This window comes from Columba livia, chromosome 4, assembly GCF_036013475.1.
Source record: "Columba livia isolate bColLiv1 breed racing homer chromosome 4, bColLiv1.pat.W.v2, whole genome shotgun sequence".
Classification (NCBI taxonomy): domain Eukaryota; kingdom Metazoa; phylum Chordata; class Aves; order Columbiformes; family Columbidae; genus Columba; species Columba livia.
In genome coordinates, this window is record NC_088605.1 from 47,526,877 (window position 1) to 47,798,739 (window position 271,863).

General features: G+C 43.4%; 4 protein-coding genes across 15 annotated transcripts; 1 reads left to right on the top strand and 3 right to left on the bottom strand.

The window, feature by feature from the left end:
• Positions 1–544: 544 nt before the first annotated feature.
• Positions 545–10,565, bottom strand: ERI1 (exoribonuclease 1). 5 transcript variants are annotated; one of them, XM_065061498.1, is made up of 7 exons: positions 10,403–10,565; positions 9,360–9,535; positions 6,734–6,944; positions 5,311–5,394; positions 4,552–4,661; positions 2,218–2,332; positions 545–960 (listed from the first exon to the last, which is right to left on the bottom strand). In XM_065061498.1, exons 1-7 carry the CDS (start codon positions 10,481–10,483, stop codon positions 718–720), a joined length of 1,020 nt encoding a protein of 339 aa, XP_064917570.1. In that variant the 5' UTR covers positions 10,484–10,565; the 3' UTR covers positions 545–717. The 5 variants fall into 5 exon arrangements, with proteins under 5 accessions (XP_064917570.1, XP_021154762.1, XP_005511029.1 ...); XM_021299087.2 differs by lacking the exon at positions 10,403–10,565 and adding an exon at positions 10,020–10,277; XM_005510972.3 differs by lacking the exon at positions 10,403–10,565 and adding an exon at positions 9,778–10,277.
• A 1,192-nt stretch (positions 10,566–11,757) lies between these two features.
• On the bottom strand, positions 11,758–50,609 carry MFHAS1 (multifunctional ROCO family signaling regulator 1). Of its 7 annotated transcripts, XR_010472300.1 has the most exons (5): positions 44,462–50,608; positions 17,364–17,490; positions 15,489–15,919; positions 14,070–14,207; positions 11,758–13,963 (listed from the first exon to the last, which is right to left on the bottom strand). XR_010472300.1 is itself a non-coding variant. In XM_065061495.1 (3 exons), the coding sequence occupies exons 1-3, from the start codon at positions 47,646–47,648 to the stop codon at positions 13,912–13,914; spliced, it is 3,366 nt and encodes a 1,121-aa protein (XP_064917567.1). In that variant the 5' UTR covers positions 47,649–50,609; the 3' UTR covers positions 11,758–13,911. The 7 variants fall into 7 exon arrangements, 2 of the variants coding, with proteins under 2 accessions (XP_064917567.1, XP_064917568.1); XR_010472299.1 differs by lacking the exon at positions 14,070–14,207 and having other exon boundaries at positions 17,202–17,490; positions 44,462–50,609; XR_010472296.1 differs by lacking the exon at positions 14,070–14,207.
• A 3,511-nt stretch (positions 50,610–54,120) lies between these two features.
• TNKS (tankyrase) lies at positions 54,121–196,263 on the top strand. 2 transcript variants are annotated; one of them, XM_065061494.1, is made up of 27 exons: positions 54,121–54,850; positions 65,731–65,955; positions 88,230–88,325; positions 126,631–126,667; positions 127,507–127,582; positions 149,038–149,132; positions 151,938–152,004; positions 152,452–152,638; positions 154,672–154,793; positions 157,353–157,444; positions 157,539–157,617; positions 167,209–167,380; positions 171,134–171,213; positions 171,627–171,772; positions 172,770–172,935; positions 175,346–175,565; positions 175,840–175,949; positions 178,475–178,663; positions 180,128–180,365; positions 180,931–181,013; positions 183,498–183,618; positions 184,248–184,345; positions 185,706–185,780; positions 187,030–187,135; positions 187,993–188,179; positions 189,229–189,385; positions 191,205–196,263. In XM_065061494.1, the coding sequence occupies exons 1-27, from the start codon at positions 54,352–54,354 to the stop codon at positions 191,289–191,291; spliced, it is 3,810 nt and encodes a 1,269-aa protein (XP_064917566.1). In that variant the 5' UTR covers positions 54,121–54,351; the 3' UTR covers positions 191,292–196,263. The 2 variants fall into 2 exon arrangements, with proteins under 2 accessions (XP_064917566.1, XP_064917565.1); XM_065061493.1 differs by having other exon boundaries at positions 54,308–54,850; positions 180,128–180,401.
• A 75-nt stretch (positions 196,264–196,338) lies between these two features.
• On the bottom strand, positions 196,339–202,240 carry DUSP4 (dual specificity phosphatase 4). Its single transcript, XM_065061497.1, has 4 exons — positions 201,729–202,240; positions 198,717–198,853; positions 198,117–198,336; positions 196,339–197,890 (listed from the first exon to the last, which is right to left on the bottom strand). The coding sequence occupies exons 1-4, from the start codon at positions 202,123–202,125 to the stop codon at positions 197,505–197,507; spliced, it is 1,140 nt and encodes a 379-aa protein (XP_064917569.1). The 5' UTR covers positions 202,126–202,240; the 3' UTR covers positions 196,339–197,504.
• Between the last annotated feature and the right edge of the window lie 69,623 nt (positions 202,241–271,863).

Below are 271,863 nucleotides of genomic sequence, written 5' to 3' on the forward strand. Positions count from 1 at the left end.
TTGATATGGAAGCAGACAAATTATTCCTTAGAGGAAAACAAGCAAACAAACAAAACAAACCCACAAAAAAATCCAGACAAATCAAAACCGCAAAAAATCCCACCACAACCAAACAATACTACTTCTCTATTGCTTTAGAACTGATAAACATGCTTCCATTTCTTCTAGACTTTGTAAAAAAAAACAAAAAAAAAACAAAAAAAAAAAATTACCAGCAGGAACCCTTAGAAGAGTGTCTTATCAGGAAAGGCCAGCCTGACCACTTGCTATTTCAGTTCTTCCAGCAATGTCTTATTTGTGTGCAATGAATAATCAGATGCTAGATATCATCAGAGTAGAGCATAGTGAATAAACACCATCCGCAGGCTGGGGTGGAACAGCAGCACGCAGGCTCAGTCCATCTTTGTATGTGTTTAAATTACATGTTCTTAAAAGCTTAACACTTTGCCTGGATTCTGTATATCAACCTTACTCCTAGAAACATTGCAAACAACAACAAAAACAACAAACAATAATCAGTATTAAAAAAAGCTGTAACACAGGCTTCAAAGGGCAAAGAGCTTCCACACTCCTCTTTATTTCAACAGAGACGATTAGTTAAGGTGCTTATGGATTCTGCACTGCAGACAGGTTGGCTGATGTGGCTGTTTAATAAGCTCTTAACAGTCTTTAGCAGATATCTGAGAAGAGTTCCTAAGGCAGAACAACCCTGAACTACTAGTTTCTGTAGCGGGGCATCTGTGGAGCAGGGGCTCCCTCTAAGGGGGCTGCGGAGGAGACTGTCATCAGCTGTCCAGCATGCATTTGCTCGTTCACCCGCAGCTCGCAGCCATCCTGCAGCATCCGTATAGCTATCCGTGCTATGTTTTTAGAGTCATCAAGTCCACTGTGAGGTCTCCCGTCATAATTCATACCCAACTGTTCAAGCATGATCGTCAGCTTCGTCTGGTTCCTAGGAACCTGATGGAGAAAGTGAACCACATTGAAGAATTTGGTTCTGTACCAAGTCTTTAACAGTGCAGCAGAAACATATGCAGATTTTTAAGTCTACTTAAGTCACATGGTACTTTCATGTTGCTTTTTGTCAGATCACTAACAATTTAACTTCAAAGCACCTCAATGAGACAGGCACTCTCATTTTTACAGAGAAGTCATAGTCAGCAAGGGCTTGTCTAGACTTAGGATCATCTCAAGAGCCTCTCACCATTACCTGCACCAGCTCAAGATGTGCCAGAGCTGGCAACAGTGGAAGCCATGGCCTAGTTACATTTAACAAACCTTACAGAAAAGGAATTACCACCCAAAGTGGCATTGCAGAGGGAATCTGATTTTGGTTCTCCTTTTAAATACCAAGCAATTAAAGAAACACCAGGCTTCCAGTTCTCACCAACATCAAACTTCTGAATGCTTTCAAGCACCACAGGAACAGAACAGCAACACATACAGCACGAACAGACAAGGAAGCTTAACCCATGCAAAGTGCTACACCAGCAAAAGCCCCAAGTCCTCTCTTGATTGACAACTAAATATACATTTGTGCTTTGGAAAGGTCAAAGAAAAAAGAGGTTACATTTAGTATGAAAACGCCCTTCAAGACAAGATTGTCAGCTATGCTGAAATCACATTCAAACAAATGGTTTTGTGTAGACTGACTAGGGATTCGCTAGAATCTCCAATAACCCATTTTATGGTAATCTGACAGTGAAAGAAAGCAGGAATAAGGTCCAGCACTGAACTTGGTACCACTTTTCTCTTGCCAATTTCATTTCACTGTAGATATATCCTAATCTTCCTTTGTCCCTACTACATTGTCAGAAGTGGAGATATCTGAGGGTAGTGGTCCAAATTAATTTTGAAGTGTATTACACAAAACCAGGAAAAAATAATTGAAAAAAAAAAAATCAATACAGGGTCTTTTCAGCCAAACTACTTCAAGACAAACTTGATCTAAGAACACCGGTATGACATTTTTAGATAATCCTTCATGGAGCACCTACTGATTCTTAAAAACAAGATTAAAATCAAGATGCAGTAGATTACATGATCTTCCATTAGTAAAGTGAGATCTTGGCATGAGGTACATTTGAAAATCAGGCCCCAGGCAACTAGTTTAAGTACTATAATTTTATGCTATACAAGTAAAGATAACAAGCACAACAGGACATGCCAGACTTCTAAAACAAATTTCCTGAAAGAGAAACAACAGTCTGTACAAACCTTATAGAAGTTCCCGTATGATTTGCGAATATTGATCCACTTTTTGGCAAAAGAAGGGTATTTGATACGGCTAATACGGCACTGGATGTTCAAAAATTTACTCATATCCCAAGACCTTAAAAAGTCAAAAACATTAGTAAAACATAACTCAGATGTCCTGTGTGTACATATTGCACAGCTGTAGCACAAAAAACTGTATTTTCTTTGGTGGTCAGTAGAAGGAAAACAGTTTAGGAAAAGCTATTTTACTATAGTCATGGTAAAGAAATTTTTAATATGAGTTTGTTAATTACGGGGAAAACAAATAATGGCATGAACAAGATTTTCACTAGGATGGTTTCAGGTACAGGATGGTTAAAAGACAAAAGAGCATGCCAACTTTTCCACCTACATCTACTCCAAAAACTGCCAATAAACTAGATGTTTACACAGCCCTTGGGGAAGCAGGTGAAACCTTACATTTTCCTGATTACTTGGGTATGCATGCATTTCTGCACTTAACATAGGTTACTAAAACAAGACTGCACTTAGTTTCAGGAGAATCAGACCTTTATGGAAAGAAGATGAAACTATAATCCTTGCATTTCTAGCAGCCTTCCTGAAGGGAACCACTCCAACAAGTCTGTAAGCTTCAAGCTAAAATAAAGCCTTTTTCCCCTCTCTCTTGCAGCTACCTACACAATCTCACCTATATGACAGAGAGATTTCACTGCCCCTATTTTCTTTGAGGAATTTCACTGAGGGGATTCCTGTGGAATGGAATTCCAGGCACATTCTAGGCTGAATATTATAACCAGTTTTGCAGTAGTTTCGCTTTAGCATTTTCTTTTTTTAATTTACTGTTGCTTTCAAAGACAGAAATCTAATCGTAGCTAAAAAATTAGTCAAATAGCAGTATTTGCCACAGTCCCTTAGATTAATTAAAGCTGGAATTATTTAACTCTATTTTTTTTAAGGTGTACACAGATCTAAGCCATACACACTGAGTCTTGTGTGGCAGGTTTTAAACAGCTTCACTATTCACACTGGACACAACTACATTTCAATGATAAGGGTTCTTCACCAGAAAAGACCTATGATTCAAAGTCACTGTCTGAATCTTCAGGTATTTTGAGAAAAAAGTCTCGTGGCCAAAAAAAAAATCTCCCACTTTGTAAGTTGGATTAGTTTTAAAAAAGCTTTTTTTAATGTATCCATTAATCTCCTATGACACATTATTTTCCAAACCACTCATATTATAGACTAGAATATTTATCTGTGTTTTACTTGACAGAAGCGTCAGCTAGTCATACTAAAATCCCCTATGCTCTTTTTTTATAAACTCCAGTTTTGTCACACAGTCATTGTAACAGAGTGGCACATAATTGCCTTTTTAGTCCAGCACAGAAGAAGACTTAGTCCAGGCAAACAACAGGCTTAGCAACAGGAACATGCATCCTGTACCTCAGTACGGATAATGTCAAATACTCCCTGTGCTACTTAAATCCCTCATTCCAAAAGAAGGAGTAGAGTGGGGCATGTTAACAGAAAAGTAATGTTTCACAGCTAAAAAGCAAGCATCACCTACAGAAAACATCTCCAGCCAGTGCTATATAAGATAAGGCTCAAATATTATCTTTCCTCTTAAAACAAAGCTAAAATCGTAAGAACAAAGTTGGATCACAGACATATCTAAATCTCAAAAACTGTTCACTCTGCAGTCATTAGGGGACTTGATTTTCCACGCAGACCTTGTGACAGAGCAAGTTCAAGCAGCAGTTCGAGGACCAGTCAATCCCTTACACAGAAAGCTTGTCAGAACTGGGACCCACCAGAGCTACAGTCCTCCGAGCCCAAGCAGAGAGCTTTCTGTGCCACCCAGTTCTCCTCGTTTGATAAACAGCATAATCCATTATTGCTTTCTGGCAAAATACGCAGGATGTATTAACAGTAACAATAACACACAGAGGCTACAACACAACCACCACCAATCTCTAAAACCTCAGACTCAGGAGACCATGGGAGTTGCTTAGAGCTGAAATTGCACAATGTTATTTTCAAGTATTATGTACTTAAAAACTAGACATAAACAGAGAATTACAACAACAACAAAGAATAAAAAGTCTATTCAGCATCATTTAGGTGCACACAGAAAGCAAGGAAAGAAACAGTGCCATCTAATGGATTTAAGTTTCACTTCAAACTGCCTGGTTCAGCTTTTCTGGTATTCCCAGAAGCTAAAATTATAATAAAATGGCAAAACGGCAGTGTCATGATCCACCTTTAACAATACTCTCACAAAGATTAAACAGTTTTGCAGTTTTAGATTGTGCTGAAGCTTACAAAAGGACATACCCATCTGTCAACATGGAATAGGTATACTTTGTTCCCAGTTCCCACTGTCTCATCCACTCTATGACGTTCTGCAGAACTTGAGGAAATGTATCAGCTTTATCAACAACTTCCTAAAAAAACGAAAAAAAAAAAAAAAGGCAAGGAACACTTTTTCAGAAAAAAAATAAAACAGCACGAAGTGTAAGAATTACATTGTATATAGGTATTTACTATGTCACTCATTTGCTAAGTTGGCTTCACAAACATCTTTAGAAAGTAGATTACACATTAAAGCAAGCAGACAACTGGACAGAGTTTTATAAACTAAAAAAAAATACCACAAAAGCACCAATGGTATCTATAAGATAACAAGGTTAGTCAGCTGTTGAACTTCAATTAAAACCTAAGAGCTTGTTGCCCAAGGCTCCTCCTGCTCAAGTCACTTGATCGCAAGCTATTGCCATCGTAAGACTCTAAATCCCTTAGAATAAAAATCTTAGAAGAGGAACCAATGCAATTTAAAAGGTGCTTTCCTCTGCTAAAGATTAAGTTTCTACACATGCATTACAAAGTGAATGCTCTTCCCTACAGCTCCTTACAAACACCTAGATGACCAACTCAGTAAAATCAGTTACGTCATGACTGGGAGAGGGCAAAAGCCAATAACTAAGAGAATAAGCCTTACAGAAAAATCACCATGAAGGATTACCAGTCTGAAAACATCAATGCCCTGTCTCTTTTTTCCGTATCTTTTTCTGAAGAGAAAGAAGTACAAATTACCTGGGTGATTCCTGTCAGATTGATGCAGAAGTTTGAAAGTTTTGGATTAATTTCTGGCTTCACGTATTGCTGAAAGGTATCCTCCTGTAATAAGAGAACCAGGCACTCAGCAGCAGCACGCTATGTAGCCTGCAAGGCACCTTCTTTGGCTTGCCAACAGCTGAAAGGCAACAGTGGCTATTTGTCCTGCTGGAGGCAAAAAAGAGTGTGCACCTCCCCAGCCAATAGGAGCCTCCTGACTGCCCATCATGAGATTCCCAATGGGATGGCTGGCTGGCTTTCCAACGGGAACACGTCCTTCCTCTCAGACAGTCGGCACCAAAGAGCAGGGATGTGCATAGAAGAGGGGAGAAGGACCAACTGCAATAAAGGGGAAGATTTGGGAAAAGGAGAGCATGAGTAAGGAAGAGAAGTGAGAGGCATGAGCACAGCCTGATGTTTTCTGGGTGGCATCTCTAAAGACTCACCTATCACGCAAGGCAGGCAACTGGTTGCATATCTCAGAGACTGCATGCAAGTTGTACACCTCTGTGTGCCAGCCCATCAGATAAACATTGACCTCACTCTGGGAAACCAAGCAGTACAAGAGGGAAGACTGCGTGCAAGTTTCAAAGGAAAAAAAAAAGCCTCAGATCCCTGCTGCTATACAAAACGTTTTGGACAGAGGAAAAAAACCACACAGTTTCCTACTACTCTAAGGGTAATAAAACAACCTTGGTAATCTGCACAATCCTTTTTCTGCAGTTAGCCACACATGCAGCCACAATCCAATGCAGCATCACAGTGACTACCGGAAATCCTCCTCCCTTTAGAAGTTCCTAATAAATGAACCATTATTCAGAGGACTGTGCACTTCCTCCATTTCACTGAGTCGCTCAGTTTCAGTTAGACAGCAAGGAGTTTTTCCTAATAAAGCTGCACTGGGACAGAGCATTGAGGCTGCCAAATGCTTACAAAATATGTTTAAAATCAGGTTATACAGCTGTCAATCTGTTGGGTACATTGTGGAAATAGTCTAGCCCACCAAGAAGCAGAGTTCACTCAAATCCACTGTCTAGAACTTGGCATAAGTCTCTTCTAGATTGCCTCACACAGGACCACAGAATTTTCTAATTCTTGTTTACGATGAATCCCTTGAGCCCTAAAAATAGCTTTCTAGATCTTAAAGCTGGGGAAGAGGTGGTGTGGAGGTATGGAGGACTGAGAAAGTCCCTCATATCGGTAGAGGGAGTCAACAGCAGGACCATGATCTATTCCAGATGCTTTAAGAATAGAAAGTTTTGTTTCTATGTAAGAGGCACAGAAGCTAGGTCTTAATTAAAAAATATGCTATTTTAAATGAAGCTCAGCATAATCTAAGCCTTCTGAAGCAAAGAAGTTACACTGGAAAACGGCATATCAACACAGTAATTAGATCACTTACTATTTCTAGGGTACGTGTGTTTAGTAAGACAACAGGAAACTCAATTATTTCATGTACAAATTCAGGTGGGTTTCCTTCTTCACATGTTGCTTCAAAGTCAACAACACAGATGTAGTCATAGTAGCTCTCTCCATTAATGGGTTCCTTCTGCATCAGCTTCTGTTTCTTGCAATAGTTTTTCAGTCTCTTTCTCAGCACGTCTTTCACTCCCCTAAGGAGATAAGGAAAGTGACAAAGATCTCACTCTCATTTAATTATTTCACCATTGTAGAACTGAAGCTATATTTAACATCTGGAAGTTCATCATTTATTAACCTCACTTTGAACATCAGCACTTACAAATCCTGAATTCAACTTTATCACACAGTTAATGCTCCATTATCTGGGATAGTACAGACGCTGTGATAACCCCTGACAACTAAAACATGTAGATAATACCAGTGTTTGAAGACAGACTGGGAAGCACAGTGCAGAGACACTCTGCAATCACATTCAGTTCTGCAAGACTCAGTAGCTGAAGCCTTCGCAAAGCCCAAGTCTTTGCAGGTTGCTCCTGGATGACCTCTGGCCCTGGAGGCAGAACTGCTTCACCCCATTCCCCTGTGCCCTCTGCCTGAAGCAACTGATGCCCAAGGTTATTTTTACATCACTGGCACAGATAATGGAGAATCCAGATAAAATGCCCACATTCCAAGTTTGTCTCAATTTAAATTTAAAATTGAACTTAACTCAATTAAAATAAAGTATTCAAGATTTCAGTTGTCAGAAAAACTTCCTGGTCAAGATCCAGCTTTTCAGGAGGTTTGCGGCTAGCACGTTAATTCACAGCGGCAAGTGATTAAAGTTACCTACTGCATCTTGTTAATACAAGCATTACAATATGCAAGTGCAACTGCCAGAGCTGCCACATACCAAACCAGAGCTGAATAAACAAGGATAATTTACTCTTCGAAGGACGTTATCTTTAAAATTGCACATTTCAAATGAAATCACAGAAGCTGCAAGAGCTACTTGTAGCAAGTGGTGTTATCAGAAAAGCAGACAACTTATCCACAAAGAAAAGTGGAATCAGACTACTAAACCTGCATTTGAGAACATCAGCCTCTTCTGCAAACACAGATAACTCTTTTTCACTCCGGTTTATTAATCTAGTTTAATTAAATTCAATTAATCTAGTTTAATTCAATTAGTTCATTCAATGTTGAGACAGTCTGGGAACTGATGGCAGGGAAAATTACATTTTTCTTCATCAAACCTATAAAAGAAGTTGAAAAAGGAGATGATATGCTATCAAAATTACCCCAAGGGAAAGGATGCTGTGTGGCAATCTGCTCAATTCACTACATTAGAGGTGATACACTATTTGTTTACATGTAAGACATATTTTGATCAATTTAATTGACAAAAGAAGTCTAGTTTAACTGAAAAGTTTAAAATTTTCTGCATTTACAGCTGAATTAAAAAAAAAACAGAGAGAAACTCAATAACCTAGGAGGAAACCACAAACACATAATTTACTATTTGAGTTCTGCTTTCTTTTTTTAAAATCAGAATAACCGCTGAATAGTTGCACAAATCCAACTTGTTTTGCTAATAATTCTATCAAGTAAGTAAGAATATTTTTTTCCTCCTGAGGAGCCCAATTCATTTAACTGAGAAGGACTTAAAAAAAATTAAAAGAAACACAGCCAGAACATCTGCAGACAGGGTGGAGGAGGCAGTCTGCACTTCCCACCCACATCATTCTGGTTTTCTTTTATTGTTAAAATTAATCTGATTGCTTTTTTTTTTTTTTTCTCCTCTGAACAGCATCTCCTCCACAGTCATCTTCTTCTCTAGAAAGCCAGACTTTTCCTTTCAGACTCCATCTGACCTTTCTTATTCCCTCTTCCTCCAGAGCAGTAGCTTCTCACTTGCTAATTCCCCACCATCACCACCACTACTGCATTACTGCTGCCAAAAGAAACAATACACTTTGTTTTTCCCAGCTGACCATCTTCTCAATATCTCAAATTAGTCTGGCCACAGCAATATCAAAGGGTTTTGCAGGTCATTGCCAATAGAGCAGGAACCACCCCCTTATATACTTAGCCGTTTCCTCCTCCTCAGTGAGCACAAATCCAGTTTATATGTTCACTTATTCACAATACTCTATCTCATTTGTTCAGATTAGCAAACTCTCCATAAAGGTTCCTGTCCTCTGCATTGACTAAATTCCGAGCCCTATCACCACAGAGGTTCTAGCCTGTATCAGATCTGTACTGGGTACAGTAAGTAAAAATATGTATGTTCTGAAGCAAGTTTCTATACACTGAAGGTCTGCAACACCACCTGAGAACCTTTGCAGCAATTCAGACCCGTCTTTCTCCCTTGACCACAAACATGCTGAGTGGTAAGTTACATGTTCTGTTGTTTCTCTGTGTTACCAGTTGAGGCAGCATACACTTCTCATCAAGCACTATCACATGTGCTAGTCTTAAAACAAAAGCTGCATCATAAAACAACTGGTGTTGGGTGGCGTGTCTGTTTTTCACTTTGTGGATGTGTTATTAAACTTAAAAATAATAATCCCTTATGTCTCTACTGTCCTCAAAACACAATTAAAACATTTACAAACCAGTCTAACCTGGTTTCAAGCTTGAACTCTGCAAGTTTACTTCTGAGCTCATCTCTGGTCATTCTGTTGATGTAACCATTAGCTAAAGCAATTTCTTTGTAAACTGGATCACTGAAGTCATTTGAACTGGCGGTTGAGTTTTTCTCATTAGGTTCTTGATCACTGATCCTACAATGCTGCCTGCCCTAGAAGAAAAGAGATATTCCAAAGGTTATTTAATGAAGTCAAAACACAAAGCTAGAGCATCAAAATTTACTCGTCATTTTGGCACCAAAATGCAGTAAAGCATCACACCGTTTCACTGGTGATCAGACTGAGCGAAGTAGCTTATAGACAGGGAAGAAAAGTGACACTGAAGCCTGCTCTGAAAGACCATTTTCCGTCTCACTTCCATAAAAATCAACTTACAGAATAAAGGTATACTAACAAACACGTCTGAAGTCATGCCAAAGGGTAGCTTGAGGAGACAGAACCTGAACGCGTCTCCCAGTTCCTACAGCAAAAAGTTACTTCTCTGGTATGAGCTTGCAACAGAGTGACCAGCACTACAAGATTTCTCTCGATACCTTATTTAAGCAGAATCTACACTAACTGATAGACACACGGACAGATATCTAGTGCTCTGTAAAATAAACAAAGCAATAAATTAAGAAGAAACACTAAAGGCACTTTGGCTCCGGGCGGTTATTCGCAGCCCTTGCACACAGTGGGGCCGGCCTGCCCCAGCCCCGCCGCCTCCGCCACAGCCCCCGGCTCCCCCTGGGCCTCGGACGCAGGCGGAAGGTCCCGCGGCAGCGCAGGCGGCCCCTCGGTACCGCAGCCCCCGGGCCTGGCCGCGGGAGACACGGAGCGCTCGGGCCTGGCCGGGCCGAGGCCTGAGGAAAGCGGGAGGCGGCACCGCCGCCACAGGCGCGCCGCGGGGCGGCCTCTCTCAGCGCATGCGCGGCGGCAGCGGCGGGCCGGGGGCGCTGGCGCATGCCCGGCGCGGTCAGCACCGCCCGCCCGGCACCAGCCGGCCCGCCTGGCGCTCCTCGCTGCCCCGGCGCACTCACCGGCGGGCAGGCGGCGCGAACGGGTGACCTCGGCGGCTCGCTGGGGGCAGCCTGCGGGCGGTTCTCCTTCTGCTCCTCCATGGCAGCAGCGGCGGGGACAGCGGCCCGTAGCGGGGCGGGGAGAGCGCGGGGCCCGCCCCTAGGCGGTGGGGCGGCCCGGCCGCCGCCTCTTCCCCTTCGCCGGGCCGCTGCGCTTCCTGAAACACAAACCGCTGCTCCCACCGTCCCCCTCCGGGACTGTTGTGGGCGGGTGCATCACGGCAGCCCTGGGTCCCGCTCCCCTGCGGCAGCACCTCTGGCTTCGTGCTCCCCTCATGTACCTCCTGAGCTTTTGCAGAGTAGTCTCCTGGTTTTGAGGTCACGGCAACTTTCTGGAAGCTCTGGCCGTGCTATGGGAAAAAAAAGCACTGGACAGACACCTTGTTTATGCTTCCACGTTCCTCTCCCCATGACACTGACAGCACAGGGCATCCTAAAAAGGGGTTTGGGGCATCCGTGGGGTGTGGTGGCAGTGTCCCAGGCACCAGAGCAGTTTGGCTGGCCCACATCCCCTCCTCGCCCAGGGAAACGGCCTCACATGCTCTTCCCCATATCCCTTAATCCACAGTCAACAGTGGGGTGCGGTGGCTGGCATGAGACACATAGGAACACTCTGGGTCTTCTCACCCAGGATAAGGCAAAGGGAGGAGGCCTCTCTGACCATCCTGGACCAGTTAATTTTCCACTGGTGCTTCCCACAGCCCTGGAGCACAGCCCAAGTGCATCCTCGGAGATTTCCCTTCTGTCCCTCAGCAATGGAGGCCAACATGTATGTGGAACCCACTAGACTGAGGCAACCAGCCTGACAACCTCCACACCTGCCAGCCCCTAAATAGGCTGATATCACCACATCTGCCCAGTTGTGGCTGGGGCCCAGCCACTGGCCCTCAGTCGTGCCTCCTTCCTCACTCCCACACCCCATCATCTTGCTGCAGATGCTGCCATCTCTTGCCTTGTGCAGCACTGCTGTGTTTTTTGGGGTTACAATGGAGGGCTGTCTTGTCCCCTCCAGGGCAGAGCGGCGGCAGAAGCAGGCTCACACACAGCTGCTCAAGACTGCGTGGAAAGGGACTCACTTCTAATTCACCCTCCTGGTGCTGCCGCTCATGCCCACATTGGCAAGCAGAAGGCTCTCACCTCTGAACAACGTGGCACTTGAGCAGGGTTTGCAGGGAAACGAGACTTGCAAAACAACAAATAACATGGTACCTGGATTCAGAAAACCCCACATCCACAATGTGGCACAGACATTTCCAGAGCTAGGGCCCAAGGAGGCACTGGAAGAGGAGAAACAAATCAAACAGCCAGGCCTCTCCTTGAGATTGAGATCACTTTTATTTTCAGTTGTTTTGGCAAGGATGTGTGGGTGAGTGTGCGCGTGGTGTATGTCTGGGCATGCATGTGCGTGTGCGCAGAGTCCTGCCCAGGGGTGTAGATTATATGAATATCTGCAATTACAGTCCACGAACTGAGCCATGAAGTGTGTGATGAGTGCTACACTGAGGCTCACTTGGCTTGCCTCTTCTTGTGCTTACTGCAGTGCAGTGTCTCCAGCTCCCGGCACTGCTGTTGCAAGGATACCAGCCCAAGATCCCACACAAAGGGCACGGGAGGACCTGAGCTCCAGGATCTGGCTCTGCAGGAGTTAGCCAGTGGGTTTTTGCCTCACTTAGTGAGCTCCTAAATGCTATTTGCAGTTCCCTTTAACACAACTTCAGTGAGGAGACCCTACTGCTCTGGCAAACTTTAACCACCTCAGAGGTACAAAGGGGAAGGGAACACAGACCCCATGTAAGCTCTAGTGCTACAGCGCAGCCAAGCACATCTTGGGTTCCTGGGAAAGCAGCACCCAAATGCACTGTTGTGTGGTTTTCACAGCCACTGTGGAACTGTAGCATGGGGAAAGCTGCAAGGGAGATGACCTGTACTTCTGCAGCCCCCGCTCTCTTCCATCTGATTTGAGAGATCACAAGGCAGGTGACATCCCAATCTGGTCTCTATTTCTGTTTAATTTTAAAGCTGAATCCCCCAAGCTCAGAGCAGAGAATGCCGAAAGAACAGTATTGACACAAAAAAAGACTAGTCAAATGCATCCTGGCCTTGTGTCAGGTTGGAAACAGACCTGATTTCTCTGATCTTTTTGCCTATAGCACAATTAAAGCAGAGGTATCCCAGGACCCTCTCCTCTGCAGTTGCCAGAGGCCTCCAAGTATCCCTGCAAACCCTAAGATGAGCTGGATGTGCAGCATCACCCTTCACGCTCCCTCTCACTCTACCTCAACACATTTGTGTGCTGTTTAGGGACATGCAATTTCTCATGTGTTATACAGACGCAGCAGAAGGCAAAGCTGCTATCCTGGGAGTTTCATTTGGACGGATGCAGATTTGAATCTCAGGTTTTGCTTTGGAGAATAACACAACACACTCCAGGACACGTTCCAGGTGCCAGAAGTCCTGCAGTGCAAAGCAACTTGCCAGCTCTGCTTCCAAACCTGTCTGCACCAGTTTCAGTAGGAAATCAACTGGTCAGCAAGCAAGAGGTCTGCAAACCAATAAGCAAAACCAGCACAGTCCTCTTGAGTGAAGCAGGCATCTAGTACCAGGAGATTTTCCTCCTATTCCAAAGGGGCTAAATTCACTGTTAGCTCCACAGGGAGACACTTGATGCCCCAGTGCTTTCCAACCTCTTCATAACACTTTCAGTAAGGGGTACAGGGTGCTCCACATAGGCCTTAGTCGTTTCTAACAGTTCAGTAACTCTCCAAGCAGGGCCAAGAACAAGAATGTAATACATGCTCTGAACTTGGTTATCTCTGCTCTTACGGCACTGCCTTCAAGCTCTTTCCTTGTGGCCTGACTCATGAAAGAGGACAGATCCTCCAAAAATACAGGGCTCTCATCCCTGTGGCTCAGGGATGTTAAGTGGGGTCTAACAGGCAGGAGCTCACTGAAGGGACACTGTGTGCACAAGACTCCAGGATACATCCTTAAAAAAGTGTGACAGCAAAATCAAAAGAACTGTCAGCCACTTGGCTTGGTTCTTCTGCAGAGATCTCCCACCTGGCAGTTGCAAAGGGGAGACATTTTTGAACTGCATAGAAAATTAAATAGCTTTTGCATATTAAAAAAAAAAACACAGATGAAAACAGTTAACACCAGTTACATAACAGTGGGCGGATGAGTGATCACCATTTCACATTAAATAGACCCAACTAGACTGATCTCCACACTGCCACACTGCTGGCATTATGGCTTCAGTGCACGCAGCCGAATGAGTCCCTGCAAAGGCCAGGTAATGCAGTGCTCCCGCTGTGGTGGTGTGCCCCGGCAGGAGGGCTGTGGTCCCAAGAAGCAGGCTGTAAGATGTCTGCTCTGTCCTCTCACTCCTTCAATGCTCACGCATCCCAGACCAGATGGGCGCACTGGGAAACAGGCCTCCGGCTAGAAAAGGATTCCAGTTTGTGGTTTCGTTACAATGTGGTTTCCACGCAATGGTCACAGCAACAAATTGCTAGTTTCTTCCTATGAAGAATGGAAAGAGAGAGGTAAGTAGCAGCAAAGAGAGCAGAATGCCACCCAGCATGGGAGGTGACAGTAGGGAATGCCCTAACATAAATTTTGGCTATACCTGGGCCCTTCATGTCTCATGGGCAGCAAGACTCAGCACAAGGGAGTTTCCCAGCCACTATTCTTGGCACCACTCAAAAATCTCACCTCCCTTCTATTCCCTCCAGCCACCACAGGCAATTTCTAGTCCCCAATTCATCTGTAGGGATACAGAAGCACAATCAATTAATGCTTCTCACTTGCATAAGAAAGGTTCAGATGCCCATTGTCACAGGTGGCAGGTCGACACACGAAATCTGAGCCCAAGCTCCCCCCAGCTGGAATGATACCCTGAAGAGAGGTGCAGCTGACTGAGCTGCCAAGATTTCATTTGGCAGCTTTCTCCCTGAGGTGAGGCACCATAGCTTGATTTCTTCTACCTGGCCTCCACAATCTCCCTCTAGAGTGGGTTCTGCCCTGCATCTCCCAGTGTTAAGTTCCTGCCAAGGGGGATATTTGCAGCCCTACAAACAAGGATGGTATTTGAAGGACCAGAAGCCAGGGGAACAGAACCTGTGGAACAGCAGCAAGTCCCAGCAGGATGCATGTCACTGTCTTGCACTGGCTGCAGGCCTGGCCAGCCTGCATCCTGGTGGGGACTTCCTGCTGACCAGTATCACCCATCCCAGGTCTGCCAACACAGCCTGAAGGGTTAATAGTTGAACATTAACATAAACATTTTAAGTCCCTCACCTCTCAGACCTCTACCAGCATATGATGAAGGGATCCTGGCTCTGGAAATGCCTGCTTCCTATTCAGTTTACACAAAATCAAATATTTGCATGGAGTGGGACTCATACACCCCAGTTATCAGGGCTCAGCTGTAGGGCACAAACTGACAGCGACATCTCAGAAGTCCTCAAAAACCATCTAGTCAGGAGAGAAATCAGCACTGTTGTGGCAGTGCTCAGCGTGCCCTTTACCACATCTGGCCCAGGGAGAATGGCTGCCCAAGAAGCACAGCTGCCAGAGTCAGCCCAAGGGCATCAGGGCCAGTTTGTACAACACAGTCATGCGCTGCTTCACTAGATCTCTGCACAATGATGCCTGGGTGGCTTTGCTAGGAGGAGGAGGACCCAGATCTAGATTTCTACTGCTCTAGTGGCCTCGATGCACGGAGAATACCACAATGGCAACTCCAGAGCATCCAGGCATGGCAGAAAATGAGCTGTTGGGGGCTAGTGATCAGGAAGAAATGTCAAGTGCCGGGGGCACAGTGACTGCCCTTCTTCCATTCCTGTGTGATTACAAGACATCTTTACTACTTCATGGCACAGTGTATGTGAACACACAAGGCAGGAAACACTTCCCAGCTCTGCTGCCACCGCCCAAGTCTGCTGTGTGGGACACAGCCAACTGTTTTGCAGTGGAGCAATTTTAAAGGCTTCACAGCATTCACCCCCTCCCTGCCGAAGCCTTGGCCACCTGCCACAAAACTCACTTGTCCAGGAACAAATCCAGGGAATCCCGCTACAGCTCATTTCAAGAGCCTTTCCTCCAAGCAGGTCTGAATTAAATGGTACCAAGAACATTTTTACATTCATCATGAGATCCAAATGGGTTTTCAACACGCGATCAATGCGTCCACAGAATCCTATCCCCAGTGCTTTCCCTCTGGCCAGTGGCTCTGCCATCTGCAGCAATCGTTTTGCTTCACGCCTTGTTGTTGTCCCTGATCTCCAGGTGACTGCATCCACTCCAGCCACGAGGCCCCCACCTGGGAGCTGCCCCCACCCCACAGCATTTCAGAGTCCAAAGTCCCATCGGTCCCCATCAGCATGCAACTCCTCAGCTGGAGAGATGGGAGCACTGCAGAGCATCAGCCATGTTCTGCCTGGTGGAAAACCTTTGGCACCAGCACTGACGACTTATCTGGAAGAGGAAAGGATAAAGAAAATGTAATGTAGCACAAGCAGCAAGGTTCACAGTGCTTGTGATGAATAACCTAAGACACACGTTTTTCCCTAGGCTTCTAAATAGGAAGGGTGAAGTCTTTAAAAGTAACACAGGCCTTTTTGAGAACACAAGTTTCCTGCCAGCAAAGTGACTGTGAAACTGGGACACAGTTGTTAGACATTTTGGAACTGCCTGGAGTGCAGGAGGACAAGTGCACAGGCACAGCCTGACAGCACAGTAAAACAGAAACTGCGGTCTTGGGTTACAAATGTGCTGTGCCAAGTACAGATACAGGAGGATAGAGTGAACAGACAGCGGTGACCTGTGGCTCAGTATCAAGGCAGCTACCTTGTTTCCTCCCCCAGGTGGCAACTTCACCTTCACACACAGGTCAACAGCTATTCTTCAGCAGGATGAGCGTATTTTGGGGTGGGACGGTACTGAACAGAGAGAACAGCATCCAAAGCTACTTGCAGATACTGAAGTTAAAGTCATATGTATTCACATGCAGCATAGTAGCAGCCACCAGCAAGACACTTGGCTCACTCTTCTAAGGTTCCTGTCAAATTCCCTTGTGCCACTCGAAGGAGAGCAGGCCATGGCTGCATTTCTGTTCTGCAAGAAAACCTATGCATCAAAAAGCCTGTTTTTGCGAGTGCTGTTCCACATTTGTTCCCACTACAACACAGCACTGTTTTCCAAGCACATCCCCACTCTGTGGAATGGAGGACATATGGGCTATTGACACACAGGTGGGCAGAGCTCCTGTCCAGAGGGACCTCACCAAGTTGGGCCAACAACAGTGCTGTGAAATTCAACAAGGATAAGTACATAGCCCTACACCTAGAACAGGACAACCCCATGTACCACCATAGCCTGGGGTCCAACTGCCTTGGGATCTGGTGAAGAACATGTTGAAAACAAGCCAGCAGTCCACCTTTGTGACAATGAGAGCCAAACTGTAGTAAGGGAGACTCAGACAGGACACAAGGAAAAAAGTTCTGCCCTAGGTGAACAGTGTACCTCTAGAGTCCAGAGAGGTATCCTCCACCCTTGGCAGTCATCAACCCTTGCCTAATACAAGGTCTCAAGCAATCTAACTCAGCTGCAAGGGTGGCCCTGCTTGGAGCAGGGAGTGGACATGGACCTGAGGTCCTGACCTACCTAAGGCTGATCTCCTGATCTGTCCTGCCCACTATGTGTGCCTTTCACCTGTCACAACATAGCTCACGGAACACCTCAACCCATTTTACTGTACCTCTTATCCTTTGAGTGGGCTGTCTATATCCACAAATAATTAGGACAGTCCCCAGGCTGTGGGGCTGCTACCTTCCAGAAAAAATGCTTAGAAAGTGCATGTTTTATGTAGGCTTTCTGGTGTCTATTGACAGGGGAATGGGGGTCTGCTTTCAGGTCTCACTTGGAACAAGGGCTGGTCACAGTAGGAGTAGGGGGGTAAACCAAGGCAACATTAACTCGCTCGCTGCCGTTCTTGGGACAGATGATCTCCGTCAGTCCCTCTGGTCTTGGCTGACTCAGCAGTTCTCCTGTGAATAAGGGAAAATAATGAAAACATTTAAGCATCAGCCAGGCAGTTTTTGCAATTTTTGCTTTTAGCATGCCCTTCCCCTCCCCCTCACCAGGTAAATGTCCATGACTGATGCAAAGGAGCACTGAAAGAGGGCTTATTGGTCCTGCAACCCAAGCAGGTCTCATCTGTGTAACCATGGTGAATGTCCTGGTGATTACTGCTTGGAGACATGCTGTTCCACACAAACGTTAACATCTGCCATCTTTCCTGTTTCTGCATTGAATCACTGCGCACAAACTTGCGAGCTCCTTAGGGATTCATAGCATATAGATGGAGTCTAATGAGATGGGGGGTTTAGAAGTAGGTGTTTTAATTAGGCTTTGGGGGCAGATGGGATCCAGAAGTTTACCTTCAACCTCCATGAAAGGGAAAAAAGCCGACCTGTAGCATTGGCAAGATAACTGGCAGACAGAGAAAGCTACAGATACAAGCCTTATTATTCACATCTGCATACTACAATCATCCACACCCACAAAGATAACCGAAAAGCATTTGTCTTTCAGTTCGAGCAGAAGGACCCTACAAGGACCGTGCCAACACCACCTTCTTTGGTATGAACCAGAAAGAAGATGGTTTGCAAGGACTGCCACAGACATGATTTTTGCATCACTTCAGGATGTCACCTCTAAGACATTCAGGGGAGGACCTCAAACCACCCACAGACAAGTATGCTTGACCTTTTCTGAACCCGTATGTTACCTCCTGTTCTGTCCCTGAGCAACCCTGCCCATTGCGGCTGTCCAGCCATTGCTCCAGTGCTGCAATTTCTCAGCAGGAGCTACCTGGGAGCTGAAGAGACCCTGCTGTTCTGTGATGGCTGGCCAGGTGTAGGGTGCCTCTCATAGCTGCCAGAACAATATTTAGAAGCAGGTAAAAATACTCAAGAGGATTCCCTCATGCCTGTCTCCATGGGTGTGCTTGCCACAGCTCCCTTGGGACTGATGCCGAGTCTTGACAGGACTCTGGGCCACACTATACTCTGCTGAGTGTGCAGATCCCAGCTCCCGGCTGTCAGCTCTTACCTAATGCAGGCAATGCCAGCTCTGTATTGAGCCAGCAGCAGTGGGCGGCTCTCTCACAACCCACAGTATCCCCCTGCTAAATGAGTTGCATCAGCTCTGCTGTCCAAATGCCCAGCTGGCAGCTCCTCACTGCTGGCACCCTTGCAGTATGTAGTCCAGGGCAAGACACGGGTCAGCACAGTGAGAGGGAAAGCCAGGTGCTGAGCTGTGCCCAGCTCCACAGAACACTTCCCCAATAGCTTGCTCAGAGCAACTCAAGTTTCCTCCTGGCTCCACCGCACATGCCTGACCCCAGCAGGGCAGATTCCCTGGCCATCGACATGCCATCTCCTCGGTGTAGTCCAGCCACAGCTCAGACACCCAATAGCACCAGAAGACCTCTTGAGACCAGCCTAGCATTTAGGGCCTGCTCTCAAAGGCAGTCTGGGTTGGCAGCACCTGTGCCAAACAAAGGTTCAGTTCTTCTGCTGAGCTTGCCCACATCAGTGCCAAACAGCCCCATCTCAGGCCGAAGCACCAACTGGCTTGTGCCAGCCACATCAGTGATGTCCTTCCTACAGGCAGGCCAGCTGTAAGCAGGCTGCAGTCACAGGTCCACACAAAACTCTCTGTACCCATCAATCAAGGAGCCACCCTGAGCCGTCCCTACTTCCACTGAAACACTCAAGACAGATGGTCCTTGGACTCCTCTATTTTGAAATACACTTGCAATAAATTCCTCTGCTGTTAAACCAAGAATGTCAGAAAAATGTCTCCCCATGTCTAGCTGTGATTACCAAGCAGGCCAGAAAAACCAGAAAAAGAATCATGCTTTGAAGAAGCTCTGTCCAGCCTGTGCAGCAATGGCACAAGTCAGCCCCATCAAGCCTCACAGATGCCATTTCTCCCTCTCCCTCTCCCCTCCCCTCCTCTCCCTCTCCTCTCCTCCCCTCCCCTCCTCTCCCCTCCACAGTTTCTCTTGTCATTTTATTGAAAAAGCAGATATAAACTCCCTTGTTTTTTGCAAAGCAAGAACACATCATTTGGTATCATGAAAACAGAGGGGAGGGCTTGGCAAGGAGCACACACACACAGTTCCTCTTGAGAGATACCCCACCTCTGGGGCCAGTAATTCCAGCTTGCCCCCATGGTCCGCAATCTGAATTCATATTTAGTTTGAATATCTACCCTCATCTCACACCCACACTCAAACCTGAAGTGGCAGAGCAGCTTTTAAGCCACGCGGACACATCTCCAAAACAGAAAAATCGTGATGGTATTTGCAATTCAAAGTTATATCTGCAAGGCAGTGTCCTCAATTACGTGAGCTGTCACACACTGAAAGCAGCAGTGCATCCCATCAAGGACAGTGCTCCATGTCGGAGTGATTCCCAGGTTTCCAGACCCAGTTTGACTTCTAAACTGCAGTATTGCTTAGAGTATTGAAAATACCAGCTCTAAAAGAGGAGTCATAAAATCAGTGTGCCATTATGCGCTTTAAAGACAGGGCTAATATCCACTAGATCTTAAAGCAGAGGAGTGCCATAAGACCAGTCTGTTGGCTTGAGCCTTCATTCCTATTTCCTTCTCTCACTTCAGGAATCCTTAGAGGAGGTTTCTCAAGCAGAGGAGGTTGCTGTAGGATAAAAGAGATGTCCAATTTGCAGGCAAACCCCTTCTCGCAGCTCTTCAGTCAACCCTCCTTTTCTTTATGGCTTGACCTCCCCCTCTAGGTTGCCTCTGGGATAAAGCTCACCTCACTCTGTCTCCAGCCCCATCCACACCTCCGCCAGCCCCACTCCCATGTCCTGCTGACATACACACTGCTTCCCAGAAGAAAGATTCTTCTCACAGTTACTCCATGAGATGCATCAGGCACCAAGTGGGCAGGCCACCTGTGCATCCTTCCTGTTCTTCCCCACTCCCAGTTATGGGATGTCCCACTCACTGCCTTCCCACCAGAGTGTTTTCATCCCCTTGTCTTTGCAAACTGCTGCACAAACTCATCACAGTACTAAACCAAGCATAACTACCTAAATCACACTTCACATCACTGCTAAATAATAGCTATGCAAATCCCATTTCAATATGCAATCTTCAGAGCTGTAACAAACTAGCAATGAGATACTGCTTGGAGGCAACTCTCCAGGCCCAGAATCCCTCAGAGGTTTCAGAAACCTCACATTTCTATTCAGGAATTACTTAAACTGCAGGAGATCAGAAATAAAATTATTCAGGGCTGTGGTGTCGTGGAAACAAGGAGATCAAAGTATTCCACTGATACAAAAGAAAAAACTAAATGCCTAGCATGCAGTGGTGTTTGCTTGGTTTAAGTTTAAATGTAGCTGGAGCAGCCCATGCCTGCAGCACTTGTTCTGCCCCCAAGCACAGACTAGCCAGTCTGTATTTTGCTGGTGCATTCCTTCATGAGCATGTCACAAATTTTACTGGAAACCTCGGTTTTGCCTGCCCTATCTGAAAGGTTGCCCTGCAATAACACACATAAACCACGAAGCTTGTCCTAGGCCCAGCATGGCCTTGGTTTTAATATTAACTTCCACAGAAGCCACTGAGGTTTTAATCAAAACTCCAACTGCTTCATCTTAAGGCTAAAGACTAACACAGTTGAGTTTTGAAGAACAATTCCATCTTGCAGGAGACAAACCTGCATCACGAAGATTACTCAGCAGATTTATGACCATGAGCCCTACTTGCAAAAGCACTTTAATGCTGGATACTTGCTGGCCAAGGCCTGATTTTTAGATGCATCTAAGTCCAAGTTCAGGTCATAGCAGGAAGGCACCCACCAAGCCTGGTTAAAAGCACCTGCAAACAGACAGCAGATACTTTAGAAGATGCTCCTTTGCTGCCCCACCATTTACAATGGCACAAATGGTGCAGAGTAGTTGCATCTGTCCCCTGGCCACCCTCCTGGCCTTTTGGCACAGAAACAGGTCTCCACAACTGTGTAAAATACGCTGTACAGCAAGCTAAGGCTAAGACACAAACTGAGCCTCTGTCATTAAACTACTATACTCAGTCTGGCTGCAGCATAAGCTGATACGTAAACTTCCCCAAGCAGACGGGCACACTGAATCACACTGCCCATACCATTTAGAAGCAACCTGCTACACATGGCCAGTCACAGGCAAACGTAGGAACAAACCTCCATCCATGCCCAAAGCTCTACCAGAAGGGCCTGTTTCTTCTTAGGACTAGCCAGCTCAGCCAAAACAGATATTTTTATCTCAGCAAGGTGTTCTTTGTCGCTACTGTTTTATCGCAGAACAGACATGGGCATGGCAAACTTTGAGCTACTTGTGCTGGGTTCCTGGGCCAGGCCAGTGCCTGTAGCCCACAAGGATAACCGCATGTGCTGGAGAGAGCTCAATTGTGTATCATCACTCGGTGCACGAGGAACACATTTCTACTGCCATATATGCCCAGGAACACAGAAAAGCACAGGTGTACACTTTCTGTTCAAGTACAGAGCAAGGCACATTTTTCCTTCTGTCCCTGATTTACTGTGATTCGCGGAGGGATGCCTCCCTCAGAGCCCATGCCAGCCACCAGATCCATGCATGCTGCAAAGCACACTTCACTGGCCTTTAGAAAATACCCGTGAAATGCCAGATACCCATGACGAATCAGAGAGTTAGCAGGGAGGCTGACAGCAAGAAAAGCAAGTACTTGCAGGAGTGTTCGGTTACTCCATGTTGGCAACCATACAAGCCCAGCTGTAAACCTACTTGGCTGTTTAACAGTGAGAAGACTTTTGCATGCAAGGAGGAAAATCCCCCCGGACCATTTGCCTTCACAGAGTTCCCACTGCCACGGCTGTGCTAAGTGGCACAAAGTTCCCTGTTTATATGTCAACAACCTGCAGCAAGGGCACAGGGATGAGAGATTCTGCTCCAGACTGCCATGCCACCTCCTTTCTCTCAGAGCTCCCAGGAGAACACAATTGGTCAGTATGAGCCTGATGGCGTTTCTCATTTTCATGTTGTCATTCCTGCTGTCAGGATCTGGGCTGCACAGTGACAACCAGAAAGCAACGGATGAGCAGGACCCCGACCCTACCTCTATGGTGCTGCTCCTCTCTCTTCAGCCTGCTTGGGACCTTGAAGACATTGCCCATGCTTCATGGCAGGGGCATGAGACAGCCGAAACCAAGCTGTTCCTACAGCCTGCCCTGCCTCAGCACTGTCCTACTCCCTCCACTGCATGCTCCAGAGCTGCTCCAACCACATACCCACTGTTTTTTGCAGCCCCACTGCTCATTTGCTCTCCTACCTGAAATCCCTTCTCATTCTTCCACCTTGCTGAAGGCCTTCAGACACCAACCAATACAGGTGGGGTTGGCATAAGATAGACTTTACATCTCAGCCTCAACTGCTCTTCTGTCAAGCCTCCTTTGACTAAGCTGTGCTTGTGACATCTGTCTGCACAGCACTCAGCAGTCTGGGTGCCTCCAGAAAAGCAGAGACTAATACACCAACACTGTCTGTGTACCAAAACCATGTGTCCTTTGCTTGGTTTCCAACAGCAGTCAGAAGGTAGGGCTCACAAGTGAGCTTTATGTTCCAGGACACCCTTTTGCTTCACAGGCAGTCCTACCCCCTTTTGTCCATACAACTGCAAAGAGACTGGGGTTGGAGAAGCTACAACTTCTTTGCCTGGGTGCTGGTTGTTTTGAAGTTCACCATCTGGAGCACTTACACAATCAGATCAAACCAGTCCCAGAGGCAGGAGGAACTGAATAGCCACATGCACACATTTCCCCCTCTGCTGGAAGCACAGGCAATGCCTTCATACACCAGGACTTTGCAGCCAGCTCTACAGGAGATGAGAAATCTGCCCGGAGTGTTGGCAGAAGGAGAGGGAAAAGAGATGGTGTCTCACACCAAGCCTGCTTCTTCTACCCCACACCATTTAAATCTCGTCTTCACCACTCTCTGCTTGGATGAAACAAACGAGTGGCTTCCTGCAAATGTTGCTGTGCATGATGCATCAGCTTATTCTCAAGCACTGCGCACTGAGAATACTGCTCTGTATTGGTATGAATTTTTAATATGCTCTTCACAGCACTGCCTGCATGTCACGCACAAAAATATTTCCCAGAAAGTTAGATCTCTGCACTTTCCGTGTTTTATTTCTGGGGTCCTGAGTGACTTAATCTATCTGGCCTACTTTGAGCAGGGGAATGGGTAGAGAGAAACCTCCAAGTTAGGACTTCATTTTATTCTCAATGGAATCTAGTCTCCTGGCTGCAAACACAACAAAAAAAAGCAGCTGAAAGCAAGAGGCATCACAAAAGGGAGCAGAGCAGGGTGAAACCCACACTATGAACAGAAAGTTTCAGGATCCTCACATTGCAGCCCTGGTTAAAGGCGATTAAAAATAGCAAACAAATACAACAACAAAAATCTCACCCTGTGAAAGTGTCCCAGTGGGAGGGACAACTGTGGAAAAAAGCTACAGAGAAGAAAACTCTGTTGGTAAGCACTGAACACAACAGCAGGCTGGCAAGCAGAACCACCCATCAAGTACAGCACATGCTCAGAAACAAATCAGCCTCTGATTAAATATAGTTAAAAAAATTAAAGCTTGAAAACAAAAAGAAAAGCTTGCTCTGGAAATGCAGAGTGGGAAAGGTGGCCAGTCACAAGGCATAGGACCAACCTGCAAAGATGAGTCTCCAAAGACCAGAAGCTGAGAACACAGAGGAAAGGATGTTGAGAGCAAAGAAGAGGGTTAGAGCTTTCCAAAATATGCAAAAGGAACTGATGGCAACCTGCCATTTTTCCTTTGAAAGGTTCAAGACCTTAAATGTCAGCAGAGACACCTTCCTCAAACACAGAGCACTCTCCTGCGGGTGCCCAGCTCCACTCCAGAGCATCACCACTGCTAGAGGGGCAGGCTCAGCCTTGGGGCTGCTGGCTGACACAAGCACCAGACAGCTTTCAGCTCTTGCACTCAGAGCACCAGCTGCCTCTCGAGCCAGCAACTCATCTCTAGGCCTCACAGCTCTGGGCTGTGAGTGTGTATATGGCTTACCTTGAATATTTCCTCCAGCTCGCTGCACAGGAAAATGTTTTCCCAAGGCTCTTAATTCATGCCAGATGACAGAAACATGAAACAACCTCTGTGCCAGATTTCTGGAAACAGGCAGGAATGCTCTTCAGCTTGGAGCCGATAGGTCTAGGTCAAGCTTTAGGACGTACATCCACAGTTCACCATGCCGGGAACCCCAGACCCGCTGCAGATGCTGTCCTCTGCTCCATTCAAGCTCAAGCAGCTCCCCACACCATCACTGAGGTTACCCTGCACTTCACCTCCTACCCAAGAAGCCACCAGACTACTCGCCCTGGTGGGAAGCCAGGGCCATGCCAAAGGGTAAGGTGCTCTGCAAGATCTGCCCAGGAGACAGATGCTGTACCTGGCAATGCTACCTCTAATTTTAGTCAGGCAGGGAAGGGGAGAGGACACACAAACACCAGATAGAGACTGGAAGCCTTTAGGGGTTAAATACCCTCCTCCTTTCCCAAGTCATGACAGGGTCACCTAGCTCTTAATCCCTTGCTGTCCCAGCAGAAGAGGGCATTGACACACCTCAGCGCTTGCAGAAGTTCTTAGGAAGCCTTTGGCACTGGACCGAGCACACCTCTGGGTGAAGACCTTGTGTGGAAAGCATTTTGGATGCTCAACTCAGCAGCTAAAGGAGAGTAATTATTCAAAATGCCAGTTTATCTTTCATCCACTAATTTCCCTAACATGAGATCATCCGTTACTGATGTGGCAGTACAAGGTTTCCAGGTATAAAAACTGGAAAACTTTATGTTTGTTCCAAAACATTAGTCAATTATCTTTTTCTCAGGAACGTAGAAATTAATTACAGTTAGAACTGGAATTCAATTAAAAGCAAAACAAAAACCCACACACACTCCTCAGACCACACAGCTCAGTACTTCCTGTCTCCATAGTTATAAAACCAGAATGGAGAGAGCAGTAACAAATAATCAAAATAACTCCATCAAAATAACTCCAGCAGCAATCATGAAGGTTTGCGCCCTTCTGTCTCCTTCTGACAGTATGAAAAAAGCAGCTCAGAGAAATAAAGGGTGGTTGACATCTACCTAATTCCCAAGCCAGTGCAGGTAGCTGTTTCACCATCAGTGTGGCTATACGATGCACGCAACATTTTTCTCCTCTTTCCACAACTCGTGAAATACTGATCACAGAAAGCATTTATGCCAGGTAATTCACAGAATCACAGAATCGACTGGGTTGGAAAAGACCTCAGAGATCATCAAGTTCAACCCTTGGTCCAACTCCAGTCCATTTACTAGATCATGGCACTAAGTGCCATGTCCAATCTCAGTTTAAAAACCTCCAGGGACGGCGAGTCCACCACCTCCCTGGGCAGGCCATTCCAATGCCTGACCACTCTCTCTGTAAAGAATTTCTTTCTAATCTCCAGCCTAAATTTCCCCTGGCAGAGTTTAAGCCCATGCCCCCTTGTCCTGTTGCTAACTGCCTGGGAGAAGAGACCAATCCCCACCTGGATATAACTTCCCTTCAGGTAGTTCTAGAGAGTGATGAGGTCACCTCTAAGCCTCCTCTTCTCCAGACTAAACAACCCCAGCTCCCTCAGCCTCTCCCCATAGGTCTTATGTTCAAGTCCCTTCACCAGTCGTGTTGCTCTTCTCTGGACCCGCTCCAGCACTTCAATATCCTTCCTGAACTGAGGGGCCCAGAACTGAACACAATACTCCAGGTGTGGCCTCACCAATGCAGAGTACAGGGGAAGGATCACTTCCCTTGTCCTGCTGACCATGCTATTTTTGATACAGGACAGGATACCGTTGGCCTTCTTGGCCACCTGGGCACTCTGTTGGCTCTTGTTGAGCTTCCTGTCAATTAGTACCCCCAGGTCCCTTTCTGTCTGACTACTCTCCAGTCACTCTGTGCCCAGCCTGTAGCGCTGCAGGGGGTTGTTGTGACCAAAGTGCAGCACCCGGCACTTGGCCTTGTTGAACTTCATCCCATTGGAATCAGCCCATTTTTCCAGTCTATCCAGATCCCTCTGCAGAGCCCTCCTGCCTTCCAGCAGGTCGACACTCCCTCCCAACTTGGTGTCATCAGCAAATTTGCTGATGATGGTCTCAATCCCCCCATCTAAATCGTCAATAAAGATGTTAAACAGGACTGGACCCAACACTGACCCCTGGGGAACACCACTAGTGACTGGCCGCCAGCTGGGTGCAGCCCCATTCACCAGCACTCTCTGGGCCCGGCCCTCCAGCCAGTTCTTAACCCAGAGTAGAGTACACTTGTCCAAGCCATGGGCTACCAGCTTTTGTCATCTCAGAAAGAGACTTGCCATAAGGAACGAAGGCTGTAACTTTTGACACTACCACTCCCCTCCGAAAGAAGGATGAACATGATGCCATTTCTCTACTTTGTCCCATCAAATTAAATCTATTTCAAATAGTACTTCAGCAGGAGGAGTGTCCCTCATCTAGTTCCATCTCTGCCTATTCTGTTGAGCACTCCATCCTTCTTCTCCCTGTGGCGGAAGGTGGAAGCCACCACCTCTGCCCATGAGTGATCAGAGCAGACACTGGAGAAAGGAAGCGACCACAGGGGGCAGGTAAACAATACAGTATAAAGGCTCAGGAAAGGGAGAGGGAGCATTAGGGAAAAGCTGAAACAGAAAACAAAGCATCCTCCAAACTGCTGAATATTTTACTGCCCTTTTAATATCTAAAAAGCACCTTGAATTGTCAGGCCACAACACAGCACTTTCAGACAACTGCAATACAAAGCCATGAAAAATTGATTTGCTTCATTAACATTTTAGGACTTTATTAGCTGGAACGAAATTGACTGTCAAGTCATTTTAAGGAAGAGTCGTGGTGTAATGAGCTCAGTGCAAATTATCCTCATCTCAGAATAGAAACAGGCCTGTCACTGAGTAACCAAGCCCAGAATCTACCTTTTGGTTATTTTTAATTCCACCTCTTCAGCCGTATCTGCCACGAGCACTTCCTCATTCTGCCAAGGCAAGGCACCAGCTGGAGATAGAGCTGCAGCCAGCCCCAACCCGTCTGCTCTCACCCAGAACAGCAAGGCACTACTGCAGGCAGAGCATCCACCTGAACACTGGACACCACCAGCTGCAGCCAGTCCAAACAGCAACAACTGGAGCATTAGTAAAGAGACAGATCCCTGTGAAGACACGCAAAGGCTGGGAGAACATCTGGGACAAGTTTTTTTCTCAGTTGCCTTGTTCCTTCTTCACAAGATGTCCATGCATGCCCCAGCTGAAGGTAAGGATCCTGGCTATGCAGCCCCTCTTCTGTTACGAGCATTCAGCAAAGTCCAGCTGGGGAGTAAAAGACCTGCAGTTTCCCTTGTAGTCGCCTTTTACATTCTGCCACTACAAACTTCCCCGTGCCCCGCCCCCTCCCTCCTCCCCCCATTTACCTGACTTTCACCAGCCAAGAAGAACAACAAACCAAAACACACGTGCAAGACATGTGTGTACATGCACTGCTCAACAGTCTTCCATGAGATTAAATGAATTCATTCCTGAGTAAAAGCAACTTGGTTCCATGAATTGCTGTTGCCTTAGGGCCATTCCAAGGCTTCAGTGTATTCAGCAAACTGAATTGGGGGAACTGTATTTTCAAACCTGCATGATAAGTATTATCTTTCAGATCATTTAAGGTGAAATGCATGTGCAATACTCCTCTGTGAAGCTATTTTGCTTACATTTAAACCCTTCCTGTTCAGCAGGACAACCACAGAGCCCACTTAAGCAGAGTAACATTTTTTTTTTTCCCTTCATTATCGACTGGCCTAACGAGCAAAGTCTAAACACTGTAAGTCCCACTCAGGCTCATACATTAAATCAAGTAAATGTTTTACCTGTTGACTGAACCAGCTTGAACATATCCCTGTTTGAATCTACTAATGTGACTTTCTACTGAAGCCACTTCACCGTGGAATTTGATCTATGCGTGTGCATCACAGAATTTATTCTAGACTCGTGCTTAATTGGAGCAAAACGCCTCCTTGATGCTTCTCCTACAAAGCTATGCATTTCCTGCTAGTTAATAAGTAACACCACACTATACATGCTGACCACAGGTATGGCTTCAGCTGAGTAAGAACCTGCAAGATCACAGGAGTTTCCTTAATTATGGTGGTATCAGATCTAACCTGCTTCTCTGCATGTATTACTTCCCTTTACACTGAAGTTTCACAAGTGCATCTTTAGGTCAAGTGTTTCTTCCTTGTGACCCAGAGTGTGATGTAGATTTGGGTGAAGCCATATGGCTGAAATTAGAGGAGCAGAGCACTGAGGCATGCAGCCAACTCTTGGTCTCACAGGTAAGGCTGGTGTCTTCTATAAAAGCGTTGCTGGTGCACATCACCGTACCCAAGCAGCACTCTGCAGAGCTTAGAGCCTGAGCTTCACTATGCCAACAGAGGTGGAGAATTGATTTTTGTTTCAAATCTTCTCCATTAGTTTGGTTTAAAGTATTTTTCTTATTACCAAAATTGACATGCTTTAAGTCTCAGTGGGCTGCTGGCTTTGCATTACTCAGTAGTCAGGAAAAAAGCTCTGTCCTTTTAAGATTAGGAGCTGTACAAAATCTTTTTCTACTTGTCCCCTTTTCCAGAGCGGATAAGAACTAACCTTTTATTATTATTTTTTTTTTTTTAAATTGTGGTGATTCCTCAGTACTTTCAATTATTTAACCATTCTTCTCTGAACCCTCTCATTCTCTAATATCCAAACAGGGAACAACCAACAGCTGTAAATCAAGGTAATAACTAGCTTATCCTTACAAACACCTTTTCCCCATGGGAAAGTGCTTATTTATGGACTTAACATCATAGACTGTTTTAATACCTCTGCTGAAACCAATTCTTATTACTTTTTATTCTGCCACTGGAATGCCTTCCAAAATGATAAGTCATGCAAGTTCAGAAACAATAGTGTTGCTACTTAAGTCCTTCAGTGTTCATTGCCTGCTAAATGCCATCTGCTCTGGGGTTCTCAGTACCCAAAAATAAACTGCAGCATCCGTCTCTGCTGTCTAAAAATCACTTCTATGGCAGTCATGTTTGCTAACAAAACAGGAAAGAGCTTTGGGGGCTGTAAAGAACTCATCAGCCTCCCAGGGAGGCAGCAGCATTGCCAGAGAACATTTCACTCCTTCACCACTTCCTCTACCCCCCTGCCCCTTCCCAGATGCTGCCTGTTCCACCATGGGACTTCAGGACAGGGCTGAGCTCCCTCCTGGCCCCCTAACTATTTGCGCTGCAAATCTGTGTTGCAGGTTTTCTCCAAGCAGCTTTCTACTAGGTGGATGATTCTGAAGTATTTATGCCCCAGTGTCATTGTAACACAGCCCTGGCCCCTTCTCCTTCAGGTGTTTCAACGTCCCATCGGAGCTGCAAGCTGGGTGTCTCTAATCTGGACTCGCCCAGCATCGATCCCCTCAGAGGGATCTGTCTTGGGAAGAAATAACCTTAAAACTTCCCAGACATTTACCTGTACTGATCAGAGAAGAGACTCGGGGAGATCATAAGCATATAGTCAACAGACCCCAAGACCAAGGATTATTGGAACTAGAAAAGCAGGAGCCAGCAGGACACTCACTCTCAAATGCTGTTCAGCCCTGGAGTTCAGGCCCCACCAGGCTTGCTCTGAGGGGAGGTGCAACAGACGTGGCAGCTCAAAACATGGCTTCTGCCAGAAAAGTGGGCAAAATACTGGCATACAGGAGAAAAAGACAGTACTTTTCAGAGATTATGTGTTATTTTAGACAGTGCACTTTGCACAATACAGTGGCAGAGCAACAACCAAAGAAATAAGGTCAATCACACAAACTTTCACAAAAGGCCATTACAAGAGAAGCAAAGAGCATCCTCTCCTCTTCTGCGCTTTGTCCAGGATCACAGTTTGTTTGGAGATGCAGGAGGCCATGGATAACCACCAATATTTTGGACATAAAGAGTTTAAACGGGAAGCATAAGCCAGACTAGACTAGAAAGAGCCTTTCCTTCCCTTGACAAGCACCAAAGGTTTGCTCTGTGAGGGAAAAATTCAGAGAAAGCACAGACCTATGGGCTGCTCCTACTTGCACATGTAAGGGTTTTTCATCCTTGGTGCTAGTGGAAACGTGTCCCACAGCTCTGGACTTCACCACCAGCAGCCAAGGAGCCACACAGAGGGACTTGTGTCCCTTCTCCATGATCTGGTTCCCTCACATCCCCCTCAGTCTCCTGCATTTTTTCTTAAACACACAATCCAAGAGAACAGTCCTCCAAGCAAGGCAAAGCTTTATTAAATATGACTCCGATTAAAAAGGAGTTTTAAATCCTTTTGTAGTCATGACTGGATTATCTGCATCACACTGCATTATGCAACTGGGGATAAGGCAGCACAGAGCAAGTTGCAAAAATGCTGTCTCTAGCAGAGCCACAACTTTCTTGGCAGCTCCCAGTCCCAACAGTCACTTGCAAGGCTCAGATGGCACTGGGCACACTTAGTATATCCCAGAGAAAAAGAATCACACGTAAGACTTGCATGATACAGCAGCTGCAGAGCAGAGGCTCTTTTGCCACACGGCTTTCAACCAGAAGTGCTGTTTCAGGGGAATACTGACATTAAATACTTCAGGAAAGGCACGTAAGAATGACATATCTCTGTGACCTGGAGCCTGGCCACAGGTCTGCCATAAAACATGACAACTTGTCATGCCATATCGGCAATGAACTAGAGGCTGGGCAAGAACTGCACTGAAGGAGCCCAGCCTCCCTACAAGGGCCACGCAGTCAGCAAACAGCACATTTTTAGCACTTGCAAAGTGTTATGCCAGAAATCCAAGTCACAGATTCAGATCGAGCCTACTGTGCTCCCCAAACCAGCCCATCAAGCATCTCCTCTCATCACACCCTCTTCAACCTTTTTTTTTTTTTTACATCAGATCCCTGTGTGAATCACTAACTTGAGCATGGTGTTGCCTTGTTTGGCAACATTTTCTTAACATTGTGTTTGGCTTCACTGCAGGCTCTCAAAAAATGTGCATGTGTGTACGTACATAAAGTCTTAGCCTCTCTTTTGTCATAGAGGAAAGATGTGATTTATTTCAAAGAAGGACAAGGAACAAGCTAAAACTAACAGGAAGCTTCAAAAGCTTCATGGTAGCTTTCTGTTACAAAAGAAGACAGAGAAAGGTGTTGTGGGTTTTTTTTTGTTTGTTTGTTTGTTTGTTTTTGTGGTGGTTGTTTTTTTGTTTTGTTTTTTGATCCCAAAGGAAGGTTCCCAGACTTTTCTTTCATCCAAGAAAATCTTTACTTTGGCTGAGCCTTTGAGACACAATTACATTGCTTGGGAAAAGACACACACAAGACTCAACTCTTGATCGTGTATTTCAGCATCTTACACTAGGAGGGCTCCAAGCTGACCACAGCAGCCACTTGCTAAACTGAATTATCTGCCCAAGCAAGCATCAGTTAAAATCTTGCCAAAATCCAGTAATGATCACTTCAGAGTCTGAAGAGCTCTCTCTGGGCACAAGCAAGCCCAATCACAAACTTCTCACTGATTAAAGCTGACATGAAAATGTCAGCAATATTAGCTCACAGGCTTCTGGGTCACCAGCATGAGCAAGACTCCCTGCTGAAAACCCCTTGCAGTACAGGTTCAGGTACACAGATCTGACCGGAGTTGTTAGCAAGGACAAAGCACACACGAGCTTCATTCCCCACATAGCCCTCTGGCACCACCACAGAGCTGGGCAAAAGTACCTGGAGATTACACCAGTTTCAGAACGAGGCTTGCATCACCTCTGTTTTCACCCACTGAATGTCCCTGCACAACTGTCCACCACAAGCTTTAAAGAAAAGAGAGAGAGGGGGAAAAAAAAATAATAAAAAAAAAAAATTCTTGCTCAGCACATCTCTGGGATATTGCAGCCAGCAAGCAGTGGCATCTCTTCTCAACATCCCAGAGTTGTGTGGTTTCGCTCTCATCTCAATGTGAAAGCAGGCACAGGATGTCTGGAACCAGGTCAGCAGGTAGGTGAAGCAGAGCAATCTGATATATTAAAATATGAGCTCAAAGCTCCACAGAGCCAGCTTTAACAAAGAAGCTAGCTTAAAAAAGCCCAAACCAACAAACAAAAAACCAAAAGCAAAGCCAGTAATAAACTTTGAAAGCTTGAATTATATATTCCTGACACCAAGAGCTCAAAGTGTTTCAGTGGTGCCTGATTCCAGCAGTTTGTTTCATGCCTGGGATGGCTCAGTCCTGGTCTGTAATGGGGTACAGTGAAAGAAAGTCCATGTATTACAGAGATCTGTGAAACCAGAGGTATGACTGGTTCCGCACAAACTTCCATTGCATATGCAGTTGTGTCTCTACTTTGGTGACAATGAAGCACCACCTTCCCTATGCTGTCCTCCTAGAACCTGGGATGATGGAGATTGTGTTAAAATATATCACCACTGCCACGCACTACACCCCCAAGATGCTGAAAAAGTTAACCGCTATCAGAGAAAAGGGTTTATTTTTAAACAGAGCATTGAGCCCCAGAGAAGGTGGGGAGGCCCAGAGAGCCTCTGCAAAGCAGGCAGGGCTGGAGCGAGCCAGGCAGCACTGCCAGGAGATCCCGATACGGCGCTGGCACAAGCTCTGTGTGAGCAGACTGCCCTGAGAGCCTGGAGCTGCAGCACGGCCGCCTTACTTCACGGAAACAAATGTCTTCTTTCCCACTGTAGCCATCACTTAGTGCCCAACCAACACAGATTTAAGCTGTCCCATAGTAAAAATAACAGCAACCAAGAAATGTTATGTCAGATCACAGGAAGGGGAAACTCTTTTTTGACAGATTACCTAAATTTAGCGACTTTGATAAACCAGAATCATTTGGACATGAGAATTTTCTATATCCAGTGTGTGCATCGTTATCTGAAATAAGAGCATCAAAATCTCCCTGAGAGAAAGAGCCTGTTCAAAAGGAAGATTTAGAGAAATGCACAGGGATCTGAAAACTCATCTGGTTACGCAATGCATGTAAGTAGGCCTGGTGCTTGCTGCTGACTCCCTGGTTTGGAAACCTGCCACCAAGCACATTCAACCCCATCCAGCAGTTCTGCTATAAAATACAGTCGACACAGCAAGTGGGCAAGAAGCACCACGCAGACCAGGAGAGAAAACACAGAGAAAACCCATTGTGTGTCTCTTCCTCTCCTTGCAGCAGCACAGACTTATCAACAGGGTAAGTCTGTGCCTCGCTCCCCACTTGCAGTGCCCCAGCAGAGTGGTGAGAGGTCAGCTTGCTTGCTACTCTCTGGACACAGCATGCTGGCTTCCTGAAGATACAGCCCAGATGAGGCTTCCCCAGGAAAGCCAACCCATCCAAGAGATGAGGGGCCTGGAGCACAAGTCTTATAAGGAGTGGTTGAGGGAGCTTGGGCTGTTTAGCCTTGAGAAAAGGAGGCTGTGGGGAGACCTTATCACTGTCTACAACTACCTGAAAGGAGGCTGTAGCATGGAGGGTGTTGGTTTCTTCTCCCAAGTAGCAAGCCATAGGATGAGAGGAAGTGGCCTCAAGTTGCACCAGGAGAGGTTTATATTGGATATTAGGAAAAAATTCTTCACGGAAGGGGTTGTCAGGCATTGGAACAGGCTGCCCAGGGAAGTGGTGGAGTCACCATCCCTGAAAGGGTTTAAAAGGCTTTTAGATGAGGTTCTTAGGGACATGGTTTAGTGCTAGAGTTAGGTTAGGAGGTTATGGTTGGACTTGATCCTGAGGTATCTTCCAACTGAAATGATTCTAAGATTACTTGAGGACTACTCTGGACCAGCACTGATCATCCCAGTTCTCACTGCTTGCTCCTGGTCCAGCTGCCCAGCAATGCGATGGCGCAACATGGAGGCACTCAAAAGCAGTAATGGTGGGACAGAGGCTGGCTGCCCCAGAGACCATGTTAAGACAATGCAGGCCAAGACAGGAGCTGTACCCTCAACCTACAGTGCTGTTCAAAACCAGCTTGCTCCCAGGAATAGCTTCCTGTCATTGAGTGAAAGTTTGGCACCACCCAGCTGTTGCTCAGTCTGACACCAGTTTGTCTGGATTTACAATTCCCCGTGCCCTTGGGCAACTCCCAGATGAGCGTGCAATTTGCAAGACACCTTCCACCATACAGGCCTCCCTACGTGCTGAGCAGCCCAGCTGACTCTTTAACACCTTCTCTGCTCCAGCTCCTATGGGTCTCATCATGACTAAACCCCTCCAGCTAAGGAAGGTCATAGTTCCTGTGAGTCACTCCCCACTTCACACATAAAGGATGAAGAATTACAAAATGAAAGGGACATCTAATTTATGTAGCCGCCCCAAGTCCCCTTTGCTCCCATACAGACGAGAATCCAGCTGCTCAGACCTTTTTGAGGTAAAAACAAATGAATTGGACATAAATAGTTTGAAACATTCCTTATCACATATTGCAATAAATACAGCTGCATCTCACTATCTGTTGAGGATGTAATCCTGAAAAGTGCAAAGGTTAGCAATCTGACAGACAATTATGCTATTTTTCCCCATTATGTAGTAGAGGAAAAAGTGTGTACAGACTAGTGAGTTATACACACTATAAATACAGAGGGATGGTGGAAAGATACAAATGCAAGTATCAGGATGGTCAATACGAGATGACTGCTTTTGAGAATGGATCACTATCCCCAGCCATTACCCCATGTTGGGGTCCTTCATTCTTGATTGATCTCAATTTATCCGAGAATTTTAATGAGCGCGATGAAAATGCGGAATTGAGGAATGAGGAATTCAGACACAGGCAACAGGAATACTTAAAGGCTGGTGTCAGGCGGCCAGTCTTAGACAGAGGTCCCCACCTCTCCATGCTCCACACTGCACGTCCTGCACCTTTGCATTTCAGATCTGCACATTGCTAAGTCCTTGCTTTCTAACATTATCTGCTCAGAGAGTAACTGCTTGCTATCTATACCTGACTGCTGCATCTGAGAAATAGGCCACAGCGAGCAGAGAAAGGTATTACATGGTCAGCAACAGAGGTCCACAACAGCTAGAGGTGCAGCAGGGTGCTGCTGTACCATGCAGCACTCTATCTGTGCTGCAGGACAATTTTACAGTTCTGTTGTGTCCACCACAATGTTTCAGAGGCCAAGAAACAAAGACACATGTTTGTTCTGCTGCAGGAAGCTCACCCTCTGCTCATTGACCGTGTAGCAAGGGGCCTAACTAGACGCAAGGACACTTGTTTTGAGGTAGGTTTGTGACAAATCAGTCTCTAGCAGTCCTCTGCATTGATACAAAGGCACCAAATGTGTTGCACGTCTCTCAAAGTCAAGCAAGATGCAATCACTGTGTTCATGTTCAACAGTTTTCCACTGTGTGGTTTCATGTGGCAGAAACAGCAGCTAGATACCTGGGAAGCAAATTAGGTCAAGCACCTCCATCTTGAGCCAAACCTCGCAGATTTTGGTGTTGTGGAAGCCATGGCCAATTCATTTTTTAGAAAGTTCATCAAGAACCCTACCCTGCTACAGGGCAGGATTCATCCCTTATCATAGGCCATGGCTCACTCTGTATTGCTGGAAAACACCTGCAAAAAATGTGAAGGACATGCTCTGAGAGGAATTCAACACACACAGATTGTAGAGTTACTACACACAGATCATTCAAGTCTTAAGCAAAGTATGCCATAATCTGCATTATTAGGACAAAAACCTACAATATTAATTTATATCATAAATCACAGCATGAGTTCCAGAAATCCCTGTCCTACCATTGTTGTGCCTCTGTTGGTTTCCTTCCTGTTATGCCATAACTAGGAGAGCCTGAAAACTCTACAGAAAGTGACGGGTACCAGATGAAGGGGGAGGGAACTCTCCCAGAATGGTCTGGGAGGTCTGGGTTCCCTCACATGTAACACAAATAACAATACTTATCTACACTGGACACTTGGCAAGCATCACCCTACAACCGGGTAAAGGGGAAGATACAAAAACCAAAACAACAACAATTAACCCACAACAAACAAATCTGAAATTAAGGTTTTGCTTTAAACTACAGCCAACTCAAGCAGGCAAGCACTCCAGCAGTCACGGCCCAGTCTGCCTACAGTCTCCAACCACCGGCCACAGGCGAATCACTCCTAACCATGGAGTCTGAATCACTCCTAAACCATACTGCCACTGACCATGTTGGCAACTCGATCAGCACATTCAAAACCAAGCGTTAGCCAGGAAAATAGCACAAGTACAATATGGTTCAGCCTCCAGCAGCCTGCTGGGGCAGAACCATAAGCTCTCAAAAGTGGTCCAGCTGAACCCCCAAACTAAATTTCTCCCAATGCCAACCAGCCAGTTGTTTCACAGGTCTTGAACCTCACAACCCCAGTTCTTATATCTGGTTCCCAAGAAAGAAACCACTAGAGAACAGCTGCTCAGCTGGAACAAAGGCCACATCCACACAGGTAATCTACAGACTGCACCCACTCCACAGCTTCTAAAACCACCAGGGCCTCCTTGCTCTCTGTACAAGAGCTCCTTACTGTGGTCACCAGAACTCCATCAGCTCTCCTGTTGTAGGCAAGGACATCACTGTACAGCAGACCAAGGAGGCAGGCTGAGACTCCTACAACCCAGCTGCATTACTTTCTCAGACCCAGATACATTCTTAGCTAGTGAAAAGCACCAACACATTTTGTTTGCAGCAGCAGCAGGAGTTTGATTTGTTATAACTGACAGGGTACTTTAAGCACTCCCTCCCCACTCCTCATCCCTACAAGGTGCTCCCTTAAATAGCACATCCTTACACTGGCATCCCACAAGCTCACCTGAGAAGAGGTGACCTCATTTAGCACCAGCCAGCCGGCTTATTCTCACAGTTGTCTGCATCTATACAGCAAGCACAAGTACCACAAGCAAGGAGAGGGAGATAAAAGGACATAACTGATCACTTTGTATTCATCCCCAGACCACAGTTTTATTTACTTATCAGCAAGGTTATTCCTCCTCTACTCACAACGGGGTGGGGAGGGGGGGCGGGAAGGCAATAAAATTGTTTTTTCACTCGGACTTCCAAGAATTCAAACACAACATAGAATTTTTCATTAAATACATTTTCTCCCTTCTCCCTTGGCAAACTACTTTCAAGAGCCAAACAACTAGTCTGCACTATTATTAGCAAATCACTAATTGGAGAGAATGCTAGGCTACCACAGTTACCTGCTTAATACTGTCAATGCAACAAGATTCCACAACATACAGAATTACCTACCAGATGTACTAATATTTTACTTCTAAATTTACACTTGTGTTTTCACAGCTCTATCCCAATGTCACATAACATGTTCACAACATCATCAAAAGCCAACAAAGATTCAGTGCTGTTGGTGATTTCCTACCATCTCAAGATGCAAAAGGAGTAGGAACTTATATCTGCATGTGGATCATGACATGATATATCTCAATCAAACTTACATGGGAGAACTTTTCACGCTGAAGTGTTTCTATGAAGAAGAAGTGCATGCACATAGCAAGCAGTAAAGCATGTTTTGTGACACCTCTGTCCACAGCATGCAGAAGGAGGGCACAAGTCAGTCCTGATATAAACAACTGACTCTGGAGACAGGAAAACCTACATCAAAATTTTATCTCACCCCTGCAGTCAGTAGCTTTCAAATAGCTCTCATGCAATGAAACAAACAATCATCTGGTACTGAGCATCTCTTTTATAGGTCATTTCCTGCAAAGATAAATTTCGGCAGCTGTAAAAGTAAAACACACAAACAAAAAAAAAAAAAGTAATGCACTACAGGCCAAAAACTCTGCTTTGCTTCACTAACCAAACCAAAAAGGTCCAGTCAACCCAATTTAGTGTTTCCCTAGTTCATTGACAGCAGCTCAAAGTCCAGAGGCCCAAAGCCCAGAGATGACTCCCACAGGGAATGGGGCAGGTGTGACAGGTGCACTCAACCCCTTGACCAGGCTGGCGATGGTTTGGTGCAGGCTCCGGAGCAGCAAAGGCAAAGGCCTGAGCCGTGGCTGGGCCGTGAACTTCCCCAGCTCCCCACAAGAGGAGCAGAGTGGCACAGTGAGTATCAATGCCCATGAGCTTGGAACACCCATCATGTGAGAGATGGATGAACAGCGGGCAGCTTTTCCAAGACTCATTTATCAACGAACAAAGAAAGTTGTGGGCATGAGGAGTCTCATGCATACCTTTCTCATCACATGTGATTTGACTACGAGCCAACCACTTTATTCCATAAATAGAACAGCCTGGGTGAGCTGCCTCTGAGCTCTCCCTTCTCAGCAGCGTGGTTGAACAGTGGTCACCTCCCCTTGAGCTGGAACACCTCTCAGGGTTATTCCTTAAGGCACAGAAACCTTTTACCAACAGCAGATCGTTGTTAAGTGACTGATACCGCATATAACCTTGTAGTATAGTAACTTTGAGCTTGCCTTGATAGTTTCAATTCGGCATGCAATTTAAGTTAATGAAACATTACCACGAAACACTGCTATTCAGTATTAACCTTATTTCTTGTATCTCTACCCTTAGACATAAATCATTGACTAAGTCTGGATCCAGCCACACCTATACTCCTCTCTGAGGAGGAGTTTAGAAAGCAAGAGGGTCCATTCGGAACCTTGTGAATCAACAGGAGGGTCTCCCTTACTCTGTGTATTTATTCTCTACACTTGTGTATAAATAGTTGACCAAGTCTGGGACTAGGAAGGGACCTAGCTGAACCTAGGCTCCATAAGGAGTTTAGAAGGCAAGGGAGTCCATTCTGAACCTTGTGACTCAATGGGAGGGTTTACCTTACCATTTGCATCTCTGGTCTCTGCGTGAAACATTCTAACGAGGCTAGCTCAAATTTCCTGTGTATATTTCCTCCATGATGATGAATCTTGCCATCGAACATGTTGAACCTTGTCAAGCCACTGTTAACTTTGTTAAATTCCACCAAATTTACTAAACTCTGTCAAATTATTATTTAACCTCAATAAAACATATTGCTAAAGAGAGAACGTTAGAGTGAGGTGCATTGTATTCACCTGCAACAGCAGGGCAAGACGAGCTGTTCAGAAGGGTTTTCTTGTACCAGAGTTGACATACCAGAGAATCTTTCCTTTAGCAGAAACGCGTAGGAACTTTGTGCGTAAGGACAAGGGTTCCTTCAAACAGTGTTAATCATGCACATCGCCATCCTAATTTCAAGTAATTTTAGCAAGTTCCATATCTGTGTCCTGTGCTCACACTATGCTGAAGTCTCCCTTCAGTGTCTCTGATTACGCCACACTACTCTCCTGAAGCCACTACTTTCAGAGGAGGATGACAACACTCACAAAACAGCTGCAGCATCTACTTTGGAAGTCACAAAATAAAGACTCCACCCTCAAATGGGGAAAATAAAAGGCTGTGAAATGCTAGCATCAGGCTCTATTACAAGTAGGTGTTGCTCTACTGCAATTGTCTGTGAAAAATACCCCAGCCGCTTACCATTTAATTACGAAGAACAATTAGACACCTGACATCAGCCTCTCATTGAGAGGCAGCCCAGATTTTGAAGCAACTTTTGAGCCTTTCTGACAAAACCAGTCCCACCTTCTCCCTCCTCACCTTGCACAGGACTTGACAGCATGACACATCATAGGATCTCTCTATCTCCTGACTCCACTGCAGCCATCAAGAGTTCATGCTTGCTTTTGACTCCAATGCAGGGATGGTGAGCATGGTTCACTTTGCATTACATGAATAAGTTGGCCTAGAATTAGCTCTGTACTAGCCATGACAGAGAGTCTCATAGGGGAACTATGCTACGATACCTCCATCTGTACCCCTGAAGGTGACTGGCATACAATCCTTGCTTCTGCTCACATTTGATGTGGGAGATGGGCACAGTGGAGGCTCATGATCTCCTCCCTGTTCCGATACCCTGGGAAGCAGTCAGTAATTCAGACAGGAGATATGCATTCCCTCTCCACAGGAGAGCTCTTGTCAGTCCTCCAGCTCTCTCAAAGCTCCCCAACCCCTTTTGGAGAGGGGCTGCTAGGCTCATACACAGTACCTTTGCCCGTGGCTTTGTCTGTTGTAACATTTTTAATCTCTGAAAACACAGATCACCTTGTCTTGCTCATGACAGCATTTTGCCATTCTTCTGCAACAGAAAAAGTCCTTGGTCTTCTTATGTCTGCATTCTTACTAACTTCAGAGGCAGGAATAAAGGAAAACCACTGGTCAAGCACAATCCCTCCCCTCCCAAAACACCTAAAGGATTACACATCAGGCATCAGGATACCTCGTGCAGACAGCAGCCTGGAAGAGCCCAGGGTGGCCTAGACCCAGCCTTGCACAGGGCAAGAGGAGACAGCAGCAGTTAGCTGTGCACATCAAGGCAAGCTTGGAAAATCCAGTCATATCTGCCCAAACAAAGCACATATGTCTACTATCAAATAGACAGCAAACCACCCCCCCCTCTGCAATGCCAAGTCACTTAAATAGTTGATGGGACATGAAGAACCTAAAAGCCCTTCAGTCCAGGGGCTAAAAGAACAACACGCTAATAAATAAATAAAATCACACCATTTCCTAATGCCTGCAACAACCCAACTGAGGTCTCATTGTCTTGGAGTGGTGAACATGCTTGGTCACTCCAAGCAGGGCCAGGCTCTCCTTGGCCTGGCAGAGATACTTTTATTCATATATAGCGCAAATATAAAAGAGAAAAAAAACCCAGAACTCAACACACCACTTATCAGGCAAGCAGATGACTGCAGCCTCAAAGCACACTGAGATTCCAGCTCAGATGCCAATTCATTTACTATTTCACCCAGCTACAAAACTGTTTCAAATATGAAAACTTCCTCAAAAGGTCCCCATCAAGGCATTTTATAACATTTCTATTCACTGTTTGTTTGCAATAAGCCCTCAGAAGACTGAATCCATAATCTCAGTTCTTATTTAATCATTTCTATAAACACTAGCTTGTTCTTAGAGAATTTCTGTGTGTATTATCAATGGAAGTTACAGAGTGTGTGCACGCACAACTGAGAAGAAAAGGAAGGAGAAGAAAAGCCAGGATTAATTCTCAGTTCATGAACAACCAAGTCCCCTTTTTGAAGGGGATTCCAATGAAAATTTTGGACGATCAAAGAAAGTACCATGGATTTCATGAGTGATGAAACAGATTGCACAACCAGACACACAGCCAGACTGCACTTCCATTTTTGAGCACAAATTTGGCAGTGTCTTCAGAGAACTATTTCCCTTATTAAGGTCAACAGGCTGCAAAGCAGTTCTTCAGAACAGTTCTAAAAAGACCACGGCCCTATTTAAGAATTAGGAGCATTGTAATTGCCAGGGATTTCCTCTGAAAAACCTTGGAAAGATACACAGACATCTCCCTCGCTACACATTTTCATAACATTAGACCCATCTCTTTCCTACATGCTGTCAAAAATGATGCCAACCACCCTTCACCTGCATGAGAGCAAGCCTGGCAGCATGACTTTAAACACATCTCCTGATTAACAAAATCAGGGGGGGAAAAAAAAAAGTCTTCAGTTTCACGACTGCCATTTGGGGGCTCCTAAACAGGCTTTTATTCACAGAGCAGATACACAGCAAAGAATACTAAGAATATTTTAGATTAAATACAGGCATACAGGCCTCCACAAGCCAAATCATGGTTCACATTTTTCATACAATCCAGGTCATAGCTGGGTTAGATTCAAGCATAATCCAAGAAGACAAGCAGGTTTCTCGATAAACTGCAGCCTTTACTCACTCTTCAGCACATCCACAGATCAGACCTGCTGTTGAAACACATTTGTCTTCTCAACATTCTTTCCCCCAGCTAGACTCACATGGTATTCCTCTTAAGACGGTCACCCCCAACCCCAAGGCAGGGCCACTTGGGATGCTAAGTCTTGTGCTCCTAGCAGCAAGGCCTGGCTTCTCCCCTGGATGCTGCAGCCCCCTTTCCACAGGCAGCACCACTCAGGCAGGGTTTGGAGGTCTGGCACACGAGCCTCCACTCCTCCTATGCTCAACAGGCGTGGCTGACCCGTGCCTCCCCTTTCCAGGTGAGAGCAATCCCTTCCTGGCTCTAAGGAAACACATATGGCACAGCCAAACCTGAAGGGAAGCCCTCCAATTTCAATGCCACCCTTTTGCTTTAAAAAAAAAAAAAAAAAAAAAAAAAGGAGAGATATGTGCCTGCAGACCTGAATTATTCACAAGATAAACCTTCAGTAGCCACCATCACACCTGCACACACAGTTTGTTGGCTTGGCTAATTTTGGTGGAGTTTTGGTTGGTGTGTTTCATTTATTTTGTATGTTTGGGTTTTGGTTGGTTGGGTTTTGTTTGGTTGGTTTCGTCTGTTTGTTTTAGGGGTTCTGTGATTTATTTTTAGTTTTAGTGTTTTGGTTTTTGGTTTTTTTTTCTTTTGGAAAGCAGATCACATTGCATATAGCACCATGTCAGGAGCAAGACCCAGCATGCAGATACCACTCAGCAACACACACAGCATGGGTTCACCCCGCCAGGCTAATGGCTCTTACATAAGCTAGCACAGTTAGAGGGAGACACAATCAGTGGAGCCAGGATGCAGACTGAGGAGCAAACAGTATCTCATTCTCAAGGTCCAGAGGGAAAAAAAAATAAAAAAATTAAAAATCAAATCCCCAAACATACCTTATTATTCACATTTTCCTACAAACCAATTTAGCACCACTGCTTGCTTTAACCTATTCGTACTCCAGTTCCTGCACAGTTTCAGGCTATGTGTAAATAAAGAATGATCCAACATACTTCCAAACATAGGTGCATGGTGTGTGTGTAAAAAATGCACATTTCTAGAGTGCTGCTTACAGTCCAGGGTGTGTTTTTATTTCACGCAGATTTACACACCAAAGCACCTTTCCCATAGCAAACCCAAGGAAAGCAGGGAGGACACAGGCTAGGAGGCAGTACCTGCATATGTACAAAGTAAAATAGATGCTGCTGGACAACACCACCGATAAAAACATGACTTCAGAGGCATCTGCTTTGAAAAAACACCACGACTAGTCACATTCCAGAGGAGAGAGATGATGCTTTTTTCATTAGATGAAGGGGGAGAAAGGAAGGAAAATAATTACTCTCAAAAATAGCTCCAAAAAGCACAGTCTGGGAATCACTTATAGGTGAGACACTTAAACAAAGAAGATGGAGTGTCCCTCTCTGTTCAGGGAGGAATTCTTTCTGCTAGAGACAGGGCTCAGATATGAGACAGTGCTTTTTATACAGGGCTATGGAGACCAACACACCCATTGTCTACCAGCAGGAGCTTTCCTGCTTTCAGAGAGGCTGCAGCACAGGCCAGGTTTTGGGGGCAGAGGATGTGGGACGCCTGCGGTCTTTTAAGCATCTCTCTCTGTGTTTACAAATAGCCGCAAGGAAGGGGGAGCTTCAGGGTAAAGTGAATTAGGAAAAAAAAACCCAGTTCTATTCAAAGGAATCAAAACAAGCAGGACAGGCCAGAACCTTTTCAACAATAGCACCATCAACGCTTTGGGCCAAAACCCAGAAAGCAGAGAGAAAAGGCACAGACAATGGGGGATGTAACACCCCCCTCATCTCAGAATAGGGTTATTTTAAGCCTGTCTCCTTGGAGCTACCCTAATATTTTCTCTCATGACTCAAGTCACCAGGGAAAGGAGGTAAAGCAGAGCAGGGAAAAAGGAAAGAAAAAAAAAAAAAAAAAAGAAAGAAAAAAAAGAGACAGAGCTACAACACCGTAAGACCCCCATCTAGAAAGGACAAAGCCCCAGAAGAGACGAAAGGCAAGCTGGCTGTGCCTTACCTGGAAAAGTGTGTGGGTTGGGTGACCCTCTTTTAAGGCACTTTGAACAGAGGACGTGCACAGTGTAGTACAGGCCTGGCCATTCCTGAAGCAGAACATTCAGTTCTTCCACTAAGGGGGTAATAGCTTGCCAAGCTGTCCAGATATTTGGTAGGGACGCATGACTAGCAATAGACAGAGTATCTGGCTGCACAGATCCCCTGGCAGGCCGGTAACTCACCACCACGGGCACCTTTCCCCGGTAGGCATAGATCTGGTATTTGCCATCTGACCGCTGAACCACGTGGCTGTTAATCTGAACACTGTAGCGTGCAAACAAGCCGGGTGGGAAAATGAATGGAAAGCTATATTCAATCTGCAGCTGCTCCACCACGAAGGACTGTCCACTCAGGTTGGCACTGTTGATCCACGCCTCTGCATGGGGCACCTTATTTTTCACGTAGCAGGGAAACTTGTACCAAGCAGCTGCCCCATTTAGGGGCTTGCATTTGGGTTTGTTGACACAGTAACAGAGCCCCATCTTCTCCAGCAGCTCCAGGATGAGCTGCAGATCCTCCCGGCTCTGGATGTGGGGCTTAAGGAGGAGACGGATGACATGGGCAGGGAGGAGGCCATGCAGCAAGAAGCCTTCCACATAATGATGGAGCTGAGTGGCCCTCAGTTCGTCAATGTGGGTGTCGCTGAGCAGTTTCTGGAGCAGCACAGTGGCATCCCGCTGGCAGAAGATGTTGAGGATGTCAATGAGCAGCGGCAGGTTGTGGAACACATACTCCCTCAAGGTGAGGTGCTCCTCGAAGTAAAGCAGCTTTCCACTCTCATGCAAGTAGGACAGGGCACTCTGGAGCCGATCCTCTGTCAGGCCTGCCTGCAAGCCCAACCGAGCAGAGTCCCACCAGCTAAGCCACAGCTGCTGAGCTTGTGGCTGGAAGTGCAGCTCTTCCAGCACTTGCCAGGACCTGGGCAACACCCGGTGCAGGTTCGGGAAGATATCCCGGTGCTCAGCCACCGAGAGTAGCTTGTCTCGCAGGCGACGCACCTGGCAACGGTCCCAGCAGCTGAAAGGCAGCACTGGAGAGAGGATCTGTGGGCGGTGGTTGAGAAGGTACTGAAACTGGGCTTTTTTTCGCCGCAGGTTCTTGTCTGAGACCCCATAAAAGGCAGCATGTGGGTTGGAGCAGCGCAGGTCAAAGTCCTGTCCCAGAGCCTCGTCCACCTGCTGGACCAAGCTCTGGAGGCCCTCAGCATCCCTCTTCTCCTGCTGAGCAATCTGATGATGGATGTCCAGGCACTTCTCTTCCAACTCCCGCTCTGCACAGAGGTCAGCATGGGTTCCCACCATGCACACCACAGCATGGGGCACCTTGGAACCGAGCCAGTGCAAGAAATAGCCCACAGAGGGGTAGAAGTGCTGAGGGACGTAGGCACTCAAATTCACCACCAGCACATACAAGGCTCCAGGAGAGAGGAAGAAAGACTGGATCACATCATAGCTGCGGTCCCCTGCCAGCTCATACACAATGAATGTCAGGCCCCTGTCTGCATCTGCTGTCCAGTCCATTACCTCAATGCCCTTGCTGCCTCCTGACAGTCCCAGTCCTGATGGTATTTGTGGGGCATTCAGAGGTAGTGACAGCATAGGGCACGGTGTTTCCCCTTTCACTCGGTGAGAGGGCACATGAGAAGGGAAGTCCTGCTGCTCAATGGGGAGATGTTCCAGCTGCTGCATGGCAGGTACCTGGGCTGAAGAAGTACCCCGAGACTCCAGGGAGGGGCAACACCCAACTGGCACTCTCCCAATGTCCTGCAGCTGCCTAGGGCTCTCTCTCGGCTGGGTGCTCCCTGCCTCCAGACTTCCCACATCATCCCTCTGCCCATCCTCCTCCATGAGGCACCGTCTCAGCAGGGTCTTTCCTGCATCCTTCAGCCCCACAAGGACCAGCTTGAGGCGGGGTTTGAGGGCAGGCTGGGAGTGGGCCAGCTCCTGCTGGTAGGCTGCAATGTAGGGGATGCCTTTCATGCACACCTCATAGGGGGGCTGGATGAGGGGGTTGTCTTTGATCTTCCACAGGGTGACACGAGAAAGCTGCCCAAAGCCCTCCGGCAGGATGGCAATCTGGTTGCCTTGCAGGACCAGCTCCTCCAGGCTGTGGAGAAGCACAATGGAGTCAGGCAGGTAGCGGATACGGTTGTTGTCCAGCCAGAGGGTGCGAAGCTGGTGGAGCTGACAGAGTCGAGGCGGCAGCAGGGTGAGCTGGTTGCGGCTCAGGTAGAGCTCCTCCAGACTGGGCAGCGCCAAGATGGCAGTAGGGAATTCCCCCAGCAGATTGGAGGAGAGGTTCAGCATCTTGAGCCGCTGGAGGCTGCCAAAGCCAGCGGGCAGGGCCTGCAGCCGGTTGCCATCCAGCATGAGGCTCTCAAGGGCGCTCAGCTGGCAGAGGCCCTCGGGCAGAGCTGCCAGCCCCGTGCCGCTCAGCCAAAGGATCTTGAGGCGACGGAGAGCAGAGATGCCCTCGGGCAGGGCCCCGAGGTGGCGGTTGCCAGAGCAGTCGAGCTCCTCCAGGGCGCCCAGCTCCAGCAGCAGGGTGGGGAAGGATGGCAGCAAGTTGTGGTCGACGTCGAGGGCACGGAGGTGCTGCAGGTGGCCCAGGCCCTCGGGGAGGCGGCGCAGGCGGTTGAAGCTGAGGTCGAGCTCCTCGAGGCAGCGCAGCTCGGCGAGGCAGGGGGGCAGACCCGGGCCCTCGGCGCCCAGCTCGTTGTGGCTGAGGCTGAGCTTGCGCAGGCCCCGCAGCCCCGCCAGAGCCCCGCCGTCCCCCAGGCCCCGCAGCCGGTTGTGGCTGAGGTCCAGCTCGGCCAGGCGGCTCAGGTGGCGCAGGGCAGCGTCGGGCAGACGGCTCAGCCGGTTACGCCGCAAGCTGAGCACCCGCAGCCCGCTCAGGGCGGCGCCCACCTCCTCGGGCAGCTCCTCCAGCCCCCGCCCGCTCAGGTTCAGCGCCTCCAGTTCCCCCAGGGCCGCCGCCGGGGGTGAGCGGCGGGGCGCGGCAGCGGGGGGCGACGGCGGCCCCCCCGGCGGCCCCGCGTCCGGCTCTGGCTCGGACTCGGGCTCGCCGGAGCCGCCCCGCAGCTTCCGTGCGCGCAGGGCGGCGTCGCGCCACAGCCGCACCGCCTTTGGGGGCTCCGTCTGCGCCATGGCCGGGGGAGCGGGTCCCCGCCCCGCTCCGCCCTACCTGCCGCTGCCGCCGCCGCCGCCGCTCGCCATGGGCGCGGCCGCGCTGAGCGGCGCCGCCGCCACCACCACCACCGCGACGAGACCGGGGCTCCCCGCGGCTCCGCGCCGGCACTACCAGCCGCGCCGCCCCGCGCACGTAACCGCCACTACCGCCCCGCCGGGGGCGGGACGCGGACAACGGTCCGCCCCGCACCGCCCCCGGGGGCTCCTGCACCGCCCCCGCCGCGCCGGGGAGCGCCGGCCCTGCCGTGGGGGCGGGCGGCTCCGCGACTCCCCGCCCCGGCCTCTGCTCCCGGGGAGGAAGGGTCCCCACGTCCGGCCCGAGCCTCTCAGCTCCTGCCCCTTGCTCCGCCTGGCACGGCCCAGAGAGCGGCCCCGCCGCCTCCCTGGGGCCCCTCGGGTGCCCCCGGTGGGGTGAGCCCGCCGGTGCCGGCGGTTCCCTGGATCGCCGGCGTGTGGCTGCAGCCGCTGGATCTCTCCCTGCCCTTGGTCTTGCTGCGAGGTTTGTGAACCGCTCGGGTGACTGAGCACAGCTCACCCCGTGGAGTAACAGCAAAAGCTGTTGTGGTGCTGATCCCCGCACCAGGCAAAGGGCGTTTTTTGGTTGGTTTGTTTGTTTGTTTTTATCCAGCCCCGCATGAAACCGAGATTAACCTTAGTCGTATCAAATACGGGTGTTTCCGTGTTGGAGGGTGAGAAAGCCGGTGACCTTCTTATTAGTCAGAGCAACTCTGCCACCTTCCTGCCGTGCTTTGTTTCCGTTGCTGTGTACATCTGGCCAGACCCTAAACACTGCCTTCTTCACGATCCTCAGTCAAGCTTTGCTCCTAGGGCTCGAAGAAATATGCCCAGAAATGTCCACCATTGGGGAAACAGTGATGGAAATAGAAGGGAAAACAGGGTCGTTCTATAGCAGGGCGGTGAGGCAGGCTGACAGAGGCTGTGGACACTCAGATCTCTCGAGTAGTGTGACGTTATCCTTACAAATGCCAGTGATACACCATGCCCAAAGGTTCAGAGGTTTTAAAATGTCACTGTCTTTGTACAGCACTGAGTAGACCAGCCTGCTTTGGGGGCTTGAGAATAGTGGCTTCCTCTCACTTTGCCATGTTGTAACAGCTACCATTAAAGCATGCTGTCAGCTATTACTTCAGAGCCATGAAGAGACAGCAAAGGATTTGAAATGAAGGGTGACCCATGGGGAAAACAGTTTCACAGCCTTTATTCTTTTTTTTATTGTGGAGAGCCCTCACAAGAATGACACCTTCTCTTTTGGACAGCCCTGCACATCTAACCACATTTCCCACTTGTGCAGAAGAAGAGAGCTGAACTGACACGGTGCATAGTCACTGCACCAAATTACTAAATTTACTCACTACTAAAACTACAGATCACAAAGGCTCAGGTTCAGTTGCTGTCTTTGCCATCAGCAACAGACATGCAGGTGCAAAATCGTCTTTTCAGGCCCTTTGAATCTTAAGAAACCTTGAGCACGTTTCTGCCAAATGCTTTCCTGAGCATGAGGTCACTCCTGCGTAGGGAAAAAACTGCAGTGTTGGCTGGTAAAGCCAAACAAAGGATGCAAAGGAAACGGAGGAAAGCCCACGGCCCTGTGAGAAAGCATGGCTGTGTGAAGGTAAGACCCAGCTTCAAGCCAGGTTCAGGATCTGTCCAAAGCCAGCAGAGGCAGTCATGGGGTCTGGGGCCATGGTTTGGCTCCATGGACACTACTTGGGCTCAGGGGGAACAGGTATGCAGGGAAACTCATGAACCAGGAGGCTCTACTGAGAGGGACTGAACCTGGGGATAAAACTCTTCCCATTCTTCCTGCTTGGCTGGTGTCTGATCCTGACACCAGGAAACAGATACTTCATGGCCTCTTGCTTAATTGTGCCCATTTAGAGCTAGTTTCCAGGCTTGCCTTCATTTATTTTCAGAGCATCCTGGCATTGGGTGAGTACATCTTTTATTTGGGCTAACCCAGTTTTTGTGTCTTTGCTTTTCCTGAAGATCACTTGGGAAATAGAGCCCTCCTCTGTGTGCTGAAAGGAGCTGTCTCCTTCCACACTTCAAAAGTAGCACATTCAGTTCCTCCTTGGAAAGAGTAATTCTCTTCCCACATCCTCTTCCCCAGTTGCTGTTGTGATAACAGGTCAGCCAATGGTTTCACTTCCAGCTCTCTACATGCAAAGTCACTCGGCCTGTCACTATCAAAATCACATTTTAAAATCAAGATAATGCTTCTAGAAAAAAAAGATCTCTGGAGGGAAAATTGACTCCAGCATAAAACTTGTAGCTAATTTTCTTCCTCCCTGTGTCTTGTGAAGGTAAAGACAAAGAAAGCAGCAGCATCATTGGGGACCACTCACCCCATGATGTCCATGGGCACTGCAGATCCTCTCTGAAGCCAAGGCAAGGCACTCAGTTGTTCTATGATCTGCAGCAAATGTAACCTGAAAGGCTGCCACTCTGCACTACCATTTTGTTTCCCATGGGAACACTGGACATACCCCTCCAGCAGGGACACTTTGAGCAGCTGCTTGACTCAGCCAGCTGAAAAATACCAGAGAGAGAAGCACTTATCTCTGTTTGCCTGCTACTAGAGGTCATGGCCTGTATTAAATACATCTTTCTGACAGCACGCAAGGACAGCCAGGGAACTGGTCTAAGCAGCAGAAGTTTTGCCTGTGAAAAACCCTATCACAAAATATGCAAAGCAGCAGGAGCTAAATGCCTCCCAAAGGTAATGAAGAGGGGAAGAAAGTCATGCAGCACAAGTCAACCTTTGGTGAGCTCCTGTAGGTGGTGAAAGAAGCTACGCCAGAAAAAACATGATGAGCAGCATGCTGGCACAAAGACACTCCTGGTGCTGCTCGGAGGTTGTCCAAGGAGGAAAGCTCTGGTGCTTTACCAGGAACCTAACTTTTTAATCTACTATACCTGCATGGGTGTGCAAATCTATGAGTAACTTCAAGCAGCCGCAGATGATGTCTCTTGGCTTCTTCAACCCATCCACCATGGCTAAAGCTGCCAGGTGTGATTGAGATACTTTCTGGAGAAAGGGAAGATATTGTTTCTCAGATAATGTATCTTTTGCTACAGATCTAGATGATCTCATCTTTCTGTCTGTTAAGGCACAGGAGATGTGTTTCTCCAGTTTACTTCCTCACTTCCTTGATTTACTCATCAGCATTACTACAAGTCCATTAAACATGAGTACTAGCACACTGGATGTTAATTTTGGAGCCACTTTCTATTTGCTGGAGCTTAAAAATATTCAGAAACCACCCCAAGCCTCTCTTCTAGCTGCCATCAGCTGGTGCTGATAGGCAGGTCACTGTAAAATTGGCAGCAATGCTATAAAGCACTTTGGTATTAAAAAAAAAAAAAAAAAAAAAAAAAGAAAAATAAATCAATCCAAATTTAGTGCATTCCATTATATACCAGAGCTGCATTTGGAGTTATTAATTCTAAATAGTGGCCCTGGAAAGTCCTATTGACAGCATTCAATTATTCAGCTGAAGCCTGAGTTGTCTCCACTTTACCGAGCCCTGCAGCTGCATCATTAATGAGATTTCTATCTAAAGCACCTCCCCCCTGGGTCAGGTAAAAGACACTGAGTTATGAACAGCATTTTAGGGCCTGACTATGGGTTTTGTGGGATGAGAGTTGCAAATATAATCAGCCACTTGTGACAACACATGAATGTAAATTGGCTCAGCAGAACCATCCAGCCTCTGTGGCAAGCAAACATGGGGAGCACTGTGGGCACTGCAAAGCTCCTGGACTCTGACACAACCATCAAGCGAGGTTGGCATCCCATTGGGAGAGTCTGTGTCTTCCACACCACCAGACACACAGCCCAGACAGTAAAATTCCCCAGGTTCCCGCTTCAGCAGCAACTGAAGAAGCCATATTTCCAAGGGCTCAGTGGCTGGCCAGGGAACAAGCAGTGGGTTGACTGAATGACTTTAAAGATCTCCCCATGTTCCTCCTCAACTGCATTCCCTACACTGTTTTGCCCACCATTTCTGCAGGAATTATGTGAATCTACCCCAAGGCACACCAAGCCATATACAAATGGAGATGGCAGCACTTGAAGGGGTCCTGGACATACTTTGGGAAGGGGAAAGAAAAGAGTTGGGGTGGACAGCACTGCTGTTTGCTTCATCTCTCTTGAGGGGTGCAGTGATGCTATACATGTGGGGCAGGAAAGTGGAGGCTAGGGAAAATTTGAGCTGCAATGGGATAGGGATCTCCACCCAAAGGTGGGGGTCTGAACAGGAGGTATATCCCCAGAACTGCTTGGCATCACACTCTGTGAAACCCACGGCCAGGCCTCACTTCCCCACAGGCAGGTCTCATACTGTGAATCCTAATCCCTTTACTTGTTTCTTCCCAGGCACAGCTTTCATAAAATCACAGAAAGGTTTGGGTTGGAATGGACCTTTAAAGGTCATCTAGTCCAACCCTCCTGCCGTGGGCAGGGACATCTTCAACTAGATCAGGTTGCTCAAAGCTACATCCAACCTGACCTTGAGAAGTTCTGATGAAGGGGCATCCACAACTTCTCTGGGCAACCTGTTCCAGTGTCTCACCATCCCCATAGTAAAAAAAAATCCTACTTAAATCCACGGTAAATCTACCCTCTTTCAGTTTAAAACTGTTGTCCCTTGTCCTGTAACTACAGGCCCTGGTGAAAAGTTTATCTCCACCTTTTTTGTAAGACCCATTTATATATTGAAAGGCCTTAATAAGGTCTCCCTGGAGCTTTCTCCAGGCTGAACAAGCCCAACTCTCTCAGTCTTTCCTCGTAGGAGAAGTGTTCCACCCCTCTGATAATTTTTGTGGCCTCCTCTGGCCCCTCTCCAATGGGTCCATGTCTTTTCAGTACTGAGAACTCTAGAGCTGAACTCAGTTCTCCAGGTGAGGTCCCACCAGAGTGGAGTAGAGGGGCAGAATCACCCCCCTTGACCTGCTCGTCACACTTCACTTTATGTAGCCCAGGACATGGTTGGCTTTCTGGCCTGCAAGTGCACATTGCCAGCTAATGTCCAATGTTTTATCCACCAGTACCCTCAAGTCCTTCTCTGCAGAGCTTTCAGGAAAGGCTGACCCAAAGTGTAGCATTTCTTATTTGGTCCTACAACCAACAATTAATTTTTAAGGCCACCATGAATCCCAAATCTCAAAAAATATTACTTGTATATTTTAAAATCTTTCAGGAAGTAGAACAAGTGCTTCCCTACCAATACACTTCACAGAAGTGATGCTGTCTGTAACCTTGGTTTATGGGAAATACAGAGAGGGGCAAATGGATGTGATTTGTTTGCCACTGATGTCACAAAAGCAACTGGTTGGTATAATATAGGACTGCAGGAAGCCAGTGGTGAGCTGAACAAGTGCACACTGATGCTCTGGCCTCTTAAATGTCTCGCAAAGCTTGGGCCTGACAAAGAGGCTGTTGTAATTAGCTTGCAAAGTCCTTTGGGGAGTTTTGACTTGCAAGAAAGGCAGCAACTATCTACATTTGGGTGTCTGGGAAGTCTTGCCAAGCTCTCAGTGCCTGGTCAAGGCCGATGGCTTCAAAGTCATGACACAAGCAAGAGCTGAGCCAGGCACATTTAAGTGGATCTTCATGTGCTGTGCTACCAGTCAGGGCGAATGATTTCATGTCATCACTGGCAGATAGGTACTTTTTAATAGTAGCACTAGACCAGATCCCAATTTCTTCTGAATTTCTGTTTTCTGATTTTCTGTGCCCCTAGCATTAGACCTGGTCAGCACTTCTCCAGCACGTCACACGGTGCTACGCAAACACTTCCCAAAGCCCTTCTGCAACCAAGCAACTCCAGCATACCTGTTTGCCAGGACGAGGCTGGCTGGCGCCAGCCGCAGTCCCTCCCTTTCACTGGAATCCCCCACGGCTTCCCCCATTCCCTGACCTGTCACTGCTGCTCCACCAGCACTGGGAGCCCCAGTGCCCGCTGTACGGGAATTCTCCAGGAATTGTTGCTGTTGATATTATTCCTGTCACTGGAATCTCCCCCGTGCTCACGGATTAAAGTTATGGTAAGTGAACCGGAGATCTCCCGGTGACAGTTATTGGAGCTTCCCAACTTGAGCAGTTTATCTGTAACAAGTGTTCATGTCCCCCGTGGACATGAGTGACCCCGGAGCATTTTGGTTTCACCCTCCAAATCCAAATCACAAAACCCTTACGGGAACGGCGCTGCCCGTTTCTCTGCAGTTCAGTCCCCATGGGGCTTACCGGGCTCTGTGGGTCCCGGACGTCTGGGGTTCCTGTTTCTCACTCTCGGCGCTGTCGGCTGTGCCGCCCTTCGCCTCCCGCTTCACGCCTCACGCGGGGCTCGCGCGCACTCCGGCAGCCGCGGCGGGAACTCGCGCCCCGCCCGCCCCGCCCCGCGCAGCGCCGGAGGGGCTCACCCGGCGGCCGCCAGGGGGCAGGCGCGAGCCGCTGCCCCGCCGTGGGGCGGCTCCCGGTGAAGCCCCGCCCCTGCCCTCCCCGCCCCGCTGCCACAACGCGGCCGTCATGTCCGGGTGCCGTAGGTTGGGATTGGCCGGATGCGGGCGGAAGTGTGGGTGGGGGTTGCCGCGGTTGCTGCAGTGACAGGGGCCGGGAGGGGGGCGGAGGAGGGTGAAGATGGCGGCGCCGCCGCGTCGCTCCCAGCACCATCACCACCATCACCCGCCGCCACCGCCCGGACCGGCTTCGCCGCCGGCCGCCGCCTCGCCGCCGCGCAGCCCCAGCCTGGCACCGGCTGACCTCACCCCCGCCGCGCAGCGCCACAGCCTGGCCGGCCCCGAAGGCGAGGCTCCCCCCGACGCCGAGCGGCCTCCGGCCCCGGAGTGCTCGGAGGGTGCGGGCGCTGCCGCCCCGGCCCCGCCGTCGGGCTCGGGCAGCAGCTCCAGCAGTTCCTCCTCGTCCTCCTCCTCGTCTGCATCGTCGTCCCTCGCGTCCAGCCCGGCGGCGGAGAGTCCCGAGGCGGCGGGCCCGGGCGCGGCGAGCGGGGCGTTCCGCGAGCTGCTGGAGGCCTGCCGCAATGGGGACGTGACGCGCGTCAAGCGCCTGGTGGACACGGGCAACGTGAACGCCAAGGACATGGCGGGCCGCAAGTCCACGCCGCTCCACTTCGCCGCCGGTGGGTACCGGGACTGGGGAGGGCAGTGCCGGCCAGTGTGTCGGGACAGGGAGGGTACAGCTCCCCACCTGGCTTCCCTGGCTTCGGGGAGTGGATCTCCAGCATTTCGGGGGGTCGGGAGAGCTCGAGCCTAAGCTGAGAGGGCACAGTGGGCACAGTGCCCCGGCGACATAGTGCTGGAGATGGTGGGGAGAACAGCTGTTACATCTCTTTTGACTCAAAATGGAATAAGATCCTTCCTTTGGGTGAAACGAATGGCAGGGGAGATCCTGGAGGCTTGAAGGAGACTGTGTGATCTAAAAGTAGATACTTTGTGTTTGACACATAGGTTGCAAACTTGTGCACATGTGCTTGGGAAGTGAGAAACCGGAATTCAGGATAAGCTTGGCTGGAAGGTAGGGTTTTCACTTGTAGTACTTTTTGAAAGTCAGGAACCCCTCTGATGCATGTAGACTTGGTAGGATTGTACTTAGTAAGTTTTTAGTTCTATTTGGGCTTAGCTGCTGATCGGTTTCTTCATCTCTGTGGTCTGAGTGGGCTGGGGAAAAGATTAGTGTAGTCCATAAGGAGAACATTTTGTACAGGACATGGTCTTCACTGAAGGCACAAGGCATGTAAAGTCTGTGATAAAAGTAAAATGAGGAAAATATTTTAAATGATCAGCCCTAGCTCAGGACTTGCATCAGGACTAGATCTGTGGTCTGGCTGAGGGCTTTCTGATGTGTGCCACAATGTTACGGGACTGGACTTCATGTAAGTAAGGGACATAGATCGTGTTTAAGTTGTGCACTGGTACACATAAATTAAGAAAATTAACAAGCCTGTGCTGAGTGGTCTATATTTAAATGCGGGTGTGTGGCTTTAAAGCACCGTGTTGAAATCTGTTATAAAAATGAACATTTTATGGCATAATGTTACTTGGAACTCTGAATAGTGATGTTCAGTTTATCAGTCAGATAATACTCTCTGAAATTGTATGGGTTTGTTTTCATTTTCAAAGTACAAGTGTTCCCCTAAGGGAACTTTTGGTCACGAGCAGTTTCCTTTTCATTCTTCTCTGATCCCTGAGCTTTAGCACTTGCACAAGTGGCATTTAAAACACAGTGAACTCCTGGGGTATGGAGATGAACTTAATTTTAGTGAACTCTGGAACATAACACTGGTACAACTGCATGTGTCTGCTTGAAGTTATTAATATTTTGGAGGGCTCATGTGGAGTCTGCTCTGCTTGTTTTTGATTCAGACTTAAAATTAGTCCTTGCTGCTTACTTTTAAACTCTGAGATCTTAAGTTGTAACTTCAGTGCTAGTACAAATGGTACTGCTGAAGCTGCAATGGTAACTTCTCTTTTGGTTAGAGAAGAAATGGACAGAACTTAAGGGGATAGTGTCAATAAGATGTTACTGTGATAGCAATGGAAAGTGCTTCATTGTAGCATGAGGTTGGTCTGTGTAACAAATTCCTGTATCTATTTTTTTCTAGACTGAAAGACTTTCCTTAACTACTGTATATATTTTATCTCAAATCACTGCAATATATATGGTCCAAATGGATTTGACATGTTAATAGCATTAGGCAGATTTCTTATTACAGAAGTCTTTGGGTCCTGGATTTTGGAAAGGTCTGTAAGCACATGTTTTGAATGTAACTGATCTTGGGTAGTATATATCTGCCAGTGATGCAGTGTGTTGATTTGATCTCCTTCTTCTTTGTGGGCAAAAGGAGAAATAAAACTTGTTTGCTTATGAGCATAGATGTCTGCTGTGTATTTGAAGATGTGTTATGGATAATAATTCATGTTTTATGAGCCATACTTCAGTGTGAGTTATGTGGTCTTCACTAGGGGATCAGGAGTTGGAGAGTGCACTATGCAATGTTTTAAACTTCTTCTTTCACCCTTTGAAGCTAAACTTGTAAATGGCAACAGAGTTCTACTTCTGATCTTGTGATTTGTGATAGAGAAATTTTTCTCCTAATTTCTTCTTCATTTCTTTCTAATTTCTTCTTCATTTCCCTAGCTCGCTCTGGTTTTCTCAGATGACCCTTTTAGCAGCAATGCTAGGCGGTTAAGTTACTTTTACTTTTTTACTTTAATAAGGAAGAACAATTTCCATAGTTCTAGTTTCCTGTAAAAAGCATTACGTTCAGTTTTCCTTATGCTTTGTGAGGTTTCTAGTTTCAAAATTACCTTTATCTCCTCCTCATGACAGAGGAGAAAATAAAAGGAATGACTTCTGAGAGCATTCGGAACCCTTAGCTTGGGATAAGGTGAGAACTGAAATCTCTGTAATCAATTACTTTAAAAGCTGGGAATAGATCTCAATCTGTTTCTGGAAGTTGGGGTCATCTGTCCATTATCGACTTCCAGATAAAATGTGCACAGCACACAGTTGAAGCAACAGTGTGATCCAGATTTTCCTTATCTTGGGTGTCTAAATTGTCAGTTGGTCTGAGTGAAGACGAATTAGTTCTTCAGCTCTTTGGAATGTCAGCTAGTATGCTGAATAAATTTCACCTGCTTTGGTTAGCTATTAATAAGGCAGAAATTAATACTGAGGCCACATCAGGACCTCTCTTGTCAAGCAGAAAGAGGTCAAACAAAGAATCATTTTCCTTTCATCCTCCAACTTGACCATTATTCTAGCAGACTCTCTCTTGAAATTCTGAGTGTCTTTCAGGATGTGTGGTATTCAGCTTTCACTTTGCAAGTGATTTGAAGGGTTCTTCTACAGAGGTGTAGAGATGCCTGGAAAGAAGAAAATTCAGTAGTGTCTTGACTGTAGTGTGGGTTGCAGGATATTTGGGTCCCTGGCACCAGTGCAGGCTTTGGATATTGTTCAGCAGCACCCAAGAGTCAGAGTAAGAAGCAGATTCTAAAGGCTTGAGAGTGATTGAGTGACTTTAATATACAAAAAAGAAATTAAGTGGTGGTATTGATGTATTCATAGCTTTGCATTCAGTTTTTTCAAATAAAACTAGCTTGCTTATAATTTAAAAAAGAATTAAAAAAACCCAACTGTGCTAGGCACTAACAAAAGTATGTTTGGCTCAAGGTTTTATCCATGCTGGTGACCAAAAGCAGGTGTCTATGGAAGAGTTATACACTTGCCCTCTTTGTGTATGATACCTCTCAGAATGCTCTTCCTGCTGTTCATAGCTCAGCAACTATTTGAGCAGGACCCGTTTTTACATGTTAGTAGAAACTCATCCTGCGGTAAAGAGTGCCACTGAATAATTGGAGTGTTAACTGGTATTTAAAGTAACTTGCTGCTTCTTGTATTTTCTGCCCCCTTCACTGGAATATCCTGTGTTCTGCTTAATGGTTCTCTTCTTCAAACTGTATTGAATGAGACAAACTGTTCCACTCCCTTTCCGTTGCACTCCTTCTTTGATCTAAAGATGTGTTACCTTTTTTTCCTTGAGAAAGATCTTAATGTTGATTTCACCAGATGATGAACACATTTACTGTGTTATGCCCCTTACTAGTTGAAAAATTTTGTTATGCCTGTGCTGTATGTTCCTCTGTAAACTGGTTTTATAATCCTGCTTTTGGTGATGGTGTTGTTTTTAGCCAGTATAACCAAAAGAGCTGGTTGTTCTGTGTGTATGTGAGAGGTAGATTTCCCCCTGCCCCCCCCACTTTGGGGAATGCTATTGACTCCTTTTTCCTTTTTTTTTTTTTTTTTTTTTTTTTTTAATGGTTTCATGATTTGAGTCTATGTGATAATGTGTCACTTTGCATGGGGTAGAGTGGGATTTCCTCTTGGCCTACATATTTCCTGTGAATCATTATCTGGTTGGTGGGGAGGGGATGCCTGTATTGGTCCATTGTGTTTGAAGCAGGTTGGCAGCAATACTTTCATGGCTCTTCTTTTGTGTGTCATCCTCGATTTGTATACCAAGGTTGGCTTTCCAAGACTTTTCTGCCTTTAGTATGCCTAGATGGGCAGGATTCCTGTGACCTTTTGTTTGAAATTCAAGCTTTTTCCCAGAGCCAGCAAAAATTTGTAGGAGCCGGTTTGGTAATGGACTTGCTTCTTCCCTTCTGAAACAAGGTTTAGCCTCACAGAAGGATGTATATGTATTTGCTGCTGGCGCTTTGATTCATATGCTTAGGCCTGGGCCTTGCTTGCAAATCGTTAGTAATAGCACCTCTTTCAGAAATAACTAGGTAGATGGACCTGATAGAAATAAGCTGAGTCCTAGCTAATTTCTTCAAATAGCCACAGTCATAAGCTTGTCCAGTTCCACACCCATTTAATGAGAAGTTAGCCCCTCAAGTTCTTAAACAACACATTTTTTTTTAGCTTTACAGTTATTATCTCTCTAGTGTTTAACCCAAGAATGTAGAGAGTACTAATAGTAATTGCTGAACTGTGGCTTAATGCCCACTTCTGTACTGAGGAAGAGGTGGAGGTTTCCAGAGTGGCTTTGGGAACGTATGGAGTTGGAATCACAGGGTAAAGTGTTCTTGGTGGTATCAGCACAAACTCAGGCTTGGAGAAACCTGATCTAAGGTGTCTTGTTAGAGTATCAATGCTTTTCCTTCTTTTTGTTCTACTTGGGTCTACAGTAATGACAAAAAGCTGTTTGGGAAAGTAGTTTTCTGTAAGCATGCTTTTGATATCACTAGTAATAACTTGTTGGAAGTCAAATCTTTTTATGAAGGCTAACATATGTAACTATTCTTTGGAAAATTTATAGAGTATACAACTTAAATCCTGAAGGCAAAGAGATCTCACTTGGGTTGGGAAATAGTCAGTGGTCAGAGTTTAAAAGAACCGATCACGTATATTCGTCAATTAGTGAACTCTTAGTCATAAAAATGTAAGCTGCTTCAACATGTGTGAGATAAGCAACTGAAAAGGCAAAACTAAGATAACTAGCTAGCGAGTGTTCCTTGAGAGAGGGCCAGGAAAGGGCAAGAAGTATTTGGCAACTTATTACACATTTCAGCAATATGCAGAAACACCTGAACTGACCACTCCACCTATGGTCCAATGTTAGCTTAAATTGCCCTGGAAAGCCTTGAGATACCAGTCTTAAACTACTCTGACTCAATTTGTTGCAGTTGTCTGATATATCATTGCCATAGAAGAGATGTCTGACCTTACTCAAACAGTTGTTTGTAAAGCTGAGTCACTGATTAATTCTGCCTTGTGCAACTTAAAGCAGGAGTAATAACAATTTTCAGCTGGATTCTTGTAGACAGGATGAAAAGTGCAGATTGTGTAGTCAAGTAGGAAACATCCTGGCAGCCTTACATGATCAGAGCTTGTACAATGCAGGTTTTCTGATGTAAAAAGATTAATTGATAAATTAGTGGCCTTGACTTTGGAATTCTTTCTTTTATGTTTTTGTAGCACTTGTAGGACATGAACTCTGTTAGTGCAACAAGCGTATTACTTCCTAGGCAGTTTCAGCTCACTTTCTTTGTGATTGGTAACTTGTCCTCTTGAATGGTCTTGCAATACTTCATACAACGTATTGTATCTCCTTCCTATTTAAACTCCTTTGATGGAACTTACAAGAGGATACAAATGCAAAATCTCAGTCCTTCAGTGATACTGAACCAGATGTCTTTTTTTTTTTTTTTTCCCCAGCTTGAAGGCTCTGCAGGTTAGTTAAATCACTCAGTTTAACTATGTTCTGACTATTGAAGTGGCAGAAGTGCTGGTGGCTTTTGAAAGAGAACATTTTTGGGAAAAGTCTTGTCCCAGAATGTGCAGAATAGATGTAAAATGACTTAGCTTGAACTTCTTCCACCCTTTGCTTACAGTTTAAAACCATTATCAAAAGGGTTATATGTCTCTAAATTCTGTGTGTCTCCACTTCAAGGGCTTGTATTCTCATGAGATATGTTCAGTTCTCTTAACAAGTGGGATTACATTTAGTGAGAGCATCTTTCCTGCTTTTCCTAAGATCATAGTAAGACCTGCAGGTATGCTTAACATGTGGTTATATACTTTTGAAAAATTTAACTCCTTTTGGAGTGTTGTGTTCTTAAGAGCAAGCAGGAGGAAAAATGTCTACTGAAAGCTAGAAGTCTTCCATATGATAAGTTAAATTCTGTACATAACAGCAGTGTTGCAGAGTCTGGAATTGGTGTTTGGAGGAGTTTATGCCATGTTGTGATCCAGTGATGTTAATTAGGTAGTGGAAGGAACAATACAGCTCTACTACAACTGATCAAACTGGCTACTTGATGTATTGTACTCACTGGGGAAAGCATTCTTCCAATTCTAGTGGGAAATCCATATATTTATTTGGTTGTTACTTTTTACCAAACTTTCTGAAAATAGTTTTGAAATCGGGCAGTGAATTATGTGGCTTCTGGGAATGTTAGTGATTAAGTGTCTTTAAACAGTTGCCAAGAGAAAGCTTATGACTAACTGATCTCAGGTTTAACATGGAAGCGTTAATCGAAGCATGTAACAGAAGGTATCAACTGGTGCTCCTGTTGCTTTACTTGCATCGTCTCCTTTGTCAGTCATTCAACCTGCTCATCCTGTTGCCTCATGTTAGTTAGGTTCAATGCCACAAGAAGAGATGGGACAGGACAAGTTACTTGGGTTCAATGCCATGAGAAGGGATGGGACAGGACAAGCTTGCGGATTGGGAGCTGGGTGTGAAGAAGTAGGACAGATCTTCTTGGCAGTAGTAGTAAGCATTTGGTGGTGTCTCTGTGATGCCTTGTTTGATGACTTTTAAAAGTTCTATTTAGCTTAATTTTCAAGCTTCCAGTTTACTACTTAAAGCTTTTTTTTTTTTTTTTTTCCCCTCCCTCACTTTCAGCCTGAAATGATATAAATTGGAAAATATGAGAATACAGCGTTGGCAAAGAACTAGTTAAGTGGTGTTTTCAATGAGTTGTCTGCTTGTCTCTTGATTTATGTAAAGCTATCATAGCTATCTCCATCTCTTGGCTTTTGTCAAGCCTTGGTCTTCAGTTGTTTCTGTGAGATGACTGAAGAAATGAAGAGCCTGTTAGTCACTCTGAATTTTTGCCTTTTCTTTGGTTTCACCCTTAAATTTCAGGCGTCCTCTTGCTACTGCCTTTTTATAATGGGATTGCTGCTTCCCTTTTCTCCTGGACAATATATTTTCTGAGGTAATGTGACTGTGTGAAACTGCTAAATTTTGTAAAGAAGCCTGTGCATTTTACTTATGTGAAATAGCCTGAGCTAATAAGGGACCCTGCCCATGAGTGTCTTTGGAAGCTTGCAGGTGAATCTCATCAAAACAAGCTTCCATGCCAGGCCTTCAGATCTGCCTCTCCTCCACAGTTGTGCTGGTTTTGGATGTTTTCCATAGGAACCTTCTATTTTATTGTCTTTTGGGATCTTTGCTTGCAAGTCCTTTCTTAGGAACTCTTCCTTAAGATTTGTGAATTCAAGTTGCACAGGAAATGTACAAGAGTAGGATTTTTAATCTTAAACGGCATCACATCAGTTTCTTCAGTTTAAACTAAATTATATGGGCTTCATCTGTCGCAAGTGGCATGGCATGCATCTGTTGTTTTTCACAAAAAGTGACCATGACACTGCAGGAGTTTCAGTAATTACAAATGCTTTGTCAGATTGTGTTGTGTGATTGTTTTGAAGACTTCCTGGCACTTTGTCAATTCAAGTTTTTACAGGTTTGCCTGTGGTGGCAGTGGGGGAAGCTATTCCCATAGTTGCTTACTTTTTCTCTGGAAGATGCGTCATCTGTTGGGTTAATATCACACAGTAACCTTTGCTATGTTTTTTGAGGACTGATCAGAAGAGCTAATTTTCACCAAAACCTCTGAAGTGCTTATTGCTGGCATTTCCAAAGATACCTTTATCAATGACCTCGTGTCCAGCAGTACTTTGAAGAAGTATGTTTTTAGTCCTGAAAATCACAACACTGAATTGAATTTGAAAAGGAATCTGGGTTTTCAGGCACTGTCAGATTGTTTTTCCTCGAGAGACAAGAAGTACATGTAAAGCAAAAAGCTCATCAGTTTCGGCATTGATTTTAGTAGTTCAGTCTATAGAATTAAAGGCTAATAAAATCTTTTTACTGTTTAGTTGAAAGCATCCTTTTCTAATTGTCTTGCTCAATTTTCCTTTGCCATTCAAATGAACAATACAAACATGGGAACCTTGAGATCTGGCTTCTTGGTATTTATGCCCCAGGCCAGTTAGCTTTGCTGTGGCACCAGATACCCTTTGTTTGCAGTTGTACCCATTTAACCTGTCATTTTCTATTTGAAGAGTTACAGGTGATTTTCCTTGGCTGTTTTATAACCAAAATAAACAAATTTACAGTCGCAGTGGCCTTACTGACAGTTCAGTTAAGAAAAAAAGTGTCTTCTGGTAGCAGTTTTGTTGTGATAGATAAGCGTTACTTTAAATAATACCAGTTTTAATTTGCATGTTTCTGTTTCTATAGTGTAAATTTTAACGTGATCAGTGTATAATGTACCAGAAAGATTTGACTTATCTGCAGTGATGGACTAAAATTGGATTGCTGAGCAAGTCTGGTTGTGGGCCGCTCCCTGCAGCTGGCACGGCTCAGCGGCTTGGGAAGCAGCTGCTGAACTGCTGTCCAGCCTCATATATTAAAGAAAATTCCACTTTGGTATCTGCTCAGTGTGTTAATTTGTAATTTGTAGAGGTCCAGCATCTGTGCTGCAAGCAGCTAAGGGCTCTGTGCAATGGGGATGGGGGAATCTTTACAGCTATCCAAAAAGAACCAGGCTGTACTTGTTAACTGCAGCCCTTGAGCTGCATTACCATACAGGATTGACTGAGGTGTAAACTGCTAGTCTATACTTCATGTGAGCATGTGTGTGTGCTTCCATGATGGCTTCCCCAGACTGTTCTTCCACCTGCTTGCTTGTCTCATAGAGCAATGCTTCTTTAGGCAGAAATAAAGGTGTTAAACTGTCATCAAAACTCTCAAACCATGATAAGCCTTGGTAAAGGAACTTTTTGTTTTGGCCCTGCCTGCCTTAACCATAGTATTAGTCACCTTCTGGAAAACTTGTTATCCTTCAGAAAGGGTGTTTATGGACTCTGGGCTACACTGAGGAGACAGTGTAAATTCCTATGGAATGGCTGGCCTGCAGCTTGACTGAAAGCTGGATGCTGAGCCTTAACTGGATAAGCTAGTGTAGATACAAAACTGCTAGATCTGGCTTAGAGATCTCACAGTATGGACTGTGGGCATAAAAGCATGTTAGTTCTGCACCTTAAGTCTATGTAGCTGTAACTAGTGCACTACTCTGGCAACAAGGGGGCTTAACTCATTGAAATAGAGGTCCTGTCCAGGGACTGCAGCTCTGGGGTAAAATCTTTTGATTTGTGAAGTCTTCACGCATAAGTTGTTGCCTTCCATAGGGTGTGCTAACTTTTGAGAATTGTTTCTGTCACTGTTCTAGCAGCATTTTGCTGTGGTTGTGTTGCATGGTCACCTGGGGGAAAACTAACAGCTGCTTTGCTTCACTTGAGCTTTGTATTTGCCTTCTACAAGGAAAATGTCTTTAGTTATGTTTTTGATCAGTGATCTGTGGAGTAAATACAATCTATAAGCTGCCAGTTAGCACCACTGTGATGGTATTTCACTTGCTGCAGTGTTTAATTCAGAGTTTCATAAACGTAGTTCATCTACATGGGATTCTTCATGCTTAAACTGGTTGGTATCCATGCTAAGCAGAAGACACAATAACTCTTGAAGTAACAGTCTTTTGAAAACTAGAGCCACAATTGCTTTTAACCCCAAGGTTTATAAGAAATGCAATCCAACCTTTGAGATACAACCTAGTACAAAAATGAACACTTGTGTTTTAGTTCAAAGTGGCCCATCTGGAGCCTGATATCTGATTTTTGCTCCTGTCCTCTAAGGCAGAGATCTCCAAGGTGGAGTGTGCAAGATATTTCATAGGATGCAGGAAGAACTGCTAATAAATGTAATATAATTTTTTAAACCATTTTTGTTTCATTTTTATCTCAGCATTTTAGAATTTCTATTTCTGTGTATGTTTGTAATATACATGCACTACCGTAGTATTATGTAGATGATATTTATAAATGTATTAGGAGCACATGCTTAAAATTTTTTTTGCTGATGTGGTGCACAACCAAAAAACTTTGGAGGCTGCTGCTCTATCACATTTGGGACAGTAGGAAGCACATGTAGGCACTTGAATCTTTCCAGGTTCATTGTGAACAACAAGCTAAAGGTGCAGGATTTTGATGTGTGTTATTTTAATGATGCTGGCTTTATGGTGATATTTTCCCTAGCGATAGCAGAGGTGGTGTTCCTAGGCTGGGACCTTCCTGAGGTATTATTTCCCAGCTGAGGTCTCAGTTCTACTTATCTGTAGCTTCTTAGTCTCTCTGTCAATTGGAGGTAGTCAGACTTTTTGAAAAAGTTCAAAAATGTAGTTTGGGGTAAGGTAAGATGGCTCTGCTTGAGTACTGACAGTGTCCTTTAGTCTTTGTTAATATGAAGTCTCATCCTAGATTAAAACTTGTATCAAGAGATAGTATGTAAGACACTTGCTTTAGGTACATACAGATTATATTAAATTTTTAAAATGAATACAAAGCTTTTCTTGAGAAAGAGTGGCAAGCCTATTGTAGAACTTCTTAGTGAGACAGAGTGGCAGCCAGTCTGGCTGATTATCAATACAAGACTGTTCGCTTCTGCCATGAGTGTAAGTGAATCTTCCAACTGTTGTTTGAGCAGGTGAAGAGGGTATCACTTTCTAGTGAAAAGAACTGAAAAGCGGAAGAGGGGCATGCATAAGATCATTTGATGTCAATACACCAGACTGAGAGAGAACAGTTTTAAATATTAAATCATGTTGTTTTATGAGACAAATAAACAGAAATAATGTTCTCTTGCAGGTTTTGGAAGGAAGGATGTTGTAGAGCACTTGCTACAGACAGGAGCCAACGTTCATGCTCGTGACGATGGAGGGCTGATACCCCTTCACAACGCCTGCTCTTTTGGTCATGCTGAAGTGGTGAGCCTGCTGCTGTGTCAAGGGGCAGACCCAAATGCTAGAGACAATTGGAACTACACTCCTTTGCATGAAGCTGCTATCAAGGGGAAGATAGATGTGTGTATTGGTAAGTGTCTGTCACTTCTTATATTGAAACTTTACCAGATCTATGTTTTGTGCAGTTGTAATTGTTAATGTGCTGGACTTGAGAGGAAAGATACTGCTTGTTCTTAAAAACTAACTTATTGCAAACTAGTGTAGTGATAGTCATTTAAGACTAAGTTTTTCACAGTATATAATGCAAACTTTACTGGACTTGCATCTGAAAAACTAACCCGGGAGGCTGGGTAAAGTTTCTTTGTCTGTTAAATTACAATATTCAAAATCTGAATATGGAAGTTTGTCTTTCTTTGTCACTGTCAAGAAAACTAGCTTTACTATGGAAAATCTTTGTTTTTTGGGCTGCTCTAGATGTTGTCTTAGTGTTTAGGAAGGTGATTAAACTTTCATTGTATACAGTATGAGAAAACTTTGGAGCTTTCAGTTACAAATTACAGGACACCATTGTCCACAGTGATTATATATCTTCACTGTATGTGCTGTAGCCTGGAGCCAAAGCAATTTCAAATAAAATTGAACGCTTCAATCATTTAAAATGTGTCTAGAACACATAAAGAGCTTTTCAGTCAGGATGTCTTCAACTTTTATGGGTTTTCTCAGTGTACTTATTATTACTTTTTTTCTAAATGGGAACTTCTCTTTTTTTTTTTTTTTACACTCGGATCAGTTTCTTGAACTTATTTATCAGTTCTAGTTCTTCTCACATCTAACCTGAATAAAATGTTCTGCTCAACATTCTGGTTCTTGTGGAAAGGAAAGCTTGATTTTTAGCAACCACAGTTAAGATTATGAACATGAGATTTGTTCTACATGTTATCCAGGTAACAAGACACAATTGTCAGAATTTCAGATAATGTTTATTTACTTAAAGACTTACTACATAAAATTCCTGCAGAGAAAGCTGCAAAACTTATAGGGCAAGTTCTTGCATTAGCTTTCTTGCAATACTTACATAATTACTTCAAACAAACAACAACAACAAACCAACCAACCCCCCAAAATACCTCAAAACCACCAAAAGAGCAACAACCACCAAACAAACAAAACCCAAAAACCAAAAAGAAAAAACAGAAAACCCCAAACAAACAAAACCACACCAAAAATTGAGGGAAAGAAAATGTGAGGAAATGCCAAAATATATTGTTTTAGTCTATTTCTTCTTTTTACGAGGGATGTGGTGGACTTAATTCATTTTATCTCTGTGGATGAGGTAAAACACATGGAGAATATTCTGCAGAAGTACTGAGTATAGCTGATTATGCAGCAGTACTGTGGGAACAGATCCAGTGATGTAGTAGGTCCCAATAATAGTCTACTAATAGTGACAATGGTGAATGGAAAAGGAAGCTTAATTCCAGTCAGTAGCTGAAGTTTTGTATGTGATGTAAAGGAAGTAATTGCTTTAGTCTGTTCAGTGCTGGAGTCTGCCTGGCTTTGGGAACTGCTGACTGAAAATACAAAGTAACTGGAGGAAGCTGACAGTGAGAGGCTGAGGGGTGACTTGTAAAGGAGGGCTGGATTTGTTTGCTTTGGATAAGATTTCTCCTACTCAGTCTTAAATCCTTGTTATAAAGCAGAAGTGGGTGCAGCAACACACCTTTGTGTTCAAAGGTGATAGGATGAAAGATGGTTGCAAAAGAAAATTTTAGGATTTGGGAGGGGCAGCATGGGCAGTGTTGCTTTGGATGGTTTGTCTAAAGACTCTTCAGTACTCTTTGAAGGAGATTGGGCAGGTCAGATCAAGCTGGCAGATAATGTGGTACATCAATTTTTATGTACAGCACTGGCAGTAATTTGAGATTATTTAGACCTGTTTTCCATAATCAAAGAATGGATGATAGCTTTAAGGTGTATTCTAATTCAGGAAGAAGTTGTGGGCTTGTTGAAAGAAGGTACAGAATCAAATTTATGGCTTGTATTACACAGAACTTCATTCTGTATTCCATGCGCAGGTTAGATCTGTGACTCTTACTGTTAGATGGTAGACTCAGGGGATGTTCCAGATATGTAAAATATTCAGCATGTGGTACTTGGTCAAATCCCCAAGCTCTTCTGCTGTCTGCTGCAGTTTTAAGGTTCCTTGGAAGAACTGAGCCAGGCTGTAGGACTAGACACAGTTCTCCTTACAAAGCTATTGGAGACTGGCATTTCTTCCAAGATATATTTTCAACTGAGCACAACATCATCATGCCTGTTTAGCTATGGATATCCATATATGTCATACTTCAGTCAGATATTTGATCAGTGCAAGAGTTACTACTGAAGGCAGTGTCACCAGTCACTAGATTTAATATGTACCATAGTAAGATGTTGCTTTGGGCTTTAGTTGATTCCATAAAACTGTTAGAACATGAGTATAGACGAAGTAGTCTACTCTTTCTTGTTTGCAGTGAGTTTCTTTACAATTTATATCTGGAGGGCATGCATGTTTTGCTGTATTTGGCAAGTTCCTGTTTCTTTTCAAAGGATTTATAAATAATTTTTATATTAAGGTCTTCAGCTTTTTTCTCAAAGTCCTTTGAAGGAACATATTATACACAGGGATAATGGAGCTATGGTTGCTTAGGGCATAAATTCGGATGAGGAATATTTGAATAGTTTTCTGGAATATATTTTACATTGCTGCTATTTACATCTTAAGTGTAAACTTTTACAGTAGATATGATGGAATAAATTGTTCTGTTTTAAACAAACAAACAAAAACCACAACAACAAAAAAGCCACAAACAAAACCAAAAAACCCCACATGCTTAGTGTTCCTTTTTGAACAAGCCTGCCACACTTTCTGAAAAGCATTAATTGAATATTAGTCTCTGGAAGTCCTGGCATAACCTAGAATATATTGCCAAACTTAGATATCTGTCTGAAAAGCAATAGACTGTGTAGGAATTGGTCTTCTAGCCTCATTTTTTGCGATCTGTTCTTGGCATCTTCTTCCACCAATGTAATGGGAAACAATTTTCAGTTTATCTTCTTCCCTTCCCTTCTTCTGTGCCACTCCAGTCTGCATATTTTCTTTATCATATCAAGTATAGAATACTGTTATTTTGGCCACTTTATGGGTCAAAAAGGGACAAAGTGATAACTAAACAAAGCATGGAGATGCAGCACGTTGACAAATAGTGATTTTTTTTTTTCAGAGGAATACTCAAGGTATTGAAGCAGAGTGAGAGGACCAGCAAAAGCTAGGTAGTGCTCTCACTACAGCTATAGAGTGCTCTTGTGTCTCGTGCTAGCTTTGGAATGGAGTAGACGTATTTATATGTAGTACCATGAGTGCTCAGCTGTACAGCTGTGTTTAGACTACTAGGTACAAACCCTGCCACTGGGATGCTTATGTAGAAATAACAAGTGTACATGAACTGATGAAAATCCTCAGGCTATGCACAAACTTCTATTTCAGGAGACTGTAGGAGAACAGGTGACTGAGACAGTTTCTTGTGCTTCTGTTTTACTGGTTGCATATTGTAATCATAGGACAGCGTAGGAACTTCAAGGGAGAGAATGCAAAGGTGCTGAGTTTGGGAGGAATATGGACTGTGGTTCTTTCAGGTGGCAGTCGCTTTTGTGCCCGAGTCTGGAAGTGTAGGACATCCTGAGGATGGTACTCAGCTGGTTTGCTGACCACCATTTACAATATGTTTAAGTCACTGCAGATTTGTTTAGTTGCTAAGTAATTGAATCCATCTGAAAGTGTTGTTTCCTGTATGTGATCAGTTTTTGGACAAAAGGTATTGAAGCATTAAAACCAATTGCTAGATAGTGTTCTCCATTATTTATGGCTTCTAAGATTGCTTTATCAGTCAGGAAAATGCATTTTCAAAGTCTGTGGAGTGCTTCTAGAGATAATGAAAAGTACCTTTGTTCCTCAGTGTTGCATTTGTCCATGAAATAATGAATGAATGGTGAAATCTGCCAAGTGTGTTCAGAGGAATGGTGTGGAATAAGAGTAGTTACTGTTCTGCAGGTTGTTCTGGGGAGAAAGGATAATGTATTTCTTCATCTGAAAGTCCATACTGTGGTCAGATCAGAGATACATGCAGCTCACTCTTCTCCAACTGTGACATGTGATAGATCCTCAGAGACTGTGAATGGTTTGAGTGTATCTTTCTTTCTCATGGCGATCAGCAATTTAGGAACTTGATGAAGTAGAGGCTGAAGCTGGACTGTGTTGTGTATCCATTGGCATACAAAATTTTTGAAAGATAGATCTAATCACTTCTTAAATGCTCCTAGACTTCTGGCTTTGAAAGTGGTTTGTGGCAAGAGAATTGTGCAGTTTAATAGTCCTGCAGGAAGAAAACTGCCCTTCCTTTTCTTTAAATGTTATTATTGATGACTTCTATTGCAAGCCATTCGGGACTTTTGTAGAGAAATATTGAACAGTCATTGCTATTAGCTCTCTGCATATCCTATTTTATAGGCCTTTATCTCTTCTCCCCTCAGATATCTCTTTTCCAAGCTGGGAAATCTAGTCTTCCATCATGTTATGTTGAATATTCTTGTATTTTTGTTCTTATTTTAAGGGTGAGGGGTTGGTGTGGAGGGTATAGATGTCAAAAGTGAGTGTAGTAGATTTATAGGGTAACTTAGTGTTCTTTCTGTTTTTGTTTTCTGGTTGCTGAGCACTGAATGGGAGTAGCTCCAAGGCATTTCCTGAGAAGTAACAGCACCTTTAAAACCTTACAGAAGCTGTGCTGCTACAGTCTGTCCAAGCTTACTTTGCCCTCCACTGCTTTTTTTTCTGCAGAGGCTGTAGCTCTTCCTGCAGTGAGGGTTTTTTGTTGTTGTTGTTGTGTTTGTTTTTTTTTTTTCCAAGTGGATCTCCAGTTAAATGTTGTGAGAACTGTATGACTGCCAGCCTAAAGGTGATCTTGGGTGTCATGCACCTACCTAGTTTTTGAGGTCATCCTTCACAAATATGCAGACTATGAGCATCTTCTATGGTGATGCCCTGATTTATGAATCAGAACATATAGGATACTTCAGTAACTTTTAGGAAAAAAAAAAGTTCCCTTTGACACTGTACAAAACTGTAAAAGTTTTTGAAAATTACTTTTAATCCATGCGGTGCTAAGGATCCATCGGAAATTACTTATTATGACATTAGACCACTGTTCTTACTGCCTTCCTCTGGCTAGCTAGAAAATTTACTGCAAAGATCCTGTGGCAAGATGAATTTACTGTATCAGTGCTATGAAGCAATCACGAATGGTAGTGTCAGGGTGCATTTGTGTCTCTTTTTTGACTAAAGAACTTCTATGGAAGTTGATGGTATTTTTCTGATTAGCTTTTTGCACTAAAACATTTTTAAGCTAGCAGGTTTTCCAACATACAGGGATTACTCTTATTTAGATGTCTCTTTGTTAACATGTCAAAACATTGCTCACCCTGCTGTTTCCTCATGACTGAGGAAGGAGAAGAATTTGTCAGCTATTAGCTTCTGCTATTACATACCTTTAGGCTGAAACATGTGGAGGTAATATGATGTGACCTTTTCCTGCAGGGCAGATAAACCTTCTGTCAGGATTTAAAAAAAAAAAAATCTGCAAAAGGTAGTTTATGGGTAGAACTAGTGCCCAGTAAACCTTAAAGGAATTGTAGAAATGGTAATTTGCCCAGTAGCTGATCTGCTCATTTGTTTGCACATGCCTTCTTTGCAAGGTGACCAAGGAATAGTGAAGTTCTTACAGTTTACGATATTTTTGTCACTTGAGACTTCAGAATACTCAAAGCATTTTGCCTTCCAAGTAGAGGAACTGTATCACTCTGAAAGTTAGAGCTGTGTCTGATTTTACTACATGAAAATAAATAATTTTTAAAAATCACAGGAAGTGCTATCAAAGAACAAAATTGTGCAGCAGGCAGTTCATTTTGGGGGTGGGGAGTCAGGTGGGGTGAGGTGAGGGGGAGCAGCTTTAGCATCTTAACTGAAAAATGATTACAATGACTATAGATTTAGCTGCTGGATTGACAGAAGTCTGTCAGAGGACTAGTAGGTTCTTAATAAGTATTAGAAGGGGATATTGGTAATTAAAGTACCTTGAGACCTGTTTATGCATGTTGTTTGTTGGAGAGATGTACTGAATTCCCAAAGACTCTCTCGGAGAGCTGGTGTTCTAGAAGGAGGCTGAGATTCAAAGTGGCATACTCAGGGACTTCTAAAATCGTTGGAAAATGCTCTCAAGTGAGTACTTCTAAATATTTTGTGTAAAATGTTTAACTATTGCTGCTGTTTATATCAGACATTTTTTTGAATATTGTTAATATTCCTGCTTTGACTTTTGAGCTATGGAGTTGGAGCCCTACTGATACTATGTATAATGTGCAGTGGGAAGATGGTGACTTGCATTTGGACTTCTTTAAGCTGCTGGACAGCCTAAAGAAGTTTAGACTGTTCTTGTGTACCAGAAATGTGGGATTTGTTCCATTAAGAGGACATGAATTAATCCCTTCAGTGAAGAAGGTATCCTGTCTGGTTGCAGTTAACATTGATGGACAGAGCAAAAGGAACCTTTTTATTCGATATGCTTAAGGCCAAGCAGTACTTGTTAATAGCATCTATTATCTGTCCAGATACACAAAATAAAAATCCTGGCTATTCTTAGTAATATTTATTACTTGGATACTCACTGATCAAAGCCAAATCTGTTGTTGTGGAAGCAGGATCATCAGACTATTGAGGTTATGAATTCTTCTGGTATGTTTCTGCTCTGTGAGTGATGGTATGTGTGCGGAATGCTGCTTCTTTGAGTAGCAAATGGTTTTAAATCCTGTGCATACAAAGTGGTTCAAAGACCTAATATGCTTAAATCTACTCGTACTGTTTCTTCATGGGATCTTTCTCAAATGAACCTTGTGTGATAGCAACCATAGGATAAAAATTCTGTGTTTTGGGTTGAGTGGAAGAATGCTTTCTCACTGGAGTTCTTGTTCATGGTTGTAAGTAGTTTCATGTCCTCTAAGCTCTTATTTAAGCTATGTCAGCTTCTAAGCATCAGCATTTATCACAGAATTTAGTTTCTAGGGCTGAATCTTGCTACATTTCCCACTCTATAAGTCTGTGGTACAGACTTCTCTGTCTGAACCTGAGAATAAGGGACTTGAGAATAAGGGCGCCTTCTCTGTGAGCTGGTGGGGGTGGAGGAACCTATGATTGAATCATACATTGGTAATTTGGAAGCATTATAATACTGTCATCCCAGTAACAATGAACTGGAGTGTGAGAAAACAGGGCATTTGTCAAAAGTGTCTGCAGAAAATGGTTTGGGATGTTCTACCATGGCTTATACAATTGAAGTGCTCCCTGGTGGTATTCGGCAGAAGGACAGGAGGGCAGTGGATTATCACCTCCTGGATGTGAAGGACACCCCTTGAGTATATGTATGAGCAGGCAGGTCTGATAACGTAGTGCAGTCTACAGGAGTTACTGTTATGGGAAAAGCTGCCAAAATGAGATGGGATCGTTTGCTGTAAAGGCTCCAGGGAATCCCTTCTACTGGCATTTTGCATCTGTGCACATGTAGCTGTGATAGATGCTTTATGAAGAAAATCCCGGTGAGCAATGTCAGTCACCCATATGTGTTGGACTGAGGTCTTGGGGTGCCAGGAACCTTGAAATGAGTGGATCATCGATGCAAGGTGGAAGTGCCCTACCACAACACTTTTTTGTGAGAGGACCAAGCATTGAGCTGGATTAATCCTGAGGTTAAATTCTTTGCAGAAACAAAATCAACAGTAAACTTGATAGCAGAAAAGATGATGCTGTGTATGAATCAGGTGAAAATGAGCCTTACTTCTGGTGAGGAAGACCTGTCTCCAGTTATACCAATAAAATAACTTATTGTTTTCCTATCTGGAGCTAGTGGTGCTGAAGGCTTGTGAAACTTGTCATGTTACTGTATTGCTTACAGTACTTAAGGCTATTGTTTATATTATGGTATGTGTATTGCTAAAAGTTGATTGAAATTGAATTTCATGAGAAGGATTGCCTTGTCTGGGGTTTCATACACTGTGTATATTTTGGAAGCTGTCTTTTTGTTAGGTTTGAATTGTATGGACAGTTAATATGTTGAAACCTATCTGTTTGTTTTAGACTTTTTCCCAGCTCTATTTCTTCTTTCCTAAAATTCAAGTGTCAAGAAAACTAGTATTTTTGCCTTGTTTGGCTGCTTGGCATGGGAGAACCTGTGGAGGACAAGAAAAGTCATTTATTTTATGATGTTTCTTTACAAATGTTGATTAAATCAAAATCTGCTTACTTACTGCAAAGGAGGTAGTATGATCATATGCAAAACACTATTGGAAAACTTGCTGTAGGGCATTTACAGGAAGTAAGGTCTTTCAAAGTACTGATGTTAAATATTAGCAGATTGACTGGGGAGGAGGAGAAGTTGCATATTATCCAGAACAGAGTAATGGAACAGATACTGCACTTTCAGACACTGGAACTGCTTTCAGCTGTTCAATACCAGTTTACAGCAGCTTTCTAAATGTCTTGCAGAAATACTTAATCCTATGAGACTACAGTTCTGATTACTGTAGCAATATCCGCTTTTAGCTTTTCAGAGGAACCATGTGGTCTTAATGCAGTTCATATGTGGTTTAAAAACAATGTCTAGATATATGTCTAGCCTTTAAGGCATAAATGAGTGGGGCCAATTCTAGCAGAGTTCTTGGATGTTTTATTGGTCTAATGGAAAACATTGATTTAAGTACTACTGTAAGATATGATGGTCTTACTTGTAAAAATGTGCAGGCGAATAAATATTTGTCATATAGTGAACAAAGGAAGGTATCTCTTTTTAGTGGTTTGGTCTTTCTGCAATGAAAAGCAAATGTACAAAATGAACTGTGGGTGATTGAAGGCTACTGGAAATACTGAGCACTCAGGTGTGACCCAGTAGAGGAGCCCACTCAGATTGATCTAACATTCATGCTTCCCTACTGCGAGACCCACAATAGTGATGATATCTTACCTGACAGGCTCTGAGATTTTGTGCAGTGTAGGATGTTTGCTTGTCAAGGACCTAATGCTAAATAGGATGAGACTTGCACTGCTCTGTATCAACAGGGCCTGGTGGTGAGCAGTTCTGGAACTGGAGAACAAATGGGTAGAGCTCTGTCCTTTAAGAACGGAAAGCAATTTGACTGTTTTACATAATAATATGATCTAAGTGGCTGGGGAAGGTTTTCAAGACTGATACACATAGTACTGCTAGCTAGTCAGTTGTTACGAGTATTTGCTTGAACTTAATGTATTTTTAGCTTCCTGATGTTTACTTCAGAAAGAGCATTTTTTGAGAATGCCCATGTCTTCTGGCCAGTCTGTAGCTTTAGCCAAATTTTGTGGACTGATCAGTTTGGTACTCTTAATTTTGTGTGCTTCTGGTATTTCTTAAATATTTGGTCACTATGCTGTGCACTAATGATGGGTTTACAAAACTGGCACAAGGTTCAAATTTTATGCAAAATATGTGAAAGTTATTTGTCATGTTGGTGCTTCTTTAATTTTTAGAGTTTCAGCTCTTAGTAATGTTTTGATGTGATTGTGTGTGTTCCATTGGGTGTCTAAGATACCATCCCCAAGTTGTGTACTGTTGAAGGCTGATAGGCACTGAAGTTCACTTCTGTAAAAGCCTGGATAAGGTTGTGTCTTGGATTCTGACAGTTGTTTTGTTTTGTGCTTTGATTTTTTATTTGTTTTTCTTTTTTCTCTTTCCCTTCTTGTGCTCACCTCGCTTAGTGGTGGGTGGAGAGCTGCTGTTAGGGTTTGAATCTCTTCAATGCATGTTTCTTCTGGTGCCAAAAAGAAAAACTAGTTTTGATTGTGCATGCCCCTACTGTTTCAGAAAAATGGTATATCCAAGACAGGTTCTAAGAAACTTTTAAGACTTTTCAGTCTGTTGCTTCCTGATTATTTTAGTGCACTGGCAAATAATGCATTCTGATAGCCACATAGTGAATTCTACATACTGTCAATCACCTGACTTCCACTAGGATTTTTTCTTTCCCCAAAACTTCACCTGGAAGAAATGGCTAGCATATGCAGTAGGAGATGGTAATTGGTCTTTTGTTTCTCTTAACTCTTTTTCCTCTTAGGATGCTACTTGTTGACCTGATTTGCCTTCGTGGCTACTTTTGCTTTCCAAGGACACTGAAAGCAGGGCTCTTAATCTGTCAAGTGGGATATCAGAATTACAGCTGACATTTATTTGAATAAAACTTGAAGTAGAAAGGTGAATTCGTTCAGAGAAAAGTGAAATTGGGACAAAACAATCAAAGCAGCTTTAAATTTGGGATATAGATGAAAACATGAATTGCTCAGACAGTAGGGCAGCAGTTAAGATTTCTAGATGTTCAATATATAGTTTCTAAGCATTCATTTTAGTTACTAAGTAGCTGCAGAATTGTTGCTTGCAAGGAAAAGGGGTGTGATTTAGTTGTGGTATAGTGAGACCTCAACCCATACCATCTACAAATGGGTTAAAAGTGTGGGGGGGTTGTTTGTTGTTTTGTTCTTTTTTTGCTTGGTTGTTTATTTTATTTTTTTTTAAAGCTTGTTTGGTTAAAGGGTGTTCTGTTCCATTTTGCATGCTAACAACATGCATGTTTCAGATGACTACTTGAACACACTTGAGTGTGATTCTTAAGCCCCTGTATGAAATGGGCACGAACTGACATGTGGGAGGTTCCCTCTCAACATCAGGAAACTTTTTTTCTTTTCTTTTTACTGTGAAGGTGACAAATCTGGGCACAGGTTGCACAGAGTGATTGCAGAGTCTCTGTTCTTGGAGATTTGAAAAGCCATCTAGCCGTAGTCCTGGGTTACTGAATGTGGGTGGTCTTCTTTCAGCAGGAGGGTTGTTCCAGATGATCTACAGAGGTCCCTTCAACCTCAACCATTCTGTGATTCTGTGAAAAAGGAGTGAAGGTTCATGGCTGCAAATAAATTAGATTAAATAATCACTAAGTGTATTGTCTTTAATTGCTTACTAGCTCAAATATTTTTTTTTTTTGGTAACTTAAGTGAAGCTCCTGGATTTCTTACATTTTGCACATTCATTGTGGAAAGCCCAAAGCTTCCTTTACGCAGCACAGCTTTTGGTGAGGATTGTGTACTTGGGGGTAGCATTCTGGAATGACAGAGCCATCTCTTGCATGATGCAAAAAAACCCCAGCAAGCAGAAATCTGCAGTTACACTAAGATTTTTAAGGTTGCTGTCTAAAAGACTGCATTCTGCATATACTTTTGTTTTCTCACCATTAGCTGAAATGGAAAATTTTAAGTTAAAGTATTCTATCCAAAAAAGGAAACAGGAATATTTACTTAAGTCCAGGCAAGATGAAGGCTTTGAATTGCTGTTCGTGTGGGCTGAACAATTGACCAACTCTAGCTCTTTCTCTAAGGGCAGAAGGATATTATCAGCCCACTGTGCTGCCTACAGCCTATGGAACTTTCTGCCTGTTCTCTCTCCCTGTGTGTGTTTAACCACCGGTAGGCAGAACTGGCACAGCAGGGAACGATTTTGTAGTGCTTCCTACATATAAAAAAAACTAATCATAGTTAAGATGCACCTACTTATGGGGAAACACTTGTGAACAGTTATTGAGGGAGGAGGGAGCCTTTGTAAAAGGCATTGTCTTGCCCTGCTGGAAGAGCTCTGGCTGTTGCAGTGATGCTTGTGGTTTTGGTTGTCTGGTTCAGATCCTTTCCCCCTACTTTACTTTGATTAGATAACTGTGATCTCTGGAACATCTAATGCAATCTTAACTCTAGAATACATGGAAGTACTTTGTAGTGTGTTGGGAAGAGAGGGGGGTGTGTGTGTATATACACATATGTAGACCAGGAGTCAGGCTCTCTTGCTAAGAGGTTGAAATTTCAGTGGGCAAAGTCTAAAAGTACTTCTGGGGCAAACAATGAAGAAGTTGGTACAGGTAGACCTTGTTCATGCTGCTGCTTTGATTTCTTCTTGCTGCCTTGAAGCCCGTTTCTGTGAATTGTTCACCTAAGCTGAAGGAAAGTCTGACCTGTAAGCATTGTTTCTGTGTTTTACTGGGCCTGTGCTCAATTTAGTAGTTGCATCCTGTTACTGTAGGAACTGGTACAGTTTCTGCAGTTCATGAATGTGAGAGAACCTGCCTTTCATAGAGCAGATCTGTGTCAAGAAAGTGAATGTTTGATATGGCTGTCCTTTGTCCCTGATGGACCAAACAGTCACTTCAGCTGTAAAGCAAGAAGTGCCTCTTCTAGGAGCCATATTCCAAGGTATGTATAGTCTCCTAGCATATATTAATGACCCCAGTAGTTGCTACCATTGCTTGCCTAATGATGAGGTAATAGAAACATGCAAGCAGGTGCGATGATTTAATCTAGATTACATCACATTTGGCCGAAGTACCATTTCTTTACTAGAGGTAGCTTTCCTATACTTAGAAATAACCATTTAAGACCATATGTCTGTATAAATTGTAAAACTCTGTATCTCCAGGAACTGACCTGCTGGATTAGTGTCATGGGATGGTTTGAATTGGAATGAACCTTTAAAGATCATGTAGTCCAACCCTCCTGCCGTATGCAGGTTGCTTAAAGCCTCATCCAGCCTGACCTTGAACACCTCCAGTGATGAGGCATCCACAACTTCTGTAAAGCTGGAACAGGTTTCCCAGAGAAGTTCAGGTAGATGACATCTGTAGCTTTTTTCCTTTGTCAACTGATGCGAACACTCCACCATAGAAATTTACCAAATTAATTAGACATGATTTGCCCTTGATGTCTCTAATCAGCTCCCTGTCTTCCTTGTGTTTTGATATTTCTTCCAGGAGGATGTGTTTCATGATCTTGCTGGGCACAGAGGCAAGACCGACTGGTTGGTTGTTCTCAGGGTCCTCCTTCTTACCCATTTTAAAAATGAGTCCATGTTTCTCTTTTTCCAGTTGCTGGGGATTTGCCTGACTGCCATGACTTTTCAAATATGATTGACAATGGCTTGGCAACTACATCAGCCAATTCCCTCAGGACCCTGGGAATACATCTCACTGAGTCCCATGGATTTCAGTGTATTCAGGTTCCTCAGGTGGTCTTGAACCTGATCTTCACATGTAATGGGAGGCACTTCATTCCATAGTCCCTGCCTTGAGGTTCAGGGGCTTGAGAGATGTGAGAAGAGAAATTACTATTGCAAACTATGGCAAAAAAATTGGTGAGTACCTCAGCCTTCTCCATATCGGTTGTCACTAGTTTTTATGTCTTACTTATCAAGTGGGTTATGTTTTCTTTCATCTTCCTTTTCTAGCCAGCATTCCTGTAGAAGCCCTTATTATTTGTATCCCATGCCAAATTCAGTTCCAGCTGTGCCTTAGCTTTCCTGATTGCATCCCTATACATCTGGGCAGCATCCCTGTATTCTTCCCAGGATATGTCCCTTGTTTGACTGCCTATGCACTTCCTTCTTACACTTCAGTTTGATCTTCATTACCCATGTTTGTCTCCTGCCTTCATTGCCTGATATCTTACACATGGGAATCAAGAGCTCTTGTGCTCTAAGAAAAGTGTGTTTAAAGCTCTGTTCAGCTGCTTTGTCCCTGAGAGCAGTTTCCTACAGGGTCCCATCCATTAATTCCTTAAAAAACTGAAAGTTTGTTCTCCTAAAATTCTTTGTGTAGCCCTTATCCATCAAGGCTTTGAATTCCATCAGAACATGACCACCGCAGCTCAGGCTGCCACCAGTCTTGACATCCCTGATTAGTTCATCTGTGGTGGTAGGCAACAGGTCTAGTAATGCCTCTCCCGTGGTTGCGCTGTCACCTGGATTAAGACATTATCCTCAGTGCACTCCAAGAAATCTCCTGGACTGCTGACAGTTTGTATCATTTTTCTGGCAGATGTCAGGGTGGTTGAAGTCCCTCAGCAGGATCAGAGCCTGTGAGTGCGATGCCTCGTGTAGCTGGAGTAAGAACTCTTCATCAACAAGCTCCCCTGGGTTGGGCAGCCTTGAGTAAACATCAGCCATGAGGTTTCCTTTGTTGGCCTGCCTCCTGATTTTTTACCCATGAGCTCTCAACTTGTTCATTGCTGTTTTTCAAAGGCAGCTCTGTGGACTCAATCCATCTTTTTTACATAGAGGGCAACTGCCTGCTCCTCTTTCCTTGCCTGTCCCTTCTGAACAGTTTCTGGCTGTTGATTGCAGCACTCCAGTCGTGTGATCCTTCCCACCGTGTTTCAATGATAGTGATTAGATCATACCATTCCAGCTCCTCCTGTGTGCTACCTATGCTGTGTGTGTTGGTATAGAGGCACTTCAGCTGGGTCATTGACTGTCACCTTTCTAGACCAATGCATCCTAATGTCTTTGAGCTATTTCACAGCTGTTTCCCTTTTGTTTTTTAATGTATCAGCTGTCTCTGGCTTTTCTCTGTTGCTCAAAACTCCATCACTTTCCCCCACAACTTGTCTGCTGCTTTCTCCTGCTGTCAAAACTCTTGTTTCTGTCTATGCAGTTGGAGAGCACTGTTCTAGTGTGGCAGAATGCAGACCCCCCTCTCTCCCCCTCCCTCCTTCAGTATGGAAGGAGTAGGCACATCTCCCTCTCTCTCTGCTACTTGAGGCTAATAGCTTCTTTTGTTTGGCCCCAGAGCACCCTGGCCAGGGCCATTAGGAGCAGGGAGTGCCGAGGCGCCACTGAGCTGCTGGGCACCTGCGGCCAGTGTGGGGGATGTTTGGAGGCTTAAGGGGCACCTCACAGGCAGGGTAGGGGTGCAGAGAAGCTTCTAGAATGCCTACAGTCAGATCTGATCAGCCAGTATAAAAACAGGACTCTCGTCAAGACTCCGCCCATTGTCACGGGTCTCTTGGAGCACAAGCAAGATGCTGCCGCCGACAGCCCCCCACCCCGGGATGGGGACTCCGCTTGCCTTGCCGCCACGGAAGTAAGTTAATTCTCGCAGGATTGCAAGTATATTTATACTTTTCGTGCACATATGCACGTATAACTTTCCATGCTCCATATGAGCACGTGTAAAATTAATCCTCGCAGAATCGCAGGTGTATTTTTCTTCCGTGCACATATGCACGTGTAACTTTCCATGCACATTTGCACGCGTACTTTAAAGTATTTCCTCGCACAATCGCGAGTGTATTTTCCTTCCGTGCACATTTGCACGTGTAAATAAATTAACACTCACAGGATTGCGAGTGTATTATAAATTTCCCCTCGCGGAATTGCGAGTGTACACTTTCCGTACTCACTATGAGTACGTGTATCTCTTTAAAAATAATTCCGCACCGTGTTTAGGCAAGTGTGTACTTCTCCGGGACTGGGGGACAGCTCCGGCATTATTTTGGTGAAGCCCCGTGCATGCACTCTGTGGACCGCCTGTTGTATTAGTTGCTGCCCCTTAATAATTTTCCTCAACTGATATCCAAACCTTTATTTAAGTCACTTTTGGAGTGCTAAAACCTTGTTTCTCACCCATTTAATAAAAGTTGTTTTGGACCCTGTTGTCCCTTAAACTAACCTCGGGGTGCCTCTGTGACATCTAGTTCCCTTTATAATTTATTTTTTTGTTTTCAGCATACTGAGGCCTGGCATTGCTTTTGTAAGCTTCTTTTCATCTACTTCGTACTACTGTGGTCAACTAATTTGTCTCTTGCTCTGTTTGTCCCCAACAAAGAACAAAACCAACATGCTGGTTTGTTGGGAATAAAACCGCTGTCTGGAGTAATGGGAAACTGGGATGCCCTGAACATGGGGACTAGGAAACATAAAATGATGGGAAGTGCTTGGAGCTGGCATTGACTTACCAGGACTTTGGCTAGGGATGTTAAATATACTCTTAACTGGAACAACAAAACGATCCTTTTCAACTCATGTCACTGGCACGTGTTCCTGTACTGTCATTTCTTGTGCCAACCGGAGCATGTAATGTCATCGCATGATGAACTGGAGCGGGTGAGTTATCATTTTTCCAATCTGCCTTTATGCCTGACTGAACACTTGCAGCAACCCAAAGCAGGGTGGGCAATACAGCGCTGGGGACGGTGATTCTGCCAGCCTGGTTGGTCTAGGTGAAACTGTAGCCTGTGACAGTGCTTCTTTTGCTGTGGGGACCAGCTTTATAATTCTTTTTTAGTTGAAAGGGGGAATAAAGGCTGCGTGTTCTTCTGCTCTCTACCTTGAAGTGTTGTCTATTCTCATCCTACTAAAGATGTTCCTTATTGCCCTGTAGTTTGGTGTTTGGACCCTTGCTTTTCCCCTTCAAGCTAAGCACTGTTCTGCACAGTTTATTTGACCCAGGGATGTTGAGACTAGCTGGATGTAATTTTTCGGCTTAGTGAGGTCCTTAGCCTTTGCCTCAGACAAAGCAACTCTCAGCCTGGAATAGTCCACTCTACTTGTCCATCTGAGCAATAGAAGCCTGTAAAGCAGCTGTGGTAATGCAGATCTTTGAAGTCTTCAGAAATTAACTGTTTGCAGATACTTTAGTTGCTGGAAATCCAGTGTTCTGCAGCTTTTCCTTATGTGTCCTACCTGCAATCATGGGGTCTTCTATTGTATTTCTCCCTGAGTTCCCTTAGGGTTTAATTGTTCACCCTGCCATTATTCTTCCTCTTTGCTGCTTCTGCATGCTCTTCCTTTTCTCTCTCTGTCTCTTCTACCAAATGTATTCCTGTCCTACTGTCCCAGAGCTGCCACATGGTTATCATCTCTTCTTACCAGTAAACCACCTGCAGTACTTCCAGATATTCCTGGTTATGGCCTCTAACCTACCCTGACTCTGAACTAAGTTTTTCTGTGTGCTTAGCCTCTCTGCTCCGTATTCCTATCTAGATTCAGCTTTGATGGCTTTCACTGTAGAGGGCCAGTCAAGAGCATAGGACCTGCTCCTCTCCTTTTTTCCAACTCCTCGTAGCTGAGCTGGCAGTGGCATTTGAGGCCATGAATGTCATCAGGTTAAATAGTGATACTCAAACCTTTAGAGCTGTGTGCAGCCCCTGTAGTATTACGGCCCCTCTTGCTTTCACCTTGCAGTTCTGTTGGCTGGTGGATATAAACTTTTACTCATGCAGCCAAGATCAGGACTGCTCAGCGATTAAAGTTAATCAGTGATCTGTTATGGGGTTAGTTTTATTATCTGTATCTTGTATATTCGATCTCAGTGGTTTGATTTACATGTAGAAGTAGTTGAGGGAGAAGATGCATTTAGCATTGGCTGAAAACAATTAATAGTTTGGATTCCAGGGTGTTGTCTAAGTGTTTTCAGAATATGAGGGTAAATGAGCACATTCTGTTTATTGTCTAGTATAACTCGGAAACATCCTGTATGGGACTAGTACTGAGGTATATATGTGTGTGTGTTCCTGGCACATAAAGTTAGTGAGAGACTGGCCAGCTTTAAAGCTTTCCTTTAGGGAGATGGAAGGTAGTGCATATGTTGTGAGTCAAAAGGAGGGCTTTTTCTTAAGCTGTTTTCTCTGTACCTTGATACTTTGGGAGTAAGTAGACACAGCTACAGTAATATGGTTTGCAAAGGACCTTTGGAGGTCATGTCCTAGAAGGTGAAGTTGAAAAGGGGGGAAGAAAGGAGATATACTGAAGCTAGGATAGCTGGAAGGGACCATGAGCCCAAGGCAGTGGGACACAGGGATAAAAGAACTGGTAGAGAGAGAGGAGACAATGGTAGAGCTGTGAGGAACTGAATATTCTGGAAACATAACTAAAAGCAGTAGGCAGCTTTAAGTACAGATACTTCTGGAAGGTTCACTCAACAGTCAAAGGCTTGGATGTACCTTTTTTTGTACTTAATGTGCATCCTGTTTAAAAACAACTGTGAACTTTTCCATCAGCATTCCTGTAAATATACTCAAAGTTTGTGGATGTTGAGCCTAGACAAACAGCAACAGAAATATTCCAGCTTTTGATTGTGACTAATATTGGAGCAGCCAAATTTATTTTACTTTTTTTTTTTTGTTTTTTAAATTCCCATTGTATTTACATTATATTTCTGTCTTTCAATCAAAATGTTTTCCTTTGGTGGCCTTCTGAGGCAGTGTGAAGGAGGACGGGCTAAGTATTTGGGTGATGATTTGTCTGTAGACAAACTCCCTCACGCCCCCTTTTTTTTTTTTCCTTTTAGTAAACCTTACCTCTCCCTTGTTGCTGTATAGCTGCTGGGGAAGGTATTGCCATACGTTGCTGTTGAAGATGTGAAGGCTGAAACTGCCAAAAGCAAAAACGTTTGTTCTTGGTGGGTTTATTATTTGACAGCCAAATGAGGTAGTGTTGGTTAGCTTCACAGTTCAAAATCCCTATGCCAGGAGGCTGTAGGCCAGGAGTTTCATTTTAGCATTCATACTGCTGTAGCAAGTTGGCGGTAATCTGTAATGAATAGTTGTTGTAGTTCATGCTCTGTGCAGTACTGTAGCTTTTTTTTATTTGGTGGGAAGAATGTGGCCTTTCTTATTTCTAGTACTGATCTGGGTCTAATGGCAGTGTAATTAAATAAACCATTTCAGATGGTATGTGGAGGTCGGAAACTGATCTATTTTGTCAGTTGGAGTGAGGGCAAAAATATAATTTTGTACCAAGCACAGTCTAGAGCCTGTTCGAGAGTAAAGCTTACAGGACTTTGGCCATATACAACATGAAGATTCAACTATAAGAAGGGCTTCTTTACACCATTAGTACAATATGGTCTGTAGGAAGGCAAGGATAGCCAAGTAATGGTATTGCTAGATTAAGGGCTCTGACTGCAGTACAGGAAAATAACACCCCCCAGTGTCCCCACTGTCTGGAAGAAACAAACCAGCATATCAAAATATGCTAATCAACAGGGTTCCAGGAGTGAATTTGTGTGTATGCTACCCTTATGCTTGCCTGTTAACAGTAGTCTCTTGATAGAAGCTATTGCCACACTCTTTTCCAGGCTGCTCAGAAACCATCCTCTAAAACCAGTGTGTAGTGTTTGAAATCCAAAATAGCTACGATTAGCTAGAATGGCTTATTCTGTTGTGTTTCATTAAAAAGGGAATGTTTTGCTCAGACAGGAGATATATCTTGACATTTTTACACATTCCTGGTGCATTGAAAAGGAAATTTAGAGAGACACACTGTGTCTAGATCTCAAACACCCTGTGGTTAGAAGAGACTTCGTGTTGGGCTGAAGTGTTAAAGGTTTTGAACAAGCAAGAGAACATTCAATTAAAAGCTGCCTGTGGTTTGCTGGGTATAAAAGTACAGCTGCATTACACTGATAGGCTAAACATCAAGTGCTGGATCTCTTTTGTTAATTCATGCTGATGACAACATTGCTCACTTGGATACCTTTTTGTAAGATAATGTGCTGAAAAAAGTATGGAGAGGGTAGAACCAAATAGCCTATAGAGGAAATATAAGATTGCCTTTGTGACCTGAATTTACGTCCTTTATTCATCTGCATCCTAATACAGTCTTTATTTATATGGTTGGTTTCTCCTCCCAAGATGCTACTGCATTGATTTCACAGGGTAGATCTGTCTAGGTCTGAATAAGGGACCTGTCTGCAGGATCATACCCTTGGCTGTTGGAGGGACTGTATGGAGAGTAGGATGAGTGATTGCAGAGACAGGAAAGATAAGTCTCACGGTTACAGCAATTGAGTTCTGACAGGTTCGTCTTCTCAACCTAGTTTGGCCACTTCAGGTACATGTTCCACAGGCAATCACTAATTCAGGGCGTTTGCAGGCAACCAACTTCAACACTGTTAGTAATTTTTTAGTGTATTATTTCCCTAGGTTGAACCTGACACAGAAATAGCATGTTTTAAGACATGCCATAATTGTTCATGGTTCATTAGCATGACTGAACAGGTTAGATACGCTGCATAATCCTTTGTCATTTTAGCCTGGAGAGGAGCTGAAAGGAGTACTGTGTTGTCATCTTCTGTGTGTGCCAGCAGAAGTAGCAGAGGAGCGCTCTTGTTTGCTTTGCACAGCACTGAAGAATTAAGAGACTTGAAAAATCTATTATTCTGTTTTAGCCTTGAGCTCAGGCAGTTGTAGGTCCCTTTGACATCTCTACATCTGCTATCTCTCATTTTTCAAAATCACCTTTCTTGTACCCTAACCTGCCTCAGCTTTGCTTCACATAATAGTCCAAACTTCCAGTTATTCCTTTCTACTGGTCATTCTTCCTGGACTTTTTATCTGAGCTATCTTTTCCCCTGCCATGTCATCTTCTTCAGTTCTTTCCCTTAGCTCCTTGTCTCAAGGTTTTTGCCATGTGAGTCCTTCACTGTCTTCTCACCCAGCCTGTACCATTTCATTGTGTTCTACCACATGCTTTCTCTTGATAGACAGTTCCTGGTTCCCTCTTTTAGGGTCCTGCTTTTACCCTAATGCCTTTTGTGACAAATGGCTTTCCTCTCCTCCAGTATATGGATTCTCTAGCATTCATCTAGCGTAGTCCAAGAGAACAGAGACAGGATATACTGAACATGTCTTTCCATACTTACTTTCTGTACTGCCTGCTGTGTTTAAAAAATGGGCAAAAAGTCCTGTTCACCACCTCCTGCTGGAGTGTGCTTGACTGGCTTGTGAGGCTGGCTTGGAGTCAAACCTGTCTGTGAGTAAGATCTCGACGGGGGTGGTAGCATATATAGCACAGATGGCATCTTCAGAAGTGTTCTTAACAAGCTTCTCTGAGCACGTGCTAGCTGATTTTTTTTTTTTTTTTTTCCCCATTTTGGTGTCTTTGTCTTGGCATAGGGAAAAAAAACAACCACCAAACAAAAAACCTCCTAGGAAAATCCCAATCTGCCTATTTGAATCTTCTTTCAAAAATGTGGAACAACTGCACCTTCTTGGCAAAGCATAAAATAAGTCAATTTACTTCATTAAAGCACCAGACTTCGGGAAAAATTCAGCTTGGGACAAGCAGGTAGTATCATACCCTGTAAGGTGAAATATATGAAATTTAGCAATGTTAAAAGCATATCAAGTCAGAATTGTATAAGAAAAGAGATTTGGATAAATAATACTAACAGCTAAAATTTTAATTTTGAAAAAAGTTTAGTTCAGACTTTGCTGATTAAAGTGATATGTGTAATATAATACTGGTAATTACTTTTGTTCTGGCTTGGGTTATGTTTTTTCTTGGAGAATCCTGTCTGCGAAGTGGTTTTTGTACCCTTAGTGACAAAAAGTGTTTGCAAGTGTTTGTATTGACTCCTTCAGTCCCACTGTATCTCAACAGACATGGTTACATGAACAGCCATAAATATCTGCTGCTCTTCATTATTTGTCTCCTTGACATTGAGTCTCTGCACCTCTGAACGCTGTCCTGGTATTCACACTTGTGCCAAGTGTGTAATTGTTGCTCTGAAATTGTGATATGTTCTGCTTATATTGCACAACATTTGTGAAAATTGAGAACTGGAACCCTTTTTGTTAGACCTCCAACCTTTCTGTGGATGTTGTTTTCCAGTTCTGTAGAAAATGCCTTGATCTAGAGAGGGGGTAGCCTGAATTGCATTGTTATTACATTGTTTCTGATCAAAAGAGTTTAGAGGTGAAATAGTGCTTTCCTTTTTTATAAGCTTTTCTAGATGGTAATTTACTGTATCAATGCCTTCCTATGAATTCTGAGTATTTTTATGTACTTGAATTTTTATGTGTTCATAGGCTTAGTAGAAAAAAGAAATACCAATGAGAATAATAGCTTCTGAACATCCAGACTGCAGGGTACCAGGTTACACATCTTACCCTATTTGTTACACTTCTTGAAGGCGAACTGGTATGCTGTGGTTATGATTTTGTGCACAAGTGATGAGCTGGAGTATTACTGATTTACAGAGGCGGAGTGACTGGGGATATTCCTCAGGAAAAGGAAGAGGAATGGTAACAAGCAGCAGTAGTGGTAGTAAAGGCAGGAGCAGGTTCCACAGCAGATTTCCCACTGTGAGGCAGTGAACGCACAGCTTCCCAGCTGGCTGTCAGCAGGAACCCAGAACTGAGTACTGCAAGAGATTTGGGGTGCATGTTTATCATGCGAAGTCATGTGATCTTACTATATCTTAACTTGCCAACTTAACCTTACTCTGGAGAACATCCTTTGCTGCAGTGCTTAGCAAGAAAAAAAAAAAAATAAAGGAGGGAAAAAGAGAGGGGGAAAAAAAAAAGGCAGAAGGAAAAATAAAATTGTGCGATGTGTGTTTATGCCTACATCATGCCGAGGAGACACTTAACAGTAAATAATCTCTGTATCCCTGAGGTGAGATACTGTTTCTGCTTTCCCTGCACAGTGCTGCTGCAGCACGGAGCTGATCCAAACATTCGGAACACTGATGGGAAATCTGCGCTGGATCTGGCAGACCCTTCAGCAAAAGCTGTACTCACGGGTAAGAGGCATACATCTCTCAGTAGCATTACCTGTAGTTGATTTTGTGTGCATAAGTTTAGCATTGTTAGAGCCTTCTACCTTTTTGGATTTTCTATTGCGTAAGAGTACTTTAAAACTGTCTTTTACCAGATTTCATATTGATGTAACTGTCATTCGTTTGCTATGCTGCTATAGGTTTGCTTATTCTACTTATGCTAATGCTATGATTTTTCTGTTATTATATCATTCATTGTTTACTGTGTTTCTGTGTTTTGTTTTGTTTTTCTTTTTAATTGCTACCAAATATACAGATCGAACAGGAGCCCCAAACCCCTGCAAAAAAAAAAAAAGAAAAAAATCAGGTCGATTATTTTAAGACCTTCACTGTTGAGCAAGCAAGGACATTTGTATAACTACAGAAGTACCTGTGATCTGAAAGATGACCTGGTAATGATTGCAGAGATCAATAGTTACGTTATATTTTGCTGCAGATTCACATGCTACCCTTTCCTTCCACTTCCTTGTTAGTCATTTTATGTGAAACTCTTGCCCACCATTCTTTTCCTTTTTAAGGTCATTAGCTGATGAACAGTATGTTTCATGAAAATATTCTACGGATACAACTTTGGGTTTACACAGCTTTTTTTTTTTTAAAAAAAAAATAAATTAACTGTTGTAGCATACCAGTAAGTATTAAAAGTATAATATAATAGCCTGTCAAATCTGTATTGAGAAGTACATGGTCCTCTGTGCTGATTTTGACATCTAGGAAACAATGTTTAGAACAAAGTAATCTTGGATTTAAAAATATATACAATTAGATTTATAGAAAGGGTTTCAGCAGTTGAGGTTCATTTGAAGAAACAGCTCTTTTTCTCCTTTGCCTTTATTTCCGATATTCTCTCTCTTTTTATTGACAGCTTAATTTATAGGCTATGTGCTATGCAACACCCATATTCTTTCTTCAGATTATGTTCAGAGCACACCAGCTCCCTTCACTTTGTCAGAAACATTTCCTCATCGTCTTTTTCCAGTGTGCTGACTGCTCTACATAATTATCTACAGCTCTGCAGTGATTTGAGAGTGCCTTTGGAACAATGCACTTTAAATACATATGATTTTGTTTAATTACTCAAATTTAAACACGTTCCTACAGTAATGTTAGCTGTGCTAGGCATGTTAATCTGACTTTCGGCTGTTAATGGGTACAGTTGTACAGATGCTGAGGCTGGAAAGGGCACCAGGGAATCAAGGTACCAGAAAGGTGTTAATGGGGTTCCAGGCTGGGAGCAGATCTTCAGGCTGCACCCTAAGGTCAGTTTCAGAGGATAGCAGGAAACTTGTGAAGTCACCGTCACAGACCTTCCTCTCTGCTCCACTGGGTTCTCGGGGCAGTAGATCTCCACCTTGTGCTTTGGGTGACAGAGAGGGCAATGTGTCACAGCAAACCAGCGGAGGCAGATTAGAAGCAGCCTGCTGAGAGTGTCCTGCCAAGTGCAGCAAGTGCCCTGTGTCCCTGGCCTCACTCTAATGCCTCGCACACGAGCACCTATTGAGTGGAAGCTTCTGCAGCTGGTGGATGTTACCAGGTTGCGCATATAAACATGCATGCACAGAGCCCCTTCGGCTGCTATTTGTTTTATTGTTCATAACAAGAGGTAGTGTTTGTATGTGCTTATTCCTCCCAGCAATAAAATCAGCTTTTGGCGTTATCAGCTTTGTCCTCAAGGTGGCTCTTGGCTATGCTGGGCTCTCTGTGCTGTTCACCTGAGCTCCAAGCTGTGTAAACAGGGTTTGATTCAGGCTTTAGCTGCTGTATGATTCAGAATAACTGAAAAAGCTGACACTAGATGCCATTTAAATGGAAGCTTTCTATTAAGAGCTTAATTTTCTTGGATGCTGCCCTGCTTTCTAGTATCACTGTTAGGCTGCTGCTTTCTCGTGTGTTTTCCATATGTTGTTACCTTCAGGTCTTGCTTCATCCCTCTGAAGAAAGGGGCTTAAGGGATTTCTTAGGATCTATCTGGCTTGGGATAATCTTTAGCTACAGCAATGCTTTGCAATTAGGTGCATCAGGACTTAAAGGTATTATTGGATTAAGCATGAGTAGGATGTATTAACTTAATTTGCAGTATTTAATGTTGAATGCTGGGATTTTAGAAACACCCATATTTAGAGCTTTTAAAACCGGAATGATTCTGAAAAAACAACCTATAGTTGTTCCTGTATTTGCATCTCTAGATGGCACGCATGTCAAGGCTGATCTCATTATATCATTTTGGGTTCCTTTTTCTATCAGTGTCTGTGACCATAATAGACTTTTCCACATTGCCGCTGTTGGAGAACAAGGTTCCTCGTACTACTTTTTTGACCAAGTATTTGCATAAGTTCATGCACTGATGTTAATCGCTTTGCAAATGAACTGCAATTATAGTCTTTGACCTCCAACTTAGAAAAAGTGAACAGAACACTTGTTGGCAATTGATTCAGTTTTTTCAATTTGACAAAGAATTCTCTATGTGTTTTAAAAGGAACCTTCCTGCTGTGTAAAAAGCGTTTCTGGTGTTCTGGCAGCAAATGCGGAATCCACAGTAATTTGTTCTTTTCTGTCTGCCAGTCTAGAATAACGTATAGTATCTTTTTCTCCTGAATTACAGAAAGATATATCATGCAGTACTTTCTTGCATTACTTCCAGCCATTTCTTGCAACGTTTTCTTAAACAGTGTGTTTTATAAAGGATACATAATACAAATGAAAGGCTAATATTTTTATGGAAATAGACTTCGGAAATTTCTTTGTAGGTTAAAGTGAATTTTATAGGAATTAAACACCCAGTTCCACCTTCTTTAAAAAAACATGTATATAAAATTAGGGAATCTGCTTTTTACTACTTGAACAGGAGAGCGGTCTTTTTCCCATTTTGCAAGATAAGCAGCACTCGTGTGAGCCAAACTCTTCATGACCGAGGGGGTAAATATTTTTTTTCTTCTTCCTTAGCATCCCTTGCTGTTCCTGAATCTGGTTGTCAGGAAAAAGATTGTAATTCTTTTTTTCTCTAGGCTGAAGTGGTAGTACAGACTCCAAAAACATATTGCATCTAAACCACAGAGCTGTTACACACATCAGATTAATATCCTAGTTAATTTTATTTTAGCTTAATTGCCTTGGGGGGTGTGGTTTCTGAGATGGGGACTCATCTTTATTGCTGTACATAGCACTGTGGGACTCCCATCCAGAACAGGGCCTTTGGGAGCTTTTGCAGTCATATTAGTCTTCATTATTCTCCTACCCTGCTTATTGCCTATTTAAACATTAATATCCTTTTATATCTTTCCTGCACAGCATATGAAGAGCCAACAATATTGTTAATGATTTCTGTGAATGATTTGTTTTGATTTTTCATACAGTGATGCCTTTTTGGCAATTGCCCATATTATCTGCTATTTGGAAATGCTTTCTTTACGTGAATGGTCATTCTTTATACTTGAGCAGTTTCCAAAGTTGTTAGCAAGACTGAAGGCGCTTTGGTTAGATAATGTCCTTGACAGCTCCATGCCATGGTTTTGCAAAATGGGTGTTGGTTGGTTTCAAGGATTACTTGCTTGAAACAGGTCAAAATGAAAAAAGTTTGGAAACTGCTGCATCTTCAGATTGAAGTAAGATTTTTGGGGTATGAAATAATGTCTTGTTTGTTACTAGAATCAATTTTCAAAGCTAAACAAGACTCTGATCTTTCCACTTAATATGGAAATAATGTCTTTTACAAACAAAGTGCTTGGGTCCTATTGAACATTTCTCACTTCTGTGTTTTGGATGTGAAGGACAGCTTGATGATTGAAGGTTCCAGAAGTGTTAATGAGGATTCATGTTTTCATCTGTTATGTCAACTTTTTGACTAAAATGGGGAGAGCATAGTCCATTTATTGAAATATATTTGCACAATTTTTTTGAAGTGAACTGCCATCTAGGCATAATTTACCTGCAAGGAAGGGAAAAATCTGATATTTCACTACAAAAAGTTTACTGAACTTTAGAGAATGAAGAATGGATCCTAGGTACAATTCATCCATTTCAAAATTAGCAGGAAGAGAATAAATTACTTTACTTTGGGTTATTTTTAGTGTGGCACCTTTACAACTTGACCATCTCAGATCCCAGACTCTTTCCTTCTGGGTTGGTGGTTTTTCCTTTCAGGTACTCTTAGGATTTTGAAGGCATTCTGGGTAGACACCAGCACTTCATTTTTGGGTGGTACCAACCTCCTCCCCACTTCCTTTTGTTGATCTAATACTTATATAGTGTACTCCAAAATCAGATCATCTGGACAAGGTGTAGCTTCTGTCTTCCAGAAATTGTATAATCAACATTAGTATAAAAGGAGTTTTAACGGTAAGGAGGGCAGATGCTGCTAGAATGGTTTGGACCATCTATCTGGGTCATTGTCCTTTCTGACAGTGCCACTGGGTTCTGCTGCCTTAGAGAGAAGTGCGAGAAACCCAGCAGTTGAGGAATCCTTGCCTTGCAGAAACTCCCACCTGATTTCATATAGGCTGTTGTTATATGTCCTGAAGCAGGAGGTCTGAAGAGCCTTCCCCAGCACTTGCTTGCGCTTTGAATATTGCGGGGGGAGGAGGGTGGGGCTGGTTGTGTTGGTTTGGTTTGGTTTTGTTTGTGATTCTCATTCGTTTAGCACCCAGGTATGTCTGCTCTCTTTTTTTTTACCAAGGCCTTCTCAGGGGAAAGCAAGACATCTGCTCTAGTTCACTGGTATTAGTCTCACGTGGTGCTTTTACGTTTGGAGTCTGTGGGGGTACTTTACATCTACTCTCTGGAGAACTGTAAGGAGTATCAGTTTTCCTTCAGGAATGCCAGGGCATTGCTCATTCAGCCTTTGGAAAGATGTGGGCAAAATGTACTTGTGGCACAGACCTAATGTGAAGTCTACCTTTTGGATGGCCCTCATCTAGGAGCTCTAACTATACAAATGTGTAAGTCTTGTCTCAAGTTCTTAGAGAATATTATAATTGTGACTATTTTGTTATATTTGTAAATACATAATTTAAAAAAAATCTTATTTAAAGTGTGGTATAGTTCCCACTTTCCTCTTTGAAGGAAACGTGTTGGTTGCTTGGGAGGTCGGGAAGGAAATGCTTTCCTTTCTCAGTTCTGGCATGGTCACATTTCAGTTTCATTTCACATTTCCTTGTTTTCACATTGAGAGGAAAGAGGAAGAAACAGTCCTCCTTTGTCCTAGATGCCATGCCATTCTTTGTGTGCGCTTCTGTTATGTTGCCACCTCAGGGAAAGCAGTCCTTGTTCTTTAGACTGTCTGCATACGAAGTATCGCTTTGGTGAAGTTTCACTTCAGTGACACTACTAGTGTCACTGAGTCTCTTTCCACTTGCCAGCACTGCATTTTTCTTTCAAGATAGAATATCTTGAGTTGAACACAGTGCTCTGGTATAACATCCAGTTGACTTCTGTAGTAATGATTTAATAGCTTTCTTGGTGTTTTTTTATGCCAGTTTTTTTTCAGGTTAAGTTTGTTTTTTATTACCTCTGTGTTTGCAGAAGAGCTAGGAGTTTTATGGGAGCCTCCAAAGGAATTCTGAATTCTTAAGTTTGTGGCTTAGTTTCTAGTATAATTTCAGATGATGTATATTACATATGCAGTGCTTATTGTTTTAGTTTGGCAGTTCTCCTTTTGTCTACCCATTTTATTGCCCATTCCTTCAGTTTGTCGTGGTTCTTTCTAATTTCTTCAGTTTTCTCTGATAGCTGGATGATTTAGATGTTTCATTCAATGTAGTAGGTTATTTAACAAAAGTTCCAGTGTGTTTTAGCACAAAGTAAACAAGTTATTCCTTCTTTTAAGTGTCTAATCCTTGAAACTACTGATTCTGATTCCATGACTACAAAATTTCATTAATCTCTTACTGGAGGACTTGTGCAAGGATTTATGTGAGCCACTATGTAGTTTTACTGCCTAAATTTTCTGTTTCCATGCCTTAATGTGCTTGGATTTTGTCCTACTGTAACTTTTGCTCTGGATGCTCTTGTTTTGTAGGGCTTAGTTTTAGGATAATGAGCACTTCTTCTCTCCTTCCTCCTGCTCCATGTTTTAGACATGAATGCTATCATCCTCATCTTCTGTTTCTTGTTGTGTTGTGTCTTGAAATAGCTTATTTGGAACGTGGCTGGTTAGATCAGACTGCGTCCTCCTTGTTTGTATCCTCTATTTAGGCAAGGAGTTAAAATCCTGTAGTCTGCTGTGGAGATCTTCAAAGAAGAAGGGGCCATGTGGGAGTCAGGACTTATGCTTTTATGAAAAGCATGGGTTTGATTTACACCCTCCCTTTTGCCAGATTTTTCAGTCTCTCAGCTTTCCTTTTTACCATGATAACCATTTAGGAATATTTAGTAACAGCTCTTTGAATGGAGTCAAAATCTTAACTTGTCAAAGGAACAAATTATCCCTTCAAAGCTTTCACGAAGCTCCTAACTGCAGTATTTCAGCTCTCTTGATTCTCGGCTCTGCTATTATATAGAGTTTTGGATGCTTTGAAAGCTTTCAGAAACCTTATGTACACAAATTTATTTAGTTGATACTACACACTGAACTTAAAAAGAAAAGCTTCTTTTGACTTTGATGTTGTTAAAGACTTCTTGTTATTCAAATGGACAGAATAAGAAATAAGATAACTAAACCTTGTAAGTGAAGAGCCCAAAATGTATTTCCATACCCTAGGAAAAATAATTGCAGAAATGTGTAATAAGTATTTCTGTTTCCATGGTGCATAAGAGCATTCATCTTCTTTTTGTTTCTTTGCCTTGAGCATGGACCAATCTTAAATAAAGCAGATGTCCTGCAATTAAGATTTAGTTTGTTGTGCCATCCTTATTCATATACTGAACACAGGCCATTGTTTTGCAGAGAGCGAGTCAGGGATCGTGCAAGAGGGGAAGTGTGGTATGATCATAGCGGAATGAACATATATGCAAGTTGAGTTTAGTGTGCACTGGAAATCAACCAGATATTGCAGGGGAATGTGTTTAATGTAAATAGACCCCTGTAGCATCACCTTTTTCAGACTTTGCCCAGCATTGTCCTTTACTTCTGTTGCTCATTTGCCTAGGTATCTTCTTGCCTCTCCGCTGACCTGTCTAATCCAAGCTGCATTCTTCAGCAACCTACAGTTTAGACAGGTGGGCTTGGATTTTCCCGATTTGCCATACTAGGTGTTTATTCTAACTTTGGATGATGTTCTGTCACACTTCAAGTCTCTATTCTGAAACACCTAGATGCTAGAATTTCTTCTCAAAGTTAGGAGAGGTTCTATATTTTATTCAAATACACAAAACATTATATATTAGTTTTGTGGACAGCACAAACACTCTTTGTCTTGTAGATGTGGTGCAATTCTTTTAGTATCATCTTAAAAATTAGATGGAGATAGGCAAGAAGAATTTCAGCCTGAAGGATTCAAAGTTGGCAGAATTACAATGGAAACGAGTCTTTAAATCATAGATGCTAAGTAACTTTTAGTTTCCTAGCAGCTATCAGCATTGCTACCAGCTCTGTCTATGATTAGTATATTGAAGGGAGTCATATTTCTTGGATGCAGCTTGTTTTGTTTTCATGTGCTTCTGAGCTTAGACCACCTACATTGAAGTCTTTCGAAATGAATTTCAGGGTGTAGGGGATTTTTTTGTAGTTGTAGAAATATGTAATGGAAATGAAATTGACCCAGCTTATTGGTTGAGGTGATCTGATTCAACAGGCTCAGATGCAGTTTACATTTCATGTGGCCATGGGTTAGTTCTTTGTGCTGTACAAAACTTTCCAGAGGTGAACAAGGAGATATAAGCAGCTTATACTTAGTATCATGTAACTTACACCATCACTTCGCCTGGCCTGTATTGACAGGCCAAGTGCCACAGATCTGATGTGGCTCATGTTCTGTGCCTTGACATGAGCCTGGTGTCCAAACAGTGAGACCATCCACTGCGCTTGTTCTGCTGAAGTGGCAGCACATTGAGGAGAGGAGAGAAGGGGAGGAAGGTGACCTGAAGCAAATACCTGTGACTTCTTCTCTGTTGGACAAGTTGCAAAGAATAATCTGAGCCTGTAAGGGACTCAGTTTTCTTTCTAGAAATATTCCATGTGTCCCTCTACAGTTGACTGTAGCACCATTTGGAGTCTGAATGTGGAGGCTTGGTGCATATATCTCAAAGAGTGCACTGTGCATGAGTTTGAAATAGAACTGCATTAATGTTGTTTAGATTGTTTAGGTAGCACTAAAAACAAACAAACAAAACAAAACTTAGATTTGTTCAAGTAGCTGGACATTTCAGTTTTTAAATTTGTGTGGTGCCATTATGTGGATCTGTGACTGAAGAACATGGAAAGTTTAGCTTGAGATGGAGAATATCAGTCTGAACTGTTTTTTGAAAACTTTGAGTACTTTTGTTTGTTGGAAATTTCAGACTCAACAGAAGATTTATTAGCTTCATTTCATGCTTTCTAACTGTTCATTGTGATAGTTAAATTACAATCAAGGCTGTTTCTGTGTGACGAGAGATCTCTTGTTATATTTTAATTTTCACAGAGAGGAATACGTATTAGCATTTAAATTGAAATTGCTAATTTCTCCTTGTGTATGTCCTTAGGGCTCGATCCTGCCAGATACTGAGCATTCTAGTTGTGATCCAGGAAAGATCTGATGTTAAACTGGGTTTTTTTCAGACATTTTAATGGCATTTGCTGAAGCAGGGCCACAATGTTCATTATCTCTGGTGTGAAGACAGAGACCTTTCCAATGAAGGTCTCACAGGGTGCTGCTCCGCTCTAGGGTACTATGAGTGACTTGAGGGCAGTGGCTGTTGTCTCCATCTTGTGAGTAGACAAAGCCTTGTTCCAGATTTTGTAAAATGAAGCAAATTACTTGTTAAAAGCATTTTTTTCCCTGAGTGCAGTTATTTTAGGAGAAACATAATATGTGGGTATAAAGGAATAATGCAGGTCAAAGCAGTATTTCACATCAGAATAATAAGCAGGCAGATTCGTTATTTTGAACTTTCTGTTTTTACTGTCTTCATGGACAAAGGAACACAGGCAGGTTTTTATCTTTAAAAATTTAAGTTAAAGTTTATAAGCTGTGAGGAATGTGTCTTTAATGTGGTGGTTGAGTTTTTGTAACTTTGTGAGCACTGGCCCTGATGGCTCTTTTTGGAACTGTTGTGTCCAGGTATGAAAAGGTGGGTCCTTCAGACCTCCTGTGTCTGTATGAGTCAGCCCTTTTTGTGTGTCTGTCCGACATAGCTCCTGGCTACAGGGTGTCTTGGCGGCGCTCTACGTAAAAATGTGGCCTTGAAGTTCAAAGGCCTTTAGTCCTGGGATTAACGTGGGATCTCTTTCCTCTTTAGCTTTCCCCCACAGCCTCTTGTCATCATTGCAGTGCAGTCTCTCCTGCTTTGGGGCTGTGGTTCTTCATGGTGGTGTTGGCAGGAACCTCTGATGGTTCAGGGGTGTACACCAAACCTTGGAAATCATCCTGCCTGGATTGCCCTTCACTGCATGCAGCACAAGGGATATGCACAACAGTAACCTTCTCTGTCTGCATCTATATTTGGTCCTCTTTTGCAGAAATTAACATTGTTGCTTTTTCTTCTTAAGAGTTCAACAGTTCTTCTGATTTCATGACAGGAGTTCGTTTCTCTACAGGGCCATCACTTTCTTCCCGTACTTACTGTTCATCCAAGGCCCATCTAACAAAGCTAATGGCTGTGGGGGGTGTGTGTGCGTCTGTGTGTGTGTGTGTGTGGTTGTGGTTTGGGTTTGGGGTTTTTTTGTAGTGCTTTTCTGAGGGCAGGGGAGGAAGAGGGTTTTACTATGTATTGGGGCTATTGTCAGTCTCTTGTGGATATATTAATACTATGTGGAGACTCGGGGCTATAGTTTTCTCTGAAATTAGATTGAATTTGTCATTTGTATATGGCTCTTTATCAGGCTGTCATGAAGGTTCAAAGTTTAATTTATAATACAACAAAGACCAACTTTGTTAAGACTTATGCTAAACCTCTATGTAATCACGTTGGAGGTGATTTTAAAAAGTATGACCTCCTTGGGAGGTAAGAAGTCATTTATGCCTTTGAAAATGCTTCAGCGATGGTCTTTCTTTATCGTTAGTTCTTTCATACATGAAAGAGAAACTGGCAACAAAGATTCAGCCTTTCACGTCTCATGAGCCTGTTTGTTTCCAATATGCTTTAGAGATTTTTTTCAAAATTGTTTTTCTTTGTTCCTTATACCCAATTCAGTTGCATTTAATGATATGTTTTATAACTTTCCCCTGTAGTGCAGTGGGACTGTTCTTATGCTTAAAAGAACTATGTGATTACGTACTTTACTTGGTGGCATTAAACAGTTTCTGATTTTAACATAATAGTTATTATATTGTCATCCTTGCACCAATACACAAAATTTTGAATTGTTACCACATTATTAATGGAAAATTTTTATGCATCTGGTAAGCTATAACATAAATTAAGCAAAATCTTTTGGTACTTTGGAAATGCACTGATAAATCATACTCAATTATGTTGCAATGCTTGGAGCACCAGAATTAAAAAACAGTAGAGCGTAAGGTATGAATGTAGGTGTTCTTTGCTGTTGATTATCTTTCATAAATAGTAAGCATCAGAAACCTTTGTTTTCACTGATGCTTCTACTCCTATCCCACAAAGGTAGCTACATTTTTGTTCAGAGTAGAATAATAGCTTTCAGTGGTAATTTAGAGACCATGTAGCTGAGACTTATAGACATACTATAGATATGATATATAGACGTTGTTGTCACTTTATTTTTCCTTGGAACTGCTTAGAGGCCCAAAACTTTCAAGAGAGGATTTATCCTCTGTTGTAATTCCAATAATCTATTTTCTTTTTAATAGCAAAAGCTGTGTCCTGATATTTTATTAGTCTTAAATGTTTTAAGGTTAGGTTTCCTTTTTTATGGATAATAAGCTTCTTTGCTGCTTTGTTCTAGACTCCACAGATCCTGCTGCTTTGAGTGATGAAAGTGTTTCCATAAATTTAAGGACTTATTAGGCCATACATGACTCATGTATTTTTCATTGTTGCATGTATTAGTCCTTTTAAAGAGCTTGAGAGATGATTTGTGGCAGCAGAAGTCCTGTGCTTAGGTCTGCTAAGTTGGATCTTTGAGGGCTGATCACAGGAAGCAAATGGCACACTTAGGGTCTGCATTAGCAGTAAGAAACACAAGCGGTCTCAGTGGACAAGAACTGTTTCATAAAACAAAGCCAAACAAATCAACTCCCTCACATTTATAAAGTAGATAAAAGGAGCACAAAATACTTTTTCTCTTTTTGAGGACATGGAAGAGAGCTTGTGAGTTAATTCATTTCCCTTGCTTATATGCAGGTATAGATATATTGCTGGTTGAAGAGGACTGTGTCAATGAGCAACCTGTTTTTAACTGTCTCCTTGTAGCACTTCATTGTGAAATTGTTTTCATATCCCCAGGCTTATTCCTTTGGAAATGGCAATTCATATAGCTGTGGCTGAGAGAGTTAGGACAGCTTGGTTGTGTGGGAGGAATGCTCTAGGCTCTACAGAACAAAGGGCAATGATGTCTGTGTTAAGTCTGGACAAAGTCTTTAGAAATAGAAATAGAATGGTGTTGGTATTTATTTGACCCATAGATGTAATGGTCCACCTCCACTGATAAACTGGAACTTCACTTACTAAAACCTCAGGTCAATGATCATATGGTTATTTCAAGCAAGTTTCTATGAAGCTCTCCTTGTTACTAGTTACTAAAAAGTTACACCCTTAGTTAATAAGCGTATGTCCTGGTTTTGTTAAAAACAAGTTTCTTTTTTAGTGAATTTGCCTGTCAGCTAAAGCCTTCATATTAGCTGCATTTTCCTGGAGAACCAGACACATGTTTTGGTAAACACAGCGATGGAATGCAAACTTATTGATAAGCACAGATGGACATGGAGAGGGGCAACCAGAAACAAGTGACCAAGAAACTGACCAACTGTGTATAACATTCCGTTCACGTGAATACTTCATATAAAAGTGTGAGATCACAAGGATCTCGTCCCTTTTTCCTTATGGCCGACATCAGGAGAGGACCTTGCTAGTCGTCCCTGCGAACTGAGGCCTAGTGACAGACTGAATCCAGCTCCAGTTGGCTGCAGAGTCCAATCCAGGACTTTGGGTGCCGGCTCTGCGGTTGCTGAGACTTTCAAGATTGGTTTTGTATATTTTGTATTATTTTCTCTATTCTTATTAGTAGCGTTAGTAAAACATTTTTAATTTTTCCAACTCTTCTCTCTGTCCTTCTTTCCCTCCCGATCGCCTGTCCTTAGTGGGAAGGGGGGAGAGGGAGGCAAAAAAGGGGGAAGGGGGGTGGGGGGGGAAGTTAACAATACATCTGCCAGGGTTTTATTGTCACCCCGCAATCTAAACCCATGACAGCGTAATAGAAAGTCCAGACCTTGGAAGACATGCGTGGCAGGCTCCATGCAAGCAGCAAACAGACAGCAGAGTTTATGTTGCCAGGTCTGTCCCCCTGCACCTTCCTCAGTTTCCTGCAGTGCCTTTATTGTTTGCACAGACTTGACTTGGTTAGCTAAGACAGGAGGACCCTGAGGCTATTCCCTGCCTCGCTTCTCCCTATTATCTCTTCACATTTCTACTTGATGCACCTTGTTTCTGGACAAGGTGCCTGCAAAAATTAGGTGCCTCTTTTGTCTTCAACAGACCATTTTACTTGCTGACACATGGAGAAGTCAGCCAGACCTGACAAGCTGGAAGATAACAATACAGGACTTGCCTAAGATTTATGAAGTACATGTTGTGATGAGCATATTATTTACAGCAAAGTAGCCATAGATTTAATTAGAGTCACTAGACAGTGCTGTTGTCTTGAAATTTCAGAAAAATACAGTTTTATGTAAAGTAACTAACTTTGTTTCTGGCAGAAAGAAACAACACTCTTCTCCATACTCCTAAAAATAGAGAAAGGAGCCATTGAGCAAAAGAAGCTGGTGATCTTCTGACCAATCCAAAAAAAGTCTATATTGCCTTGAACAATGACATTAACCAGTGCAGGAATTAATATAGTCTGTGCTGTTTGTCAAAATGGTGAACCAAGAGTCTTTTGGGGAATAAACAGATGCAAATATGTAGACCCAAGGAAAGCCTACACAGTGCTAATGGACATGTGGATTTTTAAAATTTTTTTTTGCTTTTTACAGCCAGCTGTTTGAAGAATCTCACATATGTTTAATCCTTGAGTTGTAGTAGATGGTGAACTCTTGAGGTGTTAATTAATCTTGAAGTTAAAAGAACCAGGCATGTTTCTTTTTAAGAAGAATTCTTAAACTGGTCCAGTAGTCATCTCACTTCATGTGTAAGCTATAGGATGATAGACATCTGAAAGATTGACCAAGACCTTACTCATCCCCTTAGTAACTTGTTTACTGCTCCACTGTGGGTTCCCTCCCCACAGGTTGCAGTCCTTCATGAACTTCTCCAGCATGGGCCCTTCCCACAGGGTGCAGCCCTTCAGGAACAGATTGCTCCAGCCTGGACCCCCCACAGGCCACAGCTGCCAGAAAACCTGTTTCTTGTGTGGGCTCTCCATGACCTACAGCTTCCTTCAGGGCCCATACACCGGCTGCGGTGTGGACTTCTCCATGGGCCGCAGTGTGGATGTCTGCTCTGGCATGGTCTCCACAGGCTGCAGCGGCATCTCTGTTCCAGCACCTGGAGCACCTCCTTGCTCTTCTCTTCCTCTGACATGGGTGTCTGCAGGGCTGTTCCTCTCACATTTTCTCACTCATCTCTCATAGCTGCTGCACAGCGTTTTTAAAAAATGTTACCACAGAAGTGCCACCAAGCATCTCTGATGGGCTCAGCTTTGACTGGTGGTAGTTCTGTTGGATGCAGCTGTAAGTGGCTGTGTCCAGCACAGGGCAACCCCTGGTCCTTTCTGAGAGGCCACCCCAGCACCACCTCCTGCTACCAAAACCCAGACACCCAGTACAACTTGAAAGCTAGATAGATGAAGTCTTCTTTTGGCCACATTGAGACTCAAGTTTGCTAAAGGTGTTGTTAACTTCAGCTCACAAAATGAGCTTCAGCTGTAATGATTGATGTCTGCTGCGTACCATGTATTACATATACAGTGTCATCAACCTAACTGGAAATACAACCATTTGGAGTTCAACCTCAGTTATTTAACTTTGCACATGCCAGAAAGCCCCTTGGGTCCATGGCATGAATATATCAGTCATTCTCTTTCTATCCAGCATGTAATTTTGTCTGCAATATATTTGTGTCATCTTTTTTTTTCTAAATAATATTATTTATGTGAAGAAGAGTTTAATCTCTTTCTCACTGTAAAACAGCCTAAATTTACAAGTGCCTTATCTTTGTATTATCATAATTGGGGGCAGTGTAAAGATGGATACAGCTCCTCAGGCTCAAAACTGTGCAACTCACCTTTTCTTGTTTTGCATGTAGGTTTTTTGGAAACATTTTTAAAATGGGGACATTGGATTTTCTCCTTTACATTGTTACCTATCCTGGAAAATATTTTGGCCCTGCAGAAGTTACACTAAAGATTATCTAAATATTTGTGATTTGAGCCCTCAAAAGAATTACTGGTGAATGTGAGTAATGATACTATTTTCTCAAATCATATATGTCCCTGGAAGAAATATATACTACTCTAAAGAAGAAAATATCTTACTTCTGCAGTAATTTGTAAGATTTCCCTGAGAGTTTTAGCTGTAATTAAACAGAAAGCCTTGGCCATTACAAATAGCATGATATTTCAGCTCCTCAATGATGACATAAATACAGAATGTAATAGTAATTTGTTACTGTGCACTAAGAGCAGGTGTTGTTTTTGGTATAGTTGACTGCTGCGAACTTTAGCCGTTTGTGTTGCATTTTGCTTTATAGCGCCACCTGCAAATCAGGTAAGTATTTTTTAAATGTACCTTGATTTCACTTGGCCTTGCAGCAGTGAGGGTGATGTAACCAACACTCTATCTAAACAAAAACCTCTATAATTTTGAAACCAGCATTTAATGCTAATTGAGATAACTTTCTACTTTAAAGAAAGCATCTACTCCTTCATATGTATCTACATATACAGAAAATGTAAAGAAAACTGAGGATATGAAGTATTGCATTTAATAGGTAAGGAAAATGTCATGCTGTGCAACAACTTACCAGAAATTTTATTTCCTGGCATTTTTCCTGCCACAATGTCTCTAACATTTTTTGAATGCTTCAGAGCAAGTACTTAAGGTTTTTTTTTTGTTTTTTTGTTTTTTTTTGGCATCACAGCCAGAATAATGATTTAGAATTTCACAGGTATGCTTCTAAAATGTCTTTTACTCCCTCTTTCTCCATGGGAGATCCCTAGGAAGCACATAGTTTCCTGTCTATTATTGTGACTTTTCCATGTCCATTCTGGTCTCTAGGATAATAGGAGAGGGGTCTTTAAAGAGTTCTATGGAACTATTCGTAATCTGTATATGCTGAGAGCATGGAGCAAGCTGCCTGTGGCTTCTGGTGCAAGAAGAGAACTCCATTCTGGGACACAGAGGCCAACTTATTTGCCATGGAGGTGAGACTAGTTAATATATAGTTACCAGTGTGTCAAAACCTACTCTGACCCAAGAAGCAAGTTGTCCTCTGAAGTATGTCAGGTACCATCGAGTGCTGAAAGAGAATTCTTTTCCAGGGCCAGCTCCCAGGGCTCAGGGTGGTGCTACCGCTTGTGTTTCCTTCCCTGTGTTGCCAGCATTCTCTTGTGCTGCTTTCTGCAGAGCAGCATACTTCTACCAGGAGGCTATTCCTGCTTGCCGTGTGCCAATAGTATTCTATGCGTCATGTATGCAGTCTGGTAAACTTGCTTCAAAGGTATTGTAAAGTGTTAAGTCTGGGAAGATTTGTACAGAATAGGCTTTTAATCTCCCCTTGTTGTAGATACTTCAGCCTCACTGCAGGCCAGGTATGCAAGCAGGTCTAATTTGAATACTTGCTACAGGACAGTTGGCGTCAGTTTTTTAACCAGACTTTGGCCAGCTAACTCTTGTCCAAGGCAGTCCTTCTGAAAACATCACAGGCATGTAAAAGATGTTATTTGGCATGAGGCTCTTGTATCAGATTCTTGTTAGTGTGCTGCATGATCTACAAAGATATATTTTTGAAAGTCTTCTGAAAAATGTCTTCTGTATTTGAGCCTCTATCTCTGCTGCAGTGTTTTTGTGGTGTTTTCTGATTTTTGGCTCCATAAATGCTTGTCCTGGTTTTCTCTACTTGATAGTTAAAGCAAGGTGGTGTCATCAGGCCATGCTGTTTAAATCAGAAATTGCTATGGGTCTGTTCAGACAAGTTTGCTTAAATATTATAGAAGTACTGAAATGATATAGTTCAACAATTCTGCTTGATCTTCTTTCTTCCTTCTTAGGTGTCAGTTGCTTTTTGGTTTAACAGAGAAATTGCCTGAGAACCAGAAACGTCTGAGATTCATTTATTGATGTTTGGTTTAAGCCTTCCATCAAAGTTAATTGATTTATTTCATTTTTGTACTTTATAGTTTGGAGACCTGAGATGTAAAAACTGGTTTCGTGTTAGAGAAATTCTCAGGGAGCCCCAGAGATAGTCTAGTGCAACCCACCTGCTCAAAGCTTGGTCAGCTGGAGCAGATTGCCCAGGTTTTGAAAAGCTCCAAGGATGGAGACTCCACAATCTCTCTGGGCAGCCTGATCCAGTGTTTGATCACCCTTACAGTTAACATAAAAAAAAAAAAAAAAAAAAAAAAAAGGCAGAAAAGTAGTTTTCTTGGTGTCTGAAACCAAGTATTTCTGTTGAATTGGTTTTTTTGGAGTTGGAACTTAAAATTTGGCAGGTGTTCATAATGGGTTCAGAGGTGCACCTTAGCCGCCCCTATGGAAGTCCACCTCAGTTTGGCTAAGCTGTTAAGTTTGTGAATATTTTCATTTGCAAAGTGTCCAAATAAGTTATTATCAACTGAAAGTTGGGTATTTCATTGCCATAGTATTTGTTGCAGTTTACTCCCTTAAGCTACCAGTTATGTACCAGAATATGCTACCAGGTGGGGAAATGGTGGGAGATTGAGGAAATAGTGCAAGTACAAATCAACAAGCTTTCAGTCTAAATAGTTTTTACCAAATTTTGAAAGCAAATGACATTGGAATGCTTCAGCTTGGCCATGAGTGGCTGAAGATCTGTTCAAAATACGCATTAAATGTAAATAAGGGTGTATAAAGTTAACTAATATTTGGTGAAGTGCTTTGAACGATAAAACACTTAACAAGGATGATTTTTAAAGAATTCCTGTTGTCTGAGGGATATTCAGTTGAAATGAAAGAAGAAATAAACTTCAAATGAGTTTCACTCTCCTGTGTAGTCTCAGACAGGAGAAATGCCTTGCATTTCTTTCCTAGCAGCTTCTCTCTTGAAAAAAAAATAAGATGAAATATTTTTACCATTTCTTGATTTCTCCATTTATCAAGGAAAAACACCAAACGTTGTGAATGACAGTTGGTCAGTCACAGGATTTAGTAGCACTTCTCAGAGATTGCTACTTCTCGTTATACTTCTGCTCTGGAAAACATATGTAAACTGCTATTAGGAAAGTACATGATTAAAAATTTGTCTGTTTGCCTGTAGCTTTGCTTTAATTTAACCAAGCTCAGAAGTGCATATAGTGGTGGGGGCAGCATAATTTTAGAACTACTTCAAGTCAGACATGAACATGCTCAGAAATGTCAGAATTGAAGTTGCCCAGGCAACCTGGGCCCAGGTTTCTATGTTCTTCCCTGTCCAGGCCAGTAACTGGGACTTCTAATATACTGAGTGCTTCAGATCTAGTTGGGGTAGAAGGAATCAGGTCTAGAATAGAAGTCAGTTGGTGAATGCTAAGTTGTAGGATTTGCACTTTGATTTAAGATACACCAGGAGTAAGAGGTAGGGTGGGAAGCATCAGCTCTATTTTTAAGTAACCAGGGTTTGTAAAGATGTTATTGACAAAGACTACTGCAATGGCAATACTCCTGCCTTTGTCCCAGGCATTTCATTTCCAAATGGTGATTTCAGCATTTGGAAGCATTGCTTTTTTTCTCATTGTTGCTCCAGGAAGCCTGTTGAACCATATCAAAATGGGCAGGGAAGGGCAGCTAAATACTGTCAGACTTTGCAGTGATGTACTGATTAGAAGTGCACCCTGGAAGAACTCTGGATGAAGTTTAAGTTTCTTATTGCTAGGAGACAGCTTTGAAACAGTCCCTTAGCATGCTCTGCTGTTGGCCCTCTTGGGCATGTTGGAAGAACTGGCCTTGAGCAGACAATAGCATCCCTCTCCTGTACATACTGGTTAAATTTAGTTTCTGCCTCATCTGCTAATAAAGTGTCTATTTCTGTACTTTCTGTTTCTGTTACAAGGTGAGATTATATAGAATACTGAAGAGCCTTTTCTGTCTTTTGTTTCTGCTTTGCCTGAAAGTTTCAAATGACAGCTCTTCCTTTGCGTCAAGTTGGTAATTTTTCTCGTATTAACATGCCTGGAATCTATTTTCTGTACTTTTTCCCTAATTTATGTTTCTTCTCCCATTTCCTCCTCTGTTATATTTGGTTGTTTAAAGTTAGGTTTTTGGTATACTGAATTTGCGTATTGTCAAATAAGTCTTATCAAGAGTCAGGTTCAGTTCCCTGCTTTGGAAGTACAAAGCCTTAGAAGCTTTTGCTGACTCTCCTGTCAACAACTCTGATTTTTATTTTTTAAGTTGTTTTGGGTTGGTTTGTTTGTTTTTTCAGTCCAGGGTAACTAGTCTGGCCCAGTCCTGTGGACTCAGCACCCGCTAGTGGTTGGAATGCATTAAATAAGGGTCTGGAGTGCATCCTTTTGTGGATTTTCTGAATGGGGTGCACTTCTGGACTGCTACAGCATATGCACAAAACTGCAGTAAGTCAGGATGATGAAGTTTGTTTTGAAAGCATTTTATTCTAGATCTGGAGACGGCTTACGTAAATACACCAGACTTCAGAAGTATCAGAGACACCTTGTCAGCCCTCATCTTACAGCCATCTGGTAAAACTCTTCCGGGTCATTGAGCTAACCCAGACTTTTGTAGTAGTTTTACAGATTGCCATATCCTTTGGCAGAAATTAGGAGAGGTTTTTCTATGTGTAGCCAAAGGTACTTTCTTCTCATAGGATTAGCTTTTTTTCAATCACATTCATTTTCACTCTGTTAATGCCTGATTTATTGTCCCTAATTATTTTGATCCTGCCATGCTATTTTTAATACTATTCTATGTTACTGAAGCAGTAAAAGCTTTTTTAACAAGTTGAGGTGTGAATTTGCTGGCACTTGTGTATTCCGTAAAGAATGCAGGTTGCAGTATTGCTATTGCTCTTATTCCCCCAGTCTTTGCAAGTGTTTGCTAAATATATATACAGGTGTTATGAATCTTGCTCTTGTTTAGAGGGTTAAAGTACACCTCTTCCCTGCCTGGCAAACAAAGAGAGGTTAGAGACGTTTGGAGTGAAAATGCCTGACAGAATAGAATCTGTATCCTGCGGAAATTTGAAGAAGTGCTTGTCCTAGCTTGTCTGACATGAAGAAGATTTGGCACTCCATGCAATGCAGAAAGAATCCAGATTTTCTTAATTCTGTACTCACAGTAGCTTATTCCTATAGTGTACCAAGTGCTTTAGAGAGACTGATAACTCTATTGTTATTGTGATGCACCACCATTATACAATGCATGCATAAAGCATTTCAGGAAGGGAGGCTGGCTGTGGTAATGGCACCAGGTAGAGCAATTGATTATGTGGCTGCAGAGGTGTCTTTTACTTGGGGTTTGTGCTGCTCAGTGAGCCTCGCTGAAAAGGCAAAACGACATGAGTTGAACAGATTAATGAAGTAGCATGCAGATGTGGCTTCTGCATTCTGAAAAAAGCGACAGAGTAATGCAAAAAGAGGTCAACAGATACTATAGTCTGGTAGTGCTGTCATCCTTGAGAGCAGTGATAATCTGACATGCACTGAAATAGGTATATGTTTGCAGTGGAGCATGGCAGCGCAGTGCAGGGCAGCAGGCCAGAATTCTTTCCAGTGCAGGTTAGAGCTGAAGAGCTTTTTTATTTTTTTTTTCTTTTTTTTTGCAGTAAAAAAACTTGATAGCCCTTCTTTGTAGCTGCAGTTCAACAAAGCACATTAGACGTGAGAATATCAAGGTCGGTTGGGCTGGTCACACTTACATGCTTGAAGTTAAACATACTTTACTGTGTTCCAGCCATACTATTTTTGGGACTTAGAATAGACATTTTATAATCTGCACCTTCTCAGTACTGGAAAACCATAAATAACATTTGAAAAGTTCAGATGAAAATGAAAAGAGCAGAATTAAGCTTGAAAAACTGAGGATAAAAGGTAAATTGTTTTTAATTAATTTGTTTAAAGTCATCTTGTTACTACTTTGGTGGCCTAAAGGATCACCTAATCTGACCTTCAGGATTTTTTCACGCTGCCTGAGTAGAGTAAGTGAGTCTTTGTACCTTTGAGGGTCAGATATATGAAAACCAGGGAAGCAGAGGCCCGTAGAGGAGGAGGTTGTACCCAATGGAACTTTTTGCATCATCAAGTCTTAAGACCCGTGTTCTTAGAGATGATCATGACATATAATCTGCTTAAGAAATTGGCTATGCTCTAGCATGCCAGTATTGAGACTACTGGGGACAAAACATCTGCTGAGAGCCCAGTTCACAAATCATTCCTGTGCTAGTTATGAACCTAGTAATTTCCAGCCTAAGACGGTATTAATGACCATTTTATAGTTACTATAGGTCCAGTGCCAGCAATTACACTTAGCATACAGAGATCTTCTAGTCCTCTCTCTCTTCACTGATTTAGGGGGAGGCTTAAAAGCAGTTGTGGAGTAAAGACAGATAAGTGGCCTTGGGTCAAAGTAGTGGAGCATACAAAATACCTCACCGCATGATCTGAGCTTGAATGTTCAGCAAAATTTGTAAAAGCATATTATGAATGGTGTTTGTATTTTTTTTAAGTATGTGCAAATAATAGTCACGGAGTTAATGGCATGGTGCTATTGCAGAGACTTGAGCAGTTAATGATTAAAGTCCAGCAAGGAAAAAGGTGGCTCTTCAGTATAAATATGCCGAAGAGGTGAGGACTAATAGAAAGTTGTGATATGTGAAAGGCTTCCTGGCAGGCTGCACTGTTGAAAGAAAAATTATTGTTATAGTAGTGACCTATGGAGCAAAATCCCCCTAACCTTGTCTGGCCTGGTTCAGTTCCTCCCATGCGGACAGACAACATTAATCTTGATCATTCTGGATTACTCGTCTTTCCTTTGTCGAATCACAGTTTTGTGAGGTTTGTTTGAGTTCATAATGAGGGTTTTTTTTACTTTGCTGTTGTAATTCAATCTGTAATTCAGTCTAATGGCAGCCTTGACACTGCTGTGGCTAATGTAGTGAAAGACCCCTGCCAGACCACTGCATTAATTGAAGATATTCCCATGGGACTGAAGGTACTAGGAATAAATAATCTAAGCCATGGCATAGGCTGCTCTCATATTTTAGCCCAGTGGTTTGCATTTCAAGGATAACCTGATTTGTCTTCCCTTCAGATTCTTTAATGTTCCTGCAATACCTGTACTAATCCCCATCCAAACTGATAATTCCCCACTTATCTGCCTGGATAAGGTATCCTGTGTTTTCCTTTTAAGCATCAGTAATTGCATCAAAGGTTGGTTTTGGGGTAATTTACTGTTCTGATGCTGTCACATATTGTGTTTGTCATCTTTCCCTGAGAATTGTTTTTGACCAGTACATGTTGTTGAAGTCAAGCATGTGGATCTGAAGTTACTTGAATTGATCTCCCCTTAAAAGGAGGCACTGAACAAGCAATGTCACCCATCTTGGTAAATTTGTGATAATTTCTTGCCAGGACTTCAATAAAAATGCTGTGCTGATTTCTTCATTGTTCTCGGATGGTGCAGAGATAGGGGCGCATTTAACTCTGTTTTCCTTTTGTGATATTGTGTGGTTTCCGTTTCTGCATAATATTGCTATTTTTCTTTGTCTCTATGTTCTGTATTGCCATTCTGATTAAAAACTGAGGCAAAGCTGGTGTGAAAAAAGAGAGTTCTGCCAAGTGGAGAAGAAGGATGTTCTGTCTTCAGCTGACATTCAAGGCAAGAATGAGTAAAATATTAAAAACACATCATTTCTTCACGAAGGAGCTTGTCTTTTATATCCATAAATTGCAGATAGTTGTCTGTAGCAATGAAATGTCTGTAGCGCTTCACAGATGAAGCATCTTTCAAGAGTGAAGATGGTGAGGTACCAATATAGAGTCAGTGAAGAAGCTGAAAGACTGACAGAAGAGCAAAGTGTTATATTCCAGAGACGACAACATCATTTTTCAGGTGTTGGGGAAAGGCAAGCATGGAGTTTTGCTCTGGAAAGAGTACAAGCGTTGATTTGAGTCTTTTTGGAGGATGCAGGGAAGGGGGCTGGTAATATAAATGTCTCAATACATAAGGACAGTTAAAAAATAACGTACAAACCAAAAAATGTACTAAAAGTTATCTCCAGGACACTACTATTCATAGATACCATTCTTTTTTGTCAAGTATCCTTTGAATAGAAGCTATATGCAGTCCAGTGCTGCACTGCATTGAGATAAGAGGACTGCTGCTATAGCATTTTCAAGTATATATTTTTAAATGTTGTAATCAGAACATATTTTGAAATAGTTACCTGTACTGTAGAGTGCAGATTTTTGAATGGCGTGTTTCCTTTCTGTAGTCCTATATTTTTCCCTTGCTTACCTAAGTGAGCACTTCACTCTTTTGAGGGCATTCCCTTGTGTTTTGAAATGAAAACATCTGTATTTTTTGCTCTTTCATTAATGTTTTTAGCAGATAAGTTCATATGATTATTTATTGGCCATAGAGCATCATGTTCTATCTCCTTCTGTGCTCTGCAAATTTGTTTTTGCTTGCCTTTTAAGAAGACAATGTTCTTGTGTGTTTGAACTTTATTTTGTATAATGGCAAGAATATTTTGGTGTAGATTCAGAATTCAGTTTAGTCTTTCAATTAGGGCAGGGAAGTAGCTCTATCCTTACACAAGTAGCAGACTTGTGGAGTTGTAGCATTACTAGCAACTTTGATCTGACTGCCATCTTCAACAAAGTCATCTACTCTTGCTATGCTTGTGTGTCTGGTGTAAGCCAAGCCAGATGATGTAAATGGCTGATGAGGCTGCCGGCTGTTCTGGGGAATAGGCATGATATGACTGTAGGTAGAGGAGCTTGTCAGTATGACTCTTGTGAAGACAGCAGGGGAAAAAAAAAAAACAGAAAAAAACAACTATGATGCACGTTGGTGTTTTTTTTAATAACTCTTGGATTCTCACATTTACCTCTATCAGCCCTAAAGCAGCTGCTTCCCATGACAAATGACTGATTCAGTGCAGAATCCCCCAAGTTTCTTTACACAGTCTGCTTTTGCTTGTGGGATTATAATGTAGGGAGGGGGGAGGTGTAACAAAACAAACATGAGGTGGTATAAAATCCAGCTAAATAGGGCTATTCATTTTTGAAAAGCTTTTGATTTGTGAAAAGAGCTGGACTCAGTAAAATATGCACCGTGCTTCAGGAGCTCTGTTCCTATCAGCAGTGGAGAAAGAAGGCAGAGCCTTGGGAACCTCCCCTGTGAAGAGCTGAGAGCTGACTATATTTGAATCTATTTCTTTTAAATTAATTCCAGCCTTTACTAATAATTTTTGGAAGCCATTTCTTTATGGTCATATTATTCTTGCTACTTTATTATAGTAATAGTAGTAATAAAAATAATTATAATAATGATAATTACCACTCTAATATACTCTGCTTAGAGGATTAATCACCATGACTCCTATAGCTAAATATTACTTTCTTTTGCAGTCAGTGACATGCCCAAAGTCTTAAGGAGGTTGTGTGTGTTCTGATCCTCTGAACTCCTTCTGCTGACTTCACTGGAATGGTGGGGTCTCCACTCCTGTCCCTGGCCTGAGGCAGGGTGTAGGCTGCCTCAGCGTCTTGATTTACATCCACTGTTAAACAGCCCAGTCAACGGCAGTCTGACTTCAATATATAGTCAATCAGAATGAACTTTCTTCAGGAAGGACTGCCTTCTGTGGCCAGGCTACTGCAGAAAGGAATGCAGGAAGTAAAAATTTTAGCTGTCCTTTGCCTGCATGGTAAATCTCACCTGTTAAAGGCAGTTAAAGCTGAACAGAAATGCTGGTGCCGAGAGACTGCTGTCGGTTAGCACAACCCTCCAAAGACCTGAGCGTCCATTTTGCACTTGTAGAGAAAGAGTTTTTTGCCCTTGTTAGGCATTCTAAAAATATGGGGCAAAGCAGACCTGAGTGAAGACACGTTATTTTCTCAGTGATGTACTATTTCATGTGTGGCTTTGCTGGTTGGTCTGTTGTCATCCATTGCCCTGTAAGGGAAAGATTTATTTTCTCTGACAGAATACAGAAAAATAACCTTTCTTTTGAAGGGAGGTGTGCAGATTCTAATTCATTTTTAGCAGCCATAGCGAAAAAAAAAAAAAAAAAAAAAGTGACCAACTTTTCTAGTTTCCGGTAAGTAAAAGGCAATCTTTTTTTCTTTCTAATATGTTAAAAAAAAATAATAAAAAGCTTGATGATAAAACTAGAGGGGAAACAGCAAAGTAAGACATTTTTAAAAAATCAGCAGCATATTCATATATTACATCTGACACTTGTTTAAGAATGGAGAGAGTAACATTTCTGTGTTTGAATTGCAACTAATGCTGGTCTTCCCCGCAAATCTAAAAGGTATTTTAAGTGATTCCTTTTTGAATTATGCAATATCCTCAGGGAGCTGGATGAGAGCTCTCATCAGTGTTCTAGAAATTGTTGGTCTAGTTACCCGTTAAATCTTGCCTTTCTTGGATATTTTTTTTTTTTTTTCCTCCTCTTGAAGCCGTGTTGAGCTGTACAGAAACCTGTTCCTGATCACTGACAGGGAAAATGTAGCTTCATCTCAAGAATCCACCCACTTTAGTCTGTCTGTACTGTGGCAAGATGGTAGATGAGTGTTTTCCTACTGGAGAGCTAGCAAGTCAGAGGGAAAATAATCTATGACTAATGTGCCTTGTGGTTCTTCCCATACGTGTCTGTACCTTCCCATATGGGGTATTCTCTGCTTGCTAAGGTAAGGAGCTGCATCTTGCAGAAAATGAGAAAAGGGGGAAGAAAAAGAGGAATGTGACTGTTTGCTGAGACCCTGCTTCTTAGCTGCTGGCTGGAAATATGTCCCTAAAACTTGGAAGTATGGTACTTTCAGCTGTGGTTCACATTGCCGCAGACACCACTGATTCTTAGAGGGAGATTTTTTTCTTCCGAAGCACCATGTGTACGTTCAAGAAAGGGCTTCCATATCTAAGCATAGCCTTCTGTTTGGGCCAAAATGGTAAATATAAAAACTGTCTTGACAAAAACTAGAGGCAGACTCATATTTTGCACTGTTTGATGACTCCTAGATAGCTCACAGCCAGGGGTTCAGTCTGCTGGTGTGCCTGTTGAATGGAAAAGGGAAACTAGAAACTTGTAGTGCTTTCCCTCTCTGAATGTTTCCTTACCTGTTCCTTTTCAGCCTTGTGTCCTTCATCCAAATCCAAAAACATTTTGATTTTGGTGAAGCAGGTTATGCTAGAACTGTTTTAATGGCACAATGTGATCCAGCAAGAGCTTCCCTTTCTCTGGGAGGTTGTTCTTCCTCACTGTGGTTTTCATAGTCCAGCTTTCTGAAGAGAGACCTAATTCCTCTATAACCTGTCTTTGCTGAGGTATGCTCGGTGGATGCCAAAAAGAAGGGTCAGTGTCAGGAAGAAAGACGTCTCACTACCAGATCCACCATCTCCTGCATTGGTAACTGGGCTCTAGCAGAAATGGATAAGCAGGAATCCTAAGCTGGTGGTGGGGAAGGTACAGTATTATTTCTCCTTGATGGTATGTACTTTCTGGAAGGAGTTGTAATACTGGGTTAGCTTATGCTGAACTAATAGGCTGAGGACACAGTAGAGAAAAGTTACGTTGACTCTTAAATGGTCCTTTTCATTTTAGGTCAAATGCATGCTTAAAATACCACTTTTTTGGAAGTTAAAAAAGAAGCGTACATCAGAATAACTTTGAAATAAAGCCACTGGCAAAATAGTCTGGCTTAGGAGCTGCTGGTAATCCTCTTAGCTAATAAGAGGATCACTGAAATGTATTTTCTTGGGGATAATTAAGATCATTAATGGTTGTGATGAATGAGGAATGTAGGAATACTTTTCGGCCAATTATATTTTTAATTATTTGAGGTAAGCAGAGTCTTTAAATCTAGTGAGAATTATTTGAAGTAACTGAGAATGGAAAGCAGTATTTTTTCGTACTTCATGCAGAACATAATTAAACTACCTTTCACTGCAGGTCTGCAGAGAAACCTGCAGAGCTGTCATGCTGAGGGTATGTGCAGTTTATTTATTTCCTTTCTAGTGCACAATGAAGAGTGAACATTTGGTTTGGAGGATGCTTCATTCATGGATATACCTGTGACAGTGAAGTCCTGGTACTTGGTATTCCAGTGCAATAGAAATTAAGTGCACATGGTATATCAACAGTGTCAAGCTGGACATAACTGGTGACTGGTTTCCATGGAGTCATCTTGTGTAGTGTGTCTTGAACAGGCAGCCCTGTATTGCATCAAATGAAACTTTCTGTGCATAAATGAAAAGCTGAAGAACAAATGCTCTCCTTTGGAGGTGAAGTATATAATTACAGCAGTCTGGTAAACCCTAAAGTTCTTGTATTTAATGAATTAATTGGTATCTCTTTCCTTCTATCAGTCTTTTTTTCCTGTGGTGCAGTTTTATTTCCAGACTTTGTAGTGAACCCGATTGTCATTTAGGGCTACCAGTTATTTTTTTGAAGAAATCATATGTGTTATACTGTTTTCTGTTAGAAACAGCTAAGGAGTCTGGCTTTGTCTAGTTTGGAGACAGGGAGGCTGAGGGCCAACCTCATGGGTCCCTACAGCTTCCTGAGAAGGGGATGTGGAGAGAGAGATGCTAAGCTCTTCTCCCTGGTCTCTAGTGACAGGACACATGGGAATGGCACAAAGCTGTACCAGGAGAGGTGCAGACTGGAAGGTAGGAAGGATTTCTTTACTGAGAAGGTGGTCAAAACTGGAACAGACTTCCTCAAGAGATGGTCAATGCCCCAAGCCTGTTAGTGTGTAAGTCATCTGGAGAATGCCTTTAATAACACACTTTTAACTTTTGATCAGCCCTGAAATGGTCAGGCAATTGGATTAGATGCTCATTGTAGGTCCCTTCCAACTCAACTATTCTATCAAACATTTGACTTGCAAAGCATTTGAAACAATGGTGTTGGTACAAGGGACTGAAAATGTTTGCAAAACTTTAGTTGTATGTAATATTTAATTATTCTTGTGTTGACAGTAAATAGTGTAACTCTTCACTGCTAGACCTCCTGCATATTGACATTAGATATTATTATTGCTGCATTTCTATCTTGTGGTATGGTATTCCAACAGAAGTAGCAAAAAGTGCCTGAAAGCAAAGAACAATTTCATTTTCCCCCTGCTGGTGTTTTAATAGACATTTTTTATTGAGGACAACAGTTTGATTTAGATTCCAAATATTTTCCATAAATCCAAACTTGCTTTCCTTCCTCTTACAAGGCATCCCAGTCTCATGCAGGGCACAGAGCAGCTCCTTGCCTGAGTGAGTACCCGGAGACCACACCACTGCTCACAGCTGGCAAAGCTTGAGCTGAGTTACTGTGACTGACCACTGCTAGTGCAAATGTGTGTTCAGAAAAGGCATTAAAAGCAATTTTAAAAAAATCAGACAAAACAAAGGGAACCATCACTTTTAAGTATATATTCCCTATATAATGAGATCTGATGGGATGGATAAGGGAAGGGAAGGATCTGTCTAAGTCAAACACAGCTCTTCTTTACTCTGGGGTGCTAGCATAAGGCTTTCATATCAATCCACATATCCTGTTTGCAGTCATGCAGCAGTCTCCTCTCTCCCTCAAATTGTACCAAGCTTTTCCTTATTTTTCAAGCTGTTTTAACTGACAATTAAAAACCCCCAGGGAGGGGAAAATTGCCTGCAGCAGCAAGGAAAAATTATTTGAGTTATATGGCTTTAATATAAGTGGAAAAGCACTTGAATTATTTTGTTACTTTCTTTTTGTTTGGGGGAAATGAATATTTTTCAAAATATTTGAACTGTTGACAGTTTCCAGTTTTGCATGACAATATTGTTTGTTATAACAAAAATTTATTACCTCTGTTTTGACATTCTTTTGGTAAGGATTTACTTGATGTACTTCACTTAATAGTTGCATAAAAATAAATTGACTCTTATTTTATTTTCTTTCTTTCTTTTTTTTTTTTTTTTTTTTTTTTTTTTTTTTTTTTTTTTTATTCTTTCTCCTTTAATGATATCTCCGCTCTTGGCGATAATGTTGTGGCAGTGTTTTCTTTAACTTCCAAAATGCAGCTGGGTGGTTTCATTGCTGTATATTCAACAGGTTTACTGTGTTTCCTCCAGTTACAAAGGAATTCCTTCCCTCTGCTTGCTACTCAGTGACCCAGCAGGCATAGGAAATGTTCTGTGTTTTTTGTCTAGGAGGTAGAGAAGTGATTTGACGGAATTTGAGTTCCTTCCAGGGTATGTGCTGCACAACAAGCATGGCAATGCGTGTGCATTTTTACAAGATGGAAGCTTCTGTTTTCTCAAGCTTGTAGAGTAAGTTTAGATACGTGGGGTAGCTTCAAATGTACAGAAGAAGGATTGTACTGTCCAGTAAAAAAATCAGTTGATAAAAAAATATTTTGGTACATATGTACATTTTGTCTCAAATTTCTTAGCAAATGTTAAAAAAACCCCCCACTTCTTAAAATCCGTACAAATTGTTAGTACAAAATCAGTCATGTTTGCTGTGTCTAAGAGACTATAGATTTTTTTGGTTAAAATAAATGCTTCAATTTTGAATCTAGCTATAGATTTTTCAGACACAGTGTCCTCAGCTTGCTAGCATGTTTTATCTACAATGGGAAGATCAGAGAGATTGCAGAATTTAGTCTGCTCATATTCACTCTGAGTTCTTTTCAAAAGGCTAGATGATGGAACGTAATTTTGGAGCTTGCTTTCATACAGTATGTCTTTCCTGAGGGTTATAGGTGTAATTTTCTTGCTAGTAGTCTTCCATGCTTTTTGTCAATTATAAACAGGCATTTCTGTGGTTTCTCTTCAGATAATATTCTGAGGGATGATATAATTTCCTTGTTCAAGGAGATTGTTTGAAAGGACGGGGAGGGACCTGGCTTTTGAAAAGGACTCACTGATATGAAAGTGGTGCATTTCTCATGCTCAGTTCTGGGGCTACTACTTGGTATCTATCCACCTCTGCTGTGCTCAATTCTTCGTCAAAGAGTTTCTTAGTCCTTTGTCTTCCTTTGGAAAGATTTCCTAGAAATTCTGGAGAGAAAACAAATACGCAGACATATTCCGGAAATGAGAAAGAAGTAGTTACTGGAAAAATGGAATAGCACAATGTAGTAGTTATTAATATGGAGCATGGATGGAGTAGTGGGAATTAGAGTGGACGTTTGTTTTTGCTGGTAGCTGGAATTAATACAAGAAATGATGAGGGAGAGCTGTGGGAATGTTGCCTTTGCATTAGGCATGAAGGAGTGGGTGATGGGGAAGGCTCAATAGCCTTGGGGGGGTGGACGGGGGGCGGGAATCAAATTTCCTTTTCTGTGTGTATTACACATTGTATCTCATGAGTACTGAACTTTGAAAAGATGACCCTCAGCCCCTTCAGGTTTTCCCTCTCACCAGTGTGTTTGAATTGCAAAAGGTTTGGTTTTTATTCCCAGTCTCCTGAAATTCTGCAATTCTTTTTTCTCTTCCAGTGTCAGTCAGATGACCTGACAGACAAGAGTGGTGGTGTGTCTTCAAGAATAGTACAGCATTCTAAAATAGCACAGTTGTATTGAAAATGATATATTTTTCACACTACAAATAAAAATGTGTGCATGGTGTTTGAGTGGCATGCACTCACATGAAGAAATTGAAACTACTTGTACAGGTCCACTAAAGAGAATGAGTTTTAGAAGATTAGTCAGATTTATTATTTCAAAAGAAATTAGATTGTAGGGCATGATAGCATTGTTGAAAGTAAGGTAATTATATGGATTACCACTTGATGGGTGGTTTTAAGGGTTTTTTTTGTTTCTTTGTTGGGTTGTTGGTTTATTATTACTATGGTCCTGCAGTGTGATGTGTCCTTTCCCTGAACATTCAGGAGGGTTCCTCTGACTGCTGTGATTGACTTAGCTTTGTCTTTGTATCCTAAGAGTTGAGAAATTTGAAAACCCCTGTCAAAGGGACTTTCTCATCTTCCTGCCACTTTATGGTGAAGGAAATCTGATAGCATTTTTTAACAAATAGGTCAGCACCACTGAAAAGAGCTCCTCTGAGAAACAGAACTATGTTATGTGCCAAATGTAAACTTAATGGTACAATAATTGCACATGTACCAAAGACACATTTTGATATACCACCTTGTCCTTCTTAGTGGCCAAACCCATAACATACATGCAATTTATACTTGAATATGAAGATATCATCTAATAACTGCTGTACCTTATATATGCTTATGTAATATGTGCACTTTGATGGCATAATAGACAAGAGCTTTTTCCGTCACTTAAGACCATAGCAGAGGTTTTGCCAGTCTGTGCTGTACAAAGCTGCAGATTTCCCAACATGCTGCTTCCTGATGGACCTTCAAAGAGATCCAGCTTTCTTTTTCTAGAAGACTAAATCAAGAATGCTCCAGATTCAGCCTCTGTCCACATAACTGAAAGTTATTCTAGGTAGGATGCTGCTAGCTCAGTGGTTTGGTAGAGTTGTGGCCAAAACCAAATGGTGTTTGCTTATTTCTTTTAATATCCATTCCCCATTTAAAACATGTCTCTAAAAGCCCTTCCCTGTTAGCTGAGCCATTTTCACTTTTAAAATTTCTATTACAAATGGCTAATTTCAATCTGCGTGCACAGTTCCTGCCTGATCTTCAACAGAAGAGGCAGAGTCAAGCTACCAAACTTTTCCTCCTTGGTAACATTCCCCTTGTCTGCAACTTGCTCTTGGAGATGTTGTCTCTCGAGTTGCTTTTCTGTCATTTGTGCGTATAGTAGACTTGCTAGGGCATTTTTCATCTGTGACAAGATCTTAGTATTAGGGTGTTGCTGTGTTCGTGATCGAGCCTATTAGACAGCTTATAAAATCAGCCCATTTACTTGTAAGAAACAGCTAAGTGAAGAAATGCAGGAGGCATAAAGAAATTACCCCAAGCAAGTGGGAAGTAAAGGAGTATAACAAAATCTGAAATTATTATTTTTGTTCCTCTTCCTTCCCATGTGTTTCTTGTACAACTTAGTTATAAATGCCTTTCCCCAAAGGATGTTACTTCAATGTACCTCTCTTTATTGTTGAAGTTTTTTTGCTGCGTCAGGGAGTTATTCTCACAACCATGTGCTTTTTGGGTGGTAGAAACACCTTGCTCTTGTTTAACTCTTTTAGTCTCACCTGTTGCTTTACTTAAAAGCAAAGTTAAATGCAGAAGAAGGAATTGATGAGTATTTTAATGGAGTGATTTAACCCTTCAAAAGCACCCACACTGAAAATAAAATGAGTATGCTAGGAAAATAGTGTTGGAAACAAAACACATACCAAACAGTGCCACGCTGTCCCCTTGCCACATATAGTAGTCTGTCACAGGCACTAAAAGCCTCCTGCTCTGATTATGTTGAATATTTGCTTAAATAATTACTCCAGAGATCAGAGTGGATTGAAAAGGATAGCCTATGTGGGTGTGTGAATATTGATTGCTCATTGATCTGTGAAGTCCGGGAGGGTCAGAAAAAAAGGTAGATTTTAATTTATTTCTATGGTGTTTATTTCTTTGTTAAACTCTGGATTCTGATCTGTAGATTGCTTCCTTTGTAGCAATGCCAGCTCAAATGCAGAGCCTCTGTTTCCCCTCCCTCGTCTCTGCAGCATCTTGCCCAGGCTTTTCATTCTCAGGGACCTGTTTGGGTGGCCACAGGCTGTGCTGGGTAAAGAAACAAATCTGATGGAAAAACAAGTTCTCGGCCGCCCAGCTGCACTGGGACTCTGGTGCTGTTTCCTCAGCAGCCACATGCATTCCTCTGCTAGCAGAGTACCTGATTGAAAAAGCACCAGAAACACTTAAATGAGGAAAAAGGAGAGATTCAGGTACCTGCTGTGTCTACTGCTGTGCCAGAGAGCCCACATCCACTGTGTTGCTGGATCATTATGAATGCTTATTTGAAAAAAATCTGCAGGGCTGTTCACAAGTATGTTGTCAATCTTAGCGTGGGACTTGTATTTTCAAAAGTGTTAGTTCAGGTTTTCAAGGTATGCAGCCAATAACAAGCAGAATTCTGCACATGGTCAAAGTCAAATGTAGAACTACCATGTTTGCTAATGGAGCAAGATTTTATTCCCTGGCTTCTGGAGCTGCTAGGCCTGAAGCTGGCCAAGAAAGAAATGGGAGGTTCTGAAGAGGTCACCACCTGGAAGGTTAATGAGTTGAGTTTGGTGGGACTGAGCATGGGCACAGGTTGCCCAGGGAGGTTGTGGGGTCTCCATCCTTGGCGATATTCAAAAGCCATCTGGACACTACCCTGTGCAGGCTGCTCTAGGATTAGACAAGAGGACCTCCAGAGGTCCCTTCAACCTCAGCCACTCTATGATATTCATGAATCCTCTTTCCACAGGCTGTGGCCACAATTGCATATTCATCAGGCCCTTGTCCTTTTGTCAGATATCTCAGAAGAAGAGTACCATTGTCTAGTGTAAAATTTTTCACTGTTTATTGGTAGTCTCAGGACTAGTAACTGTGGTTCCATATGATGCTCAACTTGTTCATCCCCTTTACTTTTTCAGTTTGGTTGAAAATATTTTCATCCAGTTTTCCCCCCATTATTTTCTGCTGTTGAATAATGATGGAGTGATTTAATCTGTGTTACATCAGTCTTTTTAGGAAAGTCCTCACTGTGGAAAACTGACACATGATAGTGTGATAATGCAAAAATTGCTTTGTCCAGGTTGATATTTTGGCTCTGGCTGGGTTCTCTATTAGATGATGTGTAGGTGAGGAGAGGAGAACAATTCACCTTGTTTCTTAGTGTAGGTGCATTGGAAAAGCCCTGTTGGTTTATACCTTCTGTTCAGCTAGGTTTTTCAACTTGCACTAGTCAGATGAAATTTCAGCACTTTTGGGAGAGAGTAAAATAAAACTATATGTCTGTAAAGTATACTGTAGGACTGATTAATTATGGGGTTTTTTTCCCAGAATTTGGGATTTTTTTCTTTTCTCTCAAACACATGTGTATATGATGGTCATGTTTCACAGGTTCATCTAGCAAGCTTAAAATCTAAAGGTTACTAGTGAATTAAAGCTAGAAGCGGATTGACTGATTATTCCTTGTAACTCTGTAATAACAGAATTTATTTATGCTGCACCTAGATTTTCAGTGTGACTTGGTGTAACACCACATGATATGTCGCACTAGTAACCACAAAAATAGGAAGATGGCACCCTGAAGGTGGGGAGCAGGAAGAAAGGGCTGATGGTAGAGGAGGGCTCATGGGAACTGGCTGCAACAGGCTGGCTGTGCTTTTCTGGCTGTGGCTTTTATCATGAAGCTGGAAGGCACAAATGGAAGGAATATATTAGGAGCTCATAAAGATTTCAGCCTGTCACCATTGGTGCACACCTGTCTTTTGTTCTCCCAAATATGATGTTCCTACATCTGCCTGTGTATGTCTCCAGCTCAATACTCCGCTCTGCTTTCAGTTACTTTCATCAGCTTCACTTGGTTTCAAAGTGGCTGCTGATCAGCATGTTGCCTCATTGCAAGGAAAGGTCTGCTGTCTTCCACTGAAATCTCAATTGAGCTTCCAGCTACTGATGTGCTGAACCGCTGGGTGCAAGCAGTCGCTGATGTCTGAAAGTTAATAAGCACTTGCTGCTAATCAGCTGCTGCAAAATGCAGCTGGGATCAGGTACAGAAGTGGCTGCATAGCCTGTGTGGAGCTGTGGTCGCTGTAGTTTGCAGCAGCTGATCAGAGGTCTTTGAGATAACTGCTTTTCTCCTGGGAGGGAAGAGGGATAAGGGCTAGTTAGCTGCCTTGGTGGTAGCTGGGTTTTGAAACACCAATTATCTGTGGTTACTAGTGGTGGCCTCCTAGTTCCAGCATAGGTGGAGCAGCAGTGGTGCGATCTGGAGCTGGGAGCAAGGAGAGAACTTGCTGGTTTAAAGGATGCTGAGTGAGCTGTAAGTAATGAACTTGTTCAGATGCAGTGAACACCAGACACAGAGCAATTTCTGCTTACCTACCAGCTTTTGTCTGATGAGATTTGACAGGGACATTGCTTTGGTATAGCACTCTCTGCCCCCCATTTCACTCCATTTCTGTACTCACCTTTAGAAATTCCCAGGCCAACTGTCTCTGGGCTACCCAGCATGCGGAGGTGAGCAAGTCCAGTACTCTCCCCCTGGGCTGCAGCAGCCTCTCCGGGTTGTCATTCCGGGCTCTCCTCTACAGGCAAGCCTGGCAAGTTCTCACCTACCCATTGTGGCAGGATCTGTCTGGTGCTGTGGCCATGTGTTTTTTGGACTTGCCATGAAACACAGAAAAAACAGGTTGGACTGAGATATGGTGAAAGGGACAGATAGCAAATAGGTGAAAATTGTTTTCAGCCTTCTATTTCAATTTTGGTTTTCTGTAGCGAGGTCTAACAATGTTATCTTTCACACCTCTGGCAGACAAAGCTTTGTGCTATCCAAAGTATTGCTGCCAGAAAATCCTCTGTGTTGATGCTGAGATTGGAAGGATGTTTTTCTCTCCAGGCTAGCAACTTAATGGTTGGACTTGATGGTCTTAAGGGTCTTTTCTAACCAATACGATTCTATGACTCTAACTGCTAAGAGATTTGGAAGAGTAATTCAGGGTGTTACCTGCACTTTTTTCTGTAGATGCCCTTCTGCAAAACTATAAATCCTAACCTGCCCAAAGGAGTTCTTTAAGTGATGTTGTTAGCTTGGTTCAAGTCAAACAGTTTGACGTTCTTTGATCAGAAGTATTATGTGAGGCTGATGGTCAGTATTCCTGTACTTCAGCTCAGAACTTGAAATTCATCTCTGCCACAAGCACACATGGTTTGTTTTCAAATTCTTTGCAAATGCTTATTTTATTAGGCAGCGATGGCCAAACACTGCAGGATGGCCTTTGATATGCTCTGTAGCCAAGCAGCTTTAACCGTGTTGGCAAAGCCCTCTGAAGGGAACACCGCTGGGACCAGCTGCAGCCGCTCCTGTGGGCAGCGCCACCACTTCCCTTGGGCCATCAGCCGCCTGCCCTCACTCAGAGACACCCACCAGCCATGTGCGTCAGTGGCCAAGGGCTCCCCCTTCACCCTCTTCCTAGCCAGCAGAGCAGAGCCCTGTGGAGCGCACTGGACTTCTTTCTAACAAACTGGTGGCATGCTGTAAGCACCTGTGAAAATTTGGGTGTTGCTTTGCAAAATGCAATGGCTCTTTGAGAGTGGTAAAGTTAACTGAGTACGAGATAATATTTTCCATATCCATATCACAGTGTGGAAGAGCTGTGACAAATTTCAATAATTGTTCTTATGAATTTCAGCGGTATCTGTAAATACCTTTTTTTTAAAACATACCACTTAGTAGAAGTAACGGATTTATTTAGGCATACAGCAGGATATTTCTAAATCAAGACCCATAGCCTTCCATTTCTGTTGGTCAGTAAGGCTTTTGTTAAGGTATTTGACGAAAGGGCTTTTGTGTTTTAAGGTGCCAACTTACTGAGCATGAAGGTAAAAATGTTATTACACTTGTCTAACTTAATAGTATTCAAAAACCTGGTTAGGACTGCTAGGTGCACTGCCAAATCAAAATGTGCAAACAGGTCTTTTAATCTGATTAGGTCTCTAAAGTGTTGATATAATACAGGCCAATAACTCCTGCAGGAAATCCCGCTGTTTGAGATTGTTGCACAAGTAATGCAGTAGTAATAAAGTGTCTATCTTTTTTTTTTTTTCTTCATAACATGCTGGCCAGAGCTTTTCACTCACCATTGATTTGGAACACTCACAGCTGTGCCCAGTATTTTATCTTCATTAAAATAATAAAAGAGGAACATACACCATGGTTTGAAAATGCAATTGCCTGTGGTGGGCATGAACTCCCTCTGATGAAGTCGGAAAGTGGTGGCAAAATAAAGGCAATAGTATTTTTGTGTCATTTTACTTGTTTGATGATAGAGTTGTCATTAAGACAGACACATAAATTCTTCCAAAAGCTAGATTAACCTTCATGGCCTACATTTGAAATGCCAATTTAAGATCTTCACCTTTGTGTTGAACTTACCTGCTCCATTGCTGGGGTTCAGCAACACAGAACCGCTCAGTTAAGAGACTTATCATGCGAGAGGCACTCAGGTGGTTGAACTCCTTGCTAAAGGTTGTTGTGAATTTCCAAAGCTGAATATGTTTCAGAAAGCAATTAAACACGCTTGTGAAAGGAAGATTCACTAGTATGATGAGATGCAGGTACTGCCTTTGTCTGAGAATTCCCCAGCGAGGGGGATGGGCTGGGAGGTGCCTGGCTGTGTGTACTCCTCCTCCTCCTCTTCCTCCTTCCCTTTGGGTGGGAGCAAATGCTGAACTCAACGGGGCTCCTTAAGGCCCTGGAGAGGGCCGGGTTTGTTGTGCTTCTTGTCCCCTTCTGCTGATAACCAGAGGAGCTGTGATGGGGGAAACAACCAGGCTATTTCTGATGGAAGAGGACTCTGACCCTCCTCCAGCAGCCCAGAGAAGTTCTTTGTTGAGGAATATTTTTTCCAGAGGAACCTTCCTGTTTCCCTGCAGTCTGATCTGGCATTTCCCATGGTCCGATGGCTTTCCTCACCTGTAATGAGAGTTTCACTGGAGGCTTACTGCAAATACACATAGGAGGCAGCACAAAGGTTTTTTTTTTTTCTTTCTTGCATGGCAGTTGCATCTTCCCATTTTCTTATAGTGTTGTGCTTAGAGACTTTAATTCTCTGGCAGGTGGTGTATGGTATGTTTTTCAAGCCCTGCATCTTTTGACTCTTAGGATACTCTCTGCTCTGTGACTTTATGAAGCTGCTTAAAAACTGTTTCTAATTTCTGAATTGAAATTCCCTTAAAATTGTATTGTGCGATGTCATCATGATTCAGCTTTGTACAATATGATCCTACTTCCACAAGTCATCTTGTTCTGTGCCTTTTTTTTTTTTTTTAAGATATTCATGTGCAATTTTAATCCTGTGATACAATGACACTCCTGAGTTCTCTGTTGTGACTCAGAATTTCAAATGTAAATGTTGCTTTAACATTACTTTTGGTTCTGTCTAATCTCAGAGTCTCATAACAAAATCTCTTGGAGAGTCCATGTTCTTTTGTATGTGCTTTTTATTTCTAATGCATATTTTCTTGGAAAGTGGCTGATGATATAATATGTAGAATTTTTTAAATCTTCACTGCTCTCTCTTCTGAAGAACTTGGTGAAGTCTAATATTACCCTTCAAATAGGCAGGTGAGAGCTTTGGAGATGGGTAATTTGTACCTTTTAAAAAGCCGCACTGCCTCGCTTTTGTCTCAGAATTTATTATGCTTCCCAAGTATAATGTGACATACTGAATAGGGCAGGGGGTGGGGACATTGTCTTCAGCTGACACGCTGTTATCAGCGGGACTGTGTTTCTGGACATAAGGTTTCGCAGTCATTGGTCATCCGAAGAAAGCTTTTCCATCGGAGGATTGGACAAGAAGATGCGTCAGTTTGCTGCCCGTCTCCAAGGTACTGGTGATGCTGCCTCCCTCCACAAGCTGGCTCACGTCACAGCTCCATCACCCAGCGGGGTGTGGGCTTTTTTTCTCCTCTTCTCGGTTTTAATTCTGTATTTGCTTCCTACTGCATTTCTTAATCTGTCTTCTGCCAAATGCTAACAGCATGATATTTTGCAATCATTTAGGTGAATACAAGAAGGACGAACTCCTGGAAGCTGCTAGGTGAGTGCTGCTTAGAATATAAAGCATATTTTGTGGGTGGAAGCAGGAGAGGAAAAGGGATTTTTAAAACAGCGATGTTTTGTCATTGCCTTTCCATTAAATGATGCAAACAAACCACTTCATTAACATAAATCGCTTTGGACTTTATGGTCTGATACAAACGGAAAAGCCTGTTTATGTAATTGAAATTCCTCCCTATGGTAGTTATAAGGTTAATATTGAGTTTTTGTCTTAAGCTGCTTAAATCCTCTTTATCATTTTGTGACTGTTCTTTTTAGGAGCAAATTAAACATGAACATTTTTCTTTTCTTTTGGTTTTTACTGCTATCCTAGGATAAATTTTGAAAATAGGCTTTATCAGAACAGAACATAAAGAAGCCTATACAAAAGGTGTAAAGTTCAGTCATATATTCCAAAGATGCTTTCATGCTTCCTTCTGACAGCACAAAACCATTTTATATAGACTGTTAACCCTTTTAAAAAATTTCTGGATATTGGTATGCGGTTGTTTCAAATGTTCTGGGCTGTAGCCTATGAAAATGTATTTGATTCAGCATTTAATTCAGCAAATGGCTTTCAGAGAATCTGTAAAATTAGATGAAGGAAACATAGGATGAGGTTAAGGAGAGAATTGCGTGATCTGTAAATTTAATATTCTTTTCTGTATTTACCCTTTGTCTTGAAATGTTCAGAAGATCCTTTAGCTAGCTGACATTCTACCTGGCAAAGTGCAAATTTCAATATACTCTACTTTTATATCCAGCTTCTTAGCAAATGTTTTGCACAGAGCTCTGCCCCTTTTTTCCCCCTTTCGGTAATCTTCTCCTTTCCATTTATAGGAGTGGTAATGAAGAAAAACTGATGGCTTTATTGACTCCTTTAAATGTGAACTGCCATGCAAGTGATGGGCGTAAGGTAAGTTAATACCTGCTTTATATTTCTATTATTCAAGAAAGACCAATTTAACCTGTATAGATGTATAAACCAATAGAGTGTATGGGGGAAAACCTGTAATGTCTTTTCACTATGAAATTAAATGCTGTTGTACTTGATGCTGGCAGTTGTGACAGATCAACAGTCAGCAGATGTGGATTTTGTGTGTCTTGTCTTTTACATGTCAGACCCGGGTGTACACATTAAGTGAATCCTTAAGACCTTTTATAAGAAAAACAAAATGTACTGTTTTAGATGAATAAAATAACTAAAGGAGGAAAGTTATTTGTATTTGAACATCATCTGGGTGAGGTGGTTGGTATTCAGCTTAGCTCCTAATGCCCTGCCACGTAGACTGGCACTGTATTGATACGTTTAACACCTTCTGCATTTCCTTAAATTTTACATTATTGCTTTGACTTTCTCTGGCAGGGATGTTTGAGTTATATTAAGGATTAGGCTGAAACTGGAGGAGGGAAGAACATACGGAGTGAGAAGTAGATCCTATGATTTTTTGATGTTTTAGATATCAAGAGGATGGTCTGTCTAGACTGATTTACAAACGTTGGTTATTTTTTTTTTTACCGTGTACCAGAATGTTCTTAATCTGCATCTCTTAAACATCTCTCACGTTTAACAGTACATCTCACTCAAAGAATGGGAGTGTTTACCTCTATAGGTTTCTCTATTTTTTGTGGAGTGTGTTGGAGTGTGCTATAAACCTCATTCTGAAGCTGTTGTGGAACAGCCCAGTTCCACTGAAATCTGTGGAGATAATCCAGTTTATGCTGCCTTTGCATTAAGACATGTTATTGCTGTTTATAAAAATGTAGCTACGTTGTGAAAACATTCCTATTTTTAATACACATTCTCAATTGTGATGTCTATGATACCTACTACGTGAAAGAAAAAACAGTCGGTTTTTCACTTGTTTACATTTATCACTAATGGAACATTTATGAATCATCCAGTTTTTTAAAACAATTTTATGATCTGAGGACATGCAAATGAACAGGGGCTTTATTCAGTTGCATTGGAACTGATGAAATACTCCCCCTATTTTTAATATTAAACATATTGCCCATACTTCTTCTTTTCCCTTTTGTTTTTTTAAGACTCTACCACTCTAATGAGAATCTATTTAGGTATTAATAGCGCATTGTGTTGTAATAATTAAGGATGGTGGTATGCAGCAGTGCATTACTGAGTAATTGAGTCCCCATCGCTATTGATTTAAGGTCAAAGGCCAAGAGTTGTGATTTCTGTCAATATGAAGGGGAATAAGCCCTTGCAGATATGTTATCTAGAATATTTACCACTCTTTTTATTTTTTTAAAAAAAAGCTTTTAGAATTCATACTATGCTAGTGGCAAACATTTACGTATAATTGCAGTCTCTGAATTACTTTGAAAATGTATGCCCAGAGCTCAAAGCATATTGCAGTTAAAGCTAATCAACATGGACACTTTGATAATTTGCTTGTCTGTTTGGTTGTTGGTAAATTCACTAATTATTAAAACTCCTTTTAAGATGGCTTGGCATTTATATTAATTATTTTTTTAATTATGTCTACCAGATATTTTTTCCCCCACCATATGTGTGCAGACTGTTTACAGTGAAGTAATTCTCTGTAGCAAGTGTGCTGTATAATTGTTAAGTCTTTCACTTGTGAGGCAAAGATTCCAGGTCCTGCAACCAGTGCAAGATCACTTTTGGGGTTTAATCATTCTAACCTGTCCTGCAAATTAAGTGAATTTTTCAGCCTACAGCACAGCATTCTTGTAAATGAAAGTCTTAGCTGGTGTAGCTGCCTCCTGATTGATGTATGGTGATTTACACTAGCTGAGAATTTGTCCATTTGGGAAGTTGGCTTTTGCATTCCTTAATGCTTTTCGTAGTTATTTTTTGCATATTCCTTGAGTTTTCAAGCCTCAAACTTACCACAGTGTGAGGCACCAGAGTCAACACAGCGGTCAGGGCCAGGAAGTACAGACCCTGGAGTAGCCCGAGATTCTCAGCATTGTACTTACTCTGCAGTACAGACATATCCACAAACTCTTGTGTACATGCTTCTCCAGTTTGTGCATTTCTCAGCTTTGCACATTTTTGAGATGCCCAGGATTACAGTGATAAGGGAAACATTTCCCCTTGTAGGGGAGGAAATTGAGTCCCAGTACTTAATGGGCAATTATTTTTCCTGTATAGCATGTGGTGATAGTGGCTTTTTTCATACTTTGGAGTGTGGCTTTCCAGAAGTTGTTCTCTAACACCCACTGCACTAGAACTGAAAAGCAGAATTGTCAGGATATTGTTAATCACAGTATTATTTATTTCATTGCTGTATGCAGTTTACCTTTTTTTTTCCCTCTTCTGCGTCCCACATATGCTAACATCTGGCGTTCCTGGATTCCCTGAACACCATATCTGCTGTGAGGTTGTGCTTCATAGAATGGATAAAAGGGATGGAAAACGATGGCAGTAGCTTGCTGTTTTGATGGCAGTTCGAGTTGGAAATAACAAAAGCTTTCTGCATTTTGTGTGCTGCTTGTAGCCTTTTTGAAAAGTATTGATAGCCAGAGTCTGATTCCTACGGGATAAGCATCCATGCTGCTAAAACAGTTGCAGCTGGTGCTGATAACCATCAGTCCATCTGCTTATTTAGCATAGAGGTCAAAGACTGAATAGGAGTGAAAACTGAACTTGCTTCTTCTTTCCCAAGTCACAGTTTAGATAGATCATGAGCATTGTAGAAGTGTCCACATTACTGAAGCTCTTCAGGTGATGCCTGAAGAGGGAATTCATTCTCTGTTGCTACTCTTGCAATTATTTTCTGGAGTGAAAAATGAAGGAGTGTGTGCAAAAAGAGCAATTTTATATATTGGCTAAAGCATTCCTGCATACCGAGGACCTCTGTAATTTGTAGGATTTTGTTTTGATGACAAAGAAAAACCAACAATAATATATTGGAGAAACAACTATTTCATTGAGCTAGGTAACAATTTTTGAGTAAGGCTTATGTGCCTGTTGAATATATATGAGGGCACAAATAATAGTGCACAAGTACTGAGCCATGCAGTGCAGAGCTATATGGTACAGTGTGTGCAAATAAGTGTTATGCAAGGGTAAAATTTCACTAGAACTTGCTTTTTAAAACTATCCCCTTTGTTTGCTTTTAAAAAGCAATGCCTAAGCTGAAATATAATAATGCCAGTAATTTTTCATAGCAATTGGTCTTGTTTTGGTATTTTTTTTAATAAGAGATTGAAAAATCACAGAATCATTAGTACGTGGTGTGTGTAGTGTAAAATTTGCATGTTACATCACTTCTGTTTAGATAGCTTCCTAAAGGATTTGCTTTGTCAAAACAGAACTTAGCCAAAATGCACATCACCTGCATATTCCCAATCGATTTGAAATTTCACTGTGTCCAGCCTCTGAGCTCTGCCAAACCATTTGGTCCTTATGTAATCTATAGAAGTAATAGCTTCTGGAAGATATGCTGTAGTATTGAAGAGGTGGTACCGAACTTTCACACTGGTAAAAAGCCAAGGCACCTATTTACATCTTCATCTACATAAAGCTATGTAGGCTCCAGAAACATGCTTTACAGCCCTCATTATTTTCCCTCAATTTTTTTTTTTTCTCCGGGGGCATCTTTTTTTAAGACTCACTTGTGGGCGAATTTTCAAAAGATGTTTTTGACTATTTTAAAACAACATGTTCCTATCTGCTACTGACAGCTAAAACTGTGTTATTCTGTCGTGGGGGCTGCATTTCTGACTTGGTACTACAGTCACAGTTTACCTAAACCAGTAGTTAGTTGTGAGAGACAGGCTTAAAATAGAAATGTATCATGGTTGCAAGTTGAGTGGAAGCCATCTCTTAGCCCTCTCATTTCCTTTGGAAAGCTGTTGTGGACACTTGAAAGAAATTTATGTTGCCTCAATTTTTAAAATAAAGAAGTATCTGAGCTAATATGGAAGCGCTGTTTTGTGCAATTCAGATGAGACCTCTTCTTTACAAGGCAGGCTTCCCAGATGATCTCTTGACAGCTTTCCCAAGTGAACTGCATCTGGCAGACATGGTAGCTATTAGCAATGGGAGGGCGATTTTTGTTTTGAAGTTGGATTTTTGCTGGTATATAAACTCCTGCCCCTGTATTGCGTTATGCATTCTCAGATCATGCTGGCACTAAAATACTGGGTTGTCAGTTGAATAAAACTTTCTCTTCATGCAAAGGAACCCAGCTCCTCTGGTCAGACATTACTGAAAAAAAAAGTTTGCTTTGCTCCTTTTCTCAAGGTTCATCTCTTTCAAAATAGAGCAGATATCTGAGATTTTGAGATCTTTGGAGCACACCACAAATATTTTTCTGTAGAATAAAATGTTTGCTTCCTATTTTGAAAGTATTGTTTCCATTGATCTGTTGCAGCTGCTTTTTGCGTTTGTGTTTCTGCGTGAACCGTATGAGAAACAAAGAATACCATGGCATTACCTGTGAACAGCTTGCTCTCAGGTATTTGTTCAGTACAAGGCAGGAATTGCTACCAGAAGGCAGCACACGATGCATTTCCTACACAGCTGCATTGGTTTCCTTCCTTCACCTTCCCTTCCTGCCTCACTACTTGGAAAACAAAAATGTAGAGGGTCCTTTCCAATCCCTAACATTCTGTGATTCTGTAGGGAGCCTGCAAACAATGCACCTCTGTTCTTTCAAAGGGCGGGACCATCCAGCACTGTGGATGAGGCAGTGATCCCATAGAAAAAAATAATAGGCAATTATTTACTAAAAGGACATTTCTAGCATGCGCTCGGTCCTACTTCATTTTATTTCACTGTTGTCTTCTGGCTCCTAGTGCGCCTTTCTTTGCTTATTCCCACTTTTCAGTCCTTAACAGCTCCCAGTACCAGTCCTTAACGCTTGGTATTATGCCTCTGCCACACCATTGCATTTCCAAACCAGATGTAGACAACCCTGGATCCAGAATACCAGTTACAGACCTTTGCATCAAACTTTGTGAGTCATAGGAAATGCACTTGCCTCTAGAGTTTGAGGCTGTTTCTTCAGGCTGCTCCTTTCTGCCATACAAACATTAATTCTTCTTGTGCATGGCATCATCCAGGTTCATGGATGCAGGGTACAGATGTAAGAAATCCAACTCTAAGGAGGTCTGCAGTGTGGTGCTGAGTACCAGCATTCTTGGCCTGAACCAACCACTGCACTAGATGTGTGCATTTTTGGGGGAGGACGGAATGCCCCGCAGCTCCTGCTATGAGACATCTCTGATACCAACTAACGTTCTGTTGAATAGAGTTGCAAATTCTTTCTCTTGCCTCCTCTGCTCCTTTCTATCTGCAGCCAGCTTGATCAGCCTGTGAACAAAGGGCTGATAACTAGAAATTGAATTCTAACAAGATCAGGTGAAACATGTCTCCTCTGAGCAGGGAGTCTCCAATTTGCTGCTGGTAAATGGATTTGCTGGTCCCTGTTCCAGAATTCTGGTTGTTCTCAACCATTTTCATGAAAAATCCTGCAGTTCAAAAGAAAATTGGTTTGCCTTTCAATTTCTGAGTCTGTATGGAATGATCGATCCATGTTTTCACAAACTTTTTCTTTACAGCTATTAAACCTACAGATCTGAGCAGAGGTTGAGATTCTCTTGACTCTAGGAGCTGGGGATTGAAGAAGAACGCCGTGCGTTGCAAGACTTGTGAACAGATTGTGTGCTAGTGACACTATAAACTTTTAGAATTGTGTGCATTTTTCTTGTGCTACAGTGACAAAAATGAAAATTAATACCACATAAACCTACAGGTCTGTTTGTTCTATACATTTGTGGTGTACAGATTGTATTCAGATGAGCGTGGAACATCTTTTGGAAGAAATTATCTTGTGTATAATAAAGATTGTTGTTTAAATGTTGTGAAAATACACTTTATACAAACAAAAGCTGCATATTTGAGCAAAAAACTTGTGAGCAGATACTTGATGCAAGGCATTTTTGTCATATACCCAGGGGTATTTCATAATCTGTCTCCTTGGTTAGTCTAATAAAATAAAAATTTTTAAAAATAGATTTTAAAGTGTTTAACTAGAAAATGTCGTTTTCTTTCAGAAAAAGACATCTCCATGTAGAGTAAAGCCAAAACAGTTATTCCAGAATAACTGGGTAGACAAGCCTTTGCTGAATCTGCTCACTTGCTGGTTACTAGCATAAAGGGTCAGTCTGGTTTTGATGAAGTAGCATAAAAGAATTAAGGGACAATACAGAGCATTTCTATTTCTGTTTAAAACAAATCTATTATTCTGAAAGCATATTGTTTTAAAAATTGGGGATTTAAGATCCTCCTTTACTGTGGTCAATGACTGCTGTGTTCTGCAAGTGTTCATGCTTCTTCTGCAGCCTCACCAGTGACCTGTATTGGGTATGAGCATGTATAGAGTCATGGGAGAACTTGTCATCAAATGCCAGCTGCTCCATGGCAACTGGTGTGTATAAGCTCTTATGCCACCTCAGCTGTGAAGTCATTCACAGTACCTGAGCAAACTCAGGGCAGACGGGGGTTGGACTACAAGTTGGCATCCAGAGCTCATTTCCAAGCTCAGTTATTCTGTTATACCTTGGTGACCCACAGTAATATATTTGTATGGTCCATACTCCCAACTTTGATTTTGGTGAAGGGCTTCATAACCTTAGAGCCTATCCCTGTGTATGCTAGGTGGACTGAAGGAGGGAAGAAGATGGGCAGAAGTTCTAAGCAACTTTTAGCGAATATGTGCCTCAGTGGTGAAAATAAGTACTGTAGGTCAGATGCAGACGTTTCTGTATTATTTTCAGTTATAGCTATACTTCTCCATAATTAAGTTAAATGTTTCAAATAGAAGTCTGCACTCAAAATTAAGGGTGTTTCCTGGGCTTAGGTACTGGAGCGCTGTGATAAAAGGTGGCATTTCCAACATTACAAAAAGGTTGCAAAGCAAATGCTATAATGCTATAATGTTTGTGATGTACTTGGGGCAGAAGTACGCAATGCAGTACACACATAAAAACAACATTTTTTAAATGGCCACAACTGTATTTTGCCTTTAAAATACCATTTTGGTAGCTCTCAGGATTCATGCATGTCAGAAGTAGTGACAAGTTATGCTCTTTCTTATGCTGTGATCCCATCCTGTTTCATCAGCCAAGCATGGTAAAAGTGGATAACACAAGAATCTGTCCCCTGACTTCATGCAGTGTAGGTGATTGAGCTTAATTTCTCTCTGTGGTGTCACTTAAGACCTTCTATAGCCAAAGATTATATGTTTTGAATAAAATGTAAAACTGATCTACCTGCTCTAAGTTTCTGTTAGGACACCTTAAATGTTTTCCCAAAACAAAGTTTCAATTAGTTCATTCACCTTCACCTGTTTTCATTTTCTTCAGGACTTATTTGAAGTGTACTCTGTCATGTCCATAAATAGAAATTGTGCACTTGAAGGACTGGAAAGAAATTGTTTACTCCATAGCCATTCTCTCTATATTGATGTCTGAAAATTAGGAAGTCTCAATTGTTAGGTCTTAATCAATGTGCTCTTCAGGAAACCTTGAAATGTATTAAAGATGTGTTTGTTGAGTTTGTTTGTTGTTTTTTTTTTTTTATACCTGAATTGTTTCCCCTTGATTATTAGTGTCACACAGGGGACAGTTTCTTGCATTATGCTATTATACATCTGTATAGAAAAAGAGAAAATAAGTCAAACTTGCAGATTTGGGCAGAGCTGCCATTTACTATTTTATGCACATTAACTAAGTGCTGTGGTCTAGATTTAGCTCTGTCAGCTCACAGACTGTAGAAAAGTTGAGTACTGCTGGTTTTTCTTCTGTGATCTTGAGAGTGGGGTCCTTTCCTTCACAGGGCTTGCTGAGGTTATGTTTGAGTTGAAATGTTGCAGCTCAATCCGTGGACTGTATACCTTTGATTTCTGAATATGGTCAACTATAGTGAATACTGTAGGTGCCATTTCTATCCTTAGTGTCACTTGCCTCTCAAAATCCCTGCATGTGAGCATGAGAGGTACTAAGAAGTAAACCATTTTGCTTTCTTGTTGCTTTTCACTTTTGAGTCTGATATTGGAGTACTTTATGACTTCCTCTGTCAGTAGACCTATCATTTAGCTGTACATCATGTTTTCCAACTCTGCATGCCTTCATGTAACCATCTCAGGACCTAACATCATCTTCCCTAAAAATTATTCATGAGAGTTCAGTTAAAACCCCGTTCAGCGCCCATGTAGACTGTATCAGCTGGTTTAGCCTTATGCACGTGTTTGTTGACTGCTTCAGAAAACTCCAAGAGTTTTAAAGGTGGAACTTCCCTTAACACCATTTGACTCTTCTTAAGCAGATCATGTTTATCCAGGTGTCTGCTAATTCTAACTGTTACTGTATTGTATTTTTCCTGGTACAGACATGAGGATTACAGGCCAGTAGTTCCACAAAATATGTTTTAATGATTGGTTTGTAACTTCCAGGTCTTAGTGTACCAAGACAGTCTTAAGTGAAGGTCATATACCACTAATAATTCACCTGTTTCATTCTCCAGTGCTCTCTTGGGTGAATGCAGTCCTGGCAGTTTGTTTATTGTGGTTATGGCTATCATTACCTTTTTTTAAGCTTAATTTAGTTTCAGACAGAGCCTTTGCCAGGCTTTACCATGTTCCCAAATACACACACGCTCACTCATTAGGGTCCTGGTATGATAGTTACTTCTTCTCAGATGTGTACCATGTAAGCAGTTCCTTTAGCTCCTCCACAACGACTTCTTGCCTGCAAGAGCTCCCTTTCTTGCCCTTGTATCACCTTGCCCCCTGGACTGTCTGGTGGATTTTGTACCCCTGGTGGGCTGGAAGAAGGATTTATGGCTGGTTTTAATTCCTTTCAGTAGTCACTGCTTAAACTGTTTTTGCCTAATTGTATTCTTACCTTTAATCTGCTGAAGTTTATAGTCCTTGTGATTTTCTTCAGTTTGTAAATTCAGCTTTTTGGATGATGCCTGCTTAATTCTAGTAATCTCTTTTAGTTTGCTGGTAGTCACACTGGCTCTTTCAAGCCCTTTCTAGTATGAGGTATGCATTAGCACGGCAGTTCCAGTATTCTCTCCGTTAGTAGTCATTATGCTGTCTGTAAGGACTTAATTCTCTTAGCAACCACTTTTAGCTTATTGTTAACAAAACTTACAAATTTTTTATAACTCCGCTTTCTGAAGGTTAGCACAGTCATACTGGATTATTTCAACAAGCATTTTCCCTGTAGATAAGACACGTCTAGGTGTCACTCTGTAGTCACTGGTGAAGAGCAACTTCTACTGCAAGGTTTTGCACCAGCTGTCACTTGTTACTGGGTACCAGCTCAGTAGTTGCATTTATTCCTGAGGCCTCTCTAGCCACCTTCTCTGTCAAACAGTCACTGGTAGCACCCAAACTTTTCACCTGTGCAGTCAACCAAAGCTTGTCTGTCTGCCCTTTCTACCCCTCTGATTTCTCTCAGCACATCACATATCACTTGCTGATACAACCCCATCATTTATTTCATAGCTTGTGTGGATAATTTAGAGTGATCAGTTCAGTTCTAAATGAAAAGAACTACACACACCTATATGCAGGAAGAGGTGTATTTACATAACCATTTCTTAAACTGTTGTGTAAGCTGATTGAGCAGGCAGCAGGTGAACAATAAAAGGGGAGGAAAATGCCAAAACAGGGCATTGTAGTTGCTGATAGATGTGTCAGTGATGAACAAGAAAATTTAGGTTATTTGATTAGTCTTTTCTAAGTAATGTAATACACTTACAAAAGGCACTTTTTTCTTACAGATTAAATTATTTAGAATACTCATATTCTAATAACCATAACTTTTCAATTTTTAAACGTACTAGAAGGAAGTACAAGATAAATTATCTGCCTTTCTTCCTGTATTTTACAACACGCTTCTTCAAAGGAACAGTGAAGTCTACTTGGCTGGATTATAAAGGCATTAAATTCTAAAATTTGCAAATTACCCTTATAATGCAAAAAGAACTTTTTGTATATTTAATTTTGTGAATTATTTTATATTTTGTGTTTTAATTTAATTACAAAATATAATGCATAAATATTTCATACTGAGCACTGGAGCCAAAATGCAATCTGTTCTTAACAGAGTTCATTCTGACTCCACTTTCAATAAAATGAGTGAATTTCTGGTTTGAATGTCATTTTAACAGAGGGAACGGTCGAATTAATGTCTTCTGAGAAGCTTTCTTCTTTCTTAATAATGTGAAAATCTTATGAACTGAAGCCTGGAAACTTTCTAGGTGGAAAAAGGAGGAGAAGCAAAGTAAATATATAAAGGTAGAGCAAGATAAGTGATAAAAATAAGAGATATAAAAAGAAAAGGCAATACAGGATTGTTAGTTGACTGTAATAAGAAAAATATTTTGATAGTAAGTGGAAAAAGAAGAGGCTGAAACAGCAAAAACCAGCAGTTTTGGTTCTTTGACATTCTAGCATGCATCCTCTTCAGATGGTTTTAGTGTTGTGTACAGGCCTTCCCCAGTCACCCACCATGGCTGTTTGGAGGTGAGCTTCTTCTTAACACTTACTTGTGCTGCCAGAGCAACACCAAAAAAAAATTATTGAAGAGAGAGAACAGCAACCTGAGCAAATAATTAAAGAACAGGGTTCCATAGCTTCTGACAATGGCTGACTGGACAGATAAAAATCTATGTATTTGTGCTGGAAGAGGGGGGAAAGTTGTCACATCCTCCCCTCCTGGAGTGATGAGCATTTGCAGCTTGTGGTTTGGCAAAACTGACCGGTTGAGACAGGCTGCAGACTGTGCTGGTGGGAGCTAAGGTGCTTTCAGAAGCTCCACAGAAACTTGGCTATCCCTGCCCCTCTGCTCGTATCAGCAGCAGGAGCATCTGTTCTTCCCTATGCAACAAGCTGGAACCACAGCATCTGGTGCATGATTTAACAAATCAAAGTTCCAGCTGTTGACATGGGACAGTCCTGCATGCCAGTGTCCTCGGTCTGCCAGCCCTGATGAGTTTGTTCCCCAGCTGGCAGAGGTTACCAGCTGCTCCTTAGAGTACTAGAGGTTTGGATACCCTCAGATGACTAGTTAATAACATCACAGGGGCAGTTTCTTCTTGCCCTTGCCTCAGTTGCCCCACTTTTGACTTGCATTTCTGGCAGATTCTAGGTGGTGTAAAGAAACAACAAAATCCACAATGATACTGGAAGTAATTCCTGTGTAGTGTTCTGCCATATCTTTCAAGGCAGTGTTCATCTCTGTTCAGTGTTAAATAGTATTAACAGTGTTCCCTTAGGAGAAGAGAGTGGGTCTTTACTGTCATTTCATCTTTAGGTAGCTCAGCAAGCCACTACTCCCTCAGGTGCCAGCATCTGTCACCAAAGAAACAATGTATACTCCTCCGCTTCTTTGACAATCCAACTCAAAGTCCATCTCCACCTGTTCTTCAGTGCTGCCAAAGGTCTGTTCAGTGCATCTGAATCTGGGAGAACTGCATATGCTACTTCAGAAACTCCAGAGTTTCTTTTTCATATTGCAGTTCCATCCCCAGCCAAAACTTATTCGTTCACATGAGAGAGATTCTTGTGAGGAAAAGTTTTCTGAGAATACCATGGGTTTGTAGGGATGTTGCTCAGTTTTTCTAGCAGATCTCTGTGGAACTGTTTTACCAAATGGGTGGTAGGTTAAGATACATGCAAATACTTAGAAGGGGCTGCGGGGCGTGTGTGTGTGTGTTACATTTTAATTCTTACTTAGGAAGAGGTCAAGGATCACTAGTGCCCCATTTATGGTGGTGTTCCCATTTAAAGATTTAAGTCTCTCTCCCAGCACCTTACTGTTTCCCTCTATAGTCTCTGCTTCTAGACCAGTTTCTGAAAGTAATGACAGCAACTTAGTATGGAGTTGTTGGGAAACTAAGCTTCCTAATTAGTATTTGAGGAGCTGAGATCCCTTTTATCCATTTGCCACACCTGCTTTTTCTTGTGGATCAGACTGATCTTTGCTTTTAAAGTTCATTCCAAACATGGTTCATGCCTTCTGTCTCACAATGTATTTTTCTTCTGGCCTTTCTTTTAGCCCTTTTTCTGCCAGGTAACAATGCTCTGTCTGTTTGACTTTGTTTTCTTTTCTCTGAAGTAATCAATTTGAATTATTTTCTTTTTTACATAGCTACTGTTAAGAGAATAGCTTTCAGAGCTATCTGCCTGGATTAAGGATTTGCTTTCCTGTTATCAAAGATAATGATCACCATAATTTTTAAAGCCAAGTGTCATTGTCTAGAGAAGCCTGCTGGGCAGGGAGACCAGGTTTTTCTTCTGGGATTTAATAAAGCTTTTATATGGTCATCTTTAATAATCCACTTTAAGCCTTCCTCTGCAGATGAAACTTTCCTTTGTTGTGTGGTTCTGCAGTGCTTGTATGTTTTATCTCCTGTCAGAAATCATATCTTTGCTCTTCACCCTCTTCTGCTTTTGGGCATATCTTCTTTGCCTCCAGGTCCCTACCTTCTCGCGGGGGGGGGGGGGGGGGTGGTGGTGTGCTGTTTCTATGCCAACAGGAGGGGCTCCTGAGCAGAAAAGTAAAAGCACTCATTGCTGCTTCCTTCTTTTAACCTCCAAGAGACAGAGACACTTAATTTCTTTGTCTACCCCTGTGCAAGATGACGTTTGTTATCTTTTCTGTCCCTTCCTACCCCAGGAATCTATGTGATTGAAGATGATCTTCTCTCATAAATCTCCCACCCCTTACTTGTCAACACTTAGCCCAACTTGCAGTACAGCAGGGTCACCGTGTTAATGTGTACAACTGCTGCCAAGCCTTGTCACCTGGTCTTGAGGTTCAGAGGTACAGTCAGAAACTTGTGTTGTCTCTCAAAGTTCAGATCTATTAGAAAAACAGTTAGTAGTCAGCAGTTTGGACATTACAGCCTTCTGAGAATTAATACTCACTGGAAATCAGAATAGTCCTGGTCTGTTACCCAAGTAAACCTTTTCCAAAGAAGGGCTTATTCTGCCAGTGTATTTGCAGTAATTTTGTTCTGCTCTTCCTATGCTTTTTAACTCTCCAGCCATTTAATTAATTCTTTCCATTTCAACTTTATTATACATCCTTATCTCTTCTTCCGGTTTATGAACATCCGCCTGGTCTGGAGGTGTCCAACACTAATTTGAAAATAACATCCCGGCTCTGGTTTCTGCACAGTTGAAAATAGGAATGTTCCTTCAATCTGTGATCCATGAAGCAATTCTTTGTAGCTGGCACACATTTCTAGATACTTCTAGGAGGTATGCCATTCCTGATATCTGACCGGCTCTGGGCTTTGTATTGTAACCTGGGTGGTACGATACCAAAATGAATTTCTGAAAGGTATTCAGTTGCAAGGAAGAATTTCTTTTTAATGGAGAAGACTTATTTGTTCTCCTTCTACCAACTGACAGGATAAAGAAGAATGCAAACATTTCTCTCTTTATGTAATCCTCATTTTTGCCCAGTGATGCTCTCCCCTAGCACTACTGTCTGTGTATGTGAAATCAAGCTGGTTTGGTCTTCAGTGGTTTACAGCTGAAAACAGTGAAACTTCCCCCTCCCCAAGAGATTGTCTGATATACCAGAGCTCTAAACTGAGTTACTGTGTGACTTACAGATTCTGAATTGGTGAGCTGTTCAGTTCATTTTCAGTCATTAGCTGTTACAAAGCACTTGGCACCAGGCAAACACATGTCAATGAGATATTTTCCAAAGAAAGCTTACAACTGAATCCAAAAATGAAAAAATATAAGTTAGGCACACTGCTTAAAATTGGAGTGCAAGTTAGTATCTCAGCAGCAAAGGAGAAGCCTTTCCACAGTGGAAAAGTTCAGGAATATCTCTTCAAGACCACAGTATCACAGTATGTTTGGGATTGGAAGGGACCTCAAAAGGTCATCTAGTCCAATCCCCCTGCTGGAGCAGGAATGCCTAGGTGAGGTTACACAGGAACATGTCCAGGCGGGTTTTGAATGTCTCTAGAGAAGGAGACTCCACAACCTCCCTGGGCAGCCTGTTCCAGTGCTCTGTCACCCTCACTGAGAAGAAGTTTTTTCTCAAATTTAAGCGGAATCTCTTGTGTTCCAGCTTGATCCCATTGCTCCTTATCCTATCATTGTTTGCCATCGAGAAGAGCCTGGCTCCATCCTCATGGCACTCACCCTGTATATATTTATAAACATTAATAAGGTCCCCCCTTAGTCTCCTCTTCTCCAAACTAAAGAGACCCAGCACCCTTAGCCTTTCTTCATGAGGGAGGTGCTCCACTCCCTTAATCATCTTCGTTGCCCTACGCTGGACCCTCTCCAGCAGTTCCCTGTCCTTCTTGAACTGAGGGGCCCAGAACTGGACACAATATTCCAGATGTGGTCTCACCAGGGCGGAGTAGATGGGAAGGAGGACCTCTCTCGATCTACTAACCACCCCCCTTGTAATCCACCCCAGGATGCCATTGACCTTCCTGGCCACAAGGGCACAGTGCTGGCTCATGGTCATCCTGTTGTCCACCAGGACCCCCAGGTCCCTTTCCCCTACACTGCTCTCTAATATGTAATTTCCCAACCTATACTGGAACCTGGGGTTGTTCCTGCCCAGATGCAGGACTCGACACTTTCCCTTGTTAAATTTCATTAGGTTATTCCCCGCCCAACTCTCCAGCCTGTCCAGGTCCCGCTGGATGGCAGCACAGCCTTCTGGCGTGTCAGCCACTCCTCCCAGCTTAGTGTCATCAGCAAACTTGCTGATAGTACACTCTATTCCCTCGTCTAAACCGTTAAGGAATATATTGAATAATATTGGCCCCAATACTGACCCCTGAGGCACTCCACTAGATACTGGCCTCCAACTAGACTCCGCACCATTGACTACCACTCTCTGGCTTCTCTCCTTAAGCCAGTTTGCAACCCACCTCACTACTCTATTGTCCAGACCACACCTCCTCAACTTAGCTGTGAGGATGCTGTGGGAGACTGTGTCAAACGCTTTACTGAAGTCAAGGTAGACCACATCCACCGCTCTGCCATCATCCATCCACCTTGTTACATTCTCATAAAAGGCTATGAGGTTGGTCAAGCATGACTTACCCTTGGTAAAGCCATGCCGACTGCCCCTAATAACCCTCTTATCCTTGGTATGCCTTGAGATGGCACCAAGGATAAGCTGTTCCATTACTCTCCCAGGGACAGAGGTGAGGTTGACTGGTCTATAATTACCCGGGTCCTCCTTCTTGTCCTTTTTGAAGACTGGAGTGACATTTGCTTTCCTCCAATCCTCAGGCACCTCCCCCGTTTCCCAAGACTTGGCACAGATGATGGAGAGCGGTCCAGCAATGACTTCAGCCAGCTCCCTCAGCACCTGCGGATGCATCCCATCTGGACCCATGGATTTATGGATGTCCAGACTATTTAATTGCTCCCTAACCCAGTCCTCATTGACTAAAGCAAACTCCTCCATTGACCTGGCTTCGTCCGGGGTCTCAGCGGTACAGGGCTCCCCAGGACAGCCTCCAGCAGAGTAGACAGAGACAAAGAAGGCATTCAGTAATTCTGCCTTCTCTGTATCTTCTGCCACCAGGGCACCCACCCCATTCATCAGTGGGCCTAAATTGCCTCTGGTGTTAGTTTTATCTGCTATGTATTTGAAAAAGTTCTTTTTGCTGTCCTTGACCCCTCTCGCCAGCTGTAATTCTAAGGAGGCCTTGGCTATCCTAGCTGCCTTCCTACATCCTCTAACAGCAGCCTTATATTCCTACCAAGTGGCCAGCCCCTGCTTCCACGACCTGTAAACTCTTCTCTTCTGCTTGAGCATACCCAACAGATCCCTATTCAACCACGCAGGCCTCCTGGCTCCCTTCCTTGACTTCCTGCGTGTGGGGATGCTCTGATCCTGAGCGTGGAAGAAGCAATCTCTGAATGCAATCCAGTTATCTTGGGCCCCTTTTCCTTCAAGCAGTCTTGCCCATGGGATTTCCCCCAGCAATTGCTTGAAAAGGCCAAAGTTAGCCCTGCTAAAGTCCAGGGTTGCAATTCTACTTGCTATTCTGTTCCTGCCACCCAAGATGCTGAACTCCACCATCTCGTGGTCACTGCAACCCAGGCAGCCATCAACCTTTACTGCTTCAACCAGACCCTCCTTGTTAGTGAGGATGAGATCCAGCAGTGCACCTCTCCTAGTCAACTCCTCCACCATCTGCATGAGGAAGTTATCATCAATGCACTGGAGGAACCTCCTGGGCTGTGGCTGGCTGGCTGAATGGTCCTTCCAGCAAACATCAGGGAAGTTAAAATCCCCCACAACAACCAGGGCCTGTGACTGTGAGGCCACTCTCAGCTCCCCATAGAAGGCCTCATCAACTTTCTCAGCCTGATCTTGTGGCCTGTAACAGATGCCCACAACAGTGTCACCCCTGCCAGCCTGCCCCTGGATCCTGACCCATACACTCTCAACTTGCTCCTCATCCACTCCTGGGCAGAATTTAGTACCTTGTAGTTGCTCTCTCACATAGAGAGCAACTCCACCACCACGTCTGGCTGGCCTATTGTGATATTGTTGCAACTTGTTTTCTTACCCCATTAGTCAGAATGATAAAGTGGCAATTGGAGATATTCCACTCACATACAGGATGCCTTCCCGATGTACGCTCATGATTGATGCAGTTCATTTTAGAGAAGTCTGTAAGAGAACGGCATCAAGCAGACACAGACTATTGCAACTGGAAAGAAAGATTCTGTCATGAATTCTAACCCAGTGAAGCGACAGTTGTTTGCCTGCTCAGAGGTTTTTCCTTAGTGTGCCACATTCAAATAGTCATCTTGCCAGGAGTCAGGACATCTTTCAAACCAGTCACTTCTATGCAAAACTGTCAAACAAAGGTCCCTTCTGGGGTTGAAAACCTCTCTGCTCTTCCCTTAATTCAGTGGAGGTGAAACACTGTTTTGAAGGGAGCTTGTAAGACAAACTACGAAAGTTTAAGATACTGTTTTTGTTGCCACTGCTCTCTACCAGCAGCTGGGCCTGATTAGAATAAAGGTTTCATTTGACAAAGGTTAGATGAGAGTTTGCTGCATACCTGCAATTTCCAGATCTCCCAAACCTGAAGATATTTAGAGACAAGGTAAAAATGTCAGGTATCTGAAAGGTGTACTTGAAACATTTTAAAATCTCTCTGCCCTGTCTCCTTTTTTGACATCCTGTGTCAACAGGGTGTTCTGGAAGAGTTAACAATAAACATAGCAAGTGTGCTTTGGTATTTTCTGACATACTTTTGTGTCTGTCTGTGTAAGAGCCTTCCTTATAGCTGCATGTCGTGAACATGAGAGTAGACATAATATGTCAAGGCCAGAGCTGGATTTCAAAATCAGGGTGTAACCTCTTTATTGCAAGAATACCTTTCCTATAGAAGATTAAATTAAATTATGATAGTACTAAATTACAGCATAGTGTCATAAATTAGATTAATTATGAGAAATCATGTATGTGATAAGAAGACTGTTGATTTTAATAGCCTTCAGGATGACAGCTTGAGAATTAAACAGAGTGATTAAGATTGTTATCAGATAGTATTATGTAGAGACTTTTGGCAGTAGAAAGCAAGAACGGGCAATATTAGATCTCAATACAGTTCCTCCAGGTGTTATTGATCATGCAGAGAATGCATGATGTAAGATCCTTACACAATATCCTTCTGTTTAAATTTGCCCATAAAATGGACGATTCATCATTTAAATCTGGGAATGCAGCTTTCTTTGGAGGCTGTGGCAGCATTATCATCAAAGAGTTGCTGAAGACTCTAGCAAGATAGCAAGAGAAACAGATAGTGCTTGGAATCAGCTCTCCCATGTTGCCTATGGACAATTTGTTGAAACCAGTTTTCTGATTTCAGTGGAAGCAGCTCAGCAGCCCCTTTTGTTTGATGCAGGTGAACAAGACAGCAAGTCCAAGGTGGCTGGCCTTGAAAATAGTGGTCATCAAATTGGCTGTTGGTAACAAAGCAGTGGTAAAATACCTAAGGATCAATGAAAATAGTATCAAACTGCTGTATGTGCATTTTTTAAATCTAAAAAATGCTTTTCTCATATTCCCAGGCAACACATTTTCAAAAGAACTGCAGGAAAAAATACCTGCTTTAGTATAAATTGTAGGTATACGGGTTGACAGTGATTGCCATCTTGTGTACAGTAATCTTCCTTGAAATGTACAGTACCTGCTTTGACTCAATTACAACTGCCATAAAACTTTAAAGTAATGTGAGCATCTCACATGAGGGTCTACTTTACTTAATAAAAGTGGAGTTGTACTCTTTTTAATTACACTAGCAAGTAAGACAGTACGATTGGCTTGGTAACTGTGAATGTGAGTCTTGGAAGGTAATTGCCCTCTAGGGATTCTTGTTAGTAAGTCTCTTGCCAGGTATTGAAAGACATGGGAGGAGGTGTTAATTGATAGCTCAATTAAATCTCTTAATATTGAGTTATTAGTTTGATATACCTTGCAGGTGCAGCATGCCATACTGCTGTTTCAGATAACTACTTTTTTCTTTTCTAGTGCTACATAAGCAGTACGTTAATTTTAAGCATCAGTGTCTTTACTACCATCATTCACTTGACTCTCTTCTTTTTTTTTTTTTTTTTTTTTGGTTGGAAGGCTAACTAATACTCCCGTAGTTCATGTAGTGTGACGTTATCTTTTAGGTACTTAGTTTCTGTAATTAGCATCCAAGATGGTAATGCCAGAGTAGTATTTTTAACTATTAAATCTGTAACGTGAATGTGTGCATTCAGTTGTTCTTGCCCCTCAGTGCAGCATTCACCCTGACAGCAGGATGTCCCCTGCCCTGGCCGAATTAGGGCTCATAGCTTGCCTGTCTGTGTCTCCAGCACTGTGTGTTCCTCCAGGATACATGGTTTGTGATTGCAGAGTCAACACATGAAGAGTGGTGGAGATCTCGGCCCCATCTCTATGGATGGGTGCAGGGAGCACCAGTTGGCTGCTCCTGGGAGAGGCAGCTGCAGTGCAGCAAACATCAGGCACCTGGCTGCAGCCAAATAACTAATTCATGGTGTGCTGGGAAAGATGTGGTGTTCTGTGATTAATCAGGGGGCCGTGGTGTCTGTGTCACTTCGCCTAAGGAGATGGAAGTAGCTCGCCTTTCTGAAAGGCAGGAGTATAAGTTATCTGAAGATTTGGGATGACGCTGTTTTGCTTCATTTATGTAATTTGTCTTTTACGTATAACCTTGAAATGTTTTGGGTTTTGTCTCTAAGTTTTTTTGGCAAAGGCAGGTCTGATAGCCCTAGAAATATGAAATGCACAGTCCCAGCTTGAGTCATAATAGATTTTCTTTTAATTTTAAGCAGTGAACAAGACTTCAGGGTTGATGTATCTTTATTGAGAATCTCCCTATTAATAATGCTTGATACGAGTAAAGCATCATCTTGGAAGTCTGCTATCATTGTTTTAGAAGTAGCATGCAGACAAGAATGGATGTAGTTTAATTGTAGCGAGGTTAAAGGATCCTCCAGAGGTCCAAAGATTTAGTGTTTGCTTCAATTTCTTCTGGAGTTTAGGCCTTTCAATAGACCGGCTTTTCTGCAGTCCATTTCAAATTCCTTTCAGGTTTTCTGACTTATTAATTCAGTTGATTTAGTAACCAAACCAAGGCACTGTCAGAATTAACAATACTGAAGTATACTGCTAATGTAAATAGTAGCATAATCTTTATCAACATTTTCATTAGTGTTTCTGATATGTAGAAGCCAACTATTTTATAATAGGGCCGGATATGAAAAGAATATAATACCTTCTGGATCAGTCCAAACTGCTAATTCAGTAGTCGAAGCCTTTCTGGAACAGAATAATAGATCCTAACAATTTGAATGGCCAAACATGTTAAAGATTTAACCCATTTTGTTGTTGGTGGCGTTTGGTACTTTGGACACACTTTAGGAATCCTCAGGTTAGTAATGTTAGAGGTCCTTGTTTTGAGTACAGATAACTCTGAAGATGGAACTTGCATAACTGCTTCCCTAAATAAACTGGGTTACCCAGGTGTTTTTCTTGGAGATGCCCTGTGCTGCTTTTTCTGATGGTACAAGCTGTGTCCTCACTGGGGTTACACAGGACACTTGGTAGGTGTCAAAGTAGTTACTTTTTCTTTGTTTTTTTTCAGATCTTGATAATAGCGAGAATGCGATGTCTTATCTGTAATACTGTGTAAGGATCTTTTAATGCTGACAGTAAATCTGTACTTGAGTTAATACTGTGAAATATGTAAGTCTTTCCATGTGTTCAAGTTGGTTTATGTATGAGGTTTTACGGTAATAAAATTGTGTTCTTTCGGTTGCGTGCCACAAAATAAAGTGCAACAAGGATCCCTTTAAAATCCTCTGCTCCTCAGCCTTGGGAAGGAGGAAACAACATTACACATTTGTGTAAGAAATCAGTTCCTTCAGATTGAGGCAGCACAATTTTTTATTTTTTTTTTCATAACAAAAACCTTTTAAAATAAACTGTGAGGGGAATTAGTGTTGTCAACTTCAAAAGCTTTTGGTTTAAATTCTTATGAATTAGCTGTGGAGAAGGTGCCACTATTACTCTGTTCCTATGCAGCAAAGTGCATTACTGCTGCAAATATATGTTTTGCAAGAAACTGAAAACTGCATAGTTTGCTCCACTTTTCTTAGCACAGTACAGAACATGTACGACTGCTTGTTTGGTGCAGAGCTGAAGACAGATATTCCTGCTATGGGATAAATCCATTATTTCTTGTTCTGCAGTCTGCCTCTTGTGCACTTGTTGCAACAGGCAAACACACAAACAGTTTTGTAACCTGTGAGTGTGCAGCCTGAACTGCATAAATTTGCTTAGGAATTTAAAAAAAAAATATAGCATTTAAAAAATTAATTGAATTCTACCATTTAAAATAAACAAAACCACACACCAACCAACCAACCAACCAATCAATCTCACAAAAACCCACCAAAACAAAAAACAACCAAAACCAAACCAAAACAACCCCCTGACACCCAAACAAAACAAAATTGGTCAATTATTTACATTAACTTTAAATTATGACCTTGTTATTGCCTTAGGAGATACCTGGATTCTTTGCCAACTTAAGGACTGTTTATTTGGTTTGACAACAGGAAGGGCAAGCTGTGCTGTGTATTTGTTGTTTTGGCTAATGACAGAAGGGAACCGTAACTTATCTTGATCCAATGTGTAAGAGAAGCTAAGATTATTCATTTATCTTCATCCAACGTGTAAGAGAAATTAAGATTACTTACATTTCAGGAGTTGCAGGACTTGAAATTTATGTGCCTCCCTTTATTTATCTTGTTTTGCTTTACATTGCAGTCCACTCCTTTACACCTAGCAGCAGGCTACAACAGAGTTCGAATAGTCCAACTTCTGCTTCAGCATGGTGCAGATGTTCATGCAAAGGACAAAGGGTATGTAAAATGAATTTATTTATTATATGTTCTCAGCAGTGGTTTTGTATTAAGATGAATTATTTCTCTGTTTCGTGTTGCAGCATAATCTCAGATAGTTGGCTGAGAATGCGGTGTTTGCTTCCAAAATCTGAATGTGGTTCATCATAAATAAACTTTTGTTAGAGCTGTAATTGCTCTTGTTTTGAGCCTTCTATCACACCTGTAAACATTTTTTTTTTTCCAAACCTTATTCTTTGCTTCCATGCACAGACTACACTGTTAAACCATACTCTTCTAGCATTATTTTAGGGAAGGTGATGTGGAGAAGGTACATGGGCTTAGTGGAAAAAGTGCATTCAAAAATTTCTCTATGGTATCGTTATATTGTTAAATATGTATGGATGTAATTCCAAGTAATATTAATAATTCGCATGCTCACAACTAGTGGTTCTTGGAGACCTATCTTGATTGCTGTTGCCAGCAAAAATCAAGAAACAGTAGAAGCTAAAGTGTCTATTTTTGCTGTAAGGTTAGTAGTTACATAAGACAACAACAAAAAGAGCATAGCAGTCAGAAATCTGGAACAAAATATGTTGTACTTTGTTCTCAGACATATGTTTCTGAACTCTAAGGTGATGATTCTCATGGCAGTCTGATAGGAAGGCTTAGTCCTAACATTGCAGAAATTGGGTCCCTGGTTAAAGGCATGCGATTTGTATTTAGAGTCCATAGAGATAAGATATTAATGAGCATATGTTCTGTCTTCATCAGCAAACTTGAGGCACTTCCTATATTTTCATTTTCTGCTGAGTCCAACATAGTGTTAAAAGAGATTTTAAATTATGGTCTTAGGTGTTTGTTGTTTTTTTTTTTTTTTTTCCTTTTTCTTTCCAAAACAAGCATACTTAAACTCTTGAAGATTAACTAATTGTAGTGCTTTTGTCTGTACATTCACCCTTAATGACTTTTTTGATCAGAATCATCATAGAATTATTTTGGTTAGAAGAGACCCTCAGGATCATCAAGTCCAACCATAACCTAACTCTAGCACTAAACCATGTCTCCAAGAACCTCATCTAAATGCCTTTTAATGCATGACGACACATTATGTTAGTCAAAAAACCCAAGAGTGAAACCGCATGTGCTGCCTATTCAGGTAGATCCAACACTGTTAAGCAACTTTTAGGGATTTACACCTTTCTGAAATCTGAGTACCACTTTGTAGAAAATTTCAGCATAGATGCTTTAATAAGGTTTGAATGATCTACTTGGAAAGTATTAAAAGCATGAGAAGTAATTAAGTCAAACTTGAGTAGGGGCAGGGAGGGGATGGGGAAGAAAAATGAAGAAAATAAAATAAAAACAATACACTTACTTTGTATTAAACATTTAAACTATGCAAACATACTTAAAAATGTCTCACAGTCTAGTAAGCTCCCTCTTTTTTTAGCGGCATCACACATTTACGCTCAGTGTGGTCTTTTGATTTTTCTTGCTGTTTCTTATTTATAAGTAAATGGACTATAAATAAATGTCATTTATCATTTATAAGCTAAATTAGGTTACATTGATTTTATAGATATTTTAGATTCTCTTCAATGGTGTCACTTTGGAGAGAGTCTTGAGGAACTGTGACACATCTTAAAAATGGTCTTAACTTCTTGTTACTGCTGAAGAGGACCACAGCCAAGGCAGCAGCTCTTTTTCAGCTCTTCCTTTCTTTGCCTTGCTGCTGTTGTGCACAAAGTCACAGTGTGCTAAAAAATAAAAGGGGAGGGTGTGCTGAGATGCATGGCTGCAGTGATTGTCTTTGCTGATGACCATCATTTTGGAAGAGGGCAGGTTTTTTGAGTGCTCTGTGGACTGCATACTCTCCCTCTGTCTCAAACATACACCCATAAGTTGTAATTAAGAAAAGTAACAATGGAAAATAACAGTTTGAAAAATTTACCCTGTTGTGTAGTACTTGCTGTTGCAATGCTCTTTGAGTTGATTTTGCAATTCAGGGAAACATCCCCTCTATTTTTCATAAATGATGAAGAGTTAATTATTGTTTTTCAGTGCATTATGTATCCTGATTTGTTGAGCCATAACTAGCCTGTCTTGCTTGGCTTGAATTAAACTCATTTTGTCCTCTGTCCTCTTTGCATCTCTCTTCCCATGCATTACTTTTTTTATTACATCTTGTGCTTCTGACAAGATTCCTCTTGTTTACTTTGCTAGTGTCATTTTTTAGCATGGCCTCCAGTAACATAGCTGTACAAAAATTACAGGGACTCTCTTAGAAGTTTCTTGCACAGTTAAATAGGTTGTAGTGTAAAAAATGGAGTAAAATCAGGTCATTCCACAGCCTTCAACAGCAATTTCATTCTGCTTTCTATGGATATTTGTGCATCTTCATAATATGTTAGTGTTACCTGGGGAGTTTTGCCTTTCATGTATTTTTTCAAATAAAGAGGAGTTCATACTTAGGCAGAAATGGAACACTAACTTTTCTTGAGCAAACTGAATGTGGAATGGGACTTTGCCCTCCATTAATAGCTTCAAGAAAGATCATTTCAAAGCCAATTAATGCTAATTTTAGTGGTATATTAAACCTCTGTGGGCTATTAGGACCAAAAAAACCCACATTCTAATGCCACTCTTAAGTAATGTGTTGTTTGGGAAGGTTAGATTTTTCCATTAGTTTGTGAATCTTAATTTTAAAATTTTTGTATATTTAAACATTTTAGATTTGATTTCTGTTCATCTTTCAGTAAAGAAGAAATCTCCTTTAAAAATGCTGCTTAACTAAATTTGCCTTCATTTGCCTTTTTCACACAGTGGTCTTGTGCCTCTTCATAATGCATGTTCATATGGACACTATGAGGTTACAGAACTGCTGCTTAAGGTAAGCGGAAGGATGGAAAGCCTAAGTAGACTTAGATGCTTTAGGTGAAATATGAACTGTTTGTACCAGAGCTGAAAAGGAAGATTTATTTTTTTCTGTAGTAACAGGCTTCAAATATCCTGTATGTCATTTCAGAAGCCTGCAACTTCATGCCTTTATGTGTGGGTTTTTCCACACCTAATTTCTTTGGACAGATAGTAGAGTTTCACTTATTTGAATTTTTCTGTGGAAAAATCTGTTCTACTGAAAAACTAGCTTACAGAAAATCCTCCTTTTTTTTTTTTAAGGATTCAACAGTATTTTTGTATATACAGATACTTTTATAGTTCGTATGTGTGTTTATATATGAAAGATTGGAACCGGTTTTCGTAACGAAATTAAAACGTGTAAGCATTTAGTTGTTGAAGATGATTTCTTGCTGACATAAGGCTTCCTTTGCTGTGCCAGCATGGTGCCTGCGTGAACGCCATGGACCTCTGGCAGTTCACCCCCTTGCACGAGGCTGCCTCGAAGAACCGTGTGGAGGTCTGCTCCCTGCTCCTGAGCCATGGCGCAGACCCCACCCTGGTCAACTGCCATGGCAAGAGTGCAGTCGACATGGCCCCAACGCCCGAGCTGAGGGAGAGGCTGACCTGTGAGTGTGCGCAGGCGGGGAATGGTGGTCGGTGGGTGAGAAAGGTGCTGGTTTCAAGCCATCTTCCTTGTGCTTTGCACCTGGATGCAAAGCCATGGAGTAACTGCAGCTGTGCCTCTCACTTTGAACTGTGTTGGTACCTCTAATAAACCGTTCACGATATTGTCCGGTTTTCTTAGGTTTTAAAAGTTTAAGACACTGACCCAGTGACCATGGGGTTTTTTCATGCTTAAAGCACAGTTAAGTCATGCAGGAGCCTGGATATTGGGGCTCCGTATCACACGTGAAGAGTAACGGCCAGAAGGTAGGTAGCTTTGGTGTGCAAACCTGGAGGTGGAAATTCCAGCACCTGCTTTTGTAGTCTTTGCAATCCATGTGCTATTTACAAAACAGTGTTTCAGCTCTAATTTGAATTTGTCGGCCTTTGTTTGCCCTCTTTTTGGGGATTTGTTTTCTCATTGTTACAAACTGTAAAACATTTAAATTAGACAAGTATGGAAACAAAAACAATATGAAGTTACAGAAAACTCCTTCTTGAGAAGCAGATTCTGAACTCTATTATAAATAAGCTTTTTGTTTTGTCTGTCACCTTTCCAGAAGCCCCATGGCACACTAAGAATATGATCCTGTACTACTCAGTCACAGCTAGTCAGGTTGTCTGTCACTATTCTTTGCATGTGAAAGTGGTAAGATCATGTGCAGCAGAAAACTTTGCTCCAGAAGAAAAGAAGAGGGAGTTAATATCTTTTAGCTACTTCGCTAGTCTCTATTCTGGGCTAACTTGGGAGATGCTTCTGGCTTTGAGGCAGCATAATTTACCATTTTTTTAAAATAGCAAGCAAAAACCAAAACAAAATAAACCAACTACATTTAAACTTTGTTTTATTGCTGTATTCATAATTCCTGGAGAGGGGCAGGAAAAGATTCGTGTCCATTAATATCCACTGAAATATGTACACAAAAATGAATGTTACACCAAATTTGACAGCATCTTGGTGGGACATCATGTATTTGCATACCCAAAACAACACGTTTAGTATATTCTTGAGTTCTTTGGTTTTATGATTTAGGAATAATATTACATTTATTTATTATTTCAAGATTTATTTGTACCTGTGCTTTCAGTAGTGCTTTGTTTACAAAGAAGTTTGAAATGAAAACTGTAAAGTTACTGTATTTAATTTTATTTCTAAATCCACAAATGCACTGGATGTTAAAACAAATGTGGGAGAAGAAAGCCTTTCTTAACAAGCTTGGCATTTCAAGCTTGCTTGTGAAAGAAAAATACTGATATTTTTACTGAGATTGTTGAGCTGCTTTTTTTTCTAGTTCTCAGGTTCAGACGTCATTCCTGCTAACCTGCCTTTCATTTGTACAATTTAAGAGAAACACTTTTAGTTCTTCTCAAATTCAGAATGATTCAGAACTGAAATGAACTAGTTGCTGAACTGAAGATATGAAACTGAAAATACCATAATTACCTCTTCATACTTGCCAAGATACAGCTCCTATCAAAACCTGTTTCATTTTTGTAGCAGACTGGCTTCAAATGCTTAGCCGGTTAGCTTTCTTTAAGACAAATAATTTAATGTTTTATATTTAAATTATATATTACTTTTATATATTACTATATATGAAATATCTATTTATTCAGGCTTTACCTTGAATTATTTGTAGTTATAAATAAAAAAAGTTTTTTGAAAAGCAACTGTAATCCTTTTTTCTGAAGAACATGTAACAGCATTGTGGTCACTTCAACACATATGTAATTCAGAAGTCACATATGCATTTATTATGAAGTGTGTGGCAGATAAGAGGGAGAAAAGCTACAAGGATTTTACTCAAGGAATCACTTCCCCTCTCCTTTAGAATGTCCCTTTGGTTTCAGCAAATGTTTCACGTTCTATGTCCCAGGTCAGCTACTATCAGAAGATGTACAGAAAGACTCTTATTTCCTCTTAATTGAGTATAGCTGCCTTTCTCCAATGACATTGATATATGTGACTATTAAATGCGTCTTTTTCCTCTAACAGATGAATTCAAAGGACACTCTTTACTACAAGCAGCCAGAGAGGCAGACCTAGCCAAAGTGAAAAAGACACTTGCTTTGGAGATCATTAATTTTAAGCAGCCACAGTCCCATGAGACAGCACTGGTGAGATCATACAGTCGATCCATTTGTTTTGTGATAAATGTGCTTGTAGTGCTAGCTGAGGTGTTTTGTTTCTACACGATGAAAATATATTCATCATCTGAGATTGAGGATTTGCCATCAAACACTCTATATATGAAAATTAAATCACACTTACAGAAAAAGCACCATATAATTTTTTAGCATTTTTATTCTTCTTCCTGGTAGATTACAGCAGCTTTCCAGCAGCTCCTCACCTGTTAATTTTTTACCTCTCTTCTGCCCCTTTTCCCCATCACACTTTTGTTTTTTTATTGGTCAATTGCTGTGTTTTTTCTGGGGTTAAATTCTATTTCAATGGCCTGGTGCTTCCTGAATGTTTTATGTGAGCAAACCTGGATTACAAATTTTCTTCATAGGGTATGTAAAATTGTGGTGAAAATAGATGGTAGGTTTATATCACAGGGTCTTAGAGGATTAGAATAGTACTGACAATACTGCAATAGCTATGTAAACAGGGGTCTTTGAGACTTTTCTGGCAGTATCCTGCTCTTATTTCATTGTGTGAAGAAGCAGTGGAGGCAAAGAACACAACCAGTATCCCAGATGCAGTGAAAATGTTTAAGTTGAGAGGGACTGATGGTATTATAGAAGCCATTATAGTTATGATACTTTATTCCGATGGAACACTTTCTTCACAGTGGTAAGTCTCAGCTGCAGGCATACAACTGCACGTTTAGTGTTACAAACATTGCGATTGTGATCGGAACATTGTGTGCTGAGTACCAAGCATCCATATGCTCTCTTTGCTCTATGGAGGGCTCAGCATCCTAGCCTGAATTTAGAAGCAAGACAGAGAAGAGGTATTTAGAGGCTGAACGTGAAGGCAGTAGGAAATTTGGGATGATGTTATCCTTTTCTTCCTGAGTATGTCAGCTGCTGATATGCGGCATCTCTATAGCTGTGTAATGAGGACTTTGTAGTCCTGTAGTGTTCTTTGCTCTTCTCTGCCTGCTCGTTCTGTAGAAAAAGCTTGGCAAAATGGCATATTTTAGCTCTGTTGATGGTTTTGGTTCACTGTTCAGTTGGTGTTTGACTGTCATTTCTCAATTTTTGTGTCCTGTACTCAAGATTTCCAAGTGGTCTCACATCCAAGTGGCAGGACTTAGCTTCCAGAATCAGATGAGGTTTTGTGCAACCTAACTGAGCCATTCCTGTCCTAAGCATGGGATCTTTTATTACAGGGCACTGGGATCTGTGCCCTATTACCCCACAAAGGCCAAAGCAAGGACCTGGTTTGTGCTTCAGTGTTACTCTGAGGTTTGGCAATATTTCAGCATGTGTGTTGCTTCTAGTGCTGGTTTATCACATTGTCTGGAAATACAGATAAGTTATTGTCTGAAAAGCCTCAAAAATACTACCACTTTTCAAAGTAAAAGTTGATCCTAATGTTTATTTACAAAGCTTGCCTTTGCAGAACTTGGCCATGCTCTGCTGACTAAGAGTAGTGTGGAATCTTGAGCGACAGTTACTTCATAGTGAAGGCTGAAACTGGGCAAAATATGGTTATCAGTACTATTGCTACTTATTAGTAGTCTGTTTGGGGTCTAATTGTAAAGGCTCTTGTTTCACTGTTGGAGAGTTTGAGAACTCTGCTCCAGAAGACTATCTGCTTTTTACAGATTACTGATGTAAAACATGGGTAAACCTATAAACGAAAATATTCAAAATGATCTCATACTTTTCATAGTCTGTTGTCTTGAGACATCAATTGTTGAGACTGAGAAAGCATTGATAGGACCACTGTTGAGGAAACACCAGGATGAGTTGAGTCTGGTCTCTGTAGAGGATCAAAGGAAAAAGGGATGAACAAAGTGCTCGCTTCTGGGTGTGCCAAAGGCACAGGCAAGCCAACCAGCAGACCCCAGGCATATTCAGGAGAATGGTTATACCTAGCAGAGGGCTAGATGGTGTTCCTGCAAGGGCAGGCTTGAGCATTGAAAAGCCCTGTGTGAAAGATAGATCTTTCTCACAGCATGGAAAAGAAGATACTGTAAGAGAACGTTATTGCCTGTTTGCTTATTACAAAATTTGTAATTGAGTACATAACAGAATTTCCATTAGGTTAACAAGTTCGATACACATTGAAATAGAAGTAAAAACAAAGCAACATTCGAGTCATGTAAATCAACATGACATAGTAGCTGAATCTTAATGAACCATTTTGGAGTCCCTCTGTAGAAAATTAGGCTGTTTCAAGCCCTTTTTCTTTACTTCCTTTGTGCATTGTGCTGGTTTTGTCCTGATACCTAGTTAAACGTAGTTGGGAACATACTGTTTTTTTTCCTAAGTGACAAATAGTTTTAAAGTGAAAATTGTTTTTCTGAGTAGAATAATATAGCATTGATCACTAGCTTGTATTTTGGTCAGTACATTATGTGTTTCAGCAGAAATGTGATGGATTCTGTTTGTAAATTTTGCAGTCCGATGTTTAGTGGAATAATTGAAGAGATGAAGTCATGGATCTTAAAGCTCTTTGTCTTCTGCGTAGTTGAAATATAATTTATATTTACTTTTTTGCAGCACTGCGCTGTGGCTGCTGTGCATCCGAAGCGGAAGCAAGTTACAGAACTATTGCTCAGGAAAGGAGCAAATGTTAATGAGAAAAACAAAGAGTAGGTTTCTGAAATTCTTGAGTTTTCCTAAGGACTCTGTCATACTAGGAATGTAAAACTTATATCTTCCTTTTTTTTTTTTTTTTTTACCTAGTTTCCTGACACCTTTGCATGTTGCAGCTGAAAAAGCTCATAATGATGTCATGGAAGTTCTGCATAAACACGGAGCAAAGGTAAATGTATTAAAATAAATGTAGGCAAAAGGCAAGAAGGGTTATATTGGTTAAATACAGTGTTAGTTTTTACAATAGTTGTTACGATAGTTGTTGCTTTTTCTTCTGTATGTGTTGTGTTCCTCATGTTAACCTTGATGTTCATCTTAAATCAGTACAGAATGTTCAGGAACCCCATTTGAAAATCACATCTTCTCTTCAAGCAACTGAATAGAGGCTTTAGGAGTCTCGCTGGCTAATTTTTAATGAATCTTGCTACTAATTTCAAATAAATGTGGTCACCTAGGTGCCTCTTGTTGCATTATCTTATTGGTTTGAAAATATCCGATGTCCCAGTTTGCTGATGCTGAATTTAGTAGTCTAATGCTGGGCACCTCCCTTACCCTTTGCTTGCTTCCTGTTCTCTTAATCAGATTGCTTTCCCATGCCCTTTAGCTGACCAAAGTAATTTGTGAGCCTATGGTGAAGCTTGCTTAGAAACACATGGTTAAAGGCAGAGAGAAGTATAACTTTCCTTATTTAGGATGTGTTTTTAAGCACCTTTCAGAAAAATTTCAGAATGATCTTTCTCTGATTTTTAGCAGCAAACTTGACATTCATGGTCATGGTATACCTACCTATTTAATTTTCTCAGAAATTCTTCTTAATGGGTACATTCTTCGTCTTGGTTAAAATATAAATGTTTTCCTTATTTTTGCTTTTGAGGGGGTCACACTACTCTCTTTGAGTCTTCATCTTCTTTCAGGTAGCTAGAAATGAAGAAATACACCCTGCAATAATAATCTGATGTGTCACTCTTGATGTGATACGATGTGCAAGTAATGTAATCATATGCATAGTTAATACTAAGTCTTTTTATTTTGAAGCAAGTTGTAGTTTTTAAGCCTATATGAGAGCTCATTGCCAGATTTCAGTATCTAATTCACTTCCATAGTACTTTAACAGCATCATAAAATAGCTTAACAACAATACCATGACAGAATTTATCACATTTGAGAATTCTGATTGGTAACATACCAAGATCTTCCCAGAGGGGGAAAGTAGAGGTTTCAGTTACAGTCATCAAAACCATTTATTATCGTTTTCCTAGATTCACTCTTAGTAGCATACCTATGTACTGAAAGTGAAAAAAAATCATTTTCCCACAGGAATAGATACTTTGTGGCTTTATGGACCTGATTTTGTACAGCAATTCAGTACTGCTGGTATTTGGGTAGGCACTGAACTGAACAAGCTGGAGTTTCAAGTGTATTGATACCCAAGTACTACCTGCTTTGAAATACATGGAATTTCTGTGTGCTGAGGGTTTCTGGAAAGCCTGCTACTAAATACTGTAGGTATTTAAATTAGTGCTCCCTTGAAAATCTAGCTCTGTGTAGCCAGGTTAAGAGTAAGCTCAAAGATGTAATCTTTTCTGGTATGGCTCAATTTTATTGTTTGTGTCAGCAGCACATTCTGATGATAGCTTGTAATTGTTTTATGTCTTGAAGCAGGGGTTCCTAAATCGTGATCCCACTTGTGGACTGTGTGATGGTGGTGAGTGGCCCACAGTTATCTATAGAACCTTGCTGAGTGGTGTGTTCTGTTGTTTTTTTCAGTTGACAGTATGCAGATAGAGGTACATCATGATGATTAAAACTCATTCTTTGTTCACATCCTGATGTATGCTTGCTATGTTATTTTGAGGATAGACAGTCATGTTTAAGATCTAGCAAAGCACTTTAAGTGCATGGCAGGAGACCGTTCATTGTTAAAATTAAGCACATATTTCCATACTGCAATGGATCAGGCCCCTCGTTATTGGTGCCCAAAGTTCCTTAGCTCTAAAATGGTACATAATGTGATCATGGTTTTTCATGAGAGGTAGGTCATTAAGGCTTATGAAGCACTTTGAAGTTCCCAGATGGGATATGCTCTAGAGTATTAATTAAAGTAGGCATTTTTAATCACTGTAAAATGTTTGTCTTGCTTGTATATTATCATTTGACCTCTTGCTTGTGCTTTGACTGTAGGCATTCAGTTCATCAAACACTCTTAACATTTATGTTTGTTTCTGATTGTTGGGACATGGCAGCTTTAATCCCTGATGCATGATACAGGTTTTTGATTTTTTATTTTTTTTTTTCATTTGTTGTGTTTGAGGAAGCTTTTTCTTCCTGTTTACTTTTTTTGTGCCTTGAATTTCAATTACTTCATGAGATGTAGTCAGATGTACTAAGCTCTTTGATCCTGTCTAGTTGTATTTTTTACAAGAGCTGGTGAATCTCATCATTCTGCAATAGCAGCCTCACAGTGGATATCCATTTGTTCCTTGAACAGCACGCTCATGAGCAGTTTAAATACATCTCTGCCATTTTGATGCTTTTTTTGCTGAGGTATTTACAGTGAACAAATTGATTCTTAGCCTTTGTTTTTGTGGGCTAAAAGCCTTGAACACTTAGTCTTCCTTCCCTCATAAGGGAACATTGCCACTTCCTAATCCTCCCTATAACCCTTGTCTTTACCAGCACCAGAGGAAATCTTGGAGCTCAGGCAGCAAAAATGAAATTCATTCACCCATGGCCTTACATGATGGCACTTCCGTATCTTTAATATAAATGCTGGACTAATACATACTGGGATTGTGTTTCCCTTTTTAATAGGCATGACACAGTAGTACTCAGACCCTTCATGTAGTCTTATAGTACACAAAGAATCTCGATTTTTTTTTTCTTGATATTTTTTTGTATTTGTGCCCTTCACACAATTCTCCTGTGCCAAGATCATTAATGAAAATATTAAAACAAAAGTATCCCACAACCAGTCACTGAGCAGAGCCCGCCTTTCAATGTGTTCAGTTCTTCAACCAATCTCTATTTTTCCATATGAAGTAAATAAAAATTTCCAATGTGATCCCATTGCAAATCGGTGTGCTCGGCATACTCCCTGCAATGCCTGTACACTAATGCACGCAGCATGGGGAATAAGCAGGAGGAGTTAGAATCCTGTGTTTGATCAGAAGGTTACGATCTAGTGGCAATTACAGAACTACGGTGGGACAGCTCACACAACTGGAATGTGGTCATGGATAGCTATGCCCTTTTCAGGAAAGACAGGCCAGCCAGGCGTGGTGGTGGAGCTGCTCTCTATGTGAGAGAGCAGCTACAGTGTACTAAATTCTGCCCAGGAGTGGATGAGGAGCAAGTTGAGAGTGTATGGGTCAGAATTAAGGGGCAGGCTGGCAGGGGTGACACTGTTGTGGGCGTCTGTTACAGGCCACAAGATCAGGCTGAGGAAGTTGACAAGGCCTTCTATGGGCAGTTGAGAGTGGCCTCACAGTCACAGGCCCTGGTTGTTGTGGGGGATTTTAACTTCCCTGATGTTTGCTGGAAGGACCATTCAGCCAGCCAGCCACAGTCCAGGAGGTTCCTCCAGTGCATTGATGATAACTTCCTCATGCAGATGGTGGAGGAGCCGACTAGGAGAGGTGCACTGCTGGATCTCATCCTCACTAACAAGGAGGGTCTGGTGGAAGCAGTAAAGGTTGAGGGCTGCCTGGGTTGCAGTGACCACGAGATGGTGGAGTTCAGCATCTTGGGTGGTAGGACCAGGGCAATAAGTAGAATTGCAACCCTGGACTTTAGCAGGGCTAACTTTGGCCTTTTCAAGCAACTGCTGGGGGAAATCCCATGGCAAGGCTGCTTGAAGGTTAAGGGGCCCAAGATAGCTGGGTGGCATTCAGAGATTGCTTCTTCCACGCTCAGGATCAGAGCATCCCTACGTGAAGGAAGTCAAGGAAGGGAGCCAGGAGACCTGCGTGGTTAAATAGGGATCTGTTGGGTATGTTCAAGCAGAAGAGGCGAGTGTACAGGTCGTGGAAGCAGGGGCTGGCCACTTGGGAAGAATATAAGGCTGCTGTTAGATGATGTAGATCGAGAGAGGTCCTCCTTCCCCTCTACTCCGCCCTAGTGGGACCCCATCTGGAGTATTGTGTCCAGTTCTGGGCCCCTCAGTTCCAGAAGGACAGGGAACTGCTGGAGAGGGTCCAGCGTAGGGCAACAAAGATGATTAAGGGAGTGGAGCATGTCCCTTATGAAGAAAGGCTGAGGGAGCTGAGTCTCTTTAGTTTGGAGAAGAGGAGGCTAAGGGGTGACCTTATTAATGTCTGTAAGTATATAAAAGGTGAGTGCCATGAGGATGGAGCCAGGCTCTTCTCAGTGGCAAACAGTGATAGGACAAGGGGTAGTGGGATCAAGCTGAAACACAAGAGGTTCCGCTAAAATTTGAGAAGAAACTTCTTCTCAGTGAGGGTGACAGAGCACTGGAACAGGCTGCCCAGGGAGGTTGTGGAGTCTCCTTCCCTGGAGACATTGAAGACCCACCTGGACATGTTCCTGTGTGACCTCACCTAGGCGTTCCTGCTCCAGCAGGGGGATTGGACTAGATGATCTTTTGAGGTCCCTTCCAATCCCAAACATACTGTGATATTGTGATACTGAAGTGTGGATGGAGGAGACTTACCATATTTCCTTCACGTTGCAACCATTTCTTCTGTCAAAGGAAAGGTACTGTGTAAGACAGCTTTAATCTACCTTCTCAAGACCGCTGCTGATTACAGAATAACAATTTGAAAAAGATGAGTAGCTGGGGCTTCAAAGAAAGTGGAACTTTCTTCTGAAATACAGCACTAAAAGGCAGACAGCTGATCCAGAAAAGATCCTCTAATAGTGGATTTAGGAGACAGAGTCATATAAAGTTTGTAGATTGAAGATCATTTGTGATTGTCTTAGTAATAGAGAGAAAGCTGCTGTTTTTATGAGGAGCAGCTGTGATCTGTGTCAGACAGCAAAAGTGAGATAATAGGATGTATGTCTGAGTAGGCTTTTCTTGTTTTCTGAAATGGGCTGAAGTGTAGTAAAGACTAAGCTTTAGGGATTTTGCTTGGGAGGAACGAGGAAGGGTTTGTCATCTTGATTTTGCAGAATTTGACTGTCAACTGTAAATCTAAAGCACAGGTGAGAATCCTTGGAATTTTTTTCAAGAATGTTGATCATAAATGTCTATGGTTTTAAATGCCATACCCAGTTTTTACTTGTTTGCCTAAACTGCAGTGTGAAACAGCACTTCACGCTGCTGCTTATTTGATATTGAATATCCTCAAAGTACCTTATGAAACAGAAATGCAGAGTATCTTTAAAGAATCCTCCAACATAAACTATTTTTATTAGACCTGTTAGCAAATCTTCAAGTGCATTGATATTATCTTTGAGGATGGTTGAAATCCTTGGCTTAAAAATAAACTTATTTGAAGGTGATGATCTGATGAAAAAGTCGCTTTCAGCCTGTTTTGTTGTATTGCTAGATAGTTGGATACCTCTTATAACTAGCTCCTTGTCTGAATTTACAGATACATGGGAAATGTAATATGTTTAAAAAGACGTTTGACTTTCTAGCAGTGCAGAAGAAAAGGATTGAAGTCTTTTCTGAACTGGGATGATTGTTGGAAAGAAAGACCTGCAAGCATGCAAGTTCACTGGTGTCTTGGGCAAGTGTAGAGATGCCATGAATGCTATTGGTTTGACTGTGTTATGTTTCTAAAGGATACTGTTGAAACTGTTCTTCTGCAAGAAAAAAATGAGCCTTTCTAAGGTATATTAGGCAGATAGTGTCCTTATTCATGATGGGAGGAGAAATGGCTTCAGTCTGCCCTGCTAGGAAGGTCTTGCTTTGTGGATCTTTGCATAATAAGTTATTTCTGTGCATTGGAGTAGCAAGTTGCCAGCTTTTCATGGTCATGGATTTGAGAACAGTCACCATCTATCTAGACCCACACAAGAAAAGTGAATGGTTTTGAATAATTGTTGTGTAATACATTTGCTTCCAACATTTCAGTTAGAGGTGTGATTTTTCTCAGGAAAGAATAAGCATTGAAAAAATTAAATTTCCTTTCAGAAATGTGGCAGGTTCTGGACTATCTTGGTTATCAACATGAAGAACTGTGTCAGCTGTTGTGGTTGCATGGTTCAACTTTTCTCACTGCTTAGACATTCAAACTTAATTATATTAATCTTAGGCTTTTATGCAAAGGAACAACTGTGGACATATGACTGGATCGTATAAGAGCTTTCAGAGTGAACCTAGATTTTTGTTGTTTTGTTGTTCCTTTTCTTTTTTTTTCTTCCTTTTCTTTTTTTCTTCCTTTTTTTTTTTTTTCTTCTTCTGACAGAACTTGAAATTGCCACCAGCACCTCTTCACTCCTATCCTGTTTATTGTTAGTGATGAACAAAGACACAAGACATACTGCATGCTGTCCTCAGAATAACCACAGGAGGAGAGCAGTTAGAACACTTGCATTGCAGAGAAGGATACCATGATACTGGAACTGCTGGCAGAGCAAAAGTTTCACGTGTGCTTTTAGGATGTGCATCTTCTAGAAGGATCTTGGATTAGATGATCTTTTGAGGTCCCTTCCAATCCCTAACATTCTGTGATCTCACAGAGAAAAATGCAGTGCTTGGAAGCTGTTGCATTTTGTGCTGCTGTAGTGTCAAGGAGTAGGAGGATATTTAGGATATTTGATACCAAGAGAAAGCAGGTATGCTTATGAAGTCTTATAAAAAACCGTTTCCTGAACAAGTCCCAGCTGTTGAGCAGCCACAAGTGCGTGGCAGCCAGGGGAATGTTGCTGTGGCTGTGTGTGCTTCTCTGAGACTGCGGCAGTGCAGGAGGAAAAATCTCTTCACTGTCTGATGAGACGTGACCATTTTGATTTCTCTACTGCTTCTATGCAGGATGAGGAAAAGGAGATGAAAGGGGTAAAAGGGAAGAACAGAAGGAATTCTGCATTGGGAAATACTAAGATGGTATCTTTCAATTAAAATCCCTATTTAAAAACACTTTTTGATAACTGCGCTCTGCTTTTTTTCTGCGGTTTGAGCAGTGGAGTGACTGCTTTCATGCTAAAAGGTGAAGAAACTGGATCCAGAGCCAGCGTGCTGTAGAACAAAAGCTGTCATATCTGTCATTTTTAACTTCTTGCATAAAACCCACCTGTAAAGTAATTGAGAGCTGCAGCCTTCTAATTTCAGACTGCTTATAAAGGGGACTAGTTGAGTATTTATGTTTTTTTTTTTTAATTTTTGATTAGTACAGCTGGAACAATCTGCCTTCTCAGCACACAAATAAGGCGGTACAACTAGGATATTAACATTTTGTCAAACAGAGTTTAAAACTTTAGCTTTAAATTTGAAAGGGCATATGTTTTTAAACTTAGTGTTGAGCAGTGGTTAACCCAGGCATATGTATTACCAGTTTTGATTTTTTTATGAGAGTTTAATTCCAGTTTGTATGTCAATTTGTAATGCTTAAATTGATTTTCATTTGGAAATAAATCCTGTTGCTTTTTGCCTTACTGCAGTACATTCTTGGGCTGGTTTCAGACAAGTGCTGTGCGATTGGCGAGAGCAGATCTGTCTAAAAGTGAACATACTCCCCATGAAATTGCCTTGCAAAGCCTAATTCTGCTCTTGAGGGAAAGAACAGCTTCATTTGGCGCATGCATCCCTCTGTCAGCTGCAGCCCTCTTTGTCCCAGGAGAAAGCAGGCATTTCTTCAAATGGCTGGTGTTCTTCTGCCACAAGAATTGGTTACTGGCAAAGATAATTATTTGGAGGCAAAAGGAGACCTGCATGAGACATGTGAGATGACAGATCTGATGACTCTGCCAGTGTTCTTTTCAAATAAATATTAACATTTTTTCCAGGTACACAGTCGGTATCGAATTGTGCAGTGTGAATGCCTTACTGCTGTTCTTTGACAATTTGTTCAGTACAGACATGTTTAACACAGGAATTCAGTGACAGAGAAGACATTAGTTATGATTCTCTTTCTTGGGCAAACAGAGTGTTACCAGCTACATCCAGAATCCACAAGACTAATTTCATTCTGCCTTTACCATGACTGAACACCTGTAGCCCCAGACTTCTGCTTTTCTCTGTGCCCTTATCAGTGGTGAAAGGTATCCAGTGTCCTGAAACTGAGGATCATCATCTGAACAAAATGATGGATTTGGGACATTCAGCATCTAGTTAATATTTATGATAGCTGTAAGTTTTTATTTAAAACAAAACTTTTAGGGAGATCCCATTAGAGTGCCATGAGCTGAGCACGGTTAGAAGAAAGCAGAACTGTTCTCCTGTTCATCTTCCTGCAAGAGAGGTTTGTGATCTGAGAAATTCCTGCTTTATCAGTCTGTAGAACTGTTCAGGGATATAAAAGAATTTCAGACAATATCGGATCACAGTCCACTTTATTTTTGTGGTAGCTCTTTGTTCTTTCCTGTGGCTTGATATTGTTGTATTGCAGGTATTTTACTGTTTTGTTGTTGTGGTTTTTTTGTTTGTTTGTTTGTTTTTACCGTATCTGGTAGTAGATATTTTCTATATAGTTACTCTCTAATTAAATTTCATTTAGTTACAGAATATGCATCTTACCCAAAATGTTTTTTTCACTAGTTTTTGTGGAAAGGTAGTAGGATTTGCAGGCTGCATTGTAGGTGAGAAATAACCAGCAAAACCTTTGTTCACTGCCACCACAAAGATTTTGAGAAGGTAAAAAGGTGGGTTTTTACAGCAACAGAGTCTATTATGCATGCGGTTCACAGCCTGCAATCCGTAGGCTTGGAAACAGATAACAGGTTCTGAGTTGCTTGCAGAGAATATAGAGTAGTTCTGTATTTCATAAAGTGGTAAAAAAGGTGTTGGATATTTGCATTTAAATTTGTCATGAATCGCTGCTAGGTACAAAGTATCTTCTTGAAAGGTTATTTTCACGAGGGTTTTTTTCTGCCTCTTAAAGCTCTCAATTACTCTCTTCTTTCTCTGATAGTGAACCCATGGAGATGCTTCTAGTTATTTAGATACTCTCTTATATCTCCACAGACACGTTTCCATCATATCATACTCTTTGAAAGTGAGACTCCATTTCACCTGTTTATACAGTTTTGTATTGAGTAGAATTACATCTAGTTATACTTAACATGTCTGTAAAAATACAAAAAGTAAGGAGGAAATGGACTGTTTGTATCCAATCTTTTTTTCCCTCACTCTTTCATAGAACTCCTAATCTGACCTCTTTGTTTTGCTTTAATTCTTGGTACTGAGTAATGCAGAGTTAATTCCCTTTCTGAAAATGACAGATGGTAATTTCCTTAAAGCTAGAAGATCTTTGAAATTTTTTTAGTTAATTATTTACCTCTTTCTCCTCTTCTGTGAGAGTTTTGCTTTTCTTGCCCAAGGTTGATCTTCATGGAATTTGTCAAAAGCTTGATCACTATTTTAAGTATGGTTTTAAGGATCCTGTGTTGTCTGTTAGCCATGCAAATGAATAGCCTGCATTGTTGAAAGACAAGAAAGCATCTGCAGTAAATAATCTTGAGACTGGAGTGTTTACTTATTTTGTCATTTGGTTTTGTTTAGTTGCAATGCAGAGGGATTGATAGATAAATTTGGATGCCAGAAAATTCTTGTTATTGCTCTTCTTATTAGCGCAGAGACAGGTGCAGGCTTTTAGTTATAACAATGTTTTATTTGATATTGCTGCTGATTTTTCAGATGAATGCACTGGACACACTTGGTCAAACAGCATTGCACAGGGCAGCCTTAGCAGGCCACTTGCAAACCTGCCGGCTCTTGCTGAATTATGGCTCTGATCCCTCCATCATCTCTTTGCAAGGCTTCACAGCGGCGCAGATGGGAAATGAAGCGGTGCAACAGATTCTAAGTGGTGGGTAAAAATAAAGGCTTGTGTATTTGAAGTTCAGGTTCTCCCTTTACAGCTCTGGTTCTTATTTTATTTTTTAATGCGAGAGATTTGCAGTAGTTTTCTCATCCCTCCCTTCTGCGATCACGTGCACACATCTGCGGTATGTACTGTGGATGCTTTTCAGGAAAAAAAAACAACAACAACCACTACCAAAACCAAACAAAAACTAAAAACAACGACAAAAAAACCCTGCTCAGTTCATTGATTTTGCTCAAATCAGCAAGAAAATAAACATCATGGGGATTTAGAGCATGCTGCTGCACAGGGAGACTGGAGGAAGGCAGATGGGAAGTTTTAAGGTTTTTTGGTAATAAGTTCCAAGGCAACTGGAATATTGCTGAAAATGTGAGAAACCTTTTTTCTCTCATCAGCCACCCTGTTAGGTGCTCCATACTTTAGCTGTCACAGAGTGTTACTGGCAGAAAAATACTGATAGTTGCTAAACCATTTGAACTTGTACTATAAATCTCTTGTCCATCAGAGAAAGATGTTATTGTGAAAGTGTTCTTGATAATGTTTAAAAACCAATTTGTTTATATCTTGCATTAGAAAGGTGCCACTGTTTTTCATTTAAGTGCTTGAGTGTTTGCATCCTCTTACCCATGTCACATTTGAATTTTTGTGAGCAGAGAGAAGGATAATTGCATCAGTAGCTACTACAGAGCAAGTAACTGACAGTGGGATATGCATGTAGTCAAAGAAAGGAATATATCCAGATAAATTAGAAGACCCATGGTAGCTAGAAACTCCATTTCATTGAGTATTTTCAATAATGTTGCCTTAAAACAGGGGGTGCAGGGGAAAAGGGCATTTTACAGCAGTGCAAGGAAGGACTGTTTAAAGTGTACCCACGCCTGAGACGTAGCTGGTTACATAAGGCTGGATAGTATTATCTGTTTACAATATGTCTGTGACTGTCTGTGTGTGTATTGAGAGAGAAGTATGGTAACTATGAATCAGAAGAAAGTAAACATATCTCCTGCTGTTAAAGAGAATGGGAATTTGATTTTAAAAAATAGTAAACTTATGAGTATTCTGAAAACACTCATTTATTTTTTGAATTAAAAATTTGTTTTCACTGATGTATCTTTCCTAGGAGAACTGATTCCAGATGTCATACTGTACTGCTTTTCATTGGAGAGATAGCAGCCTTCCCCTTACATTCATGAAGGTGTTCAAGACTGAAAGATTCAAAAGCTGAAAAAATGCTTGTAGTGTAGGGTTGTTGACACTATGTTTTCTGTATTTCAAAGCTAGCAAATGAATGCTGAAATCATTGACTAAATATTACTGTGTGATAATTTTTGTATTATTGTGTTAAAGAAACTTTTTTTTAATATTGGAGTTGTTTTGATTGTTATCTGACTCTTCAGTTCACAGCTTGAAATATTTCCCATATAGTATTGGATTTTTTTTTCCTCACACTTGAGTACTGAGCTACATCCCAACTGGGAGATAACAACCATGAAAACAACTTTCTGATGTCTTAGTGGCCAGTGGATACAACTTTACTCTAGCTGCGTGTGATTTTGGTTGCAACTGGTAGGAGTGTGGCCATGTAATACAAGAAAGCTCATAAAGTGAGATTGTTATTTTTTCAAATGCTTATTAGAAAATGCTTCTAGTTTTGCTTTTCTTGAAGAGTAAGATATGTTTTGTATTTTTGCTCAGTGCAGCTGTTTTGGTACTCAAGTTCTAATCTAGTGGAACTGAAATGTCTGCTTCCTGTAGTAATTAGACTGCGTTTCTGATTTATTTCCTTTTTTACCGTCACTAAAGTCAGAGTCTTTGCTGCCTTGTGAAGACAATAGTAGGAGCCCAGAGAAGAGAGCGGGGCTTTGGGTCCAGTACAGGACTTAACCTCCCCCTGCCTCAGGACACCAAGGTGGTGGTGCTGTTGGGGAAAGCAAGGGAGGGCAAATAAATAAGATGAAGATACGAGCTGAAATCTGAACCGAGTCCAACAACAGGAGTTAGATGCGTGCTGTGCACTGCCCACAGTCACTAACATGTATGTCAAACCCCTGCTGCCAAACTTCTCTTGCAGCAGGTGTTTGAATCAGTTAGAATCATACACTCATAGAATCATTTAGCAAGTTGGAAAAGACCTTTAAGAACATCAAGTCCAACTGCTTGCTAGTGGAATTGCTGCAGGGGATCAAGGTATACTTGAGGAAAGGAGCTGACAGCTTTGGCTGTATTAAAGGTGCCACTGTCCCTCTTCCCTGAACTCTCTCAGCTGTTCCTTCAATGGAGAGCATTTCTTCGCCTAACAGTTGAGCTTGTAGGAGTTACTTCTCTCTTCCTCCTCCTCATCCTCCTCTTCCTGCCGTGAGTATGGAGGCAAGGAGGTGACAAAAGGCCTCAAAACACTGATCAAGAAGAGAAAATAGGGCTGCAGTAGGCGAACAGATAAATTGATGTCCTTCTGTAAGGATAGCTAGTTAAGAAAACAAATATCCTCTTCTGCCTGGTTTCCATTCCTGTGAAATGTCACAGGTGATATTGCAAAGTCAGGAATTCACTGGATTCTGCAGAGACTGTGTTAGTCTGTAGGAAGTACCTTCTCACATTGTCTCTGCAGTTTGCTCCCAGGATATAGTACCAGTTCTCTATGTTTAAAGAGGTCTTTAAAATATTTTTAATGGAGTTGCATTGCCATCTAGAATGAGTTTAGTCTGTTACAACACTGACTTTCTTACAGCATTCTTGCAACCCCATGTTCACCTTACTCCGTTTGTTTTGCACTAGGCTGTCATTTCTGCCACTGATTGGGCAACATGCTGCCAAAACTTCTATTCCATAAATCCTTGAGCTTGAGAAGGGTGTCTTCTACCATAGAAAGCAGTTTCTATTAAAAATGAAGTGATCAAGATTGCCGTTTCAGCTCCTTTTTGAGCAATATTGAAGAGCTCTAGGGACACCGCTCCTTTCCAGCCACTTCTTCGTCTTCCCTCAGTGCATGCTTCCTTTCTCACAGCCATATTTCTAATGAGAAGTGAGGTAAAAAAAAAAGAGGTTTGATGCCAAAACTTGTAATCATCTTACAGTAATTTAAAGAGGAAAAAAAAAATGTATCTCTTTAAAGGCCTCCTGTTAATCACTATTGTCATTCTTCTGATTCTATTTTTAACCTCCCCGTGTTAATAACAAGGGACAGATCTCATTGCTGCTATGAAGTGCAGTACTCAACTGGAGCATCATAAAGCAAGCAGTCACCGTGTGGCCATCTTAGAAATCCCAGCCCCTTGTCACTGCCCCGTGGTACAAGACAGATCACAAGTGCAGAGGGCAAAGGCTGTAATTCCTCTGCTGAATTGAACACGTTTAACTCTGGCTGTGCACTGGTGCCTTGTGCAGTTTGCTGAAATTGTTGAGAAAGGTGCTTTTGATATTCAGCAAAACTCTGCATCTGTCCCAGTGAGCACATAGATTTTTTTTAAATGCAGAAATGATCATTTTTACCAAACATTTCAAATTCCATTTGGCAGAACAGTGTCAGCTGTAGAGTCTAAATCTAACTGGTTTATGCTGAAACTAAGGCTCCTTATTCGGCCATTTAGGCATTATGAACTCAAACGTCACAACTCCAGTTGCATTTTTACAAACAACAACAGACTTTTTTTTTCCCCCCAAGTTTGGAAAACATGTTGAATGCAACTTAATGTAACTTAATGATCCTAAGTGATCCTAAACCATCTTTCCCCTTTGTAGAAAGTACACCTGTGCGCACATCTGATGTGGATTATCGGTTGTTAGAAGCATCCAAAGCTGGGGACTTGGAAACTGTGAAGGTAGGTTTGAGCAATTCGTGTTAATTTTCCACTTCGCATTGCTGTGCAAGGCTTGTGGAAGCCTCTGCTACGAGAGTCGTGCAAGTAGTGCCGGGTGGCTAGTAAGTCATAAAACAACAGGACGGCAAATATCTTCATTTTTTGTCCTATAAAGTAGTACATTAAGATATCTTGAGGTGTTTCTCTCAAGTTTTTGATTGTTTATTCTCCCAGTTCTTCACACAGTCATGTCTTCACCGGTCTAAGAGGCAATGTTGCAGAAATTGATCAAATTCTGTGTTGGGGTATTTGGGGAAGGTAGTCTGGGGTTTTTCTTTTGGTTTTGTTTGTTTGACTGGGTTTTGTTTGGTTTGTGGTGGTTTTTATTTGTTTGGTTTAGTTCTGTACTTTGTTTTCTTCTTTTATCTTTGCAGCAACTTTGCAGCCCTCAGAATGTGAATTGTAGAGATTTGGAAGGCCGTCATTCAACACCACTGCACTTTGCTGCAGGATATAACCGCGTATCAGTGGTAGAGTATCTGTTGCACCATGGGGCGGATGTGCACGCCAAAGATAAAGGGTACATTTCATTCCATTATATACTCCACTGTTTTCTGTTAGTGTGAGACTTCTAACCCCCCCACCCCCCGTATTCATTTTGCTTTGGATTTCAGTAACCATTATGTTTTTCTCTTGAAATTTTTTAATTTTCTTTCCTCTTGTTCTGCATTGTTCCTGGCATTCGCTGTATGGAGACTTATAGACCATTAAGGCACACTTGGCTTTCTGGCAAAGCCATTGTCAAGTACCTATCTGACACTGTAATACATGATCCTTTTCCCTTTTGCCCATTTTGGAGATTTTCTTGTGCTTAAAAGCAGCCTTTAAGTTATTTCAGGTGATCTAAAATTAGTTCTTAATTGTATGGGGTAAAATACCAGGGTTATCTCTAATCATTTTTCTAATTCTGTTAGGTAGCTTTTATTATTAAGTTAGGAATTTATTCAGTTAAATGATATGAACCATTTACAGGTTTTTGCATTGTTTGCAAAGCAATCATGTAGACTAGCATGATTATGTTTGATCTTTCACTCCAATGTATTGGTTCAGGGTGGGGGAATCATTCATTTCCAATACTGAATTTTCAGACTGTCTCTGACAGTAATGTTTGGGTATCTTTCTGTATCTGTCAGGTGTACAGTCCTTACTAATAACTGTACTTCAAACCTGTTGTATGGTGTTAAACCTTTTCTGAAATTTACACTCAAATATCTGAAGTCAGAACATCAGTGATTCTTGAAATTTAGTTTTTGGGTGTTTTTAACAGCATTGAAGTTACTTACTTGTGGAAGTAGTAACCTGGGTGCTTGCTAAGTATTAAGTGTCTCGTGAATGAGAACTGAAGAAGGATAATGAAGTTTTAATTGATGTTTTAATAGCAGGGAAATAAAGCCATGAAAATTGGAAGGACTGAAAGATGCCAATAGTGTCTGGTGGAAGCGGGAGTTTTATCAACTGGAACTTTGTATGATTGCATACTGATTTTCTGTGGCTATTAATACTTTCTTTTTGATTAGTGGCTTAGTTCCCCTGCACAATGCCTGTTCTTATGGACACTACGAAGTGGCTGAGCTCTTAGTGAGGCACGGTGCTTCTGTCAACGTGGCAGACCTGTGGAAATTCACTCCTCTACATGAAGCAGCAGCAAAAGGAAAATATGAAATCTGCAAACTGCTTTTAAAAGTATGTACTGAAGGTCTTACGTGTGTCTTTAAATGTGTATACGTTTAGTTTGGCTGAAGATTAAGTAATACGAAGCTAATGGCATTCAGTGAGTTTTTTATGGTGTCTTCAAATCGGTTTTAATCTTACAGTTGTCAGATGGTTTCTTGTGTAACGTCAGTTCACTTAAAATCATCAGCACAGTTATGTTTTCCAGTACGTGTATTAATGCTATTAACCAAGTAGAACAAGACTCTCACACTAGAAAAAGCAGCTGAATTTGTGTAAAAATACAAAACCCCTACCTTATCCTTTTTGTCCTTTTCTGGAACAGTTACTGCAGTTGAGTAAACCTTTGTAAATACGCAAGAATATGTTACGGAGCAATAGATGAAGGTGGGTTCTAAGTGATGTCTGCTGTGCGAGAAATCTAAAACAGTTATGTATAATTTATCAAGCTCCTGGAGGAAATGTATGTTTGTATACTGTGGAATACATATTCATTATAATTAGTGGTAGAGCCTGTAAAAAGCTTGAGGTGATGCCAATATGTTTCCAGTGAGAAATGTGAGTTTGGAGTTTGAGAGACTTCTTAACATAAGTTCACATCCTGTCATGAGAGGGGAAAAGAAGGTGCTAGAGTAGAATTTCCTGCCAATCCTATTTCCTTTTTTAGTCTTGCCTACTTCATGCCCCACTGAAGCACAGTGTTTAAAATAGGAGTAAGTCAGAATACGGATCATCTTAAAATGATGAAGCTTTTCCCTGTCCACTTCTTTTCATTTACTGTTGCAAAGCCCTGCTATTTACCTCCTATCTCATTCATTATTTCATTTGATTACCAAAAAACCGTTCAGAGGGGGTAGAACATCAGTTTGAAACACATCTACAGTAGAAAACAGGATATATTCAAAGGTGTCTGTGGAATAGGCATGATGATGGCCCTGGTAGCAACACCTGGATACAGATGTTAGTTCAAGCTATAGGAGCACTCATCAACTCTCAAGCACAGCAGCACTTTATAAATACTGGAGGTCTCTGGAGTTTTCTGATCATTCCACTGGGAATGTAGCCATTTTTTGTGTTCAAAGGATCCTGACTGGATGTACAACAGCAAAAGTGCTGAAATATTTCTTTTTGAAATCACACTTCCACAAGAGCTAAATATGCCCTTAGGTGACACAGTTTTGTAAAGGCTCTGGGTGTCAGTGGATATGTGCTCATGCTGCAGTTTGCACAGCACTTCTCCTGCTGTGTCTCTTATGCCAGCTGGCAGTGCTGTCAGTTCTGCTGAGCCCTGGATGTTGAGCTTAACTCCTCCTGACTTGACTTCTCTTTCTGTCCTGATCTGCTTAAAGAAGGAAACAAAAATGTACAGGCAGTTGGAGAGACTTTATTTTTTCAACACCTTTCTTTAAAATTGCCACACATTGCTGTGCTGCTTCCAAAGACAAGGCAGTTAATTCCTTCTGCTCTCCTCATCCGCAGCTCATTCCCTGTGGCTCACACTAACACAGCTTTGCCAGCATCCCCTGTGAGAAATGGCAGGGTAGGCTTGCTGGCAGGGCTTGGACAACTGTGTTTGATTATTCTAAAGGGGCTAGCCAGAGAATGCTGCCTCTGCCTTACCTATCTTTGTTTTTTACTTCTGCTGCTGAGAATGAATAAGGAAGGAGCTGTCCCCCCACAAAATTGTATGTGGTCATGACTCACATCATATGCTGGATGTACACATATGTTCCCCTCCTTGTCCCATGCTCCAGTACTGTCTTGTTATCACTGGCTGATCTGCACGTTTTACAAGCACAGATAACTCCAGCAGTCATCTAAATCCACTTTCCCAACAAAATGTTTTCTTCAGCGCTTTCCAGGACCTGTAGACTGCTTAAGATGGTGCTGTTGTCTATTGGAAAGTGTAGAAATTGATATTTTTCTAGTTCCCTGCTGAAGCAAGTGCCTTTCAATAGCAAGGTGGCATTTAGTGAAACATAGAGCCTGGCTTCATTGGCTCAGAAAGGTGAGCTGAGGGAACACCTCTGCCAGCCGGTTTGCAGGAGAAAGAAGGGACTGGCTGGCAAGGTATTTGCAGATGGCTTTTCTTTAACATCTGCTGTGACAGTATAGATATATGCAGGATATATATGCTCCTGAACATACTGCAGTTGCAAGTAGAACAGTGGCAGCTCTCGCAGAGGGCTGCCATTCTTGCCTGTGGAGTTGGGATTCACACAGCTGTGTTGCAGACTAGTGCTTTAGGCCTCAGCCTCCTGGATTTATTCTCGTGTGCCTGCTGATATATACTGTTGTTACTTCATGATGGCTGGTCAGCAAAATCCCCTGCCTCCTGTCTTGTGCCACAGAATAATGGCACACTTATGTGCACTGCTCTGCACATGGTTATGACAGTAGCATTCCACTTTACTCTTGGCAGCATGGAGCTGATCCAACAAAAAAGAATCGAGATGGGAACACTCCGCTAGATTTGGTGAAAGAAGGAGACACAGATATCCAGGACTTACTGCGAGGAGATGCTGCCTTGCTAGATGCTGCCAAGAAGGGGTGCTTGGCACGAGTTCAGAAGCTATGTACTCAAGAAAATATTAATTGCAGAGACACCCAGGGAAGAAATTCAACACCACTACATCTTGCAGGTGGGTGACTCACCAGGTTTTGAAGGCTTCTGTATTTATGGTAAGGCTATAGAAGTTAATCACCAAAATCAGGATTGGTATCGTAGGAGTTTCTCAGAGAATTGTCCTGTAAAGTGAATTGTTACCTGTGGCAGCCGTATTTCAGGAGGTAATATTGTTACTAGGAAAGAGGAGCTTTTGCAGTAAAAAAATTGCTTTAGCTTTTCTATCTAATAATTTTTGTTTAGTTTACCTCTCCTAATACCCAGTTTCTTTTCCTATGCCTTTTCTACAGCTGGTTACAACAATCTGGAAGTAGCTGAATACCTTCTTGAGCATGGTGCTGATGTTAATGCCCAGGACAAAGGAGGACTAATCCCCCTACACAATGCAGCATCCTATGGGGTAGGTGCAGACATTCTTGCCATGAGCAAGGAACTCCTTAAAATCATATCCAAAGACAATTATTTTGCAGCCGTCTTGCTGTGAACATAGCTCAGGTTTTGATGATGTGAAATATTTGTTAGGCTAAGTTGCTGCTGTAAGTCCTGTTTGCAGTCCTACAGATCTAAATAAGACACAGATTCAAGTGTGCTGTAGCACTTAAAGGCTGCAGTTTGGAAAGATCACTAGAACATAGCTTTTATGGAGGCAAGCAGCATTGAACGGTGTTAAATTTGGGGTGACTGTTGAAACAGGAAAGACTTCAAACTATCACTGAAAGACTTGGATGGAAGGAAGAGAACAGGTGATGACAGGGAAGTGGAGGTCTGTTACAGCTGGTCTCTGGTAGGGAGCTAAAGCTGAAGTGTTGAAAGGCCACTGAGTTTGTTGTATAGGTGTCCTCCTGGGCAAGCTTACTTACTGCAATGGGGGTGCAGTGGCTGATTCAAACTATTTTGGATGAGGCAGACCCTCCTTCCTCCATATAGGAGGAAACATTTGTGTGCATAGCTGTTGCGCAGATGCCTCATAGATTACTTATAACCAGTTGTTAATTGTGGATGAAGTGAGAAAGAAATCTCTTGTGAACAGTTGTACGGAAACAGTGCTGGAGAAGCTCCTAGCAGCGTGCTTATGGTCAGACAGAGGACATGAAGCTCAAGAAGCAGTGTTCTTGATGGTCTCATGCTATGCTTTGTTACTCCCTGGCCCAAGAAGAGCAAAATCAGGGAGAAATGATCAGGCTCATGATTGCTTTAATTTGAGAGCCAGATGAAATAAGTACAGTGATCACCTTGTTTTTAAAGAGAGTGTATGAATTAAATTCAGCCTGCGTCATTTGCATTGGTTCTCTACGTCAGTCGGGGACCCCAGCGTCCTAAGAGCAAAAAACTTCAAAAGCAGCTGAAGGATTAGAAGTAACAGAATTATTTTATGCTTCTTTGTAATAATACCAAGCAATATTGTTCATTGGCATCTGCCACAAGCTTTACATTCCCAGGACGTTGCTTAGCTCTAGAGATAAATTCTGTTGCAAAGATTGTGTTCTTTCTTTTCAAGCATGGGAAACCAATACATGCATTCTGCATAAAGGCAAAACATTTCTTCCCAGCACAGGAAACTGTTAGAGATCGGTTCAAGCTGATTATCACTTCTGAAAATCATAATGCAAATCTGATATGAGTTGCCTTACTTTCTCTAGGAAAGGTTAATGTGACAGTGTTTGGTGCTTTTCCATAAGCTTATTTAGGTAAGAGTTGGTATATATCTTTCCTGTGACAGCCCACATTTCTCTCTGAGCTGTCATCAGCTCATTCAGATCTCTGTGATCGGAGGTGGAGACGAGATGAGTACTGGTTTCTCAAGTGCATAGCTGGCAGGTTTCACAGGCTCAACCTTTTCCTCACAAAGTATCTTCACTTCTCCCACCCAGCACTTCATGCTGCGTGTCCCTCCATAGGGTTTCATGGGGCAGAAAAGTCACAGGAGCAGCAACTGCTTTTAAAAGTTGGGCAGAGAGGAAAAATGAGGTCAGCAGCCTTTTCAAATCACACTTATTCAGAGAGCAAAACCTTTTATGAGAGCTGCTGAAAATCACTTAATTGCCATTGAGAGGAAAAATTAAATCCATTGGCAAGTCTTGCGCTTCTGCTTACGATTTCAGTGTTTCATGCTTCTACTTAATCATTCTGACTACGTGCTTTTTAGTGGTCAGAGGCAGGCAAAAATTTTATTTGCCACTTTTTTTTTCTCTTATTTTAACTTGTGAGACTTTAGGGATGGGATATTGATGGAAGTGTAGGGTTATGAGATCATTATTTTATAGCCCATGTAAAACAGTTGTCTTTTATGACACTCATAATGCATTTTATCAATTATAGTTCTCTCACAAAATATGATTGGAGAAAGAACAAATTTGTGCTGCCAGGGATGGGTTCAAGGTTATGCAAGCAAGAAATAAAGTACAATGAAGACTTCTGTGTACTGACATTTAAGTGGTGGCACAACAGTACAACACATCGAGCTTTAGAGCTTCTAGTATGGTATCACAAATGTCACAGCCCTGTAAATTTGTGTTGCCCATTCAGATTTTTGTACACATCTTTCGACATTTAACTCTTACCAGTTTTATGATGGATCAAGCATCATGTTTGCTCCTACAGTTTACACAAACTTCATGAGATGTACTTGTGGTGATTTAGCAGAAATATAATTCTGTCCCTGATCCAAATTATACATGTGCTGGTGAATGATCTGGTGGTGCACAGATACAGATGATCTGTATTTGTGTGTAGCTGATATCTGTGTATCTGCAGTATAAAGTGGTACCTGAGGAGGTGCACTGCTACGTAGACAGAAGAGGCAGAGAAGTGAGTTAAAGGAAAGAGAAATTACAGACATCTCTAAGCACCATTATCTCCAGCACAAGAAAGAAAATATGTATTTTATCAGTGTCATGCTGATTAAGATCCTCTTGTGTTTTCCAGCATGTGGATATAGCAGCGCTGTTGATCAAATACAATACATGTGTAAATGCAACAGATAAGTGGGCATTCACACCATTGCATGAAGCTGCACAAAAAGGAAGGACACAGCTCTGTGCTCTGCTCTTAGCTCATGGAGCAGATCCAACCATGAAGAATCAAGAGGGTCAGACACCACTAGACCTGGCAACAGTAAGTTGACATTAGCATGCCAGCCACAGGCCACTTGGAGGATTTGCTCTGCATGTGAAGTGGCTTTCTATGGGTACCTCAGCGATTTCAGCTTTTGCTGTACTGAGGTAGAGAGAAATGAGCATCTCCAGGGTGCCTGTTTGTGACTCATGGGTCCAGGCTTTTTATTTGACTGAGGTCTTAATGTGATTTAAGGTTTGCTTCTGCTTAAGGGTCCTCTCCTGGGATTGCCGGAAATAGACCTCTCTGAAATATCATGATGATGGCCAATCTGTGTACTGTTGATTATGTTTTTTGAACCTGGGAGGAGAATCAGATAGGCCTTTACAGGAATGGGAACACTTAGAGGATGATTATACTCAGTGCCTGCTTATTACCTCAGTTCTTTTTTGTCTAACTCCAACATTCTAACGTTTGCAGGTGGCTATGAAACTTTTTCTAAAGCTGGTATTTGGTTCTTGTTAGTGGTAGCAGTGGTGGCTGGTTAAAAAGCCTAATATGGTTATATGAACATACATGCCCCAGGTTAAACGGTGTTGGTGGAACAGATAATGCAACCAAATTGGATTCTGTGTCTGGTTATAGCACCAGTGTATTTTAAGGCCAGTGACTGATTTGATTGATAGAGAGTTCAAGAAATATCCTCCAGAATAATTTGAGCTCTAGAAAGCTTGCTTTGTGATGAGGGATATGAAAACCATGTCGTGTCTCAGGGAGACAATAAGGATGTCTTAATCATGTTCTGCAAGAACACGCAAGAAAGAAATTCTTAAAGGTGAGGGTCCTGCTTAATTTAGTCAGCAAATGTTAAATCCAATGGTTAGCTAAGTTCATATTTCTCCTGGAGCTCTTGTCTTCTTTTGTGGTTTTGTTTTTTGTTGTGGGTTTTTTTGTGTGTGTCTGTTTTTTTTTGTTTTGTGTTTTTTTTTTGTTTTGTGTTTTTTTTGTTTTGTGGTTTTTTTGTTTTGTGGGTTTTTTTGTTTTGTGTTTTTAATAACACTGTAAGATGTGATTATAGCAAAGGCAGTGGTAGTCACAGAGTCCCAGAATGGTCAGGGCTGGAAGATCATCTAGTCCAGCCTACCTGCTAGTTCTTCCATTGGAACCTTGATCCAGTGCAAAATGACATGGCATTGCCTGGCCTGGGTTGTGAGGGATTTCATATAAAGTTGCTGCATTGCTCTTCCTGGCTTTAATACCTATGGAGTCATTTTGTCAGAAAGGAAATTAGACGTGCCTTATTACATACCTTTATAAATGGGGAGAACCTGATTTACCAGTGTCTGAGCAGTGAATCAGAATGTTCTTGCAACCATGAATTCCTGTGCTACAAAAGTTGGCAGTTTTCTTTTTAATGGAAGAACAGAGCAATCAATTAAAACAAATTAAAAGAAAAATTCTTTCCAGACATTGGTGTCTTGTGATAATAGAACCTCATGTTGAATTTTGCTTCTGTTCTTTCAGGCTGATGATATCCGAGCTTTGCTGATAGATGCCATGCCTCCAGAAGCTTTGCCTACGTGCTTTAAGCCTCAAGCCACTGTTGTTAGTGCCTCCCTGATCTCACCAGCATCTACGCCATCCTGCCTCTCCGCTGCCAGCAGCATAGATAACCTGACCGGGCCACTGGCAGAACTGGCCGTAGGAGGGGCGTCAAACGCTGGTGATGGAGCAGCAGGAACTGAAAGGAAGGAAGGAGAAGGTGCATTTGCTGCTGGACAAGTTTACGTTGCCAGAAGTACAGTAGCTTAGTATCACAATAGGCCTCGCTTTATCTGAAAAGTATTTCTGACTAGCCAGAAAATATTGTACAGCTTCCACTGTTACCTGTGTTGCAAAGTGTCTGGTGCTTGCTCTGTTCTCATGTCCTCTGCCAGCAGCATTGTTGGCTGTTCATCTGTTTGCTTTTGGTGATTAGGTCTGATTACAAAGGCAGATCTGATTATGTGCCCAGATGTTTGTTGTTGATTTTATACAGAAAATCCAATGAGAATTATTTTGATGAAGAAATTATGATTGTGATGGCTGGGAGATTTCACTAAGGTTTTTTAAACCCTTTGATTAGTATCTGGAATGTATGCTCTATGTCAGCATCTAGGTTATTACATAGCAAAAAATACACCCACTCTTCCTTTCCTTCTCTTTGCAATATGAGCCTGTATTTGCCACAGATGGTTTGTGCTTTTTAATAGTTGTTTTGTTCTTTTTCATAGTTTGTTTTTAAATTTGGGTACATAAGAGATAATGACTTGTTTCTTCTCTTATAGTTTCTGGTCTTGACATGAACATTACTCAGTTCCTAAAAAGCCTGGGTCTTGAACACCTTCGGGACATCTTTGAGACAGAACAGGTCAGTGGCAAGCCTCATCTCTGTTTGTATGTATGAAACATAGGCTAATCTAATAAATTTGTGTGACATTTTATTTCCCTAATTTAAAAAGGAAAACAGAAAAACATGTCTGTCGCAGAAAACTGCAAATGAGTCACCAGATGCTTTATGGTGAAGTTGAGAAACCCGTGAAAATGTCTTCTGTTGTTTGCCTCAGATTTCCAGTGTTTTTTGCGTTCTTATGCATACGTGATGACGATGAGTGCCAATTTGGTTTGTATTCTGAGAGTTACACTGGACCTTGTGAACTTTGGACATGGTGGTGTTATGTTGGAATGACACCTGCACTTGTCCTTCAGCAGTCTTGATATCCAGACAAGCCTTTGGCTACCTGTAGTGCTGCATGTGATGCTTTGGTTAGATCTAGGAAACCCTCCAGTCTGACTGTAAGCTGAAATAAAGATCTAGTTTACCAGGGCGTAGTCACACTAGAGAATGTAGAAACTGTGTTTCCTAAATGAGTAGAACTATAGCATTAACTGGGTGTTACAGGGCTAACAAGGTTCAAATGGAATTCAGAGATAGGGAAAAAAAAAAACCTGCAGATTTATCAGTAGTTCACAGTATATGAGAATACAACTAATGTAACAGTTTATCAAGCTTACATTACCTTTGAGAGCTGAAGTACCTCTAATGTATTTGTAGACTCTTTTAATGTACTGTTTCTTAAATTTAACACGTTACACTTAAATATTTGTTTGCATGAGTGAGATGCAGTGGTGGAAGTGAAAGGTACAAGATTGGATTTGATGACTATTTTTTTTCCCAGGCCTCTGCTGCTAAATCTTTTTTGAGGGGTCATGAAATAAATGTTCAAAATGTAACATGTTGCTTACAGAAAACATTCTGACTGTTTCCATGACACATAACTTTGGGGAGATACCTCCTGTAAAAATGCCATGTCTTTTTTCCCATCATATATGAAGTATAAGCTCTTTAATTTGGAACTGCTTCTATTAAGAAGCAAACCAACCTCAAACCAGCCTGTATTCTACCCACATTTCTTTTTTCTTATTATTTTTCACACCTTCCTGTTACCATGCTGGTTTTGTTCTACTTTTGCTTCCTTAGCTTCTAACCTCTTTTTAAGGTCTCACCCTGCATAATAAGATTTAATAATGCAAATAGGATTCAGTATATTCATTCATCATTTTGAAACTGTTTATCTCCTCTTTGTAGTGAAAACAAGCTCAGCGTCCTTAAGCTTACTGCTTTAAGCTGTTTTTTCCAAGCACTGCAGTACCTTCATGTGCACTTTTTCACCTTGGCTCTAACCTCTTGCTCATGCTGGATTGGTGCTGATGCTTTCTAATATCTGGATTTCTTCTGTATTTTTTTTAATGTTCCGCTGCACGTGATGAATGTCTTCAGTGTCTTTTCCACAGGAATCCCAGTAGGATTGTTTTCTGCTCGATTGGACAGATGTTCAGTGTAGCTTTTAATTCCTTACTTGAGCTGCTTTCTTTTAAATTAATGATATTCAATTTGTAGTGGACAGAGTTCATACCTTCAAGTCCAGTTGTGTTAACAATCCAGCTTCTGTTGAATCGAGTTGTATGGTTTCTCATTATTTCCCGAGCCTCCCATTCTAGTTTAATGTGTAAATTTGGAAATAGATTTTATATAATTATTATCTTCCAGATGAAGCATTTTTGGTTTTCACTAAATCACCTCAGTGGACAATGGCTAATAAAAATGTGTGCTTTATTTAGCCTTTATCTCCTGTTCTTAAAAAAAAAAAAAAAGTTTGTTTGACATAATGTTTTATTACCTTTCTTCTTCCACCAATAATCTCTGTGACCTTGAAATTTAAAACCCAGTCAAGTGATTGTAGATGTATTCATATATTGCAACCAAATGAATAGTTGTATGTGTCCTCACTAGGCTGATTATTTCCAAAAATAGTGGAATAGTTGAGCATGACTTAGCTGACCCACTGGTTTGATACACATGCAAGTGCACATGTGCATATATGCACACAGTAATAGTACACATCATAATAATGTTGATGTGAAACACAGCCTTTATTAGTAAGCCTGTGAAATATTCACTTCTGTTTGTATAGTGAAAATAATGACTTGTACAACAGTATGAAACTTTGAATGCTTCAAAAATATTCCCAAATTTGCCCCAGCATTTTCATGCATCCTCCTTCTACAAAAGTAAAAATATTTTTGAGAACCTCCTGTGAAAACCAGCTCTTGTAATTGCTGTAAGAGAAGTAAAACTGTTGCACAGCTTCAGGCTGTAGCGTCTGGGTATGGTCCTGTGATAGGGAGAGGCTTGCCAGAAGGTGGCAGCAATTAGAAGTGCAGCAAAACATAAAATGTATATGGTCTCTTGGTTTTAGGATGGATACAGTCTATTTTCTGAACTGATGAGTCTTCAGCCTTGGGAATCGGGTCAGGTTTGGCAAGTGATTTCTGTGGTCTTTCACCTTTCCAGATAACCCTGGATGTGTTGGCAGACATGGGGCATGAGGAGCTTAAAGAAATTGGGATCAATGCGTATGGACACCGCCACAAATTAATAAAAGGTGTGGAGAGACTTCTAGGAGGGCAGCAAGGTAAATATGAAACTTTTGCTGGTTACTCTAAGTGTAGCATACAACAGGCTCCCAGCAGTCACCTTCTGTAAATGTAGGGATTGTCACCGGGACTTGAAAGAAGCCAAATGTCAGGAAAATGTCCTTGTTGGCAGACTGGATGACTGAGTGGGCTGCAACAGGTAAAGAACATACTGAGGAGATAAAGGACAGAGTGATTACTTGCCTTTCCAGAGAGTGGACTCCCCTAAGGCACCTGTGGGGGCTGTGCCCATTTCCAGGAACTCTGTTTCACCCAGGCAGGAGCTTATGGATCGATTTACACTACACAGGTGCCCACAGGCCACTTGTATCCTGAAGTGAGGACCTGATGGAGTTTTTTGCTGCCCCATACTTCTCAGATGCTTTTCTTGAAAGTGGAAACAATAAAATGCAGTTATGTCCCACATGCATTTTCCTCCTCTTTTAAAGCCTCTGCTAGTAACAAAAACACTTCATCTTTTCAAGGTTGTGCTTCTGCCTTTTGTTTCTTTTGAATTTCCTGCTGTGCTGGGGTTATTTAAGAAGAATAATGATGATGCTGGATACAAATAGAGCTGGTATTGTTTTCCCCTATTGATTTTTATTCCTTTAATTCCTCCTCTTTGCAGGCACCAATCCCTATTTGACTTTCCACTGTGTGAGTCAGGGAACCATTCTCCTTGACCTTGCTCCTGACGATAAGGAATACCAGTCTGTAGAAGAGGAGGTATTGCAAGTACCTTTCTTGATGCTCCAGTGGCAGTATATTGCTCTCTTCACTTATAACCCCTCAGAGCTAAAGCATGCAACACATGTTGAAAGTGAAAAAATATGCTTTGGTGTATGAATTGCGTGAAGTTTAGAGCTCTTCATTTTTCTTTTTATATAGAGCAATGATGGAAATTATTTTTCTGTATTCTGCTAATTGTTTTTAGGAAGTGATCAGTTTGCTCACTTAGTGTTATCTGATTTTGCCTTTTTGGTGTTGTGTTTTGGATGTCATCTCATAGCAAGGGCTTCCACAGCTTTCTGGAGATGGGTGGACCTGTGAAAGTCACAGGCTGTGAGTGAAGACCAGGGGACCAAGGACTGGCCAGTCTGTGGGCGTTCTCTGTGCTCAGGCTGTTTCTGCATGTGAACCAGCTTGTTTTTTCTTATCCAGTGGCTTAGTTAATCTGTAACCCAGATAAACAGCTCTCGGATAATTGAGAGTTCACTGTAATTTTGCCTCCCACACACACTTTTTTATTTAAGTGAGCTACAAGCAGATACCATTTTGGAAGAAAAAACATAACAGAAGAGACTTCCTGAGGAATTGTGTTTGGAAGAAACTCCATTTTACTGTGCATTTGCTATTTCTGTAATGTTCCTACACTGTAGCACAGAAGTATTTGGAATCTTTTAAAAAGTCTAGATATTCAGGATTGCTGCTGGTTTAGCCTGGAATATTTTTGATTAGTAACTCTGTAAACTGGAGTTTGTGCAGATCTTTTATATAAATTTTTTGTGACAGAAAGGGTCACTTGTCTGCTATAGTAAATTAGGATATTTATTTGAGCTGTTACTAAATGTTGTTGCTGTAGCTATAAATACCTCTGGAAAAGACATGATGAAACTGTTGAAATTCTCAGGGACTGCTAATGACAGGAAAATTTACAGTGCAAGCATTTTCCTATCACTAAAAAATACAAACTGTACTCACTAGAAACACATCACTTGTTACTCCAAAATTATCTTTTTGTAGATTCATTTTCAAATATTTTTTTTTCTAATCTAAAGCAGGTCTTCTAGTTGCACATTATTTTATAGAAAGTGTCACTATTCTCCTTTTTTCTGTGTAGATTTTATTACAAGATTGGATAATTGCATCATCCAGGTTCTCTGTGTGGAACAGCATAGTGCACTGGATGCCTGAGAAATAAGGGTGTATCTCAGTTTAAAATTAAGTCATTTTTTTTTAACACCTTTTAATTAATTTTCAATCAAGATTTTCTGTTCTTGCCAGTGACATACTGAGATATTGCATGAATATTTTGACTTGCTAGCAAGCTTTCTGTGCTGAACATTTGGTTGTGTTGTTTATGTAGATGCAAAGTACAATCCGGGAGCATCGGGATGGTGGAAATGCTGGTGGGATCTTCAACAGGTACAATGTCATCAGGGTAAGTTTCAAAACCTCATAATTCTATGTGGTAAAATAAGTCGGTACTTGCATAAGCAGGCAGATTTGGTTTAATGGATCGCCCTTTTATATATAAAGTTATTTAAAATAATAGTTAAACAGTGTTAATAAAATTAAAGCAAGTGCTAAATGCTAAAATCAGACTGATGGTGTGCTCTGCATGTTTATGAAGGAAAAGTATCCACTTGTACTCTTAAAGGAGTCTGAAGAACTGATATTTAAGACGGAAGAGGTGAAAAGCCTGACTTATGTTTGACAGCCTGATTTAATTTCAGAGACCTATAACTTCTGGTTCTGACTGCAGCACAGATTGAATTTATTTTTCTTCCCCCTTTTTTTAATTTTTTTTTTTCCAGTGTAGTCTTTTCTTGCCTTTTTAAAGGAAATTTTTGGGGAGGGAGGAAGGATGAGCATGACTTTTTATTAAAAGTTTCTATCTCCCTATGCTGCTTTGCATCGTGACACCTTCTTTGCCACTGCCAACTAGAAAAATACCTTTTACAAGCCCTGACGTATCACAAAATGGAATGTTGTCTTTCTGAGGGAAAGTACGCTGTCTGGTTCCTTTTTGGGGGGAGGAGGAAATAGAGGAAATCAAAACACAACTCAGTTCCTGAGCTCCAGCAGCCCCCTGCTGTCTGTCTGTTTGAAAAATGAGCCTGCGCAGAACCTTTGCAGCTTGGCCCAGTAGATCATACGTCCTTAAGCAAACTCTGCTTCTGTCCTATTCCCAAGCAAAGGTGAAGTTCTTTACAGAAACCTCAGTGGTATTAGAGCACGTGGCTGGAACGATATGTCAAGATAGATTGAATAGCACATCTCCTAATTTCTTTCCTCAAAAGCTGTTTCTTTTCATTAAAATTCAACCTAACCCAGACAGCAAGCTTCAAAAAGCTAGCCCATATTGTTCAACAGAAGTCAAAGCACAGAGGGAAGGAGTCTCAGACAGCTTGTAATTCTTGGTGGTATTGCAAGCTCTGAGTGAAGAGGCCTGAAAGTCTTCCCTAAACCTGAGAACTGAGGCTGCACTTTCACTAGAGTTTTAACCATCTGTAAGCCTGTGCTACTGACTTGTTTGAAAGACAAGTGTGCAGAACATCCATGGGGTTTCTTTATTCCATTCATATGTCTTACTCTCAGTTTCCCCATCAAATTTATGCAAACTCTGTGAATCTATATTCCATTTCAATTCCAATTCAAGTATGGTTGCACCTGTTGTACCACTGCAGATTCAAAAGGTCGTAAACAAGAAGTTGCGGGAGAGATTCTGTCACAGACAGAAGGAGGTCTCAGAGGAGAATCATAATCATCACAATGAGCGCATGTTGTTTCATGGTAAGGAAGTGATCTCTATTTGTATGTACTGGTATTAAAAAAAAAAGCTTACAGGGACCCACGGGCAAAGTGGTAATGTTGCTGTGTCACCATCCTGTATGGTAGTTGTTTTTCTACACTAGAAATGCAGGGGTGTGGAGGTAGTGGACTTAGTCTGTGTGGTTACTGCAATCTGTAAAACTACGCTAGATAAAAAATACTTAAAAAAAAAAAACAAAACAAAAAAACCCACGTTTTTTGCTAAGCCATATCTTAGTCACTTCCAGTAAAGCTGCTGGGAGGATGTTACATTGCTGTGAGAATGACAGAGTGTCTTCTAAAAGAGAGGAGCAGCACACAGTAAAAGCATTTTACCCTGGCACTTCAGGCAACCATCAGGGAAAAGAGTCAAAACCAACCGTGAGTCTCAGCAAGATGTTCTCTGGAAGCATCCAGAAGTGCCTAAAAATGACAGTTGCCTGAGGGTCCTCCTGCCCTAGATCCTTCTTTGATGCTGCATAGGAAATTGGTTTTGGGTATGATCGTTGTGACATCTTGTCTCATCTTAACCAGTACTGGCTGCTGGAGAAGGTGTGCATTGACAAGATAAATTGTGCTGGAATCTGAGTGGGGGGAAAGCCATTTAATGAGATCTTGTGAAATGAGTAAGAAATGAGTCACATGTGGGATTCTGTTATATAGTGATAAATACCACATATCACAGTATCCTGCTGGGTATCACCCCCTTCCAGCTGACTGAGCCACTTTCTCATATTTAATGATTATTTGGGGCAGAGAAGCTCCTCTCGAGTCCTGTATTACTATAGAACTTAACAAGTATGTATAATAATATATTGTTTTGTGTCATTCTGTTCTAGGGTCTCCTTTTATTAATGCTATAATCCACAAAGGATTTGATGAAAGGCATGCATACATTGGAGGAATGTTTGGAGCTGGAATTTATTTTGCTGAGAATTCCTCAAAAAGCAACCAATATGTGTATGGGATAGGGGGAGGAACAGGCTGTCCCACGCACAAAGACAGGTCCTGTTACATCTGCCACAGGTATGAGTCCAGCAGAGTTCTCTATAAGTAACTCTGGCTGTCCTGTTTTTTACAATCCTGGCATAGGATGAATTGCAAGGAAAGAATAACCACTTGACCTTGGTCATGGCAGGAAAAATGCAGTTTTCCGTTCGTCAAGGCTGAGCAAAAAAGGGTATAAATGCAGTGAGTCCCACAGAAAGGTCAAAAATTACATCTGAGCACACAGTGAGTATAAATCAAAGTGAATTGTGGCTCAGGAAAGAGGCTTGAAACAGCAAGATTGAAAACGAAGTGTCAGGGGAAAATAGCAATTAAACTCCAGGCACTTTCAGAACAAAACTGCAGTGCAAAGTGGTGGTTAGCAGTACAGTGTTGTACTGCAGATCAGATAATATTGGAAGTAGTGAACAGGACTTTGTTTTGTACTGGAGCAAATCAGTGTGCTTTTTGCAATTTGGCACCTGTCCATACCTGCTGGTAGAAACACAGAGCTGATTTCTTTGAACAGTTATATATAAAGGGTGAGTGCCATGAGAATGGAGCCAGGCTCTTCTCGGTGGCAAACAATGATAGGACAAGGGGCAATGGGATCAAGCTGGAACACAAGAGGTTCCACTTAAATTTGAGGAAAAACTTCTTCTCAGTGAGGGTGACAGACACTGGAACAGGCTGCCCAGGGAGGTTGTGGAGTCTCCTTCTCTGGAGACATTCAAAACCAGCCTGGACATGTTCCTGTGCGACCTCACCTAGGCGTTCCTGCTCCAGCAGGGGGATTGGACTAGATGATCTTTTGAGGTCCCTTCCAATCCCAAACATACTGTGATACTGTGAAAATGAACTAGAACAGGCCTCCATGAGAGGGGAAACAAAGTGTGTGTTCTCCCTTCTGTGTCAACAAATCTTTTTTTGTGACAAGTTTTATACAGCCTTAGAAACAGTTTCTAAAAGTGTTTCTCAAAAGAACCTTGAGAAATTAATTATAACAAAATAAACTCAAAAGTCTGAAATTATTTTAGAAGCATACTACTCCTAGTAAGATATTTTAAAATTATGTTTTTTCGTTTTAGACAAATGCTCTTCTGTAGAGTGACCCTTGGAAAATCTTTTCTTCAGTTCAGCACAATGAAAATGGCTCATGCCCCTCCAGGGCACCATTCTGTTATTGGCCGGCCAAGTGTGAATGGACTCGCATACGCTGAATATGTTATCTATAGAGGAGAACAGGTATGTGGAGTAACAGGGTCTGCGTTTGTGGAAGAGCAGAGCTTAGAGCTGGAGAGGGGGTGTGACTGGTTTCCATACCAGCTGTGCTGTGATAACCTGGTTGATTAGATTTTTTTTTTTTTCATTTAAATGTGGAAATGAACAGCAAACTGTATCAAGCCAGCAAACACTACTCCTACAGACTGAGCTGCTCTGATTTACACCATGCAGAATTGCCTAATCCCTCCTGTGTAGTACTGCTAGAGTCTGCTAAGTGTTGTAGTTTCTCTCAGTAGGTACTGGTTCTCCCATTGCATTTTACTGGCATTACTTAACAAGAACGTGTGCACTTCTGGGACTCTTATAGCTAATGAGGAATCTGGGTTTTTTACCTGTAGATTGCCAGCAGCGACAGTGTCCCTATCTGCCAGAGACTACTCTTAAGTGGCAACTGAAGTAATGTAGCAATCTCTGGGAGCTGATTTTTAATCTGAATAACTCAGCTAGACCCTTACTCTAGAAAAGTGGTTTGCTTACTACCCTGAATGACTCCAAGGTTATATAATAAATTCAGGTTGGAAGGAACCTTGAGGAGAACACCGAGGCCAGCCTCTTGTTCACACTGATTTCAGACCAGATTGTTGAGGGCTTTTTTTGACCAGGCAGGTCTCTAAGGTCTTGAAGAATGGTGTTTCACAGCCCTTCTCAGCAGTTTGTTCCATTGTTTAATTATCGTCAGATCAAAATATATGTTCTTTGTATCCAATAGGAACCTCCCTTGCTTTATTAATCTCATTTTCCTGCTGTGCAGCTCAGAAAAGAATCTGGCTCTGTCTTCTTAGTAGCCTTCATCTGTGATGGAAGATTGCTGTGAGGGCCCACAAAGCTTTCCCTCTTCTGGACTGAGCAAGCCCATCTCCCTCTGTCTCTTCTTGTTTGTTCTGTGCTTGCTCCCCTGACTATTTTACTTACTGGTCCTTTGCTGAACATGGCTCCAGTTTCTTGGCATCTTTCTTGTATTAGAGATCCCAAAAGTTGTATGTGGTTGTCTAGATGTGGTCTAGTGAGTACTGAATAAACAGTCGAGTGGCTGCGCTGCTGTGTGCTGGTAGCCTTTATTGCTGACAGGACACACTGCTGATATTGCTTCGGTTTGCCGTCACACAAGTGCCCACAGCATCTCTTCAGCAGAGCTGTTTCCCATCCTGCAATGTTATAAGGAATTAGTTCATCCCAGGTGCATTTGCCCTTGCTGGGTATCATGAGGCTTGTGTTGGCCCAGCCTCCTCTCATCTCTCTAGGTTCCTCTGAAAGGGGCCCAGCCCTCCGGCAGCTTCAGCTTTGTTCTGGGACTGACCCTCCGACCAGCTCTCTTGAGAAAACACTGGACAGATGCCTGGGTTTCAGGTTTTGGGTGTGCCAAGTTATTTTACTGCCAGTAAAGGCAGGTCATACAGCAACTCAGTGAGCATTTTAGGGTCAGACTGCATCGGTCATCTGAGATTTGTTAATAACTTACAGACATTTGCTGATCTGTAGGATTAGCTAACAAGGCAAGTAACTCTGATTGTGTGTTCCTGTTGCGCTCACAATTTCTGGCAGTGTCTGCATGGACGAAATGTCTTTCTACTAGTGTTTTAATGAAGGTATTAACTACAGTGAGCAGTTCCCACTTGGTGCTGGCTAGGTTTAAAACCTGCTTTTCCTTTTGTACTCTGCAAACATGAAGCTGATTCTTGCACTGTCCTTCCTGATCACTGTTTAGTGAAATCCAAAATGTGAGCTTGCAGAGCATACCTTGGCATAAAGCAATGTTTTTTTTTCTTGACTTTTCTTTCAGGCATACCCAGAATATCTCATTACGTACCAGATTGTGAAACCAGAAGCTCCCTCACAGACAGCAACAGCAGCAGAGCAAAAGACCTAGTAGCTACAGAGCAGTGAAGAAGGAAGTGACTTCAATCTCGGGCTGGATGGATACATGTTTCAGAAAATCAGTATCATATAAAATCCTTAACAACCTGGAAATAAGCTGTATGTCTTTTATAAAGCATTGCTGTCTTGACGAATACGATATGAGTAACTCTTGCATACTCAACTGCTACTGTTCCTTCTGAGGAAAGTTTACAAGGGACTGCCTTTTAATAATATATCTCAGGCTCCTCGTCTCTGCAGTTACCATATGTAAAATAATATTTTGATCTAGACTTTGGGAACATTATTGTGCAAATGGAAATTTTATCAATGCCATCTCACATGCTAAAATTTCAGACACTACTATTCTAGTTATTTTATTTGCAGATAAGTTGCGTATAAGCCCAATACTTTTTGTTTCAGCGTACTCCATTCATTTTATGTTTTCAAGAGATCCTAGTCAACTATTTATTTCCCTTTTGTATTCTGAAGTTGAGCCGAAACCTTCTTAAAGATATTTTGCACAAAGTCGATTTGACTAAAATCATTAACAATGCAATATGAATTTCACCTGAGAAGTGGCTAGGTCCAGTTCTTCAATATAGGCTTTTTTAGCATGCTTCTGAGCAAACAATAATATGAGTGAGGGTAACTTCAGAGTGGAAACAAATGTCATTTGACTGCTTTGTCTGAGTTTTCTCGGAGAAGCCCTGGAAGTGTTCACAAGGGTAAAACCAGCTCTTGTGCTTGGAAAAACTTCATGAAGCACAGATCAATGCCCTCTGCTGGCATGTCTAAAAGAACATTTTATAAGGCTCCTAATAAGTACTTGCAGTTTGCGAAATGTTCTCCAGTTACAGTGGCATATGGTTTTGCTGGGAAGTACGGGTGAAAAGCCAGAAGGTTTCATGCAGGAGGGTGTCTCTGGTTCATGTCCCTCTGTAATATGAGACCCGGGAGATGAGTTTTAAACCGGTAAGGGAAGGGTGTATTGTAGCAGTTTGTGTCACATCTTTATGTGTGACATCACAGTTGCAGAGTGTAAGGGATTTACAAAAATAATAGTGCTTTTAAATATAGATTTTACATTTTGTTGAAAATGAAGTTTTAAAACATCAGTTGACAAGTGGATTTGTTTACAGGTATACCGGAGAACAAAGCTGGGATTTATTCACTCTAATCCCTTTCTCTGCAAGTTCCCAGGTTTATTTCACTGGGTAGGAGAAAGTTGTTTTTAAGCATTGCGTAGCACAGCATCAAACAATTTCAAAAGTCCCCCTCATGGAGGATAAGCATTTAAAAAAAGTAGAAACAGATTCCTTTTTTGTGTTGGTTTTACAACTTCAGAGAAGGCTGGAAATCAAGCTGTGTTAATTTTTTTCTTAACAATTAAGACCAGGAGATGTGCTTCAGTGTTGAGCATGTAACGACTAGAGAAATAATATTCTTTTGAACACAACACACTGTACTTTTCCCTGTCAACCAGCACTGTTTAGTATCTGATGATCCAGTTCATGCATTCAGGTTTTATTGCCCTTAAAGCAAGGAAATTACAGAATAGTGTGCTTTTAGTTTACAAAAATGTATGTGCTCCCCACAAGTGGGATTTTGCTGACATTTTTGGATAAAACAAATGTAAACCTGAAGAGCTTTTCACTTTCAGCATTAAGACACAGAATTTTGATTTTTAACATTGAGACATCAATGTTGAAGTAAGTTATCCTCACAGAGGAACTTCACCCACTGTAGAATCAGTCATGTGATGCAATCTGGCTACCTGCAAATCATCTGTTTGTAATATCTCTAAAGAAAACTTTAGAAATAGCAATACTCCAACAGATCTTGAACTTTGCATTTTATTTTTCTTGAGCTGGCAGTGGATACACGGTTCTTGCTTCATTTTGTGAGCTGATTGAATCTGTAGCTTTGAAGTCCAAGCCAGACTCTAGCCTAGTTGTCCTTTTAATCAAATTTCATTGATAAAACTGGGTGCTTGTATTTTGGCTACTTGTTTAATAGTGTTAGGATTGCAAAGATCACCACTAGGCTTTGAAGCTTTGTATTCATCATTTAAGTTTGGGGTTTGTTTTTAACTTAGTTAATGATGGAGTGAAAGTATGTGCCTATCTACACTAGGGTTTCAGATAGTGTGGAGAGTGAGTGCTCACCATCCCCAGTTAGACATAGTTTTAAATGGTGAAACAGTTGTGCTGCTTAGGTGAGCAAAATGGTTGATGTGGGTGTGGAAGTTAAAAGCTTTACATCTTTCAAAAACAAGAACAAACCTTAAAACAAAAACCCCACCAAGCCCACACCAGATTCTGTTCTTGCTTGTTGTTTCCTGTGTGCTGATTGAGCTAATGGCTACTCTGGATTTCTTCTGCAGCCTTGAACTTCTAGAGGATAAAAATACTGTGCAGAGTAAAGGTGCTGTGTGAGGAAATAGTTTTGCAGTGGTTTTTGTCTCGTAATGACGTGATCTCATATCTGTTTGTGGCCAGACAGGGGACTACCCAGGCCTGATGATGCATCTGGGTGTTGCAGAAACCCGTGCAGGAGTAATATCTGCCCCTCCTGGTGTATATTGTTCTGGCTTCTCTTACAGTTTAAAACAAAGTGAGGATCTGCCCATCAAAGTTACCCATGGAAAGGTTGCTCATGGTTTCGGTAGCAGAGCTGCAGGTTGTTCATGGTACAGATGCTGCTGCTTCATCTGAGGGAGTTAACTTGATGCTTCCTATTTCTAGAGAATGGGACCTTAAAAACAGCCTGCCCTCATAACCAGGCAGCTGCTGCCTCCTGAGGAAGTTTTTTGACTTCCTGAGAAGGGCGGTCCCCTGACAATGGATGCTCATTTGCAGCATTGGGTCACCAGCTGTGGCACGGTAGGAGCTGAGGATGCACGAACATGCTGGGCTAAGCCACCTCGTTGGCGTGGGAGCCTGCTGGACACCTCGCAGTGGCTCCAGAAAGAGCTGCTCCCACTGGGACAGAACGTGGTGTCTGCTGAGGAAAGGGACAGTTGTCTCTCAGGCCTGTTGATTTTTGCCGGTGTCCCTTTGAGAGGCAGCATTTTGAAACGTCTCTGCAGTTTGCGACAGGACCTTAATAAGCAAAACAGAAGGAAACTTCACCATGTAGCAAAGAAGGGAGGGTTCTGCTCTCTGTTGCTGAAACTGTTTCCATGAGACAGATGATTTGGATACCTGGTGCAGGGTGACATTGCAGTCTGAATGCTGTCAACAAAACTTCTGTTAGGATTAAAATACCTTAATAAGGTGTACCTAATTTTCTCATCCCTATTTTTATCTATCAGTCTATTTTGATTCCAGCTCCACGGAGACTGTTAGAAACCTCTTTTACTATTTCCACCATTTTGCAGTCACTATTGGTCTATAGTCCAAGGAATGAGCAATCTGTTTTCTAACCTCTGTTTCGAACGTTTGCACGTGATGCAATTGAATCCCACTGCATTATGCAGCAGGATTTTATCTTGCCTGCAAACTTTTGTACTTTCTTTGTTGATAACGGAATACCGCAAAACAAAATTCTGCACTGAAGCAAACAGCCTTGCAAAATATTATGCACTGCAGGCTTTGGTGAGCAGCAGACACAGAAGAGGCATGTGAGAAACAAGTAGCTTATGGAGGATGCTTCCGTGGCTCTGGAAACCAGCTCCTTGTAGGTTAGAGGAGACTTCTGCTCCCCACAAATGCCTGAGGTGCTGAGGGACGCCAACACGTCATGTCACTGTGTGCACGGCCTGTGGGAACTACTTAGTGGCGAATCTTCTCAAAAAAGTCTCCTGCATCCCTGCAGTGAAGTCAGAGCTCCTGCACGGTACACACTACCTGGAATTTTCACATAGGACTGTTAACAGAAATTACCCAGAACAGTTTTTCTTTTCCAAAAGACTAGGAAAAAGGAAGGCTCCAACCACAAAACAGATTAGTTGGAACATTGGTCAGTAAATGCACAAATTTATTTTTACTGGGATTTTTTCCTTTCCGTGCTACTGCACCACAGAAAATCTAACTCAGAAATTTAAGAGGAGATGCATCTACTGCGTATTTCATTGATGTCAAGCTATGCTGCAGAGCTGCTGGGGAAGACGTGGGGAAGCAGAGTCCCCTCTAGCCAGTGACAGGGAGTGCCCTGTGAGCCTCCACAGCCTTGAATCCAGTGGTGATGGGAGGTGGTGGCTTTGGCACAGGCTAGAGCACACTCCTGATGTTTCAGAGGCGGGACACACGCATAGGGGTGGAGTGGCAGTGTTCACTGCTGAACACAACTAGATGTGCAACCTGGAGAGGATCAGGGCACAGCCCACATGTGTGGGAACTTGTGCAGTAAGGTGGAGGAGCCCGTGAGTCAGCAGGGAGCACAAAACACAGGTGCATTTCCCATTACACTAACATGTCTGCCTGGCAGGTTGTGTTATCTGACTGGCTTTGATTATCTCTATTTCTGTCTCACAGAACCTGTTGGTGGCAAGTTTTAGTGTTGGTTCTGCTAATTACTAAAGTAGTTTGATTAGTGACTCTGTATTACAAGGTAATTTTGACACTTTACTGTTAACATCTGCAGAACTTGCTTCAGCTTTGGAAATTGAAATGGGGATTTTTCTGTGTCAAAGTCCCATAAGCTTGTGCATCTTCATTCCTAATTTCTTTCTTTGCCAACCCAAATGGCAACATACCTGGGGGCTTTTTAGACCTATTTTTCTAAAAGTTGTTCTCATCATTAGCCCTGTGTGTTTCCTCTCTTGGTTGCTAATTACCTGGAGCTGGGATATCATTTATTTGTTTCCTCCTTTACCCTCTCTCTCCAAGAAGACAATGGGCAGGTTCTCAGCCTACCTACATGGTGGACTTAAGGTAACATCTCTGTAGCAACTGAGTTTGATCTATAAATGTGCTTGGCTAAATGTCTGATCTGCAATACTTGTAATAGTTTAAAATTCAATAAATACATTTTTAACAGTTGCTCTATGAAAGCTGAGTGTTTGTACAAACTGCTATTCAGTCTTGCTCTTAGGACAAACCTGCTCCAGCCACAAATGTTGAAAACAGGTTTATTTTTATTTTCTCCAGACAATTTGTTTTCTCCCTCCCTCAGGAAATAAATAAAAAGTTAATTTCTTAAAAAAAAAAAAATAAAAGAACAAAACCATACATATGTACATCACTCACACAGGCATCTTGTGTGTTGGATTGGGCTCAGGGGAAGGAGTCTGGTGAGAAAGAAGGTTCCAGGTGGGTTGAAGCTGAGGCATTTTCTAGTCTTGGACCAAAAGCTGCAGCCATGTTGCACAGGTGAGCAAGACCCAGCTCAGGTGGAAAAGGGCCTGTCATGAGGTGGAGGAAGTCTGACTGTGCTGGATGGGTCATCTCTGGGCCAGCCTCTCCTCCACAGGGCTGCTTCTCCATGACAGCCCAACCAGATCCCAGACTGCTCCTTCTGGAACAAGAGCAGCAGTGGGACAGGTGTGGAGGAAACAAAACAGAGTAATCAAAAGCCCAGACTGCTGCCCCCCTGTCTTTCTCTTCTTCAAGCCATGGGAGATTGGACCTAAGTTTTGCAGGAACCAGAGATCCACAGAGGCAAGAAAAGAGCCATTTAGGACTGCATCACCCCCTCCAAGCCACAGAGGTTGCTCTCCCTAGCAGGAACAGGCTCAGCTGGTGATTCAGCCCGTGTTGGCTCCTCCAGCACTGGTTGGGCTGAGGCTGACTGCAGGCAGTCCTGTGCCACCGCTCCTCACCCAGTGTCACTGACTCAGGTGAGCAGCACCTGCAACACACACTTGTCTCTTCTTGCAAGGGCAGGGGGGAAACTGCAGCACAAAGAGAGAATGCTGCCTTTTCAACCCAAATGACCTAGGGTCAGAAATAGGGGGAAGGTGTATCTTTGTCTAAAAAAACAAGACAATAAAATAGGGATGGAAAGAGATGAAGACCAGGCACTTGAAACCTAGTATACTATTTTTTTTCTCATCCCCAAGGAGCCTGGACAATGTCAGGATTTGTGGCTTTTACAACTTTCATGCTTTCAAAACATAAAAAGCAAAAAAAAAAAAAAGAAAACAAGATGAGGTAAGAAATTTCTTTACGAAAAACACTTTGAGTCCAGGGTGAATGGCAGTGTCCGGCACTATTGCTTAATATCACAGGGCTCCACAGTCACCTCCACGCCTAGCACTATCTGCCTGGCCTCAGCCCCTGAGCTAACAGCTGGGTGACGTGGTGATGGGGCTGTGCAGATATGGGAGGCTGCTGGGGGTGGCATGGACACCGACAGAAACTGGGAAGCTGAAGACAAACGGGGAGGTGGGAGTGGAGGTGGACTTGCCCCGCTCCCGCAGCGTCCCAGAGGGGCTGACAGCTTCCACTGCACATGAGGTGGCCAACACCTGCGATTCAAACTGCAGCAACTGCCCCATGAAGCTGAAGTTAGGGGAGATGATGCTCCGGCGCTGCTTGACAAACTCAAAGGCCTCCTCCAGCTTGACACGCTTCTTCATCATCAGGTAAGCCAAGCAGATGGTGGCAGAGCGGGAGATACCAGCCTGGCAGTGGACAAGGACCCGGCCACAACACTCCTTCACTGAGTCTGGAGGACAGCAGGGGATGAAATGTCAGACCAATGCCCTTCCAACAAAGCCCAACCCTTGCCAAACCTGCAAGTGGTGGCTGAGCTACCTCCCACCGCTGCAACAAATGGCCTGAACTCTTCTGGACCCCTGTTCCCTCTGAACTAAGGTTTCTAGGTCTCTGAGGCAGGAACCTCCCCCATGGTGAAACGCACATGGACACATCATCTCTGTGCAGGCACTCACCGATGTACTCAATTGCCTCCATGAACCAGGAGCTGATGTCAGCTTTGTGGTTGTCCTCCACGGGGATACACTTGTACTGGTAGTGCCCCTCAAAGTGGTTGGGGCAGTCTGAGGAGACGTTCAGCAGGGCCGTGATGCCCAGAGCATCAAGCATGTCCCGCCGGGCAGCGTGGTAGGCACTGCCAAGGTAGAGGAAGGGAAGAATTTCCACAGGACCACCCTGTCACACAGAAAAACAAGATACAGGGGTGATCAGGGCACAGCAGTAGGCAGGACACAGATCCAGATGGCTTGGAGGCCCCAAGAGGAAGCAGAGGCTTCAACAGCCTTTCTGAGGTGTTAAACCAATTTCATTCCTCCCTCTCTTCATTCCATTCAGGAACAGGCAGGTGTGGTTAACAGGATTTTGGCTCGTCCAGTACCCAGGGAGCAGAAACACCCTGTGATCAGAAGGACCACCATGCTCTCCCACAACAGGAGAGGGAGCAGGGCTGTGGCTCTGCTGGCCACAGCTGAGGGAGCACAGAGACTCTAGCAGGACCAGGTTGCAGTGCTGGAAAGAGCAGTGAAAATAGCTGAGCAGTGGGCTTCTAGACATACCTGGTCATGAAGAGGGGTCCCACAGGAACCACAGCCAAAATCCAGGGGCTCAGCGCTGGTGGGGGGCGACACATTGCTCAGGGACTTGGTTTTTGCACAGAATTCAGGGAACTCCGAGGAGAAACGCTCATAACCGCCTGCAAGAAGAGAGGCACAAAGCGTTATCCCAGGCTCCATTCACAGCACTGCAGAACAGCACATCCAGAGCTGAAGGACAGGTCTTGCTGTACCTTCGCCACTAGATGATGCTACAGTGATGGAGTGGTCTCCTGCCCCAGGATGAGCAACCAGGCTCCTGGCAGCAAGAGGGCAACCCTTGAGGCCCTACCACTCCCTCGGAGCCAGAGCTCCAAGAGCTCTGCAATGCTCTTGGCTACACAAAGTCTCAGGTCCCCTGCAAACTGCCACCCAAAACCCCAGACCGAGGCCAAGGTTGCTCTCTAAGATGACAGAGAGAGAACTTTTTGTCAGCATCCTCTGACTTCATTGGGAAAAGCTGCTGCCAGGCTAAAGGCTGTTCAGTTCCCAACTTTCCCAGATGTGGCAACCTGCCACAAAGCACAGGGGGGTCTCTCACTTTCCCAGCCTGACCCTCCATCCCAGAGCTCCTAAAACAACAGGTCAGGGAAGCCCTGACACTGGCAACATACCCTGAAACCAGCCCCAAAGCAAAGCCAGAGAGAGGTGTCCACTGGCTCTCAAGGACACAGGTCCCAGCAGAAAATGGTGGTGAGCACACTGTGAAAGAGCTCCTTTGACCTGCTGCCAAGGGGATAAGCAAACTGACCCCAGATCTTAACAGCATCCAAAACAAGAAGAAACACCTTTAACTTCCCAGGAGGGGAGAACTGCAGTGTTTGCTTCAAATAAACACCTCTGGTGATATTTCCTTCTTCTCTCATTCAAATCAAATCAATAACCCTGACATGCTCATAGAGTCTGACCTTGAACCTAAAACCAACACAAATCAGGTATTTTACGATCACCACAGGAATCTAGCTAGACCAAGCCCTGACTCCCACGAGAGCTCCTGAAGACTACCCACAACTGCAGCACCCGTAGGTTTAGGCTTGCCAGAGTACACACAGCAGGACACATATTCATCATCCAGTTTTAGCTCTGAGAGTCTCCTGAACAAGGCTGGATGTTCAAAAGACCAGCGGGCACAAGCATCTCCAGCAAAGCAGCCCAGGAATCTCTAGGCAGCTAGAGACCAATACTGCCAGCATCTCACTGTTCTTTATGGTTTCCTCCTCCTTCACAAGGAAGGGCTCAAGTACCTTGAAGCAGAAATATGCATATGCATTGCTGAATTTGCATTGTCCCTCCCACATGAGCAGGACAGTTTGCAGAGGCTGGGTTTCTGTGGCCTGACATCCCTTTGCAATCCTACTGGTTCGATTTGGAGGAGCAACCAAACACAAGCATCTCTGTTAGAACATCTTCAGGAGGTTTGATCCTAAACTCCCTGGACTTACACACATCCCACACCAGTGGCCATCACACCATCCTGAGAAGGAGAAGCTGCACAGGATGATGTACAGAAATGGGTAAAGCGACCCTTTCAAACAAAGATGTTTCTCTTTGATGTATCTCATCAGACCTAATGCCCGTTCAGGCAAGTGCCACATCCAGCAGCTCCATCCAGTGGTGTGCAGCTCCTGGCTGGGTGTGCAGGCCCTGCCCAGCACAGGAACCACGCTGCGCAGGCACCCATCACCGAGCAACACCCAGCCAGGCTGTTTCACAGGACACCTGGCAGAAGTCTGATATGCACAAAATAGATCTGGGTCTTCATTGTGACCTGCACCCAACAAATTTGCATGTGGATATGCACAGTGCTGAGTTAGTACAGCTCTTGTGAAATCAGAACAAGCTCAATCATTTTAGTAGCTCTGTGGCAAGTGAAGAATAGGTCTCCAGTGTCAAGACGGACTCTCTAAGAGCCCATTTCTTACAAAGGAAAGATTGGAAACCCCAAACAACCTCTCATGAGAACCACAGGGGTACCAGAAGCCCTCAGCTGATAAGGGCCACCCTTGAAGCACAGCAGTGTTTCCTGCCACATGTGCGGCTCCAGGCACCACGACAGCTCATGGCCAAGGACCCAAGGGCATGTTCCCAAGCGAGCCCTTGCTGCGCAGGGACTCCCACAGCAGCGCATCATATTGCATCCTTGGAACAGCTCCTGCTGTTTTTACTGCTTAGTACAAGAGAAACACCAGCTCCTCCATCTATCAAGCCTCTTAATGGATTTGCTTCTCTGCATACACATCCTCACCCCCGCTGTAAGTAAACCAAGGAATAAATTAACTCTCAGGCTGTAAACAAAAAAGAAAAAGCCCCACAGAGCTCATTCAGGAACCCCAGCTGTGCATTCCCCTCCCCTAAATCATCTCATGGCAATTCTCAGGACCAGCAGGTTCAGCTGTTCACAGCATCTCATTTAATACAAGCCGACGCTGAGAGCATGGTGGGGGAAAGCCCTGGTCGCTGGTGCAGTCAGGAAGCAGCACAGAGGCAGCGCAGGGTGTCCTGCCCACTGCAACGGGGCATCTGCGACACCAGGTATTTGGTTTCGCACAAATACCTTATCTGCTCTGTGCGGTTGGGGATGAACTGAAACAAAGAGAGGGGATCTCCCCGCCCCGTTTTCAACGAGAGCGGCTTGTGCCGCTGGGTTTGCACCTCACCCCCGGGGTCTCCGTGCCAGCCCAGCCCACGCCGGGTCCCACGCGGAGGCCCAGACCTGTCCCACCGCTCGCTCCGCTGGTGCCTCCGACCGCGTTTCTCCCGGGCCCCCAGCCCGCTGTCCCAAGACCCTCCCCCGGGGCCACCGCCGCCCCGCCCCGCTGGGGGCGCCCCCCAAGCGCAGCACCCACAACACCCCCTGCCCGCCTCCCAGCTTCAGGAGCGGCAGGGCCGGCGCGGGGCGAGGCCGGGCCCCGCTCCCCGGGTTCGGGGCCGCCCGCCGCCGGGTCCCAGCCCCGCCCGGGTCCCCCTCCCCCGTACCTGCCAGGAGGCGGATGTCGGCGCGCGCCGTGTCCCGGCGGAGCGCGCGCACCACGAGCGCCACGGTGCTGTCCTCGCGCAGGGCCTCGGCGCGCGGGCTGCGCTCGTCGTACACCACCACGGCGGCGTACAGCCCGGCCCGCAGCCGCGCCCGCACCTCGCCCTCGGCCGGCAGGATCTGCTCCAGGCTCACCGCCCCCTTGGCCCGCCGCCGCACGATCGTGTTGCAGCGCACGTTGAGAGCCCCGCGGATGTGGCCGGCGCTGTGCGCCAGGAAGGGCCGGCAGTCCAGCACCAGGCAGCGCCCGGGGCCGCCGGCCGGGGCGGCCTCGTCGCGGCACACCAGGCGCCGCAGCGCGCTGCCCTCCATCTCCCGCAGCCCCTCGGTGGCCACCATGGCGGCTGGAGGCGGCGGGACCCTGCGACCGGTGCCCGTTGCCGCTCACGCACCCCCGCGCGCGCGGCGGAGCCTTTACTACCCGCCGGCGGCCGGCGCGCGCCCCCGCCCCTTCGCCCCGCCCCGCCCATTCATCCCGCGCCGGGGCCGCATGAATGGACGGGAGGCGGGAGCGCGCGACGTCACCGCCTCCATTCACAAAAAAAAAAATCCGGGCTCTCCGCCAGCCGGCCATGTTCTCCCGGGTTTGTGAATGGCGGAGAGGGGCGGGCGGCCGGGCGGCGCCGCGGCTTTGTCACCGCGGGGCACGGGGCAGCTCTGCCCGTGCGCCGCGTCACCCCGCCAGGACCCCCTCCGGGTCACCCGCGCTGCGGGGCACACGTGCGTGCACACGCACCGCTGGGCACACACACACACACACACGCACCACCCTGCAGGGCACACAGACGTACACACGCACGCAGTGGAGCACACGCGCGCACACACACACCCCGGCACACCCGCACGCACACACCTCACACGCTTCTCTTTCCGCCTTTAGCCCTTAGCTCCCCGGCAGGCTGCCCTGGCTGCCGTGCAGGGGGCACTAAGCAGGGCCCACTGGAAGCTCCGCAGGGTCCCTCTGACTGCGTAGCTGCCACCGACATGTTTTCCCTGACGGAAAATGACAGCTTATTAGCTGCAGAGCCTTAAAAACACCACAGCACCCTGTCTGAGAAGCAACCCTGCGGAAGGCTCTCCAATCCGATTCCTCACATGGCGGGAACACCATTTTTGCCTAAACGCCAGAGGAGCAAATTCACAGCTCTGAAGACACCCAAAGAGGGTCTTCCCATAACCAACACCTAAATGTCAAGCACTCATTTCATCCAGAAGTCCCCTTCTGGGCTGCTCTCAAACTAAAGCAAAAGCACAAACCCCAACACCAGCAAGAGTGCTCGAGGTGTTTCTGGCAAACAGACCTTCAGACCCATGTGAGTGTGCTGCAGAGGCCTGAAGGCACTTAGCTACTTTGATGTGGACACAGATTTAGTGTGAGGTTAACGGCCCAGAGGTTATCCAAGACCATCTGTCCCAGTCATTTCTTTCCACAGAGGGCAACACTTGGACAGGCAGCTTGACTTCCCCTCCCTGCATGCCCAGTAGCTGTTTATTTGGGCAAGGCAGGGTAAGACTTTGCTCTGTGTGCCTACCTGGGAGGAATCCAGCCTACCACTCACGTTTGAGGCTTACAGCCAGTGACACTCCTGCCTCCTGTTCCTGCCTCTCCCCCACACTCTGCTTTCTGCCTGCTGCCAGATTTTCCTCTCCATCTGTGTCAGCTTGATCTTTGCACCCCTGGCTGTTGTGTGCTGCACCAATCCTTTACCAGCCAAGCCGACTCAGATGAGCTATGGGGGAAACATAACTGCCGTTTGTGTAATACACCCCACTCCACAGTTTTGAGGCTGTTGCCTAATACAACAGGGGTGGAAGGCTATTTTTTTCCCATTCCAACCTGTATCAGACACGAAAAAAAATAATGAAACTATTTCTACTGAAGTAAAGCAGACTCTGACTGGCCAGTGACATGCCTTCTTCCTTTAGAGAAGGCTGACAGAGATCAAAAATCTCAATCATCTGAGAGTCTGATTTCAGACTAATTAAAAATTATCCTCCTCCTGGAAAATAAACTGCACCCAGACAGGCAGCTGGAACTGCCATTGCGCACCCACACCAGCCATTCTCATGGCTGTGCCTCTGGCTGGTCACATCTGGAGCTGATACCATGGTGGGGATGGCAGTGAAGAAACTGAACCCAAAGGTCAGAGTGCCCAAATCAGACCAAGTCAGGGTACTCTACTGGAAGAAAACAGGGATTTCCCTCACCGCACTTAGCTCAAAAGGCAATCTAGTTAATTTTGTCTGTGGAGCTGTTACATTGGGGCAACCAAGAGGCGACAGAAAAGCTTGCAAGGCAGAAGCCGCAAGGCAAAGAAGTAGCACAGTTACCTGGGGTGGGGAGGGGCAGGGGAGATAGAAAGGATTGGGGAAAGGGGGAGGGATGGGAGAAAGCCATACGGCTTCATATCCTGACGTTGCAAACCTAGTGAAGCGTGAAAGTGAATATTCCTGTCAAACAGCATCCATATGGCACAAACCGAAATATACCCTCCTGGAAAACAGAGAATCAAAATAAAAGAGAGAGCAAAATATATTAATTTCCTTCATAACAGAGTCAAAGAATCATCTTTTTTAGGGCTGTGGCTAGAAGATGCAAATGTGGAAGGAGGCTGGAGGGAAATGAATTGTCAAAGAAGGTGCATATTTGGATGATTAAATGTCAATATGTACCTTGAATTAAGGAAAAGGAATTTACACCTCATCTCACTATGGCAGTGAAAACCAAATTAGAGCAAAGCTGTAAATTTGCCAATAGATACCAATTTGTTTGGCTATCTAAATGCTTTTCCTGCCTGGGCAAATGCTGAAGCATGAGTCCCCCTGGGTGGGCAATGGCTGCTGTGGGCAGCTGGTTAAGCTGCTGAGCTCTCTGGCCTCCTCCAAGCTTTCCCAGCCCTGCTCCCCCCAGCTCCTGTCCCCAGTGCACATACGCAGGATCCTGGCGTGCTGTATCACACTGCAGATCACAGCTACCCGGCAGATGTGCCTACTTCCATGCCACTGGGGTTGGAACACAGGCTAGGATTTTGTTATGCTAGGGTTTTCCCAAGAGCTTGATTCCTGCTGTCCTCCTGGTCAGCTGGCTGTGTGGCTGCAGATGGACAAAGTGCAGAGCTGTAGCTCCCAGCAAGGGGCAGAGGTTGCAGCGTAAGGATGCTGCCGCCTTCCCCCAGCAGCTCCCAGCCCAAGGACGAAGCTATTTACCCTGGCCTGCGCATGAAGCCTTTGGCAGAAATGAAAGGCAGAATCCAGGTCTTAAAAACTTGCAAGGCTGTGCTTACCCACAAAACTCAGCCTTCCCAGAGTGCCACAGGTTCATTGTTCCCTCCCGTCTTCATGCCAGAACCTTATGGTTCTCCTTTCCATGCTGGGGAAAGCATCCTCCTCTCTGCAAAGGGCAGTGCAGCAGTGAAAGAGTTAACAGATTCAGGTTAATAAATTCAGGCTCTCTTTTCCTCTAGGGCATATTTGCATATTAATGGTGGGGAAGTGTAACAAACCTGTCTAGGGATGCTAAAGGAAAAATTATGCAAGATTGGCTGAGAAGGTGGAGGAGGGGAGAATGTTAATTTCCAGTGCTTTCCAACCCCTCAGCTGCAAAAGCATGTGAACAACCTGAGCTCCAGAGCAGCACTTTGCCAAGCACAGGACAGCTTGAGAGCGAAGGGGGTAGCAATTTGGACCCACCTGTATCCTTCTTGCACTGGCTTCTCATGACAAAGCTTCACATTGCCCCAGACATGCTTTTAGTTTGAACCCAAGGCCACAACAGCAGATTTCAGCAATCATCTTAAATCATCACCCTGCCCTTCAAGGCATCCAGGTAAAATGCAGCTCTTCGTGGGCTGTCACCAGAGCAGCTCATCCAGGACTTGTTTTCAGCAGAGGATTTCCCAGGACTTTTCAGCAGCATGGTGCTTGGTGCAGGGGGCGATGGAGCCAGGGAAGGGGACCTGACTCAGGCTGGGCTGAAGCATTCCTCCCTTCCCATCCCTGCTCCTTCACATCAGGCTGCAAGTAGCTGCAGCACATGCTTGAACACTACCAGAGTCTTTGCTGCCTCAAGCCCCAAAGCCCGGCACACCGGCCTGAAAGCCTCTGACAGCACATGAAAAATGCCAGGAGCTTTGCCAGGTCTGCTTCCTCCGCTCTCTGCTGAGGCTTCAGTTTATAATCCCTACTCCAGTGAACTGTTCTATAGATTTTATCTCAAGAAGGACAAATAATCTATTGCCTTTGCCATGCAATAGCAGATAGAGCGAGAGTTCATAGTCATGGGGAAATCAGCTATAAATCACTAGATAGGAGACTAATCACTGGGCTGATCTAGACTAGGAGCTGGAAAAGCAGCCTTTATTCCTGAAAGCAAAGCAGCTCTTCTTCAGAATAGTGATGGAGTGCTCCACATATCCCAACAGCTGCAGCTGGTTTGCACCCATGCAAATGTGATTAGGGCAGGACCTGCTCAAATCAGAAGGATGCAAAAGTGGCCCAAGCTGTTCTCTGCTGCAGGTTTGGTTTCCTTTCTCCCTCCCCTTGCCTTTTGCCACTGCCTCATCTCTGCCTGTAAAAGTCAGTAGGGCTCCAACCACACTGAGTGAGAAACATAATGTATGGTCCAGGATACTCAGTGAACAGGGTTTTTAAGAGGATCTGTGGCTTTTGATAGATGGTTAGCTCAGGCAGTTAATTTGGGCTGGTGTATGGGGGATGTGTTCGGCAACAGGCCTGAATGCTGCCTTGTGAAAACAGAGAAGCTCTCTCTGCACAATCCCTGAGCTGTTTCTTTTTGACCTGGTTGATTCTGGGGGGAGGCATGGAGGGACACAAACTGCAGGGTTTGGAGGTCAGCTGCTGGAAGCACCCCTAGGTCTGGATGGTGGGTAAGTGCCTATGGATGTGATGTGTCACTCCAGCTCCGAAGGACTGAGGAGGCTTATGATCCTACAGACATGCCAAACCTGCCCCTCAGCATCACCAGGACCCAGAGACCAGCCCTGATGAAGGGCCCAGCAGGTGCAGAGCCAGCCTGGCTGTCCCCGGGGCTCAGCATCTTCCCGCACATGGCTCAGTGTGAGCGGTGGCCAGTTGGATGCAGGGTCATTGCTGAACGTTTCTACATACCCTTGGCATACAAGGTTGAGCCACATCAGTCAGCTGCTTCCTGATGTAAGATTCTGCCTGAGCTCTCCTTGACATTTTGTCATTTCTGATACAACTGTGGTGCTGTCAGTTGTCAGCTGTGGCGGCTGTCAGACCTCATCAGTACCCTGTGCCCATCCCCTCACTCTCCTGCCTTCTCCAAAAGCCCTGAAGCTTTCCCCATGCCAGGTGTCAGGACGCACATGGTCTGTGATCATGTTATTACAACCACAGATTATAAAGCAAATGTATAAATGAGGTGGATAAAACAAGCACATGGGTCCCTGAATCCCAAAATTTCAAGTGCTATGGGGATTAGACTAATATCTTTGGCTGAAGATTTGGGGATGCAGCAGAGCCAGAGAAGTGAGTTTGTGGAAGCAAATTGATCCCCTGATCCCCCCTTTCAGTTTGCTGTGAGACAGACTCAGTGTAAGGGATCAGGTTTGGAAAATGAACTGAAGCCAGTAAAGGTTACGGCATTTTAGCCTTTAACATAACCTGTGACATTTCGCCTTAACACACTTTGGATCCCATGTGGTTGCAAAGCCCTGAAAGCTTCCTGCAAGCCTCCTGAAAGCTCTCTAGCCCCAGTGCAGTATTTAATCACAGGCATGCATATCCTAGCAGCTGCCTTCTTTGGGGACGCTGCTGTTTGCAAGTTGAAAGAGAAATGACTTGCTTAAATTTCCCAGTGTTTGGTTAAGCATCTGGCCTCGGTGATAGAATTGAAGCTGAGCTTTGAATGACGTTTTTTGCTAAGAAGAAAGGGGTGGGGAAGAGACATTTCTCCCTTGGGCTTAAGATCATAAATAAGGCAGTGTTATGTAAGTGTGACTATAGCCTATTTATACAGTGTCAGACTCATACAATCAGGCTATGAATGACAAATCTCCCACTAATTTCTATGAATATAACAGTGGTCCCTACTTGAGTTTTGCAACAGCCGTGGAAATGCATGTTGTTCTGTGTCAGTGGTAACTGGGACTCCACTCCAAATTATCCTGAGGGAGGGGTGACTTACATCTGGCACTTCTTATACAGTCACAGCAGGTTCATTGGCTCAGGCAGCTCCCTGGTGCCCACTCCGGATCCCAAGGCCCAAATGGCAGGTGCCAGGGGAATGGAAACTTGCTGCCTTTCCTGAGCTCTCAGCCCTCAGGCAGTGGGCAGGCAGGAGCCGGGCTCTTCAGAGGCTCTTCCAGCAAGACTGTGCCCTGTTAGGAGGCATGGAGCTGCCAAGTGCTCACCCAGGGCTCAGAAACCAGAAGTGTCAGCTAGCAAGGTCAAACCAACACAAGGAGCACGATCTCACACACAGAGTTAACCGGGGAAACACCTTGCTGCAGGCCCCTGTACATGCTCAGAATTTACATAGATTCAAAATTAAAAGGATAAATTCCTGGAAGCAAAGCTCATCAGGGTTTACTAAACACAGGGAGATTGCTCAGCAAGTGTGGCTGGAGTCCTTACGGCATACGCTTGCCTTGGTTCTGTATATTTGTCCCTAATATGGGTGCTGTTCAGTGTAAAGCTGCTGAACAGGGTGGTTTAAACCAAAATGGCCACACTTAGGCTAATGTGGCCTTAGCTGTGTGGGTCTAACTTGGCTGGCATGGCCTTATGCCTGCCTGGGATCAAGACAATGGTAATCACATTAAAAAAATCAAAGGAAGATTCAAACCCAGAAATTACTCCTAAGGCACAGAGAAGGAGTCATTGTAATTGTGACCAGGCAAAACCCAAAATCAGGTTCAAGTTTAAAGCCAGGCTTTTTTTCTTATCCATCACCTCCCAGTCCAGGTTCTGCCTTGAGCACTGTCTCAGCATGGCAAACAATTGCATATTGCTGCTTCTCCCAAGGTCCTGCTCGTGGCCCCTGTGCCAGCAGCTGTGGATGCTGGAGACCTGAGCATCACAGCTGTCCACGGAGGGCCATGGCAGGAGGAGAAAATCTGAAATCCCTGTGGTGCTCCTTTGTGCCTCCGTCTAATCTTCCTTTCCCGCTTCACAGATGATCTCAGCTCCCACTGCAGTCTGATCACACAAATCCGCCGAGGACATGCGGCCTTGGCTTGTCATGGCCTGCTGTCCCCCGACAGAGATGAAGCAGCCACAGGGTCAAGCGTGGATGGCCCAGGGGGTCAGAAGCGACCACAGCTGCTGTGATGTTTTCCTAGACAACCTCAGCAGAGCCCTGCGACTGATTCACCTCCTGTCTTGGTGCATCAGGCATTGACTCACACCCAAAATGCGTCAGATAGTTGTATCAGTGAAGAGCTTCATGGGCTTTGCCTCAAGTGTCCCCAGTGAACTTCGAAGCTGGGCCTTCTTTTAGAGGGGGAGGGAGATGAGAGACCTTTGCTGGCGATCACAGAATCACAGAATCACAGAATCACAGAATCACAGAATCGACTGGGTTGGAAAAGACCTCAGAGATCATCGAGTCCAACCCTTGGTCCAACTCTAGTCCGTTTACTAGATCATGGCACTAAGTGCCATGTCCAATCTCAGCTTAAAAACCTCCAGGGACGGCGAGTCCACTACTTCCCTGGGCAGGCCATTCCAATGCCTGACCACTCTCTCTGTAAAGAATTTCTTTCTAATATCCAGCCTAAATTTCCCCTGGCAGAGTTTAAGCCCATGCCCCCTTGTCCTATTACTAACTGCCTGGGAGAAGAGACCAATCCCCACCTGGCTATAACTTCCCTTCAGGTAGTTCTAGAGAGTGATGAGGTCACCTCTAAGCCTCCTCTTCTCCAGACTAAACAACCCCAGCTCCCTCAGCCTCTCCCCACAGGTCTTGTGCTCAAGTCCCTTCATCAGTCTTGTTGTTCTTCTCTGGACCCGCTCCAGCACTTCAATATCCTTCCTGAACTGAGGGGCCCAGAACTGAACACAATACTCCAGGTGTGGCCTCACCAATGCAGAGTACAGGGGAAGGATCACTTCCCTTGTCCTGCTGACCACGCTATTTTTGATACAGGACAGGATACCGTTGGCCTTCTTGGCCACCTGGGCACACTGTTGGCTCTTGTTGAGCTTTCTGTCAATTAGTACCCCCAGGTCCCTTTCTGTCTGACTGCTCTCCAGCCACTCTGTGCCCAGCCTGTAGCGCTGCAGGGGATTGTTGTGACCAAAGTGCAGCACCCGGCACTTGGCCTTATTGAACTTCATCCCATTGGAACCAGCCCATTTTTCCAGTCTATCCAGATCCCTCTGCAGAGCCCTCCTGCCTTCCAGCAGGTCAACACTCCCTCCCAACTTGGTGTCATCAGCAAATTTGCTGATGATGGTCTCAATCCCCCCATCTAAATCGTCAATAAAGATGTTAAACAGGACTGGACCCAACACTGACCCCTGGGGAACACCACTAGTGACTGGCCGCCAGCTGGATGCAGCCCCATTCACCAGCACCCTCTGGGCCCGGCCCCCCAGCCAGTTCTTAACCCAGCGTAGAGTACACTTGTCCAAGCCATGGGCTACCAGCTTTTGCAAGAGTATATTATGGGAGACAGTGTCAAAGGCCTTGATGAAGTCCAGATAGACCACATCTACGGCTTTCCCCTCATCCACCAGGTGAGTCACCTGATCATAAAAGGAGATCAGGTTGGTCAGACAGGACCTGCCCCTCCTAAACCCATGCTGGCTGGGTCTGATCCCTTGTCCATCCTGAAGGTGCTGTGTGATTCCATTCAGGATGATCTGCTCCATAACCCTGCCAGGCACCGAGGTCAGGCTGACAGGCCTGTAGTTGCCAGGGTCAACTTTGCAGCCCTTTTTGTGGACTGGGGTAACATTGGCCAATTTCCAATCATATGGGACCTCCCCAGTGAGCCAGGACTGTTGGAAGATGATGGAGAGCGGCTTGGTAAGTTCTTCTGCTAGCTCCCTCATCACCCTAGGATGGATCTCGTCTGGTCCCATAGACTTGTGAGGATCCAGATGGCTCAGTAAATCACCAACTATTTCCTCCTGGAATACAAGGGGCCTATTTGGCTTCCTATCTCTGTCAACCACCTCCAGAGATGAATTGTCCTGAGGGCCACCTGTCTTACTGGTAAAAACTGAGGCAAAGTAGGTATTAAGTACCTCAGCTTTCTCCTCATCTTTGTTAACTATATTTCCCTCAAAGTCCAACAGAGAATGGAGGTTTTCCTTGACCCTCTTTTTGTTATTAACATATTTGAAGAAGGACTTTTTATTATCTCTGACAGAATTGGCCAAGTTAACTTCAAATTGCACTTTTGTTTCCCTGATTTTTTTTCTGCATGATCTAGCTATTTCCATAAATTCTTCATAAGTAGCCAGCCCTTTTTTCCACAGTCGGTAAAGTCTCTTTTTACTTCTGATTTCATTCAGGATCTCCCTGTTTAGCCAAGCCGGTTGTCTTCCCCAACGGCTAGCCTTTCGGCACACTGGTATAGCCTGTTCCTGTGCACTCAAAACCTCCTGCTTGTAGCATGTCCAACCCTCCTGGGCCCCCTTGTTTTTAAGCATTGTTTCCCAGGGTATGCTCTGAACTAGACTTCTGAATAGGCAAAAATCTGCCCTCCGGAAGTCCAGCGTAGAGGTTTTGTTAATGGTTCTCCCTGCATCTCTGAGTATTGAAAATTCTATTATTTCATGGTCGCTATGCCCCAGGCGGCCTCCAACCACTACATCTCCCACCAGCCCTTCTCTGTTTGTAAACAGTAGGTCTAGCGGGGTCTTGCCCCTGGTGGGCTCATTTACCAGCTGATGAAGGAAATTGTCCTCTATACACTCTAGGAACTTCCTAGACTGCCTCTTCTGTGCAGTATTGAGCTTCCAGCAGACATCCAGCAGGTTAAAGTCACCCACAAGAACAAGGGCCATTGATTTTGAGACATCTGCCAGCTGCTTGTAGAATAATTCATCTCCTTCATCGTCCTGGTTGGGTGGTCTATAACAGACATCCACGAAGATGTCAGCCTTGTTGAACTTCCCCCTGATTCTGGTCCACAGGCACTCAACCTTGTCACTGCTGACCTCAAGTTTAACAGAGTCGAGTGACTCTCTAACATATAAAGCCACCTCTCCACCTCTCCTACCCTGCCTATCTTTTCTGAAGAGCTTGTAGCCACACATAGCAGCACTCCAGTCATATGAGTCATCCCACCATGTTTCTGTGATGGCAACTATGTCATAGCTTTCCTGCTGCACGATGGCTTCCAGCTCCTCTTGTTTGTTGCCCATACTGCGTGCATTAGTGTACATGCACTTCAAGTGGGCTGCTGATTTCCCTCTTAATTCGGGCTTTCCATCCTTAGGCTGATCTTTGGAGAGCCCAGTTTCAATCCCTTCCCCCTTCAAACCTAGTTTAAAGCCCTCCTGATCAGCCCTGCCAACTTACGGGCTATAAGTGTGGTCTGGGCCTCCACAGGAACAGGAAACCAGGCCAAACAATTCTCCCAGCCTCCTACAATTGGCTTCTCAGTGACTTGCTCTGCCAGCCTGAGGTCCTTCTCACCAAAAGAAGAAAAAAAGAAAAAAGACCTGACCTGAGAAAGGCTTGATACTGCTGTCTTTGCAGTCATGACAAAGCCCTTGGTAGCTCCAGCAGGGACAGAGGGAAGAAGCAGAGAGCTCAGGCTTTCAGGCTGCTGCCAAACAGATGGTCTTGCAGCTGAAATCAACTTCTACAGCAGCTGGCACACAGATGGACAGGCACGTGCCACAGCCTGGCTGGCAAGAGCTTCTGCCCTTGAAAATCTCTCCCAAGAGCTCACTCTTTCTGCACTCTGCCATGTCTAATGAGTTCATTAAAGGGAAAAGAAAACCCTTAGCAGAATAGGAAACACTCCGACAGACTCATGTCCAGGGTAGCCAATGCCCATCACAGACCTGGGGAGTCTTTCTGAGCAGCCACCCCCAAACTGGAGGGCTTAACCCCAGGAGTGGTGTCAGGCACCAGCAGCGTTGGCTCAGCAGAAATCAGGAAAAAAAACAGTAGAGACAGAAGCAGCTGAAGAGCAGGAACAGCAGAAACAGTAAAACTATGTGCTAAATAGATGCATTTACTCAATGTCACAGCCTGTCCAACAACACCAGGAGCCCTCAAAGGATTTTTGTACTCCAACCATGGTATAGACATGTAAAAAAATCAGCCAGAACAATGACCTGGCTGCAAATGCAGCCAACCTGCTTCAGGCACTTTGGAAACAGCATGAACACGAGTGAGTGAGCCAGCACTTCCCAGGAGACTCTTTCTGTCTCGTGCCATGTGCCTGGGAGACTTCCTGAGCCAGTGCTGGGATTTGTGTCCCTGATAACCCCAAACAGATTTTTCCTCCATGAATAGACCTGGGTCCTTTTTGAACTCATGCAAATGTTCAGCATCCACAGCATCCTTCAGCAAGGAGCTTCACTGCTTCATTATGCCAGTGCCACTTCCTTGGGCTTGCTTTGAACCTGCCACCTCCTTGTTTCCCTGCTCCTCCCTGTTTCTGTCCTGGAAGAGACAGTCATTGCAAACCCATCTACCTCCAGCCTTGAGAGCTGAAGAAATGGCATCTTACTTGCTGCTTTATTTGAGGACCTAACAGTGTTGCCCTGAATTAACTAGAAAGAGCAAAGTGTAACTCTGGCCAACTAATTGAGGAAAAGATTGCCTTTTTTGCAACTCTTTTGCTTTGTCACATGAAGGATGTATAGACAGGTTTCAGCATTTGTAGCCTGCTCTTCACCATTGAGACTTGCTGAATAATTTTGTCAGGACATCAGCCTCTGAGAATGACACTGCATAGCACCCTGCTCCTCTCAGGGGATGGAAATGATTTATGAAAGTCTTTCTATGAAGCGCGGGCTCCCCAGGTTGCTGGTCATTCAAGCCTTATCATTCTGGGCTCTGAGCTCCAGTTCAGTGAGCTCCTGGGGTGTAACATGATTAGCAGGGAGGAAGTTGTGTTTTTGCAGAGTTTGGCACGGCATGGGAGCCCATGTGCATTTCTCCTGCTCTGTGCTTCCAGCACACACTCACCAGTGGCTGATAATAGAGGGAGAAGTGGTCAAACAATCACCTCTGAAGGCAAAGAGGAATTAATAGATAGTCTCTAGCAGCTTTGCATAGAAGGCAAAATGTATGGGTGGGACAAGTCATGTAGGCACACAAATAGGTACATCATGTCAGGTCTGGGGTTTTTTTTTGCCTGTTTTCAGCATCGCTGCTACAAGTCCTCGATACACAGCTCCAGTGACAAGGCCATCTGTTTCACCGTGACAGCTGGCAGCTAGCAGAGGCCAGCATGAATAGTCTGCCTCCTCTGGAGACACAGCACTGCCAAGCTTGCTAAGAAAAGCAATTTTGGCCGTGCCAGATGAAAGCCACCTGCTGCCCTGGCCGGAGGCAGGGGAAGTGTGGGCGCCATGGCACTGGGCTCTCCCAACCTCACACCACATCCCTCCCAGGCTACCAGGCAGCAAGGTCCTGGGGCAGGGGAAGAACCCACTGACATCTCCTTTCACCACTGCATTTCAGCAGGGAGAAGCTATGGTACATAGCCTGCATGTGCCCTGGGTTCTTCTTTTTTTTCTTTTTTTTTTTTTTTTTTAACAAAGGATTTTCCTCTCTCTCTCTCTGTCAGTACCTTTGGTGTGACTATTACTCAGTGGCTGAGGGAGAGCGTGGTGAGTAAGGGTGCTGAGGAAAGACTGACATAGGAAAATGCAGCGAGGAGGAGGAAGGGGCACAGACAGTGTGGCCCCGCAGCCTCCCTGAAGGGCAGAGCAATGGTGACAAAGTGCACAGAAGAGGAAGCGACAGGAAAAAAAAATGGGGAACTGCCCTCCCCCTGGGGAAGGTGTCCAAGACCAAGTCCCCAGAGCACGTTAGCCAGCAACGTGTGGCCAGCTGATGACTGGGGACCTCACAGTTACCTGCTCCACCCCTACTGGGAGCCTTTTTGGGAAGTGCTGCCTTCACCAATACCACCCCATCTGCCTACTGCTGGTCCCACACACCTTGCTGCAAGGGGAGGGGGTGATCTCTAATCACAGGGGTCTCCTGGGGATGGCCACCTCCTTCCCAATATTTGCCAGGCTTTCTTGTGCAGAGAAGGGACCTGGCATCCCTCCTGGAAAAGCGAGCCCCAGGCGCTGGCTTCGGAGCATCTTACAGCTTCTCACCATCCTTGGAGCTCTCCTGAATAGAGAAATGCCCAGCTGGTGAGGCTGACCAGGTCTGAATGCACTGCTCAGAGAAGTTCATCTGAACTGTAATTTCACATATTACCTTAAAAAGATGGCAAGACACTTTTTAACAGAAGTAGCCTTGAGACTATCCAAATAGAAATAGGGGCTCATGGAAATATTCAGGGGGGAGGAATGGGCTCATCTGCCAGCATCAGTGATGCCACCAGCAGGCTTTGTTTGAAGAAGGAAAACTGAGACAATTTACCCAGCAGCAAGGACCTCGATGGGGTTACCACCACATTAAGGGAACCTCATTTATCAGGGTTAGCCCCTGGGATCTCCCACCAAGGTCAAAGCCAACGGTGCAATTGCAACCAATAGCAGTCCTTGCAGCCCTGTTGCACCACGTGCTGGTTTCAGTTCCAGCCAGAACCCCTCCTGGGCTTAAGTGTCTGGTACAAGACAGAACAGGAAAGGAAAATTACCAACAGAAGGGTTTTTCAGAGCTGTCCGTTTTGTTTGTTTGGCTTTGTAAAAGTTCATTTCATCTGCACAGAAAATTTCTGTAAATGTGGACGTAGAACTGCTTTGCAGAAAAATATTGAGGGTCACAATGGTACCTGGTACCTCTCCTGCAGACGTCCTGGGCCAAGGGAAACCTGCCTGACTTTCCCTCCCTGTATTTGGAGACCGAATTGGCAGGGATGTGCTTTTGCTTCCTCACATGAGGGCTGGCCTCCATCTTTCTGTGTGCTTGGGAAAAACTGCAAAGGTCTCAGAATGAAGATGAGCTTTCTAATTCTCATCAAATCTGTTGTGATAATTTTCACCTTTCTCTCCCTGTGTTACACATGTCCATGTTAGCTTTGGGGCTGGACAGCTGAGGAAACGCACCCTGCATCACTGAGATTTTCCATCTCATCCTACCTTGTCCACCAGGAAAGAGCGATGGGGTAAGAGTCCATTTCTTATGCCATGCTTGCTTTTTTTCTGAACTTCCTTGACTGAGCCTGTTGGGGAAAAACAAAACAAAACAAAATGAAACAAAACAAGACAAACCAAATCAAACCAAACCATTCCAAAGCTCTAGGGACTGTAAACAGCCTGGAAACACTAAAACCATGAGGGCAGAGCATCCTTCCTCCCCAGGAAAGTGCAACCAGGGCATACAGCAAGCACTGATGTGCATGTGTCCATGGCGTCAGGATCTGATGGGGAAAGGAACTAGGATTAACCAGTGGTTTTAATTATACACATGAATTTTTGCCACAGTCTTACCAATTCAAAGCTGAGTATTTTGGGGCGCGCGAATGCCTAACCATTGCCAGTGACTGTTGCATGGGGAGCAAAGGCATGCTTAGCCACCGTGGATTGGGTTTGGATTAGCCCATTTCCTTTTCCATGACACAGGAGAAATTTGTCTTGCATTAGCACTGTTTCCTACCCGCCTGGAAAGGAAGAAGTGGGTGGTGGCCACATCCCCTTCTCCAAAGGCTGCCCCTAGTGAAGGGGGCCCTGGGGCCAGAGGGGAGGGAGCAGAGGGGGCTGGCTTTGCCACAGCATCCGCTCAAAGCATGTCAGACTCAGCTTTTAACCTGCCATCATACAGCCAGCCCTGTCTGCAACACAGCTTCTTCATCCTCACCTAACCAGCAATCCTGGCTGCAGACTTGCCATCCCACAGCAGCCCTTCCTTAGTTTGAAATCCCCAGCAGGCAAAATGTGCTCTTTGTCCCTTTCTTTCCCAGAAGCTATGCCATTCTGCATCGCTCAGCAGGAAGTTTTCTGGCGTGACTGCAGGTGCTGGCAGGGAGGTTGGGTAGCTGCTGTGGCTACTGGCCATGAGACACAAAGTCCCCACAGGGAAGGCTAGCCAAGCTCATGAATGACCACTGCTTGTTTGATGTAATGAGCAAATATTGTTAACGAGCAGCTGCAGTCTCCCAGCTTTGTGCCCTCCCCTTTGCACGTGAAGAGGCAATGTCAGGGTGTCAGGGCAGGCAGCTTCTGTGTTTTTTTCAATCCGGGACCAGCAGTGATGGTCTCTGGAGCTGTGCCAGCCAGATGGCCCCTTTCCCCCTTCCCTTGGCCCTGCAACCTCTAGGCCAGAGCACCTATTACACCTATTGCACAGCTTCTTAAATCCCCCCAGCATGTTATGGTGTAGCAATGTATGTGCTTTAGTCCAGACACCCACCCACCCAGATCAATTTAATGTCCATCTCACTCAAGTGTGGGACTGGGGGGGCCCCAGACCCTTCAACTCAAACAGATATTCAGCCTTGCTGGCCTATCTGGGCCTTTATATGCCCCTCTGAGGCCCAGTGCTCTCTGGCATTAAGGGATGACTCTTTAGCTTTATCATTTTGTTGTCAGAAGAGATGGTAGGACTAGGGGCAGAGGAAAGAAAAGGTTGGAAATGCGTTCCATTTCCTAGAGGCAGCCGCTTTTTCCTCCTCCCTAATTGCCCAATCAGCCACACAATGAGTCACTGGTCTCCCGCATTTCCACCTGACCCACTTTTGGCTTGATGGGGCTGACTGCAGAGCTTTTGTTTCTAGGATGCACACACATACAGCCATGGAGCTGTGATGCTTTGGGCTTCTTCTGTGCGAAATAACCTGGAAGCGGGGAAGCTTTTCAGTCCCGGGCTTCCCTTAAAGGCACAAAGTTATGACCGTCCCAGGCCACCACCACCCAGGCTCCACTGGGAAGGTCCTGGGGGCTTTGCCTGAGATTTGGACCACTGGCAGCTCCAAGCTGAGTCTGGTAGTTCAGGGCTGCAAAGCTGTTATCCTGCGGTACAGTTTCCCCCTGGGGAAGCTGAAAGGAATAAACAGCAGATGAGGCAGCTTGTTCTGCTCACCTGCTAATGGGTTTCAGCAGGCTGCTCCCAATTTGCATCAGTCCTGTCTGTGGAAAGGTACTATCATGAGTCAGGATGCTTGCACAGGCTGAAGGAAAAGCATCTCTCAGAGGTGCTCAGATGACTGTGCCCACCAGGGGCCTGTGAGCCTCCTCAGTGCTGTGGCCAGCATGGACCTCTCCTTTTCCAAAACCAGGAGCAGCACTGTTTTGAACCACAGTTGAACTGGTCAGCTGAGAAACACAAATTAGCAGCAGAAAGCAGAAATGGCATTCCAGGCAGAGGAACAGCCCTGGGCAGCAGTATAAATAGACACGCTCTTGCTCTGCTTTGTGCATGGTGGTGTCATGATTTTTTTTCCACCGCCCAAGGAAAATTCCCAGGGGCAAAACATCTATCCCAATTGTATTTTCCATGTCCAACTCATTGTACTTCCTATTTGCTCAGCCATCGCATCCTGAAGGATATTGCAGGGGACTTGCCTTGTAACCAGATCATGCCTTGCTTTCACCTCCCTTTGCTGGTCAGTGAGGCACGGCTTGTTCCTCTGTCCCCAGCTACAACTGCATGCCTGTCTCTCTGTCTGGCTCCTAATGCAGTATCTCTGTGGATGCACAAAAGAACCCGTGCCCAACCTCTGTCACCTGCAGCCAGCCCCTGGATTGCTCACCTCTCACCACGCTTTGTTGCAGTCTCTCACTGAGGATCCCAAATTCAGATAAATGTCTCAACACCTCAAGGCAAGGGCTATGGCCCTCGTGACCAAGGTGCAGGACAGCAAAAGAGCCCCCGCAAACCTACCTGCGTGGTATGGTGGGACTCTCAGGAGAAACTCACTGAAGAGCGGCAGCGAAGGGGAAGCTTGTGCTTCTTTGGCCACTCGAGGTACAAGGACTATTTAGGACTGCAAAAGGCCACTTTGGTCCAGTATTTGTCCCACAAAGGGCAAAGTCCAGGTTATCCCAGACCCAAGTCCAGCTCCACTTGAGCTGAATGGAGGATGTTTAGTGTTAGCCTTAAAAACCTCTCGCATCCAGCTTCTGACAGCTGTACAAGATCCATTCTCTACCCCAAAGATGCTCACAGCCCCCTACAGCCAGGCAGCCATGAAGAAGCGCTTCTTTTTGGCTTTTTGCAGCACCTGGCAAACCCTGTGAGAAAACAAATACCACGGTTCCTGCCCACAGGCTGCAAAACGTGGGAGAAGGAGGCCACACACCTCAGAAAGCAGCTTCCCGGGCACCTGACCACAGCATGGGCTGAGGGCTGGGTGCTGATGAAAAGGCCTGTTTATGTTTTCAGTGCACATGGACCTAATTACTGGTGTCTGTGCACTAATCCATGCTCTGTGGGCAAGCCAGGAGGCGAGGCTGGGCACACCTGCCCCAGCGCATGGGACCCAGCCCAGAGCACCTGGCAGGGTCTGACAGGATGATGGGGTGCCTGTGCCCCATTGTGCCCAGTTGTGTCCACCACCCCATGCACCACGGCCATGCTGCCCAGCAGGAACTCACCCAGAAACAGCTGGAGGGTCATGCTAGGCCTCATCTCCTGGATTTGGGGAAGGTTTGGGCTGCAAGGGGTTTGTCTGGGCTGGAAACGTGCTGATCAAGGCAGGGCTCCTTGGCCACAGCTGTGACGGAGCCAGCCGCACCCTGGCTCCCATCCAAAGAGGTGGTGGCTCCCATGGCCAACGTGCACTCCTCCATAAATGCTTACAATATTTGGCACTTGCTAGGTCCCTAGCTCTCTGCGCCAAGATTTTGGGCGGTGTGACAGCTATTTGTTACACCCTGGAAAAGTGGGAGACTGCATTTGTTTGGAAATCAGGGGTTGTTTGTTTGACTCTTCCCATGATCTCTTCTGACAAATCAGAAGCTGTTTAATGAGGCTTTTTTTCCTTTTTTTAATGGGAACTACAACTTCTGACATGACTTTTCTCACAGAAGCCCAGAATCCTAGTACCTACAATGAGCTGCAGCTACTTGTAGCTTCAGAAAACAAAAAGCACCAGGTCCTTTTCATGCCCTTTCCTCTGCCCTTGAGAGAAGCCTATGGCAGAGTCCGGTCACATCCACCCTATTAAGTTCCTTGTCACTCCAGAGCAAGGCACCTGAACTGTAGCCCAGGTTTCTTTCCCAGCCACAGCCTAACACTGTGCCCCATTGCTCAGGTCGCTGCCTGAGAAACTCCTTCCCAGATGATTCACAAAGATAAAATTCACTCCTCATTTCAGACCCTGAAAGTACGTAGTGAAGTATTTGCAAGAGAGTGCAGATGTGCCTGGACTCACCAAAATACAAGCCACTGCACTCAGCCAAGTTTGGGAGCATTAATGAAGCTGACCTGGATTTACACTGGCATAAAAGAACAAAACTCAGGCTCTGATTAAAAAAAAGAAAGAAGTCAAGGAAATCCCATGTAAATGTGATAGGTGGCAAAGGAAGAGGATGATTTTTCACTGGTGAGGCATAAAAATTTGTACTGAAAAATCAATTAAGTGAGCAAGTAGAATCACATCAATTCCCTAAATGTCCCTTTGGACATGACCAGTTCCACTGGTAAATAGCACTGCTGGAATTGCAATGAGAGGAAATCAGCGGTATTCACTGATATATGAACCTGCCAGGAGAGAATGGCGTTCATCTGAAAATGTGGCCATAATTCTTCTCCTTGCATTATTTCCCCACTTCCTGCACTTCTCTGCCTCTCCCTTTGTACATTAGTTGTCCAGGCTGAAACAGTCAGCTCGGCATCCTGCGACTGCAGCGAGAGTGGGGTTCCTCCACAGATACAAGCCAAAGGGACACCCAAGAGGGACTGAGCCAAATTTGGGCTGAAGTTGCCATTTCCCAGGGCTCTCCTCAGTCCATGAGGCATAGCTGTTAAATACCCAGCACCTCCTTGGTGCAGCCCCCAGCCCCTGGAGCCCACCCTGCCTGCCAGTGTCTCAGCTCACTCCGCTCACCCCATCCTCTGGACAATGCCTGCAGCACCCAGCAATTTTTCATTTTTGTCAAGTGATTTAGTGGCACCGAGTTGCTCATAGCACAGTGAACATCCTGTGAGCGCCAGAGGCAAGGAGGGGACCACAGGATGCGAAGCGCAAAGCTTATCGAAAATGCCCCCGCAGGAAATGCAATGATGAATATAGAAACCTGATGAAACCGCAGCCGGAAACGGGCTGCTGAAGGCTCCGAGAGATGCTGGGCTCTCTTGTGACCTGCCAAATTGTTATCTGCTTCCTTTCAGCAAAATTAAAAGAGGGGATATGTTATCTGAGAAGGAAAGTTGAACGCATATGGGGAGAAGGCGTTCAGTCCAGCAGAGGCGTGCGTGTGTGTACCTGGTTTGTAGGTACCTGCTAAATTTCAGCCCTTTCTCATACACATGCCAACTCCAGCCTGTGCTTCTTCATTAGGTGCCGGGTCAGATCCCCAAAGCAGGAGGCTGGTAGTGCCATCTAGCACCTTCACAGCCGGCCCCAGCCCCAAGGTGCTGGACCGTCACCCACAGCCCCTGCAGCTGCCTGGGCTCCTCCACGTGCCAGGGGCAGGACCCACTCACGTTTGGCAGGGGTGCTTCAGAGGCAGCTCGGCCCCATGGTGGGTGTCAGCAGGAGACCTGCTGAGGCCACTGCCTTGACAGACTCTGACAGGTGCCTTGCTTAAGGGTGGCACCCAGGAGCAGGACTGTCTGCAGGAATAACAGCCTCAGCAAGAAAGCACCTCGCTCACAGGATCATAGAACCACACAACAGTTCACGTTGGAAGGGACCTTCAAAGGTCATCTAGTCCAACCCTCTGCCATGAGCAGGGACATCTTCACCCAGATCAGGTTGCTCAGAGCCCCATCCAGCCTGGCCTTGAATGTCTCCAGGGATGGGGCATGTACTGCCTCTCAGGGCAACCTGGACCACAGTTTCACCACCTTCATTGTAAAAAATCTTCAGTCCCAGCAGTGGCCACTGAATGATCCCATCTCATTCACCCTGGGAACTAGGACTCGAAAGCAAAGAGGGAAGAGATATCCTGGCAGTCTAGGCTCGCAGGTGCCCATAATATGTCATTTAAAATGTTCCCCCTGCCTGGGGATAGTCTGTCCATGTTGAAATTCATTTGCATTAGCTATTTTAGGTGCTGGACTCTTTCTCCAAAAAGCCCTGGAGCTGGAAAGCTTCTTTGGTTACCTCATGCACAGCTCTTCTCTGCTGCATGCCAGTTCCTAATACTTTCTGCCTCTCCAGTAAAACAAACAGGTTTTGCCTGCAGACCCCACGTTATCCATGGCATGCCATAACCACGTTGGCATTTGTCTTGAATGCAGTATTGTCTCTGCTTCAGCCATGGAGAACCATATAGTGACCTCCCACACTCATTCACTCAGGCCTAGTAATTAATCAGCTAGCAAGGGCAATGGTTAAATGGCACTCAGTACCATACACAGGCACATAATGGCACAATTAAATCTCCTGAATAGATGTAAAATTACTTCCTTAAGGTAGCTGCTCAGCTCAGACAGTTCAGAGAATTTTTAATACCAGATGCTAATGGGCAATGTCCAAATGTAAGTCTGGCTTAATGAAATCATGCCACATCGATCAAGCATGAACGCAGCCTAGTTGGCATTTCCAGTTAATCGTTAATATGTGACCCCCACTAGGCCCAAAATTAATCAGTACAACCAATTATTCTCCCCCTACCAATAACACTGGTGCTAAGCGGGCCCAGACTTTAACATAGTCAGCTTGGCCAGCATCCGTGGATTTTCTGCCTGAGAAAAGCAGAGTATGTGTGTGTGACTGAGACCCTGCAGGGCTCACTCTTAGCTTGGCCAGGGCTGTGTAAGCAGGACCTAGACTCTCTCCAGAGACAGGCAGTTCTGCAGTGGGAAGATGATGGGGTGAGCCCATCTCACACAGAGGAGCAACAGGGGAGGGGGACGACCCGGGGGACACAGCAGAGACAGGTGAGCTCTGTGTTCTGCCAGAGGCTTTGAAGCCACGCGTCGTCAGACCTTTCTACACGTTTGTTTCCCCATCCGTAATAAAATAAGTAAAACGGCACTTAGTTGCCTCATAGGGTGTGTGAGCTGTACTTAATTGATATGTGCAACCAATTAAAAGGTTCTGGGAAGAGGGGAGAGTTGAGAGGAGCTAAATGGCATTCATGCTCCTGCATAATGCTGTGTCCTCATGTACTGCACCCTTCAAAGGATGAAGTGTCCCATGCCACCACCTCCCTTTAAAAGTAAACCTAATTTTGAAGTCAGATGGAGACATCTTGCTCTGTCTTGTCTTGACACACAAGATGTCTTCATAACCTGGACACCTTCACCATCAACATGCAAGGGTCTGTTCTGACCCAAGGCAACAGATGTAAGCTTTGCATGCAGGAGAACACTGAGAGTTAAATCATCCTTCAAAACAATCCACCTCAAGAGCAGAGAGATTGAGGTGAATCGAGAGAAAGCTGTAAGAAACCTGGGTTTAGAGAGTGCTGCAGCTCCCTGCTCTACACTGCTGTCACAAGATGGTATGAACATATCACCAGTCCTTGCATGTGGCTTTCCTTTGCACTAATGTGTTGGTACACACTTATTCAAGACTCACTTAAAATATGAAATAAGCACTCTTTTCCAGGTGCTGTAGTATTCAGCCTGTTTTCTATTATGGCTCTAGGCTGCCGTCTGGAATACATTATGACACCCTCTTCTTCCATATGCTACATCTCCCTGCTCCTCTGGATGATATAAAAGTTTAATTATCCTTTGACTTTGCCTCATCCTGGCCTTCAACAAGCACCAAGACCCTGCAGCCCAAGTTGTCTAAGCCACCAGAGCCGTTGGCTGCAGGCATGCCTTCACAACTTTCTTGAACATGCCAGTGCCAGGCTTGTATGCAGAAGACTAGGTTCTGGTGTGCCTATTTGATGAGGTACGGTGTGCAGAGCCATGGGTGCACAGGGAGGAAACTGAGCTTTCAGAGGTCTTCACTGCCACAGCTGTTCCTGCCCAAGGGAAAATAATTGAAGAGTAATGATAGACATCACTGGTACACCACTCACTGGTATATTGTCTCATTGAGATGATGGGAGCACTTCTCTGTAGGCTAGATGACATGAGGACCATAAAAGAAAACTGTAACAAGATAATGGGGCAAATTAACCAGGATTGCATCTCCCAGCTCCTTATGCAACATGGAGCCACACAGCGACACATGGCTCCTGACAGAGGAGCTGTGAAGCTAGGAAAAAAAAATGGAAGAAGAGAAAAGAAAGAGGAGGTGATGAAGAAAAATAAAATCAGCTGATTCAGCTTAGAGCCATGCACAGGCAGAGTCGGTCCCTGCCACAGCACTGACAAAGAGCTGAACAAGTGAAGGGACAGGGCTCCTGCCCATGCTCCCTTGTATTCAGCCACTCATCAAACTCAGGCAGGACACTCTTTTTACACTCATGCAGGTAATTAATTCAGACATCAGGAAAAAGACACTGGAGACTTATTGCTCACTTAATTAAAGAAAAAAAATTCAAAGAACCAGCTCAACTTGGCAGGAACTCAGCTCCGCACTTCCAGGCAGGCAATGGCTCAGCCTTGATATTAAATGTCAACGGCTGCCAGACAGTACCCATCACTGGCAAATAACTAGTACTCTGGGAAGGGCATCCTCTGTTCAGGGCACTCAAGACCCCTCGTGTTCCTGCAGTGAGGCAGGAAGGTCCTTGGCATGGGATGGTGGGACTGCTAGCCATGTCTGGAGATGTGTAGGCTCTGGCAAGGGCTTTTCGAGACAGAAACCCACTCAACCCTATGAACTGTTGGTTCAGCAGTCAATTCCTCTCTGATTTTATCCTTCCTCTCCTTCAAACCCTGGGATGTGCTATTCCTCTGTATCTTAGGATGGAAAATCCAGCATGAACAGAGATCTCAAGGCAGTACCTAGAACTAAGTAACGGCTTGGACCTGTAGGATGCTGCTGTCTCCCAGGGTAACACAGCACAGGTAATTCAGCCTGTGTTCCAGGAGACCTGCAAAGGTCCATTCATGGAAATAAGGGTCACTGTAGGCCTAGGCTGCATTGCCATCCCACATGTCGTGGGCAAGAGAGAGACCCAGCCACTGCAAGCCAGTGATTCATCCTTCCTAAGACAGATCAGATGAATCACCTGATACAGACATCTGCTCTCCTGCATTTGCCACCAACAGCTGTCCTGCTTTGAGACACTGGCTGTTTGGTATTACCCATCTCATGTGAGACCTTTAGCAAGATCAGGTCTAGATTTACTAAGCATCTGAAGAGCTACTGGGACTTGACCTTCTGCACAGGCCTTTACACCAGCTGGTTGAAGAGGGTTGAATGCTGGACTGAGACAGTGGGTTTGTGATGTTAAGACAGCTTAGCTGGAGGCCAGCCTTTAGCACATCACAGTTAAGTACCACCATACTTCAGCCACAGAGGCTTGCGTGTGGATGGGACCCAGGCTGGAGGTGTTACTTAAGTTACAAGCCACGTTGGCACACCACGGAAGACAAGCCAGGAAGAGATGGCTAGTTTATTATAGCATTCTTCAGACCAGCAGAAAACTCACCCAATTAACCAGCACTTTGCTTTTTATGCAAGTCTTCTTTGAAGGTTTATTTTAACTACAACTAAACTGGGTTCCATGGCTATAGCTGGGGTATCTCTACCACTGGCGTCTGTTGCTTTGGGTCAGATGTCAATGTAAATGATCAGATCTGGCTGAAATGTAAAGTCTTAGCTTGTCTGAGGACAGTGCTCTGACTTGTTGGGTGACTTCAGGTAAGTCAGACCCTGACTCTTTACCTGACTTTCCCCACCTGTCCAGTAAGGGTAACTGCTCCACTTTCAGAAGTGCACGGAGGCTGAGGGTTGTTCTCACTTGAGGTTTGCCCTTTGCCATGTCCGTAGTGAGAACACTTTCCAAACACCTGTTTTTAAACTTCTGTGGGAATTAGGCAGTAACTCAGGATGAGGTGGGCACACCAGCCTGGGCAGGGGAAAGGATGAGGAAATCCCCAAACTGAACATCTCCTATTCTCCCTGACATAGCTCATCCCTCCTGTGACACTGCTTAGTCAGCACAGCATTCACAAACCTGTTGGAAAACCAGCTGAATCCCTAAAACCAGAAGCTAAACCCCTTCAAACCCAAGCCAGAAAATGCAGTTATCTTAGCACAGCTCACTCGGACTCTGGAAAAGGCTTTGAGTGCATCACATTCAACAGGCACATCAGATCAGCCATGGAGGATATGGAGAAAATGCAGAGCAGCTGCAACATACATAATGCAGTCAGTTAGAAAGCATCATAGAAATTTCTTGCCACTTTAATACATTAATCTTGGGAGCTACTAAAGGCACATTCAGCATTAATAGTCCATGCTTTCCTCTACAACGAGGAAAAATAAAAAAGTGCAGGTCAACAGGGCATGATCCTTGAAGGTGTCCCCAGAAAGCCCCGAAAGCTCATTTGATGGATGAATCACCTTGAGCAACATGGTAAAACCTCCTGAATTGTGCAAATGGATTAGGATTTACAATAGATTTTCTGCAAAACTATGCAACAGCTTATAGAGAAACTGGGTGGAGAAGCAGCCAGGGACATGAAGGACATCGATGTATTTAATGTGAAACAGAAAAAACAAACAAACAAACAACACACCACACCTTCAGCCAGGCAGATCATTTTAACTACACCAGAAAATCACTTTTTTAAAGAGGATGGACATTTAGGCTTGTTGACAAACATCCTCCTAAGGTAAGTCTTGCTCTTCGCCTGATCCTACTCCTAACCTGATGAGGACAGGACTGAGTATTACAGCAGCTCAGATTTGCACTTGGCACTTTACTACCACATAGTCCATTGCAGCTAGTGTCCAGGGGTTGCTTGTAGGTGATGGCATCAATAAGGTATGAGGTTTAGCCTGCAAAAAGAGGATTAAGCCACAACCCTTATCCTTATTGATGATTTAAAACCACCTACCATGCACCTTTTCAGTCTGCCGTCAGCACACCATGGATGTGAAGACTCAGACTGATATTATGGCTATGGTTATGGAGCTTCTAAGTGCAATGGCCTACCAAGACTCTCTGTAAGGTCCCAGACACATGGTCCAGGAGTCTGGCTTATTTCAGAAGAGATTGTTCTTAATAAAATGTTTCACTGCTGTTCAACTGCTCTTGTGGCTCAAAGACTCCTCTAGCTTATAAATGCTTTGGCGATCCTATCCTGGACATGCTCATTCCACAAGCTGATTGCTGTTGCAAAAGCTGACTTAGACAGTAGGACCACAAAAGGAAACAATTTAGACTCAGAGCTCTGCACACTCTTAGCACTTGGCTGAATCACACCCATAGTGATGTCCAGCTCCAAGCTGATCATAGAATCATTTTGGTTGCAATTATCTTAAAAATATCTTGAATTTCCCTGCCACATAAAATGAAGCTTGGATCCAGCAGAGCATCTTTTGTGTGTGCTTGTGGCTAATTTCTTAAAAGGCAGTACACAGGAGGAGAGTCATAGAAGGAAGCACAGCCAGGCCTGTGCTGCTTGGCTGACACATTGATGAGCCAAGATGGTATAGGGGCTGGGAGAAGCAAATGACACTAGGTGACAAGTTCCAAATAAGGGACATCTTTGCACAGTGCATAGTTAAAGCATGGACACAGCAAACCACAGATGTTGTGCATGCTAAAAGCTCTCACAAGATCAAAGAGCAATTAGACAAATTCATGACAGAAAAATCCATCAAGTACTATTAATTGCCAAGACAGAGTCTCTGCTTCAGGAAATCCCTCAGTCCTACACACGTGGAGGCCAGGACAGTACCCTGGGGTAGTATCAGAACATGCTAGCCCCATGCTTTTACTTGACCTCCTGCCTATGAAGTCATCTCCCTCCAAGTAGCAATGTTGTAACACTACAACCTAAACTTCCCAGAAAAACAAAACAAAATAAAAACAAAACAAAACAAACAAACAAAAAAAACTACACACAAAAAAACAACAACCAAAACAACAGCAATAAAAATATCCACAAACAACACACACAAAAACCCCAACTTTTTATCTTGGAGCATGTCTGTGAGCCCTATGGAAAAGTCTCCAGGAGCAAGATCTATTGCAAATGTGAGGAGGCAGGAAAGAAAGCTATGCCATTTTGCCTGAACTGCCCCTCTGATCTACAGGCACCATCCCTGCCTCCTGTTGATTTTTTCTTCCCAGAGGGTAAAATGCACATGAATCATTAACAAGCTCGTAGGGCCCGTATGTGTTATCTTGATTTGCGTAATTAATCCTGAGCCAATGTGATTCCACGAATTAACAAAATTGCTGTTGCTGGGGTGGAAATTCCTGTTACCTGCAGCGGGGCTGGACTTGCTGTTCATCTGCATCTTTGCAGGTACCTGTGACCACAGAAGCAGGAGCTATATACAAAGTATGCAGACATGTAGTAAATATCCACAGAGCAGAAGAGAATGAGAAGAAACGCATCATGATCCGAAGTTTTAGTGGCTCTTCATTCCAAGAGAGACAGTTCATGATGGCTCCTGTGCAAGAGATCAAGTTTGGCCTGATGAGCTCATGTCCATGCATCATTTCTGGAACCTGGGAAGACATCTACAACACTTGGGTCCTTCTACTCATTCAAGTGGTCTCTCCTAATCACCTTTACCTGAGAGATCTCTGTTGACAGAGAGAACTAGCCCAGTTAAAGGGAAGCAGCCCTGCAGTTCTAGGAGGGAGAAGTCCATGGTCCCTCATTACCCTCCCTTGTCCATCTGTACTCCAACACATAGAAGAAAGTGGATGAGACGCTCAGGTTTTACCTGAGTAACCAAGATCTGTTTGGTTGCAGAATATTCAGCTGCAGGAACAAGTTTTCCATGCTCCAGCCACTAAGCTTTATGCAAAACACTCCTCAACATTTGGCCTGTGATTCCTCCAGTACCATTGTCCAGGTGAGCTGTCTGGATGGGGCCTTCATTGAATTTAAGTCTGTCCTGCTGTTGAATGCAAAAATCCATCTGTATCTGGGGACATCAAGACCCCATTGACCATCTCCTCCTGGAGGGTAATTTTGTTAATTCCTGCTTGGTAGTTGCTATGGCAGAGTCTTGGTACTGTCAGTGATCTAAAGAGATCCCAAAAGTCCCAGTAAAGTGTTGAGGATCTTGGCTGGAAATGTTCAATTTGATGGTGCCCCACTCCAGTGCGTCTCATACACTAGGTTAGATGTCTCTTGCTTTTATCGATCTCTTGTTTGTTCTCTCTCTCGAGTCAACAGACACTCATGTCGCCCAGCCAGCAAGCATGCCTGACACCGACCTGGCTGATATCCACCCCTCTCTGGGCACAGGGCCCAGCCATACGATGTGAGTGACGCACACCTATTTCTGACAGCGAGGCAGCTTTTCTCCATCAAGACAACATTGTGTCTTCAGCAAGTGAGCAAGAAAGCAGTCATACAAAACCAGTCACCCACCTTCCCTTCCCAACAAGGGCTTCACAGGCTCCTCAATCACAATTTGCCAGATGTGGTCTGTCCAGTCAAGCAGGCAGGTGTGAGTGTACACAACTGTACGCAGCTTGAGATACTCTTCTGTTTTGTTTTTTGTTGTCTATTTGGTTTGGGTTGGTTTTTGTGTTTGTTTTTTGTTGTTTTTTTTTTTTTTTTCAATAAAATTTGTTTTCTTTTACAGTCAAAAGTGAAAGCTGGGCCTGAAGTGTTGAAAAAAAATGAAGCACAGCAGTGGAGAGCTTACACAAAAGCAGAGTAGTGAATTTTCTATCAGTGCTCACTCTGTTTAGTGACATAATATCTCCCATGCAATACATCCTGAGCAGCCTTCTGCTCACCATCAAGGGAGGGAAATATGTTATTTGTTCTAAAAACAGATGTGGTAAAAACAGAAATTGAATCCTTGGCCATATTTAGCATTTCAATTAAATTACCTCATTTTTAATGAGCTTACCTAGATGATTCACATATTAGAAAAATCAGGCTATATACAGAACTGTCCAAATGGGAAAATATAGCATGCCCAGATAAAAGTGGAAGATGTAATGCATCTTGGGTTCAGCTCTTCACATTACTGACCAGATTCCAGTGATGGTCTCTCTGATGTTTCTTGCTTCTCCTTTTCCCAATAAATGTGGACTGCAGTCTACCTTGTTCTAGGACAACCCATAGTTCCTCTCCCCAGATTCAACAGAAAGAAACACAGCCCAGCCGGAGTTGTTTGATCCAGAAGAGAAGGGAACAGCCTATGCTCAAGAGCCAAGCTGAGATCATGGCAAAGACATGAAGGCAAACACTGACAAGATAGGAGGAAATAAATCTGCCCCAGGCGAGCAGGGAAGCCCTGGATCAGGGCCCAGAGGCATGGTGACATCTCTGTCCTAGGGGACCATCAACCATCAGACCTGACCTGGCTGTGAGGATGTGGAGGAGAAAAAGGGCACAGAGACCTCCAGATCTCACTTCCCACCTAAACCCTTCTGTAAGTTTTATAAACCTGTGTCCTGCCACATCTACTCCGAAGATGGGGTTGAATGCACCCTTAAATGAAATCTAAGCAGCAAAACTTTGGTCCTAAAATTATCAAGGAAATGAGCTGTGGAAACAAAATGGTTGTATTAGCAGGCTGGCTTGAGAATTAGTATAAATCTATCACTCTTTCAGAAAAGACAAATATTTCCTGCAGAGTTAATAGAGCTCTACTGGGTTGCTCTTAATAGTTGTTTATTTTATTTTCCACTGTTCATAATAAACCTCTGTGAATCTGAAAACAGCTCTCTCTAATGAGTACTGTATGAGTACCTGTGCATCATCAGTGTGCATGGTTGTCTTTGTGTGTGCTGATGACACCTCCAGTATATGTAGAGGGCTACTCAGCTTCTTTGAAAAATGTATATTTGTGAGAAATCTGAAGTGGTTTTTGTTCACAAAAGTTCCACCAAATCTAAAACTGGCTTAGGACATGATTGCAATCCATGGCAGTCACTGCCAGACCTCTGTCTTTGGGGAGATGTGCATAGAAGAAATCCTGCAAGAAAAGCAAGGAGCAGTTAAATGGAAAAATCAGATTTAAAAAAAAAATAAAATTGTTTGCTCTGATTCATACCAAAATAAACTGTCAGAAGAGTTATGTTTCCCCTGAACATGTAGCCTTGCTGGTTTTGTTCAGTACGACTCCAGTGACATGTTCTGTCAGTCTTGAGATTTTTGTCACAAATTGCTCTCCTGATAAGATGCAAGATCCTGACGTGTAAAACGAGACAAAGAAAACTGATGTAGTCAAGTGGTGATTTCCACCAGCAAATCTCAGTGCTACATTAAAGTCTTAACTAAAATATGGCATGTCTTCTTAATGAACAAGTTGTTTTCTATTTTGGTTAAGGCATTTCAGTTCATTGAGGCACCTGGACAACAGCTGGGTTGTCTTACGAACAACAGGTGCTCAAAACCAGGGTTCAACTCGAAAGTAGTCTGGGGGGGGGAGCTGAGAAACAAAAGACAAATTTGACTTAAAATTTTGCACAAAATTTGGCCAATGCAGATCAAATCAGTGCTGGAGCAGGGAGATGGGTGAATGCTCTGCAGTGTGTAACAACCAGGAAGAATGAGGTTTTAACTGAAGGGGGACAAGGCATTTGTAAAGGGCTCCTGGCTGAGCTCCACATCTTTATTTTTGCTTGGTTGAATCCAGCTGAGAAACTCATCATGGAAAGATTTGCACCTCAAGAATCCCTGGGAGACTACACCCAAAGTGACTGCCCCCATTTTGGGGACAAGCAAATTAGAAGTCAGGGCCAATTTACTGGAAGGTCTTTTCCAAATCCAGCACTGTCTTTGGGTACACCAGTGGATTTTATCTCTATGCCCACCATGGAGCTAGACTAGCATCCTTGTAGAGGGAGTTATCCACCACACAGTATTAGAAATGCTTCTTTCTCTCCACTGCCTTTTTTCAGGTGACTAATTTCTGGAGTGGCTGCCTACACAGGGATGTACAGCCACCTCTTTATTTAATCGTGGTATGTTGGCTGCAGCATGCTATCAGCTGGCTGAGTTCTTCAAAACAAAGCCCAGGACTGGAAATAATTATGCCTGCTGAGAAACACAGTACCAGCTGACTGCATTGTTCAACATGGCCTTGTCTTTTTTTCTGTCAAAATAAGGTTGGTGGGTTTTTTTATCAAAATCGATGACTTCTTTGTGGAATAATTCTATCCAGCTCTGAAACATCCCTGAAATATTTCTGGCATTTCAACTAAAGCATCAACATTTCCTTCCCACTGAAACATTCAGTTTTTTTCCAGGTTTGCACATATGGTGTTGTATGGGGGTCATACATGTTGTCATTTGGTGATGGAGGCAGGTCTGAAAACTCCTGGGACACTGTTTGCTGTACAAGTTTCTGTGTGTGCACTAATGTATCTGTGCAAGAAAAGACAGAAACCTAACCATGGTGATGCTGGACACTTTCCATCTCTGTAGCAAGCTCCGATGTGGGCCACAGGGTGTTTTACAAAACCTGTTTCTTGCACTGTCTTTTCTCTGGCTGCTGGATGCTCTTGAAGCACGACCACTGGCAGATCACATTCTCTAGATGTGGGATAACAGGGAGGCTTCTAGGTTCTGAGTGATGTGAACAGACAGAGAGAAAAATCAATCCTTCACCTGCAAGAGCTGTTCTTCTGTGTCCAGAAAAAGACCCCCAGTGTCATGGAGGCACCCCAAAACCAATTTAGTCAGATGATAAACTCCAAAAAGAACTGTTTAGTGGAAAATCAACTATAAACAGTTTATCCAAAATTATTTAGTACTTCAACAACATTATAAAATACAGATTCAGATACTAGTTAGAAGTTCAATTACTACACAGCCAATTCACACTCAAGGGCTCCCAAAACTCTAGAATGATGATTCAAAATGTGCATCTTTTCACTATCTAAGTGAGGACTATCAAGGATACCCAAAAGATCACTTACCAATACACCAAGGTGTCTCAGTCCTTGAAGAATTTTTCTTAAATGGCAGCCTAGCCCAAGAAGAAAAGTCTTACACTACAGACTCACCACTTTCAAAAAAAGCACCCCAATGACAGTCTACCCTCAGTTCCCTTTATACCCCAGTTGAATCTGAGCTGTGGTCATTCATGGTAGCGATCCAGAAACTTCTCTCAATCAAGGTCTTTCATTGGTCAAGGGTCCTGTCTGTCAACCAAGGGGCGTATACATGACCATAGTGGTCTATTGGTCTAGAAATTTTAGGTGCTTCTGGAGGGATAGGGGAACTGGGCAGGTGGGAGGGTTGGAGGGGTGCATCTGTCACACCTGGTCTGGTGTGTTGTTTCAGTTTCTTCTCCCTGCACAGCCTGGGAAGGGGCTGGCAGAGGAAACCCTGGTTCAGTTTCTTGCTCTGTCTTGCCTGCCCAGTGCTGGAAAATCTGTCATCTTTTCAGGAGAGCTGCTGGGTGGCGAGGATGTGTTTGAAGGAAAAGGAAGAAAAGACTGCAACAGAAGCACCAGAAGCACTGAAATATGTCAGCTGGCTAGTTTTTCATATATGATATGTGGACAAATAGGTGTTGAGAGCTGACTGATGAGTTTGTTAGGCATCTTGGAAGTCCTCTGAGAAGGTGCTTACCAGGCTGCTCTCCCAGTGTCCAGCTGGCTGAAAGCACACCTTAATTACTGCCCCTCTTCACATGATGACCTACTGCCATCTGCCAGAGCACATGCCCCTGTCCCAGGAATGATGTGTCAGGGGGGTAAAGCAGAGATGAAATTTCCTCTGAATTCTTCATGCACACTGCAAGACTTGCCAGTCTCTCAGGACAGTGAGAAGGCCCAACCCTTTGAAAGCAGTTCCCCAGAACCTCAGCTTCTCAAATTCATCCCTTGGAGTCCACCATTAGCTGCTCCCAGCACTGCAGACTCTGCCACACAAGGATGCACAAATCATGTGAACAAATGATGTGGCACGGCTCATAGCTGTTATGGCACCTCGCTGTGGCCCGCACTTCATTGGAGAAGGCTTGGGTCAGCTAAGCGTAATTTCTCCTTCATAAATCTGTGCTGACTACTCATAATCACCTTCTCGTCCTTCACGGGTCTGGAAATTATTTCCAGGATTAGTTGAGGTAAAGCTGTCTGGCCTGTAGTTCCCCATATCTTTCTTCTTGATCTTCCTAAAGACAGGAGTGGCACTCGCTTTCTTCCAGTTTTTAGGAACTGCTCCCAGTTGCCATGATCTCCAGAGGTACCTTCCAACCGCAACCATTCTGTGTTTCTGTTGGTATGACAACAGCCGCACCGAAGATGGGAGAAGCAGTGAAACTCATCAGAATCTGAAAGCACTGGACAGGCAAAGGCCCTGGACTTCATATCCGACAGTTTCTCATCTCCTTGCTGGTATTTCCTCAGCCAAATTATGGGGATTCTGTGGTTTTTCTTGCCCTGTATGCTGCTTTCTGTGGAAAGCAGAGAACACTGTGAAATGCCACTCCAAGCTCTGTTGGGTCTTGTCTTGCAGCTCATTAGGGGATGGGCTTGCTTTTAATTGACCCAGATGCTTAAATTTAAACACGCAATTAAGGACATTGCTGGATCTAGACCTAAATTTCTGAAGGGGAGATCTGCTGCTGTGAGTGATCCCAGTTGCTTCTCCTGACCACTTTTATGGTCTCTGCTCCTGCCAACACTCCTGACTATGTCTGTACACACAGGTGGCCCCCTCTGCAGAAAGAAGACCAGCACTTTAAGCCTTTAAGGTGATTATTAGTATAGCTTCAAAAGCACATACACCCTGCCTAAAAGAAGAGTTTTGAGCTCACACCCAAAGCAAGAGAAGCCACATGGGGATCTTTGGAAGAGCAACTGGTCCCGAATAGAGACGAAAAAAGATCTCTTTAAAAGCCTCATGTTTTGAGAAGATGAATAAACATCAGAAAGCAGATGCCCAGGATTCACTTTGGGCTCTCTCCAGGCCCTGTAGTGCCTTCCAGCTTCTGAGGCTGGAGCAAAGGCTGACGCATTTGGGGAGGATGCTGAAATCACGATGATTTTACTTGTGCAAAGGATCACAAAGCTGTGGCCATGGGGAAAACAAACATGAGAAGTCTGGCAAATGGAAAAAAAAAATCACAGATTTGGACCAGAAAGCCCCTTCTGTTTTTTGTTTTCCATGAACTACAGGCCTACGTATTACTGATTTTTTTTTTTTTTTTTTTTAATATAGCCTTTTGATTGCATTATGGGGATCTGCAGATTTCTGATTGACCTTACAATTCCCACTACTCCTGTTGAAACAAATCAAAGCCCACATCCCAGTCCTTCCTCCAAAATGCCTGGATTGGACAGATGTTTTGGATCTGAAGCCAGATCCACAATCCACAGAGCCTAACAGGCAATGGCAGGTCTCCTCAGCACGTAGGGCAACACGTGAGGAACTACAAGGCCCTGCCAGGGCTGGGCGAGAGGGAAGGTATGTGGCAGAAAGACACAGTCTCCGTGACCCATGTGGGTGGATTTGGCTCCTTTCTTTGGTAACGCTGTCGACGGTGGCAGACACTCCCTCTGGATGCTGCAAGCCAGGCTCCCAAACCACCCTCACATGTGCAACGTGGCTCTGTCACCTTCTGCCAGATAGAGGGTACCATGGGGTGATTCTCCAAGTACAGGGGGGACGGGAAGCAAAGTTGGCATTAGGGTCTTCAATATGTGCATTCACTCTAGTCTATGGGGCAGTGACCTCAAGAATATGGAGAAAGAAAGGTTTGGAGCTGCTTTTTGCTCTGTTACCCAGTGGTGTATGACCTTGCAGAGATTTTGCACTTTTGTACCAACAAACTGGAAAGTGTCCGGGGAATACTCTGCACTACACAAGCATTGTCCAGATGCACAACATTCAGAACAGCATCTGCCGGGATGAAGGTCCCTCAGGCCTCTCTGATGCCCCAGCTGGGATGTGTCCTCACCTTGGTGATACAGCTAGCAACACATGTGCTGAAAAGCCTCACCAGTTCCACCCGTGGCAGACAGCAGCGATCACCTGGGACAGGTGAGCGCATCCTTGTGTATTTGCTTTCTTTCTGAAACCAGTTATTAGAGAGGGTGTCACTTGCTTTCAGCTGACAGCAAGCAAGGCGTTGTTACAGGAGTCTTCTTTGCATGTCAGAACTTTCTCACGGTCAGAAGTGCTCCTGGGCATGGGAAGGGTAGAGAAAAGAGTGGTGTCACCCTCTGAATGTATGTCTCATGCGTTGAGGAAACACTCACACAAGCCAGGAGGAACAGGAACTGTGCTGAGGTAATTGCATCAGGTCCTTTGCATCAGTATCTCACCATCCCAGCCATTTCAGTATGTCTTTCTCTACCCTGACCTGCTTCTCTGAGAATGAGGAGGGGTTTCCTCTGAATTTCTCTGGTCCTGCTCCCTGCTTGTGGGGCACCTTATGCTCTGACTTCACAAGCCTGCCAGGCCCTATGGTACCATGGGAGCTAGTCTGCCTCTAGGTATCTCTAACTGTGTCAGAGCAGTGGTAGCACCTCACAGCTGACCTGGAGAGGACAGCTCTAAGGGGCAAGTTAATGTTCTGTTTGGTGACTCCACAACATGCAGCCGTCCCACTCAGGGTTACTCACAGACTCAGTTCTCCTCTAGTAGCTCTTCTTGTTGATCTGCTGTGAATCCTGTGTTGTCCCTCCGTGGAGCCAACTCTTCTTTCCAAACCCTACATTGCTTCCAGGTCCTCCTCCCACCTTCTTTCAGCACAGCACACCTTTCTGGCCAGAATCCATCCAGTATCATCATTAGAAGGTTTGTTGATCCCCAGAATAATGCCTGCACGTTCTTTAGAAAGGACTGAATTTAGTTTGTGGCTGTTTTGCCCTATGTGTACTGTTATTGAGTCACACAATGCTTGCTGACTCACAGAAAGCATTGAAGTGAAAAGTGGCAAGAATGGTAGGATGCAGACTGGGTAGCCTGTCTCCCAATGGGAGGTGGATGAGGCTCATCCCTTTAAGCTTAGAAAGAAACCTCATGCCTCTACATGCATCCATATGGAAGGAAGGTTTCTGACAGTAGAGCTTTCTAATCTGTAGGCAAACACAAAACAGGAACTAGAGGTTGGAGATGGACACCAGACAGATAAATACAGGCTGAAAGAAAAGCCAAACTTCTAAACAAGGCAGTGAGGTACCTGGGGAGTATGGAGAGCCCTTAATCGTTTAACATCTCAAGCAAGTGCTTGTCATGGAAGGGAGAAAGGCATTTTATATATGAAATCTTCTCAGAAGCAGCCCCGCCACATGCTAATGAAATCTTCCTTCCTTGTGTTCTGGTAAAACATTACTGTATTATGCTGATGGGTACAAGAGACATGGTACCTTTGACCTGAACCACTGCCAGAAGGGATGAGGCACTTGCAAGAGTCAGGGGACATCAGGCCTACAGCCCTCATTGACACAGGCATCACAACTCTACCAGGAGTAAAGAAGAAAGCCACTTCTGTCTGTTCACATGCACAGAATGCACTGACAGACTTACCGTAGGGTATGTCCAGGGCACTCCAGCCCCGCAGTACTGGATCTGGGACTCTAATGCTGTGATGGTTCTTGCAAGCTCCTTTCTGTCAAGATTTTGGCAAGACAGGACAACCTCCACCAGAATGAAGGCTGAAACCAAGACCAGATAAAGCAGGTGGAGTGATTTATCGTGCTGGAGTAGCTATTTCATATTTCCAAGCTCAGCCCATTTGCACGGCTTGCAGATATTCATCCTAGCTGTGTGTTTGATCCCTGCACCTGCAGGCCCTTAATCAAAACAACAGAAGCAAAGCAGATGCAATTTCTCTGGCTAACTGTGTTAAAGCCTAAGGCCTCTGGAAAACTGTAGCAAGGTCCCCACAGCTTCTGGGATGAATGAGGGCAATGTTAGTGGCAGTGAAGGGATGACAGCCAGCTGTGAGTTTTGCTGGCTGCACATGTGTTTACCCTATTCATTCACATCTCACATGTACGGAGCTGTGGATTCAATTAGAAGATAATACCTGTTTGCAGCTGATTGCCTGAGACATCAGCTTTAATAGCAGCTAGAGAGAGTTAGATGCCTGAATTGGTTCTGAGCTGCACTTCCTAGTTATTATGCTTCTAATTATGGCAAACCTGCTATTTGTCAACAATGTTTTATCAAAGGTGTGGAGACATGACACATCTTTTGGGAGGTGGCGCAGACTTTCTATTAGGTATTACACAAGATGAAGTCTGCCATATACCTGCTTGCCTTTCAAAGAAGCATCTGGACTTTTCCTGTGGCAGTGAGGATGTTTAGACAGCATGGGAACAGTCAATCTGCCAGCTTGGTGGCATACCTGATTCTCTTCTGATGTGCAGGGGGCTTACACATATTCTTAACTCCATCTGGATCAAATATGTGAAAATATATGTTCTAGAAGCCATTCAAACTTTCATTCCAATCAGGGCAGCAAACAGCTGGGAAATTGTTTAGAACCTAAGACAAAACTTTGCTAACAGGTTATGTACTTGCATAATAAAAAGAGAGAGCGAACAGTAAGTACTTCTTGTTTCTGTTGCAGCAATTCAGCAAGTGTTGGCTGGTAAGTGGGTCTTGATGGCTTGGTCTTGAGGACCCTGTGGGGCACAAGCTTTTCTGATGAAACCCAGTCCAAAGGACTGGCACTTGTCCATTATACAAGAGTGTGATATGCTCTGCCTGGCTCAGTGTAGAACATACAGGCTGGGACACTCTGGTTCTCTACTCTGCCTCCTGCAGTCAGAGGCAACCATGGAGCAGTCATTGGGTCCTGATAGGGACACAGGGTTGGACTTCATGAGCCATAGAGCAACTCTGATGCCCTTAAGCAAGCTTAAGATTCTGTATCAAAAAACCTACACCAAAAGCAACCAAAATTCCTACTCTAGGAAGACAGCAAGAGAGCTGAAGGTTATTGCCAGTGTCCTTGGACCATGCAAGGCAGAGGAATTTGGTAAGTGAAATTCCTATGTGTGCTTGATAAGTAGATCACATTCCTGTAACAGAAGTCAAAACAACAACTAATTCCACCCTGATTTTGCTAACCAATTTGATTTGAAATTCCTTCTTGACTCCACATTTGATGGTCTGTTTAACTGTGTGAAAGACACACCAGCCAGGCACTTGGAAAGTTTGCTAGCATCCGTAGGTGCAGCATCATCCTCCATACTTATCTGTGGTCAATCTCCAATGTTCAGGCAAGGTGTGTTTCACATCCTTCTTTCAAGCACTAGGTCTGCTTGCCTTTTTCGTGTGGCAGGTCTAATTGTGGGCACTGCCTTGGACACTGAAAAAGTCTATCTCAGGATGTGCAAAGACAATTTCGTTTTGAATGTCATTGGTAGCATACCCCTCCACGTCTTCATGATGACATGATGAACCAATATGCTCTTGCAAAGGGATACAAACAAGTCTATTGGTCATATTACCTTCTATTCAGGACAAAAAAAAAAAAAAAAGACCAAAGATCCTGGAGAACTGGAGTTTCAAAACAGCAGCACTAGTGCTTCCCAAACTGCTCTTACATGGAGAACAAAAAACAGACTGTCCCATGAAAATCACAGGAACCAATTCTGGGCAGAGCAGAGGCATAGTAAACAACTTTCACCTTCCTGTGACCCTACTGCACATTACTGTAGCCCATGTGCAATATATTAGAGATATAAAGTAATCCCACAAAGAACAGGTGACTATAAAACTACAGAACACCAAAAGGCATGTAGTTAAACCATAAGCTTAAGTGTTAACATCTGATGAGGTCTCATGGTATTTCCTGCAACATTCGAAACCCCAAGGCCTGTGGTTCTGAGAAAATTACAGCATTTTATTCAAAATATCCTAAAGACAGAAGTTTCCTTCCCACTTTGTAGAAAAACTTGAATTTCTTCTAAAGGCATTTGTTACCTCTTTTAGATCTCATGACTCTTTAGGGGCTGGCAATACATAAACCATCTTGTTCATCAGCCAGATTTATGAGACCGAGCATCATACTGTCTCCAGCCTCAAGGATGACTCCAAACCAGGGGGGGAGCAGCTGACATGCTGGCAGGTGGGCAGGGCTGTAATTCAGGGGGACTGCAATGGGCTGGAGTACTGTGCCAGCAAGAATCTTACGAAGTTTAACCAAAGCAAGGGCAAACTCCTGCACCTGGGATGAAGTGACCCCTGGCACCAGAACAGGCTGGGGCTGGCTGACTGGGAAACAGCTCTGCAGAAAAGCTCCTTAGGGTCCTGCTGGACAAGAAGTTCAACATGACTCAGCAGTGTGCCTTCACAATGGTAAAGCCCAACTTCATCTCAGTTAAGATTAGCAAAAGCACAGCAAGCAGAATGAGAGAAATTGTTGTTCCTCTCTGCTGCACATTGATGAGGCTGCATCTGAAGGGCTGCGTCCAGTTTTATAGAATCATAAAATCATAGAATCATCTAAGTTGGAAAGTATCTTAGAGATCATTGAATCTAACCAATAACCTAGCACTGCACTAGGGTTTTGAGTCACTTCAGTGCAAGAGAGGCACCAATAAACTGGAGCAAGTCCAGCAGAAGTTATCAAGATGGTCATGGCCTGGAGCACACGGCAGATGAGGAGAGAAGCTGAAGGATTTGTCCTTATTAAGCAACGAGATGAGTCTGACTCTGTCTTCCCTGTAATCCCCCATTCAGCACAGGCAGACAGCAGCTAGATTCCCCCCGTACACACACATCTTTCTCTTCTTCAGGCTGAGCATACCCAGCTCCCTCAGCATCTCCTTGTATGTCATATGTGTTTCTCCTCCTGCTGACTGCATCTGCCCTGCTTGTGAGAGCTGCCAGCACACCAGTTTGTGAATGTCGCCGCGAAGCAAAGAGCGGGCAGCTAGGGGATGAGGGGAAGAGGGACAAATGAAATAATTAATGAAGCACTGATGCTAGTCTTTGTGCCAGGTTCCCTTTGCTTTGCAGAAGCTGAAGGCCATGACTAGAAGAGGCAGAGAAGCCATGCAGCTTCCCCCAGCCCCATCACTGGTGTGCACCCATACAAGTTGCCTCTCAGAAGAGAGTGAGGTTTTTTCTCTGTACTTCAGGCACACCATGAGCTATGAGCAATCATTTGGAGTGGATGGCTGTTCTGCAATCCACTGCCTACTCTGGAGGATTAGTGTATCTAATGAGTCTCCTGCCTCTTCTAATTGTTGCCACTGTACAATTACTCAAAAACCTGCCTCAACATGACCCAATATTCTCTCGCCATACTTGCTAATTGCCACAGGTCCTTACACTTGTGCACGTGGCTATAGCTACTGGGGAATGTTCTCTTGCTTAGATAAAAATTGTAACACAGGCATTTAAACTGGGTGGCTTTGTTTATTCATTCAGCTAGAAAAAAATAGCTGGGGAAAGAGCCAGCTGAGCTCATAGCATGACTTGAGGTGAGGCACTAATGTTTGGTTTAGTCCTATGCCATGCAGTAGAATCCAGCAGATATGTTCCCAGCGAGGGGCCCCAAAGGGAAGCACTCTTAACCTCTCTGTGGTCTAAGAAGTGGCCTGTTTTGGCATACTGAACATGGAATGGGTCCAGAGAAATCAACAAAACAGTAGGTGTTAAGCTCCTCTGAATGAGGCTGAGGTGGGTGAGTGAGTCTACTTATGGCCAACAGCACTGACATGACTGAGAGAAGCTGGAATAAGTCCTTGAGGTCCAACACAGGTACTCCAGTCATGGGTACCTCTATTCCTCTATTAGGAAGCGTTGGCCACAACTCATTTGTTTTTTTTTTTTTTTTTGTCTACTGAACCACCTCCCCAAATTCCTTATCTCCCATGTCACAGCTCCAGCCAGTTGCTCTCCAAGGTTGAGAAGTAAGAAACCACCTGACAATCTTCCATTTTCTGATAATCTCTTGCAGCACCCTCAGATATTTTACCAAAGACTGATGAAAAAAGACAAGGACTGTAAGCCCTTCCCCTCCCTCCCTCCCCACCACCCCCAGGTTTGCTGTTGGGGTGAGAAAAGTGAGGGAAGAAGTTTACAGACACCACTTCCTACAATGCCCCCTTCTCACCTCTAGTTATGTTGGCACCAAGCAGCAACCTTAGATTGCAGACCCATGAACCCAGGTAGAATTACTGCCTCTCTGAGATATGCGTCATGAGGTTTATGTGAAACTGAAGCCACATCCTTTTTTTTCTCTCTTTTTTTTTGGTTTCATTTTCATTCAAATTAAAAATAAACAGTAGGCTCAGGTGTACCACTAGGTACCATATGTATTTTTAGAGCACTGTCCCAGAATCTTGCTCAGACTCATTGGAAAATTCCCTTCTGCTGCCCTAACAATTTGGATATCAATCAGATTTGGTAGTACAAATACATGCAGATGCATATATGTTTCAGATACAAAGAGGAAACAACCAAAAGGTGCCTGTAAGAGGAATCGCCACATCCCCATTGCACACTTATCTTAATCTATCTTGTTTCTACTTCAAAGAATTGGTGCATTTTACAGAACAGACCTTGAGCTCACCAAGTGCTGTGCCTTGAGAGGTAGGGTGAACTGTATGAACCATACAGAAACCTTTAGTGCATGCTGGCCACCCATGCATCTCAGCAATGATAGTTCAAATTACACCTTGAAGAGAAAGTAGAGCCACAGTATGACTCCTACAGTAAGCAGGCTTCATCTAAACATAATAATTAAGGTATTGTGCAACCACTCTGCTCCTTAAGTATCTGTGATAATTATGCCTCAGGAAAGTAAGCTCAACACATGTTCACAACCTTCCCCTAACATAAGGGTTGTTTACACATTCAAGTTCCCATCCTATCTTCTTGGCAGCTTAGGAAAAGCATTTAAAAATATGAGGGCACATTGCTGAAATGGCCCTTTGACAATGTCATTCAATTCAAAGGCTTTTGAAAATCATCATTGAAAGCAAACTTAGTGGTAGGTTCAAGGTCCAAACATGAGCTTCTGTACTCATACCTTTAAATAACAGCCAACGTTCCATACACACCAGTGTCACCAAGTCTCGCTGGTGTTTTAGCCCAAGCCTTGTGCTCATGTTTCCCTAGTGACTGTCACATGTGCACTCTCAACCAAGAAGTCGTGGGGATCTGTCTTGCAAACTCCAGGATCCCACCTTGAGTCAAGTCTGGAAAAGATGGGAAAGTTCTGCCTTCTCATGGGAAGGCTCAGCCCTTGGGAAAGGGCAGTTAAAAGCATACAGAGAATTGGGATTTTACTTGAGCCCTGCTGAGTGCTAGCAGTACAGCCACAACAAGCTCCCATCAGTTGTGACTGTCAACTGAAGTCTGTTCAGATAGCTAGTCAGGGTTTGGCTGAATCCATATGACTCTGATAGCCTGGAAGCTGACAGCTGGTGCAAACAAGCCCAATTTCTTTCTCATTTTAAGCCTGTGGTTACTAAGGTCCTCCTGCCTCTTTTCCCTGTTTGTGGTTTTGAGGTTCAAGACTGACAACTGTGACATGGGAACACATTCAAAAAGCCCACGGGTAAAAGACGAAAATACACATCACCAAAAATAGAGAAGCCCCCAAATGACAACTACTTTGGAAGCCCTAATGCTGATCCTTATACATCTTTCTTTCCTTCACATGTAGACTATTTCATTTGCATCTCTTACAAATCTTTTCCTTTTGAAAGACTGTTTCACATAGCTGGATTTACACAGTGGTGTAAGCATGGCAGAAGACAAACACATGTAATATAGACGGCACTGTTTGAGTAATCAGGGAGAAGAGGAATGGGGCTTGTTGAATTCTTACTGGCATAATTTCACCAATTTACTGCTTGTGAATTACCTACAAACCTATTTTTTATCCAGCCCAATGTCTGCTAGATGTATATCAGCCAGTGGATGCTCAACTTGATCTGAGTGCAAGTGCATTTGTTATTTAGGCTGTATGACTGGTCACTGGAGTCACCCATCATGTCTTCCAGCTCACTGCACAAAAATAAACCACAAATAAGACCAGTTCCTGCTGAAACAACCTGAGCTGGCCCACAGACCTGAGGTTCTCCAAATAAGACAGCCTCTCCCCAGGGGATACTTAGAAAGTTATCATAAAACTTCTGCAAGATGAACACCAAGTATTTTGAATTTCCACGGCAGTAATGCCATGAGCCTGAGCCACAAGAAAACATAGCATCAGGAGGAAACCCTTCCTGGAAAAGTGAACTCTGAACAGATGGTAAGGAGATGAACTCATGTCATGCCAAAAAATGCCCCAGTTGTTTGGAAGAACATGGCTTTTCCTAAGCTGATATTTTGTATAGGTTTGGGCTGAACAGTGAAGTCTGGAGATCCAAGGGACATTTTTACTTAGCTATCCCTTTAATCTCTTGCTTAATAGGAAGGAAGGAGAATATTTATGTCAAGTCTGGGTTTTCGTATTCTTGTCACCATTGTGTTTGTATATGAAATAGGAAAGGAAGAATCACATCCTGGTTTTCTCTGTGCATTGCTGCTCTTTATCACATCAAGGGCAAGCCAGAGGAAAGACATTGCAATATTTCATTGATTTGGTGAATGTGGAAACCACTCGAGGTCCCTGGGACTCTATGATGCCTGCCACCACCCTCTGCTTGCTGCATGCTCCATGCCATGTTTTGCCTTGAAAGCAAGATGGACTGGCCATACAGAGAGAATGCAAAACATCCCAGACAAATCCAGATAAACTACCGAATTTGAGAATGCCTCATGCAGCCCAGCCCACATTCCAGGCCTTGTTGAGGTGCGTTCCTCTTGACTCATAGCACAAAGTTGAGACTACCCACAAAGACCTCTGAACTCTCTCTGTAATTAATTAGTCACAGGAAAACCTCAGAGAAGAGAGAAGGGATCAGTTTAAAACAGTTCTCAGAATGACACAGGATGCTGAAATGCTGAAGAGTTAGGCCTGTCCCTTCTTCTCACCAGCCTGCCACTTAATAAGGTGTCCCAGAGGCCACCTCTCTGAGGGGCAAGGTCCCAGCTTCAGGACAGATGGTGATTTGGGGGTTAGCTTTCTGAGTCACGAGTCTCACTTCCTTCCACCTTGCAGGTTTTATTCAATAGACAATAAAACCAAGCAGTATTAGTCAATGGAAAGCTTCTAATAAACTTCCATGGCAACTGAAAGATGCCTCATACTGTTGCTGATCTTCCTGAGATGCCATTCCTGAGATATGGTCTGTCCCTCTATACTGTCCCAAACACCTTCTGATGTCTGAAGATCCAGATCTAAACAATAGCATGTCTTGTGTGCAAAACTCCTTACTTCTTTCCCCCTGTCTCCATCCCATGGTTTCATGATACTAGTCTGGGACATGACAGGAGAGCTTTACTTAGACAACTCTGCATCCACAATCATCTTTGGTCAAATCATCCTATTAGGTTCATATTTCTTACAAATACACCTATTTAAATGGTTTAGGAATAATTTAAGTCTGCTGAGTGAAGAGGAACTTTCACTATGAGGGGAATTCCTCCTCTCCCCTCCGTCCTACATGTCTATTACAGTGAGTCCACCTCATTCTGGGCTTGCATTTGTAATCAGCTGTGACATTTAAGAAAAAGTTGAATGGATTCATCATCACAACATGGCATGTAGCAAAGACCTCATAATTTCCCAGCCATTTACTTAAATTACTATAGAATAAGTGAATTGAACTAAATTACAATGGAGAGAAGGGAGAAAATGGCCTTGTTGTCTTTTATTTCAATACTCCACCTAAGTGCCCAATTTACTACATCTTCTGACGTGTTCAAGAAACAGGAAGAAGAGGGACATGTATATGCTTTGAACCACTTATCTAATCAAACCTTCTTCTAATTTTGGAGTCAGAAGGTTGGGAAATAAAATATACATTTTTCTCTTCCAAGTACGTACTGCTAAAATGGCACCTGGTGTACATTTTTCCTCCTGTCTTGGCCTATCCTACTGTCACCTCAGTGCAGGCTGCTTCTCCTTGGGTGGATAAGCCATGATTTAGCATATTGTCCTGCCATGATGTCCAGTTTGGACAGATGTCAGTCTGTGCATTGGCTGTTCTGTGAAACCAGCCTCTAGGAGAAAAGGCATTGGAACAGTCAAAGCCCAGCAGTGGCCTTGCTGCCCAGGCTGTGAACATAAAATTTCCAAGCCATGGTTCAGTTCTGGAAGTGGAGCTCTGCAGCCACCCTGCTGGAGAACAAATAGCATCAGGGCTAAGAATACAGGGTCTTCTCTCTGGACAGTTTCTTCTAGGTTTCCTGTGCAAAGCCCTTGCTTGCAGGCACTAACATCTCTGTTTGACTCCTCTGCCTGACTCAGGCCACTCTGATTCTTCTACTGTTCTGACAAACAGCAGCTGTGTGGACACATAGCAGGTTTAAAATTGGTGGACTATCCCAGACGCTTGCCAACAAATTGCACCTCACCAGCCTAGTCTCAGCTGCCTTTCTACAAGCTTTTGCAGTTGTGTAGCTTGGTTTAAAGGTCCATCCTGGGGGGTACATTTGGTTGGTGCGGGCTGCTGGGCTGCTCTCCCAGAGCCCTCTTGTGGTGATGAGGGAGAGCCAAGTAAAGGCCCTTGCCTCCGTGAAAGACAAGAGGATTTGGGGAGGTGCCCTGGATGGGTTTTGCCATCCACTGATGGCACATCAAGGACTGAACTCAGAGTTGACCTCAGCAGACACATCTTCACTTGGCTGGGGCACAAATGTTTACACCACAGGTTGGCTGATGCAAGACCCAAAACAGTTTTCTGTTCTGAATATCTTTTGCAGTCCTCTCAGTTTGCCAGGGAAGAAGTTCTAGGTGATGCTGTCAATGTCTTTTCATGGTTTCACATCAGAAAAGCGAAAACAATGCAGTAATTTTGGGTGGATTGGGAACTTTAAAAGGCTCATAAATTTTAAAATAAATGCCTCATCTGCTAAATCTCGATTTGGTGCTTTTCCAGGTTGACCTACATTTGACCACAGCCAAGGAAGACTCAAAGTTTACTTCAGCAAGAGATTAACCTAAACTTCACCCTAAATTTTTCACCCAGAGCCTACCTGAGATTGGGTAGACCATAAAAATAAAAAATACCCTTGCAGCTGTTGCACCACAAAACTGTCCTTTTCTTCCACAGAACAGTTTGGTCTGCCAGGAAAGATGCACACTGCACAAGCTGCTATCCTTGCTCTAAGTTCTGAAGAGAGAAGGGAAGCATTTTTGTTCAGTTAGCATGAAGTTCTGCATGAGACAGAAACTCTTGCAGCAAGACCAGAATCTTCAGCTGGAGCACTGCCTCCAATAAGGACAGTTTGATTTTGAATCCAGAAGTCCACAGGACAGTGTCCTTCAAACTGTATCAGTGTGCTGTTCCTGTGACTAATTAAATATTTGTGCCGTTAAAGATTCAGGTTTGCATTTAGTTGTATTGTGCAAATTATTTACTTCATGGGATTTCATTTGATTTTATTTCACAGGATTGGAGAAATGTAATGACATCCTTCGTTTACTTAGTGCACCCTCTGTTAGCCAGAGATATCCCTTCATCATGTGATCTTGGGAGGAGGGAAATTTCATATTTAATGGAGACAAGAGGACAAATTTTCTAGGCCTTCTCCTGAATCAGAGTTTCTTTTTCTTTTGCCTCTTCAAGGAGCACTAGTTGGAAGACAACAATGCTGTTAGTGTATCTCTGAGCCCTGCCTTGATTTTTACAGCTCACATTTGGTCTGTGTTCCTCTACAACCCCCAGATGCTTTTCTGAAGTACTGCTCAGACAGTTATTTTCCATTCATAAAAAAATCATAGATCGCACACTCACAAGGTCTTTAATTCCACACAGCTAGCTTGGCATTGGGAATTTGACTTCGCCTTCTGAAGTGCAAAGTACTACACTTGTCTTATATCAAATTTTATCTCATGGATTTTTCAGAGCACTGAGGTCTCCCAGCAGTTTATACATCCACTGAATTTTGAATGCTTTTTTTTTTTTAAACCACCTTCCAGAGAACCTGCAAATTGCAACACAAACCTTAGAAGTTTTAGATTTGTTTCTTAGCTGGGACAAAAGACAGATTTCCCTCTCCCTCACTTCCAGAAATGGCTGGGCTTGTTTGACTGAAAAAAATTCAGCCCAAGGCAGAGGGTGACACTGAGAATTTCACTTCTGACATTCTGACTAAGTTAGATGCAAGCAAAATAGGTTCTTACAAGAAGCATCAAGCAATCGTAATAAGAGGCACTGCAACCAGTGCAGCCTATAATACAGTAACACAATCAATTCCTGTGTAGTTTGCTCTTCCAGAGTGATTGCTGGGTCATTATCTTGTCAGCTCACTGCTAAATCAGAATGAAAGCCCACATCTAGCAGGAACAACTTTCGGCATCTAAACAAAAGAAATCAGCAAGGATTATGCCACACCATCTGACCTGGAGAGGAACCACTACACACAGAAAACAGACAGTAAGGATGTACTGTGCTCCAAAAGCTGTCTCAGTCCTGTCTTTCCATGGAGATGTGGTAGTTCTTCTCTGACTAGCATTGCATTATGAAAGGAGGTTTTTCCACCTCTGTGGCCTTCAGCTAGTCTCTAAAGCGCTTGCCTGATGTTATTTGATGCTCTGACTCAAATCCCTTGCATGCTTGATATGGGACATGGCCTTGAGTAGGAGCCTCCTGCTTCCCAGCAGAGTCTCATGCCTCTCTCTTGAGTCGTTTCCGTTCAGAGTAATGCTGGGCTGGATTTGGTGAAGCCCAGTCTCAGCCTGAAGCCCAATGCACAGAAACTTTTGGGCAACAACCCAGGCTGGGGTTCAGTTATTGGAATTTCTTTTTTAAACAGAAGAACCTTCAAAAATACCCATTTCAAAAGACCATTCAGTTGTGTTGAAGCTAGAGTACCTCCTTCATCCTCCACAGTCTTTGTAGAACATACTTGTGCCAGAAAGCTCCCACTGGACTAGTTGAGATCTTTTCATCTTAGCCACTAACGCCTGCCTTCCTCTGCATGCTGACACAGCTCTTATCGGGAAAAATTTGGGGCGTGAAGCATGAATTTTCTCCAGCACTCAGGATTACACCCTCATTGCCAGGCTGGCACCACCTCCACACCACTCTGCATCATCACCATTTTTTCCTGAAGTGACAGCTCTGCATTTCTGCCTCCACAGGCAGCTAGGAGAGATGAAGACATCTCAAGCAGAGGTCACCGAGGAAGGAGTTTGTGACACACAAAGATGTTCACAAGCAGATGAGAGTGGGTTTTACACAGAGGCCCAGCTACAGAGGCAGTGGCTTATTGTGCCCTGGCTACAGAGGGCTGTATGGACAGGGGAGGACCTGTGCTTGTGGAGGACTCTGCATTCAGAATGAACCCTGGGAGTAGGGTGCGGGGAAGATGCTGAAAGATGCCGAAAGGGTCTCTGGTGCTGCTCCTTAAAAAGTCCTTTATCCTTGTCACAGAGGCACCCCAAAGTCAGTTTTAGGCAGACAACAGGTTTCAAAACAGACTTTATTCCAGCCGGAGAAGAGTAGCAAATAAACCAACCAGAAACAGGGTTTATACAGTTAGCTGGCACTCCGAGAACATAAATACAGGTTCGGATATCAGTTGTGGAGATTATTGGGGTACAACAACATAAGAATAATGAGGATCCACAGCATGCATGCATACACTCACAAGAAAAAAAAACAGAGCCCGCTGACTCCAGGGTACCCACAAGAAATAATCACTTACCTGGGTTAGACGAGGGCTTACACTTGCCTGGTTAGGCAAGGACTCATTCAAGGATATATCCAGTAAATAACCACTCACCCAAACGAGAAGGTGAACCATTCTCAATCCCGGGAAGTCTCCTTAGACGGCGTCGCAGTCTAAGTGGAGGGCTCCAGTTCACAGACCTGCTGCTCTGAGAAGACCACTCCAAAGGAGGCCTTCGGCGGGGACCCCGTTTTATAGTCTGGTCAGATCTGGCTATGGGCATTACAACGTAGTCCACTCTGGGCACTACTCTGGGCACCTCCTCTGTTAACGACCCTGTCAATTGATTCCTCAATGGGACCCTGTAAATTGCCCACCCCTCCTGCCCCACCAGCTGGTGGAGGTGAAATCACCCTGCCCTGGGGTAGGGGAGGATGTGATTATCAGCACCTTGGTACCACCCTAGGTGTGTATGTGGGGACAGGCACAGTGGGGCACAAAAGGCGCTAAAAGAGTCATCAGCTTCCCCATTGAAGGCTCCAGACCTCAGGGTGATGTGCAACTGCCACAATCCTGATATCAAGGTCCCTATGGCAATGGGAAGACTGAGTTATCACAACGGTAGGGGAGTGGGGTTGACATTGAACAATTCCCCATATAAGTCACTGCTTATGAACTTTCCCAGCTCATACCTATGCCTTTCATACCCTGGTCATGTATTTGAGGTGATCAGAAGGGTTTCAGCTCTTGTCACCAACTTTTAGGGTTATTTTGTCTTTCATATTTCAGCAAAAGCACTTCTGGGGGATATTGAATTTTTTTATTTTTTTTTTTTAAGATTTAAAGTATTTTTTTCCAATCATTTGTTCCCACTTTTTCCAAAATGGTGATTTAGTGAAAAGGAATTTAAAAGCAGTCCAAGTCTCAGTGACCGAGGTTAGCTGCTTGAGTCCCACACTACATTTGGAGTTAATGGCAACCACTGCCTTCCTCACAGGACCACAGAACATTTAGGCACCATAGGGACATTCCCTTCTTACTCTGTGCACAATGTGGGCAAGATCTGATCCACTTTACTTGGGAATCAGTTGCTGAAAGTGTGTCTTCTGTTTCTGCCAGCAGGTGCCTGATGTCCCATCTGCTCAGGGAGCTCAGTCTGTCTCCAGATACGCTACTTTTCCATAACCTGCTCTTTCATAATTGCCATTTCCATCAGCAATTTCCAGCCTTCCTGAGGGAGCCACTGGGTCTGTTTGCCATCTGTCCTTCTCCTTCCCTTGAGAATGGTTGGACAATGTTTCATTTAGTGTTGTTTTCTTTTTTTTAAGTAAGTTCAACATCTTTTGATAATAAATTGCACTTGATATCCCTTGGAGGCACTTCCATGTCCTTTGATGGCCTACTGCTCCTTCTGTGTATTACCATGGCTTAATGTTTGCCTGCCCTCTTGCCATTTCATCAGTCACATTCGATGACAGAACAACCCCTGAGTCATGATCCTATTACTTCTCTGGAGAGTGCTTACTACCACCTGAGATTACTTTTCCCCTTAACATCATAGCATTACTCTTTTCCCATTTGCAGTCTTTTATCTGTGTGTTCTCCATTTCCTTCCTTGCTTTTCACTCCACATCTTTTGGCACTCCCCTTTCTTCTGCCCTTGAAAAACAAAGATAATAAAACCTACTACAGCTTTTCAGACGAGAAATTTTTTTTCTAAATAACTTTTATGGGTTTTCTTTAAGATCATAAAAATGATTTGTGTATACCAAATACAGAATACAGAAAGGGACAAATATGGATAAAATCAGAGATTCATCTGGGTTAAATAATTGGAAGAGGTGGACAAGATTACATTTAAGGTGATGAGCAGAGAAGGAGAGAAGAGCAGCAAATGAAAGCAAAATCTGGGATTGCTTTCACTTAACCAACTTCTACACACAAAAATAAAGCAAAATTACATTCTTCTAATCTTCATCTAAGACTGGATTTTGCCTCTCTGTCTTTTCTGTGTTGGGATGGACAGAATTTTTCAAATTTCCTTTAAAATATTATTTTTTAAAAAACAAAACAAGCAAACAAAACCAGACAGCGGATGTTTAATCCATTAGATTACTGTGAAAGCTGAAACTTCAAGAAAGGCTTCAAGCACAAGGCTCGGATGAATACTGCAAGAGGTGCAGTGCTGGAATTTGCTTTACAGCAGCAGTGTCACTTCATCTCCTAAGCCCAGATTTTCCTCTGAAACATTCAGACTGCATTGTTGAGACAAGAAAATGCAAAGTGCTGAGGGAAATACCAAAAGGAAGCCTGTGGAGGAGCTCAGCTAACCACAGGAAGCGCTTCTGAACTGGCTGTTCAGCTTCCATGGTTTCTTTGGTTAACACCAAAGAGAGATGTCTCCTCTTTCAATGTCCTATCTCTTTTTATTCTTTCTTCTTTCGTCACCAGTCCTTCTCAGAGCAGTGGGGCACTCTCCCCAGACAGGTACTGCCAGAGTGCAGAGCCTTATCCGCCACAGTCCTCTGCTATCATTCTTTCTCTCACAGGTATTTTGTTCTAAGTACCAGGACACGGTTTGTGGTCTGCTTGGTTGTTTAAGTGCTACTTAAACTAAAAACATTTAGATTGCTGGATGTAAAAAACGTCCCTTGGATGTTGTTGCTTCATTTGCAGAGGGGCTGTTGGGCTCCCATTGCCCAAGTGTGCCAATTTCATGCATCAGGGAAGTCATACTAGTGACATTGCAGGAGACAGCTTTCCCCAATGATCCGAGGGGCTCCAAAGCAGTGTTTGATAGCCTATGCCTCTTCTGTGCTTCATATACTCAACATGTAAGTTGTGGTCTAGCCATGGTATGTGCTATGGCTTACTTGGCCTGCAGGTTGTATTTACAGTTCTATCCTTTTGAGCAGGCAGACTGGGAGGGACATGCATTATCAGTAGAGGGGCTCCTGAAACTGGGGTGGTATCCGCTCTGCTCTGCTAATTCTTACAAGGAAACCCTGACTGTGAAATGTGAAGGACACATCTCCTCTGTCATCCAGACTGCAGTACAGAAACATGAACTTGTCCCCCGAAATTCATAAACTCATCCTGGCTCCCACACCAAGTCTTTCCTTGTTTCACTTTCTTCAGAGGCCTGCTCCTGGCTTTTTTATGCAGTTGATGAGAGCTACATGGCTTGAGTCTCTGCAGGGCTGTGATGACCATGTTCCTCGCTACACTGCCTCCATTGAGAGCTGACACCTCCTCAGCTAGCAAGCAAAACTTAAGCAGGCTGCCCTTCCAAGGAGCACATCCAGCTTTCCCATCCTACCACATCAACAGAGCCAAAACTGTTCCCCAGCTATCGCATTTCAGTAGGAAATCACAACTATACCTTGCATTTTTTGTTTTGGGTTGTGAGGGGTTTTTTTACAGGGAGAGGGAATACATTCTCTAGTTGTCTGTTAGTACTCAAGCACCAAGCTGGTGAACTCCTTCTGGCTCAGGTGAGTGACAGAGAGAAATTCTGACTCATTTGTAACAAGGAAGGGAGTATACTGTGTGCTCAGAATTAGGGGCAGCAGGCAATATTACAGCTGGGAAGGCTGCCTGCTGAGAGCACAGTGTATTTAGAAGCATCTAAAATTATTTGTGTGACTCAATACTGTTTTCCTAACACTGACAGCAGCATGTGGTAACTCTCCCCCTCAGGATGCTCTTTTTATCCTTCTTGCTTTTTTACTTGTGGAAGAGTGGGGGAGGAAAAATGAAGGAAAGGGAGTGTTTCTCTGCTGTTTAATCAAAAACAAACAACACTTTGCACTGCTGCAATTCAAGGTGTTTTGTAGATGAGTTTGGAGGTGTTGGACTTGGACCTGGGTCAGCATCACATGGTATCTGCTGTTGTACAGAAGAGCAAAGTTGTATGATTATCTCTAAGCAGTTCTGATTGAACTGAAAGTTTGTTTGTCCTGGAACAAAGTCTTCTCTTTCTGTTAAAGACAATTTTACACAGTCAAAGCCATGGCAATGTGTAGGTACTACTATGAAACCTGGAATGTCTAAAACAACAATCTGGGGAGTCAGGAGGACCCAACAGTAGCAGCATGAGGAAATGCTAAGGCTAAATGGCAAGGACTCTGATACAACTTGTTCACCTTCATTTTATAGAGGTCCTTGGTGATCTAGAACTACCAAATAATATTTAATTTTCTTCTCATTTTTGCGAGCTCTTCAAACCCCATTCTTCCCTCAACAGTGTGCCCCTTCAGACAAATCTCACCTAATGAGATCATGTAGGAGGTGATACCTGCTCTCAATGCATGGACTTGAATGGGCTGTCCCAGGATTTAATTTCCTTCCTGGGTAATAAAGTAGGTACCTCCTGACTTTTCTTAGCTTGCTTTGCATCTGGTTACAGTCATTACATTTGCCTCTGCCTCCTAGATCAAGCAGCGTTTGGCTGTCAGGAATGTTTTGAGGGTTCCTAATGATTGGAGATCATGACTGAGCTACCTCTTTGCCAGCTCATTTGAGCCCAGAGCTTGCTGGGAAGCTTAAAGGAAAGACAGTTTCATGCCACAGTGTATCTCTGGAGGTCCAAATGGACCTCATGCCAGATGGGTGAGTGGGCACAGACACTGCTGTGCAGTCGTGATGATAACATGGCTGTGCCTCAGCCAGCTATTGCCTTCAGTGATTCATTATTTCCCCTCTTACCTCCTTCCCTAACCAGCTTTACTGACAAAATTAACAGCTACCTGCTGTATGCTTAGTGTTACCATTCACAGAACAGAAGAAAATATTAATTCATCATAAATGGAAGCAAATGGACCCACATTAAGCAGGAAGCAGCTTATACTTGTATTATTGCATCAAAGTGAATGGTATGCTTTGACTCATCTAATAGAGGCTATCACAGAGAAGAACCTGAAAGGCAGAAGAGAGGAAGTCCAGATCTGGATGAGAAAGTATCTAGTGACACCATAAGCCATCTCTAAAGCTGTGCAAGCATCAGCCACAGCATGTTTCTTCAAATCCCCTTACATACGATATAGCTATCTGGGCTGGAGCTCCTCCTGATCCACCCAAACCACAGGAAAGGGTAAATAGGCCCACAGCAAGAGATGTCTTATCTTTCCCCCTTTCCCCAGCCACCTCCAGTGCCCAGCACTTGCACTTGGAAAACTAAAACTGCAGAGAGCAGGAAAATCCAACTGAGAAGGAGCACGTATTAATGTGCAACTCATGCATCTGGATACCCTATCTGCCTTCTTTTGGATCCACTCTTTGTCTGGCTACTTGTCATCTACCCAGGATCTGCTGGTGGGAAGAATCTACTCTCCATTCATAGAAAGGACTCCCCCTAGCCCTAAAGGAAAGAAACCAAAAGAAGAGCTATCTGCCAGGAAAGAAACGGGGGCTGTTCCTGTGTGCAACTAACTGCTGTCGGCTCACAGCCAGAACATCTGCGGAGACATCATCACACAACTGAGTGAGGCCTTAGTCAGGTCTTTCTCCAGATGTCTTTCAGTCGCACTGCAGAGGATACAAGGAGTCACATTAATGTTCTTCTTTAGGGGCAGTCAATACATTGAAGAAGCAATTGTTCCAGCTCCAAAACTTCACCTTTTTGCCCTAAATTACTTTCTCCATAATTAGCATCCCAACAGAAGCATATTTGAGCCCACAAAGACACAAGCTCTAGACACAAGCTCTTGTTCATTCGAGGTCAGCTGCAGTCCTGCGGCACCAGCTTATTTTTTCCAACAAAGCGTTACAAAACCATGGTAATGGGATTGACCTCTGCCTGCAAGCTGCTAATGACTTCCTGGGTGAGCACCAAGGGAATGGATCCACTCTGGTCTGCATGCCGCTGGGGGAATTCAATCACTGAAAGAACATTACTTAGCTGACTTTCAGGACTTTCACAGAAAAAAAGGGGCTCAGCAATGGCTGGCTGAAACCCACAGCTTGCCAGGGGGGATGGCTGTTGTCAGATGTTGTTAAATCTCACAGTGCTGCACAGCCACTGTATGTCCCTAGCAGATAGGGTGTTTTCGTTCAACGGTTATTTGGGAGCAAAGTGCAGCAAGTACCTTAGGCAAATGTTATTATTAACTCTGATTATTCACCACTGCTATTGCTATTACTCTACACCACAGTGACTCAGATCCCGGGAGGCCAGTGAAGGAATGAACAGACCACATGCCGAGCAGGCGCAGCAAGGCAGGTATGGCCCAAAGAACTCACATGTTGTCTGCAGTCCAGAGCTGGCTGCAGAGCCTTCCTAGGGCATTGGCAGGCATGCAAGACCAGGCTGCTGCCCTCGTTTCATGTGATGTGGATCAGGAAAAGAAAAGGAAGGGAAGAGGTTTTCCTGAGAACAATACCCGTCACAAATGAGACTGAGCCAGACTTGTGTGTTAAGCTGCATTACGAATAAGGTCTAGCAATTGAATTGGCTCTTCAAAAAAAATAAATGAAACAAAAGTATGCTGAAACCAGGCCTGTTCCTGTTGGCATTTTGGACCCAGCTCCTTTCTGAGCTCTGGCTTGCAGAGCTGTTCCACAAGCCCAGAGGACGGAACAAATAAACTTCTCTGCTTCAAACTGTCCTGATAAACCTGACCTAGCAGTTAGGGCAGCCCTGCTTGGTGCAGGGTTTGGAGACAGATCTCCTGAGGTTCTTTGCCACCTAAATCTCTTTATGATGCTATGATATTTTCTGCTGAAAAATGTATGAAGGGAAAAGAACAATACTTGTAATTTTTGCAGCTCTACTCTTTGACACAGGTCTTTTTAGGCTCTAACAGCCAGCACAGGCCTCTCAGAAAGTGTACTTTCCTCTCCAAAGAGACATGCACCTACCCTTCTAGTACTGCTCATTAGCATCTTTTCAGTGTCCTGTATTTTTTGCAATTACTGGATAAGCAAAAAAATCAATAATACTTTCTCTTGTTCTTCCACTGAATTCACAGAAGGACCAGTTTACCCCAGAATGACTCAACTATCTTTGCAGCCATCCAGCTGCACAGGGATCCAGAGACATACAAAGAAGGTCCAACTTGATATTCCAAGTCAATAAATATGGGAATTCAGTGCACTTGATTTTCAGCTTGGCTGGTTTATTAACTCAGCAATATGGTCCAGTTGCTAGGACCAGTAGGTCCAGAGCTAGGTCTCCTGACTTGGCAGGGCCTTGAGTGCACATAACCATACTCAAACCCAATGGCTCCATTTAAGCCCAACCCTGGGCCTTCAATTCCTGTTTGAGCTGTGCTGTGCCTGGCCATGGACCCTGTTGGTCTGGGCTCTTGTCTGCAGGGCTGGCTTCCTGAGTTGATTTAGGACATGTCTTGTCACCATGAACTTGCCTGATGATCTTCATTCTTAGCTGAACCGGGCTGTCATCTAGGCCTGCCTTACCTGGATACTGTGAGTTGGGGCCCTGGTTTGCAAAGCCCCAGCCGTGCTCGGCTCCTGTTCTTTAGGGAGGACCCAAGGCTGACCTTCGTTGTTCCTAAACACTGACTCTGCTACTGAGGTCCTTGGTCACCTTCAGGAATGCTTGCTTTAGCTCTGGGGCTATTCAATGCAATCAATTAATGATGGATGAGGACTGCAGCCCAAGCCACATCCTAGTCACTGGAGAAGCCAGCCAGGTATGTGGTTGTCCTCCCTCATGTGGCTGTCTTCAGTCTAGCATTAGATTCTTGTTTGGGATTTGTACTAGACTTAGCTATTGCTCATGTAGTGCAGAAAATGGGCTTGTTACATCTTGTCCAATCAGCACAGGGGAGAATCAGGAGCACCAGAGTCAGGCTGGGCATTATGAGCTGAGCATTTAGTACCAGGAGGTTTTCAGGAGCTGAGAGGTCTTTCATGGAAACACACAAGATATGCACAGGCCAAAGTGATGCTTTGATTTCACCGTCTGTCTTTATCTGTTGTTTGAAGACACACAAGCAATTATTTCAGTTTCCTCAATGTGCACCCAATGTATGACTTTCTCATAGGAAAAAGGATCAGCTAGAAAAAGAAAAAAAAAAAAAAAATCAAGATCACAAGCCTGGTTCTAATACTGCTTCAGCTTTCAGGTCACCAGGGAATGCTGGTGGGTTTTTTTACTACTTGTGCTTTCAGGTGAAACCTCCCAGTGCAGCCTGGGCTGAGACCTCATTCTTTTTTCCCCCACCAGTGAAATCCACATTTACAGCTGGTGGAATCTTCAAAAACAAAAAGAAAACAGGAAAACTAAAGCCTAGACTGCTATGCCAATGTGACAACTCTAAGTCTGTAACGTAAGATTTGTGTATGAACCCCTTCCATCATGTCTGATGGATCCCCTGACATGAGTGCATCTAAACTGAGTGAGCTGGTGTAGCTATTTCCAGATGGGCTTCATCTTATCCCAGAGTGGGTGTATCAGCTGAGCAGATTATTCATTTGGTGCAAGTATTAGTCTTCACAGTCCTATCATAACCTTCAGAAATGGTGCTTTGTTGTTTATCAGCACTTGCTTAAAAGAAGAAAGTATGAAAACAGTAATGCCTCATTGAAACAAATTTTATCAAATTTGGAACTGAGCATCTACCAGCAGAGAGATGTAGATATGCTACACTGCCTTCCTTCTGACACTTGAAAAGCAGATGGACAAATGAAATGTTAATGCTATTGTAAATTGGAAAAAAATCCTTACTGGCAGGAAAGGGTTAAGTTCCAGTGGACTCATCCAAAAAGGAAGACCAGGGTAGCTTTCAAAACCTTTTTTTTTCCCCATCTTCTTTCCCCAAACCTTTCTCTGAGAAGCAGTCTCTTTTTCGTCATTCCCGTAGAGAACAACAATCTTTTTGCTTGACCAAGGAAATAATAGATGCTTACAAAAGCAGAGAACTACCTTAAATTGCTTGGGCAGTGGGAGCGGTTGGTTCAATTAATTGCCTTAACTTCACAGAAACATCTGGTATGTTGTTTACATCCTGTGAGATGCAGACTTCCATCAGGAATGGGGTAAAGAGGATGAATGAAAATCTGCAAAGACTCACCCACATATGAGCAAGCATAAGATCTTTAGCCTATTCCTGTGGAAACCACCCTGAAAAGTGCATCTGCTCACACAGTCAGAATTTCAGTGTAACACAGCTTTCAGGTGCTTACAGGAGCTTTGATCCTAAGAATGGCAGCAAACGGAGATGATGAAAAGAGTCTAATGATTATTATTGTTATGGCAGGTAGAGTTAGACTGACACTGGGAAGTGTTCTTGGACTTCATTCAGATGTGTTCCAGCAAGGACACAAGGACCAGAGACAACATGGTACACTCCAGGGAAGCTGGCTGTCTCAGAGGCCCTTTTCTGACCCTGAGCACATAAGCTGGCTCTCCTTTCTTTGAATCACTTGTGAAACACACATCTTCCTGAAGGGTCTGGATAGTGAAGACTTGGATCGGAATAGAGAAAGTGAATCCAAAAGTGGTACAGACCCAGTGGGGCCCATTCCCAAACATCCTGATAGGTTAAAACTCTTCACACTCAATACTTCCAAGCAGGAAAGACATGGGTGGACTAGGAAATCTTTCCCATGTTTGCCAAATGCAAAGTGGCAGGGAGGGTACAGATTTAAAATAATTATATTGTAAATAATTTATTTACCAGTGAAGGGACCAATTCCTTCTGTCTTTCTCCCTGCATCTGGCTTTGCTGTTACGTTGAGCAGCCTACCAGCATAGAGCAAGCAGAAATGTGTCAAAGGGGTGGGTTGGTATGGCTCTTCCCATACATCATCCACAGCTAACTGCTGGCACTGTATGGAGCTTGCAGGCTGCAGGAGATTTAATTAAGAAGAGACAAACGTTTCACTGGGGACAGGGCTCTTGCCTGGACATGCTGTGTTTCTATTGCACACTTTTGACACTGAACATAAATGTTTTTCCTTCTTCCTAACATCAGTTCTTGTTCCAGTAAAACCATTGCTTGACTGGTCCTGTGAAAGCACAAGTCACAGTGTACTCCCTTAATGTGGTGGGGAAGCCATTTTGACACTGTCAACCCTCCTTGTCCCTTACTTTCATGACAGGAAGGATGCTTTTAGCCCACGCTGTTCGTGGATCCTGCTTCAGGACAAAGCAGCAGGGGCAGAGCGAAGCCCACTGAGGTGTGGATCCCCCATGGGAAGCCCAGGAACACCTGCAGCTCGCTGGGTCACCACCACTACCTGAATGCTACCCTTTCAGCAAACATCCACTTCCCTGAGCCTCAGTGCACTGCCACGCAGGAACATTCATCATATGCAGGCAGCAATGCTGAGCTGCAATTAGAAAGAATAATTTCTGATAGACTCCTGAATTAGGAGTGTCTTTTGCAGGACCTTCACCTGTGAGGGTTAGGAGGTGTTTTGGCTTCAATTTAGCCATGGCATGTCAATCATCTCACCTTGTGCCTTCCCTGATGTTTTCTAGCTCTGCATTCTCTATCCTTCAGACCTTTCAGCCACCTTCATTCATTATTGTTAAGAATAATTTCAGTCCTCTTTCTTGAAGGCGCAGCTGTTGTACATAGCTACCCGATCCAACTTCTGTAAATGAGGAAAGCATAGAGGAAATTGTTGTTCTGGGGTGAATATGGGGTAGCAACACACTTGGAGGACTTTGCTGACACCGAACACTGAGGCCGCGGAATACGCTTTTGGAGACCCCATTCGGAGGTTCGCCTCTCTCAGGTCTGGTTTCTATTCTTCTCTTTATTGATGGTATATTACTTTCCAAACTCCCCTCTGAACCAAAGAGAGATCACTTAATTTTAAAATGACGGATCATTTCAATGCCTCGCACTTTTGAACTCCCAAAGGAGCAGAGTGAAAGCCACGGTGACCACCACTTCGAAGGCTGCATTGGCCACTGCATCAAGGTAAATCTTTATCAGGAGCAATCTCTCATTCCACAAGTGGGCAGAGATCTTCCACCGCCTGGAGGTCATTCCCAATGCTGTTTTAATGCAGTCTGTGCTCAGCCAGGGTATGACAGCCATCAGCCTGAGTTCAAACACTGTAAGTAACAGCTCATATCACCAGGCCTCATATCACCACAATTAGAGATCTCTCAGCAACCTCAGTCCTGGCATGCTTCTTGCAACCTGTGACCAACATCTTTCTCACTTTCTGTAGCTTTATCTTCTCAGGTCTCACAAAGCAGCTACTTGGAAACCAACCAGTACCACCAGCTTCTGCATCCAATAGCATCCAAGAGAAAAACCTGAGACAAGCCTTGAGACTTCTGACAGTTCCTCCTGACTGTTTGGCCCTGTGCTGCCTCAGTACCAGAGACCCTAGAGAGTATGTAGCCTGTTCCCAAAGAGGATGGGTCCCAGAAACCTGTCCTCCTCTTGTTCAGGACCTTTGGTACAGATGAACTGGAACGCTGAGTCTCACAGCTGCTACCTCACAAGCCAAGGTGGCTGAGAGTCTCACCTGATTTCAGCCATCTCCTTTGATCTCTGTCATGTGAAGTCCCTGGGCAGAGCCAGGCACCCCCAGGTGGGGAATGTTCCCTGTTACCTGATACCCAGAAGGGAAGAATTTAACTAATCTAGGAGATGAGGTATTTGCACTAAAATTGTGTCTGCACACTCCTGCTCTAAAGTGCAGGCTCCATGCCCTTCAAGAGTGACCTAACAGTAGTCAGCCCCCTTTCGAGAGACATCTTGTGGAAAGAGAGTAATGGATGAACTTTTCTTGGGTTCCTTCAAGCTTTCTCCAGGCTAAGGCTAGTCTCTGGGACTATGCCAGGTGCCCGCTCTTCACAGATGGGGCACCAGGGTCCTGAAAAAGTTCCACCACTTGCTGGCAGTCTCAAGCCCATTCCAACTCCTTGGGATCAGTGAACCCAGGCGGTGCTGGGCTTTTGCCTCAACCTGCTTCCAAGCAGTGATTAAAAAAGTGTCACCATGTATAGCCCTGGACTAATCTAGTTATGGAAAACATCTTAGTGTGTACCCCTTGGTACCAGCTATGACCTCTTTTACACATTCTCATCAACCCACTCTTCCCAAAGCACAGGCCAGAAATAGACTGTGGCAGTGACTCAGAAAGGGAGAGAAGAGGATAAGAGTCATTCTGACTCAAACACCAAGGTGGGCCTCCAGAGGATGGCACATAGGACTCTTCACACCAGCACTCGCAGCCCTCTGTGTATCAACTGCCAAAGTTCCCTCCCCAAAACCTGCAGCATGCTGGAAATATTGCTGCTTCTCTCTCAGTAGAGGAGGTGATGCTGTGCTGACACTGCAGTGTGACTCAAAGGCGCCACTTCTCCAATAAGTCTCAGCCATGGGCTGTAGTCTCAATAGCTTTATCTGGGCTGGCAAATAACATAGGCCAAGGCTCACTGTCTGGCCTAGAGGGCAAGCAGCACAGCAGAACTCACATCCATACACCTAATGTCTTGTCTCTATCTATACATCCTGGGAGCACTCCCTGTCCTGTGGTTCACCTGAACCATGGTCAGGCACTGCTGCAAGCTGAGACCATCAGTGTCACAACAGAGATGTGAATGGTCTCACCACTGAGCTCACAACCCAGATCTAATTAGAAAAGCCAAGATAAAGGGTGCTCATGTTTAACTGCTTCCCTAAGCTTGTCCCACTCTTGTTAGCACCAATTGCCCAGCTAACAAGTGTCTTGTCCACAGAAAACATCACTCCACTGTTCTGCTTGCTGAAGGCACAGCTGAATGGGAGGCTTTTCCATGGGAAAGAGGGGATAATTTACAAACAGTAAAACAGACACATTCCATGGAAAGAGAGAGCAGAACTTGCTTTGTAGAACTTAAGTGATTTGCCTTTTCTCTCCCTTCCCTTTTTTCTCATCATCTGTGCATTTTCCCCTTTGTCTAGCAATACAGCTCAAACATAATGGATTCTCTGGGTTTAGAAGCATACATTAGATGACTGGATAAAATAGGGCAAAGTATGCCAAAACATAAAGAAGGACAATCCCAGAGAATGGTCCTATCACCCATCCTGTCCACATCACCAGGAGCAGCAGAATCCCTTCCCAGTCTGCTCAACAAATCCACAGAGACTCAGTCCACCAGCCTAGGCCAGCCTCACCTGCAGCAGGGAAAGCAGGTCCACAGAGGGTGCAAATACATCCTCACCTCTCACAGGAACACATTTGGCTTCCCATGCTTTCCTCACCATCTGAAGCCTAGTCCCCTGGAGTGTTAGTTCCTCTGACTGGTTGTGAAAGATCAGCAGGGATCAGTTCAGGGTGGCACTGAAGGAGGTGGGCAGTCCTCTGGCTCCTGAATACTCATCTATTTAAATGTTCTTCTTTTTGCAACTTGGGGACCATGACTAAGTATCTGCCCCAGCCATCACTTCCCTTCACCAGAAGTCAGGAGAAAATTCCTCCTTTGAATGAGTTATAGCAGCTCTGATACAAGTTTTGTGTCCATGACCAACTCCAGTCCTTTCTGCTCCTGAATTGCTCTCCCCAAAACATTAAAAATTAAGATGTTTTTTGTGTCCCCCAAAATACAAGGATGTCTGTGACTGCACCTGAGCAGAGGAGTTACCTGCTTTCAGACTCTACCCTCATGCTTCATTTTTTACAGTAGGAGATTTTGACTCAAAAAAATTATAGCTATGATCAATGCAACCTCTAGGTAGAGAGAGCTCAGAAAAACTGACCCTGAGCTGGTTTCCCTCTACCAAATATCACATTCTGCTTCAAAGCAGGAAGGGTCTTTAAGATGTCAGATTTTTTTTTTAATGCATCATTTTACCTCTCCTCCTTCTGGGAAGCACCTGAGCCTCAACTTTCCAAAAAGGTCAGGCCTGCACCAGACAGGCACCAAGGACATTGTTGCTTGAGTGAATAATGTACTGTGTAGAGATCAATCCCATCTTTTAAATGAAAGCATCAAGGAAATCTTCATGCACCTTTCTGCACCTGGACCAGTGCAGATCTTTCAGGGAAGGAAGCCAAGCTGCTGCCCAGCTCATTAGTGCTGTGCAGAACCACAGCAAGAGGCTTTCCCAGCTGACAGTCCACATCCGTGCAGGCAACGGGCAGCCACTGCAGTTGCTCTCTAATGTTTGCTTTTCCTGGCTTTTCAGAGGCAAGCAGCACCTAACATATCTCAAGAGCCAGGTCCTCTGATTTAAAAACAAAACAAAACAACAACAAAAAAACAACAACAAACCACAAATACATACAAACCTGACCAGTACCACTGTTCTTTACTTTTAAAAACTATTCCTGACAGGGGACTTGATATACATGCAATGTTCAACCATCATGGACCACCAGCCTGACCTGATACACACAGAAAGACGCATGGCCCTGCTCATCCCAGACACCTGTGCACATCCCAGATACCTGACAGAAAATTGCACCTGGAAGGACCAAAGGGTCTTACTTGCCTTGGAAAAGTTGGTTAATCCAGCTTTTTTGGTGTGAAATAACTTTTCATGCTCCTTACCAAAGGAAAGGGCTATAATGAATTATCTAAAAGAAATCAAAGGCTGAAACATTTTATATCTCAGGTACCCATAATGGGTTTTGAATGTATCAGAAAAGGAAGACCCGGTATCATTAAAGGCAGTAAATCCATCCTAGTAAGGACAATGGATGTAATCTGGTTCTAACATTTCTGATCAGCCTTTCTCCTTAAAAACACTTTTATTGTTTGAATCTTGCTCTTTTACTTACTGATTTTTAATGCAATTAATACACATTTCAACATTACCATTGAGAGCGTCTCTTCATTGACTTTTACAAACAGAAATCTGAGATTGGGTATAATCAAAAGATGCACTCAGGCACGTGAAATACAGTCCCACAATGTGCATTACAATGATCAATTGATAAAATTCCATTAGCTTGTCATTCCCAGGAAGGATTTATTCCTGAGATAAAAGGGACAAATGGTTACAGCAAGAGATGGTTTGTTTTTTCTTGCCAATTCACACAAAAGCTCTGTTCCAGCACTCACTTAAATGAAAGTGTTAAGGGAAGAATAAACTGTCATACGAATTCATACAGAGAAAAGCTGTGCAGCCTGCAGAAGAAGGAATGTTCACAATGCTGTCTTCATCATTAGTTGTTTCCACCAGAGACAAAAGTTGGGTTGCTAAATGTGGAGGTAAATGGAAGGAATAAAATCTTATGAAGAAAAATACCATGAGGAAAAGAAAATGAAGTATAAAAGAAGTTCTAAAAGCAAAGGGAAAAAGAATGGATTCAAAGTTACTGTAACAAACTACTACCGTGTCAAGACATCTTTCTCTTTGTTGTCTCAGGAGATTCTTCAAGACCTTTTCATTTTCCTTCTGATGGAGTTTCAAGAAAACACCAAAATCTGGAGAAATATTTGCCCTATTTCCTCCTCTTGCCACTGACATTCTCAGCAAGGCTTGAAAAAGAGCACTGATACATTTTGTAAAGACCTCTGCAGCCTTTAAGCTGACCGTGGATCCCCAGAAGAAATCCAGTCTATCCCTCAGCTGCCTTGCAAATGCAGGCGGTACTTTGAGGCAGTAGTGGTTGTTACATGTGTCTGCATGGACTACACCATACAGACAGGTTAGCTAACACGTCGTGACCACAAATACAGCAGAAAATTAGCATATTGAAGAGATTGCACCTACCCATAACTTTGGCTGGAGAGCATCTACAATTCATTTTTATTAAGGTCAATAAGTGAACTGTCACATGTGGTAGGGAAAACTAGCGTGTAACTCCTGCTCCATGCCTTCTTGAGCCTTTCTGTGCCTTTCTGGGCCAACCTGGCTGTATTTTTGCACTGTGCCTCATAATTTTCAAAGTACTGGACTGGACATTCAGCTAGGAAGCCATTCCTGGCTCCCCACCATCATTTTGCAGTAACAAGCTATTGCATAGGAAATCGCCTCAGCCCCAGGCTGGGGTCTCTCCTGGAGTAAATTCTCCCTGTCTCTTAGATAGCATCAATCATTCATAGCCTTGTCCTGTTCAAAGCATCTGTTTCCCATTCTCTTCCTTGGTTTCCTCCTGATTAATTGATGAAATTGTTGAGCGTGGTTGCCTGGGAAACTGCCATTTCCTTAAGCATTTTTGGCCCTCTTTATGGGAGAAGGCAGGAAATCTTCACAGGAACCCTGAAGGGACAGCAGGGTCAAACAGGACCCACCTTTCATCAGGACAACAAATGCTAAGACACCAAAATAAAGCCAGGCTGTTCCCAGGCTGTCACAGTGTCAGAGGGCAGAGGTGAGAGCACAAGGAGAGGAAGGACCATGTGCTTTTCCTGTCATACTCGGCATCCAAGTGGCAAATAAACCACTCTCCAAGCAGTTTTCTCTCAGGCAATGTCTACAACGGCTCTCGAACTCCTACCAATAACACCATATGGGTAGCATGAATCTTGGTACAAGGCAGAAGTGGGCAACGTTGCACTGCCACTGGCTGCCCTCTTCTACCGCTGCTATTCAGCACCTAAACTCTCTGGTTACAGGATCATGAAGCTCCTGGGCAACTTGCACGTGACCAGCACCTCAACCAGGGAAAGGCACCACCAGGAGAGATGCAGCTGATGTGAGCACAAAAGCATGGAAACTTCTCCGGGAGCCTATGGCAACAGTTCCTTATCCAAACAAGCCCCAGGGCCAGCACAGTAATGGCTTTCAAAGAGGAGCCAAGGGCAGAAATAACAGTGATATTAAAGGCCTGCTGCAAAGCTAGGAAAGAGGCCCTGGAGAGCCAGAACCTGAGGTCCATGGTACTCTTCCCCCTCTTCAATGTCCACACATCATGCATAATGCGAGGTCCAGGCTGTGCAAAGAGGACTCTGCACTGTGAGTCAAGTCTTGCCTCCTAGGGCTGCCAAGAGACCGGTCTTGTCCATCCTTTGCAAAGGCACCAGGCATGCCTAACCTGTGCTGAAGAATGAGCATGGAGCTTACTGACATGGTGAGATCGTAGACAACATTGTGACTCTATAATAAGAATCGATTTACAGGTGAGACGTATCACAAGACAACGATCAAGACACAACATGGTGAAGACAAACTGCCTCATGGCATAATTTTACAACTCGTGAGAAGCCTGGTGGACCAGAGCATCTTCTCTGGATGCACTCTGGCTTCACTTCTGCAGGAGGCAGGAACCAGTGTCAGGAAGACCCTAGAACAGGTACAAGCTGAGGGCTCTCTTCTTTGTAGAATCATGGAATCGTTTTGGTTGGAAGAGACCCTTGAGATCACCGAGTGCAACCATAACCTTAATCTAGCACTAAACCATGTCCCTAGGAGCCTCATATACAAACCTTTTAAAGACCTTCAGGGACGGTGACTGAACCACTTGCCTGGGCAGCCTGTTCCAACGCCTGACAACCCTTTCTGTGAATAAATGTTTCCTAATATCCAATCTGAACCTTCCCTGGCACAACTTGAGGCCATTTCCTCTTGTCCTATTACTTGCTACTTGGGAAAAGAGACCAACACCATCCATTCTACAACCTCCTATCAGAAAAGAGAGGAGCTCTGATTTCAGTCTGTTCATCTCACTGCCACTATTCAAAGTTATTCGTGCCGGTGCTTTTCTGCCACCATTCTTTCCTTTTCAAAAGTGTTTGCTGATAATTGAAAGGGCTCGTGCTGTGCTGCATTCTTAGGCTGACTCAGCTGAAGGAGAGAGCAAACAAACATCTCTGGCAGCCCAGAGGTACTTATGGTCCGACCAGCTTTCATTCATAGCAGCAGAATAATCCTTAAAAATGGGACTTGAATTCAACGTGATGTTAAAAAGCAAGTACTACAGCCACTGGAGGCTGAGAGATGACACAAGACAGCGAACCCGCTGAATTTTGGTATTAGTCAGCAGAGATTTTGCAAATGTCCCTCAGTAACTTTTGATTCTCAAGCAAGTGCACAAAGTGCTGCATGGACTGGTCCAACCATAGGAGATCCCTGGATGGGTCTCAGCAGGCACAAACACTGATAGGTGACATGCTTTCTGACCTGCCATAGCTGTGGTGGGAAGGTGGCTCAGATCTGGGGCAAATTCAACAATTACAGCTTTCAGTAGCTTTTAGTACCCCATGCTCTAGGCAGAGCAGCTAAAATCAGGGGACAGTGGATCTCAGCCCCCTTTCAAGGGAAGTTAAATTCAGCACCTGATCTATTCAGAGGGAGTCCTGGCTTGGCAATCAGGAGTTCAAATTTGTAGCTTTGCCACTCACCTTGGTAATGCCCAGAGAGGCAGTGTGTGCCTAGCCTAGGGGACAGAGGCTTGTTCTAGGAAAGAAGAACCTACTTGGTTTACAGGCAGAGATCTATGAGAACTTTTTAGTGAGGATTTCAGTGGATACAAATTGTTTCCTGGGCAATGGCTAATGACAACTAATAGGGACCCCACAAACAACATGACAGCACCTTCTTGTTTTCTGTTGCCTGTGATCACAATGTACAGCTGTTATTTTCATCCTCCTAAGTAGTATAATGGACAATTGTATTCACATTTCTACTCCCTTATTTTGCCAAAGGCATCACCATTTCTGTTCTCTTGATAAACACAGAAATGCAAGATTTCTTCACCCTCCCACTGCTTCAGTTCTCAACTAATGTGAAGAGGCAGAAGTCATTAAAGAGTTTATTAGCAGACCTCTCTGGAGAACCAATTCAGCACAGTTATGCATGATACAGCTTTACTTCTTTTATTTTTCCTTAGATAAAATAAGATAGAAAAGGGAGTTATTTTAAATTTATGAGCTGATGAGACAGTGAGTAACAGTGAATCACTGTTTAATAATTTATTCAACCATCTGCAAGGTGAGCTGTACTCCCATTTCATATTGCTATACCTAAGAAGTCACCTTGATTTTTCATGAATGGAAACAGTCCTGCATCAACCCCAAAAGCCTGAATTCAGCACCAAAACCAATCATCTTCCACTGTCTCAAAACCACAGCCTTTGAACGCAGGAGAAATTAAGCACAACTATAAGCCGGCATGGGGGGTGGTGAATAATACACTGAATAAAAAAAGCTGCAAGGATGAGAAGGACAGAGCTGCATTTTTTGTTAGTTCTCAGTGATTCTGCAGGCAGAGCTACAGGGAAGAGCAGCTTTCTGGCTGTGCATGGAGGACAGTGCTCATGGTTGTCTGTGCTGGCTTGTGATTGCTTTGTCTCCTTGTGCTTCCAACACTGCTACCAGCACTCCAGAGGCACCAAACCCCAGCCCAGCCTGGGATTTTCCAACCAGCTTCCCAAAGGCAGCAGACACAAGCCTCTCCTGTTTCTTCTTCATCTAGCCTAGTGACGTATGCAGAACATTCTCTGTGTCTCAGTGACACAGCTACTCCAGGAGAAAGCACAACAGGGCTTGCAAGGAAGGAGGATGCAGCATCATCCTGTGCAAAGGAGGTTTGTCAGCACAGATTCCCACTGTCAGGGGACACACACATTGTGCAGACCTGTCACCTGCCCCACCTGCAGAGACATTGTCCGAGCAAAGAAGGTGCAGAGCCAGTCTTCGCATGGTACCTCTCCCACAAGGAACAACCTGAAGACTCTGAAATCCCAGGTGGCTCAGGAAAGCCTCCATCAGACCTGCTGTTTACAAATTTCCCCTTCTTCCTGGTCCCAGTGAAATCCTCATGAGCCTCTTGGTCCTGGCTGCTTTCTTGATAGCATGATCTCTCCAGACCAGCTACTGACTGTCTCTCTCTTGCCCACTGCTCATACCCAGCTCCTCTGCTGCCATTGACAATAGCTGTCTCTCGAGCATGTGCTACCAGCAAAAAACAGGCTCCAGGCCTAGCCTCTAAGTCTACCTTTCTCCAAGGGCATCTTCAAGTTCCTTTCCTTGATTAATGCATGTTAAGGCTGACTAATTTCATACCTTCCATCTCCATAGCTGCTTTACAGCGGGGAAAAATGCAATTTCCTCTTGCTTGTCAAGTGTCACAAGAGCTTTGTGAACCATGACAATGTACAAAATCTAATGGGATAGAAATAACAGTTTTGCAATAAATGTGAGTTATTAAATTACTATGGAGAGCCAGTGCTACAGCGAAGGGTACTGCAAGCCTCTGTGACCCAGCAGAAATATAGCTCTCCATACAGCACAGATGGAGCACAACCGCTCCAAAGGAAACTACACCAGTTGTCCTGGGACCCATTTCAGTGGAGAGAGGAAAACCTTTACACCTTCTTATGCATCTTTTACATCTGGAGGAAAATCACACATATTCATTGTCTTTACATTGTTGCAAATTACAGAAATACTTCTGGTGCATCCAGTTTCTTCACAATATTTTATTTATATACATATGAATGGGCAGTTTAGACTCCATGTTGGTTTGCAGACCTTTCTTCCACAGTGAGTGCTTCAATCATGATGCAGTGAAATCTGATGTCAGCACAAAGTCAATAGTTATTCCTTCTCTCCCTAAAAATAACCTGTTTCATATGATGTAATAGAGATTTTAGGAAACTTAGGTGAGCTGATTTGGACCAGAAAGACACGTCCCTCTCTCTCTCACGCCAGTGGTTTACCACCCACCCTGTTAAATAGTATGCAAACTTTATTTGCCATAGCTATTTTTTGATGTCCATTTTTTTTCATTGGATGTGGCCCTACCGACTGAAGGAGCTTTCTGGCAATGTGGTGTCTTATCTCTGGCATCACATGGAGATACTATGTTCAGGTCACCTCCTGGATTTCTCATTTAATTGGGCAGATTTGGCACTGTTTTAGTGCTAAAGAAGTTGCTGATATTATTCAGGATTCTTGCCTCAGATATTATCTGTCACTCAGAAAACTGTAGATTTGTTTTCTGAATGCTTTGTTTCCTCCATAAAAATTCAGAAAGCTTGCTCACAGCTTGAAGGACATATCTTAAAGGACAGTAACAGCACAAAACCAAACATTCAAAGCAGTACTTCCTTTTGTCTTTTCCAGGTCTTCCAAGGGATGCAAACTGAAGAACGACAGAGCTTTCTACTCTCTCAGTTTTTCAGACATCAGATCTCCAAGCAAACACATTTCCCTGTTTTTGAGGTGAGAGAAGCAAAGGAAAGAGAGAATCATCCCTATCTCCTTAACATTTAAGGAAGGAAAATTTTGTAGGTTTTTAAGAATTAATATGAAGCTCTATTATTTTGATCCCTCCCCCGAGCTGTACACACCTTCATGTGCTGAAGAACTCCTCCAAGTCCTCTCTTGGGCCACCCTCAACTTTCCATGCATTTACACAATCTGTGGTACCGTGAGCATGGTCTGGGTGACAGTGACCACCCAGCGAGACAGGGCATCTTCATGCCACACCAACGCCCTTTTCTCACTGAGCTCAGCACAAGACAGGATTAATTGGAAAAAAAAAAAAAAAAAAAAAAAAAAAAGAGGGTGAAAGCACTATTGTAATGCTCCGGTTTTGCCAGAGAGTCCAGCATGAAAGTGGAAAAAGACACCTTCCTACCAGCAGGTATGATCATTTTGCTTTCCTGAGTTTTTCTGAATCTCTTATTGTTCCCCTCTCTCCACTCACTCACTGTACCACACAGACCTGTGTATACATCAGCACTTCAGTGCAGATGATTCACCTACCCCCTTTATAATTTTATCGCCCATCAGCTGAGAAGCCAACGTCTGCATAATGCACCATTATTGTTTTCAGGAGTGGGCTTGTCGCTGTGATACGAATGATACCAGGAAAAAAGTGTGATTTGGATTAAACAGAGGGTTGCAGGTAGCATCCTAAAGCTCCGAGGCTGACAGATTAAAAAGAACAACAATGAAATCATGTTTCCTAACAACCAGGAGGAAAAGAATCATAATAAATACAGTAGGCCTGACTGCAGCACTGCGTGGGAAGGTGAAGGTTAGAAGGTGTATTGTCTACTCTGAGCAGAAAGCAAAGAGTGTTGCTTGTTTTACATTCTTTACAACCAATTGTATCTACATCCAACTCTGCCTCCTGCCTGGCTCCCGCTCTGTTCCCGGGAGAGCTGTAGTGCTCTCCAAGAGACGAGCTCTTGGGTCGCATCTACCCTGTGGGCCAGCAGCCACCCAGCTGTGGCAGCCACCCTTGTTTGACATAGAAATATTGAGAAGGACATGAACAGAGGGTGTATCTGTGTCAAATCTAGCTCAGGCTCTACCATGGGTTTAATCTCTGAAGGGCATCAGGGAACCT

What these genes read in the sequence shown, in the direction of transcription:
- ERI1 (XM_065061498.1), bottom strand. Translation starts at nt 10,483, where the DNA reads ATGGAGGAGCAGAAGGAGAACCGCCCGCAGGCTGCCCCCAGCGAGCCG. An exon ending in TATTCCATGTTGACAGATGG is followed by an intron (nt 2,333 to 4,551) that starts GTATGTCCTTTT and finishes TGACTTTTTAAG; the next exon opens with GTCTTGGGATATGAGTAAAT. An exon ending in CATACGGGAACTTCTATAAG is followed by an intron (nt 961 to 2,217) that starts GTTTGTACAGAC and finishes TTTCTCCATCAG; the next exon opens with GTTCCTAGGAACCAGACGAA.
- MFHAS1 (XM_065061495.1), bottom strand. Translation starts at nt 47,648, where the DNA reads ATGGCGCAGACGGAGCCCCCAAAGGCGGTGCGGCTGTGGCGCGACGCC. An exon ending in CAACCCACACACTTTTCCAG is followed by an intron (nt 17,491 to 44,461) that starts GTAAGGCACAGC and finishes CCTTATTCACAG; the next exon opens with GAGAACTGCTGAGTCAGCCA. An exon ending in GTGACCAGCCCTTGTTCCAA is followed by an intron (nt 13,964 to 17,363) that starts GTGAGACCTGAA and finishes CATTCTTCATAG; the next exon opens with GAAGAAACTAGCAATTTGTT.
- TNKS (XM_065061493.1), top strand. Translation starts at nt 54,352, where the DNA reads ATGGCGGCGCCGCCGCGTCGCTCCCAGCACCATCACCACCATCACCCG. An exon ending in GGGACTTGGAAACTGTGAAG is followed by an intron (nt 171,214 to 171,626) that starts GTAGGTTTGAGC and finishes TTATCTTTGCAG; the next exon opens with CAACTTTGCAGCCCTCAGAA. An exon ending in ACTTCTAGGAGGGCAGCAAG is followed by an intron (nt 183,619 to 184,247) that starts GTAAATATGAAA and finishes TCCTCTTTGCAG; the next exon opens with GCACCAATCCCTATTTGACT.
- DUSP4 (XM_065061497.1), bottom strand. Translation starts at nt 202,125, where the DNA reads ATGGTGGCCACCGAGGGGCTGCGGGAGATGGAGGGCAGCGCGCTGCGG. An exon ending in GGACCCCTCTTCATGACCAG is followed by an intron (nt 198,337 to 198,716) that starts GTATGTCTAGAA and finishes TCTGTGTGACAG; the next exon opens with GGTGGTCCTGTGGAAATTCT. An exon ending in GGAGGCAATTGAGTACATCG is followed by an intron (nt 197,891 to 198,116) that starts GTGAGTGCCTGC and finishes GCTGTCCTCCAG; the next exon opens with ACTCAGTGAAGGAGTGTTGT.